This window comes from Dermochelys coriacea, chromosome 8 (assembly GCF_009764565.3).
Source record: "Dermochelys coriacea isolate rDerCor1 chromosome 8, rDerCor1.pri.v4, whole genome shotgun sequence".
In the NCBI taxonomy this organism is placed as follows: Eukaryota; Metazoa; Chordata; order Testudines; family Dermochelyidae; genus Dermochelys; species Dermochelys coriacea.
In genome coordinates, this window is record NC_050075.1 from 62,994,760 (window position 1) to 63,238,552 (window position 243,793).

At 40.5% G+C, this 243,793-nt stretch overlaps 1 protein-coding gene and 1 long non-coding RNA gene across 4 annotated transcripts; one reads left to right on the plus strand and one right to left on the minus strand.

Annotated features, from left to right (window-relative positions):
- Positions 1-73,416: 73,416 nt before the first annotated feature.
- LOC119860397 (beta-1,3-galactosyltransferase 2-like) lies at positions 73,417-241,194 on the plus strand. 3 transcript variants are annotated; one of them, XM_038414051.2, is made up of 4 exons: positions 73,417-73,567; positions 197,440-197,550; positions 197,743-197,887; positions 239,772-241,194. In XM_038414051.2, the coding sequence occupies exon 4, from the start codon at positions 240,040-240,042 to the stop codon at positions 241,192-241,194; it is 1,155 nt and encodes a 384-aa protein (XP_038269979.1). In that variant the 5' UTR covers positions 73,417-73,567; positions 197,440-197,550; positions 197,743-197,887; positions 239,772-240,039. The 3 variants fall into 3 exon arrangements, with proteins under 3 accessions (XP_038269979.1, XP_043346839.1, XP_043346838.1); XM_043490904.1 differs by having other exon boundaries at positions 197,748-197,887; XM_043490903.1 differs by lacking the exon at positions 73,417-73,567 and adding an exon at positions 73,855-74,355.
- LOC122455534 lies at positions 186,805-209,074 on the minus strand. Its single transcript, XR_006273768.1, has 3 exons — positions 209,064-209,074; positions 203,140-203,143; positions 186,805-186,887 (listed from the first exon to the last, which is right to left on the minus strand). It is a non-coding gene; the product is annotated as an uncharacterized LOC122455534 (long non-coding RNA).
- Positions 241,195-243,793: the final 2,599 nt, after the last annotated feature.

Sequence of the window (243,793 nt, forward strand, 5' to 3'; positions counted from 1 at the left end):
AGGATTGTCTGGCTATGTAGACTCTCTCCTCAGGCCGTACGTTATCATCACTCCCAGCTATCTTCGAGAGGATACTCACTTCCTGAGGAAACTACAATCCATCGGTGATCTTCCTAAAAACACTCTCCTAGCCACTACGGATGTAGAAGCCCTCTACACCAACATTCCACACAAAGATGGACTACAAGCCATTAGGAACAGTATCCCCGATAATGTCACGGCTAACCTGGTGGCTGAACTTTGTGACTTTGTCCTCACCCATAACTATTTCACATTTGGTGACAATGTACACCTTCAAGTCAGCGGCACTGCGATGGGTACCCGCATGGCCCCACAGTATGCCAACATTTTTATGGCTGACTTAGAACAACGCTTCCTCAGCTCTCATCCCCTAATGCTCCTACTCTACTTGCGCTATATTGATGACATTTTCATCATCTGGACCCATGGAAAAGAAGCCCTTGAGGAATTCCACCATGATTTCAACAATTTCCATCCCACCATCAACCTCAGCCTGGACCAGTCCACACAAGAGATCCACTTCCTGGACACTACGGTGCTAATAAGCGATGGTCACATAAACACCACCCTATATCGGAAACCTACTGGCCGCTATTCCTACCTACATGCCTCTAGCTTTCATCCAGATCATACCACTCGATCCATTGTCTACAGCCAAGCGCTACGATATAACCGCATTTGCTCCAACCCCTCAGACAGAGACAAACACCTACAAGATCTCTATCATGCATTCCTACAACTACAATACCCACCTGCTGAAGTGAAGAAACAGATTGACAGAGCCAGAAGAGTACCCAGAAGTCACCTACTACAGGACAGGCCCAACAAAGAAAATAACAGAACGCCACTAGCCATCACCTTCAGCCCCCAACTAAAACCTCTCCAACACATCAAGGGTCTACAACCTATCCTGAAGGATGAGCCATCACTTTCTCAGATCTTGGGAGACAGGCCAGTCCTTGCTTATAGACAGCTCCCCAACCTGAAGCAAATACTCACCAGCAACCACACAACAGAACCACTAACCCAGGAACCTATCCTTGCAACAAAGCCCGTTGCCAACTCTGTCCACATATCTTTTCAGGGGATACCATCATAGGGCCTAATCACATCAGCCACACTATCAGAGGCTCGTTCACCTGCGCATATACCAATGTGATATATGCCATCCTGTGCCAGCAATGCCCCTCTGCTATGTACATTGGTCAAGTACTCTTCTTTTTTGCGAATACAGACTAACATGGCTGTTGCTCTGAAACCTGATACAATGAAATGGCTCTGAATCACTATTTTGATTGTGCTAACCTCAATGCAGGACTAAAGCTAGTGGTGCAGAAGTAATCTTATGCACTTTCCAGATCATGGGGTTCATGGGACTGCTCAAATTTATATTTTGCTATAATGGACCTCCATGGGTCTCTAAATGCAGTCCAGAATAGATGGAAAACAGTGCATTGCAGCGGCTGCTGCAAGGCTGCGTCCTGTCCATTTTGCCCAGAGCCCGCTCAGCATCCGCCCCCAGTGCAGCAATGGGAAGGGGCAAAATAGGATCTGAGGCCTGCTGCCTAGCTGGAGCCCCGTGGCAAGCTGCGTCTCCTGTGTCGGTTGGTACTCGTCGCACAGCCATCGGTTTGAGTAAACTTCTAAACAGCTGTTCCAGAGCCACGTGGCAAGAAACTTTCCCATTAGTTTGGAGTATTTGGTTTTATTTACATCTGACTTTAAAATAAGAGAAGGATGAAACAAGTGAGGGAAGATGTTTTTAGGGACGGGCCAGCACCAAATTTCCACACAAATACTTTCTAGCTTTTGATCAAACAGATTGAAGAGCCATTCAGAAATGTCCATTTACTTTTGGGGAAGGAATAATTTTAAAGGATTTGCTCTTCATGTAAATAATTTTGATCTGTTTTTTGCCACATACACATGCAACATAATGCAACAACAATTTTGATCTTAGCTATTTTTAGGATATGAAATTAGAGGAAGGTTTGGAACCATCAGAGGAGTGAAGTTCTGGAATAGTCTTCCAAGGGAAGCAGTGGGGGCAAAAGACCTATCTGGCTTCAAGATTAAACTCAATAAATTTATGGAGGAGAGGGTATGATGAGAACGTGATTTTGGCAATTAATTGATCTTTAAATATTCATGGTAAATAGGCCCAATGGCCTGTGATGGGGTGTTGGATGGGGTGGGATCTGAGTTACTACAGAGAATTTTTTCCTGGGTATCTGGCTGGTGAATCTTGCCCATATGCTCAGGGTTCAGCTGATCGCCATATTTGAGGTCGGGAAGGAATTTTCCTCCAGGGCAGATTGGAAGAGGCCCTGGAGGTTTTTCACCTTCTTCTGTAGCATGGGGCACCGGTCACTTATTGGAGGATTCTCTGCACCTTGACGTCTTTAAACCATGATTTGAGGACTTCAATAGCTCCGATATAGGTGAGAGGTTTTTCATAGGAGTGGGTGCGTGAGATTCTGTGGCCTGCATTGTGCAGGAGGTCAGACCTTAGTATCTATGCATCAATTCTTCCCTAGGAGGCACCAGCCCAAGGTCACCAGACAAAATCTCCCTTATACAGACTTAATACTCCTGTTTGATGTAAAAGAGCATTACCTAGAACTTTTATTATTAAATACACTCAGTTTAGCATTGTATGTTTCAAAAACTTGGATCAGTGTGAATTTAGGCAAAAAGCTAATATAAAAGTGGAGGAGGGACCTACAAAAGTATTTAAAGTCTCCCATGGCTTGTCAAGTCATTTATATTAAAAATATAATCTTTCCTGCATACAGCCTCCCTTTTACACATTTGAAATCACTTTAAAAAGCTTATTTTGCTTGTGCTCTGTCTCTTCGTGTTAATGGGAACTATAGGGACAGAAATCAAAACTGAAGAAGAGAAACTTGAGAAGGTGGACAATTGTATTCATCTTGGAAGTACCATCAGCCAAGATGGTACTAGTTCTGAGGAAATAAGAATTAGGAAGGTAAATGCTGCATTTGGAAGACTCAAAAATATCTGGCCACTCAAAAACATCTCCCTCAATGCAAAACTGAACTTGTACAAAGCAATTGTTATCACCATTCCAACATATAGCAGTGAGACTTGGCAACTTACCAAGAAAGTTATGCAAAACCTGGATGCATTTCATCAGATGTCTGAGAAGAGTATTGGGAATAACATAGGAAGACGAATGAAGAAGTCAGAAAAATTACTGGACAAGGAACCCTCTCACAAATCTACAAAAGAAGACATTGGTGGCTGGAACATGTGCTGAGAATGGAAAAAGAACCCTCACCAAATACCACCCTTGAATACCACCCTGGCTTCTGAAAGCCAGAAAATGCAAGAAGAAAGAGGGAGAACGTGAATTACATGGAAATGAACATTTCTGAACAATATCTAGCACCTCAACATGAAATGGGAAGATTTGGAGAGAAGGACAGTTGACAGGCAAGGATGGCAAATGTGGGTAGCCCAATGTGCAGCAACGCACAGGATGGACTGAAGTCTAGATCTAAAGTCTATGCAAGTTATTTGTATCCTTTTAGATAACCAATATCACCATCTAGTTAAGATATTGTGCTGTCAGCTATTTTGTTAAAAATTACTTGCATGCCTAATTTCAGTTTTTATTTAGATCTTTATTGTTTGAGTACAAAAATATCTTAAGCTAAAGTTACTTTTTCCTGTAATTCCAAAAATGGCAAACCATTTCCCATGCATTCACACGTGCACAAAAAAGGAAAAAAATGTGTTGCTTTGGTTGCATCTATACATGGAAAGTGTTGGTTTTTGTTTTTGTTTTAATATTCAAAAAATTAAGATTTTGTTCAAATGTGTGAGTTTTATACTCTTCTTAATCATGGATTTGCTTTGGAAAGTGACTATGTAAAAAGGCATCTTGGGATTCTACATTTAGTGTTCTTAATGATTTACAGAAGACATTGACCCAGTTTAAAAGTAAAAAGTGTTTCTTCTAATGACAGCCCAGCACACTCAACATGGGATCTGAGAACTAAGGTGGGTTCTTTATTTGTCATGTATCAGCAGGAACAATAAAAGCTCTCAGGTCAAATTCTGCTCTCTCTTACATCTGAACAATCATATTGCCCTCTGAGACACCTGTGCAATCCCCTTGCTCTTAGTGGGATTTACAGGTTTAACTAATTCAAACTCCAGCTCGCACCCTCTTAGCTCTGTTGGCTAAGAGTCAGCAGATATCTGAACATCCATGAAATGCAGATGTGCTGCATAAAACGCTGCCACTCCTCCACAGTCACTCATAAGAATGGTCATATGAGGTCAGACCAAAGGTCCATTTAGCCCAGTAGTCTGTATTCCGACAGCGGTTGATGCCAGATGCTTCAGAGCGAAGGAACAGAACAGGTAACTCCTCAGACTGGAAACTCATTTTATAAAAAATAATGTGAATGGTACATTGTAAAAGAAATAGCTATCAAAAGGGATACCCTACTTACAATAGTGTAATAACAACAATGGTACAAATGGTAGTGAATGGATACAAACTCCTGGTGTTCTTTGTAACCAACATCCTTTTTCGTTTCTGTAAATCACCCATTTTTCACCTTTCCAAAGACACTGCTTTTCTTTTTCTTTCCTCACTTTTTTTCCTGTTCCCTTTGAGGATTTTGAATAAGGTTTTTTTTTTTTTTTTTTTGTGCAATTGTGTTTTGCACCTGGGTTTCACTTCCATGGAATGCGTGCTCATTTTTATAAATTGTTTTGAAAACTGTGCTGATCCTTATATTTGCTGGAACCTGCCTCTTTCTTTCATCCTATAATGCTCCCTAATGTTCTATAACAAATCACAACCTTTTTCCTACTTGCTCATATTTTAATCTTTGCCCAAGGATATGTACCAAGTCTTCACAGACAAGCATACAAGATTTTGTTTTTTGCAAGAAACTCAAGAAAGCAAGGAAGCAGTCCTGCTGATTCCAATCTTTGTATCTTCTTTCACCAAAAGAACAAGAGGAATTTAAACTGTGATCAGAGGAAAATGCCTGGAGCTCTCCCAATCACTTTCCAAGAATCAAACTGATTACAGTTTTTATACAAAAGATGGAAAACCAGAAGCTCAACCATAAACCATTAAGGGACATTAGCAACTTGCTTTTTAATGTGAGAACAATGAGAAAAGCAAACAACTGTGGATTGTTCCACAACTAAATAGAAAACAGTTCAATCTGGTTCAAATTTTGAAGTTTTGGGATCTGTTTACACGTAAGGCAGAATGAAAATAAGATTTTTTTTTTGTGAAAAATTTAAAAACATGAGAGCACTCCAGAATAACCAGTAATTAGACTGCCTGGTTCTGAACAGGGACATAATTTACATTTCTGACATCCTAGGTGGTTCCCTAACCACTGGACTATTCTTTCTTTCCTTCTTCACTCCCTCTGCCCTAAAATACCATCCTAGACCTGAGAAACATTCCCAACTTTTTATGATCAAAACCAATATGCTCCCACAAAATATTTGCCTTGATGAAATAGCATTTTCTGTTTTGTTCCTTGAACATTTGCTTGCTCCGATCTAGTCACAAATGGTTTTGAGTAAATTTGTCATGTAAGACTTTGGAGTAGATTTAATCTGCAAAGCTAGAATGGATTTTGCTGTGATTTTCATCAATAAACTGCACTCTTTTCATGACCAGATTGATAATGAAACCAATACAGTCCAACAAATTAGTCTGAGAGAGAATAACAAGAAAATGGTAGCAAATTTGCATTATTCAACTAAATTATGTTTGTCTTAAATACAGAAATTTGGTTTGGTTATCTTTGTACAGATAGGTGAAACACATGACATGATGATCTTATCCTTCTCTAACAGACTAAAGAATTACATCAGTTTCTACTAAAGCAAAACTCAGATAGGGATTAGATGAATGGGATCATTTTTCTGTAACTTTTCCTCTCTAGCCTTCAGAGTTCAAATCCTCTTTAAGGTCACAAGTGAACGAGTCTGCTAGTTTCATTAATGTTTCTAATCCTCTCTACCATAAAACCACAACATTGTATGACAAAATTGGCTATTTCTGCTGAGAAGCACAGGAGCTGCAACTGATTGAGAGTGTGATAGCTATATACAGAACTTTGTGGTATTTGTTCCCACATGGTACTGGGCTCAGGCCAGTCCTATTAATACCATTCTTTTAGAACTTCAGTTCACACACTTTTTCTGTTTTGTTTAAAAAGTCAGAAGAATGCATATGTCCCCAAAAGACTATCTGATAGTCTGAAGGAAGCTCTGAGCAGGAATAGAAAAAAGAGTGAAGATAAAATCAGAACACAATCTTTCATACTTCATCCATTTTTAAAGGTGATCTTGAATTGTATTATGTGTATCATAACCTTGATAGTATATTTCCAAATTATTATGAATGTGCAGCAGAAGTACCAAAATACCATGAAAATAGCTAAGTGGTGTCTTCTACTGGAAGCAGGGTGTATAAGAAATCTCATAAGAATATTCTGAGAACATGATGCTTTCTATTCAGTTTTGCAGGTTCAGCTCAGGAGATCTGGGTAGTAGAGAAGCTTTTAATATTTCTCTCAGTTCTTGGATCCTGACCTGAACTCCACCCAACTTTGAACTTTTTGACACTAATTATGAGGCAATAGATAAGAGTCCAACTGTCAATAATTAAGAGGTTCTGTATTAAAGTAATGTTCTTCAGCAATTGGGTTAGAATATTTCTTGATGCTTAAATATATTCCTTTTTAATATTTAACTTATCCTTTGGAAAAATAGATATCAGATTCTACCAAGTAACTTACCATTCACAATCTGCACTCCTTACTACTGAGCAGTGCAACAAAGAAGGAATAGGAAGAAAGTTAGATTTTCCATTGAAAAGAACATACACAAGTCTCAGGCAGATCAAGAGAAATATCGGTGCTGGTGAGCTAGTGTCCACTTTCCTAAATGTACTGTATGCAGACAAGAGAAATGGATTAGTGAGAATAGAAACAAAAGTGCACACCAGAGAAATAAGAGACCCATGTTCTTATATTACTCACGAAAACTGTGATGAATGTGAACGTTGCGGGCTCAGCAATTACAATTCTGCCTTTAAATGCTCCCAAACAAACAGCACAAATTATTGACAATATTTTTGGGGTAAACTACAATATAGGTGCTGTGTATTGCTGTCCAAATAAATACCATTGCTAGTAAATTTTTCAGTGGGGTTGAAATTTCTTTTTCTGTCTGTCTTGTTTTGGCACCCATTTGCCAAAGATTTTAGGGAGGCAGAGGGGAAAGCTAGAAAAAAGTCTAACATTTTACCTCATAAGGGTGAAACAGAATTGAGTAAGGGGCACTAGTATGAGCTGGAACAACTTTCACTGTTCTACAATTAAAATGATTCTCTCTCCCGCCTCCCCTGGCCCTTTTCTACTTTTACTATGAAAGCCTTTTTATGTCAATGGGGATTTTCATGCAGACTAGTCTTCTATGCACTACACTGTTATATTTTCTATTTATTTAGAGTGATAGATACAATAACAGTAGGGTCAGACACTGAGATGTTGGTGTTGCTACAGGACTGATTATAGAGGATTCCTTAGAATGGATTTGATTGAACAGGATGAATATTGTGGTACTGATGGCATGGTTTTGGAATAAGAATATCATTAATACTGCATGTGATTTCAACTATGGTTCTGTTTCCCTAATTCTAACATCTGAAGATGCACTATGACTATGAACATTATTTTTAATTAAAAGTTTTAGCAGGAATGTTAAGAAGAGCTGGAGGTGGACAAGGTGGAGTGGGAATGAATAATACTCTTCTGTATGAATGCTGAGCCTTTGAGATGAGGCTCTTGATATAGAGAAATAGTAATGCGTTTCAAACAGATCACCCTCCCCCTCTCTCTCATACGTTCATTGCAGTTGTAAAATGTACATAAAAATGATTAAATCTCTGCACACCCATAATTTATATCTAGCTATATTTTAGTTAAATGTGAGTTAAATCTACACCAGCTGATGGTTTTCCCATCTCTTTTTCTTGCTGTAGAGTCTCAATGGACTCACTGCAAACAAAACGTCAGACAGCAGTTTAGAGAAACAAAGTGTCACCAGCAGATACAAACCATCCAGTTTTCAGTGTGTTGGAATCTGACTTCTGGGCTGCCAGAGTAATTTTAAGATCCCTAAAATATAGGGAAACTACTTTATTTTTTTTTCTGTTTCTCTACAGGCACAATACTTCTGAAATCCCTATGCACTTCCTTGTAAATTGACTGACCTTGGAGCAAAGGTAACATCACAATAAGCAATTAAACTCCTGGTTTCAGAGTAGCAGCCATGTTAGTCTGTATCCGTAAAAAGAAAAGGAGTACTTGTGGCACCTTAGAGACTAACAAATTTATTAGAGCATAAGCTTTTGTGAGCTATAGCTCACTTCATCAGATGCATACAGTGGAAAATATAGTGGGGAGATTTTATATACACAGAGCACATGAAACAATGGGTGTTACCATACAGACGGTAACAAGAGTGATCAGGAAAGGTGAGCTATTACCAGCAGGAGAGCGCCGGGGGGGAGAAGAGGGACCTTTTGTAATTATGATAGAGGTGGGCCATTTCCAGCACTTTACAAGAACAGTAGGAGGAAAAATAAACAAGGGGAAATAGTTTTACTTTGTATAATGACTCACCACTCCCAGTCTCTATTCAAGCCTAAGTTAATTGTATCCAGTTTGCAAATTAATTCCAATTCAGCAGGCTCTCATTGGAGTCTGTTTTTGAGGTTTTTTGGTGAAGAATTGCCTCTTTTAGGTCTCTAATTGAGTGACCAAAGAGATTGAAGTGTTCTCTGACTGACTGGTTTTTGAATGTTATAATTCTTGATGTCTGATTTGTGTCCATTTATTCTTTTATGTAGAGACTGTCCAATTTGGCCAGTGTACATGGCAGAGGGGCATTGCTGGCACATGATGGCATATATCACATTGCCGTGTCAAGGTTCCTTCCCCACTCTGAACGCTAGGGCACAGAAGTGGGGACCTGCATGAAAGATGCCCTAAACTTATTCTTACCAGCTTAGGTTAAAAACTTGCTCAAGGTACAAACTTTGCCTTGTCCTTGAACCCTATGCTGCCACCACCAAGCGTGTTAAACAAAGAACAGGGGAAGAGCCCACTTGGAGACATCTTCCCCCCCAAAAAAATTTCCCCCCAAGCCCTGCACCCCCTTTCCTGGGGAAGGCTTGATAAAAATAGTCACCAATTTGCATAGGTGAATTTCAGACCCAAACCCTTGAATCTTAATGACAAGGAAAAAGCAATCAGGTTCTTAAAAGAAGAATTTTAATTAAAGAAAAAGTAAAAGAATCACCTCTGTAAAATCAGGATGGTAAATACCTTACAGGGTAATCAGATTCAAAACATAGAGAATCCCTCTAAGCAAAACCTGAAGTTACAAAAATACACAAAAACAGGAATATACATTCCATTCAGCACAACCTATTTTACCAGCCATTTAACCAAAAAAAAAAAAAAAAAAAAGAAATCTAATGCATTTCTAGCTAGATTGCTTACTAACTTTTTACAGGAGTTCTGAAGAGCATTCCTGATCTGTTCCAGGCAAAAGCATCACATCCCTGCATGTCTACCAATGTGATGTATGTCATCATGTGCCAGCCATGCCCCTCTGCCATGTACATTGGCCAAACTGGACAATCTCTACATAAAAGAATGAATGGACACAAATCAGACGTCAAGAATTATAACATTCAAAAAACCAGTCAGAGAACACTTCAATCTCTTTGGTCACTCAATTAGAGACCTATAAGTGGCAATTCTTCAACAAAAAGCTTCAAAAACAGACTCTAACGAGAGACTGCTGAATTGGAATTAATTTGTAAACTGGATACAATTAACTTAAGGCTTGAATAAAGACTGGGAGTGGATGAGTCATTACACAAAGTAAAACTATTTCCCCTTGTTTGTTTCCCCTCCTACTGTTCTTGTAAAGTGCTGGAAATGGCCCATCTTGATTATAACTACAAAAGGTCCTCCCCCACCCCCGCCCGCTCTCCTGCTGGTAATAACTCACCTTTCCTGATCACTCTTGTTACAGTCTGTATGGTAACATCCATTGATTCATGTTCTCTGTGTATATAAAATCTCCCCACTATATTTTCCACTCTATGTATCCGATGAAGTGAGCTATTGCTCACGAAAGCTTATGCTCTAATAAATTTGTTAGTCTCTAAGGTGCCAGAAATACTCCTTTTCTTTCAACTAAATTCTGTTTCTCAACTCCATAGGTATCTTACTTTGGGTATAATGAGCAGTGTATTTTTCTTCCAGTACTTTAGAAATCAACTAACGGAAAAGAAGGCATTGCTGGATTAATGGGCTCCCTCCTGTTCTGTTTGTCAGAATGTGCCACTAAGTTTGTGGCATTGTTTTGAGAGAGCGGTTGACAGACTTTCGGGAAGGTCAGAAATATGCCCTTTGAGTTTTGCTGTAGGCAGAAATTTGGCAGAGAAAATATAAGAGAAATGGTAGCCCCTCAATGAAAAGCTTAACTTAAAACTCAATTGGTTGAGTTAACAGTTAAAATTAACAGAATTAATTTTGTTTTTTTGTTTTTTTGTTTTTTTAAGGCAAGAAGGGATCTAATCTGACCACCGCCACAGGACACAGAATTTCAACCAGTAATTCCTGCATCAAGTTTAAAACATTTGGCTGAGCTAGAACATACTTTTTAGAAAAAGAATCCAATTTTTATTTATAGCCTTCAAGTAATGGGAGAGTCCACTCTATCCCTAGATACATTATTTCAATGGTTAATTACCCCCACTGTTAAAAATGTGCATCATCTTTCTAGTCTGAATTTATTTAGCTTCAGCTTCTAGCCATTGGACCTTAGTAGGCCTTTCCTAGACTGAAGAGCCCTCTATTACCAAATATTTTTCCCACAAGGGTATTTCTAGACTGTGATCAAGTCCCCTCTTAACTTGCACTTGGGTAACCAAAATAGACTGAGCTTCTTAAGCCTATCAGTGTAAAAAGAAGTGTGTCAGAGCTCAGATCATTCTTATAGATTTCTTCTGTACCATTTCTAATTCCAGTCTGTCAACATGCTTTTTTGGTAGCATGGACATCAGAAGTAGAAACAATTATTCAAGTTATGGTCTCACTAATGTCCTATATTGAGATAATGCCACCTTCCTACTCCTACTCAGTATTCCCTTATTTGTACAATCAATGACTGCCTTCTCTCTCTTAGCCACCACATCACAATGTGAGCTGGTGTTCAGTTAGTTGGCTACCATGACCACTAAATCCCTTTCAGTGATGTGTCTTCCAAAATGGTCTCCATGTGGTAGGTGTTGCCTATATTCTTTGTTCCTAGATGTGTGCCTAGCCTTGCATTTGGCTATATTCAAATACATTTTGGTCAAGTCAGGCCAATTTGCCAACCTATCCAGATTGCTCTGTAGAACAGACCTGTGCTCATCGTTTTTTACCACTCCACCATTTTCGTGACCTACTATTTCAAGTCCCTGTGTAGGCATCAAAGATATGTTACACTAGATATGGAGCCAAAGTTGAGTTTTGTGCCTCAGAAATGTATTTCTGATGTGATGTAGGACTTTCCTGAAGGGGGAGACTATGGGTCCTTCTTATCAAATGGTCTTATGGAAATTCTCTCCTGATGCTTTTTTTTTTAAATGTTAAATCTTTACTCTGTTTCCTCATGACTGGGTAAGGATAATAAGCTGTATAGAACCCCTTCCCTACTATTTCTATTTTCTTTCTCCCTCGGTAGTATAAAGAAGGGATGCCATCTGAGGTTACAAGGCTGTTCATATATGAACTTCAAGTCCATTTAAAAAAAAAAAACTCAAAGGAAAAAAATTGTGGGAGGAACTGAACAGACTGTTTACTTTTATTTGCTTTTCTTTTTAAGTGGCAGTATTATCTTTTTAAAATATATATAATATTCTGCACAAAAACAATTCATCTGTCCTAGAATTTGTGCTAGCAAGGATTTGATGCTATATAAACCAGTCACCGTAACTTATAAAAAGTAGAGTTCTTTGGATGGAATGCAGCTACAGACTTCTCCAACTTAGCACTCTTTCAAGGCACCTATTGGTGGACCAGACTGGAGTGGAGTGGGGTTTGAAGGACAAAAGACCAAATAATGGATGCCAAAGACAGAAGTAGTCTTATCAAACCAGAGTTCTCCTTAAAGAGTCAGATCAAACTACAAGTTTCTAGGTAAAATGACAAGGTTCAATTTCAGGGCAACTGGCCCAGCACCTTTGGAATGACAAATGTGGCAGTGATGACCTTGTGTTGTATTTGAGAACAGCAACAGCTTATATTTGAAAATCTTGGGCATTAGATTTGAAATGTTAGGCTTGTAAGTGTGGGATTGTCGAAATAGTCTAAGAACGCTGAACATTGAAACTGAGCACTTATCTCCCTTAAGATCTTTGAAAGATGGCCAGATTTTAAAAAGTGCAAGCACCCAGATGCTTCTGTTATTCCTACATTGCTTATATTGTTGTTCCTCCATTTTTATTCCTACTTTAGTGAGATGGAATTTTTCCACATTCATTGTGCCCTGCCACGTGACTCCTTCTGCCTTCCTCCTAAACACACAGTGAGAGAAGAGAATTCCTTCACACTAATTATATTGCTGGTCTGTATATCTCAAGGTGATGCCTCTGTTCAAGAAACTTAAAGGTCAATACTCAAGTTCAGTTTTATGGAAACTATAGAAACTTCAAAGTAGCTTGGGAGGGAGAGGAGGGAAAGGTTGGTTTTTTTGTTTTTTTTTTCTCCAATTTTTGTTCAACAAATAACCACATCACATTTTGTGACTTGTATTTGCTACAACCATAAAATAATGGGAACCATTCTGCAGATAAAATTCATTATATTAAATGTACTTTATTAATTTATATTCTATGTCTTTAGGAGAAATCTACATATGAGAAAACAAATGAAAAACATGGATAAACACTAGTTATTCTGTCTTGTTTTAAAGGCCCTCCCTGGTTCTATGTCCTATGTTGCAATAATATTCCATTTTGTACTGCAGCTGCATGATAGAAGTTACTCTGAATTCTTACAGTACAATAATTCGACTGCTCACTAACACTGTAAAGTATAGATTTTTTTTTTCTTTTTGGAAATTACTTTTTTAAAAGAATACTAAGCAACAGCATCTAGCACACAGGAAACTCTATTGGTCATCCTGTTGTAGCAAAAATGGTTAATTTATATGTTTATAAATTGAAAAGCATTTTCTATGCCACTACTGAACAAAGTAGTGGCTCCAACTATATTTCCTTCAGTTAAGTGTCTTGGGCCTGGTCTATGCTAGTGGGGAGGATCAATCTAAGTTGCGCAACTTCAGCTATGTGAATAACGTAGCTGAAGTTGACTACTTAGATCTACTCACCATAGTGTATTCACTGTGGTGAGTTGACAGCTGATGCTCCCCCGTCAACTCCGCCTGCGCCTCTTGCTCCGGCGGACTGCCGGAGTCAACGGGAGAGAGCTCAGCGGTCATTTATAACTCTAGACTAGATGCCATAAATCGACCCCTGCTGGATTGATCACTGCCCATTGATCCTGCTTGTAATGTAGACAAGCCCTTGAAGGCAAGAGTGCTCAGACTGAATTCTATTTTCATCTGCCACTTCAAATCAGACTTCTTTCTCTATAACCACCATAAAAATGCCTGTGCCCCCTTTACTAAAATCTTCATCCATGCTTTCATCTCTCCTCACAATGACCTTCTGAAATGAAAAAAACAAAGAACATTAGAAAGAAAGAGGAAATATTTAACCCCCTCCCCCCAAAAAAGGTGAATGAGTCAACAAGAGCTCAACTTCTTTAAGCCCTCTGAACATTTTTCTTTTAGCTACACTTCTTAGTAGTTAGCCCTATTCTTCTCTGCAACTCTATTGTAAGTGTATCCTCAAAATTATCTTTTTGATAGGTATAGTTTACCATAAAATTACCTAACCCTATTATATAATTTCAGTGTACATTGCTCAGTAGTTCACTTGTCTGAAATATGATTTTTATTATTTATATATTGCTCCTAATTCTCTGCAGCATTGTTAATTGACTTCTATCATAGTGGATCTTCATTGGCAGGAGGTCTAAAATTCCTACAAGACGCACTCATGTAGGTTGAGTATGGAGACTTTTTTTTTTAACATGTTCAGATGTCTGATGCTTCTTGTTAATTAAAACATTGACAAAAAGGAAGTCCTAGGGTAAAACTTTCAGAAATCTCCAAGTCTTTTTTCCCCTCTTCAAGAAAATATAAGAGGGGGAGTAAAAAAACCCGCAGATAAATAAAAAAAAGTAAAGAAGGGCAGGAATTAATCTGATTTTTTAGAAAATGTTGACTAAATCTTTTCAAAATTGTCCGAGGTCCCTTTTTTTCGAAAATTTGACCTGCTCTTTAGCTGCCATGTCAGCAAAGTTGCTGTGCCAAGCTTCTATCACTGGAAGCAGTCTTCTCTTGTATCTAAGCAATATGCCATTTGGCTACAAGCTCTGCTCTGATTGTCACCGTGGAAGATCATGGGACTTGGGCTCCATAGTCCCTTAGGCATTTTGAAAATTTTAACCCTTAGACTAAATCTTACACTCCTCTAAGGACTCTGTGACCCTGATCTTCCAATTGGTAGTATGCTGGCTAACAGCTGGACTCGCATGTTACATTACTGACTTCAATGTAACTCTGTTAGGATGTTGACTATGAACTGTGAGATCAGAGCCAAAGCATGTTCAGCTGTTTCCCAACATGATTTGACTTAAGTCTAGTTCCCTCATAGGGGAAAAGTACTTGGACAATTGTTTGATGTTGTCTGGATTGTTTACCATTGCACTAATTTCCAAAGGGGGGCTCTCAATATATTTTAAGAGTGTTAGGTCAAATTCATATGTTAATTATAATGTTCAATAGTTTCAATAAAGAAAGTCATAGTTTAGCATATCGCTCTCAATAGATTTCCATTAATTTAACATAAATACACTTTCAGTTAACAAAAACCATTGATTTTTGTACACTAGATCTAATGCTTGATCTAGTGTTATCTTGTCCTTGGTGAAAATAGTAGTATAGATCTTAGAGTGGTGCATTTCTATAAGGCATTCCAATGTCCTGCTAACTTTAGTTTCTTTTGATTAACCTATTGGTTTCTGGGATAAGTTTCCAGCATAATCTCTTCAATAAAAGTTTCCTGTTTGAAATGTTGTAAGTACAGTAATTTTTCCTTTGACTGCAAATGATGCATTTATAGAAACATTTCCCCTTGGTAGTGATTATTTAATTTCTCCTTGCAAGTGAGGATTAATTGGTTGTAAATAAAAACTATCTAATGTATATTTTACTACAAAATACTGAATAGTTATTCCAAGAAGATTGCACATGGTATGAAAGCAGTTTCCAATTTCACTTTAGTCTCCAAGGCAAACAATCCTTTGTGCTATTGCAACTATGGCTTTCTGATAGGTTTGAAAGTAAACAAAGCTAATATATTTTGTACCAATTTTAGAAAAAGCAAATAGAGCTTCTCTTCTAGTTGGTGTAATTCTGCCAATTGTTCATGTAAATGAAAGCAGTTTACACCCATGAAAATGCAATCGTTTTATGTTTTCTCTGTTTATATACCTTCTCTTTCCCACTGATGTGTCAAAAATTGCACAGATAACTGAAGATTAGTGAAAAACAAGGAAATGCCACTAGAGCTAAGAGAAATATCTTTTTTCCCCCATGGAAAAATTTGAAGTTTCTATTTCTTTTTTAAAAAAAGAATTTAGTTTAATTCTATTTTGATTCAAAGCCAATTTTTTTCAGTTTGGTAAAACTAAAATTTTCCAACACTCTTCAGTTTTTGAAAACCAAACCAAATGAAGTGCCTCTTGCTTCAGTGTGATTTGAAATAGAGAAGTTCAAAAATCTAAATGAAACAAAATGCAATTAAAATGTAACAAGTTTTCACTATGTGTTCATTTGGAAATTTCCTATTAGCTTTTACTCTGGAAATTTCAATTTCTCATCACTTTTTTGATGGAATCATGTTTCACTGGGTATCATTTTTGATCAAAATTATTTCAGCTAGCTCTCCTTGCCAGTTGGGAAGGTTAGGTGTAATAGTATGGGAAATTGTGAGGGGGTGGCACAGACCTCTCCCTGATTCAATGCAGGCAATGAGTTAATTAACTTTTTAAAAGAGAGTCGGGAAGAGGCATTGTCCCACCCTCAAAAGGCTGCTGAGAGAACGTCTGCAACTAGGTTCATCCTAGCAGCATTTGTACATACTTAAGCAGGAAATGAAAGCAGCTTTGGGTTAGTTAGAACTGACTGTGGAGTAGGGAGGTTTCTAGGCTAACTCTGTTTAAAGAATCAGTAGGGGAATGAGTTGAAGGACTTTGATCTAGGCTTACTGCAGGATGCCGTTGATCTCAAGGAAGGACGAGTGAAGAAAGGTGTGTATTTTGGTCTTTGTTTCTTTTTAATTTTCTTCAAAACCCTGAGAAGACAGTCTGGAATGAACAAATTGGCATGGCCTAAATGAACAGTGGTACTGTGGGATGATGCCACAAGGAGGTTTTGGGTTTAATTTATCTGGAAAGCAAAACACAAACAAATCCCATAGACTGTGTATTCCCCTTTGCATGAAAAAGGGATGCAAGAACTGGTCTGCAATGAGAAAACAGGGGCTTGTTGTTCGGACCGGGTTCCTTCTTGCTTACTGGGACTCCAGGATGAGAGTCTCCCTTAAATTCCACAGTATTAAAATGGGAGATCACCACACAAATATATGGGCCCGATCATTCTTTCCCATGGACAGACCTATAGAAGGTAGCAGAAAGGCAATTCCTTTCAAGCAGGAATTTGCGGTGTGGGCTACCAACTCTGCAGCTTTGGCAATATGAGTAACTGGGAATCCCAAATCTGCAGAGGCAGGAGTCATCTGTGCAGATGGTTTCACAGACCCCTGCTGCCTCTTATCTGCATAGCTCCATTGCTGTCAGTGGGAGGTGTTCTGTGCTCAGCACTCTTGAAAAACAGGTAGATGCCAATATGACTTTAGGGGCCTATAACTTGAAAACTTTGAATTGGAGTGCTCCTGGAGGAATACTTTGCTTGCTACAAATAAGTGCATTTTGGGGTATGTATGCTCTTATGGCCAAATCATGCATCCCTAAAAATGAAGTTTAAAATTCAACCTGCCAGCCTTAATTATGTAATGATAAAACTGTATATTTGGTATGTATTGTCAGAGCTGAAAGTTATTATGGGGGTGTGTTTTGTGCCTTAAGTTACAATATATATTAGTACAATGCTAAATCAAACCTGAACTAATTTTATTTTTCACAACTTTGTCTTTATATAAACATGCATAATTGCCACCAAATAGCAATCAGTAATTCAGATATCTATAACTACTTCTAAACCCTGGCACAGAGTAACCCAGAAATTAAAGGGGTATTTTTTAGGAGAAGAGAAGCATAAAATTGTTTGTTCTAATGGAAAAAGTAGCAGATGGGGGATTGGGCAGCAGTCATTTGTCAACATAAAGAAACCATAATGGTGACATCAAGAAGAAATTTATTCTATTGCAAAAGTCATGCCTCATGGTACTATTAGTTTTGTGTTACATGAATGATAATGAGAATTACACCACTTTGTGAATTTCTAGATTGCTTTAAAACCTGACTCTTTCTACATTACATGTCTGCTTCTCACCTGACAGGCTTTCAGACAGGTCCACAGGTTTAGAGTGTGTGTGTGTGTGTGTGTATATAAACATGATACATTGGTTTAAGGAGAATCTTAAAATTTGACATTCCATATCTCAATTATGGACATTGAGATGTGCTTCTGGAAAGCAATCCCATTGGACCCATTCCCTGAGAATTGTCCCTATTTGTTCATTTAGAGAGCTGAGAATCTCCCTCCTCCCCTCGCCCCCTCAGGGGCCAGCCTATGGATTCTGTGGAGCTTGCAGAGTCCCCGCACCTCCACTCTATGCCTTGGTGTGTGTCATGTATCATCCCTGTCCTCCTTCGTATCACAGATCACCTAATCACAGAAAGCCCTCCAGGAAAACTGGGCCAGGGGTGGACTTTGCCACAGACATGAACACCTCTCCCTTCCACGTCATCCACTCTTCACTGTGTTACATGCACTAAAGATCTGTCCCTTCCATGGATTATGAGGCACTAAAAAGGAACGTACCTTTTCTAATTTGCCGCATAAAAAGGTTAAAGTTTCCAGTGTTAGTCTTCAAGTGACGATAAACTGTGAAGTATCTAAAACAGTTTCCTTAGCTAAAAGGGTTGTCTTTTTAAACTTGGCCAGATTGTGAACCCGTTATTTACATTCACTCACCCAAGTATCATGGAACTACTTGGCTGAATGAGTATACCCACATGAATGAGTAAGGTATTCACAGTCTAGCCAGTAGTAGAAACTCCTTTAAAAACTGAGATTTATTTTACAGCTTGCTGAATTTCAGTATGGAAGTGACTATAATTCGGACCAATGCTAGAAGTCTAAATAATAAGATGGATGCCTTGTGTTAAATAAGGATAGTGATATAGTAGGCATCACAGAAACTTGGTGGAATGAGGATAATCAATTGGACACAGTAATACCAGGGTACAAAATATATCAGAAGGACAGAATAGGTTGTGCAGGCGGGGGAGTGGCACTATATGTGAAAGAAAACGTAGAATCAAATGAAATAAAAATGTGAAATAAACCAAACTGTATCATAGAATCTCTGTGGATAGTAATTCCATGCTCTAATAAGAAGAATATAGCATTAGGGATATATTACTGACCAGGATGGTGATAGTGACTGTGAAATGCTCAGGGAGATTAGAGAGGCTATTAAAATTAAAAAAAAAAAAAACCTCAGTAATGGGGAATTTCAATTATCCCCATATTGACTGAGTACATGTCGCCTCAGGATGGGATGCAGAGATGGTTTGATACCTTAAATGACTGCTTCCTGAGGCAGTTAGTCCTGGCATCCACAAGAGTAGAGGCAATTCTTAATCATTCCTAAGTGCAACACAGGATCTGGTCCAAGAGGCAAATATAGCTGGACCGCTTAATAACAGTGACCAATTAAATTAAATTTAACATCCCTGTTGAAAGGGATAGATAATAAGACAAAATATCATATTGACTATATAAATCGATGGTATGCCCACATCTTGAATACTGCCTGTAGATGTGGTCGCCCTAGCTCAAAAAAGATATATTGGAATTGGAAAAGGTTCAGAAAACAGCAACAAAAATAATTAGGGGGTTGGAACAGCTTCCATGAGGAGAGATTAATAAGACTGGGATTTTTCATCCTGGAAAAGAGATGACTAAGGGGGGATATGATAGAGGTCTATAAAATCATGATCGGTGTGGCGAAAGTAAATACTGAAGTCATATTTACTTCTCATAATACAAGAACTACGTGTCACCAAATGAAATTAATAGGCAGCCAGTTTAAAACACAGAAAAGGAAGTATTTCTTCACACAATGCGTAGTCAACTTGTGAAATTCTTTGTCAGAGAATGTTGTGAAGGCCAAGACTATAACAGGGTTCAAAAAAGAACTAGATAAATTCATAGATTCATAGATACTAAGGTCAGAAGGGACCATTCTGATCATCTAGTCCGACCTCCTGCACAGCGCAGGCCACAGAATCTCACCCACCCACTCCTATGAAAAACCTCACCCATGTCTGAGCTATTGAAGTCCATAAATCATGGTTCAAAGACTTCAAGGAGCAGAGAAGCCTCCCTCAAGTCAACCATGCCCCATGCTACAGAGGAAGGCGAAAAACCTCCAGGGCCTCTCCAATCTGCCCTGGAGAAAAATTCCTTCCCGACCCCAAATATGGCAATCAGCTAAACCCTGAGCATATGGGCAAGATTCACCAGCCAGATACCCAGGAAAGAATTTTCTATAGTAACTCAGATCCCATCCATCTAATATCCCATCTCAGGGGATTTGGCCTATTTACCCTGAATATTTAAAGATCAATTACTTACCAAAATCCCATTATCCCATCATACCATCTCCTCCATAAACTTATCGAGTAGAATCTTAAAACCAGATAGATCTTTTGCCCCCACTGCTTCCCTTGGAAGGCTATTCCAAAACTTCACTCCTCTGATGGTTTAAAAACCTTCGTCGGATTTCAAGTCTAAACTTCCTGGTGGCCAGTTTATACCCATTTGTTCTTGTGTCCACATTGGTGCTGAGCTTAAATAATTCCTCTCCCTCTCCTGTATTTATCCCTCTGATATATTTATAGAGAGCAATCATATCTCCCCTCAACCTTCTTTTAGTTAGGCCAAACAAGCCAAGCTCCTTAAGTCTCCTTTCATAAGACAAGTTTTCCATTCCTCGGATCATCCTAGTAGCCCTTCTCTGTACCTGCTCCAGTTTGAATTCATCCTTTTTAAACATGGGAGACCAGAACTGCACACAGTATTCTAGGTGAGGTCTCACCAGTGCCTTGTATAACGGTACTAAAACCTCCTTATCCCTACGGGAAATGCCTCTCCTGATGCATCCCAAAACCGCATTAGCTTTTTTCACAGCCATATCACATTGGCAGCTCATAGTCATCCTATGATCAACCAATACTCCAAGGTCCTTCTCCTCTTCCGTTACTTCTAATTGATGCGTCCCCAACTTATAGCTAAAATTCTTGTTATTAATCCCTAAATGCATAACCTTACACTTCTCACTATTGAATTTCATCCTATTACTATTACTCCAGTTTACAAGGTCATCCAGATCCTCCTGTATAATATCCCGATCCTTCTCCGAATTGGCAATACCTCCCAGCTTTGTATCATCTGCAAACTTTATTAGCACACTCCCTCTTTTTGTGCCAAGGTCAGTAATAAAAAGATTAAATAAGATTGGTCCCAAAACCGATCCCTGAGGAACTCCACTGGTAACCTCCCTCCAACCTGACAGTTCGCCTTTCAGTAGGACCCGTTGCAGTCTCCCCTTTTAACCAATTCCTTATCCACCTTTTGATGTTCATATTGATCCCCATCTTCTCCAATTTAAGTAATAATTCCCCATGTGGCACGGTATCAAATGCCTTACTGAAAGCTAGGTAAATTAGATCCACTGCATTTCCTTTATCTAAAAAATCTGTTACTTTTTCAAAAAAGGAGATTAGATTGGTTTGGCACGATCTACCTTTTGTAAAACCATGTTGTATTTTGTCCCATTTACCATTGACTTCAATGTCCTTAACTAATTTCTCCTTCAAAATTTTTTCCAGGACCTTGCATACTACAGATGTCAAACTAACTGGCCTGTAGTTACCTGGATCACTTTTTTTCCTTTCTTAAAAATAGGAACTATATTAGCAATTCTCCAATCATTCGGTACTATTCCTGAGTTTACAGTTCATGGATGATAGGTCCATCAGTGGCTATTAGCCAGGATGGGAAGGGATGGTGTCCCTAGCCTCTGTTTGCCAGAATCTGGGAATGAGCGACAGGGGATGGATCACTTGATGATTACCTGTTCTGTTCATTCCCTCTGGGGCACCTGGCATTAGCCACTGTTGGAAGACAGGATATTGGGCTAGATGGGCTTTTGGTTTTACCCACTATTGCCGTTCTTATGGACCAACTATTCACAAAAAGGTTATAGCAGAAGCAGACAAGATCAAGGGAAGAACAACTATTATTAGAGGTTTGAAAAGACTTCCGTATGAGAAATCAGGAGTTAAGTGTAGTTATGGAAGCTAATAAGCTGCATCATGTTAGAAGCGTGGCACAATGTGTTGTCACACACACACACTTTTTTTGTTTCATTTTTATTGCTGTAAAATTATACAATGCACAGACTTTAAAATAAAATTTTAAACTTGAAAAATACAATACATATTATTTGGATAGTCTTGTATAAAACATGTACATTCAGTAAGTTTTTAATCTTTCAGTTGGGAACAGAATCAGGAGTAAGTTTTTGGTTTTTCTTTCTTTTGTGATGTTGGGGTGTAGAAGGGGTTGGTTATACTTGCGTAGGCACCGGGTTAGTGTTACTCTGGTTGGGCATCACATAAATAAGACTGTATTTATATTAAGATAGTTAGTATGGGCCAAATCCTGCTGCCTGTTGAATTTAATGAAAACTTTGCCTGAGCAAGGGCTGCAGGTTTAGGACTCAATACCCTGTGACCCTCTCACAGAGTAAAACAGAAAACACAATAAGTAACTTGTTCCTGTTATGCTCCGTGATTGTTTTGTGTAACTTAAGGTATTCCTCTTGACAAAATAACACATGAGAGAACTAAAGTCACAATGTTTGCCCTCCAGGTAACTAATCTTCTATTACTTCTGTATGCTATATTTTAATGTCAAGAATTGCATGCAGCATCAAAATTGATAACACAAATCATGACTAAAAAGATGAGCGAGCACATTTTTTGTTATACTTGCTGTTAGGCTTGAAAGACAAAGACAAAGGCAAAGTCTCTAACAATTGTACGATCTGTCTTAAAACAAACCCAAGACAAAATGAAATGTTAATAGGTTTAATTCCATTTAAAAAAAAAGACACCAAAGGTTCATTTAAAAATAAGTGAGATGATGTAACTTGTATACTATTAAGTCAGCATAAAAGAGCTTAAATGGGTAAGGCTCTTAAGCTATAGTAATTTGCACATAAAGGGACAGGAAGGTATAAACTTTAGTTTACATTTCTTTTAACTATTCTCTTCTGGCCCCTTGGTATGATATGAATTACACCATCTTAAACTCAGACTCCTTAAAACGCTGTTAAGTTCTCCTACAGCCAGTAGCACTTGTTCATTGTAATTCACTTACCGATTATCTCTGAATTAGGTCCCTTGTCTGAGTTCCATGTGCCAACCATCCATGGCCAAATAGGAGGAAGAGTAAATGTGGCTATATTTCACTCTAGTTGGTAAATTATAATGGGATTTAAATCCATCCACAAGGTAATTTTCACATTGTATTTTACCTACATGACATTTCTGCATACAGTGTTGCTGTTTGTCTCCAACAATCCATAGTAAAATCTGTGCATGGTGTTGAGGCAGTCTTTGTGTGTGCACTTAAAAGGGCAATTCAGGAGGTTGAGGGTAAAAAGAAAAATTCCATTTGGTGTAACATGTTCTCTCGCTCAGCAGGACATCGTTTAAAAGTAAGAACAAAGAACTTCTACCAAAAAGGCCTAGAAAATTTCCTTTGTGAAACAGGAAGGCACTAAGGGACTAAGCCTAAAACTGATTAAATAGAAATGCTGTGTGGTTTACTCACAGTAACCCCATATGCAGTGTTTGGATGCTTTTTCCCCCCTACTGGCTGCTTTGGTACTTCAAAGGAAACAAGCCAAGAGGATTCTGATTGCTATGACCAGAACACTTTGGGCCCAAAGGCAATTCAGCATGAAAGAGGAAACAGACTGCAATTGAAAGATATCTGTTTCTAAAGGGGGAGAGGGGCAGAGACAAAGGAAAAAGAGGGTTAAACTATCACTTGGATGGAGAAGCTTAGTCCCAATGACATGGCAGGACTTCATGGTCACCACTGCAACCAACCACAACTTCATAGGCATAAGCAGGAACAGAATTCAAATTAGTCCGTTTATAGACTTCAATGATGTTTCAGTATCAGTTGTTATGAACCACACTTGGACAAATCTGAAAAATCAAGTGAGTGAAAGTCAGTGATATGCCCATATACATGTATAGTATCCACTGTACAACCTGGTCATGTGATAATTTTCTGTCAATTGCTCAGCTGCTCAATGTTAAAAATGAGTTGACTCTGTCTTTTTTGATTATGGGACATGGGGGCTGTTTCTAGAAAAGGTGGTATGCCTGTGGTTTATGATAAATTATGGGAAGGCTAATATACTAATTAAACACTTAGGGCTTGCTAGATGGTGAGTTAGTTAATGGCAAGCTGGGTGTAAACCTACAGTGCACCAGGGGGCTGTATACTAACTGTGAGCCCTGCTGCCATGCACTAAGTTTCCTAGTGCGGAAACGGACCTACTCCTGTTTCATTATACTGCACTTTACTTTGATTTACTTTTTGGCAGAGCATATTGTGCTACAGCCTATCTTTGAAACATGCTTTACCTGAAACTGTCAATCTAATTCTTTTTTAATTTTCTCTTCAGAATATCCATTTGCTTTTATTTTGATCACAGAAGTAGTGATATGAAATATATTTCAGAGACATCAATTTCACAGCCATGTAATTTCAAAGGAGCAAAATGTGAGCGAGGCCAAACAGCAAAAATTAAGATGTTTGTACACCAATGCGAGGAGTCTAGGTAACAAAATGGAGGAACTAGAGCTACTGGTGCAGGAAGTGAAACCAGATATTATAGGGATAACAGAAACATGGTGAAATAGTAGTCATGACTGGACTACAGATATTGAAGGGTATGTGCTGTTTAGGAAAGACAGAAACAAAGGTAAAGGGGGTGGAGTAGCATTGTATATCAATGATGAGTTAGAATGTAAAGAAATAAGAAGCGATGCAATGGATAAGACAGAGTCCGTCTGGGCAATAATTACATTGGGGAAGAAAACTAGTAAAGCCTCTCCTACGATAGTGCTTGGGGTGTGCTATAGACCTCCGGGATCTAATTTGGATATGGATAGAGCCCTTTTTAATGTTTTTAATCAAGTAAATACTAATGGAAACTGCGTGATCATGGGAGACTGTAACTTCCCAGATATAGACTGGAGGACCAGTGCTAGTAATAATAATAGGGCTCAGATTTTCCTAGATGCGATAGCTGATAGATTCCTTCATCAAGTAGTTGCTGAACCGACTAGAGGGGATGCCATTTTAGATTTAATTTTGGTGAGTAGCGAGGACCTCATAGAAGAAATGGTTGTAGGGGACAATCTTGGCTCAAGTGATCATGAGCTAATTCAGTTCAAACTAAATGGAAGGATTAACAAAAATAAATCTGCAACTAGGGTTTTTGATTTCAAAAGGGCTGACTTTCAAAAATTAAGGAAATTAGTTAGGGAAGTGGATTGGACTGAAGAACTTATGGATCTAAAGGTAGAGGAGGCCTGGGATTACTTTAAATCAAAACTGCAGAAGCTATCGGAAGCCTGTATCCCAAGAAAGGGGAAAAAATTCAAAGGAAGGAGTTGTAGACCAAGCTGGATGAGCAAGCATCTTAGAGAGGTGATTATGAAGAAGCAGAAAGCATACAGGGAGTGGAAGATGGGAGGGATCAGCAAGGAAAGCTACCTAATTGAGGTTAGAACATGTAGGAATAAAGTGAGACAGGCTAAAAGTCGAGTAGAGTTGGACCTTGCAAAGGGAATTAAAACCAATAGTAAAAGATTCTATAGCCATATAAATAAGAAGAAAACTAAGAAGGAAGAAGTGGGGCCGCTTAACACTGAGGATGGAGCGGAGGTTAAAGATAATCTAGGCATGGCCCAATATCTAAACAAATACTTTGCCTCAGTCTTTAATAAGGCTAAAGAGGATCTTGGGGAAATTGGTAGCATGACAAATGGGAAGGAGGATATAGAGGTAGATATTACCATATCAGAGGTAGAAGCGAAACTGAAACAGCTTAATGGGACTAAATCGGGGGGCCCAGATAATCTTCATCCAAGAATATTAAAGGAATTGGCACCTGAAATTGCAAGCCCATTAGCAAGAATTTTTAATGAATCTGTAAACTCAGGAATAGTACCGAATGATTGGAGAATTGCTAATATAGTTCCTATTTTTAAGAAAGGAAAAAAAAGCGATCCGGGTAACTACAGGCCAGTTAGTTTGACATCTGTAGTATGCAAGGTCCTGGAAAAAATTTTGAAGGAGAAATTAGTTAAGGACATTGAAGTCAATGGTAAATGGGACAAAATACAACATGGTTTTACAAAAGGTAGATCGTACCAAACCAATCTAATCTCCTTTTTTGAAAAAGTAACAGATTTTTTAGATAAAGGAAATGCAGTGGATCTAATTTACCTAGATTTCAGTAAGGCATTTGATACCGTGCCACATGGGGAATTAGTTAAATTGGAGAAGATGGGGATCAATATGAACATCAAAAGGTGGATAAGGAATTGGTTAAAGGGGAGACTGCAACGGGTCCTACTGAAAGGCGAACTGTCAGGTTGGAGGGAGGTTACCAGTGGAGTGCCTCAGGGATCGGTTTTGGGACCAATCTTATTTAATCTTTTTGTTACTGACCTTGGCACAAAAAGTGGGAGTGTGCTAATAAAGTTTGCAGATGATACAAAGCTGGGAGGTATTGCCAATTCAGAGAAGGATCGGGATATTATACAGGAGGATCTGGATGACCTTGTAAACTGGAGTAATAGTAATAGGATGAAATTTAATAGTGAGAAGTGTAAGGTTATGCATTTAGGGATTAATAACAAGAATTTTAGTTATAAGTTGGGGACGCATCAATTAGAAGTAACGGAAGAGGAGAAGGACCTTGGAGTATTGGTTGATCATAGGATGACTATGAGCTGCCAATGTGATATGGCTGTGAAAAAAGCTAATGCGGTTTTGGGATGCATCAGGAGAGGCATTTCCCGTAGGGATAAGGAGGTTTTAGTACCGTTATACAAGGCACTGGTGAGACCTCACCTAGAATACTGTGTGCAGTTCTGGTCTCCCATGTTTAAAAAGGATGAATTCAAACTGGAGCAGGTACAGAGAAGGGCTACTAGGATGATCCGAGGAATGGAAAACTTGTCTTATGAAAGGAGACTTAAGGAGCTTGGCTTGTTTAGCCTAACTAAAAGAAGGTTGAGGGGAGATATGATTGCTCTCTATAAATATATCAGAGGGATAAATATAGGAGAGGGAGAGGAATTATTTAAGCTCAGCACCAATGTGGACACAAGAACAAATGGGTATAAACTGGCCACCAGGAAGTTTAGACTTGAAATCAGACGAAGGTTTTTAACCATCAGAGGAGTGAAGTTTTGGAATAACCTTCCAAGGGAAGCAGTGGGGGCAAAAGATCTATCTGGTTTTAAGATTCTACTCGATAAGTTTATGGAGGAGATGGTATGATGGGATAATGGGATTTTGGTAAGTAATTGATCTTTAAATATTCAGGTTAAATAGGCCAAATCCCCTGAGATGGGATATTAGATGGATGGGATCTGATTTACTATAGAAAACTCTTTCCTGGGTATCTGGCTGGTGAATCTTGCCCATGTGCTCAGGGTTTGGCTGATTGCCATGTTTGGGGTCGGGAGGGAGTTTTCCTCCAGGGCAGATTGGAGAGGCCCTGGAGGTTTTTTTGCCTTCCTCTGTAGCATGGGGCATGGTTGACTGGAGGGAGGCTTCTCTGCTCCTTGAAGTTTTGAACCATGATTTGAGGACTTCAATAGCTCAGACATGGGTGAGGTTTTTCATAGGAGTGGGTGGGTGACATTCTGTGGCCTGCGCTGTGCAGGAGGTCGGACTAGATGATCAGAGTGGTCCCTTCTGACCTTAGTATCTATGAATCTATGAGCACAGAAATGAAAAATTCTTAAAATCTAGCTCCTGAAATGTGTATGTTATGCAACAATTTCTCTCAATTATATCCTTCAAAATCCAACCCTCTTTTAAGGTCAAATGAATAACTTTAACATTTTGAAAACTCCATATTTGTTTAGTAAACTATAATTTGGCAGTCTTAATGCTGATAGTTATCAATATTCAAATATTTCAGGTAATCAAGGCATTCGAATTAGACTTTGTATTTCCCCTCAGAATGCGTTTCTTGTTTTGTCCTTACCTATTGTGTTTCATTTTTGGCCTCTGCATTTTCATTCTCATCTATTAAAGCCTGTCCCTCCACTGAAGCCACACCCTCAGCTGGTGCAAAGTGGCACAGTTCCATTGAAGTTAATAGAGGTATGCAGATTTACACTGATTAGTTTGTGCTAATATATAATCATGCCGCACAGCATATTTGGGCAAAATTAGGTTCAGAACATTAATTTCACTGAATTGCATTGGTGCTGGCTTTTCTCTCCACTGAATGTTGACATTGGTCATTCCTGTCTTCTTGCAGGCTCTTACTTTGAGCAGAGGAGGCTGGTACTGCATACCTTTTTGTCACCCTACCTGCTCCTCGGACTGGTAAAGTCAGAACTAGTTGGTCCCCTTCCCATTGCTCCAGTTTGAGAATGAGAGGTCCAATTCTCTTTGTTCCTCATTTGGGTGGGACCTACAAAAGAACTTCCTCTTCTCTCTTCCACAAAACATTTCCTTTCTGTGGAATATGGACCCATGTCAATGTACTGTGAGTCGCATTCTTGGTATTTGGGATTGGACATTGGCCTGGTAGCTATGTAGTACTTTCCTGTTTGTTCTTCTGGTGTTTGTACTGCTGACCTTCTTCCTCATGTTTCTCTCAGTAGATCAGAAAGTAGGCTCGCTGATCTTTAATCCATTTGGGCATCTAGGATGTGGTGAGAGAATCTACAGCATCTGCAGTAGGAAATATCCCTCCTGGTCCTTTAATACTGCGAGGCTGATATCTTCTAGCCCCATGTAATCGGTCATGTAACTCCACCTCTTTGGCCTAATACACTCACTCACGGGTGCTCTATAAGCCAGTGCAGTGGGAGCATTGTAGGCGCTGCATAATGTGGAGTGGGGGAAGACAGGCTACCTCTCCCCAAAAGATATTAAAGTGGATTGAGGGCAGTGGGCCTACTTACTCTTCTCTAAATTAAACACTTTGACCCTTTGATTCCTTCTCCTTAGAATTTATTATGAGGACAATGGAGTAGATGTAAAGAGCCACTGGGTTGCTTATACTGACAAAGATGGCTTAGGATATGGAGAGAAGAGGGGAACCCTGTAGGAATCTGTGTTGCGACCCCTAAATTCTCAAATAAGTGTGAGGAGTTTTCATCTAATAACATGACATCTTGTAGCTGACACTGGTGCTATAGACAGTAACATCTATATTCAGAGGGGGATGTTTTGTGTAAATTGCATTTCCTGATCAGTAAGTTAGGAAGCATGGAAATCGGTCTCGCAGTTCTGTAGCATAGTCTATTATCCTCAGATCAGTGACAACATTTACATTTAATTAAAGACCTTTAATCCTGTGTCTAATCAATTGAAACGTTCACTTGAATCATTCACCATTCAACACACAGAAATCCCAATTTATTTTTAGACAGAGTAAAAAATAAAGCAAAGATCTTAATATCTCTAAGAGATGGTACAACATCATACAGTTATAGTGAATACATGGGCCAGATATTCAGCCTGTGTCAGTTGGTATAGTTCTATGGAAAACAATGAGATTTCCTCGTGCTGACTGAGCTAATCATAGTAGCTGAGCTTATGAAGTTGTGGCAATATCTGAATTTATTTTAGTGATGGTTTACAGATGACTATGTGTTAGACTGGAGATAGCAGGGGTAGTCAATTATTTTTTGTCAAGGTCCAAATTTCTTGTTCAAGGTATAGTCAAGGTCCAGACTCCAGAGAAAGTTTAAAATTAGGTAAATAAGATTGGGGGGGGGTCTGTTCAAAAGCGTCTGGGAGTCTGGCTTTGGCCAGCGGTCTGCTTATTGACTATCCTTGGGCTAGCAGTTTGGAATACAATAAAAATGGTGCTCAACCTTTTCCTATCCTATTTTTTGTTTGAACCTTTCCAATAACAAAAAATCCCAAGAAATACTACTCCATTTGTAGCTGGGCTGAAACCAGCATGCACTGCAATCTTATGGGCAAGTCTCTGCTAGATTTCTATCCTGCTTTACTGACCCAAGGAGAAACATTTTAGAAGTTCCAGAGTAGCAGCCGTGTTAGTCTATATTCACAAAAAGAAAAGGAGTACTTGTGGCACCTTAGAGACTAACAAATTTATTTGAGCATAAGCTTTCGTGAGCTACATGCATCCGATGAAGTGAGCTGTAGCTCACGAAAGCTTATGCTCAAATAAATTTTGTTAGTCTCTAAGGTGCCACAAGTACTCCTTTTCATTTTAGAAGTGTATCCAATCTGATCCTTCCCCCCCGCCCCGCTTCTTTAGTGTCAGTAGTTTACAGAGGAGAGGTGAATTGCGGAACATTATTGCTAAATTATTTCAAATGAGCAGTATTTTTTCCCAACCTGATTTATAATTTGTTGCTCACTTAAGAACAATCCAGTTCTTTTTTTTTTGTTTGTTTTTTTAAAGCATACTCATAAAGGACCTTTTCAGTTACTCTTATTTTTAAACATAATTCAAAACCACCTTAAGTTCCATGTTTCCCTCTTGCACTGAAATAACTTTATTGCAGTGCATATGAAGAACAGTTTTGAAACATGCAGCTACTTAGTTTGATTTAATTTATGAATACAAGCTTATGGCATTATAGCTTTATAAATCCTTGATACCCTATTAATTATACTTTATGGGACTCTTAGATATTTCATAATCCTTAGGTAGCACAATATAGTTCCCTTTATTACAATATGTGGCTTAGTAATGCAATAATCTTCTTTAAGATGCAGCTGCCTGCATCTTTTTAATGGCTGGCTCTTTTAACTGATGCTTTCCTTCTATGACCAGAATCAGTATTTTATTATTGTATTACACTTGTCAAGGTTGCCAATACTAAAGAATGTGTATCCTTCAACACATTGCAATCAAGCAAATCATGCATCCTTCCCACAACCAAAAAAAAGTGAGTGGGGGGACAGTTTGAATAATCTCAAGACATTTTGAAAGTAGGTGCATTGGGGTGGGAAGCGGAGGGAGAGAACACTATATGATTTGCACCTGGATTCAATCACCACTTTCAACATAAGAATTAGGTATTTTGTAATGCAAAATAAGTGGTTTCACAGCCAGAACAAAATGCTGTCTATCAGCAAGCTGAAAATTATTAACAATGTATAAATGGTCTGTGGCTTCTGTTTTCTAAGGCAAAATTGCTCAATTCATAGAGAGGTTTCATCACAAAGGCTTAATTTCATCCACCAATTTTATCTTCAAATGTCATGGTAAACAAAAGCCACATTGTGATTTCACTAGTTCCTATAGGTCAGTTAAAGAGCAGCAAACAACATCCTCCACATGCAAGCTGCTCAGGCTGTTTGCTGTGTATACTACATTTTTTGGACTGGACTCCTCTGTCCGTTCATGATTTTTCAAAATGCCTATGTGCATCATTATTGGAGGAATTTTTGTGTGCAAACTATTGAAACCTATCCGCCAACACCTCATAGCTGTTCTTTGAATATTTAATTTTTTGAATTCATTCAAGTGGTATGACTGGGCCCTTAAGTCACAAGACATGGTTTCTGGTCCTTGTTGGATGATCTAACCTTTATAAACAGTAATCCCTGAAGAAATCCTTGGGGCACTGCGTGAGAGACTATAAATATGGACCTGTGCTGTTTGGAGAGCTTAGGCAGTTGGCCTCAGGTAATGATTTCCCCATGTAATTGCAGACACTAGAGCAAGGTATCTCCTCAACAGTGACCTTTCTGCAGCCCACCGTCCTTCCTCCAGTCTTCCCCTGATTATTGTGTGTGCCAAAGTTTTACTGGAGAAAGGCATTTTGAAACACTCTCCTAATTTCCTTGCCACTTTACTCTCAAACACATACATGTAAATATAAGATAGCAGCAGCAGCAGTTGCTTCCTCAAGCTCGTGTGTGTGTGTGTGTGTGTGTGTGTGTGTATGTATATGCTTGAATAATGATTCTCATTTCCAAAACGATTGCCCCCACTATCCAGCTAGTGCTAGTACACACCCTATACCATTAAAAGAGAACCTGGAAAGCTGAGCTCACCCAAGTAGCTATGAAGATGTCTTGTGTCTTTTCTGGCTCTGTTTGAGTGTGCATAGCTGTGCAGTTTTGTGGCCTGATAACTTCTGTCAATGACCAATGTCTGCAGCATCTAGATGATTAATATTTATTGCTTTGTTTACCAAAACAACCCAAACAGAAGCAATACAAAAAAAATGCTATTGCTGCAGGCAGGACTTGATGATGTAAATTTAAATTTGTTGTTTTTTTTAAAGTTTTTCAAAATGCTAGAGACTATTTGGCAAGTTTTGTGAAAATCCTAGTGCCTTGGTTAATATTTATTAACTAGAGCTGGTCAAAATATCAGGGAAATGGAAGGAATCTTGTATTTCATTTGATTTTTTTTTTAAATAAAAAATAATCTGATCTCTTCACTCTAATAACGAACATGATTTCATTGTGGAAAAACTTCACAAAAGTTTTGGATTGTACTGAGAGACATCTAAATATTCAGAGGCTAAGCAGAATTATCTTTACCTTCTTGAGTTTAGTGATCTCAAGAGAAAAGGCCTTAAGATTTTTTGGGAATTTTATTTCTGGTTTCAACCAGACCTAGGAACCATAAAGGTAAGCAACAGTAGTGGGTGCAGAAATAAACATACTGGTGAGGGTCAGGGAGACAATTTGTAATGGATTACTTCATGTAAATCACTTTGTCATTTGCATTTGTGATGCTTGCAAATGACAAAAAGATTCAAAATGTTTGGTGGAGTTGTATAAAAACCTGGCTGAACAGCTAAAAGACGCATGCAAATTAGTGTTGTAAAGGTTTTTCCTTATCTTTTCCCCTGCAGTGATATACTTACAATGCATTGTGTGTGTCAGGAACACGACATAATAGGCAGTAAATTTACATATTGAATTCAAAGAGGGGTTGGATCATACCAGAGGTTGAAATATTTACTTGTACAAACGTGCACACAAGAAAAAAGAAAAGCCGTGAGATATCAGCAAATGTCATGCACTTCATATAAGCATATGGATCAGTGACTCTCTTGGGCCTGATTTCTCAAGTTGCTTTATTCTTTCGCATAGGACAAAAATAGAGGAGTGAGGGACAAAGGTGGTTTTAAACTACCTCTGTGCTCCCCCCGGCCCTGCTCCATTCTGGTTTGTGCCTGGTCTCTGGTGTGAATTAGAGCAGTCTCAAGGATACAACTGTCCATTTCCCAGGAACCATAGGCAATCCTGGGAAAAACAGAGAAGCCTTGACAGTGTACTCCATGCCATGTTAGTTCTATACATTAGCTAGTCTTTTGGGAGAAATGGGGCTTAAACTACTGCTGGAAAAAAAGAGTATTTCAAAATATATTTTAGTTTTAAATATCTAACCAGTCTCCCTGCACCCTGTGAACAGAAAAAGAGGTTATCCACTATGATCCAAGGAATCAGAAGCTTATACCCCATGACCAAAGTAGATGTGAGAGTGAGTGAGGGGTAGGGTGACCAGATGTCCCATTTTTAAAGGGACAATCTTTTTGGGGGACTTCCTTATATAGGCACGTATTACCCCTCACCCTCTGTCCCATTTTTTCCATAGTTGCTGTCTGGTAACCCTAGTGAGGGGGACATTTTTACTACATAAACAAAAGTAGTATGTGCTTTCGTGGCAGAAGACCCATTCTTACCATGACTACAGAAACTTGCTGGTGGGGAACAACGAGGGAGTATCTGTGTTGCAGAGAGTAAAACTTCCTTCTCACAGACTTGCTATGGTAAATGCTGTGGTAGCAATGAGGAAGTGATTACACATAGCCATTAAACAATTTGACACTGCCATTAATGAGCTACATGGCTAGAGTATGGCTCTTAATGACCTTGGCAGAAAAAGAGTTGCAGTCCTGCAACCCCAATCAGTTGACTCCAGAGAAGTAAGTGCAGAGACTCAACCACTGCCCCAACGGGAGAAAACATAGGTAAAAGAAGCAAAGGGACTGAGCCACAGCAGAGCCCAAGAATGTATTATGTTTAATCTGGATATAGTTTGGAAAGAACCCAGTAAGTTTGAAAAGCTAAAGCAGATGAATGTTTAAATAATGTTGAATGGTTGATGGAGTTGGAAGCAGATGTTAAGTATCGAGACATTCTGGGGAACATGGAGTTATCTGTGTCAGTAAAACCTAAGTCTTCCATTGTAGATTAGCCACACATTTCTAGTAGAAGCCAAGGGAGCGTGTCTTGTGGGTTGTTTTTTTTTTTTTTTTTAGAAAAGTTTTTACTCATTCCTGTTTAGACTTTGAAACCTAAAAACACTTGGACCCCAGGCATGCAGGAGGGCCTGAAGCAAAATAGAAAATTAAGTTGGCTTAACTACCTTACTCTATGGGTGGAAAAATCTTCATGCTAGAGTGTCATATTGAAGATACATTGGACCTAACCCCCAGAGTAGATGGTACTTGTTGCTACACTGGTCGGAGAACCCTTCCTGTTGGTGTAGGTAGTGTCTACACTGAAGTACTACAGTGGTGCAGCTGCAGCAGTGTAATGGGGCTCACTCACCACTCTGTCACCTCCTGCGGCTGTTTTGGGAATTAGCTCTGTGTTAGGGCGCCCTCTTTGGGTAGTACCTCACCGCTATCACTCCTTCTGTAGGACCCATGTTTCTTCAAGGACCATGGCATCCTCTTCAGTGACACAGCCCTTTGGCCGTATCACACACCGTGCTTCACCCTTCTGGGGGACCTGCAATCCATTGTTCAGCCACTTCACTTAGTGGCTACTGTAGCAAATTATCTGGCAATTTACAATTTACTTCCTTGTAGCCCCAGCATCCGCTCTACCCTTGCCTGAGGGCCTCAGCCTGTAAACCCCAGCAGACAGCCAGGAGCTGCCTCTCACTTCCCAGTCGCTGCTAGCAGCACTGCTCTGTCCAGAGTGCTGGAAGTCTTCTAGAGAGACAATCCATTCTCCCTGGGCTCCCAGCAGAGAATTGCCTTCCTCTGCCCTGCAGCTCCCTTTTTATATGGACCTAGTTAGCCCTGATTGACTGCTCCCTTCAGCCCTTTTTTGATTATCTTCTTCCTGTGCCGCCTCCCTAGGGCTCTATTAATCCCTTAGGGTGGAGCAGATGCCTCATCACAGGCAGTTAAGCTGCATCTCTGTATCATTTCAAATGTAGACAAGCCTTTTTTTTTTTCATATTCAGGGTTCTCCCTTTAGTCACAAGTGTACTTTCAATCATATTTTAAATCCTGGCTCCTACTACAAAACACTCTGTGTGAGGGGATGGGGAACTTCTTCACCTTTTTAATAAAGCCCAGACATTTTTCCAATGTGTCTTTTTTGTTCTTGTTTGAACTGAGCTGTTCTGTGAGCTGAGGAAATATATCCCTCCCAGAACCCAATAATCCAATCAAGTCTGACACTATGTACAATACATTTCTTAGGGACAGAATTGGGTTTTTTCCTTCCTGTTCTATACAGTTCCCATGGACATTTCTGTTCCATACAGTTCCAGTGGAGTTTTCCCGTGTGTCTGATCTACAAATACCCCCCTCTGCAAGCTGGTGGAGGTTACTGCAGAACTCCTAAAATGCCGAGATCCCCTATATGGCTTTTCTGTTTGCTGTCCCATCTGAAACAATGAAACTTCATTGGATTCATTGCCTCCAGGCCCTTTCAGCTTTAGTATTTAACTAGAGCTGGCTGGGAACTTGATTTTCACTTTTCAGGGAATTTTGCATTGCTGAAAACTGTTTTCATTCCAAAAGAAGAAGAAAAACTTCCTGTCTGTGATGGGGTGTTCACCCCACACTGGAGTGGAAGAAATTAATGGAGTCCTCAAGGACTGCCACGCTCCATTCCAGGAAGGAGCAGTGAAGGTAAATGAAGCAGCCAAGCATGGGCCAGTGGGCTAGTACAAAAGGAACTGCAGATCAGAGTCGGTTGCTGAGGGGAACCTAAGGAGGCAGGACTCTGTTCCTAGCAGGCTACAGCAAGGGCAGCATACTGGACAGAACAGTTGCTGGTAGGGACCAAAGAAACAAGAGGGAGCTCCTGGCCAGCTGCTGGGACTCATTGTCTGAGTGTCCTGAGAAGAGGATGAAGAAGGTGCAGGGGCTACAGGGTAGTGGCCCAGGGAATTGAAGCAACGTTGGAGGAGCTTAATGAGACACATCAGGAGGCTATCTACAGGGTCCCTGGGTTGGGACCTGGAGTCATGAGGTGTTCAGGTTCCCCCTGCTTACCACTGGAGAAATGGATTGACTGGTGGACAATGATACCTACTACCAGAAGAAGGGAACACAGATGGTATCATGGCCGGAGGGCCGAGTCATAAAGAGGTCACTGAGGAACTTGGACAGAGGCAGGACTTCAGGTGGAGAAGATAACAGTAGAGGCACTACCTGGAAGGGTGCAATAGATTCATAGATACTAAGGTCAGAAGGGACCGTTCTGATCATCTAGTCCAACCTCCTGCACAGCGCAGGCCACAGAATCTCACCTACCCACTCCTACGAAAAACCTCACCTATGTCTGAGCTATTGAAGTCCTTAAATCATGGTTTAAAGACTTCAAGGAGCAGAGAAGCCTCCCTCAAGTCAACCATGCCCCATGCTACAGAGGAAGGCGAAAAACCTCCAGGGCCTCTCCAATCTGCCCTGGAGGAAAATTCCTTCCCGACCCCAAATATGGCAATCAGCTGAACCCTGAGCATATGGGCAAGATTCACCAGCCAGATACCCAGGAAAGAATTTTCTATAGTAACTCAGATCCCATCCATCTAATATCCCATCTCAGGGGATTTGGCCTATTTACCCTGAATATTTAAAGATCAATTACTTACCAAAATCCCATTATCCCATCATACCATCTCCTCCATAAACTTATCAAGTAGAATCTTAAAACCAGATAGATCTTTTGCCCCCACTGCTTCCCTTGGAAGGCTATTCCAAAACTTCACTCCTCTGATGGTTAGAAACCTTCGTCTGATTTCAAGTCTAAACTTCCTGGTGGCCAGTTTATACCCATTTGTTCAGTGACCGCATTGGTGCTGAGCTTAAATAATGCCTCTCCCTCTCCTGTATTTATCCCTCTGATATATTTATAGAGAGCAATCGTATCTCCCCTCAACCTTCTTTCAGTTAGGCTAACAAGCCAAGCTCCTTGAGTCTCCTTTCATAAGACAAGTTTTCCATTCCTCGGTCATCCTAGTAGCCCTTCTCTGTACCTGCTCCAGTTTGAATTCATCCTTTTTAAACATGGGAGACCAGAACTGCACACAGTATTCTAGGTGAGGTCTCACCAGTGCCTTGCATAATGGTACTAAAACCGCCTTATCCCTAAGGGAAATACGTCTCCTGATGCATCCCAAAACCGCATTAGCTTTTTTCACAGCCATATCACATTGGCAGCTCATAGTCATCCTATGATCAACCAATACTCCAAGGTCCTTCTCCTCTTCCGTTACTTCTAATTGATGCATCCCCAACTTATAACTAAAATTCTTGTTATTAATCCCTAAATGCATAACCTTACACTTCTCACTATTAAATTTCATCCTATTACTATTACTCCAGTTTAAAAGGTAATCCAGATCCTCCTGTATAATATCCCGATCCTTCTCTGAATTGGCAATACCTCCCAGCTTTGTATCATCTGCAAACTTTATTAGCACACTCCCACTTTTTGTGCCAAGGTCAGTAATAAAAAGATTAAATAAGATTGGTCCCAAAACCGATCCCTGACTAACTCCACTGGTAACCTCCCTCCAGCCTGACAGTTCGCCTTTCAGTAGGACCTGTTGCAGTCTCCTCTTTAACCAATTCCTTATCCACCTTTTGATGATCATATTGATCCCCATCTTCTCCAATTTAAGTAATAATTCCCCATGTGGCACGGTATCAAATGCCTTACTGAAATCTAGGTAAATTAGATCCACTGCGTTTCCTTTATCTAAAAAAATCTGTTACTTTTTCAAAAAAGGAGATTAGGTTGGTTTGGCCCGATCTACCTTCTGTAAAACCATGTTGTAGTTTGTCCCATTTACCATTGACTTCAATGTCCTTAACTAATTTCTCCTTCAAAATTTTTTCCAGGACCTTGCATACTACAGATGTCAAACTAACTGGCCTGTAGTTACCCGGATCACATTGTTTTCCTTTCATAAAAATAGGAACTACATTAGCAATTCTCCAATCATTTGGTACTACTCCTGAGTTTACAGATTTATTAAAAATTCTTGCTAATGGGCTTGCAATTTCAGGTGCCAATTCCTTTAATATTCTTGGATGAAGATTATCTGGCCCCCCCCAATTTAGTCCCATTAAGCTGTTTCAGTTTCGCTTTTACCTCCGATATGGTAATATCTACCACCATATCCTCATTCCCATTTGTCATGCTACCATTATCCCTAAGATCCTCTTTAGCCTTATTAAAGACTGAGGCAAAGTATTTGTTTAGATATTGGACCATGCCTAGATTATCTTTAACCTCCACTCCATCCTCAGTGTTAAGCATCCCCACTTCTTCTTTCTTAGTTTTCTTCTTATTTATATGGCTATAGAATCTTTTACTATTGGTTTTAATTTCCTTTGCAAGCTCCGACTCGACTTTTAGCCTGTCTCACTTTATCCCTACATGTTCTGACCTCAATTAGGTAGCTTTCCTTGCTGATCCCTCCCATCTTCCACTCCCTGTATGCTTTCTGCTTCTTCTTAATCACCTCTCCAAGATGCTTGCTCACCAGTTGGTCGACAACTCCTTCCTATGAATTTTTTCCCCTTTCTTGGGATACAGGCTTCCGATAGCTTCTGCAGCTTTGATTTAAAGTAATCCCAGGCCTCCTCTGCCTTTAGATCCATAAGTTCTTCAGTCCAATCCACTTCCCTAACTAATTTCCTTAATTTTTGAAAGTCAGCCCTTTTGAAATCAAAAACCCTAGTTGCAGATTTATTTTTGTTAATCCTTCCATTTAATCCTTCCATTTGAACTGAATTAGCTCATGATCACTTGAGCTAAGATTGTCCCCTACAACCATTTCTTCTGAGGTCCTCGCTACTTACCAAAATTAAATCTAAAATGGCATCCCCTCTAGTCGGTTCAGCAACTACTTGATGAAGGAATCCATCAGCTATTGCATCAGGAAAATCTGAGCCCTATTATTATTACTAGCACTGGTCCTCCAGTCTATATCTGGGAAGTTAGTCTCCCATGATCACGCAGTTTCCATTAGTATTTACTTTATTAAAAACATTAAAAAGGGCTCTATCCATATCCAAATTAGATCCCGGAGGTCTATAGCACACCCCAAGCACTATCTTAGGAGTGGCTTTACTAGTTATCTTCCCAATGTAATTTTTGCCCAGACGGACTCTGTCTTATCCATTGCATCACTTCTTATTTCTTTACATTCTACCTCATCATTGATATACAATGCTACTCCACCACCTTTACCTTTGTTTCTGTCTTTCCTAAACAGCACATACCCTTCAATACCTGTAGTCCAGTCATGACTTCTATTCCACCATGTTTCTGTTATCCCTATAATATCTGGTTTCACTTCCTGCATCAGTAGCTCTAGTTCCTCCATTTTGTTACCTAGGCTCCTTGCATTGGTGTACAAATATCTTAATTTTTCCTGTTTGGCCTCGCTCACATTTTGTACCCTATTAGGCACAGTCATTCTACAGCCAGTATAACCTATTAGACTAGTATCCACACCGCCCTCGCTCCTTATATACATTCTCCTACCCATGGCTGTATCCTTTCTTACTTCGTCTTCTTCCCTCTCAATGCTAAAATCTGGCGTGGAGATTACCTGGACAGCTCCCAACCATCTCCCCCTAATTCCTAGTTTAAAGCTCTTTATCAGTTGTGCCAGCCTTGATCCTAGAAGTCTATTTCCTTCCCTACTCAGATGAAGTCCATCCCGAGAGAACTGTCCTCTGTCTGTGATTGCCTCCCAGTGGCCATACATCCCAAAGCCCTCCTTATAGCACCACTGCCTAAGCCATCTGTTGACAGTCATAATCTTGTTACACCTTTGTTGCCCTTTTCTAGGAACAGGAAGGATCCCACTAAAGATCACCTGAGCCTCAATTTCCTTAAGCGTCTTCCCCAGCCTAGCATAGTCTCCCTTAATACTTTCCAGCGAGAATCTAGCCGTATCGTTTGTTCCCACATGAAGGATAATTAGGGGATTCTTTCCCGCTCCTTTTAGGATCCTTTTCAACCTCAGGTCTACATCCTGTATCTTATCACCCGGAAGACAGCACACCCTTCTATTCTCTGGATCAGCTCTAGTTACAGGCCTGTCTATTCTTCTCAATAAAGAGTCCCCGATCACATAGACCCGCCTTTTCCTGGTGACAGTGCTATACTCCAGTCTCTCCCCTGTTCCCTCTGGCTGCAAGTTCTTTCCATTCCTGTTTTCCCTTATAATCCTCTTCAACCCATCCTGTATCCTCCTGGGGCTCATATTTGGTGTAGTCTCCCTTGACTCTTCCACTTTTCCTATAGGACTAGCCTCTCTTCTCTTCTTCCTTACCCTTCCACCTTCAACAAGTACCTGCTGAGCCCCTTCTTCATTTTCCAACTCTGCAAACCTATTCCTAAGCTCTATTTCTCCTTCACTAGCCCGTCTTTTCCTCTGCCTGGTTCTTTTAGTCACGTTTCCACTGACCACTTTCCTCATCCAGTCTCCCCTCAAAATTCCCCAGCCCTGCTTCCATACGTGAGTCTGAGCTTTTCCCTTCAGATACCTCATATCTTTGCTCCATCATCTGCTAAAACCCCTTCCTAAACTCAACCAGACTTTCCACCTGCATCTCCAAACCTCGGATCTTTTCCTCCATCAGCTCTATCAGACGGCATTTCATGCAGAAAAAACTCTTACCGGTTCGCCTCTCCAGGATCATGTACATACCACAGCTTCCACATCCAGTCATCCTCAATGTGTCTTCCACTACAGGAGTCACTCCCACAGCTGCCTCTGTATCTGTCAGCCTTCCCACCTAAATCCTGTTAATCTGGGAAACACAAGCCACACCAAAAAGACCACCCCCCCAGCAAAAGCAAACCCCAAACAAGCATCACAATACAAACTCCCCTTTCAAACTCCCACTCAAACTCCCCTGTTTACACCTCTGTTTGCTAGCTCCTGTGCCGCTGCAGCTGTGTGTGCAATGTTGGCAGAGCTAATCCCCATGATGCCCAGAAGGAGGCACTGCTGTGGTGAGTGGAGCCCATCATGATGCAAAACAATAACACCTGTTTGGGGGGTCAACTGAAATATTTAGTTATGATAAAATTGAAATGTTGCATTCCAATTTCAACTTTATTAATTTTAGTTTGTCATTTATAAAATAAAAGGTTGTTTTAAAATGGAAAGGCTAAATGTTTCCATGTTCTTCTTCAATTTGCTTTTGAAAGTAACTTTTGACATCAACGCACTTCAGTAAAAGGTTTAGCTTTGGGCAAATCAGTATTTTCCGATGGAAGTTGGAAAGTTTCTGATCAGCTTTGTTTTAAACCTTAAAATTTAAGATCCTGATCTCCCACTTTACTGGGCATGAGGGAACTGCTGTCTCTGGGCAGAGACCATTGAATTCACCTGGCCTCTGCATAGGTGCAAATGTTTGTTCACATGTGGAAAATTGCAGGATCAATACCTAAATATCTTACTTTTTTACTTCATTTCTCTTTTATGTTCTTGTTTCTATCAAAACTTTGAATATAGAACTAATTGTGTATTATAGCTTAATTAATATACCTGACATTTTGCTGTTTAGTTGTTTTATTCCTTGAGGTAAGGTGTATAGCTTTTATTATGGAATCATTAAAAATATACCAATTTTTTTCTGCTGATTATAATACCGGGGAATTGCAATGACTATATTATCATTTTTTGTAGCTCACTAGTGAATTCTTAGGTCCTGATTCAGGAAATCTTACATCTTCAGGAACGGTTCTTAAGTATGTACTTAAATGTTTTCCTAAATGGGAACCTAGGAATGGTGCATGTGTGTATATATCCCAAATAAAAAATAATTAATACAGATTTATTCATTTTGATACTTATATTGAAATTCTAAATTTGAATTAAAAGCAAGACTAAATATATTTTGTAGAACAACCATACTAATTCTTTTAATTTAAAAAAATAAAATCCTGGTAAATTAGTAATGAGAATGTTTTACATAAAACTCAATGGAATATAAGGACAGATAATATCTGAAGTGTATGTGTTGGATGTGTGTATAAATGTTACAACAAGATGAAAAACCCAAATCTAATTTTAAATTAGAGGTAGAGGAGAGAGACGTTTGTAACAGTATTTTGTCTGCATAAAAACTCAACTAGCTGCAACTTTAGGAAAAAATAGTATGGACAATAGCATTTTGCATCAAAATACACTCTCCTGTACTATTGTAAATTACTCTAATTTGCAATTTGTGCTTAATGGTTCTTTAAAAACCAATTAGACTGCACTGATTAAAATGCATAACAGGTGCCATATCTAATTCTTAACACATTAAAATTAGATGTGATCATTAACAATTACAATAACTGGCATAGAAAGCTATTGGCTTTGAAAATTAAAATACTATATTGCCTACAGAAAAGCTTTTGTGAGCCACTTTGAAATAATGTTCCGACATACGAAGAACATAAAATAAAATGTACCTTTTCCCTCCATTTAAAATTCAGAATAGAAAATATATGCAAAGTACGTTTAGATCATGTTTAGACAATTTTACTTTGTAGTTTAATGTGAGCTACAGGCCAAATTGGAAGCACTGCATCAAGTTAATTGCTGTCAAATGAAAGCTTGTGCCTGTTCTCAAAACTTTTGCATTTACAGTCTCAAAATATGTAAATCACAGTAAATCTAAAAATACACTATCAAGTTATTTCATAATTATAATTTTAACTGATTGTTTTTCTCAATGTTTTTTATAATAATCCCTTAGAAGTTTTGTCACTGAAATAGTTTCTTTAATGATTTCCCTCACCCCTGCTTCATGATATGCAAAAATGAGTTTTAATAGGTTGATGTTGTCTATCAGCACTTGGCTGCTGTCCTTCTTTCTCACTTATAAAAAAAAAAAAGACCATTGATACAGTTGGCTCTAATAGACAACAAAATAAAGTAATAAGTGGATATGGGGGAAATTATTGTAAATCATAATTAGGGCCAATCAGTTTTAATGAACACTGAAAAGAAGCTAAACTTCCAAATATTGAATCCCAGTTATTCAAATCATTTATTCTTTGAGTGGACAGTCTATAGGCAACATTACAGATGAGTTTCATAATATGGCTCTAATTACAGAGGGGGAATGTAAACTTTTAAACTTGAGTATGTGAATAATCCCACAGAACTGACACATTGTTGCCTTGAGTCCTAAAAAACAAATAGAATCAAGGTAAAATGAATTCTTTTGAACTGACTCTTTAGCCTCCAAACAGGACTTCTCTCTTGTGATTTTCTCACCATTTAAGAGAATTGCAAAACTCCCACTGACTTCTGTGATATGGACTCAGGTGCATAATGTAGATTTCTGCTTTCCTATTACAGAAACAATCAAACTTGAAACACTAAATAAAAGTTAGTGTTAGCCTGGCATGTAAATCAACTTGTCCTGGTACATTAAAGTAAGATGCATGGTGAAATAGACAATCTTGTATTTTAGTTGAACTGGACACCAAAGCTCTATACAAATAATGAATTTATATTCAGGATTTATTGGCTTTGAATCATAGAACTGGAAGGGACCTCGAGAGGTCATCTAGTCCAGTTCCCTGCACTCAAGGCAGGACTACGTATTATATGGACCATCCCTGATAGGTGTTTTTCCAACCTGCTCTTAAAATCCCCAAGGATAGAGATTCCACGACCTCCCTAGGCAGTTTATTCCAGTGCTTAATTTCCTGACTGTCAGAGTGGTATTTCCTAACGTCTGCCCTTGCTGCAATTTAAGCCCATTGCTTCTTGTCCTATTCTCAGAAGTTAAGAAGAACAATTTTTCACCCTCCTCCTTGTAACAACGTTTTATGTACTTGAAAACTGTTATGTCCCCTCTGTCTTCTCTTCTCCAGACTAAACAACCCCAATTTTTTCAATCTTCCCTCAAAGGTCATGTTTTCTAGACATTTAATCATTTTTGTTGCTTTTCTCTGGACTTTCTCCAATTTGTCCAGATCTTTCCTGAAATGTGGCGCCCAGAACTGGACACAATAGTCCAGTTGAGGCCTAATCAGTATAGAGTAGAGTGGAAGAATTACTTCTCGTGTCTTGCTTACAATACTCCTGCTAATACAGCCCAGAATGATGTTTGGGTTTTTTGCAACAGAGTTACACTGTTGACTCATATTTAGCTTGTGATCCTCTGTGACCCCCAGATCCCTTTCTTCAGTACTCCTTCCTAGGCAGTCATTTCCCATTTCGTATGTGTGCAACTGATTGTTCGTTCCTAAGTGGAGTACTTTGCATTTGTCCTTATTGAATTTCATCCTATTTACTTCAGACCATTTCTCCAGTTTATCCAGATTATTTTTAATTTTAGTCCTATCCTCCAAAGCACTTGCAACCCCTCCCAGCTTGGCATCGTCCACAAACTTTAAGTATACTCTTTATGCCATTTCCAAATCATCTATGAAAATATTGAACAGAACCAGACCCAGAACCGATTCCTGTGGGACCCCACTCGTTATACCCTTCCAGCATAACTGTGAATCACTGTGAACTACTCTCTGGGAATGATTTTCCAACCAGTTATGCACCCACCTTATAGTAGGTGGGCTCCATCTAGCTTGTATTTCCTTAGTTTGTTTGTGAGATGCTTATGCAAGACAGTATCAAAAGCCTTACTAAAGTCAAGCTATACCACATCTATAGCTTCCCCTCACCTACAAGACTTGTTACCCTATCAAAGAAAGCTATCAGGTTGGTTTGACACGATTTGTTCTTGCCAAATCCATGCTGACCGTTACTTATCACCTCATTATCTTCTAGGTGTTTGCAAATTGATTTCTTAATTATTTGCTCCATTATCTTTCTGGGTACAGAAGTTAAGCTGACTGGTCTGTAACTCCCTGGGTTGTCCTTATTTCCCGTTTTATAGATGGGCACTATATTTGCCCTTTTCCAATCTTCTGGAATGTCTCCCATCTTCTATGACTTTTCAAAGATAATTGCTAACGGCGCAGATATCTCCTCAGTCAGGTTCTGAGTATTCTAGGATGCATTTCATCAGGTCCTGGTGATCTGAAGACATCTAATTTGTCTAAGGAATTTTGGACATGTTTCCCTATTTTAGACTCTGATCCTACCTCATTTTCACTGGCATTCACTATATTAGACATCCAATCGCCACCAACCTTCTCGGTGAAAACTGAAACAAAGTAGTCATTAAGCACCTCTGCCATTTCCATATTTTTTGTTATTGTCCCCCCTCCATTGAGTTACTGGCCTACTCTGTCCTTGGTGGTCCTCTTGCTTCTAATATATTTGTAGAATGTTTGTTACCTTTTATGTCCTGTGACAAAGCTCTGTTCTTTCTCTAGAGACAAGGGTCCCAGTCTACTGAGCCATTTTCATCATAAGCCAGCGAGGGAGGTGAGAAGTTATCCTTCCTTGCACAGTCTCTGTTGTCTCCCAGTCTCTGTGATTAAACAGAGGGCAAAGGTAGGGGGAGGGGGAAGCCTGGGCCCACCCTCTACTCCAGCTCCAGCCCAGGGACCCTAACCGTATCAGCTATGGTAGCTGACCTTTTAGAAACAGGACATGTACAGTTCCCTGGACTACTTCCCTCACAGCAGCCCTCACTTCCTCAAGCTCCACTTCACCCTTACCTCAAGGCCTTCTTCCTTGTGCCTGATATGATGACTACTCGGCCTCTCCAACAGCACAACTTGTTCCCACAGCTCCTGATATGCACACCCACCTGACTGACTGACTGGGAGGCTTTTAACTAGTTTCAGCCAGCCCCTGATTGGCTTCAGGTGTCCCAATCAACATAGCATTCTCCCTGCCTTCTGGAAAGTTCTTAAATGGCCCCAGGTGTCTTAATTGACCTGGAGCAGCTTCCATTTCACTTGACCTGGTACCAGGGATTTGTTTAGCCTGGAGCTAATATATCTATTTCCCACTACTTTTCTATAGCCATCTGGCCTTGCCCCGTCACATATCCCACCCCGCTCAACACCATAGAGTTGGGCAACTTGGGACGCCAGGCAGTATGCTCGTGACAAAACATGAGCATTGCCATGGTGGCATCCAGCCGTATGCAGAACTGGAATGGTTGGAGGGATAAGAACCACCTGGTGACCCTTGCATTCTTTTCCTTATTCTGCTGCATCCACTGGAAGGGTGCATGGTCCGTCACAAGAGTAAATTGCCGGCCTAAGAGGTAATAACTCAGTGTCTCCATAGCCCATTTGACAGCAAGGCATTCTCTCTCTACTACCGCGTATTTCTGTTCTCTTGGGAGAAGCTTTCTGCTTAGGTAGAGGATCGGATGTTCCTCTTCTTCCTCCATTTGCGACAGAACTGCTCCCAACCCCACCTCGGAAGCGTCTGTTTGTAAAATAAATTCCCTGTTAAAGTCTAGGGCTATGAGTACGGGGTCATTACAGAGGGCCGTCCAAAGGTCTATAAATGCCCCCTCTGCTGCATCGGTCCACTTTACCATGTCCGGACCTCAGGCCTTCACCAGGTCTATTGGAGGACTTGCCCTAGTGGCAAAGTGGGGAATAAACTGTCGGTAGTAGCCTACCATGCCTAGGAACGCACAGACCTGCTTCTTTCAGGTCGGCTGGGGCCAGTTTTGAATTGCCTCTAGCTTATTCGTTTGGGGCTTCACTATGCCCCTTCACACATTATATCCCAGGTGCCTAGCCTCTGCTAGCCCTATGGCACATTTAGCGGTATTAGCAGTGAGTCGAGCCCACCTTAAGGTGCGCAGTACTGCCTCAACTTTCTCCAAGTGGGTTCCCCAGTCTGGCATATGGATGATATCTAGGTATGCAGCTGCATAACTAGTATGGGGGTGCAGCAGCTTATCCATGAGGCACTGGAATGTGGCTGGGGCCCCATGTAGCCCAAAAGGGAGGACAGTGTACTGGAATAGCCCATCTGGGGTGGAGAATGCTGTCTTTTCTTTAGCTTCTTTGGTCAGAGGAATCTGCCAGTACCCTTTTGTCAGATCCAGTGTAGTCAAGAATCGGGCACTACCCAGTTGGTCAACCGTGGTATGGGGTATGCATCAAACTGTGATGTTTCATTCAGTTGGCGAAATTCATTACAGAATCTCATGGTACTGTCAGGTTTAGGCACTAGAACAATTGGATTGGACCACTGACAGTAAGATTCTTCAATAACACCTAATTCTAACATTTTCTTTACTTCATCCTTGATTTCCTCTCTTTTGGCAGCTGGGATTCAGTAGGGTCTCAATGTTACCTTGGCTCCAGGGATTGTGCAGATATGGTGATAGGTCTCAGTCGTCCACCCTGGTTTTGTAGAGAACACATCTCTGTTGCGATTAATCATGTCAGCTGCCTCGATCTTTTGGATCGGCGTCAAGTCGGATGATATCCTCACTTGCTCATGTAAGTTATCCTCCTGGGGAAGGGTCTCCTGCATGACTAAGCATGCCTCTCGATCATACCAAGGTTTTAGAAGATTGATGTGGTAAATTTTCTCCGATTTCCAGCGGCCTGGCTGTTGCACCTTTATAGTTCACCTCTCCCCCGGCTTCAATTATTTCATAGGGTCTCTGCCACTGGGCCAATGGTTTACGTTCTGCTGTGGGCACCAGTACCATCACCCGATCCTCTGGTTGGAACCATTGAAGCTGCGCTTGGTGGTTATAATGGGTTTGTTGGGTCTCCTGTGCTCTCTCCAAGTGTTCCTGTACAATGAGCGTAACTCGGGCTATCCGATCTCTCATCTGCAGTACATGCTCAATTATGTTCCTTCCAGGATTTGGCTCCTCTTCCCAGGCTTCTCTGGCTATATCCAATATGCCCCGAGGGTGGTGCTCATATAGTAGTTCGAATGGAGAGAAACCCGTGGAGGCTTGCGGAACCTCCCGAATGGCGAATATGAGGTAAGGCAATAGAGTATCCCAATCTTTCCAATCCCGACTCACCACTTTCCTGATCATGGCCTTGAGGGTCCTATTGAACCTTTCCACAAGTCCATCTGTTTGCGGGTGGTATACAGAGGTCCGTAGGGCTCATACATGGAGCAACGAACAGAGATCTTTCATCAATTTGGACATGAAAGGTGTCCCTTCATCAGTCAATATTTCCTTGGGTAGCCCAATCCGGGCAAAGATCTGTACTAGCTTCTTAGCTATTGTCTTGGAAGCTGTGTGGTACAGGGGAACAGCTTCCGGGTACCGGGTTGCATAGTCCAGTACAACAAGCACATGTTGGTGGCCCTGAGCTATCTTCTCTAGGGGCCCTATCAGATCCATGGCTATCCGTTCAAAAGGAACTTCTATTATTGGAAGAGGTATCAAAAGAGCCCGCAAGTGCGGGTGAGGGCTATGTAATTGATGCTCTGGAGAAGAGGTGCAGTATCGCCAGACGTCGTCATGTACTCTTGGCCAGAAGAACCTCCTCAGGATCCGTGCTTGGGTTTTCTCTACCCCTACGTGTCCTCCAAACAGGTGACTGTGGGCGAGACTCAATATGCCTTTTTGCTGTTTTTGTGGCACTAGAAGTTGTATCTCTTGCTCCTGCATTTGTACCACGCGGTACAGGAGATATTTCTTTACTACAAAGTAAGGTCTGGGACCCCAGACCTTCCCATCCACGGGTATCCCCATCAATCTTGGCCACCTCTTTTCTGGCGTTATCATATCTGGGGTCCTCCGCCTGGTCCCACCCAAAAGTGTCTCTGCCAGGACTAACTTGCCCAAGCTCCCAGGGGCAGGCTTCTGCTTCTTCCAATGGCTTGCCACCGTCATGGCTGCGGGCAGCTTCTGGCTCACCTTCTGCGGTGGAAGTTTCTCTGTTGGCTGCTCGCGTCCACCTGCCTACTAGGGAGATCTTCTGGCCCTGGGTCAGGATCTGGGTTCCAAGTCCTTCACGGACTTCCTCTCTTTTTTTGTCTTCTGGGTCTTTTGGGGGGGACTGAACAGATCCTAAGAAATCTCAGTGAACGTCGGGGGTTGACATTCCCCCGGTGACGAGTCGCTGTCCTCAGGGTCCCCACCTCCCTCCAGCCTCTCTGGGGGAGTAAATTATCAAACCCTAGATAGTCCCTCCCAATGACTACAGGATATGGGAGTTTAGGAACTATGCCCACGGTCACCTCAATGAGGTTTCCCTGAACCTCTATCTCCACTGGGATGGTGGGGTCATGGCTCACGGCCCCATGCACGCGTGTCACTGCTACACATTTGGCTTGTAGCAGCTATTTTTTTCCAGCTTACCCGATATGAGGGTGATAGTACTCCCAGAGTCCACAAGTGCTGTAGTCTCTGCTCCATTTATCCTCACTGCCTGGTGTAATTATGTGGGGCTAATGCGACCCCCACAAGGTGGATAAGGGAGCATGGGACCTCCCAATACCCCAAGTTACATTGCATAGGCTCTTCGGTGCTGGGACACTGTGATGCTATGTGTCAGCACTCCCCACATGTATAACATCTATAATTGCTTTTAATCACTCCCCTATCCCGGGGTTAGGGGGTTTAGTCCCGGCCTTCCCCCCACTCGGGCCAATCCCTTCCTTCTGGGGTCCTCGCTGATCTTCGGCCCCCCACTTCTTCCACCTAGAACTCCCCAGGGGGTTTGGCTGCCCAACCTTCCAGAGTTGGGGTCGGGTGCTTGCTTCGAAAGGACCCTTCCTTGGATAGTCGGGTCAGTTCCCTGGCTGTCATCCATCTTTCTACCAGTGTGATCATCTCGTACGTGGATGGATCGTTCTGGCCTACCCATTTGCGGAGATCTGGTGGCAGTCCCCACATGTAATGGTCTATGATCAGGGACTTCAAAATCTCCTCTGGCCTGCACACCTCAGGCTTTAACCATTTCTGTGCGAGGTGCATGAGGTCGAATAGGTGGAACCTCGGGGATTTGTTCTCCTGGTATTTCCACTCATAGAACCTCTGGGCCCTTACTGCTGCCATTACCCCTGATTGTGCTAGGATCTCTGCCTTCAGACAGATATAGTCAGTGGCATCTGTGGCAGGCAAGTCAAAGTAGGCCTACTGGGCCTCTCCACACAAAAAAGGGGCGAGAATGCTGGCCCATTGCTCCTCCGGCCATGCCTCACACTGAGCAGTCCTTTCGAATGAGAGGAGATATGCCTCTACATCATCTCCTGACGTCATTTTTGGCAGACAACCAGTGGCCCTCAGGATTTGCGTCCTGTCGGACCCCTGGGCCTGGGTGGTGAGGATCTTCAGCTGGTCCACCACCTCTCTCAAGAAGGCATGATCTTGGGTCGCCTGGCTCATCAATAATTGATTGATTGGTTTCCTGCTGTAGCCGCATAGACTCCTGTTGTGCCATTGCCTGAACCCGGGTGGCCTCCTGCTGGGCTGCCGTGGCTTGTACCAGAGCTCTTACCACCTCCTCCATTGTGGTATAAAGCAAGCAAACAAACAAAAACCAAAACAAAAAAAAATCCAAAACCCTAGTGCACTTTTTTTTAAAGCTCTTTCTTCCGCCAAACGAAAACCCACTTCAGACACCAGTTGTGACGAAGCTCTGTCCTTGCCTCCATGGGTCCCACGTTTCCTGATGGATTTCGCTAGCCTCACTGTGACTCTCCATGTAACCCTTCTTTCTCTAGAGACAAGGGTCAAGTCTGAGCCATTTTCATCATAAGCCAGCAAGGAAGGTGAGAAGTTATCCTTCCTTGCACAGTCTCTGTTGTCTCCCAGTCTCAGTGATTAAACAGGGGGCAAAGATGGGGGGGGGAGCCCGGGCCCACCCTCTACTCCAGGGTCGAGCCCAGGGACCCTAATAGTATGGTAGCTGACCTTTTAGAAACATGACACGTACAATTTCCTGGGCTACTTCCCCCACAGCAGCCCTTATTCCTCAAGCTCCACTTCACCCTTACCTCAAGGCCTCCATCCTTGTGCCTGATATGGTGTGTACTACTCAATCTCTCCAACAGCACAGCTTCTTCCCACAGCTCCTGACATGCACATCCACCTGACTGACTGACTGGGAAGCTTTTAACTAGTTTCAGCCAGCCCCTGATTGGCTTCAGGTGTCCCAATCAACATAGCATTCTCCCTGCCTTCTGGAAAGTTCTTAATTGGCCCCAGGTGTCTTAATTGACCTGGAGTAGCTTTCATTTCACTTGACCTTGTACCAGGGATTTGTTTAGCCTGGAGCTAATATATCTATTTCCCACTACTTTTCTATAGCCATCTGGCCTTGCCCCGTCACAGTCCCTAGCTAGTTTGATCTCGTTTTGTGCCTTGGCTTTTCTAATTTTGTCCCTACATACTTGTGTTATTTTTTTATATTCATCCTTTGTAATTTGACCTAGTTTCCACTTTTTGTAGGACTCTTTTTTTTTATTATTATTATTTTTAGATGATCGAAGATCTCCTGGTTTAGCCAGGGTAGTCTCTTGCCATACTTCCTATCTGTCCTATGCAGTGGGATAATTTGCTCTTGTAACCTTATTAATGGCTCTTTGAAAAACTGCCAACTGTCTTCAATTGTTTTTCCCCTTGGACTTGCTTCCCATGGGATTTTACCTACCAAACTCCTTGAGTTTGTTAAAGTCTGCCTTCTTGAAATCCATTGTCTTTATTGTGCTATTCTCCCTCCTACCATTCCTTAGAATCACGAACTCTACCATTTCATGATCACTTTAACCCAAGCTGCCTTCCCAAATTCTGCAAATTCTCAACCAGTTCCTCCCTATTTGTCAAAATCAAATCTAGAACAGCCTCCCCCCTAGTAGCTTTCTTTACTTTCTGAAATAAAATTTGTCTCCAATACATTCCAAGAACTTATTGGATAATATGTGCCTTGCTGTGTTATTTTCCCAACAGATGTCTGGGTAGTTGAAATCCCCCATCATCACCAAGTCCTGTTCTTTGGATGATTTTATTAGCTGTTTAAAAAAAGCCTCATTCATCTCTTCTTCCTGGTTTTGTGGTCTGTAGTAAGCCCTTAGCATGACATCACCCTTGTTTTTTACCCCTTTTATCCTTACCCAGAGACTTTCAACAAGTCTGTCTCTTATTTCTATCTCAACCTCAGTCCAAGCGTATACACTTTTATTATATAAGCCAACACCGTCTCCCTTTTTTCCCTGCCTGTCCTTCATGAGTAAGCTGTACCCTTCTATACCAAAATACCCTCTTTGCGTACTGTTTTGTAAATATGAAGTGACCTAGCTGCTCAAGTCCACCCCAGCAATGACAGCATTTCAGCGCTACTGTATGTAAGTAGCAGAGCCAGGGTTTTTTTGTTTTTTAAAGGAAAGCTCTTTGAAGCGGAAAAAGAATTCTCCGTAATGAAAATAATTTGCATAGTGGAAATTGGGGGAGGGGAGGGAAATTGCTATACTCTTTTTCAAACATTTTTTTTTTTTTGCAAAAATAGTTTCAATTTTTCACCCACTGTAGGGTGTGTGTGTGTCTACATAGAAATAGGAAATAGATATATACAGTAGTTTGCAAAGTGGCTGAAATCTTTCAGCATGAGTTTATATAGATGCAAAATATTGGTGGTTTAAACATTTTTTTTTTGCACGTGATATGGTGGGGGTTCTCCCCATTTAAATTGCATAACAGCATGCAACATAGTACAAAATCAAATGCATTGTCCTGATATTTCAAAATAAATGCAACTTACTGTTGGGTAGCCAACCTAGACTAGTCAATATTCTAGTGGCTTTATTGTAAGGTCAAAGGCATAAATAGTACTTACTGTTGTTGGGGTTTTTTTTGCAGGTGTCCAAAAGTCTCGGGCTCATATAAGGCTAACTAATGTATTTGAATCAATAACAGCTGAAGAAAGTCAGAATGTACAGTTTGTGAGAAAGTTTTATGTAAAAATCATGTTGCTAAATTTCATCAGTCAGTAATTTTTTCTTCAGATCCTGTGATATTGAGCTACAAGGCTAAAGGGATTTTTCATTATGGGAAAGTTCAGACATTGTCTCTAATCTCCATCAGCATAAACAGTGGTGTATTCGGAAAAACAAATACATATTTGGGAGGTTTCAAAATCATATAAGCCCTTGAATTTATGAACCTTTAGAGAGGCCATGAAAACAGAATACATTGTTGGTGAAATAGAGCAAAAACAAACCTATGAACTGACATGGCACTATGATGAGAAAACGATATTAGATATTCTAGTAACTTCATGACACTTAAACTGTTAAACATTTGATTAAGTAGCAATTTGCTACAGTTTTCTTTAAAAATTTCACAAGTGAGGTTAGGTCCTAAATTGGTAAATATTTAAAATTCTGACATGCCTCTTTGAGGCTTTCAGATACAAGCCTGGTCTGAGAACAGTTTTGTTTGCTTTGTTTTTTTCATGTTGCACCTAACCTTTTCAGTTTTCCAGACGAGTTAACTTTTCAATGTAATGATTGGTACATCTTATTTTCTGGTTTTTTTTTCTTTCACAAGGATGATTTCACAGTACATTAATATTTGAAAATTCAAGTCCAAAGAAGAAAAACTGGTCTATAAAAGCTAATTTTTATGATATATTAAATAAGGACATAGCTGTGAAAAAGGTAAATAAGGACATAGAAGAAATAGATATGAAAAAGTTCATGGCCTAGTCATGCTGATCCTGGTTGGTCTCTGACTTCCTGCAGGGGCCCTTGGCTCAATATGAGCAGTCTGGTGTTAGTTAAAGCAGTCTTTAGTAAGGCAGACTGACCTAGCTACTTACTACCTTTCCCCACCATTCTTCCACTGGTCCTGTACTGAACTGCATTCACCATGCCTAAACAATGTGACCCATACTCATACTGGAGGGTGAGAACATAGCAATGCCTATTGTTAGAAAATGAGCAAGCTGACCCAGGGGCGCATTGTGTAGATGGGCTTCTTTATTGTGGTGCTTGTTCCCCTCGACCTAATTGTCAAGTAAGCACTGAATTAGTTACAGCCCACTTTTTTGTTATTTAAGTTAGTATGTAAATACCTAAATTTACTACAACAGCCCCAAAATCCTTATTGAGTAATATGAACGCCCATACAATGAATATTCAAAGCTATATACTGAATATTATTCCCACCCCTGATTGCTGTTTCTAGAATTAGCATATTTTACAGACAATTTTTACTTTGAAGATACATATCTTTACAATAATTGCAGCCATGAATTCCCTTAATTAACAGTTTTCAGGGAAAGGAGGAAGGGGCCATGACCCCAAGCTCATTTGTGTAGCTGGTAAAGGAAGGAACAGAGAGATAACACACTTTGTGTAGAACGGTATCTTTTAGATCCCCTCATTCCTTATGCAGCTGCAACCTTTATCAATCCTTAACAAGGAGAAGGGAAGGGAGAGGGATGGCACTTTATTTATCAAGCGCAGAAATGGCCACTACTTCTACTCCCTAATACCACTTCAGCACACCAGCAGTTTGCCAGGTCTTTACTTAACCCTTACATATCTTAACACCTATACTTAAGGTTGCTGAACACTTTCTGTTATAATCCTAATTTTCTGCTGCTAATAACTTTACAAAGCTTCCATTTTTGAGGGCTGAAATTCTCCTTGTCAGGTTTGTCTGAATTGCTTTTTGGACAGTTTCTAAAAATGAGGTTAGGGAAAAATAAGTTATTTTCCCAATGATAAAAAATTGTCAACTCTTGTTCTGAAGAACTTTAGTACATCTGAGCTTTGGAATACAACTTTGAATTTGTATAAAGCATGCTCCTAGCTTCATAGAGCTCCCTGTGGATTAACTGTACTGAGCATGCTCCAACCCCATTGAGCCCGCTATGTGCTAGCTGCACAGAGCAAGCTCCCAACCCTCACTAAACCTCCTCCACTGTAAGCACAGAGTTAGAGCTCTACATCAGTGTTTCTCACAGATGGGTCTGTGAACGGGAGTTGGTCCCTGAGGTCTCCCTGACACGGTTTAGGAAAGCAGTAAACCAGTGCTTGGTGACAAAAAGGTTGAGAAACAGTGCTCTAGATAAAATGAGGGAGGAGAACATCATAGTAGCAGCTGCCAGCCTGTTTTTCTTGTGGCATAAGGAAAGTAGCCTCAGTCTCCAGGTTCCTATACTCATGCTATGTACACACTACAGCTTAGGTCATTATAAGTTATGTTGCTCTTCAGTGTGAATAAACCACCCAATGAGTGACATAAATTACACTGACCTAAATGCCAGTGTGGACAGCGCTATGTGGGCCAGAGAGCTTCTCCCACAGCCATAGCTACTGCCGCTTGTTTGGGCTGGAGTAATTAAGTTGATGGGAGAACTCTCTCCCATCAGCTTGGAGCAGCTACACTAGCAGTACTACAGCAGTGCAGCTGCATTTGTGAACCTCTGCCACTGCTAGGTCTGTAGTGTAGCCATAGCCTGAGACTTCTAACTTCAGCACTTGTGCTGACTGGTTTTACATATGTGCATTTCATAGCCTTTATTACTGAGTAAGGCCTTACACCCTGATTTAGAAGGTAGGCCAGTACCCTTCACTCATTTTACAAATGAGATTACTGGAAGGATTCACAAGGCCATCTCTGGAATTATAAATTACCTCTCTAATCTGGCAAATATTTCCATTTCTGTTTTTCAGCATGGCTGAGAGGGCCAAATGTGCTAGGTGGTGTGATCTATAACTATTGGACCATACTTTCCTTCAGAGCTAGCAACAGAACCAAAAAATCTTGATTCCCAATATTAATCTGCTGTCTAATAAATAGTTGACAAAGTATGTATCATACTCCCCAGGAATTAGCTGGTGCACATAAAGGATAACACTCTACTACTGTAACCAGTTACTTGTTTAGCTCAAGTGATTAGAAATCTGTGCTGAGGATCTAAAACAACTTGAGTATCAACACTGCGGATATCCTATGCTGGGAATGATTGTGCTTCCATCTGACGGATTTTTTAAAATTGCTTTTTAAAATAACCTAAGAAATCATATACAAAGAAACTTGGTTAATGGAATATTAAGGTCCAAAGTCAAGCTCTCAAAATTGTCCATGACACCTTTAGTTGGCCCTCTTGCATGTGTACCTTGATACAGTCTTTTAATAATTGTATCATCACATTCTACTTGCTTAGAGGACCCCTGCTTCATTTAATGTACAGGGTAGAAAGGGAACAAGGCAGAGGCTTGCAATAATTTTCTTCTATATTTAAGGCATTGGATTTAGAACCCAGCAATTCCATGTCCATCCCTGGTTCTCCAACAGACTTCCTATATGATATTGAGCAAGTCTATCATTGTGCATATTTGCCAGGGAAGACAAATTTAAAATTGCCCCAGTAGCATAGGCAACTTTAATTCTGTTTTCCTGACTTTTGAAGGTTTAACTTTGCAACTTAGGCTACTAAGTTATCAGAAGTATTGGTGTTTTAATTTTCTTCTGATTATTTAATAGTTGCTGGAAGGAATTCTAGTTCAGCCCAAGGGTATAATAATGTGGGCAAATTTATTACCGCCAGCTTGTGTTCACTTGTTGGACACTTTAGTATACTTCTAAAAAAGCAAGTTAGATATTTAGGTTAGAGAAAAGTGATTGGAGAACTTTTGTAAAGTAAATGGCAAGTGATATGGAGACTAGCAATAGCACAGTAACTATGCCAGACAATTTCCCCATGTGGACAAGCGCTGAGAAAATGGGTGAAATTCAGCCGTGGTGTGAGCATGTCCAGTTCCCACCAATGACAATGGAATTCACTGCTGCCTAGTGAAGGGCTGCGCTGGGCCCAGTAACTACACTAGTAATGATGAGGTCAGTGGAGAGTCCTCTACAACCATAAATAAATGTGTCAATTATAGGATGTCTGCATTCTTTCTATTAACAGCTTTACTGTGAAGAGTTTTTTTAATATGTTGTAAAACAAAGCTGCAGCCTTTGTCTTCTCAGGATGTTGTCTTAATATGTTTTAAATGGAAGTTTCAGGAATGGGGAGTAGGTGGCAGTTTGCCAGTGTTATGGCTCATTGACTCAGGCAAATATAAAGCATTTTACTGCACTACTCAACAGCTGCTGAATACCAAAGTGGGAACTACCTGGAAACAAAGGGCACTATCCTTCCAGAAAGAGCACAATATCCCTAGGTGGACAACGCACAGGGAAATGTAAAAAAAAAAAAAAAAAAAGAAACTGATTCTTTAAGCACATTCGTCACATGGATGTGTTTTGTCCTTGGCTGCCTGGCACCCCCATTATGAGAGTCTGACCTTCAGTTTGAGAGCAACCCCTTTTTATTGTACACTTTTGACTTTTTTATTATTTATTTGTATTACTGAAGCGCTTAGGAGGCTGGGTATGGCCCAGGATACCATTGTGCTAGGTACAAACAGAATACACCGAGAATCCCAGCCCCAAAGATCAAATGCAGCTACTAACTACATGGATGTTTAGTTGAACACTTAAAAAAAAAACACTGCCACAAAACAGTGCTATTGACTGGGTCTCTTTATCTTTGTCTATTACTCAGTAGGAAGAGGAGTGCTTTAGTGTAATACCTCTACATCAAACAATTTTTTGCAATTTAAGGTGCTTGCCTGACAACAAATCACACGTGATTCCCATAGACACCACAGGGATTCCTACATCCTGGACTATGGCAGGTGCAGAGGATTTTTTTAAAAATAGGAAGCAAATAATCAATTAGCATTCTGTTATTGTTAACACATTTTCTACCTTCTTTTGTGTGCCTGCTGTTCTGAAAGTGGAGTATGTATGTTCTTTTCTCTCACAAGACCTACTTTGAAGCTAAATATCCATTAGGAAAGTCAACAAACAAAAAGGAAATATGGCATAAATGGAGCTTACTAAGTGGGTGGAGAAGAGATCAATAATGGAAACCATCACACAGATGTTGCAGCATGAACTGCATTTACTTTGACCCACTTTGCTATTTCCTATGTAAAATCTCAGAGTACCAAATACAGGAGGTCTAGGAGAATGAACTAGTATTGCAGAAACTACCTCTAGCTGGTAAACTTGAACCAGAGGAAGTACCTGATGCCCCAAAGTATCTACAGTTTATTACAGAAACCTCATATGAAAGGAAACTGAACAGGCATTATTATTTTGCATTCACCTTTTGAAAACCTGATGTTGTCTTCTATCCAATTTCCCTAACCCTCAGAAAGGACAGAACTCAATCCTTTCCCTGCAGATTACTATATCTAATTGCCAATGAACTTTTTCAGTGTATCTCTCTCCTCATATAGGAACTGTCTAAGCAGTAGTTGAAATGAGAAGGAGAGCTCTTGTGACATCAGCCAAAGAGATTGGGGAACTGTCTCTCTGCTCTTTAGCAGAGGGAATGGGATCTGCACCCATACAAAAAATCTCTTCCCATTCTCCTTAACTCTGTCTAAGCATGGCCTTCTAAGAACATAAGAATGGCCATACTGGATCAGACCAAAGGTCCATCCAGCCCAGTATCCTGTCTACCGACAGTGGCCAATGGCAGTGGCCCCAGAGAGAGTGAACCTAACATTTAATGATCAAGTGATCTCTCTCCTGCCATCTATCTCCACTCTGTCAAACAGAGGCTAGGGACACCATCACTTGCCCATCCTGGCTAATAGCCATTAATGGACTTAACCTCCATGTATTTATCCAGTTATCTCTTAAACCCTGCTATAGTCCTAGCCTTCACAATGTCCCCAGGCAAGAAGTTCCACAGGTTGACTGTGCGCTGAGTGAAGAAGAACTTCCTTTTATTTGTTTTAAACCTGCTACCCATTAATTTCATTTGGTGGCCCCTAGTTCTTATATTATGGGAACAGGTAAATAATTTTTCCTTTTTCACTTTCTCCACACCACTCATGATTTTATATACTTCTATCATACCCCCCCTTAGTATCCTCTTTTCCAAGCTGAAAAGTCCTAGCCTCTTTACTCTTTCCTCACATTGGCCATGTTCCAACCCCCTAATCATTTTAGTTGCCCTTTTCTGAAACTTTTCTAATGCCAGTATAACTTTTTTGAGATGAGGGGACCACATCTGTACACAGTATTGAAGATGTGAATGTACCATGAATTTATATAAGGGTATCATAAATATAAAGGGAAGGGTAAACACCTTTAAAATTCCTCCTGACGAGAGGAAAAACCCTTTCACCTGTAAAGGGTTAAGAAGCTAGGATAACCTCTCTGGCACCTGACCAACATGACCAATGAGGAGACAAGATACTTTCAAAAGCTAGAGGGAGGGAGAAACAAAGGGTCTGTCTGTCTGTGTGATACTTTTGCCGAGGACAGAACAGGAAAGGAGTCTTAGAATTTAGTAAGTAATCTAGCTAGATATGCGTTAGATTATGATTTCTTTAAATGGCTGAGAAAATAAGCTGTGCTGAATAGAATGGATATTCCTGTCTTTGTGTTTTTTTTAACTTAAGGTTTTGCCTAGAGGGATTCTCTATGTTTTGAATCTAATTACCCTGTAAGGTATTTACCATGCTGATTTTACAGAGGTGATTCTTTTTACCTTTTCTTATATTAAAATTCTTCTTGTAAAAAACTGAATGCTTTTTTCATTGTTCTTAAGATCCAAGGGTTTGGGTCTGTGGTCACCTATGCAAATTGGTGAGGACTTTTATCAAGCCTTCCCCAGGAAGGGGGGTGCAAGGTTTTGGTGAGGATTTTTGGGGGAAAGACGTTTCCAAACAACTCTTTCCCAGTAACCGGTTAAACGTTTGGTGGTGGCAGCAAAAGTCCAAGGGCAAAGGGTAAAATAGTTTGTACCTAGGAGAAGTTTTAACTTAAGCTGGTAAAAGTAAGCTTAGAAAGTTTTCATGCAGGTCTCCACATCTGTACCCTAGAGTTCAGAGTGGGGAAGGAACCTTGACAAAGGGCAATAAAATATTCTCCATCTTATTCTCTATACGTTTTTAATGATTCCTAACATCCCATTTGCTTTTTTGACTGCCGCTGCACACTGCATGGACATCTTCAGAGAACTATCCACGATGGCTCCAAGATCTTTCTCCTGATTTAGTTGCAGCTAAATCAGATGGCCCTTTAAATTTCAGCTAAAGAAGAAGCTACATGCCTAAGGTAACCATCTTATGTCACATTGCTACAGGGTGCTCATCTAATCTTTTCAGGCTGATAAATATTCTTAACACCTGATATGGTCCCTACCCCCCTTGTCTTCCCTGTTTCTCCTGAGGAGATGGCACTTCCTCACACACAAAGCACATCTTCTTTAGATGTCTTTCCTTATTTACATAGAAGTAAGTAATCTTTAATTGCTTTCACAGCTCAGCTAGTAATTCTCCTTATCATCACAATGACAAATACTCAGTGTCATTCATTACATATACCAAATGTCCGGGTTTCAGCTTCTGCAAAAATGCAGGCTGAATGATTCCTGAATTATGTACATTTTCCTCTTAGGTTTCTTTTCAAAGGTGGGAAAGAGTAGTCTAAAAAGACCAATGAACTAAGGTAGTGTAAATTGAATGACCAGTGACCATGTAGAAGGATGATGATATAACACAAGCTGACTTCATAACTGTGATGTGAAATCCAAGTGGGCCCTATTGTGAGAAGAGCTAATAACGTAAGAATGGCCATACTGGGACAGACTAATGGTCCATCTAGCCCTATATCCTGTCTTCTGACAGTAGCTGGTGCCAGATACTTCAGAGAGAATGAACAGAACAAAACAATTATCAAGCAATCCATCTCCAGTCATCGAGTCCCAGCTTTTGACAGTCAGAGGTTTACGGATACCCAGAGCATGGATCTGCGTCCCTGCCCATCTTGGCTAATAGCCATTGATGGACCTATCCTCCATGAACTTATCTAATTCTTTTTTAACATAGTTATATTTTTGAGATTCACAGCATCCCTGGCAATGAGTTCCGCAGGTTGATAGTGCATTGTATGAAGTACCTCCTTATGTTTGTTTTAAATTTTGCTGCCTTTTAATGTCATTGTCTGAACCCTGGATCTTGTGTTAGATGAAGTGTTAAATAATGCTTCCTTATTTGCTTGTTCCACATCATTCATGATTTTATAGACTTCTTTCATATCCCAATTTAGTCATCCCTTCACTAAGCTGAACAGTCCCAGTCTTTTTAATGTCTCCTTATATGGGAGATATTCCATACCCCCCAAATGTTTCTGTGGCCCTCTCTGTACTTTTTTTCAAATTCTAACTTTTTTGAGACAGGGTGACCAGAACTGCATGCAGAATTAAAGGTGTGGGTATACCAGGGTTTTATACCAGTACCTAGTATATAGTAAAATATTTTGTCTTATTAACTAGCCCTTTCCTAATGGTTCCTAACATTCTGTTAGCTTTTTTTTGCTGCTGCATATTGAGCAGATGTTTTCAGAAAACTATCCATGATAACTCCAAGATCTCTGATGTCAACTCCATCATGTGGTTTCAGTTGACACATGGTTCAGTCAACACTTTTTGCAGCTGTGGTTAACAGGATTTCTAACTCGTTGAGTTTCAGGTTTGTATATTTAAAAAAAAAGTCACCCCCCCCTCCACAGCTTTATTATGAAAACTTCATCACAGTAGGAATGGAAGGAGACCCATAGCATCCTCTTGGCCCTGTAGAGGTCTGAAGAAAAACACTAGGCAATCCCCTTTCTTATTTCTTTTGAAGGCTGGCAAGTTTTGGCGTGGTGTGTTTCAAGCCAAACCCAAAATATAGCTGATTTTTTTTTCACCTGCTTTCATTATCCACTCAGCTTTTGTCAGGGCATACTCACCCTTAAATTAGGTTAGCAGTGCTAACCTACCAAATATTGTATGATTATGCAGGGTTTATGCTATCTGTAATGGGGATATCTGTAGGCTATACTGAAGAAATATGTGACAGATAGTCTATCAAGTATCTTTATCAAATACCTACACTCTGAATATGAATCTATCTCCATAGGTAATACTTGTGTAGTTACAACTGGCCATCATTGCTCTCCTTATTTATATAGTTCTTTTTCTACAGATCTTTCCCTTTCTCCTTTGTTTCCTCCTATTTGTACCCTTCTCTCTCTCTAGATTACTACCATTAGTACAAGTCTTTTCTTTTTGCAGCTCCTGCTTATTTCATAATTTTTCCTATATTTCTCTATCTCAGTGACTCCATTTCTTCTTAAATTTCACCCAAAATATATATTTTTTTTTGCTGCCTTTCCTGCTAAATGTTCCTTTCCCTCTTCTGTTTAATTCAGCAACCAAATTTAACACTCTAAAGCATTTTGAAATAGTTTCTGTGAAGGATGATAAATAAAGTTTCATTGTAGCAGTACTAACTGGAGAAAAATTTCAAATCTTGGGCTAAACAATAGCATCCAGGCACTAGATCAATGTCATGATCCATCACAGGTAAATGCCAAATTACTCTTTTTAAGATAAATAGGAAACTGAAAGTTTGGAAATCAAGTTCCGGTGCCAACTCTTACTGCTTTTTTCCACCCTGATTTCATTTTCCCAGTATTATTTCCTATGCCTCATCTTTTTGTTGCATTATTTTCTCAAATAGTGAAAATTACAGCTGATCCAGCTACCCAACAGTTCCAACAAATCATGTTGTTCATTTTTTCAGCACATTGTAAAACATTAAAGTGTTAGTTTCTTGTTAACAAGAAATGCCAGATTTCAGAATGGTAGCCGTGTTAGTCTGTATCAGCAAAAACAACGAGGAGTCCTTGTGGAACCTTAGAGACTAACAAATGTATTTGGGCATAAGCTTTCATGGGCTAGAACCCACTTCATCAGATGCATGGAATGGAAAATACAGTAGCAGGTATGTGTGTCTATATATAGCATATGAAAAGATGGGAGTTGCCTTACCAAGTGGGGGGTCAGTCTAACGAGATTATTCAATTAACAGTAGAATACCAAGGGAGGAAAAATCACTTTTGTAATGGTAACGAGGGTGGCCCATTTCAAACAGTTGACAAGAAGGTCTACTAGATCAAATATGGAGTCTGGGGTTTTCAAAGGAGGTTAGTGAGAGTTGGGCAACTAATTTCTTTACCTCATTTGAAAATCTTAACCATAAATGCTGATTATTCCTATAAATCCCAAAGCACGATCCCTATTTTGAAGATTCTAAACTCCATTTTTTTTTGTCTTTTGGTTCGTTTTTCTTGGGGTTATGTTGCTTCCATTTGCTTGTTGCTTGGATCTCAGCAGTTTTATAATATGATCTAAATCCACATTCTAGAAGAATAAGCACGTCTTAATTCATTGGAATGGTGAGTCAGGATTTTCTAATGCTAACAGAAAGTGCCAGGATGTTGACTCTTCACTTGCTGTTAGCATAAAAAGTTCTCTCACAGTGCACTTGAATTACATTGAGAACAAGCAAATGGATGAGGCCATTTAAAATAAAACTGTCAAGGGGTATGGATGTCAGAAGATGTAAAACTCATAACCTGTGTTCTAAACATTGGGAAATTTTATTTTTAAAGGCTTGCTACAAGGACCCACCAAAGATTTAGCTTCAGTAATCAATGCAGTTTAGTGGGAACAAGTAAATATTAGTCTTTTTTGCTGTTTGTAAATGAATGCATGAAAAGACTTAAGATATCTGGGTGTTGGGGGTTTTTAGTATCAAACAAATTTCTTTAGTGATAACAAGGAAGCACAGAGAGATGGTTCATTTGGCTGTACTGTTAACTGGCACCAAGTACTTTGTCACAGAAGTACTGATTTAATCAAATACAATGTCATATAATGTATTGTATGCTTCTGAGTGATAAATATCCAGGCTTTATAACCTGATTAACTCATCACCTAAACAGATCAGGGGAGAATTTGTGAAGAAACTTGGGTAAATGGAAGCAAACTACATTTTGAGGAAATAACTTCAAAAGTCATAGAATAGAATATCAGGATTGGAAAGGACCTCAAAGCAGGACCAATCCCTAAATAGTCCCCTCAAGGATTGAGCTCACAACCCTGGGTTTAGCAGTGCAAAGCTCAAACCATTGAGCTAACCTGGCCAATGGGAATGGTATAAACTATTTTGTGAACATCACTGATATCCTACTTCACTGTTTGCACTAGCTAATCTTCTAGAATAAACAGGTGAATTACACACATACTTTGGCAATGCAGATTATATTAAGGCCAAATACTCTATTGCACATTCTGTCACACGTATATGCTAATTAAAGCAATGTAATATGGAGGATATAAACATGTATAACACAACTTGATAACTACATTAATATAATGAGAATCCTGTATTGGAGTGAATAGACAATTGCTTATCTGAAATTTTGGCACATCTCTTAGATGAATTCAACACAGATTCAGGAGGAGTCAATTTTGCTCAATTTTAAAATTCTGGCTATCATTAGTGAAAGCTTATTTTCTTTACCTATCAATTGATGCTTTGTGGAATTAGCCATTAAATGCTCAAAACTTACTTAAACTATAAGTTGAGCCAAGATTTTAATTTCTATAAATATTTTATGTTGACTAGGCATATCAATCAAAAAAAACAATGCACATTCTACAGGCTAGCTAAGGCCCTGATCCTGTAAGCTTCTCAACATTGGCAGAGCCATGTACCAGCATGGAGCCCCAATCAACTCAATGGGGCTCTGAACAGGTGGTAGGCTACCTACATGGGACAGTTTGCAGGAATAGGTCCTCTGTTCCCTCTTGCTTTCAATAGTCCAAACCCAGAGCACAGTGAAAACCTTTTTATATTTTTCAGGTTATTCGACTGCTCTTAAGTGTGGCTAGTATGTTAATAATTGGATAGATACACAAAGCTGCTTGTTTGTTCCATTTGTTATGGATTGAGAGCTTTTGATCTGAGAACTCTTAGTTCTTCTAGAAGAGGAAAAAGTAGTGAACAACAGACAAGATTCATAAGTTATCCTTCAACTGTGTGTGCAAACAGGTTCTTCAAAGGGAGCTCGACAGAGAGTTCACTAACAAGAAAAACGGGTCTCCTCAAGTCTCTTTTGTCAATTTTCAAAGTTCCTTTTTTTCTCTCACAGCTGAGAATTGTTTCCTCTCTTCAAGCAGTATCCTTAAGATTTATTTAAAAGTACATTTTGGTCAGCTCTTCAGCTGATATCCATCAGCACCACTGAAGTCAATAGACCTATGCACATGCATGCCAGCTGAGGTTCTGGCCCTGCATAAATCCCCACAAAATAGTTGTGTGTGCAATTGTTATACACAGCATAGTTTGTGTATTAGCACATGTTAACTGAAGTCATGCTGAGCTATTCATTATTATGGCACCAACAGTGTACTTGGTGCTTTATCAGCAAGTGGGAAGGTAAAGTTCCTGATCCTAAATTTTTATAACCTGTATTTCATTTTTCCAAGCATCTTTCTCTAAGTCTGTGAAACTTTCCTAACAGAACTAATTTGAATCTCAGAAGTTTTGTACCTACTCATCAGCTATTAAAATTGTCAATCAATGATTTAGATAATGGCATAAAGAGTACACTTATAAAGTTTGCAGATCATACCAAGTTCGGAGGGGTTGCAAGTGCTTTGGAGGATAGGATTAAAATTCCAAACAATCTGGACAAACTGGAGAAATGGTCTGAAATAAATAAGATGAAATCAAATAAGGATGAATATGAAGTACTCCACTTAGGAAGGAACAAACAGTTTCACACATAGAAAATGGGAAATGACTGCCTAGGAAGGAGTATGGCGGAAAGGGATCTGGAGGTCATTACGGACCATAAGCTAAATATGAATCAACAGTGTAACTCTGTTGCAAAAAAACCCAAACATCATTCTGGAATGTATTAACAGGAGTATTGTAAGCAAGACACAAGAAGTAATTTTTCCATTCTACTCCATGCTGATTAGGCCTCAACTGGAGTATTGTGTCCAGTTCTGGTTGCCACATTTCAGAAAGATGTGGAAAAATTGGAGAAAGTCCAGAGAAGAGCAAAAGAAATGATTAATTACAGGTTTCAGAGTAGCAGCTGTGTTAGTCTGTATTCGCAAAAAGAAAAGGAGTACTTGTGGCACCTTAGAGACTTACAAATTTATTTGAGCATAAGCTTTCGTGAGCTACATCTCACTTCATCAGATGCATTCAGTGGAAAATACAGTGGGTAGATTTATATACACACACAGAGAACATGAAACATTGGTTTTTATCATACACACTGTAAAGAGAGTGATCACTTCAGATGAGCTACAGGTTGGGGGGCTGTCTGTAAGCAAGGACTGGCCTGTCTCCCAAGATCTCTGAGTGATGGGTTGTCCTTCAGGATAGGTTGTAGATCCTTGATGATGCATTGGAGAGGTTTTAGTTGGGGGCCGAAGGTGATGGCTAGTGGCGTTCTGTTATTTTCTTTGTTGGGCCTGTCCTGTAGTAGGTGACTTCTGGGTACTCTTGTGATTCTGTCAATCTGTTTCTTCATATCAGCAGGTGGGTATTGTAGTTGTAAGAATGCTTGATAGAGATCTTGTAGGTGTTTGTCTCTGTCTGAGGGGTTGGAGCAAATGCGGTTGTATCGTAGAGCTTGGCTGTAGACAATGATTGAGTGGTGTGATCTGGGTGAAAGCTGGAGGCATGTAGGTAGGAATAGCGGTCATTAGGTTTCCGGTATAGGGTGGTGTTTTATGTGACCATCACTTATTAGCACCGTAGTGTCCAGGAAGTGGATCTCTTGTGTGGACTGGTCCAGGCTGAGGTTGATGGTGGGATGGAAATTGTTGAAATCATGGTGGAATTCCTCAAAGGTTTCTTTTCCATGGGTCCAGATGATGAATATGTCATTTATAACACACACTTTGCTTCTCTACAAAAGAAAAAGGACACTAAACTATCTAAACTACTACATGCCACAAGGGGCCACAACAGTGGTTCCCTTAACTCACCCAGCAATATTGTTAATCTATTCAACTATACTCTCAGCCCAGCAGAAGAATCTGTCCTATCTCGGGGCCTCTCCTTTTGCCCCTCCACCCCCAGGAACATGATACAGTTCTGTGGTGATCTAGAATCCTATTTTCAACGTCTCTGACTCAAGGAATATTTCCAACACACCTCTGAACAACGTACTAACCCACAGAGACCTTCCTACCAACACTACAAAAAGAAGGATTCTGGGTGGACTCCTCCTGAAGGTCAAAACAACAGATTGGACTTCTACATAGAGTGCGTCCGCTGACGCAGCCCCCAACTAAAACCTCTCCAATGCATCATCAAGGATCTGAAGGGCGAACCATCACTCTCACAGATCTTGGGAGACAGGCCAGTCCTTGCTTACAGACAGTCCCCCAACCTGAAGCAAATACTCACCAGCAACCACACACCACACAACAGAACCACTAACCTAGGAACCTATCCTTGCAACAAAGCCCTTTGCCAACTCTGTCCACATATCTATTCAGGGGACACCATCACAGGGCCTAATCACATCAGCCACACTATCAGAGGCTTGTTCATCTGCGCATCTGCCAATGTGATATATGCCATCATATGCCAGCAATGCCCCTCTGCCATGTACATTGGCCAAACTGGACAGTCTCTATGTAAAAGAATAAATGGACACAAATCAAATGTCAAGAATTATAACATTCAAAAACCAGTCGGAGAACACTTCAGTCTCTCTGGTCACTCGATTACAGACCTGAGAGTGGCTATTCTTCAACAAAAAAACTTCAAAAACAGACTCCAAGGAGAGCTTGCTGAATTGGAATTAATTTGCAAACTGGATATAATTAACTTAGGCTTAATAGAGACTGGGAGTGGATGGGTCATTACACAAAGTAAAACTATTTCCCCATATTATTTCCCCACCCCCCACCATTCCTCAGATGTTCTTATCAACTGCTGGAAATGGCCCAACTTGATTATCACCACAAAAGATTTTCTTCCTCCCCCCCCCCCACCTGCTGGTAATAGCTCATCTTAAGTGATCACTCTCCTTACAGTTTTCAGAGTAGCAGCCTCTGAAACCTGTGATTATGCAAGGCACTGAATTTAGCCGTAGGCATCCGATGAAGTGAGCTGTAGCTCACGAAAGCTTATGCTCTAATAAATTTGTTAGTCTCTAAGGTGCCACAAGTACTCCTTTTCTCCTTACAGTGTGTATGATAAAACCCATTGTTTCATGTTCTCTGCATGTGTATATAAATCTCCTCACTGTATTTTCCACTGAATGCATCCGATGAATTGAGCTGTAGCTCATGAAAGCTTATGCTCAAATAAATTTGTTAGTCTCTAAGGTGCCACAAGTACTCCTTTTCTTTTTGAGAAATGATTATGGTCTAGGTCAGTGTTTCCCAAACTTGGGATGCTGCTTGTTCAGAAAAAGCCTCTGGTGGGCCGAGCCGGTTTGTTTACCTGCCACGTCTGCAGGTTCAGTCGATCTCGCCTCCCACTGGCCAAGGTTCGCCGCTGCAGGCCAGTGGGGGCTGCGGGAAGCGGCGGCCGGTATGTCCCTCGGCCCGTGCCATTTCCCGCAGCCCCCATTGGCCTGGAGTGGCAAACTGCGGTCAGTGGGACCTGCGATTGGCCGAACCTGTGGATGTGACAGGTAAACAAACTGGCCCGGCCCACCAGGGTTTTTTCCTGAACAAGCGGCCTCCCAAGTTTGGGAAACGCTGGCCTAGGTAATACTTAGGCCTGCCATGAGTGCAGGAGACTGGACTAAATGACCCCTTGAGGTCCCTTCCAGTCCCTATGATTCTAAGAAAACAGCAGATAAGAGCTATAGTAAAAGAATAAGAAATAAAGAAGACAGTGCCCCTCTAGAGCACCGGCAGGGGTGATATATACACACACACACACACACACACACACACACACACACACACACACACACACACAAAGCAATGTTAGGAACACTGAGCCTTAAGGTGGCTCTGAGTAATCAAACTGTGATGTTGATAAAGTTCATGAAAAGTCTGAGCACAAAAGAAACACCTTAAGTAAAATAAAAATAAAAATCAGTGGTCTGATGCCATGGATGTTATTGCCAAGTCCTCCTTTCAAGAACAATGGCTTTGTTCCTAAGAGCTGAAACTTGTTGTAACAAAAATGCAGATCCGAGTTGACAAGAACATTTCATGCAGCCACGTCTAATTCACCAAATTGCTTCAATTGGGAATAATCAAAATGAATTTTTATTTCAAACTTCGCTTAAATCTTATTTTCGTAAATAACGCCCCCCCCAAATGTTTTGTTTTACTCAAATTATTATTTTGGTATGATATTTTTAAATACATTATAAAATGACCTGAAATTATTATTCCCCCCACCCAAAGAACGGCCAGCAAACTGAAATATCAGTTATTTCACACTTCTTTGCTGTATGTGCTGTCTTGGTCCCAAATGGTTCTGAAATGTGATACATAACCAATGTCCTGACTATCTTTGATCACTAATTATTTAATGATATTTTTACATAAGAATGCTTGGGCTAACTAGAAACCTACAACTCTGAACCCACTCCAAACCAAGCTATGAGCAGAGCTACCAAAATGTTCAGAAGCAGATTTGTGCAAAGAGAACTTCAGTAGCTCTGTTTCCAGCCTCGCCATGTCCTCCAAAACCATGTTGCAAATCCCAGAGCATGGGTAACTCCCTGAATTCACCTCTGATGGGTGAAATCCACCTCCTAGGCATGGGGTCAGCACAAAGTCTATATCTCCTGTATTGGCCTTTTGCACCAAGGGTGCAGCCTAAAGTGCACAGATAGTGTGGATACCCTGAAAGGGTCTTCAGGTCCCTACCCCCAACTCCCTTCTATAGTAAAATAGGAAGAGTTCCCTTGCAGTTAGGGACCCCCCAAAACTGCAGAGGAAAATGGAGACAGCATTTGCCACAAGAGAATCAGATTAGCTCTGGAATAGTCCTCCTCATGTCCTAATCTTCCCTGCAGGGATTTAGAACAGCAGTTGATTGCAAAGACTAAAACACCTTCTGATGAATTCCAGGTGTGGAAAATGATAAAAGTGAGAGAGAACACATGAACCTCCTTTCTAGCCCTTTTATTCCATTCTCTCTTATCCAATATTTTTATATTCTCCAAAAATTTCAAAGTAAAAATGAAATCTCATATTATCCTGTAGGGAAAAGCTATTTGTTTTTAACAAGCATCAATATTTCTTATAACGTATTATTAATTTCTTCCAGTGATCCTAACTTTTCTAAGGTAACCATAGAGGAATAGACTTCAAAAGAGCATGAAAATACTTAGATCACATCATAGGAGATGTGCAAATGGCTATTAGCCTTTCTTCCTGTCTTATCTAGAGAGCAAACCTGACAGTCCCTCATCAGATGAGCCAAAATGTGATTCACTTTTCTATTTAAAAAAACCTGCTTAAAAGCATATCTATAAAGCATCTCCTTATCTTCTTAAAAGCATTGCAACCTACATTGTTTCATAACAAAAGTAGTACCTCATTAAGCACGGTAAGTTGCATATGTCTGAGATTTTAAAATTAAAAATGTAATGACTTCAAAATATTTCCTTCTTTTCTTCCTCACTCTCTCTTCCGATGTACAGGGAGATTTCAGGAAACCAGTAAAGTGTCTGAAATCACTATGGCTTATTGCTAAAAACAGCCAAGTCAGCAAACTGTAAATTGGCCATGTCGCAGCCTCAGCTTGACCAAGGCAGGAGGGGAGGGAGTTTTGGGTACCACAGAAAGGGCAGCTTGACCCCGTCCTGATAAGACATTGTGTTGAAGTTGCTGATACATGAATCTTAGAAGAGCAGGATGTGCCCTCAGGAATGTGTCTAACAGGGTCTCAAGTCTGCAAACTCTGGAAAAAACCCACACCTGGTTAATCAACAATCAGAAGGAACGTCTTGCTTGACCATTGAAACTGCTTGATTGACAAGTTTTCTTTAAGATGCATGCCATTCTATTACTAATGTATAAATAAGGGGGGAAAGTATGAGGTAGTTGGACTCTTCTGGACTCTCCCTCTGGATACATCTTGCAGTCCCCAGCAGCGGACAGGCTGCCGCTGTGCCACTCGAGAGCCACACTTAGCATTGTTAATTATCGAGAGTTGGGGGTGTTTTACTAACCTGTTGTGGATGTGTGTGAGTGCTTGAGACTAAGTAAAGTGTAGCTTTAAGTGAAAGCACTCTTGTGTTGTCCTGTTTGTGCCAGCCATCTATCGGTCGGACAGCCGTGTGTAACCTGATTTATTTCCTGACACCACCTCGCACAGAGTAAAAGTTACCAAGAGCTTTGGGTTGAAAGAATCCCGGGTAACACAGAAAGTTCTGCAGTGTTCAGATAGATGGATTTCAGACCTGGGAATCTTTCCATTGATTTCAATTGCCTTTGGATCAAGCCCTCTTTTTGATCCGTTATAAAGGGAAGGGCCAGCACCATAATTTCAATGTGGAATGAGGTTCTAATTCTACTGCCAACAGAATGGAACTCTGTTCAGTCATAAGATTTTGATTTGAGGTCATTTCTAATAATATTAGAATCTTTACATGGGCTATAAAATGAAGGACTAAATTCTGCCTTCAGTTTCATCACTATAAATTCATTAGCTTCAGTCACTGAGTTACTTTAGGAGGGCTTTTGGATCCAGAATGGATAATCTCCAGTTTGGGTTTTTTCCCCCTCCCTAAAGAATAATAGGTTTCTAGCCTTAAAAATGTAAACTGACACAAACTGATTGGTAGATTGGAAAGGAACAAACATCTGGATGTCACTACTGCAGCAGGAAGTGGGGAACAGCTAAAGATCTTACCCATTTCAACGTACATGTCCACTGTGTTGCAGTCAGGATTCTACACAAGGTTCCAGCATCTAAAACATATCTTAACCTGGGCAGCTGGACTGTGCTTACTGTATCTGAAATCCAAAAGTAAAACCTTTTATTTATAGTGCACATTGGAAATATAAAGCTTTCTGTAAGTGCTAAGTATTATTTAATTCCACCTGCAGCTGCAACAGAGTTCACATCTTTCCCTAAGTTGCCGTGTAGTATTGCTGTGCATAGTTAAACAGTTGCCATGTTTCACCCAACGGTGACAGAGCGATACAGCATGAACAGTACCTAAAGCAGAGCTGTGGCACTGCCATGGAGAGTTTCATCCCCATGCCATAGTAAGCATAGCACAATAATTCTGTAGGAAGTTTTAATGGAAACTATGGTGGCAGAGGACAGTGGTTAGGCAGTTGGCGTGCTATGACCATGGCTTATAATAGTGACCAGTACCCTCCTACTGGTACCTTGTGCTCCCTCATCTGTTTGTTGTATCTACCTGATGTCTCTCATCTTATACTTACATTGCAAGAGTGGGGGCCAGGGATCCTACCTGTTTCCTGGTTCAGAAGGAAGGCCATGAACTAATTTAAAACTAGGCTATTTGTTCAAAAAAACATTTCTTGTATGCTGGTCCCTCAGTTTAAACTAGTATATGCATACCTTTTGGGGAAAGAGGATGGCTTCTGTGGAGGTGTTACAACCTGCTGTTCCCCTATTTATCCTTCCTGTAGAAATACATACATTTCCACAATAACACATACATAATTGCAAGCTTAGTACAACAAACTCCAAGTATGTTAAAACTAATTCAGTAGGGTTTAACTTAATTCAGTAGAGTTCATTTAGTATATTGCAGAAAATTATCAGTCTTTCATAATCTTCAAAAACCTCCTCTAGAATTTCTCCATCCACCTTTGCATAAGATTGTTCTCTTGTTTTACAGAGGTAATTTGATATATAGTATAGTGTTAAATGTTTAATGACACATTTTGTCTTGAAGGTACTCATTTAAAGGCTGTGATGGATGGGGAATAAATAGTGTGATTTGTCTAATGTTTTGACACTAAAACATCCATTAATAATAACACTTCTTGCTTTTTCTATTCAAAGCATGGTTTATAAGCTCCTCTTATTTTCTATACTATCTATTCTAATCCACCACGACTAGTTAGAGAAATTTAAGGAAATTGTAATGCCTCTGAAATTGTTTTGCAAATGCCCTTTGTATTTACAAATGAATTCCACTATGTGAAATATTAGTGGTTTAATTTTTTACATTTTTGAGGGGGGTTTAAGCTCCCATTTGTTTTATCTCAGCTGCTCTAAATTCCAATCTCAGTAGGCACTGTTTGTGTGTTCACCATTTTCTTACCCATAGAAGGATTCTGTTTGATATTGACATTGATCTACAGCCATTAGTTTACTGTAAATAGCTTTACAGATGATGGGAAGCGTTCCTTGTCTGTTCTCTACAAGTTCTTGTTTTCAGCAGATGAGAGATGGGCTTAGTGCTAGATCCGAGTGGTAGATTGTACTGTTACTTTATTTGGGGTAGAGGTATGTGACTAAAGGATACTTTTCAACCAGATCAGTGAGGTTCTCAGGTTTTGCCTTCAAAGACAGATCCTGGAAAAATCTTCAGATGCTATAAATTAGCATAGATCAACAGAAGTTAATGGAGCTATGGCAATTTACACCAGCTGTCATCATCACAACACCTAAGTCCCTTTGTGGATACAGACCAAAGTCTCTACAAAACAGCACCACTCCAAGACCCCACAGAATCTTATAAACATACAAGAAGAAAGAAACACTTTTTATCTAATGCATGTCTTCTGAAATGTGAGTTCTTGTATTGGCTTATTTCTGTCTCTGTGGTTAAAATCAAAATATGCTCAGTTTAAAAGGCAAGAAAGCAAATGGAAACTTAAGGCAATGTTCAGAATGTGATCACTATGCTGCAATCTTAGTCTATTGAGAAAGAGAATGTGTTGGGAGTGATCATACACCATACTGGATAAGGCAGGGAAGTGGTTAATCCCCTACAAAGAAAGATAGATAGAGGGCCTGCTGTGCTAGCTAATTAAAGAAAGAGTTTACATCTGGGCTCAGAAGGCAGGTGAGACAGAATTAAACGGCTTTGGCTTTTGCTATGGGAGGAACATAAATTGTCATGTTCCTTCTCTTTCTAGTTTGGAGAGACAACAGGTGTGAGCAGTTTCCTTTTCTGGGAGGCAATATAAGTCTGAATGCCCTACAGGAGGGTCTACTGCAATCCTAGTGTGGGGGAAGAACTGCTGAGTCAAGATAGACAGCAAAGTCTGTTGTTTTGCCTATCCTTTGGTTTAATTGACCTTGGCTTTAAAGAAAAAAAAAACATGAGGGGAAAAATGAAATGGACATTTCAAGTAGATGGCCACTGCATCTCAGTAGCGCCTTTTTGGAAGAGTGGGAACCCTGTAATCAAAGAGTAAAGGACTGTTTATGGATCCAATGTGAGAAGATATTTCTGTTTGGTCTGTTGTATACTCTAGAGGTTTTGTTTCCCTAGAGGATTAAGTCATTCTACCAGCAGAGTCTGTGGACCAGTGAGGGGAAACTAAGGCATGGGTACCGCTGCCAACAGAAAGGTAGGATGCCCTTTATATCTATAGAAACTATTTCTGTGCATATAATGAGCTTAAGGCAAGGGTTCAGAAACAATGACAAGGGTGGCAGAGGAAAGGGCTGGTGGAGAGAATCCTATTGCGTGACACTATTTGAGATCTAAGTGGTGTGTTTTCCTGGCGAAGCTCAGATATGCAAACTCAAGACACTTCTAAATGTATTTTTTCTTGAAGACTGATCTTTTTGTTTTTGTTCAGTGATGCCTAACTGAAGATAACATTGATGGAGAGGATTGCATGGTTTAAGTAATTAGCATTATGATAGAGTTCTTTACATCTAGGGTTTTGGTTTGAATATAGCCTGTTATAGGAGATTCTATCCATGGTGGGGTGAGAATTATCTTATAAAACAAACACATAACAAGTAGTAGGACTTGTCCATATAGATAAATCAGCAGAATTACTGCCACTTATCTGTGTCTAAACTTGTAAATCCCAAACTTTTATATGACTGAAATTAATAGCCTTATAGAATCTTAGACTATAAGGGCTGGAACGGACCTCAGGAGGTCATCTAGTCTAACCCCCTGGTCAAAGCAGGACCAATCCCCAATTTTTGCCCCGATCCCTAAATGGCCCCCTCAAGGATTGAACTCACAACCCTGGGTTTAGAAGGCCAATGCTCAAACCACTGAGCTATCCCTTCCCCCAATTGCCTTTATGTTGTGGCATAATTCTATTATTTTTGATCTGCTTTCACACTTTAGAAAGGAGTTCAGACGGTTCTTTTGGACTGCAGCAAAGTGAGACTCACCGGCATGGTGCCTGCTCCTGGTCATCTTGGAAATTAGCTCTTGTCCAGCTTGGAGCACCCTTTGCAGGCTGGTGTCTCACCTGCCTTAGGCCCCATGTCCCTCCTAGACCCCGGTGACCGGTACCTTGGGGTGCTGCCCCACCACAGTAACCCCACACGCTGGGTCTCCCCTCCCAGGGGAACACCCAACCCTCTACCCCCACCTTGCCTCAGTGGCTACTGCCAGTCGTTATCTAGCCCTGTCACTGGGGCAAACTGCAGTCTGTAAAGGCCACCCATCATTGGCAATGATTGATCACCTAATATTATACTTGATATCCAAATCAGAGCTATGGTGGGCTGCTTTTGGGTGCAAGTTCTGTAGATATGGGCCCTAAACTGGTTTTGGAAAGTATTCCAGGGACTGGAAACAAGATCATTTTAGCAGGAGTAGATCTCATGTAGCCTGGTATATTATTTAGGACTTTAAAAGCGGCAAAGAGTCCTGTGGCACCTTATAGACTAACAGACACATTGGAGCATAAGCTTTCATGGGTGAATACCCACTTCATCAGATGCATGTACTGGAAATTTCCAGAGGTAAGTATAAATATGCAAGCAAGAACCAGGCTAGGGATAATGAGGTTAGTTCAATCAGGGAGGAGGAGGCCCTCTTCTAGCAGCTGAGGTGTGAACACCAAGGGAGGAGAAACTGCTTTTGCAGTTGACTAACTATTCACAGTCTTTGTTTAATTGTGAGCTGATGGTGTCAAATTTGCAAATGAACTGAAGCTCAGCAGTTTCTCTCCCTGAAGTTTTTTTGCTGCAGGATGGCTACCTTAAATCTGCTATTGTGTGTCCAGGGAGATTGAAGTGTTCTCCTGTAGGTTTTTGTATATTGCCATTCCTAATATCTGATTTGTGTCCATTTATCCTTTTACATAGGGACTGTCTAGTTTGGCCGATGTACATAGCAGAGGGGCATTGCTGGCACATGATGGCATATATTATATTGGTGGACATGCAGGTGAATGAACCGGTGATGGAGTGGCTGATCTAGTTGGGTCCTTTGATGGTGTCACTGGTGTAGATATGTGGGCAGAGTTGGCATCGAGGTTTGTTGCATGGATTGGTTCCTGAGTTAGAGTTACTAGGATGCAGTGTGTCATTGTTGGTGAGAATATGCTTCGGGTTGTCTGTGGGTGAGGACTGACCTGCCTCCCAAGGTGTGTGAAAGTGAGGGATCATTGTCCAGGATGGGTTGTAGATCACTGATGATGCATTGGAGCAGTTTTAGCTGAGGACTGTATCTGATGGCCAGTGGAGTTCTGTTGGTTTCTTTCTTGGGCTTGTCTCGCAGCAGGAGGCTTCTGGGTATATGTCTGGTTCTGTTGATCTGTTTCCTTATTTCCTTGTGCGGGTATGTAGTTTTGAGAATACTTGGTGAAGATCTTGTAGATGTTGGTCTCTGTCTTGTTGGAGCAAATGCGGTTGTACCTCAGTGCTTGGCTGTAGACAATAGATAGTGTGGTGTGTGCAGGATGGAAGCTGGAGGCATGAAGGTAGGCATAGTGGTCGGTGGATTTTCGGTATAGGGTGGTATTAAAGTGACCACTTATTTGTATCGTGGTGTCTAGGAAGTGGACCTCCCGTGTAGATCGGCTCAGGCTGAGATTGGTGGTGGTGTGGAAGCTGGTGGAATTCTTCCAGGGTTTCCTTCCCATGGGTCCAGATGATGAAGATGTCATCAATGAAGTGTAGGTAGAGAAGGGGAGTGAGTGGATGAGAGCTGAGGAAGTGTTCCAGGTCAGCCATAAAAATGTTGGCATATTGTGGGGCCATGCGGGTGCCCATATCTGTGCCACTGGTTTGGAGGTATATACTGTCACCAAATTTGAAATAATTGTGCATGAGGATAAAGTCACAGAGCTCAGCAACCAGTTATGCTGTGGCATCATCAGGGATACTGTTCGTGACAGCTTGTATTCAATCTGTGTGTGTGGGATGTTTGTGTAGAGAGCCTCTACGTCCATGGTGGCTAGGATGTTGTTTTCTGGAAGATCACCAATGCAGTGTAGTTTTCTCAGGAATTCAGTGGTGTCATGGAGATAGCTGGGAGTGCTGGTGGCATAGGGTCTGAGTAGAGAGTCCACATATCCGGACAGTCCTTCAGTTAGAGTGCGAATGCCCGAGATGATGGGGCATCCAGGTTTTCCGGGTTTGTGGATCTTGGGTAGTAGTACCCTGAGAGCCCCGACAGGGGTTATTCTATGTTGATTTGTTCCTGTGTTAGTGTAGGGAGTGTCCTGAGTAGATGGTGCAGTTTCTTAGTGTATTCCTCAGTGGGCTCTGAGGAAAGTGGCCTGTAGAATTTGGTATTGGAGAGTTGTCTGGAAGTCTCCTTTTGGTAGTCAGACCTGTTCATGATGACAGCACCTCCTTTATCAGCCTGTTTGATTATAATGTCAGGGTTGTTTCTGAGGCTGTGGATGGCGTTGCATTCTGCACGACTTAGGTTATGAGGCAAAGGATGTTGTTTTTTCACTATTTCTGCCTGTACACATCAGCGGAAGTATTCTATGTCTAGGTCCAGACTGTCTTTTTGACCCTCAGGAGGAGTCCATGTGGAGTTCTTCTTCTTGTGCTGTTGATGGGAGGGTATCCTTTGTCTGAGATGGCAAAAGTAGGTTTCCAGATCACTGCAGAACTGTATCATGTTTGTGGGGGTGGTGGGGCAAAAACAGAGTCAAAAAGAGGATAGACTCTTCTGCCGGGCTGAGTGTGTAGCTGGATATATTGGGACTTCAAATAGCTTAACCAATATTTTGACTTTTATATGTGGACTGAAACATGTAGCTAATGTGGAACGCTGGTGTTATACTGTTGCTCATGGTGGTCCATCCCATTCAGGAGATGCCGTCCCAATTGAAACATTTTTCAGAATAGCAGCCATGTTAGTCTGTATTCTCAAAAAGGAAAGGAGGACTTGTGGCACCTTAAATACTAACAAATTTATTTGAGCATAAGCTTTCATGAGCTACAGCTCACTTCATTGGATGAAGTGAGCTGAAGCTCACGAAAGCTTATGCTCAATTGAAACACTGCTGCCAAACTTGCAGCTAATGTGGGTCATGCATCTTGGTGCATTTTTAATGCTGCTTGTAGAGCCATGTGGTGCCACAAACTGCTTCATGTTGGTTGAGAAGTTTGTGGGCATAATGTTTGAGCCCAGGATGTCGTCGTTTCCTGGCTCTGGTTGGGGTGCACTACAGGTTTCCATATCCTCTTGTTTTATAGGAAATACTATTCCACAACCTCCTTCAACAAATACATGCATGGGGCACCCTTTTTTCTTAATGTGAACACATAAGAGGTATAAATACATTCAAAGTGAACTTGTTTCAAAATTTGAAAGGATATTTACAGAACTATTTTTGGTAGTACTTCCTGGGCTCTGTACATCCCATGCTTCACTAAAAGCTTGTCAAAATTATACAGCAATTACTTTCTTGCTGGGTAACTTCACTCTTCCCAGCTCAGATGAATGTGCCAGTTGTATGGCTAGTTCCAGAGCTGGCTCAGACACTAGCTGTGATCTTTTTCTGAAAGTTCCTTGTGTAAAATCTCAACTACTATAATACCTTTGGAGTTCCTCCTTACATTACCAAAATCTTGATTCTTCATTTGTTTATATAGAACTCTCATAAAGGCTTTCACAATTTCTCCAGGTCTCTGAGTCATGTTAAGGTGCTACTTGAAATGAATAAAAGATGACAAAATTGGGTCCTTACAAAATTAGAGTGAGAACTTATTAGGAGAGAGGAACATTCTAGTCTGTCTCCCTATCAGTGTAGTGTTGTCCCCTTCAATATATTTTTCCAGTGTTTGGACCATCACATTACTGGATGGCATTTTCACCACTTCTGTTGGATAGACAACTTTCTGGAAATCTTTTCTGATAGTTATCGGAAACTTTCTTTTGTGTAACTTTCACATCACTTTTATTTATTCTTCCTTGTACCAATCTGAACAATTCAAAAACTTCCTTGATCGATCTCTCTCTCTTCTAGGCTGTAGCTGGATGCTCATTCCCTTCAGCAAAAGAAATAAGCTATGTGCTGGTTTATAAACACAGTATGTGACATGCTCTTCAGTAGCAAAGTGTTTCAAGACTTTTTTATCTTCTCAGGGTTTTGCGATTTTAAAATTGCATGTTGCAATGCTGTTTTCAATGGCAAGAAGATAAATCCTATTAAACAAAGGCACTGAGTATTCCCTGTATGTTCAGTAAGCATACCATCCTGTCTAAATTCTTTTCAGGGCAGTTGCCAGACTTGTTTCAATAACTCTAGACACATACTGTTTTCATATTTCAAGCCACATTTAATAAGTGTTAAAAATTTCCAGCAGCCCTTCTGTGGGATAATGGTGACATCCACAGACTAATTGATTATTACAGACCTATACACTTTGAAATATCCTTAGTATATTATCAGCAGTGATGCCAGATCCCTTGATCTGAAGAGATCTAAGTCTAAACTTCAAAGTGAGCTAATCAACAAACTTGTTACCTTGTGATGGAATGTTGTGATATCAGGAAAAAAATCAATTTTTACAGCATAATAGCATATCAGGTAGTACCAAATTTATTCAAGGGATTTATAATTTAACAACCAGTGGCCTTCACAAGGAAAATACTTTACATATGTTGTGGCCAGACATAGTATTCTTCTTAAGGTGGTTTCTCTGTAGTCTATTTGGTTTGTAGGTTTTTGTTTTAAATCTTATCCCAGTCTGGAATGATTCTTATCTTTGTTATCTGTAGTTTAAATCTCTGCATTCAGGTTTTTAATAAGTTTAAATACATTCCCATCCCCTCTCAAAAATGCATTTGAAATGTATCCAACGTGGTGGTTCAACACAGAGCTCTTTGAAATTTAAAATGAAAAGTCACTATAGTGCAACCTGTTGTTAGCTGAGAAAAGCATATGTAAGTGCCTTTTTTTGGTAAGTATTTAGGAAGCTTTTAGATATCCCCTCAGGTACCTGTGGATTTCAGCATAGAGTATGATATTGTTTGTTCAGAGTACATATTAGCATTTTTTTTATGCTTCAATACTTTTTAGACATCTGGGAATTCTTTTGTCAAACTGGTTCTCTAAACCTGTTTCATTTTCTCTGCACCTAGGAAAAATTATTCTTTTTAATATAACTTCCCATCTTACTGCAACAAAGTGAAATCGTGCTGATGGCAGTTTCCCTAATTAACCAAGGATTACTCTATTCCCTATGATGACGAGGCTTGAATTATAATTCAAAGTTTAATAAGGATATTTGAATAACTGACCTAGCACTAGAGGTGTCTGTGTATCTTTTTCAGACAGCACAAAAGAGAAAATTCTTTGCCTCAACCATCTTGAAATATTAGAACCTGTGAATTCTTCATTAGCACTGACTCCCCCAAGAGTTGAATGTTCATTGCTTTTCAGAATTAGGTTCACAAGTAGTGTACAAATGGTTGAGCAGAGCTGGTTTACTGATTTTTTTTTTTTTTTTTTTTTTTCCCCTTCCCCTAAAAAAAATTAAGTTTGACAAGAAAACTCTTGGTCAAAAATGTTGTTCATTTTGGTTCCAAATAGATTTTTAAAAATGTTCTCTCATGAAAATATTTGATAGTGGCTTTTTACCCCAGGATAGGGATAAAAAAAAATCAGAATTTCTCATGGGGTGCAAATCCTGTTTTCCAGACAACTCTAAGACTGAGACACTGAAGCAGAGTCCTGGAAGGTGACTGAGGGAAGCCTCGATGACAGAAAAGAGAGAGGAGAACTGGTGCTTGGCACACAGGGAGAGGGAGACTGGTTCATGAGTAGCACTGTCAAAAAAGTAAGATCAAATCCTAAATCACCTGATGATTTTAAAACTATAAAATGACTTAAAAATACATTGGGCCTGATTCTCATTTGCCTAAATACCCTTTTACAAAAGTACCTTACACTCACATTAAGGCCATGTCTTCATTGCAGAGTTAATTTGATTACCTATGCTTACATTACTCCTCTCCAGCTGGTCTAGCTACCCTTTGTTCAACTAACCTAGTTCCCCTTTGTTCTTAATGCTGCAGTAAATGGAGCTATTCTATTAATTCTTTCCCAGTTAATTATAGGAGCTACGATTGTCCTTCCTGGGCACAGGGGGAGAATTTGTGAGAAACCATTGGAGGACTACTGGCCCTAGTGTGGTGGCAGCCTACCTCCACTCTGTAGAGAGAAGATAAATTGTGCTCACTGGGGTTTTTGTCTATACCCCCTGATAGGCCTAGCTAATGTGAATTAAAGGCACCATCACACTTGTGTTTTAGTGCAGTTGCGATGACTAATTTTGCAGTGAAGATAAGCCATTAATGAGAGGCTGTGCCTCAGTACGGTTCATTTCCCAATTATCCCTGGACAGAGAGATCCTCTTGTATCAATCCTTGAGCTGGCAAAACGGGAAAACAATCCATGCCATACAGAGCTGATAAAGTATTAACCATCATTAATAAAATACATTACTGTCTTTTGAGGATATAAGACTTCAAAATGTTCTTTGGTCTTAATCAGTCAATTTCCTCTTTGTATCTGTATAACTATGATTTGTGCCGTTATTTTCAAAAGCCCATGTGTTATATTAATAATGACCTGATTACCTAACTTTAAAAGATATAGTTTAAAAACAAGTGTTAATCTACCCAGAAAAATATTGTTCTATTGTACAACCATTTTGTCTCTCGCTTGTTGAAATTACATTTGTTAGTGTCCCATATATGTTGTGATAGTGAACTGTAATGGTGGAGAGGGGAGGAAAAGACAGCAGACTCCAATTTATAACTCCTCTTGGAGGCAGCTAAGGAGTAGGAGGGGTCTGAGGTCTCTAAGTCAGATCCAGCTCATTCCAAGGTCAGAGAGAAGGGAGAGCCAACACCCAAGAAGACTGCAATGATGAAGGAATGCGAAGGGGGAAACGGTTCAAGAAAAGGGCAGGAAGAGAGAAAATCACCTCGTTGGGGTGGGGAGGAGTTATTAAGTTTGGGGAGAGTTGGGCACACATTGGGACCTACTTATCTAGGAAATTTTGGATTTACCTTAGAGGTCAGAGAGTTTGTGGCTGAAGACTTTGGGTGTAGATAATGATAATCAAAATATCCTTTTTATAAGTACTCCTACATTCTTTCTGACATCTTTCCTCCCCACCCCGCTCCCCACCACACACAGCGGAGTCAGATCATCTTGGCCCACCAGGCAATGGTAACATTTGCCATTGTGGAATTTGGGGTTTAGCCAGAAGGTAAAGTCACATTGGTCTGCCAAAGTCTCTGGGTGAGAATCTACTGGTTCACAAATGTCCTTAACACTTTGCATTTTCAAAATACCATAGAAACGTTAATCTTCAAAATGAAGATACAAGTAGGTTCTCTCCAGGGACACAGAATGAGTTCCTGGCACATCCAGAACCAGTTTTCTAGAGGTCTTGAGTCTGGTTCAGGTGCTATCTTGCTGCACTAGATCAGTCTGTGCCTCCTAATATGTAACTAAGTGTACATGCTAATCCGTGTATGGTTTTTTTTTGTTTGTTTTTAAAGCCAGATACACAAGTACCAAAGATACAAAGTTACCTTTGAACTTGGGAGCTTCTTACACTGAAGCCTCTGTGTGGTATTGCATTTAGCCACAGAAATGCATCATTTAGGAACTATTAGTAAGTATATGGGCTTATGAGGACACAAGTTTTGTGTCAGGCTGCAATGGTTATACATGTGATTTAACTTACTTATTGGATCTTCATGAATGTTAATAAGCTGCTCTGGTTTACTTTATCCTATCCACAAGTCTTCCAATCCTCTTGTGAAATGACCATTGACATTTTTCTATTTGTTTCATACAAAGGACACCTGTCACAATCACTTACATACAGCAAGAACTTACCTTTCTTGTTGCCAAAGGAGGTAGACACAACATGACAGACTATAACATATGGGGATCATCTGACTGAATGCTTATACATTTATTTGTTAGACTGGGCCTAAAAGCACTTGGATAATCCCTTTATACATTGATTGATTTTTAGAATCAGATTGTGCCTGTTTAACATTCTTAAATACTGTGGAAACACTTAATTCTCAGAATAACTCATTTTCTCGCAAGGGGCAAGAAAAGGCACAAGGAGACCACCCTCTTGTGTCCCTGTTAAAGGGCCAAAAATAAACCCAATCCTTGCCCTCTATGAGCTCAAAGTCCTGGGGAAGAGAAGGAAGGGTGGGGCTATAAATCAGCCTAGAGCACAATTGCTGTGTCTGTGGAGGGGAGGCTAGGAAAGATTAATATTACCCCTTCCCTTTCCTCATCATAGGAGATGAAGTCCTGAAATAATTGTGCCTCTCCTAGATACTCTACCTGTAAGAGCTTCCTAGAGCAGTCCATCTCTCTGCCCAAACCTTTTGCGAGGTGTAGGGCTAGCAGTTGCAATTGAGGCCTTAAATATGAAACTTTGTCTCCCCCCCTTAAGTAAGTTTTGCCTCTAAGATATTTTTGGAACAATCACTCTGTGCTTTAGGAAATGACAGTGCTAGTTATATGCTACAGTTAGCTCTTGACAAGCCGTTAAATATATTTGTTCTGTGTGCTTAACTTCAACCATAGATTAAGGGTTGCTGTTGAAAGATGGATCACGTTTTTCTGAGAACAGCAAAATTTGCATAGCGGAAAAGCACAGGATGATTTTTATGACAATTATATATACAGTAGTTGGACTTGGGTCAGCCAAATTGATCATCATTGCTGCCAGGGAATGAGTGAGAAGTCATCTCTGGTACCCTCTGGTTTAGTTCTATTTGCTGTGCATGGGTGCGATGATATGGGATACGCTTCCCCCCACCCTCAAATGGAGTAAGATGAATAATATAAACTACTGTGCTTGAAAATGAAGAAGCAAGTCTCTTGAGAGCTGCTGAAATTGCTGATCAGGCTCTTCTAATGCTTGAATTCCTGTGGGGTTAGTTTTATACAGCTTTTCATGATTCCCAATGCTTTACATTAAACAGACATTGCATAGCTAGTGTCTATAAAAAAAGATAGTAATGCTCCAGCAAAGCACACCAGCTCTTAGTATTTTAAAGTTCCCTGTATTACTGTTAGATTAGATGATTCAGGATCATAATACACATGGCCTTCATCTACCCATGACAATGGCAAAAATACATGCTGCCAATGACGGGGCCAAACTTCATTGAGGGAAATGGTCAACCATGTCAGATGGTACATTGTTTTGGGGGATTGAGGGGGGGGGAGAAGGCATTTTGTCAACACCCACAATTTGCATCCGGGAACCCTGCCTGTATAATTGCTTTCCTCAACCTGCTTTCCACAACCCACTTTCCTGCTCTTGAAACACAAATGGTAGGAGCCCAAACCCTTCCTGCTTTGGAGCTATGATCAAGTGATCTGATAGTAGTTCTTCAGCTGCTAAAACCCTCCTTTCTCCCTCAAACACTCAGTCTTTTGGGATCCTACACATCTCAGCAGGGATATAACAATATTCAGATGGGCTCTCAGACACAAATTCAGTATCTACTCCCTCCATGCAGTCTTGACTGAGTTTCTTCCTCCTGCCCTCCTCACCCCCACAAAGTCCTTGATAGTTCTTTGTATCTCATTTCTCAAAGCTTCTAAGAGATCTACTCCTTTCCTCCTCTTCCCTCCCTTTCACCACAAGTGTCTGGTATTTCTCTTCACACGCACTGATGTCTGCCCACTTCTGATGATGATTGACAAAAGGGTCTATTCCTGTGGATAGTTAGGTCCCTTCTCACAAGTGCTGCTGCAGAGACCACTCTCAGAGTTTGGGGTCACTGTGCAGACCGATTTAATAATTCCTGTATAATTGCATCTATATCAAAACAGTTTCATAAAGTACAAAACAGAATAATTATCCATCCTAAGACATACCCTTGAGAAATGAGGCAAAATGCAGTGTTGTCACATCAATGCTGAACAGTGTTTTTTAGGGAGAACAACAAATTGCCTATAGAAAGTTTAGGAAAAGACCACCTATGCCAAGAGCAATCAGTGCTCCATTCTGACAGTACAGATATTTCCCACTTGTTTGGTACCTCTGAAACTTGGATAATAGTTAGCCAGCTATGAAGGGAAAACAGTTTAAGAAACAATCTAGAGTTGGTGCCTACATCTAAATTCCAATCCTTTGTGGAAATATGAAAAACTATTTTATTTTTTCTGTATAAAAGGAAAACAAGTCATCCAGTACAAAATGGATTTCCATTAACTGATGTTACCCATTATTGATTATAAGTTAGAACAGTTGCTGATTAGAATTTCCATTAAACTGATTTATGGAGGCTTATTTCATAGCTCTCAAATGACATTGGGGCAAAACCTTGTATAGATGCAGTGAACCTAAACACATTGTTATACTGATATTTGAAATTATCTATGCCATTTTTGACTCTAGTGTTGGTGCTCCAAAATGTTTTTACACTTTTCTATGTTGCTTGCTAAGATACAGCTAAAGCCCAGTGGTATAAGTACCAAAATAAGTCCCAGATTTTTGCAGGCATTCACAAAAGTATAAAAAATGGCTGCCACCTTACTTATGAGTGTGTAATGTTTGTGGCCAAATCTCAAGCTTTGGGAAGAGTAAAAAATTTCTGCCCACATATCTACACCAGCAACACCATCAAAGGACATAACCAGATTAGCCACACCATCACCGGTTCGTTCACCTGCATGTCCACCAATGTAATATGCCATGTGCCAGCAATGCCCCTCTGCTATGTACATCGGCCAAATTAGACAATCCCTACGTAAAAGGATAAATGGACACAAATCAGATATTAGGAATGGCAATATATAAAAACCTACAGGAGAACACTTCAATCTCCCTGGACACACAATAACCAATTTTAGCCAATAGCCAGCCTGTAGCAAAAAAAACTTCAGGACCAGACTGCAAAGAGAAACTGCTGAGCTTCAGTTCATTTGCAAATTTGACACCATCAGCTCAGGATTAAACAAAAACTGTGAATGGCTAGCCAACTACAAAAGCAGTTTCTCCTCCCTTGGTGTTCACACCTCCAATTGCTAGAAGAGGGCCTTATCCTCCCAGATTGAACTAACCTCATTATCCCTAGCCTGATTCTTGCTTGCATATTTATACCTACCTCTGGAAATTTCCAGTACATGCATCTGATGAAGTGGGTATTCACCCATGAAAGCTTATGCTCCAATATGTCTGTTTGTTAGTCTATAACGTGCCACAGGACTCTTTGCCGCTTTTACTAGAGGAAGTGCGTTGCAGCATTTATTGTAGAGATTGTCTTCAAGGTGACGTACTGAGTGGATAACTGTCAAGTGACCAAATGCATTCTCATCTGGAATGAACACAGGCAAAGATAATCTTAGTTAAATATAAATCTTAATTAGGGTGCAGAGTTACAGACCCCATACCTGAATTAAACAAGTGTTTTTTCCTGTTTTAAAAACAGTAAATAACCATACAATTTAGCTATTGCTTAGAATTGGAAAAGGTCCCACATTTAAAGTTATAGGATGGTGTTATGTGTATGTTGTATGCAAACTAATTTGTGTCATACTGTGCCCATTGCTACGCCTGGTATAGATGTAGCTGCTCTAGAGTTATTGATTTGAAGATGGACCCTTTTCCAAGTTACTAAAGGTGACAGGGTTGCACTAGTATGTCCCTTCACAATGTCTTTTTTTAGATATATCTTGTTTGTTTAGTGTGTGTGTGTGTGTGTGTGTGTGTGTGTAATATATGTATATATAATATGACAGTAAACTTAATACTGTCCATGTTCAATCTTCCCCAAGTTTAGCATACTGTCCACTGAGAGTGATATTTTATTGACCCAAAGATGATACCAGTGCACAAAAGAGTGTCCTTGCACCAGTACACCAAAGGGCTCCAGACCACAACTACTGCAGAGTTAGAGTTCACCATTTGGAGGTTTATATCAGTCTGTTTTCTCAGCTTCTTTCACATGGTACAAACGCTGGAACTTGGGCGTCTGCATTTAATTAGCCAGGTGTCGCCTCAAAGCAACTGTTAGGACATCACGGCTGCTTCAGGGGACGAACCATGCTGTCAGCTACCTGGTGCTGTGAGCTGTCATTAGCTTGGGTCCCCTTTGAGGATTTTGTGGTGTTTGCTAAGTACTTGTAAAGACCTGTCCCTTTCTTGGTACAGCATTGTGGGACTTGATGTTATGGTCTTTTACTGGCTTTGAATTGATAACTTAATTCCTTAACTATTCCTAATCAAACCTCCAGAATGACACAAGTTCCACAAATTGAAAATCAAATAGTTAACAAGTGTGTTTTTTTTTTTTTTTGTATCTTAACTATTTTTGATAGGACCCCGGACCTTCCCATCCATGAGTATCCCATCGATCTCTGCCACCTCTTTCCTGATACTATATCTGGGGTCCTCCGCCTGGTCCCACCCAAAAGTCTGTCTCCCGGGACTAACCTGCCCAAGCTCCCAGGGGCTGGCTTCTGCTTCTTCCAATGGCTCGCCGCCGTCATGGCTGGGGGCAGCTTCTGGCTCATCTTCTGTGGTGGAAGTTTCTCTGTTGGCTGCTAACGTCCATCTGCCTACTAGGGAGGTCTTCTGGCCCTGGGTCAGGATCCAGGTTCCCAAGGCCTTCGCTGACTTCCTCTCTTTTTTTGTCTTCTGGTCTTTCAGGGGGCTGAGAACAGATCCTGAGAAATCTTAGTGAATGTTGACACTCAGGTTGACATTCCCCCGGTGATGAATTGCTGTCCTCAGGGTCCCCACCTCCCTCCAGCTTCTCCAGGGGGAGTAATTATCAAACCCTGGATAGTCCCTCCCAATGACTACAGGATATGGGAGTTTAGGAACTATGCCCATGGTCACCTTAATGAGGTTTCCCTGAACCCCTATCTTCATTGGGATGGTGGGGTAATGGCTCATGGCCCCCTGCATGCACTTCACCGCTACACATTTGGCTTGTAGCAGCTGACTATTTATTTTTTACCAGCTTACCCGATATGAGGGTGATAGCACTCTGAGTCCACAAGCGCTGTAGTTTCTACTCCATTTATCCTCACTGGCCTGGTGTAATTATGCGAGGCTAATGCGACCCCCGCGAGGTGGATAAGGAAGCATGGGACCTCTCAATACCCCAAGTTACAGTGCATAGGCTCCTCGGTGCTGGGACACTGTGCTGATGTGTCCCCACTCCCCACATGCATAACGTCTATAATTGCTTTTAATCACTCCCCTATCCCAGGGGTTAGGGGGGTTTAGTCCCAGGGTTCCCCCCACTTGGGCCAATCCCTTCCTTCTGGGGACCCCGCTGGTTTTTGCCCCCCCCTTATTCCACCTAGGACTCCCCAGGGATTTGGCTGCCAGGGTTGGGGTCAGTGCTTGCTTCGAAAGGGACCTTCCTTGGGTAGTCAGGTCAGTTCCCTGGCTGTCATCCATCTTTCTACCAGTGTGATCATCTCATGGTACGTGGATGGATCATTCTGGCCTACCCATTTGCGGAAATCTGGAGGCAGTCCCCACATGTAATGGTCTGACAGCACGCCTCAGGCTGTAACCACTTCCATGAGAAGTGTATGAAATCGAATAGCTGGGACCTCGGGGGTTTGTTCTCCTGGTATTTCCACTCATAGAACCTCTGGGCCCTTACCGCTGCTATTACCCCTGATCATGCTAGGATCTCTGCCTTCAGACAGGTATAGTCAGTGGCATCCGTGGCAGGCAAGTCAAAGTAGGCCTTCTGGGCCGCTCCACACAAAAAATGGGCGAGAATGCTGGCCCACTGCTCCCGGGGCCACGCCTCACGCTGAGCAGTCCTTTTGAATGAGAGGAGATGTGCCTCTATGTCATCTCCTGACGTCATCTCTGGTAGACAACCAATGGCCCTCAGGGTTCGTGTCCCGTCGGACCCCCGGGCCTGGGTGGTGAGGATCTTCAGCTGGTCCACCACCTCTCAAGAAGGCACGATCTTGGGTTGCCTGGCTCATTGATAATTGATTCGTTTTCTGCTGTAGCCACATAGACTCCTGTTGCCTGAACCCAGGTGGCCTCCTGCTGGGCTGCCATGGCTTGTACCAGAGCTCTTACCACCTCCATTGTGGTATATAGCAAACAAACAAAATCCAAAACCCCAGTGCACTTTTTTTAAAACCTCTTTCTTCCGCCACGCTGTGAACGAAATCCCACTTCACACACCAGTTGTGACAAAGCTCTGTCCTTGCCTCCGTGGGTCCCGCATTTCCTGACTGATTTCACTAGCCTCAGAGGCTCACTGTGACCCTCCACGTAACCCTTCTTTCTCTAGAGACAAGGGTCACAGTCTATTGAGCCATTTTTATCATAAGCTAGTGAGGGAGGTGAGGAGAAGTTATCCTTCCTTTCACAGTCTCTGTTGTCTTCCAGTCTTAGTGATTAAAAGGGGGGCAAAGGTGGGGAGGGGGAGCCCAGGCCCACCCTCTACTTCAGGTTCCAGCCCAAGAACCCTCATTGGATCAGCTAGGTAGCTGATCTTTTAGAAAGACATGTACACTGCTGTTGTGGACACCACCACCACCTGAGAGGGGACCTTTCTGCCTGCCTGGACCAGCACCTGGAGTTCCTGGAGCTGCTGCTGCTGTGGAGGCTGCTGCCTGGAGCTGCTGAAGCCCGAGGAGGAGGAGAAGAGGCCCATCTACCAGTGGAGGAGCACCTGGAGACTTTGCAGACCACCGTGGAGGGGGCCTAAGACTGAGTAATTTTCAAACTGTGCTCTTATGATGGGGGTCTTGACTGTGTTGCCAGTGACACAGGGGGTGTGGCGTGGAGCTGCCCCCCGATCCATCTGTGTGTCCCCACCACTGCTACCACCACCGCTGCCCCCTCCACTACCCCTACCCGCTGTATACCATCTGCCTCAGCTCCTGCCTCTCGACTCAGCTGCTTGCTTGGCTTGCCATGCCCTATTTCCACCCTTTGCCTCCCGGGCTACCTACACCCCAGCTTTGCCCTTTACTACCTGCCCCATTTGCCACTTGTAGCTGTGCCCCAGGCCCCCGTACTAGCTTCAGTTTCTTTGCCTGCCCCGCCCATTTCCTTCTGCAGCCTTTGTTTGTTTGCCCCGCCCCAGCCACTGAAGCTAGCCCCTTGGTTTCCCTGTTCTACCTCCAGACCGCTGAGCCCCTCGCTCCGTGTGCCCATGCCCCCTCCCATGCGCTTGTGCAATTCCCCATTTTAGTTGCAACCCTCTTCACTGCACCCCCAATGTTGTTGTATCCCCCCCTCCCCTAGTGCACCAAGAGGAGTGGGAATTCCACCTTGTGTCAGTGACTGACCCCTAACCCCTGATTACCCCCCATCCAGCCCACCCCTCTTGGCACCCTCCTCCCCTGCCTGCAACCTAGCGGGGAGGAGTGGTCGACCTGCTTCCCCTCTCCCCTCCTCCTTTTGGTGTCCCCCCTTTCCTCCTCGCTCATGATGGCGGGGGATGAGACGGGTGGGACCCCTCCGTCACCCCCCCCCAAGCTTCTATCTCCGCTGCCGAACCATCTGCCACCGCCCCCCCTGGGGCACCAGCAGCGACGGGCACCGGGTGACCTCCACTGCTGCCACGTCTCTCACCCCTCAGATTCGGGGGGAGCCCCCCCAGCCGGCGGGAAGGGTCAGGGGAAAAAGAAAGGGAAGAGACCTGCTAAGACGACCAGGCCCTCCATGGCAGGGGCTGCCCCCAATGCCTCGGCCCCACTGCCGGCTGGGGCATCCCTCCCCGCTGTTCCCTCCACCAGCTCTGCGAGTGTCCCTCCCCCAGCCCCCAGGGCGTACGCCCAGGTGGCGGCAGCCCCCCCGCCTCCCGCTACGTCATCTCTCCTGCCCACCGCCTCCACTACCATCTATAGCGGCCGGGGCCCCTTTCCCACCATGACCAGGAAGCACGCCGTCCGTTGCCTCCTGGTGCCCGCCTCGCCCCACGTGGAGACCTATGTGCGGGCGTTGGCGAGGGTGGTGGGGCCCACGGCCATTGTGGCGGCCTCCAAAATGTATGGCAAGGTCGTCTTCTTCTTAACATTGGAGACCGCCACCCAGGAGGCGGTAGAAAAGGGCCTGGCGGTGGGGGGCGTCTTTGTCCCCTTAGAGCCGCTAGAGGACCTGGGCGTCCGCCTGGTCCTGACCTCTGTCCCTCCCTTTCTGCCCAATGCCACCCTGTTACCCCCCCTTTCTACCTTGGGAAAGACCATCTCTGTCATCAGCCCTCTCCCGTTGGGCTGCAAAGACCCCACCCTCCGTCACGTCCTCTCGTTCCATCGGCAAGTGCAGCTTCAACTGCCACTGGCGGCGCGTGACGGAGAGGCGCTGGAGGGGTCCTTCCTAGTCCCCTACCAGGGGACCCATTACCGGGTGCATTATTCCACGGGGGAGGCCCGGTGCTACCTCTGCTGGGCGATGAGGCACGTCCGGAGGGACTGCCCCTTGGCCCGGCAAGGAGGGGCATCCGGGACCCCCGAGCCCCGGCAGGGCACCGGCCCCGTCATCGCCGAAGCCCCTGGCTGCCTGGCGCCTGAAACCGCCCCTCCTCCTTCCCAGTCCACCATTGCTCCTGCTTGGGTCCAAGGGGCACCTCCCCAATTATGCCCAGACAGGCGGGAGAGCCCCGCCCCCGCTGCTTGCAATCTGGCAGAGCCTGTGAAGGAGGCTGCGGCAGGGACACTGCCGGGCATGGGACAGGGTCCGCCCCAAGGGGAATCTTCCCTCCCTTGTGCTGCCCCACCATTACCCCCTCGAGTCCCTGAGCCATTGCCTCTGCCCCCTGACACAACTCCTGCTAGGCAGCCCCCGGATGATGCCATGGAGGGCTGGGCCCTAGTCCAGGGGAAGCGGGTCAAGCGGAAGGCTCGAGCTCCGCTCCTTTCATCTGATGCAGAGACCCCCCGGAAGACCAGGAAGGGGGGCACTGATGCCAAGCTTTCCGCTCTAGCCACGGGTGTGTTCCATCCACCAGAGCCGGCTGGGGAAGACTTGGCAGCACTGGAAGGCAGCATCTCCCCTCCACGGGAGTCCCTCCCCTCCAAGACCCCCGAGGCACCATCTGAAACCCCAGTGTGCCCCGAAGCAATCGTCACGTCAGGTGCCAGCGGGAAGAATCCCGGGGTAGTGGAAAACAATTTCCCGTCTGTATATGAGGAGATCAAGGCCCTGGGGGTCTGACCCCGGTCATTCAGGGGGAGGACGATCCTATGCCAGAGAGCCTCGATCTGGGCGACCTCACTCCAGCCCCCCTTTCCCCATGTTCCCTCCCCCTAACCATTGCTTCTGCTCCCACCTCCGAGGAGTCCCTGGACTCCTCCATCAACCTAGCTGCAGAGGGCACCCCACTGAGAGCCGCCGAGCCAGTTGAGGCGACGGCCAGTGCCACGTGGCTGGAACCTGAGCCACCAGGGACATCCCTCGCTGGTGAGGAGCATTCGACTCTTTCCCGGGAGAGGGCCCTACAGAAGAGAGTCCAGCCCTGATGCCGTGGCTGCCAAATCCAACATAGAGCCTGCACCCGGCATCACTGAGAGCCCTCTCCCCACCCAAAATCTCACCTCTAACCTTGCCCCTGCCCCTGTCCCTATCCCGTCCACATCCCAAGATGTTATTGCCACTCCTGGGGCTGTCTCCTTCCCCTTGCCAACAGATAACCCCCAGGGAGCGGCCTTTGTGTTTACCCGTCCTGACCTACCAGGGGCTGCTATCCTCCCTCCGCTGCCCCCTATCGCCCCAGCATTCAGGTCAACCCATCAGGAGCCCCGTCTGCACCCTGTCTGCCCGTCTCGGTGGGCCATGGGGCTGTACCAAGGGCCCCATCGGGGAGTAATCAGGAGACCGTAACCCCAGCCCCCCATGCGCTGCGAGAGGAGTTGCGGGAGTTTCTAGAAGAAGTCCATGGCTCCCGCAACAAAGTACAGCTTGCCCTCCAGCAATGGGGGGACTTTAATCAAATCCTCCGGGCCACAAGGGCCCTCATGGGGGAGGGTAAAAGGACCGGGAGTCAGGGCGCCGCGGCCTACCAGCAGGTCCACCTCTTCCGTAACTCCTTACTCACCTACGGGGTGGGTCACGGACTGCTGTGCAGCCCGCCGGGAGCCATGAGCATCCCTGCCAGCGAGGATCCTCCCCAGCCCTCCTCATGGCACCTCTTACCATCACAACATTGAACACCCGCAGCTGTAGGATGGGTCTCCGCAGGTCCCAGGTGCTCTCCTTCCTTCGGGAGTGTGGGGGACTCTGTGGTTTTCCTGCAGGAGACCCGTACGGATCCGACCACCGAAGACAGCTGGCAGCTGGATTGGGGGGGGGGACAGGGTTTACTTTAGCCATCTCACAGTTTGTACGGCTGGAGTGGCGACCCTGTTCTCCCCGGGCCTACGGCCCAAGGTGCTGGGGGTCGCCGAGGCTGTGCCGGGTCGCCTGCTGCACCTCCGGGTCTGCATGGAAGGACTCGTAGTCAACCTCGTCAACATCTATGCCCCAGCAGCGAGCCCGGAGCGGCTGCAATTCTATCAGCAGGCGTCCGCCTTCCTCGGCACCTCATGAGTGCCTGGTCCTGGGAGGGGACTTTAACATCACCCTCGAGAAGCGGGACCGCTTGGGGACCGAGCAGAGTGTTTGGTCAGGCTCAACTGGACCCTGACCGAACCGGTCAGCTTCGGGCGAGGAGTATGGCAGGGGTGCCCCCACTCGGGCCAGCTGTACGCTCTGGCGATCGAGCCCTTCCTCTGTCTCCTCTGAAGGAGATTAACAGGGTTGCTGCTGCGGGAGCCGGAGCTGTGGCTGGTCCTGTCGGCGTACGCTGATGACGTGCTCCTCGTGGTCCAGGACCTGGGCGACTTGGCGCGGGTGGAGGCTTGCCAGGCCATCTATTCGGCAGCCTCCTCCACGCGGGTCAACTGGGTCAAGAGCTCTGACTTGGTAGTAGGGGACTGGCGGCAGGCGAGCTCCCTCCCACCCGCGCTTCAGGCCATCCGGTGGAGCACGGGTCCGCTGCTCTATCTGGGCGTTTACCTTTCTGCCACGCATCCCTCTCCGCCGGAGAACTGGCAGAATGTAGAGGGCGGGATGATAGAGCGGCTACGGAAATGGACAGGACTACTCCGGTGCCTCTCCCTTCGAGGGAGAGCACTGGTGCTTAATCAACTAGTCCTGTCCATGCTCTGGTACTGGCTCAACACCCTGGTCCCGGCCCCGGGTTTCCTGGCCAACCTCTGGACATCGATTCTGGAGTTCTTTTGGTCAGGACTGCATTGGGTCCCTGCAGGGGTTCTTCATCTATCTCTGGAGGAGGGAGGGCAGGGCCTAAAATGTCTACTCGCTCAGGTCCATGTCTTCCGTCTCCAGACCCTGCAGAGGCTCCTTTATGGTGCAGGTAGTCCGGTGTGGAGCATGCTGGCGCACGCCTTCCTACGCCGCTTCCGAGGGCTCTGATACGACCGGCAGCTCCTTTGTCTCCATCCAAGGGGTCTTCCGCAAGACCTCTCCGGGCTGCCGGTCTTCTACCAAGATCTCCTCCGGACCTGGAAACTCTTTACAACGACCAGGTCCGTGGCGGCCACCGAGGGGGCAGATCTCCTCCCGGAGCCCCTGCTACACAACCCCCAGCTCCGTGTGCAGGTGGCGGAGTCCTGCTCGGTGCGCCAGAGGTTGATCCTGGCAGAGGTCACAAGAGTCGGAGACCTCCTGGACTATGACCGGGGAGACTGGCTGGATCCCCTGACGCTCGCTCAGTGCATGGGGCTTTCCAGACCTTGTACTCCCCGGCGCATACTTCAGGAGGTGAAGGCCGCTTTGCCGCCCGCTGCTCAGGTTCATCTCGACCGGGTCCTGCATGAGGGCACGCCTCACCCACCCATTACCCCAGGCCCACCGGACCTTTTAATTGGACCCCTGCCCCGTGGACCCAACCGACCCCTTCACCCCTTCCACTAGAAGCCGGCTGCATGAGATGCAGCCGGTCTGCTTTCAAACCGCGCCAAGAAAACATCTCTACACGCTCGTGCTCCACACCCTTCACGCCCGCACCCTCGTGTCCCGCCCTGATACAAAATGGCGGGACCTCCTGCCACCTTTGGAGGGTGAGAAGCCCCAGTGGGCCAGCCTATATTCCACCTTAGTTCCAAGGCCCGCCAGGGATGTCAGTTGGCGGCTCCTTCATGGAGCCGTGAGCATGGGCGTGTACTTGGCGCGGTTCACTTCAATCCCAGACACCTGCCCCTTTTGCGGCGTGAGGGATACCCTGGCACATGAATACCTGGAGTGTGCCAGGCTGCAGCCCCTATTCTGGCTCCTCACCAATATTTTATTACGTTTTTGATTGCACTTCTCCCCTCACCTTCTCATTTATGCACTCCCTATCCGAGGCCCCACAAAGTCACGGGATCTCCTGGTCAACCTCCTCCTGGCCCTAGCTGAAATGGCCATCTACAAAACCAGAGTGAGGAGGTTGGCCAATGGAGTCTCCTGTGACTGTGGGGCCTATTTCCGATCCTCGGTCCGTTCACGTATCCGGGCAGAGTATCTCTGGGCGGCATCCTCTGACTCCCTTGATGTCTTTGAGGAGCAGTGGGCGCTGTCCGGGGTTCTCTGCTCGGTGTCCCCGTCCGGTTCCCTTCGTTTGACCCTTTGACTGCACTCCTGTCCCTGTTATTTTATTAGTTGTCCCCCGGAATTTTTTTGGGTATCTAGGTCCTGTAGATCCACCTCTTAGGCTGGGCGGGATCCTTTAGCGGTGGACAGGCTTCGCCCACCCACTTCCCAGATCCCAATAAGACTACTTTTCTATAGCCATCTGGCCTTGCCCCATCACAAATATCATTACAAAACTTATAATCTACTGAGTGCGTTCATCCTATTTTATGCATGTATCATTCTTGTATCTGAAACTAGAAATATGAAGTATAACTCTGCGGTCCTATTGTAATTATGCAAAGTTTGAGCCATTAATGGTAGTTTAGAATGTTTATGGCTCCCATTGACTAGGACAGTTGGTTGTAAATGGGTTTATTTACCTGCAAGCCTTCCTGTGTAGTGTGGGCCAGCATATCACATGATACTGGAATCCATCTTAAACCTGGTACTTTTTCCTTTGGGGGGCGGGAGGACCCAGAGAGACCAAAGATTCCCACCTTGTGCCAAAGCTATAAAAGGGCATGGAGCAGAACAAAGGGGGCTGCCAGTCATGAGAACACCCCTGCTTTCCACCTAAAATGTCGTCTGCTGGAATGAACAAGGACTGTACCAGGGGAAAGGATTGAGCCCAGACTAGAAAGGAGGCTAGTCTGTGAAAGATGCTTATTGGAACATCTCTAAAGATGAGATTTTACCTGTAAACAGTTTCTTAATGTACTAGGTTTAGACTTGCATAGTTTTTGCTTCATTTTGCTTGTTGACTTACTTTGTTGACTTACTTTGCTCTATCTGTTATTACTTGGAACCATTTAAATCCTTTTTATACTTAGTAAAATCACTTACTCTTTGTTTACTAATAAATAAAAGTGATTAATACTTGGAAGAGCAAACAGCTGTGCATATCTCTGTGTTATAGAGGGTGGACAATTTATGAGTTTACTCTGTATAAGCTATATACAGATTAAAATGGATTTGTTTGGGGTTTGGATCCCATTGGGAACTGGGTGCTGGAGGCAGGTAACCTGAGTGGTTTTCAGTTAAGTCTGTTTCTTTGGGGGCATGGACCAGACCTGGGTCTATGTTGCAGCAGGCTAGCATGTCTGGCTCAACAAGGCAGGGTACTGGAATCCCAAGCTGGCAGGAGAATATGGACTCAGAGGTAACTTCAGCATGTCAGGTGACAGTCTCACAGGTGTCTGTGACTGAACTCAGCACAGTATGGTACCACAAAGAAAAAATTTTACTATTAATATTTTTATTATTGTACACATTCTTGTGTGCAAAAATATTGTTGTTGCAACAAAAACTCCCCCAAAACCATAATTTAGTAACAACACACAACATATAACCCAGACAAGTAATTTCAATATGCCAACAAACCATACCACCAATGGATTAAGTATTGTTGTTCAGAGCAGGTCCAAGAAACTAAGGGTTGAAATCATTAATCGTTCCAGGTTTGCACCTTGGTTTGCCTATAAAAGAAGTCTAATGATTTAGTTAAGAGCCAAATATGTTTTTTGCATCTTTAGACCCTAGATTAAAACACAAGTGGGTAGGAGTGAAAAAATATAAATATACATTAACATTATTTGGTTAGGGTATATAAAGGGAAAATTTGAAAGAGAGAAGTTGAATTTGTGAATTAAGACTTATAACAATAACTATGATTTAGGTCAGGGATTGGCAACCTTTGGCACGTGGCCTGTCAGGGAAAGCGGCTGGTGGGCTGGGATGGTTTGTTTACCTGCAGTGTCTGCAGGTTCAGCTGATCGCAGCTCCCACTGGCCATGGTCCGCCGTTCCAGGCCAATGAGGGCCGCAGGAAGTGGAATGGGCCAAGGGATGGCAAACTGCGGCCATTGGGAGCTGCGATCGGCCAAACCTGCGGATGCTGCAGGGAAACAAACTATCCCGGCCCGTCAGCAGATTTCTCTGATGGGCCGCGGGCCAAAGGTTACCGATCCCTGATTTAGGTTGCGGCTGCATTTTGTTTCGATACTTCCTGTGTAAAACAGAACATTTATATATTGCTGGCTTTCTTTACCATGTCTGAAATTGCAACTAACTTGATACCCATTTTTGGAATCATGATGCACAGCAACTGATTTACACCCCAAAGTTTTGTGACTGCAATTTGGCTAATACAAATATGTATGTAACACAACGATATTAATACTTGAATTTCAGCTAAGAGGTGTTACCCTTGCTTCTTTTCCTACTGCCTCCCACTTACCCTCCCCAACCTGCAATAAGCAAATGTTTGCTTTACCTTGTACGTTGGACATAGTTCAATGAACTTAAAAGGATGCTGAATTAGATATTCTATGGGTGTTTAATTTTAATATTCTGTCATTAGCAATTGACTTTGCCTACTTTCTCTTTTCTCCAAAACACTCAGAAGCATTTCCCTTACAGTTTTTACAGCAGCATGTTCACTGAATCTTCGACTAGCAGCTATGTTTTATTTCCTGTGGGCTTAGTCACTGTGCTTTTTTAATTTTATGATTTTTATCAGCCTGACATTTAGTACAAGATATGGGCTGCAGTTTTTAGGACTAGTGGGGGCTGAGCTTTGGTATTTATCAATTTCTTTTTGATACATCTTATTTAACCATTCCTATGTGATTTAGTTTTCTGGATAGTGAATACCCTGCTTTGGTGGAAGTGTGGCTCATACTTACAGCTACACTTAGGTAGTTTCAATTTCTTCTCATTACCCTGATAAGTCACAGTGATGGTCTTCTTCTGCAAAGATCCTGAAGGAGGTGTATTCAGTGTTAGAGGATCTTGAATGTGACAAACTGTTTCGTGTGAAAATAGATGAGTCCCTCCCTCCATTTGCTGAAGGACTCCCAAGCCATGCTCCATTTGCTTGGCAACTACATGCTTGTGCTGAAGTGCAAATCCATCAAGCCACTCTTCAGGCACAGGCCAGCCCCACCAGTGTTGCACCATGAGTGGCTGTATGAGCCACTCCACAAGCATCAGAGGAGGAGAGCCTAGGGACAATTGTCCTTCATGCTCTAGCCACCATTGGCCGCCAAACTGGCATTTTGACAGGACTCTTGAGAGCCGTGCACCACCCAACCTGTTGGATCAAGACTGCTCCCCTAGTTCTCCTCCTTTTCCCACCATTTTTGAAGGTACCTACCATCTTAGACAAAGACCATGACTGATAGAGATGAATGAAAGCAACCTCCTAGTACCCATCTAACTTCAGATCCCATCCCTGTCCTCATTCAGGGATCCCTCATGAATGGGCTTTTGTGCATGAGGTAGAGTCCTCTTTCAATGAGGAGTGATGCATCCAGTGGCTCTAGCAGCAAAGGGGGAGGGGCTTTATTTGAGGTATTTTCTCATCTTCCAAGAAGAGGTGGGCAGGAGGTGGGGGAGAACTCCCATCTTGATCCTCAGGGAGATTAAAAAAGTTTTATCTGCCACCTGAAGTTCAGAATGGTGACCCTACCATTGATTATCCCCTCACTTGATTCTGGAGATTGATTCATGGTTCTTGATCTCAAGGACTCCTACTTCCATGTGAGCAACTACCTGACATGAGAGATTCCTGCAGTTTGTCACCAATGAGCAACACTACCAGTATCAAGTACTTGCCTCTGGGATCTCAGTGACACGGAGGTCTTTCACTAATGTGGTGTCTGTGGTGGTGGTGCCCTTTTGCCAACATGGTAAGGCTGTGTACCGCTACTTGGACAACTGGTTCCTAAAGGGGCGGTCTTGCCAGGAAGTGGGGAGGTGACTGCTACACTTAAGATACTGGTTCTCATGATGAACCTGGGGAATTCCAGGGAAAGGCTAGACCCAGTTGCAAGATGGCTGCTGCCTAGCCACTGGCAGGCTTGAACAGCAGAAGTAGTTGAGCCACAGAACACTCATGAGATCTTGACTGGTCCTGTTACATCATATGCTGCAAGTACTTATGTGACCCTGTTTTTGAGACTTCTCCTCAGATACGTGCAAGTATGGATAGAGATTATGTACACCCCAGGCAGATACAGCCTCTAGTTGTTAGCTTAGGTTCCCTGGACTGTCCGGTACTTCCTTGGCTAGTGGGAGGTCAAGGAAAGCATGTGTGTGGGAGAAAGTTCTGTTCAATTCCATGCCACCCTTGAGAACAATGACCATGGATGTATCCCTGATAAGTTGCAGGGAGGGAAAAACAGCGGGGCAGATGGCCCAAGGAACATGGTCCTTTAGAGTTGGTACTCTACAACAACATGTTGGAACTGAGAGCTGTCAGGCTGGCCTGCAACCATTTCCTCCCTTGCATCCACTGTGCTATCTGACAATATTGTGGCAATCATTACATCAACAAGCAGGGAGGGGCACATTCCTTGCAGCTCTTCATGGAGGTCATAGAATATCAGGGTTGGAAGGGACCTCAGGAGGTCATCTAGTCCAACCCCCTGTTCATAGCAGGACCAATCCCCAACTAAATCATCCCAGCCAGGGCTTTGTCAAGCCTGACCTTAAAAACTTCAAAGGAAGGACATTCCACCATCTCCCTAGGTAACACATTCCAGTGCTTCACCATCCTCCTAGTGAAAAAGTTTTTCCTAATATCCAACCTAAACCTCCCCCCACTGCAACTTGAGACCATTACTCCTCATTCTGTCATCTGCTACTGCTGAGAACAGATCCATCCTCTTTGGAACCCCCTTTCAGGTAGTTAAAAGCAGCTATCAAATCCCCGCCCATTCTTCTCTTCTGTAGGCTAAACAATCCCAGTTCCCTCAGCCTCTCCTCATAAGACATGTGTTCCAGTCCCCTAATCATTTTTGTTGCCCTCCGCTAGACTCTTTCCAATTTTTCCACATCCTTCTTGTAGTGTGGGTCCCAAAACTGGACACTATACTCCAGATGAGGCCTCACCAATGTCTAATAGAGCGGAACGATCATGTCCCTCGATTTGCTGGCAATGACCCTACTTGTATATCCCAAAATACCATTGGCCTTCTTGGCAACAAGGGCACACTGTTGACTCATATCCAGCTTCTCATCCACTGTAACCCCTAGGTCCTTTTCTGCAGAACTGCTGCCTGGCCATTTGGTCCCTAGTCTGTAACAATGCATGGGATTCTTCCGTCCTAAGTGCAGGACTCTGCACTTGTCCTTGTTGAACCTCATCAGATTTCTTTTGGCCCAATCCTCTAATTTGTCTAGGTGCCTCTGTATCCTATCCCTACCCTCCAGAATATCTACCTCTCCTCCCAGTTTAGTGTCATCTGCAAACTTGCTGAGGGTGTAATCCATGCCATCATCCAGACCATTAATGAAGATATTGAACAAAACTGTCCCCAGGACCAACTCTTGGTCATTGTCCTTTGGTACGGATGCATGTCATTGCTGGTGGCTCTGATTACTACTAGGGGGTCAGAACACCCTGACAGACTCCCTCAGCAAACACTTTTTCCAGAAAACATGAATGGGAGCTTCATGGACTGACTCTGCTGGAGATATTTTGGGTGTGGCATTACTCAGCCACTGTCTAGTTTGCATTGGACATGAACACAATATGCAAGGAGTTCTGCTGCAGGGGATGTTACAGCCTAGGCGCTCTGGATTATACTTTTGTGGTTAAGGGCTGTAAAGGGGACACTTCCTCTGATCCCTCTATTACTGAAGATACTAAGTAAAATCAGGCTGGATGAGGTGAAGGTCATGTCCATAGCCCCAGATTGGGTCTGTCAGTATAGTACATAGTATCCCATGTTATCAGCCTGGCATCCTCATTACCTTCTCCTGGTAGAAAACCTCTTGACCTAGGATAAGGGTGAAGACTTACCATTACAACCTATCCACGCTGTGCCTGATGGCATGCCATTTGGATAGATGTAGAACCTAGAGAGTAGCTGCTTAGAGGATGGACAGGCCATACTGAGTAGCAGATGGAATGACTCTATCCAGAAATGCTAGCAAAGTGGAAGAGGTTCATGATCTGGTGTAGTTAACAAGAAATTTTCCTATTCGCAGAAGGGTGCTGTATATGATGGACTACCTGTCTGTTTTTACTCCTTGGGGATGTCTCGGTCCATCTGGTGGCCATTCCACCAGCTGGTAGACCCCTCACAAAAGTTCTCACACCTGGTCATTTCCCAGTTCCTGAAGGACTTAGTTAAGGTCTTCTTTCCATTGACAAGCTAGTTCCAGCCTGGAACTTAAATTTGATCATATCCACTCTAATAGGGACAACATTTGAGCAGCTGACACCATGCTCCTTGCAGCACCTCTCCATGAAGGTGGCTTTCCTGGTTGCAAGAAGGGTAGGGGAACTAAGGTCATTCATGGATCCTTACTCCCCTCCTCCACCCCGCAATCCCATCTTCTGCAAGGACAAATGATCAATGAGACTATACCTGAGGTTTATCCTTAAGGTTGTATCAGATCTTCACATCAGCCAAAGCATCCCCTTACCTTTGTTCTATCCTAAGCCGCATGCCAGTTGGAAAGGCACTCCTTAGATGTGTGTAAGGCTCTTGCTTTTGCTTTGAGCTAGCACACTAAAAATACCAGTGTGTACATGGAAATACAAGCTAGACACCTGACTCCCTAGGTCCATACTTGAATGTCTAGACAATGCTGCTGCAATGCAGCCTTTTACTCTGGTAGGTAGCCCTTGCTGTCACCTGTCCTGCAATGTGCATGCTGCTATTTTTAGTAAGATGGCTGGAGCAGATCTAGCACATGTCTGTCTACCCACAGTGGCAGGCATGCTCTTGGCTGCAGTGTAGACATACTCTCTTATTTTGTTCACACAGAGGATGCAGAGAAGCGGTAATTTCCTCCCAGAGGCTGTTGAAGTAGATCTTGTCCTGTGTAGTACTGTGTTACAAGCTGAATTACATTCTTCTAGCTGCAATGCAAGAGCACATTCGAGCACCCAGACAGTACAATTGCATTAGACTGATCAAATCTGTGTTTTTATAGAAAATTGAGATGGGAGTACAAAAAATAAATAAAAATACAAGTGAAACCCTGAATTTAAGCAAAGGAAGAAGAAAATAGTTCCATGGTATCCTTACATATTCAAATGTAATAAAAATATATATTATGAGCTTTGCACCAGAAGACTTTTAAAGTTGGAATCTCACCTTTATAATGTAGTATGTGAACCAAATTTATTCCCTATTGTAATTCCAATAATGGTAGCATTTTAGATGAAAATATCTATAATCTCACATACAGGTATTTTATTGTCTTGTGTATAACCTACATGGCTCACAAATTACAACCAAATTCAACCCCTTTTATGTTTGTTTATAAGCTGATTTTAAGCCTGTTCCACTAGTTAGAGCTAAAACTTTTTAATGTGGTTCTACATGTTTTCAGTCACTTGAACTATTTCACAGACACTTCATGATTCATGTATTCCTGTTACATAATCTAAAATGACAATTTGGACCCATCATCATAATATCCATGCCAGGTTTAATTGGAGAACTAGCCATAAGAGAAATCAAAGTATGTTCCTGTCATGTCTGCACTTTTATCAATCATAGGGCTTGATCCTACAAACACGTAGGCCCCTGTCCTATGAAGGATTAAACACATAAATGTTCCACTGACTTCAGTAGGACTTACTTGTGTGAGTAAAGTTAAGCAGGTGATAAGTCTTTGCAAGATCAGGGTGTTAGGCAGTCTACATCCATGTAGACTGCCTTCTCCGTGTTTCATTCAAAAATTGAAAACATAGCATCAGAACCCACCTCTGTTGCTAAAATGAAAACAAGAAAAATAAGTACAGAAGTTTCTTCCTCTACATCACCAGCGCCAGTAAGAGGAGCAGATGGCTATCTGAAAAAATGGATTTATATGTCAGGCAACAATTACTATCAACAGTAGTGATCAGAATTCCTCAAAGCAGGGTGCAACCCTAATATTGCTCATGTTAGTGTCAAACCTCTAAGCCCACATTTTTCAGGTGGGTTTGGAATTAAATAAAATGACTGCCCATCTGTAGAATAGTCTCTTGCTTCTATTTAGTATGCTGATGCTTGTGAATTGCCCATTAGGATGCATGTATCAGTGGCTTCTGCAACATTTCCGGATTGCTTTAGGGCTGTGTCATTAATTCACTGCTGTGAGTCTCGTTATCTATCCTCAGCCCACTATACTGATCTGTAAGATCAAATGTGCTTATTCCCACATGTATAGACAACTTTAAATCTGCACTTTCAGTGCCATAGGGCAAGTGCACTAATGATTCATTCTGAGGCAATATAAAATACACTTCAAACGTGAAACAACTTTAGTGAAATGGACTTAGCATTGTTGTGGTGATTATAGTCCTTTTTATCCCTTTTTTTGGGTGGGGGGTGTCACAAATCCACTGACTTAAATCTTGCTGATTGAAATGTAAATAACTCAAGACGTGGTTGAAACAATTACAAACTGATGCTGGCAAAATAAAATGACAAGGGAATGGCGAATTGCCAAAATGCAGCAAAATCAGAATAAAATATTTTACAATGCTGTTGTCAGGCTAGCTCAGCTTTGGATTTGCAAAGCCCTCATTGTTGGCCTAATTAAACTACCGTTGAAATCCGGTCGGAACTCCCACTGACTTCAATAGAAGTAGACTTGAGCTGATGCTGAGTGCTTTTGAAAAGCCCACCCTAAGTATTTCCCATGAATCTCTCCACTCATCCTATAAGAATGCTGCAAATCACTGAAGTTGTGATCAATTGTTTGCAGCTTTAAATTTCTACAATTAAATCTATAACTAAATTCCAGGTGACCTCACTAGGAGCAGAATGAGGACTTTGAATAATCTTTTATTGGATGTTGTCATGTGCTACCTAGAGTTCACTTATAAGGCTTGAATAAAGAGGCTAGGATGGATGTTTCAGGGACATCCCTCAGAGGTTTCTTATCTGAGGGTTTTTTTCACCTCTTCTTGCAAATGTACCACCAACAGTTTTTATAAGAGCTTTGTTGTAGGGGGCAATTAAGGAAAAATGCCTGTTGAACTCTTTCTGATTGTCTCCTTCCCAGATCCACTCTCTCTACTGTTTTTCACCACTTCTTTTTCCTTAGCAAACGGATTTATAACTTTGGGTTAGCCATGTATTGTCTAGCTTCAGTGACTACCAATTTTGAAATGTGCTTTGTCTTTTTATGGACTGCATCAATTCACAAACAATATATTAGAATCTATTCTCAACCACACCGGCTCCAAACTTAACATGCTTTTCTATAAGTAATGGTTGGTTGGCTTGTGGTAGTCAGAATATTTTACATGTAAAGTACTGTGAAAAGTCACACTGCTAGTTTATCCAAGTCCTGGTGGAATATAGGCTGCCTTGCATGTTTTTGCAGTAAGCCTTAGAGGGTATGGTAAATGCTCCTATTTTTGTTGTTTGTTCAGTGCACATTAAGCTAGTTGTAATACAGTACGTACATACATGCTATGCAATCATCACAAAGCTACAACTAAACACCAGTCCTTCATAATCAGAACAACCAAGGTATTATTTTGTTCTGCGCTACTGAGATGCAACACTAGAAGTTGTTAGGACAAAGCCTTTTCTCCTTAACCTAGGTATTTTTTTTTAAATGTTTCTATTTAAAATATATATATGGGGGCTAAGAGAAGAATCTCTTCAGTGTAAAAAGTAATTTAGGAGACTGCCAAGGAGTTGTATTATCTTATTTATTTTTTAAATTACTATCTCTTAGCCAGAGAATAAATTTCTTCCTTACTGGTTAATGTCTTAAATGTGGATTATTTTCTAGTAATTCTACTGGAAGGTACGTATGATGACTGTGTGTTTTGAGCACTCTGGTACAGTCCTATAGACCGTGTCCAGAGCTCTTGCACAGAGACTGTAAACACTTTCAGGACAGGAACTATGTCCCTGTATCTTGGTACTGCACAATGTAGACCCGGTAGTGATTGGAGACTTGGTACTCAGCATTGCTAATGCTAAGTGTTGAAAATTCACCAGCTGGGCCATAAAAAGTCATGATTGGCTTAAAAATCATGAAGTTTTTTTTTTAATTAATTTGGTCTTGTCTTTTCTCTGACCAAGGAACTCTTATAATGAAAGCTGAGATTCTCTAGCTGATGGGGCTTTAAGAAAAAAACCCAACATATTTATAGAGCAGGTTGCACAGAGGAGCCAAGAGGCCAGTGAAGAAGCTTGGCAACATGTGACCTCCAGAAGAGGTAAGCGGAATGTCCGGGTTCCAGTAACACAGACACAGGTAACTAACCGCTTTCATGTTCTCTCCACAGGTACCATTGCGGAGAGTGGACCAGATGATAGGTCTGGGGGGAGAAAGCAGAAGGAGACTCCGCTGGTTGGGAGGCATGAGATGCGATGTCCTGAGGTTGGGGGTTCCACGACCACCACTCCCAAGAGGAGAAGGCGGGTGGTGGTGGTCGGGGACTCTCTCCTCCGGGGGACTGAGTCATCTATCTGCCGCCCTGACCGGGAAAACCGAGAAGTCTGCTGCTTGCCAGGGGCTAAGATTCGTGACGTGACGGAGAGACTGCCGAGACTCATCAAGCCCTCAGATCGCTACCCCTTCCTGCTTCTCCACGTGGGCACCAATGATACTGCCAAGAATGACCTTGAGCGGATCACTGCGGACTACGTGGCTCTGGGAAGAAGGATAAAGGAGTTGGAGGCGCAAGTGGTGTTCTCGTCCATCCTCCCCGTGGAAGGAAAAGGCCTGGGTAGGGACCGTCGAATCGTGGAGGTCAACGAATGGCTACGCAGGTGGTGTCGGAGAGAAGGCTTTGGATTCTTTGACCATGGGATGGTGTTCCATGAAGGAGGAGTGCTGGGCAGAGACGGGCTCCATCTTACGAAGAGAGGGAAGAACATCTTTGCCAGCAGGCTGGCTAACCTAGTGAGGAGGGCTTTAAACTAGGTTCACCGGGGGAAGGAGACCAAAGCCCTGAGGTAAGTGGGAAAGCGGGATACCGGGAGGAAGCACAGGCAGGAAGGTCTGTGAGGGGAGGGCTCCTGCCTCATACTGGGAATGAGGGGCGATCAACAGGTTATCTCAAGTGCTTATATACAAATGCACAAAGCCTTGGAAACAAGCAGGGAGAACTGGAGGTCCTGGTGATGTCAAGGAATTATGACGTGATTGGAATAACAGAGACTTGGTGGGATAACTCACATGACTGGAGTACAGTCATGGATGGTTATAAACTGTTCAGGAAGGACAGGCAGGGCAGAAAAGGTGGGGGAGTAGCACTGTATGTAAGGGAGCAGTATGACTGCTCAGAGCTCCGGTACGAAACTGTGGAAAAACCTGAGTGTCTCTGTATTAAGTTTAGAAGTGTGTGCAACAAGAGTGATGTCATGGTGGGAGTCTGCTATAGACCACCGGACCAGGGGGATGAGGTGGATGAGGCTTTCTTCCGGCAACTCACGGAAGCTACTAGATCGCATGCCCTGATTCTCATGGGTGACTTTAATTTTCCTGATATCTGCTGGGAGAGCAATACAGCGGTGCATAGACAATCCAGGAAGTTTTTGGAAAGCGTAGGGGACAATTTCCTGGTGCAAGTGCTAGGGGAGCCAACTAGGGGGAGCGCTTTTCTTGACCTGCTGCTCACAAACCAGGTAGAATTAGTGGGGGAAGCAAAAGTGGATGGGAATCTGGGAGGCAGTGACCATGAGTTGGTTGAGTTCAGGATCCTGACGCAGGGAAGAAAGGTAAGCAGCAGGATACGGACCCTGGACTTCAGGAAAGCAGACTTTGACTCCCTCAGGGAACAGATGGCCAGGATCCCCTGGGGGACTAACATGAAAGGGAAGGGAGTCCAGGAGAGCTGGCTGTATTTCAAGGAATCCCTGTTGAGGTTACAGGGACAAACCATCCCGATGAGTCGAAAGAATAGTAAATATGGCAGGCGACCAGCTTGGCTTAATGGTGAAATCCTAGCGGATCTTAAACATAAAAAAGAAGCTTACAAGAAGTGGAAGGTTGGACATATGACCAGGGAAGAGTATAAAAATATTGCTCGGGCATGTAGGAAAGATATCAGGAGGGCCAAATCGCACCTGGAGCTGCAGCTAGCAAGAGATGTCAAGAGTAACAAGAAGGGTTTCTTCAGGTATGTTGGCAACAAGAAGAAAGCCAAGGAAAGTGTGGGCCCCTTACTGAATGAGGGAGGCAAGCTAGTGACAGAGGATGTGGAAAAAGCTAATGTACTCAATGCTTTTTTTGCCTCTGTTTTCACTAACAAGGTCAGCTCCCAGACTGCTGTGCTGGGCAACACAAAATGGGGAAGAGATGGCCAGCCCTCTGTAGAGATAGAGGTGGTTAGGGACTATTTAGAAAAGCTGGACGTGCACAAGTCCATGGGGCCGGACGAATTGCATCCGAGAGTGCTGAGGGAATTGGCGGCTGTGATTGCAGAGCCCTTGGCCATTATCTTTGAAAACTCGTGGCGAACGGGGGAAGTCCCGGATGACTGGAAGAAGGCTAATGTAGTGCCCATCTTTAAAAAAGGGAAGAAGGAGGATCCTGGGAACTACAGGCCGGTCAGCCTCACCTCAGTCCCTGGAAAAATCATGGAGCAGGTCCTCAAAGAATCAATCCTGAAGCACTTAGAGGAGAGGAAAGTGATCAGGAACAGTCAGCATGGATTCACCAAGGGAAGGTCATGCCTGACTAATCTAATCGCCTTTTATGATGAGATTACTGGTTCTGTGGATGAAGGGAAAGCAGTGGATGTATTGTTTCTTGACTTTAGCAAAGCTTTTGACACGGTCTCCCACAGCATTCTTGTCAGCAAGTTAAGGAAGTATGGGCTGGATGAATGCACTATAAGGTGGGTAGAAAGCTGGCTAGATTGTCGGGCTCAACGGGTAGTGATCAATGGCTCCATGTCTAGTTGGCAGCCGGTGTCAAGTGGAGTGCCCCAGGGGTCGGTCCTGGGGCCCGTTTTGTTCAATATCTTCATAAATGATCTGGAGGATGGTGTGGATTGCACTCTCAGCAAATTTGCGGATGATACTAAACTGGGAGGAGTGGTAGATACGCTGGAGGGGAGGGATAGGATACAGAAGGACCTAGACAAATTGGAAGATTGGGCCAAAAGAAATCTAATGAGGTTCAATAAGGATAAGTGCAGGGTCCTGCACTTAGGATGGAAGAATCCCATGCACCGCTACAGACTAGGGACCGAATGGCTCGGCAGCAGTTCTGCGGAAAAGGACCTAGGGGTGACAGTGGACGAGAAGCTGGATATGAGTCAGCAGTGTGCCCTTGTTGCCAAGAAGGCCAATGGCATTTTGGGATGTATAAGTAGGGGCATAGCGAGCAGATCGAGGGACGTGATCGTTCCCCTCTATTCGACACTGGTGAGGCCTCATCTGGAGTACTGTGTCCAGTTTTGGGCCCCACACTACAAGAAGGATGTGGATAAATTGGAAAGAGTACAGCGAAGGGCAACAAAAATGATTAGGGGTCTAGAGCACATGACTTATGAGGAGAGGCTGAGGGAGCTGGGATTGTTTAGTCTGCAGAAGAGAAGAATGAGGGGGGATTTGATAGCTGCTTTCAACTACCTGAAAGGGGGTTTCAAAGAGGATGGCTCTAGACTGTTCTCAATGGTAGCAGATGACAGAACGAGGAGTAATGGTCTCAAGTTGCAATGGGGGAGGTTTAGATTGGATATTAGGAAAATCTTTTTCACTAAGAGGGTGGTGAAACACTGGAATGCGTTACCTAGGGAGGTGGTAGAATCTCCTTCCTTAGAGGTTTTTAAGGTCAGGCTTGACAAAGCCCTGGCTAGGATGATTTAACTGGGACTTGGTCCTGCTTTGAGCAGGGGGTTGGACTAGATGACCTTCTGGGGTCCCTTCCAACCCTGATATTCTATGATTCTATGATTCTATGGGCTTGTAATGAATAATGAGTTGGCCAAATTGGGGGGGAAAAAGAGGAAACCTATCCCTCTAGCTGGTGGGAAAAGCACTGTCTTCAGCCCTGAGTGCAAGGTTTTGCAGGGTGGTAACCTTGGGCAGCTTTGGAGAATTAATCCATCCCCCACAAGACAGATGCACTGTGCTGAGTTGAAGAATGAATCTGGCATCAAGAGGTAGCGAGGAGGGTTCCCTGGGAAGAAGGCTGAGGGTGACATTCCTCGACAGGCAAAGTTTAGGGAAGAAAAAGGGGAGAAGATGTAATCTGTAGCTCACTCCTACTTTAGCTGAGGGAAGCTCTGCTGTACTCAGGGTAGGCCATAGTTTTCTTCATTGTATAGGAAAATAAATATATTCCACAAAAGTGTTTTAAGCTCCACCTACATGTCCAAACTTTTTTCTTTTTCCAAACACCTTGTCACATAAACTAATATTCATACCAGGGGATACTGTTTTTGTTTACCTACTTCTCTACAGCCAACAGGAAAAGCACAAAACTTCATTTGGTGGGAAAGAAGGGGGGGATATATACCCTCTACAGCAATATAATGCGACCCAATAAAACACAAATTCAGATATAACTCGGTGAAGCAGTGCTCTGGGGGGCAGGTCAGCACGCTCCGGCAGATCAGCATGCCTGGATCTGACATACTGCTTTGAGCGACTGTGTTAAGGGTGCTGGGCTGGGGCCGAGGGGTTGGATAAGGGGCAGAGGGTCTCGGGGGGGGGGCAGGGTGGAGGTTGGATGGTTCGGAGGTTCGGTGTGGGGGGCGGAGGTTGGATGGTTCGGAAGATTGGGGGGGGCGGTCAGTGGACAGAGAACAGGGATGTTGGATAGGGCGTGGGAGTCCTGGGGGGGCCTGTCAGGGGCAGGGGTTTGGATAGGGGTCGGGGACAGGGAGCAGGGGGTCCAGGGAGTGATTAGGGATGGGGGTCTCTGGAGGGGGCAGGGGAGTTTGGGGGGATGGTCACAGAGGCATGGATAGGAGTTGGGCCAATTAAAGGGCAGGGAATGGGGGTTGAATGGAGGCAGGAATCCGGGAGGGCAGTCAGGAAGGAGAGGAGGGGTTGGATGGGGCAGTGGGTGGTGGTCAGGGGACAGGGAGCAGGGGGGTGGGTGGATGAGGCAGGAGTCCCGGTGGGGGGCAGTCAAGAAGGGGGGGGTTGAATGGCATGATGGGGGGTGGCTAGGAGAGAGAGGGGTCTGGGGGCAATGAGGGACAAGGGGTGGTTGGATGGGGCAGTTGTCTCAGGGGGGCAATCAGGAAGGAGGGGGCGGTTGAATGGGGTGGTGGGGGTGGTCAGGGGATCAAGAACAGGGGGGGCAAGGGTCTCCGGGAGGCCGTCAGGGAATAGGGTGGGTTGGATGGCGCAGGAGTCCCGGGGCGGCATGGGGGCGAGAAGCGGGGGGGGGGGGTGTCAGTCAGGGGGCAGGGCTGGACCATGCCTGGCTGTTTGGGGAGGCACAGCCTCCCCTCACCTGCCCTCCATACAATTTCAGAAATCCGATGTGGCCCTCAGGCCAAAAAGTTTGCCTGGCCCTGCTCTAGCCAGTGGCGTGAACCACAAAGGAGAAGAGTTCAGTAGCCCTCACACCCATTGAATTCAATGTATAGGTATCTGTTCCTGCTTGGCAAGCTGCTGAGGGCACTCCGCACCTTGCGGGACATATCCTCAGAGTGTAGTTTTGCATCATTCAAGCTAATGGGAGTTAAGAAATGTTGCATTCTAGTTTAGTTGAGTCAGTGTATAGTAGACGTGGGGGATCATCCATAGTGCAGAGGCAGAAATGAGAAAAACCTTCAGTCAGTTGTCTTGTACATAACTAGTTAACAATCCCTCTCCCCTATTCTTCAGATTCACAGGACATTGCCGTTCTGTTGCCTTTCTTGCTGTGTTATTAGCATTCCTCGACAGCAAGACTTGAGAATGAATGTATGTACATATATTCTACTTAAGTTTTTGGCAAAGGACTAACTTTGTTTGGCTGAGTCAAATTTCAAAGAGACTCCTACAGCATCTCACTGTATGACCATGGAATCAAGAAAACAGTGGGTACAGAAGTTCTTCCTTGAGCAAAGTTGATCCGATAAGTAATTTTTACATTTTGATTCTTATTAGTCATCTCTAGAATTATTACATCTTTAAGTTGTATATTTAAATTTACTCTTGGTTTGAGCCAGGAAATGTGTTCTTGCAATGCTGAAAGGTGAAATTATCTGAAAACTGTATGCTAGGTTCAACAGCACAACTAAGCACTGTTTGCTAATGGAGTAGTGCTCTACGCTAGTTAGTTGTTAATTCCTTTTAATCACAAAAGCACGTAATGACATCAGATCAAAAGCCAAATGTCTCTATCTCCAGGAAATCAAACATCCGCCACCCAAAACAAATAAGCTATCATTACTGTTCTATTTACCATGGACCAAAATTTTGCTCTTGCTGCTTTAAAAAGGTCCCCTGGGAATGGGAGAGGGGGGACAACATACATAAATCATATCCTCCATCAAGTAACCTAATGATGCTGAGGAGGTGGCATCATTAGGCTTCTAGACAATACTTTGCCTGACAGGGGGTGAAAATGCTTCCTAATATCTGAGTTGAGTAACAAGGGTAAGTAAATAACACTAAGTGAAGGTCTAATTTATCCTCTTATGGAAAAATGGACTGGTGCTTCCAGAGCCTAATCCTGCTGCTATTCAGGTCAATGGGAGCATTGCTATTGATTTCAGTGGGAACACAATCAGGCCCTTATTGAGAAATAAACTCTGTTTTGGCTTTGCCATTCTTTCTGCATGGGACTGATATTGCTATTATGAAGGTTGCTCAACATTTTCCATGATAAGGCCCTTTATAACTTGGACTAACTTTTCAATCTGAAATTTTCCATATCCAGTTGGGATGTGTTCTCATAAATTTAGTATCCAATAACGGGGGAGAATTTTTTTTCGTATTTTATATAGTGACTGTCAATGAAAGTTGGATGCCTAATTTTCCTCTGTACCTTTGAAAATATCCTTTTTGTGTTACATTACTAAACAGCGGTACTACTAAATAACTCTCTAATATAAATAAAAATTGCACCCAGAACACGATGCCTTGTTGGAAAATATTCATTATCAAAATGCTTCTTGGCTCTTACCTAGATGGGGGGGGGGAACTGCCTATTAGAACAAAGGATGTACCAAATGGCATTAGACAGCATTAATATTTTGTGGTGTTAATGTTTCATACTCCCTTAAAATGTAAAAGGGTTTATTAAAGGAGTCAGAAGATGCTAATCTACATAAAATTATATATATATGAGATTACAAGGTATTCAGTAAATTACAAATGTACATCTGAGTAATAGAAAGTTCTGCAGCACAGTGGAATCTGTGATTTTTTTCAGGAAGCCTCATTGAAACGAGGCCAAATCCTGTCCTCTGCCTAGCTAGCAGGTATGCTGACCTTCCAAATTGATTAGTTTAGCACATGCTACAATGGGAAAGGGAACATTTCCCCTCTCCCATTCCCTTGTGGGAGGGAAGATGCATGGATTTGAAGCTACAGTGGCATTTTCCAACCAGCTCTAGTGCCCTGTGAAAACCCTGAGGAAGGGGGATCCCATCTTCACAATGAAGCAAAAAGGGTCATTGCCTCTAACAAAACAACACTACACTGAAAGATGGTTGTGGTTCCAGGTCTTGTTGGAGGGAACATCTAGGATTAATCAATCAGTGGAAAATAGAACTGTCAGAACTTTGATGTTTGGATAATTTGTTTATATTTGTTTGCATTTTTCCAAATTGAGTTTCATTTTGCCAATACCAGACAATATTTCTAACCCCTTCAAATATCCCTGGTTGACTTTTCTCTGTTCTCGTTGGTATATTACCACTTGTGAATTTAATTAATGTGCTCTCCAGTTCTCTAACAAAGTTTCTGGACCTAACCCCCATGGGTTAGGTCCCAACAAGTTGGACACATCCCACCAATTCAATATATTTCTATGGTCCAGTTTCAATCCAGGTGAATAATTTTTAAGTGTAATTAAATGAGTTTCATGAATGTCCATATATTTACATAGATGTCCCAAACCATTAACTTTATAATTCTATCAAATTGTGTTTGTCAGGCATGACTTTTTTTCTTCAACACATCCTTGCTACTTTTCATGGTTTGTCGTCTCTAATCTAACAATACTAAAGATTTTTAGGTAATGTCAAGTTATTAGAGTATGAAATTATATCTCCTTTTAAACCGCATTGTCTTCTGGGTATTTTTATCTGCTTCCCAATGGTGTTTTATTTTTTGTTTTTAAGACCTTTTTGGTAAGAATACAAATATTAGGAAATTTCAGGACTACTTGAGACAAAATGTCTCTTTATGGTTGCAGTGCTATTCTATATTTCTCAACTATTAACCCAGCAAAGGTTTCTTATTTTGTCCTCAACCAATGATAGTTTACATCTGACACCTAGAGGACTCTTCTGGACAAACTCCTTACATTTTTATGGCTCTCTTTCTTTCTTTAGCCACTTTGTCAGATTTATTGAGTGTAAGAAAGAGACCTGAAGAAAATCACAAGTGCTCCCTGCTATAGAATACTTTCTTTACTGCCTGACACATTTGCTGAGGTCTCCTGAATGCTTCTGAATCACTATGATCCCCCCTACCTCCCTCCCAGAAACTAGGAAGGGTGACCAAAGCAAACTTGGAGTGAGAAGGGCAAGAGGCAATAAGGGACCATATTCAGAGGTGATATGTAATTTACACCACTACTTTATTGGTTAAATTTGAAAGTTGGTGTAACTTACTCTCATTTTTGCTTTGCTGTTATGCCCCGTGTGTAAAATAAAAAAAGCAGATTGGTGCCTGCTACAACTTGCACCTTGTTATGTTTGGTCCCCCATACCTGCCATCTTTATTGGATTTTAGGCTATTTCTCACATTTTGCCTTTTTTCAGGCATTGCTTTTCAGCACCTTTTTGGCACAGGCAAAGGTGCTAGGCACATGGGCAAAAGAATGCACATGTATAAAAAAATAGGTCATCATTTCTGCCCTAGGACTGCTTAGTTTAACTGTCTTACAGGCTATGTTGTCAGGCTTCTCGGCATTTAATATAACCAGATGCTATTCTGGATTATTACTCAGCATCCAGTAATCGGTGATAGCATGTACAGTAGGTTCAGCACTTTTTTTTCCCATTTGTAATAGAAAACTGACAGATATGTGACCCATTTAAATGGAGATGGACTTGGAAAAAGAATCTTAAATCTTCAGCAGATGTGATTGTTACACATTAGCTTTAAGCTGTAGAAAGAGAACGAGCCCATAATGGAAGTAAAAGAAAGTTGACCTACTTGGCGTCTCATCGTGTTATGAAAGTCCATTTGAAGAGAAAATGCTATGAAATAAATCCATGCTTCACACTGAGTATTTGTCTACCCTTTGAAAATAGTGAACTCAGGCTTTTCATCTTGAAGCTTTCAGCACTCCTCTCCTTTGAACAAATTTGTCTATATGCTAGTGTAGAGCAATTGTGGTTGGTTTTTTTTGTTTTTGTTTTTTAAAGTTAAGGATTGAATGGGCTTTGAAATGTTGGTATCTCTAAATCTGGCAACAGGAGTGTGGTGTGTTGAAACAGTAAACGGTCACTCAAAGGATACATCTACCCAGCAGCGGGGAGTGTGCTTCATAGAGTATGTAGACAGACATGTTGGCTCTGCTCAAACAAGTGGACTAAAATACCATTGTTTTCTGGGACATCAAGGGAAGCAATTTGGGGCTGAGTACAAACCTGCCCAGACCCTCTGGCAATTAGCCCAAGTTGCTGCCTAACCTACCCCCGGCTACACAACTATTTTATCATACTAGGTTGCACAGAGCTAGCATATATTTGTCTACTCGTGGCGGGAAGCACGCTCCCAGCTGCAGGGTAGTTTTAACCTAAATGTTCGGGGAATTTTCCTTGTAGGGAAAAGTGTGATCTGGACCTTGCAGAAGTCCATTACTTGCCAGACAGCCTATAATGAGGTGGGGTAAGTTGTACCTCTCTGTTTTTAGGGAGCAGGTAGGGGTGGGGGTGTGTGGTTTCTTGTGTATTATCATTCTGAATTCTAAGCAATAATGTAATGTTACATTGCAATCTTCCAGCAAGAATACCTTATGGTTTTGTCTAACTTCTCTGTTTGCATGCCATGAAACATAGCAAGGAGACTGCCATTTTTGGTGATGATACCTGTCTATTGTCAACCAGGGACCAGACTGAAGCCACCCATCGGATTATAATTACTGTTAGATTTTGGAGACTAGTTTTGGTCATAAATATTTCAGAAACGTCAAAACATTTCCTTTAACATAAAGGAAATTTTTTCAGTTTTCCATTTTGGCAAGAAACTTGGAAAAAAAAAATCTGGTTTAGTCCATATGAAACTTTTTTTTTCCCCTTCAGATTTCTTTCAGTTTGCTAGCTCTACAAAACAGGGCATATGTTTATCTTTGACTTGTTGCCTTCTATGGGGATAGAAGAGTCTCAAAATTTACGATTAAACAAGGGATTTTTTTGATGGAGGGGAAGAGAATTGATTTTCGATGTTGTGAATCAGTTTGACAATTGATATGAGCTTGCCCTCCCACAGAATTTGCCTGTTCCTCAAAATGAGTCCTAGTGGTAAATAGCATCTGTTCTACACTGAGTTTAAGCCAGCCTGTTTTCATCCAGATCCCTATGTCTGTCAGACACAGGAAAGGACAAGCTAACAGCTTCATTTCTGTCAGATAAAACAGAAATCTAGAGCTGAGGATCCTCTATGTAAATATAATCCTATATATATAGTCCATACTGCCTCAGTCTTCCACAACAGGTCTCTCAAATGTTGAACAGGAAAAGTGGTGAAATGTGGGACTCCATAGCTAAAATCCTTCAGGGAGTAAGAATGGTCACATATGGATGACATGTGGGAGAGATCTCTGGGAATGAACAGAACCACGTGTGCTATGTTTCTCTCTCTCTCTGTGGCTACGGCATCTTGTCTCCTATAGGCATCATTACAACTAGTTTAAGAAACTGCCTGCTGCTTTGGTTATTTGATTACATTATTAGATATCCAGAAAGAAATAGGGACACTCAAGCTTGGACAAACCATGATTCTTCCCTATATCCATTACATTGAAAATTCTAAGGAGCCAGTCATGTGTTCCTTACTACATGAATAAAGACTAATAAAAGTAGGACTGGGCCCTAAATGAGAAAATTCCTGTCTCGTCCTGGAGATCAGTGTGCATTTTTTTTTTAGTAAAACAAAAGACAGTGTTCAGCATTTTGCTACTAGATATTTTATAAAGTTTCAGAATATCTCTTGATGTGGAAGGATTTCTGATCCGTATGCTTGGAGGCATGAATGCTCAACCACCCCTCTTCAGGAATTGCAAAAGGCATTGAGAGAGATTCCTGCTAGTGACAGAAGTTCCCTCTTCAGAGAGAATAATTTCCTCAACACAGACTCAAAGCAAATGAAGAAACTGTGGTAAAAAGGTCTAGTGTATGGTCTCTACACCCCCTAAAAATCCCTGAACTGATGGCAACTCTCTTTAAAGGGGGAAAGATTTTTAGATTTCAAATGCTATTGAAGAATTTTAATGAGTGACAGGAGGAACAAATTTTAAAGGGCCAACAAATGGCAACCATTCTGAAAACACAATTTAAAAGCAATTAATTATCATATTTGACACTAGTCAATCAAGAATCCTCATTTTACTAATTTTAAACTGGTTTCTGGCAGCTGGCTTATGGCCAATACAGTTATTTTATTGTATTATTTGCTTTCCTCTGGAAATATGTATACCTAATATCTATTCACCACTAATTGCATACAAAATTCCCAATGGACTTCAGTCATTATTCCTAGTCTCTTTCCAAAGCCACTGTGTGCTTGTTTTCAAAAAAAAAAAAAAAAAAAAAAAAAAAAAAAAAAAAAAAAAAAAAAGTAAAGTTTTAACATTTTTTTTCAAACCACATGGGAACAAAAAACAAAACCCTTCAAATTCTTGCACCACCCACTCCCAAATAGCCAATAGTCTGGTGGTTAGGGAACATATCTGGCATGTGGGACATCCAGATTCAAGTCCCTACTAGCTTGGTTGTTGCTATGTCTAAAAGTCACATCTTGGTGCAGGTAATCAGAGATGAAAAATCCTATTCTCTAGGCTACGTGGCTGCTACTGGCTTATGGCCTGATTTTATGCAGTGATCTGAACCAGGGTCTCCAACATCCCAGGTGAATGCTCTAACCATTGGACTACTGGCTATCCTGGGGTTTGTGCTCTAACCAGAAATTGTATCCTGTACCTGAGAAATCATTTTGCTGTAACTTTTGTCACCTGGTAAATTCCTACAAATGTTTGAATTTTGTCAAATTGGCATTTTATGATGGGGGGGGACATTCATCAAAAAATTCCCAGACCTCTTGAACTGCTGCAGCTATAAGCCAGTAGCGGCTACATTGTTTGGAGAGGAAGAAGTCTTGTCACTGGGCTCGTGAAGAACCTGCCCCAAGTTGAGCCATTAGATGCAGTGACAACCAAGCCACCCTAGGTATTCCAGGCACCAGATGTGCCATCACATGAGCATGTACTGAATAAGTTCTTGAATTTTAGTCCTGAAAAGATTGTTAAAGATGGCATGTTCTATTTGCTTCTTGTCAGTGTTCTAGGGATCTAGGATGGAGTATCCACCTCACTCAATGCCTGAAGGGGTTCAGGAGACTTGCCTGGGTGGTTGGACCAACCACCTACACCTAGAGGAGGAGCCAGGGAGCAATGAGTATTAATTAAAGAGAAAACTCAGCTGGACAGGAACAGGAGGGGCCCATACAAAGATCAGGAGATGAGTAGAGCACCCTGTGACAGGATTACAGGTGTCTGTGTAGAATATCTGACATGAAGTTTTGTAAAGAGTAAGTTGGGTACCCTGACAAAAGAAGATCAGTGTTTGTTATCCACGGGGGTGGGAATGGGTATTATTTAGTTAATCTGCATGGAAATGTTTCTGCTACAAACTGTAACAGAAAATATTTGTTTTAAAATGTTTGTTATATGGGCCAATCGTCCTTATCCACCTTTATAATTTATCACTGAATATGATCCTCTTTAGTATGCGTGTTTGCTAATTCAGAGGCAACCAAGCAGAAAATGTAACTTTCTCCACTAGCAGCAAGGGAAAATACTGTTTCTGCAGTTGAGGAAGGCTGCTGCTGTGAGCTTAATCTATATTTAAATGCAACAAATGTGAAATGTATTATAGAGCTGGGTACAATTTTTCAGCTGGAACTCTTTTGCTGAAAAATGCATGTTCTGTAACACTTGTGAATTCATGTCAATTTAAGCAAATTTTCAGTTGCGAGAAATGAAGAAATCAATTTGTTTCATTTTGACATTTTCAAAACAAAGCATTTCAGCTTTTTTCATTCTAAATGACTCAATTTTTAGATTTATTTCAATTTTTAAAGTGTGTTTTTTGTTTTAAACAAATCTCAGATGAAATAAAACATTTCATTTGGGGTTAAACAAAATGCTTGACCTAAAATGAATCATAAAAGAAAGAAATCAAACTGCCAGTGAACCAAAAATTTAGCAAGCACATACTCGAGTGCTTTAAGCACCTACTTAAAATTCTACGCTGAATGGGGACCCAAATTCTGCAGAAGCTGAGCAGCACCAGAATTTTACTGGTATGTCATACCTCTGAATACTAGCTCAGTTAATATCCTGATTGTTAACTACTTCTATATATGGCAGGTATAGCTTGGGTATGTTTCTTCTTTAACAGTCATTTGCAACTAGGCCTGTTCAGGATATCCCAGGATTGATGTTGCGCTCCCCAACCTCAAAACTGAGAAAGTCGTGACTTTGGTATAATAATCCTGTAATGCCCTCCTCCCTGCTTTTATGTCAAAATTATTTGTTAAATATTATGGTTGCACAATTTATATACAATACTAAGGGAAAAACTTCAAGCACAAGAAGAGTAAACATTTGCATGTTAACAGCATATATAGCACTTAATGCTACTTTAAATGTTAGTTTTGTCTTAGAGATGTTCTGCTCTGTTTTTGAAGTCAAGGAAAACTACTGAAGACCAGCTGTTCTGTGAATTACTAATTGTTAGATTCTCTGAGGTCTCAGAGTTAGTAGTATTTTACTCATTGGCATTCCCATGTGATATTTCATGATGCATATTGTAGTAATTTACAAAGTAATCAGGGGAAATAATGGAACTTAATTGTGAGAGAACTTAATTGGTAGTTTAGGATGTTCATTATGAAAACAAAGACCTTAGCCAAATTCTGTGGTTATGTGAAGTCCTACTGATGTCATTGTGAATGCATGGGATTTACTCTGTTGGGAACTGTAGTAACACTCATAATTATATAATAGCAGTGTGTAGTTAATGGAGTTTCCAGTGTTGTAACAGAAAGGGTTGTTTTTTTTCTTGTTTTTTAATAGGTTTATACAAATAACCCTTAACATTCAGAAAGGCATTACTGTGTATATTGTGAAATGATACAAAAATAGTATACTGCAAAGTTAAGTTCCTATGTAAGTCAAAAGTGAATGTGGTGTATGTAGAATATGGGATATTTTTGAACTTGAATCTAAATCTTTAAACAAAGAGTTACTCTGCTTCACATTGACTCATACATTTTAAAAGTGCCTGTCATCCTGAATCATGTACTTGTGTAGTCAGTTTTGCTTATGCTCTAGAGTTGCATAGCACTCAGCTATCTCTTTATTGTATAAAAACTAGCTATAAATTAAATACGACTAAGAGTGAATCAGAACGTACGGGGGAAATTGTCACTCTCAGCCCCTCAAGATGATGACCAAATAGTATTTCAGGCTTTATTCCAATTCTGGTTTTAGTCTTAGTTTCCAGGCACTTCTCACTAAAGTCATTTCAGTTCCTGTTTCCAAAGCATGTGATCATTTAGCCTCCTGAATACTTACATTCTCCTTATGTTGCCTGTGATCTGACTTGTATCTTTTTCATGCTTCATGTATGCCTACATTGTGGTTTACAAAGGAGTCTAAGGGAGTTAGGCACTCAGCTCCTGTTGCTAGACAATGGGAAACCCACCAGAGCATGTCATTAAGAAACAAATAAAAAAACCAAAACACCTCTGTCCCTTTCAGTGACATTAGTTGTTGCTAAATAAATGCTACTCCACTGGTTTTTTGGGGCATCTAGTAAAATATCCTTAGAGTTTCTAATTACCATTCATTTTTTTCTGTTTAAATTCCTTCTCCCAGGTGATCTGGTTCAATTTTTTCCAGATTTGTTCCCAACAAGGGCATGTACTATTGGTGAGCACTTCATTCTATTTGCACACAGCAAATAGAATGAAGTCATGATCACTTGCACCTAAGCAACCACTAACTTTTTTTTTTTTTCCTCTTTATCCATCAAGGTGAGGTGTAGGAGAGAATTCTGTGTTGTATCCAACACTTCCTGAGCTAAGAAATGTTCAGCTATATTTTTTCAGGAATTCAGAGGATACTGTGCTACTGGCAGCATGAGACTTTCAGCATATGTCGCACAGACTAAAGACCCTTCTGATAACAGAGCTGCTTTTCCTACATAATATAGAGAGATTTCAGAGTAGCAGCCGTGTTAGTCTGTATTCGCAAAAAGAAAAGGAGTACGTGTGGCACCTTAGAGACTAACAAATTTATTAGAGTATAAGCTTTCGTGAGCTACAGCTCACTTCATCGGATGCATTTGGTGGAAAAAACAGAGGAGAGATTTATATACACACACACAGAGAACATGAAACAATGGGTTTATCATACACACTGTAAGGAGAGTGATCACTTAAGATAAGCCATCACCAACAGCAGGGGGGGAAGGAGGAAAACCTTTCATGGTGACAAGCAGGTAGGCTAATTCCAGCAGTTAACAAGAATATCAGAGGAACAGTGGGGGGTGGGGTGGGAGGGAGAAATACCATGGGGAAATAGTTTTACTTTGTGTAATGACTCATCCATTCCCAGTCTCTATTCAAGCCTAAGTTAATTGTATCCAGTTTGCAAATTAATTCCAATTCAGCAGTCTCTCGTTGGAGTCTGTTTTTGAAGCTTTTTTGTTGAAGGATAGCCACTCTTAGGTCTGTGATCAAGTGACCAGAGAGATTGAAGTGTTCTCCAACTGGTTTTTGAATGTTATAATTCTTGACGTCTGATTTGTGTCCATTCATTCTTTTACGTAGAGACTGTCCAGTTTGGCCAATGTACATGGCAGAGGGGCATTGCTGGCACATGATGGCATATATCACATTGGTAGATGCGCAGGTGAACGAGCCTCTGATAGTGTGGCTGATGTGATTAGGCCCTATGATGGTATCCCCTGAATAGATATGTGGACAGAGTTGGCAACGGGCTTTGTTGCAAGGATAGGTTCCTGGGTTAGTGGTTCTGTTGTGTGGTGTGTGGTTGCTGGTGAGTATTTGCTTCAGATTGGGGGGCTGTCTGTAAGCAAGGACTGGTCTGTCTCCCAAGATCTGAGAGAGCGATGGCTCGTCCTTCAGGATAGGTTGTAGATCCTTGATGATGCGTTGGAGAGGTTTTAGTTGGGGGCTGAAGGTGATGGCTAGTGGCGTTCTGTTTTTTTTGTTGGGCCTGTCCTGTAGTAGGTGACTTCTGGGTACTCTTCTGGCTCTGTCAATCTGTCAGCCAGAAGAGTACCCAGAAGTCACCTACTACAGGACAGGCCCAACAAAGAAAACAACAGAACGCCACTAACCATCACCTTCAGCCCCCAACTAAAACCTCTACAACGCATCATCAAGGATCTACAACCTATCCTGAAGGACGAGCCATCGCTCTCTCAGATCTTGGGAGACAGACCAGTCCTTGCTTACAGACAGCCCCCCAATCTGAAGCAAATACTCACCAGCAACCACACACCACACAACAGAACCACTAACCCAGGAACCTATCCTTGCAACAAAGCCCGTTGCCAACTCTGTCCACATATCTATTCAGGGGATACCATCATAGGGCCTAATCACATCAGCCACACTATCAGAGGCTCGTTCACCTGCGCATCTACCAATGTGATATATGCCATCATGTGCCAGCAATGCCCCTCTGCCATGTACATTGGCCAAACTGGACAGTCTCTACGTAAAAGAATGAATGGACACAAATCAGACGTCAAGAATTATAACATTCAAAAACCAGTTGGAGAACACTTCAATCTCTCTGGTCACTCGATCACAGACCTAAGAGTGGCTATCCTTCAACAAAAAAGCTTCAAAAACAGACTCCAACGAGAGACTGCTGAATTGGAATTAATTTGCAAACTGGATACAATTAACTTAGGCTTGAATAGAGACTGGGAATGGATGAGTCATTACACAAAGTAAAACTATTTTCCCATGGTATTTCTCCCTCCCACCCCACCCCCCACTGTTCCTCTGATATTCTTGTTAACTGCTGGAATTAGCCTACCTGCTTGTCACCATGAAAGGTTTTCCTCCTTCCCCCCCTGCTGTTGGTGATGGCTTATCTTAAGTGATCACTCTCCTTACAGTGTGTATGATAAACCCATTGTTTCATGTTCTCTGTGTGTGTGTATATAAATCTCTCCTCTGTTTTTTCCACCAAATGCATCCGATGAAGTGAGCTGTAGCTCACGAAAGCTTATGCTCTAATAAATTTGTTAGTCTCTAAGGTGCCACAAGTACTCCTTTTCTTTTTGCGAATACAGACTAACACGGCTGCTACTCTGAAACCTAAGGCTGTAATGCTTAGCCAGCTGCTGAAACTCCAAAGCCAGGTTGCCTCTGTTCCCAGGCCTGTGGTGTGTGTGGTGCAAGCTTCTGCATGGGGAATTCTCTTCACATAATACTCTGGAACATGGAGAATATATTGAGGCTTAGTTTGCAAGAAAGAGCAGTCACCCTTTCCAGAACTCTATGGATTTGGGAGACCCAATAGCCTCCAGTATCTGTAACAAGGACAACTTAACCCTTGCTGTGCAAAGACAAACCTCTATAGAGGCTGCTAGACATGAGCTTTGATGGTAAACTACTCACTAGCAGAACGAACAACCAGTTCCTGATTCCCTAATGATATATGCAGACTGATGAGGTGAATATTTTCAGAGGCAATTTTATGTATCAGCACCTGGTCTCCAGAGGAATATGAAGCTTTTTACCACACAGTTAAGATCCTTCCATGGCTGATCCACCACTACTGGTCTGTGAATGACTCCGAACTCATTGCAGCAGAAACTCAGACCATGACTAAGATGGAAATTTGGAAAAGCTACCACTGTTTATCCCATCTTATTTAACCCAGGCAAGCAACTTGGATGGGGACGGGGGTAGACATTTTTACACTTTTTTTTTAGTCCCCCCACTTTTTAGCTGAACCTATTTAGTCAAATTCATGAACAGTTTCAGTAAACCCCAAAATGCATTTTCAAGCAAATGAATTACTTATTGAAAAACTTATGCCCACCTATAATTTTGTGAATTTTTAACATTTTCCTCAAAATGATTCCTCCTGTTCACCTCAAATTGTTGCCATTAAGACAGCAGTTGCAAGTTTGCTAGCTCTCTGTAGAACTCTGTTTTCAGTTGGAGTTTCGTATGTGGAAGTTTGTAGAATCAAACCTTGAATTATGTATAGCACTTTTGAGCTTGTGCCTGGGCATGTAAGAGTCTCCTGAACAGGGCAATATGTCCACATTAGTTTTCACAAGTACCTGAGGTCTAAAATGAAATGTACACTTGGTTCAGAACTCATTTTAACCAATGTACGACAAAGCATCTGATACAGCCCTATGGTTCATTTTTCCCTGGGCTGATTTTGTTGGAACCAGAATCCTTCCGTGTAGCAAATATTATGATTTCATTTTTAAAAAAAATATTTTCAGTCAGAAGTACTCTTCCTACATTTGTAATAGTATTACATTCTAGTTTCAAGTTTCATACTTAGTGTTTGTATGCTACTTTCTCTTTCTCTAGGTTCTGTTCAAAATCTTATCTTTCCATAGTCTGAATTCAGACATCTTTATATTATAGTTAACACCTTAAAATTTCAATGTCAACTATCTCAACTTTAAGAAGTGTGGCACAAAATCATTTTTCTTCTACTGATGCCTCACCATTGATTTTTTTGATAATTTTGGTTACTTAAAATATTTCTCAACTTAGCACAACTTTTAAAATGTGTTACTGTTATACTCCCTTCACTTCTATGGTGTATCAAAAACAAGTATGAATTGTATAGTAATGTGTCCTGTCCCTATGAAAAGACATTGTTCTACTGTGGAGACAGTTGTACCATACATTACTTCATATATAGTAAAATTTATTGGTGGGATATTTATTTATTTTGTTTTAGAGTAAAAATTGTGGGTTAAATAGATTTGACAGGTGACAGACTTTTAATAGACTTTATATAACTAAATAACTACTGGGGCCCAATTCTGAAAACTTATCCACAGGAGAACTAATGCAATGTTTTCAGATGGAAATGTAATTTTTTGTTGATAGTATCTTTCTAAAGCCATGAGTGGTACACATTGAGCTAAGACTAACCAGTGTTAAGCACAATGTACTGTGTAGATATTATTTGCAGGGGTGGGCCCTTGCATTGTGACCCTGCAAGTTCTGACTATACTGCAAACACTTCCTACTGTGCATACGATGAGATATTGTTCTGCATTTTGTGACCCAGGAACCTCTTGATGCCAACTGGCAGAAGGCAATACATAGGATGTTACTGGTATCTCTTAGCTGATCAATAGTATAGTCAATTGCTTGACCACACTTTTTTGAATATATTTCATATTGAACCAGAGACCAAATAACCAGTGTCAGGTTTATTGCTAGAAGTCAATAATAGCATAATACAGGAAGAAAGATTCAGTTTCTGGGAAGCTGTCTCATGCAGTCATATAGCATTCACCTTACACAGAAGGTGTGTTCCCAAAGTTGCACATTTTAGGTGGGAGTATTCATAAGATTTTACTAGTAACAAAACTCTCTACATGTTCCTAAAGTCCAACCCATCAGTTCATCCCACTTCCTTAAGTTGTTCTGTGCCTTTCTTTATCTTTGTTTTGGATACTAACATTTCAGGTACTGGTTCATGAAGGTATCTTCCCCAGCTTGTACCAAGGCAGAACATTAATATATTCTGGCTTTGGAAAGCTTCTCATTTTCTAACTCCAAAGATGACTTCAGCTTTGCAAAGTGTTATAGAATACTCAGCACAGGCTGAGTGAACAGGTTTATAAAAAGACAAAGGCCAATTCAGTCCATGTAAGTGCTAGCAGTGTGTATATACAATATAATGTTATATTTCAATGGTGTGCTCAATACATGTGGTATTATATTCTTCGATTCAATCCAGGCTGGCAAAGGTATTTCACCACCTGCCTTGAAATTCTGGATGCCTCTCAATGCTTTGCTGCTTTGGCTCCCAATGTGGGCAGCTCATAAACAGCATGCACTTCACGATGTCTGTGTATAGCTGCAGCCTGCCAACTACACACCAGCCACACTCTGGCTTCCAGCAGCCCTGATTACTGCCTGCAGGGTGTGGTGATATTGACATGAACTGTGACTGTATAGATCATTGTTACAACCAAGGTCCTATAGTTGTACCAAATCTTCTACAAAGGAGGTCAAGTAAGATGTCTATGGAAAGGTTGTAATTTGCTGGTTATGGTTATGCTGTCTGTATGTGTATTGTTTTTGTATTTGAAGTTATGAATATAGGCTAAGTACTTGTATCTCAATGTGTTTTGATTCTAAGTAGCATCAGTGAAGCATTTGGTCAGTTTCTTGAGAATGGACTATTCTCAGTAAGTGCCCAGTCAAGAAACACTTAACTGACAATGGACCTTGGGGGACTCCAATCCACATCTGAGGAGCCTTCCTGAGAATGTTCAAGGTAGTGTGTGAGCAATAGCTGCTGCCTGCGAACTGAGTCATGCATGGACATGTGACTTGCCCATATAACTCCAAACTCCATCTTGCTGCGGTGATTTTCCACAGTAAGAACAAAGGGGTCTGTCCACATGACAGAGGATATAAGAGGCCCTCCATTTTGTCTTCAATCCTGCTTCTTACCTCTGGAGGAACTTTGCTACAAACTGAAGCTCTGAACAAAGGACTGAATGACCCGTCCAAATCTGTGGATGTATTCCAGAGACTTGATTTGAGCCTGCAGTTTATTTATGCTACAAGCCTGAACCAAGAACTTTGCCATTACTGTACATAATTGATTCCATTTAACCAATTTTTAACTCTCTCCTATATTTTTCTTTTTATGAATAAACCTTTAGATTTTAGATTCTAAAGGACTGGCAACAGCATGATTTGTGGGTAAGATCTGACTGTATATTGGTCTGGGGCTTGGTCCTTTGTGATCAGAAGAACTTTTTTTCTTTTACTGGGGTACTGGTTTTCATAACCATTAATCCCCCTAAAGAGAGTTGCTGGTGGTGATACTGGGAAACTGGAGTGTCTGAGGGGAGCTGCTTGTATGACTTCTGGTTAGGCAGTGGGGAGAAACCAAAGTCCTCTCTGTTTGGCTGGTTTGGTGTGCCTCAGTAGTGAAGGAACCCCAGCCTTGGGCTGTGTCTGCCCTCATATAAGCAATTTGTCCTGAATTGATACTGTCAGTAGTGTCGCACCAAAGGCCGCTTTGTTACACAGGGTGACCCCAACACATGCCCAAACTCCAGTTTTCCCCCAAAGGTGTAATCTGTACTGCCCAGCCTTCTAATATCCAAACTGTCCAGGAGAGGTCTATTACCCCATAAGGGGTCAATATTCAAAAGTGTTTTACTTCAATTGGAGTTGCCAAACAATTCCGTTTAAACACAACACTGAATTAGTTTTGATTACAGAATTAAAACCAGTTTATTTAACTACAGAGAGATTTTTAAGTGAGTATATGTAACAATTGCTGACTTTACTGACTTATACAAGAGAAATGACAATAAAAGACTTTCTAGTAACTAAAACTTAACAATCCAGTCTTCGTTGGAAGTAAAATTCTTACCACATGATCCCAGCAACATAGCTAACCAAATTATCAAGTCAGGATTTGCTCTGAGTCCAAAGGGCTGGTTCAGTTACTTTCTTAGGTGAAAGAGCAAAAGACGTACATTATCCTGAGGTGTGTTTGCCCCTCACTTTTATAGTCCAGTCCCCCTTTGAAGTAATTTCTTCTGAGGAGTACCCCTCAAAGCAAAGTTTATTCAAACAGTAAAGAAGGAGCTGAGGAGTGTGGGAGTGAAGGTGTCCTTATGCTCTTTCTAATTTCCTGTGTATGCTGAAATGCAAAATTGCCTTGTCCCCCTCTTGCTGTCTCAAGGACCTTGTTTACGACTTGTATGTAAATTGTGGTAAACACACATTGCTTTGTTTAAGATAGACCTGCTTCACCACTCTTGATTAATTGGGGCTAAGTGGGTTTGAATATCTGCTATCAACATGATACAGGGGGAATTCGTAACTTTACACGTAATGCTGTTACATACATTTCACCATATTATTGACAGGCCAGTTTTTATTTTTCAAATGATACCTCACAAGTCATATTTTTAACAAAGATTATTACAATAGCGTGTAGTGTGCATTCAGTCACAGAAATATATATTCATGAGAGAGAGAGAGTAACCCGGAATCTATTGGTCAACACCCTGGATCAGATGTAGGCATATTAAATTCACCCAAGGGTGGCATGTAAGGTCTCTATCAAGAGCCAGTAGCCGACTGGTCATCATAATCACTATGAAATGTATGTACAGATAAAATTTAAGGAGTTACATTTGTATACTGGAAACTATGTTCTCAAAGCCTTGGTTAGGGCAGGTAACTGAGAAGTGACGTCTTAAACAGGTTCCTTTCAAGCAGTAGATAGCAGATGCTTATCTCTATCTGGCCATATATATATTGGGCATTACATGTCTCCAAATGCAGGCCTATTTGCATACTGAGCCTGATAGCAGTTGAAAAATTGCAAAATCTACAAGAGAAAATCTACATGAAGAAATAAGCAGCAGGAGTGCCTCCTATTTACAAGTAAAGATTGTGGGAGTATATCTGGATGTGCAGAGGTACCCTCTGGATCTTTCACTTAAGAGACAAATTGGCAGTATGGTTTGCCTAATGGAAAAAGGTATCATGGTGTACAGGGCTGGAAAGCATTGGTGGGCAATGCTTTATTAGACATGTGTATCTAGGTAATGAATTCTAGGCTCTAGAATGTATGTTTTATGTTTTTGTTATATCTAAGCATTTGTTTTCAATACATCTACTTGCTATCAGTCAAATCTTTCTACTTCTGTAAATAAACTTTTACTTGTTTTCACTATGAAGTTATCTAAGTGCTACGTGTTAAGGGGAGTGGTAATGTGAGGTGTAACTGGTTAGCTGGGGTGTATTTTTCATTTGGGAGCAGTGAACCTGTGCACACTGAGGGTCCAGTAGTAACGGGTTTGTATGCTCCAGGAAGAGGCTCCAGGGGTTGGAGTGTGCCTATCGCTAACGTATAGAGAGAATAGGCCTCCTCAGGCCTAAAGAGGAGTGCTTGTTTTGATAGGGGCTAGCGGTGATGGGGGGGCTAACAACTAGCAGGCATAAACAAGACTTCCTCATGTAAGAGTAGGTGGCTGTGAGGTTCCTCAGAACCCTGGATACCCCTGGGAAGCATCCTATACAGTGGAGAACTCGGCCTAGGGACTGGCAGGATCTGATATAGCTTCAAGCCATCTCTTTTGCCCTCCCAGTCCTGGCTTTATCTGGGACCTCTGCCATAATTTAAACCTCTAGGACTTACAGCAGCCTCCCTTGTCCTGCCCTGTAAGCCCTAACACATGCAGTGTCATGTGCTGCTGTCTACGCCAAGGAGACCTCTGAAGGCAGCTGTATGACTGTCTTTGGCAGTGCTACCACCAGGGGAATACTCCCACAGCTGAAATTGGGTTTTTAAAGTCCTTTCATGCTGCTCTGGCTCTTTTATATGTCATGGGGCTGGAACAGGGGTGACGATCTCACCCATAGCATTTAACTCAGTGATTAGTTTGTTTATCTCTGTAGTTTGCACGTTGTTTTGGAAAATCATCATGGTGGTTTTGTGGTATTACATAAAAAGCTTACAACATTCAGCAGAAACAGATCATGAGAATAAAGGAAAATGCAAAAGATCAATGAGATATTGTATCTGTTGTTCTTGCCAGCTACTCAGAACTATAAGAAACTGCAAATCTTATGAAAAGGCATTTTGTCTGAATAGGAGATCCTTTCTTCCAGCCCCTACCCAATGTATTCTTCCCATAGGAACAAAGAACAAATTAATGGATTATAGTCTTAGAAGCACATTTCAGCCTAAAAATAAAACCTTAAAAAAATCACATTACTTAGTGGCAGGTCTCTAAACCTTGGAGAAATATCAACATTAAATCAGTAGTTTTAGGATGTAAACTTTCATTTATGATTCATGTAATAGGAATGCTTGTACCACTAAAAGAATTGTTTATTACTTTGCATGAAGTATGGTGAACCTTGATGATAGACTAAAACACAAAATGCCTAGTTTAATGACAGGATGCCACATTTCATTTTCCAGGTACTGTGAATTTGAAATCCCAGTACAGCACTTCTAGCTTTTACCCCATTGTGCCTCAATATTGAACCCCATACTGTCCTATGTCAGAGAGTCCCAGAATGCTAGACAATGCTAGAATGACTATATAGTCCTCCTAGACTTGTAGCTCTCCAGGGATGTAAAAAAAATCTCCAAGATGTATATTTTGTTCTTAGCCAAGGGGTTATTCATATCGAAGAATGGAAATGAGGCCAGGGAGTATGAAGCCCTCTGAGGAATATGTGAATATATCCCTATATTTCTTCAAAGTAGGCATTTGACATATAGGACACTAGCCCATCTATAATAGCATGGCCAAATTCCACACCTTTTCTATCATCAGGTTGGTTATCTAGGCAAAGATTATCTGGTTTTATTTTGCTTTTATCACCTCTTTTATTTACTGTGGCATCCTTTTAAATTAATGTCCAATTATATAAGCAGAATTCTCCCTCATTCGCCACAACCCCCATCCCCACCCCCTACAAAATTCATGAAGCTTTTTCAGCCTCTACTATATTGAGCTGGAATATTCAGATGTGCAATCTTTTCCCTTCCTCCAATTTCCAAGAAAACTTGGAATGTAACAAGGGGGCAAATTGCACCAGAAGTTTTAAAACAGAAACTGTTTTACTCAAATCACTGATTTCAACTTCTCAGGGGGTAGATCTATACCCAGCATTGGAACCTCTTGAAATTATCCCACTTATAACTGATTTTGAAAAATAACTACTTGCTATCCCCAGAACTGTACTGGGGAACTGCCAATAATGCCAATGGGAAAGCAAGGTAAATAAGTTACATGTTAATAAATTATTACTGTTTTTTTAAAAGGACAAATTCAGTAGGGAGAGAACCTCTCATTTTTCAGCTTAAGAACATAAGAACAGCCATACAGGTCAAGTGGTCCATCTAGTCCAGTATCCTGTCTTCCCGCAATGGCTGATGTCCAATGCTTCAAAGGGAATAAACATAACAGAGCCATTTATCAAATGATCCATCCCCTGTTGTCCAGTCAAAGTTTCTGGCAGCCAGAGGTTTAGGGACATCCCAGAGCATGGGTTTTCATCCCTGACCATCTTGGCTAATTGCCATTGAGGGACCTATCTTCCATTTTATACTTTTGGCCTTCACAATGTTCCCTGGCAATGAGTTCCACAGGTTCACTCTGCGCTGGGTGAAGAAGTACTTCTGTAGGTTTACTTTAAATGTGCCACCTATTAATTTCAGTGGGTGACTCCAGTTCTTGTGTTATGTGAAGGAGTAAATAACACTTTCTCCACACCATTCATGATTTTATAGACCTCTGTCATATCTTCCCTCCCTCCCTACCCTCTTCCCTTAGTTGTCGCTCTCTTCTAAAATGAACAGTTCCAGTGTTGTTAATCTCTCCTCATATGTAAACTGTTCCATAACCCTAGTCATTTTTGTTGCCTATCTCTGTACTTATTCAAATTCTATTGCATTTTTTTGAGATATCAGCCAGAACTGTACCCTGTATTCAAGGTGTGGGTGGATTTATAGAATGGCATTATGTTTTCTTTCTCATTTTCTATTCCTTTCCTAATCATTCCTAACATTATTGGCTTCTTTGACTGCCACTGCACATTGAGCAGATGTTTTCAGAGAACTATCCATGACGACTCCAAAATCTTTCCTGAGTGGTAATAGCTAATTTAAACCCCATCGTTTCTATGTATAGTTGGGATTATGTTTTCCAATGTGCATTACTTTGCATTTATCAACATTGAATTTCATCTGCCACTTTCTTGCTCAGTCACCCAGTTTTGTGAGTTACTTTGTAACTCTTCACAGTCCACTTGAAGTTTGTTACTTTGAGTAATTTTTAGGGATGTCATTTAATCACAGTTAACTCTTGTGATTAACTCAAAAAAAATTAATCATGATTAATAACAGTTTTAATCACACTGTTAAATAGAATATCAATTGAAATTTATTAAATATTGTGGATGTTTTTTCTACATTTTCCGTTACAACACAGAATACAAAGTATACATTGCTCACTTTATATTCTTTTATTACAAATATTTGCACTGTGAAAATAAATACTATTTTTCAATTCACCTCATACAAATACTGTAGTGCAAGTTCTTTATCATGAAAGTGCAACTTACAAATGTAGGTTTTTTTGTTTTTGGAGTGCAGTTATGTAACAATGTAAAACTTTAGCATCTATAAGTCCACTCAGTCCTACTTCTTGTGCAGCCAATTGCTCAGAGGGTCGTGTTTCTTTATATTTGTAGGAGATAATGCTACCCACTTCTTGTTCACAATGTTACCTGAAAGTGGGAACAGGTGTTTGTATGGCAGTGTTGTAGTTGGCATTGCAAGATATATATGTGCCAGAGGTGCTAAAGATTCATATGTCTGTTCATGCTTCAACCACAGTTCCAGAAGACATGGGTCCATGCTGATGATAGGTTCTGCTCGATAACGATCCAAAGCAGAGCAGATCAACACATGTTCATTTTCATCATCTGAGTCAGATGCCACCAGCAGGTTGATTTTCTTTTTTGGTGGTTTGGATTCTGTAGTTTCCACATCAGAGTGTTGCTCTTTTAATACTTCTGAAAGCATGCTCCATACCTCGTCCCTCACAGATTTTTTGGAAATTCAATTTCCAAAAAGCACTTCAGGAACTTTAAGCACTTCAGGTTCTTAAATCTTGGGTCAAGTGTTGTAGCTATCTGTAGAAATCTCACATTAGTACCTTCTTTGCATTTTGTCAAATTTGCAGTGAAAGTGTTTTTAAAATGAACGTGTGCTGGGTCATCATCTAAGACTACTATAACATGAAATATATGGCAGAATGCAGGAAAACAGAGCAAGAGACATACAAGTCTTCCCGAAGAAGTTCAATCACAAATTTAATAAACATATTCTTTTTTTAATGAGCATTCTCATGGAAGCATGTCCTCTGGAATGGTGGCCAAAGCATGAAGGAGCATATGAATCTTTAGTGCATCTGGCACATATATATCTTGCAAGGCTGGCTACAAAAGTGCCATGCAAATGTCTGTTCTCACTTTCAGGTGACATTGTAAAAAAGAAGCAGGCAGTATTACCTTCTGTAAATATAAACAAACTTGTTTGTCCGAGCAATTGGCTGCACAAGAAGTAGGACTGAGTGGACTTGTGGGCTCTAAAGTTTTACATTTGTAAGTTGCACTTTCATGATAAAGGTTGCACTACAGTACTTGTATTAAGTGAATTGAAAAATAATTTGTTTTTACAGTGCAAATATTTATAATAAATATAAAGTGAGTGCTGTACACTTTGTATTCAGTTATAATTGAAATCAATATATTTGAAAATGTGGAAAGCATATAAAAATATCTATATAAATGGTATTCTATTATTGTTTGACAGGGCAATTAATTATGATTGATTTTTTTTACTTGCTTGACAGCCCTAGTTTTGTATCATCTGAAAACTTTGCCACCTCACTGTTTATCCTTTTTTCAGATCACTTATGACTCTGTACTGGGAACAATCCTTGAAGGACCTTGCTATTTACCTCTCTACACCTGTGAAAACTGACCATTTTTCCAGCCCTTTGTTTCCTGTGTTTTAACCAGTTATTGATGCATGAAAGGACCTTCTCTCTTACCCTTGACTGCCTACTTTGCTTAAAAGCCTTTAGTGAGGGACCTTGTCAAAGGCTTTCTAAAAGTCCAAGTACATTATATCCACTGGATCACCCTTCTGTACATAGAAAAGGAGTACTTGTGGCACCTTAGAGACTAACAAATTTATTAGAGCATAAGCTTTCATGAGCTACAGCTCACTTCATCGGATGCATTCTGTAGCTCATGAAAGCTTATGCTCTAATAAATTTGTTAGTCTCTAAGGTGCCACAAGTACTCCTTTTCTTTTTGCAAATACAGACTAACATGGCTGCTACTCTGAAACCTTCTGTACATGTTAGGCCCCAAAGAATTCTAATAGTGGTAAGGCATAATTTCCTTTTACAAAAGTCCAGTTGACTCTTCCCCTCCCCCACCCCAGCCCCCCAACAAATCATGTTTATCTGTGTCTAATTCTATTCTTTACAATAGTTTCAACTAATTTGCTTTTTACTGAAGTTAAATTAACTGGCTTGTAATTGCCAGGATGGCCTCTGGAGCCTCTCTTTAAAAATCGGTGTTATATTATCTATCCCCCAGTCATCTGGTGCAGAGGCTAATTTAAGTGATAGGTTACATACCGTAGTTAGTAGTTCTGAAGAAACTCAATATGACATTGAACAACTCTTGGGTGAATATCATCTGGTTCTGGTGACTTATTACTGTTCAAACCGCCTCTACTGAGAATTGAGTCTGGAACAGTTCCTCAGATTTGTCTTTTTGTTACTAACTGTATCATTTAGTCAACTGAGGCATCGTTGCTCTGTTTAGTTGGTTTGCTTCTCTTTTTATGGAGGGGTGGGTGGAGGGTGTGAACATATAATGTGAACCCCTATTATGGTGTTTTTAAAAAGTTTCCATGCAGCTTGCAGGCATTTAACTCTTGTGAGTGTTTCTTTAAATTTTCCACTTAACTGACGTTGTTTTTGTGTAGTTCCCCTTTTTGAAGTTGTATGCTACTATTGTAGGATTCTTTAGTCATTCAGCCACTCTGATCTCAAGAGCCCAGACTCTGTCTGTGAGGGCCATGAGCTGCTTGCACTGAATGTGCACACATGCCACCTGCCCACCAGGTGAATAATCATATATGCTTCATTCTGTTTAATAAACTGGATAACCCCCATTCCACTGCTGAACTTCTGCCTGCATTATCTTAATTTTTTTTCAGGGTTTTATGTGTGGGGGGGAGTTGACAGTGGAGGCCTTTATTGGTTTAAGCTTAGAGAATATTTGTTAGATCCGTCTGTCTCATGTTCTGTCACAAAATTCCCCTATTCACAAGCTCCTCTAGTCACTTAAGGGTTTTAAAAGACAGCTCCTGTTCTCCTTGTCACGTTCTATTACAACTTACTGTTCATATAGTACCAATAATATATTAGGTGACTTTTTACAATAATTTGGGATTATAATAATTTGAAAACAATGTAGGTTTATTGTACACAATGGAAACTAGTAAGGAAATTAAACCTATACATTTACTTGACATTGCCCTTTACATGGAGGTCTAAAGATCAATATCAAATTAGCTCACTTGTTTTCAGGCACGAGCATGAGCATGATAATGATTTACATACCGGGTGAATTAGAATTACAGTAATTTTACTATGGAATTCAATTGTCTGTTACTCATTTCTTTCTAAAGATATAATGCTGCACTGTTTTATGTCCATTCCTGTTCCTTTTTGAGTCTCTCTTGTCTGATACTTACTTTTCTAAGGTTTCAGAGTAGCAGCCGTGTTAGTCTGTATTCGCATTGTTTCATGTTCTCTGTGTGTGTGTATATAAATCTCTCCTCTGTTTTTTCCACCAAATGCATCCGATGAAGTGAGCTGTAGCTCACGAAAGCTTATGCTCTAATAAATTTGTTAGTCTCTAAGGTGCCACCGGTACTCCTTTTCTTTTTACATTTCTAAGAATTTAACAAGGATGAGTTTTTTTCAGAGTGCATAATAAGTAAACATGCTTTCCTGCCTGTTGTGTTTTTCTGAACTGGAAGATGTTGACAGACAATGAACCTATAGGTACATAATGCTATTTTTAGAGAATGACACTTCTGAGTAGAATTGCACTATTTTGTTTTGTTCTACTTTTTTCCATGTTACCGGTGAAACTAAGGTACCAGAACAGCTCTACTGGCTTCCCTAATTAAAGCTGCTTGGATTTTCTATATTTTACTGTTAACTTTCACAGGAAAAAATCCAAAGATCTGAAATATTTGCAAGTTGCTAAGACAGGCCTTTTAAATAGTGTTTTGCACTCTTTACTCTTCTATTTTATGGCTTCTACCCTATTGGCCATGCCAATCCTATCACTGGTGGTTCAGTGTTTATAGCTTTTGCTAGCCACCAAGGGCCTGATTTTCCCCCTCCCACCCCAACTCTATGGAATCCTAAGGATGTGCACAGGACTATGCATGTGACCAGCTGTTTGTAGGCCTGGCTCCAAATCCACACATGTCCTGTAGCGCCATGATTTTGTGGAGACATTAAAAAATCACTTTGTCAGTATCGTTTAGCATTTTACATTTGTTTTGCAAACTCTAATGCTCAGGGGGAAAAGCATGTATTTCCCTTTTATATTCCCATGATGATGTATGCCAAGAGCTTCGCCAGCTCATTAGCATAAACTATTTTCTACACTCTGTTCCCTGAATATAGAAAAGACAAAGAATATCAGTGGATTTGAAAAACTAATCTCTACAGTTTTATGTAACCTATTAAGTCAGGTGCCTGGCTAGCAACAGAATTTCAAAATGAGGAAAATCAGCCCACCCCTTTCCAAGCTGTCAGTTTATTATCGTTATCTGAAGGTGGTGTCCACAGGCTTTAGTCAGGATAAAAGCCTTATGGAGCTAGGTGTTGTACAAACATTCGTGTTTGGATTCAGAGTAGTAGCTGTGTTAGTCTGTATTCACAAAAAGAAAAGGAGTACTTGTGTCACCTTAGAGATTAACAAATTTATTTGAGCATAAGCTTTCGTGAGCTACAGACCACTTCATCAGATGCATTCAATGGAAAATACAGTGAGGAGAGTATATAAATCTCCTCACTGTATTTTCCATTGAATGCATCCGATGAAGTGATCTGTAGCTCACAAAAGCTTATGCTCAAATAAATTTGTTAGTCTCTAAGGTGACACAAGTACTCCTTTTCTTCATGTTTGGATTAGATCATTACATTCACTTTCAGAAATGTTAGTTCACCATAGATCTCCCAGTATTTCCGCAATGGTGACTCTATTTCTAAAGTAATGTAACTCTCTGTGAAAATGCTACTTGACTTTTCCAATCAAGAAAGGGCCACTGCGGAACTAATTAACACTCAGGGAGCCCTTGAAATCAAACCCTGTGTTAATGAAGTCTGCATGCTCTCACAGCAGCAGGAAAATGTACAACAAGATTAAATAAACAAATCTGCCTAATGCCTGATCCAAAGTGCTCTGACATCAATGGGAGTCTTTCCTCAACTGGCTTTGGCTCAGTTTCAGGTGAACTATTTTACTGGCAACTGAAAGCAAATTTATCACTTTTTTTAACCTGAGACGATTCCCTGGCAAGAAAGCTGCAATCTGTTTTTGAGGTATCGTTAATACAGGTTTAAAGATCTAGGCCCCAGTCCTTGGATCTGGCTGAGCTGTGTGTTTTAAAACACCTTTTATGCTCCTCCAGTCCTAAGGCTGGCTGACTTTGTTGCTTGAAACAACTTCAAGCATCCTTTTGTGAGCTCCACAGTTACATTGGATATGTCACTTAGGGATATCCCAGCATTGGGTGAATCCTCAGCTGGCCAGTTAACAGTTTTATGGCACCTTTATACTGTTGTAAAAGCACAAAAGGGACATAGCAGAGTTTGTATTTCACCCCTCCAAACTAAATCTGGAACAAAGCCTAACATTTCTGTCAGATGTAGGTTATTAGGTTTTACTGGCTAAAATAGATCTAATAAAGGTAGCAATATTATTGGCCAAATTGTCAAACTTGGGTGCCTAAAGATAGATGCCTAAATCTATGTTTAGGCATTGAGATGAGCCTTTTTTTCCCTTCTCCCTCTTTGTGCGCTGCTTCCCTCTCTCCCGAGTCTACCACCCACTTATGCCTGGATCCAGCAAAGCTCTTAAGCATATGTGTAACTTTTAAGCAAATGAGTGTGGATCTACTCACATGCTTAAGGGCTTTGCTAAATCTGGGTCTTAAGTGTCTTTAACCATACAGGTTTGAAAATTTTGGCTATAGTTTTCTGGCTGAACTCTAATTGAAGACAAGACCAAAAAAGGCTACAAATTATTTTCTCAGATACATCTGTCTGATTCTAGAGTAACTCAGTTGCCAGAATGAGCCTGATATGTGAAAGCGGAATTTGATCCAAAGATTATGGATTGCAGAAACGGGGCCTCAGTCTTAACCTATAGATATAGAAGTAGTTTAAATTAATCTCTTTAATTCCTAAATTTGTATATAAACAAATTAAGTATGATTTGATATGTACTTACTGACAGCAGGAATGTAATCATTCAAAATAATTAAATAGATTGACTGACTGACCTAATTAAAACCTGAGCAGATGAGTAAAACTCCAAGATAAGTCTTCAAAGCTGAAAGGTAGTATCTGACATTCAAAATAACACACAAGTCTGTCTCTGAAAGGCAGGGTGGGGAAAAAAATGAAAGGAAAGCATTGAAGCAAGCCCATTTTCATTCTGAAGAAAATTTAATAGTGTATGTAGAAACAGAGTAAATGAGTGAAAAACCACTTGGAAGGAATAACCCATGCAAAATAAATACTTAGCCAACTGCAAAAAACACAAAAGGCTTTGGATATTTTTTCTTTTAATCCATTCTATCTTTGTTCTTATACATTGCATTGTCCAAAAGAAATGTTGTCAACATAGGTTGTATAAATATATCTTGATCTGAGAAATGTAAAATTTGAGAAACGGCTTGCTTGTCACAATGTTGACTTTTGCTTGGAATCAGGCAGCCTTGACTTGGGATTCTGTGACTTCCCCATGAACACTTCTGGTACAAACAGACTTTGCAGCTAATATACAGTGAAGTAAGCAAAAAATGAAAAATTACATAAAATAGAAGATAATTTGTTGGAAGCTAGTAATAGCAATCAACATACCTATTTTACTTCTGGGTGCCAAATAAATGCTATGCAGAGCTAATTATGTGTTTATACCTACTTTTGAAAAGTAGGTATATCATCAGAACTCATTAGATGCAACACACACATACTTAACTGCCTCATAATTTTAAAGAAATACTGTAGACTAGAAGGGAGAGAGGTTGGAAATTATGAGGTCAATGGGAGTTATACTCTCTTATGTAGAGGCAGTGGGAGATGAGAAACAAGTTCCATGCTTCTGAATCAAACAATATAATTGTAAAGTGGGAGCAGGGGAGAAGTAAGTGTGTGATAAATTCTAAACTGAGGGTCATGAGACAGATTCATTTACCAAATGGAGTCACTGAAAGAGGATATTTTTCTAATTTCCAAGGGACGGTTTTGAAGAGGATGTTATGTCTGCTTCAACAATTAAAAATGAATTTGGTAACAGAGGATGCAAGAATAGAAGAAAAATATAGCACAAGGATGATATAATTATCTTTGGGAAAGTGGTATAGTCTACAAAATAGGAGATTTGGATTATAATCCTGTCTTTGCGAGTGGCCTGCTGTTTGACTTTGGGCAGATAATTTCTTCCCCTTTTGCCTTTTTCTTTTATCTGTCTTGTGTATTTAGACTATAAGCTCCTAGTAAGACTAGGCATTTTGTACAGCACTGTGGGTCCTCCATCTCAACTGGAGACTTGAGGTGCTTCTGTAATATAATTAGATTAAACACACAGTCAGAAGGGGAAGGGGGAGCCAAAAATAAGTGTTTCACATACCAGGCTGGATGAAAGTAGGAAAAAATCCTAAAAAAAAAAAAGTCAAATTCTAGAGCTTGAAAGACCTCTACATCTTAATGGGAAAAAAATGCATCTAAAATCCCTACCAGGTTAAAATTAACAGAAAATCTTTTTTAAAAACCAAGAAGAGTAGGTAGTGTTAATAGATACAGCATATAAGTACTCAATTTAGAAACTGTGTGTTAGATTCTCAGCTGGTCTGAAACACTTAACTCCACGGTGAGCTTTTGTTCCTTAAAGAGACATGGAGTAAAGAAATATTTCTTAATCTAAATATGACCTTTGTGTCTTCCTGTGTGACACTAAATAAACACTTCCTTGTTTTCAGACCTTTTATTTAAAAACAAAAATACCCCATGTGTTGTCAGTAGAGCTTTTGATTAAATAACTTTTTTGTTGGAAAATGCTGATTGAGTGACAACTTTTTTTTGGGGGGGGGGGAGGCGCGGGGGTGGAAATGGATCTGACTTGATCAAACTTTCCTTGGGTCCAGAATATATGAGGGACTGTCTCCCAACCACAAAATAGCCAAGTAATTAAGACATTCACCTACAATTTAGGAGAGTCAGGTTTAAGTCTCTGCTCTGTCTGAATTGGAATGCCCTAACCATTGGGCTATTGGCTATTCTGAAAAGTGGGAAGGTCTTTTTCTGGCTGTCTTTATATTTATATAGATATGATACTCACTCACTCACTCTTCTGTTCCAACAGGAAAAAATAGCAAATGTTGAAACCTTGATTATTTTTTTATTTTTGTTTTTCTGTCCAGCCCTAGTTACCAGTTGTTTGCCTGAATATTGTGTTTTACTGTTTACCAGTATCTGAATATACAGAGGTCATTAAGGATCAGTTTCCATCTAGCAGCAGATATTATCTTAGGCTAAATATAATGAGACCCTTTACAAATCTCCTCACTCAGTTTTTACTATGGCAAAACTCTGATCAACTTCATGGGAGTTTTGTCTGGCTAAAGCTGCATAAGGACTTCAGGGTTTGACTATAGTTAGTTGATCTGAAACTCCAATCTTAGGGTGAGGAAGAATAAACAGCTTGCAAATACTAAATGTGTGATGCATTTTGGAAAAGCTTGTCATGGAAAACATTGACTCTCTCTCCTTGCTAGTCTTAAAGTGACTGATGAACAAGCTAAAGGAAGAATAGCTCCTTGATTCTGGGCTGTCTGGCTCAAGCATCTATTGGAGCAGCTATGGCGATTCCCTTGGCTATGATCAGAACCAGTCTCTCTTCCACCTTTCAGTGTAAACTGATGCTGGATACTGATATTTTGATAAAACAATGGAATGTAAGGCAGGGGATGAAAGATAGAAGCAACTAGTAACAGTTTTATTTTTGTCCAGGAAAATTACTTGAGTGACAAAGGGGTTATGCAGTCCATTATTCACCTAATATCACTGAAAATGCATAAACCATTGCTGATGCAGTTGTTGGGGTTGCTTGGAAATGCAGTGTGATTCTTTCCTCCTTGTGATGTACAAGGCAGACCTGTGCAAAAAGCTGATTTTTTTTTTGTTTGCTTCACTGAGTGTTCTGATTTGGCCGAGGGAGGTAGGAGGCATTTTGGGTCAACCTGAAATAAAAAATGTTTGAATTTTTCTTGCAAACTGAAAAGTTAGGGTTTTTTTAATTGTTTAATTTGACCTGATGCAAAACATTGTTTTGTTTTCAAATTTTTAAGGTATTTTTCTAATAAAATTGAAGTAAATTTCAAAATGAAAAGACCATTTCAATTTGGGAGGGGAAAAAAACCCTAAACACTTTTTTTGTTTCAAAATTGATAAAGCAAAATGTTTAATTTAAAAAAAACCCACAATTTTTCAAATTTAACATATATTTGCAAAGATGTTTTATTTGACCCAAATCTGCATTTTGGGGCACAGGGGGTTAAACTAAATTAAAATTTTGGCTGAAAGATTTGCCCAACTCTAAACTCTATCTTACCACACTATTTTTTGAGAGTCTTCCTAGTCAGTATGGATATAAACTATTCAATAGATATGAGGCATAGGGGGAGGGGGGGAAGTGAATGTGTGAGAGAGAGAGATCCTAATTGTGATAGTAAGAAGCTAGGAACTCATTTCACATCTTGGCAAGGTGCTTGCTTGCTTGCTTTGCCGTGGAGTGCTTTTTCTGCTTTATGGATAGAAATCCTGTACATGCTCTACAACTCCTGAAAAGCTCTTTAGTCATTCACATTGGCTGAAGTGATTGCTTGTAGAAGGACTGATTAAGTGCAAGATCTCCTGCTGCTCTCAGCCAGCAAGGAATGATTCATGGCTCCAACAGATGTTTCCTTTTTTAGGATTTGGGAGACTATAATTGGGCTTGAAAAATAGATTTGAGTTCCCCTTAATTGTATCAATGCTTCATTCTTCGTACAATGAAGCTGGATCTCAAACTCCTCCCTGCCTCCCTCCCCCCAAAAAACCCCAACTATACATATTAGAATTTTATAAGCAAGGATTGTGCCTTCTCTCTTTTTCCATCCATTCATCCGCATTCTTAGACTATGCCTATCACTGTGGTATCTGACCATCACCGTGAGCTCAGATATCAAACACAAACAGGAAAATGAAAAGGAGTACTTGTGGCACCTTAGAGACTAACAAATTTATTAGAGCAAAAGCTTTCGTGAGCTACAGCTCACTTCATCGGATGCAAAGCTTATGCTCTAATAAATTTGTTAGTCTCTAAGGTGCCACAAGTACTCCTTTTCTTTTTGCGAATACAGACTAACACGGCTGCTACTCTGAAACCAAACAGGAAAATGTATTTTCTCTTCTCATGTTGAGTGATAAAAACAGAACTGCCTGACTAGGCTTGGGAGATTTCTCTAAGAATAGGAGTACTTGTGGCACCTTAGAGACTAACAAATTTAACAAATCTTTTTGCGAATACAGACTAACACGGCTGCTACTCTGAATTCTCTAAGAATGTATCTGGATGAAGTTAAGCACTCTATTTTCTTGTCTTGTTTATGAAGGCATAATTTATAACGTATGGTTTAATACATGAAAGTACTTGAAAGATGTATAAAAATATATACATTAATAACGATTTCTAAAATATTACCAGATAATTGCATTATCTCAAACTGGAAGTTAGAATACAGTACTGTTCTTAAACTCCAAACAACCTCCTGTTCTGTCACATGTATTGTTTAATATTATTTGACTGAAATTTGTTTCTCTTAACCTAATAATAGGGAAGCTCCACAGTTAAGGGTCAGATCCCACCTTCCCTTAAGGTACTAATACTAAAATTCTCTAACTTCAGCAGGAGCATGATCAAGCCTAGACCTGTGTGGATCATTAGGTTTGGGTTTTTTGTTTTTTTTTTCAGTTCACTGCCAACTTCGAAAAATCAGAAGAAAAAAAGGTGGTGGTGGTGGTGTGTTTGGTTTTTTTTGGTGTTTTTTGTTGGACCCCAAAACAATTGTTGAGATTCTTGGCAAATTGAAAATATTTTAAACATTTTGGGGCAAATGAAATCTTTTGTTCTGAGCATTTAAAAAATTAAATTAAATTACCTTTTTTTTAAAAAAAATTGAAAGTCATTTTGAATTGAAAGTCTCAACATTGCCTTTAAAACATGTAAAAATAATTGACTTTCTCGATTGTAAGTGTCTTGATGAAGACAATTTTCCAGAAATTATACACATTCACAATGTTTTGGTTTTTGCATTTTTCAGAGAGGATGTGGGGAAGGGCACAATTGTTTAGAGATTTTCCCAGGTCTAATAAGGTCCCCCTTTCTTCTCTCCATACTAAAATAGTCCATGCGGTTAATCCTATGGAGTTTTGTATTATGGAAATGCCTAAAAACCTCAACCAAGATTGAGGGCTGTGGCAGGTGGGGCTGCTTTGTAGGAACCCCTTCAGGGTCATGTGTAGTAGTGTAGGAGCTCCATGCATTAGTCGGCAAAGTTTGACTGTCTGCTTGGGCCAGGGTGCCCAGTGTTATAAATTTGACATCAGTCTCTAAACAATCAAGTAACAAAATAGAAGCTCAGGATTTGGCTGTCTGTGCCTTTAAACAAATAGGGGTGTGTGGGTTGGGCGTGACCCTCATATGCAAGTACTAAGGGTAAGTCCCTGACCTGGTCCAGAGTTCTGTGTTAACCCTGAGGATCTCCTCCTAGTGTCACCTAGCTCTGCCCCTGAGCAAAAGTGGGCACGCCTTCTTAGCAGGTCTGCTGGTTCTTGATTGGTCAGTATTTTCTCCCGGCTCTCCTAGGCCTCTGGAGGACTGCCTTGTTGGTCACTTGGTCTGAGTGGATTTTCCTTGGGTGGTGAGAGTCAAGGTGCTGATGCCTATTGTGCTAAGTATGGGCTATGTTGGTGTTCTGATGGCTTCTGCAGCAGAAGACTGGAATGCTCCGTAGAGGGTTCCCAAAATAGTGAGAGATATTACCCAAATCTTGTACACTACAGTCTCCTTTTACAAGCTGGGAATTCAGACGTAGATTTCAGCCTTGATCCTGAAAGCTGCTGTATGTATACCTATTGACAGTATGGTGGTGCCTAGAAGCCAGAAACAAGATTAGGGTCCCATTATGCGAGGTGCTGTACATACATATAGTAAGAAGTCTCCCTTGCCTCAAAGAAAAGGAGTACTTGTGGCACCTTAGAGACTAACAAATTTATTAGAGCATAAGCTTTCGTGAGCTACTCCTTTTTTTTTTTGCGAATACAGACTAACACGGCTGCTACTCTGAATCCCTTGCCTCAGAGACTGCGATTTAAATAGACATGACAGAGAACAGCAGCATTGTCTCCAGGTTACAGATGAGAGGGAACTGGCACAGGAAGATTACTACCAAAGGTTTCACAGGAAGTAGAGCTGGAAATAGAACATAGACTTCCACAGTTTCAATCCAGTGTCTTAACCATCCTTTCCCTTGTAAGGAAGATAAGCAGGATTTGACTGGAAGATGCTAAACCCTCTCTTCCTAGTCACAGATGTTTTGGAGGGAAAGGAGTTACTTCTTCACATCTCTGCTCAGGAAATGTTGCATTGTAATTAGTGCTGAAGGATGTGGCAAAACTTAAGGTAACAGGAGTAGATGTACATTTTTTAAAAGGGAGAAGCAGTGCTGTTTGGAATGCAGCAGGGCAGAGCCATGGACCAAACATAGCCTAGAAATACCCCATCTAGGGCTGCAAGTGTCTGGCACCCATTGCTTATACTTAAATACTTAAATTTGCATGTCAGATCAGGGCCTTACTCTGTATAATCCTGTGAAAATAAAAAGTGGAATTAATTAAAACTTTGGAGATATTAAAATAAACTAATCTCTTACATTCCATGCAGCTTCAAGCTGTCATCATCAAGCCTTGGAAAGCTGTATTGACAGAGCATGGAAAATCAACTTAATTTTAATCTTTTAACAGTGGCCTGGATTGGTCCTAAATAGCGTTGGAATCATGGTGCCAAATGCAGATAGTCTGCAATTTCTTTGTCTTTTTTTAACCTCTTTGACTTTGAGGTGATGATGAATTAGCATAAGTGGTAATAAATATATCTTACTAAAGTACTCTCAGCTTTAACTGATCTATTTAGAGACCTGGGTTCTCTCAATAAATAAAAGCAGAAGGGCTTTATCTTGTAGTCCTTGCTCACAGTAACTCAGTGCTGAGTTGGGTTCTGAACCAATATACTGAGCATAGTTGGCAATTTAGTGTGCCATATATTTTAGCTAGTGAATCATTGTCTTTCCTTTGTCTGCCTGTTAACTGATTGGCTAATGGTAATCACATATAGACAAACTCAAGTTTTATCCCTCAAGACACATGCAACCTCTTCCTCTTCCCTCCCATCCACACTTTATTCACAAGAAAAGTCAAAATATGTCAGCCTGGCTAATTTATAGATATGTATCTATGTTCAGTTAACTACACCTTCCAAATACTACTATTTAAATTAACAATGGATTTCTTCACCACTCTATTTTAACAGTTGTGGCTCCAATTAAGTTCCTTTGTTAGCAGAATCAATTACATCTATACTAGTAATGGGTTTCACAGTGAGAAGTCTTTTGTCCAATACCCTGAGGGTGAAGAAAAAAATCTAATGTATCTTCCTAAAACTGCTTGCTAAAAGGAGAAATACAGTGGCTGAGATAATGGGCTTGAGCTGAGGGGTTTGTGTTTCTAAATTAGTTATCAGACACTGTAGAATCAAATACTTAACTAAGACACAGGGTGTATTTTTCTCAGTGGGAACAAGACTGGAAGTATAACCTCTTTTAAAATTCTCTTTAGTAGCTTTCCTTTCACTTATTCCTAGCAGCGTGCATGCATGTGTGTGTGTGTGGTGGGTTGGAGTTGGGGATGGGGAGAGGAAGGAGATTAAGGTTCTGAATGATAGCTAAATAATCTTACACAGTGGAATACATCTCCTCTGGTCTCATATGGTGAGGCCCACTATTCTGATGGTGCGCCCATGCATCTGTGTGTGGGAGTTTATATCAAGGACTTAGAGTAGAGTTAGGTAGACCTACCTCTTTGTAGCATGAGAATTGGTTAGCTAGAAAGGAGGATAGAAAAGGTGAGACTACACCCTCAGCAAGTTTGTGGATGACACTAAGATGGGCGGAGAGGTAGATATGCTCAAGGGTAGGGATAGGGTCACCTAGACAAATCGGAGGATTGGGCAAAAAGAAATCTGATGAGGTTCAACAAGGACAAGTGCACAGTTCTGCACTTAGGATGGAAGAATCCCATGCACTGCTACAAGCTAAGCAGCAGTTCTGCAGAAAAGGACCTGGGGATTACAGTGGACAAGAAGCTGGATATGAGTCAAAAGTGTGCATTTGTTGCCAAGAAAGCTAACAGCATATTGGGCTGCATTAATAGGAGTATTGCCAACAGATCGAGGGAAGTGATTATTCCCCTCTATTCAGCTCTGGTGAGGCCACATCTGGAGTATGGCATTGTTTTGGGCTTCCCACTACAGAAAGGAAGTGTACAAATTTGGAAAGAGTCCAGTGGAGGGCAATGAAAATGATTAGGGGGCTGGGGCACATGACTTATGAGGAGAGGCTGAGGGAACCGGGCTTATTTAGTCTGCAGAAGAGAAGAGTGAAGGGGGATTTGATAGCAGCCTTCAACTACCTGAAGGGGGTTTCCAAAGAGGATGGAGCTAGCTGTTCTCAGTGTGGCAGATGACCGAACAGGGAGCAATGGTCTCAAGTTGCAGTGCGGGAGGTCTAGGTTGGATATTAGGAAAAGCTATTTCACTAGGAGGGTGGTGACACACTGGAATGGGTTACCTAGGGAAGTGGTGGAATCTCCATCCTTAGAGGTTTTTAAGGCCTGGCTTGACATAACGTTGGCTGGGATGATTTAGTTGGGGTTGGTCCTGCTTTGAACCGGGGATTGGACTAGATGACCTCCTGAGGTCTCCTCCAACCCTAGGCTTCTATGATTCTGTGCTTGTTGCTACATGTAATGCAGATAGCAGTAAAGGAGTAGGGGATACCAAAACAAAACTACTTCTGATTTTTATACATAACAAAGGTGTCGGTTCCTCCCTGTGGCCCTGATCCTGCAAATACATCCATGCTTAACTGTATTACTATGAGTTGTCCTACTGATGTCCATACAAACCTCAACACAACTTTCACCATGGATTTGCTACAATGTTCCTTTAGCAGGCTGGCTCGTTATTTTTTAGTCTGACTCAAGAGGATTGGGGGAATGTATTAAAATCTATAAGTGTGAAACAAAATTCTTCTGAATTACTGATTTTAATTTTTTTGATTTGCTGAAAACAATCATGCTGATCTAGTTTCATAAACTAAAGTTTCATTACAAATTTCAATTTTCATTCTGTTTTTTTAATGGTATTTTTTTTTGACATTTTAATGAAAATTCCAGTTTTCTGTGGGTTTTTTAAATTTTTATCCCCTCTTTCCCCCTGCCTTCTTTGCCACTGGAAAGCATGAGAATGGAAGAAATACTTTTTCATTTTGGGGAGTTCATTGAAAATGGACATTTTGAAAATATGGGAACTTGGCATGCACATTTGGAAAATAAAAAGACATTTTTTAGTACGTTCCTGGAAAAAATGCATCCAACTCTAGTCATATGTCTCATCAAATATTTATCCAGTTTGTCTTCTGTAAATATTGACTGTTGGTCCTAATTTCTAGTTCTAATATCCATTAAAAACATACTTTCAAATGTTAATAAACTCCCATAATTTGTTTATAGTGTCTGGCCCCCCGTTACTTATAGCTTTAAAGATCACAGATAACAGTAGCTGGGACAAGGAACTATGAACAAATGGCACCGAAACCTAGTCAAAAGCTACCATGAAGACACTGCAGGCTTCTATGGTATCCCCAGCCATGTTAAAACAAGGCACTTAAGACTGCATTATACAAACAAATTCCAAGATTTTCCAGGGACTCCTTGGATCTGCATAGGCTTCATCAGGATATAATATCAAACCTGCCCCTTCTACTTTCTCGGGGGGGGAGATGGGGGGATGCAGTAGTAGCTACTCCTACTTCTCATATACACAGAGTGCATTGCAGCAGCATCATTTGGGCCACACCACTATGGGTATTACTGTGATTATCATTGTAGCATTCCACGGGACCTGTAACACTGGGTTTCAGTCTTGCCCATGTGTTTTACTGCTGTCTCGCTGTTTGTAAGCCTCAGTATAGCATCCGGAATAAATTGTAACTTTTGTAAATTGTCACCTACTGTAATAGACCAGCAATATTGTAAACTAGGGAGTCAATGCTGGCTTTCTGTTTAAAAATGAATGCAAGGAGTTCTTGTATTGCATTTTTTCTCACTTCGTAGAACAGATGTGTGCCCTAAAAAGAGCCTATTTATTCCATAAGAGTAAAGATTATAGGTGAATATGCTTTGTCAGTAGCCAGTTTAAAAACTCTAATGTAATAATGCCAGGGAAGGTAGAAGTTGTATAACAAAACAACTGGAATGAGGCAGAGTTGCAAAATCAAAGATATTGCATGATTGACTTTTAAAAAAATTAAATGCACAGATTCAGTTTTATAATCAGGGTTTGTTTTCTTGAAAGTGCAAAGCTTGACAGTTGTGGCTGTGGTGATCTTTGTCCAGGATGGACTTTAGAAGGTTCTCCTAGCTAAAGGGCTATTTTATAACTTTTAAACCCTTAAGCTCAAACTGGTTTTAAATTTAGGACTTTAATCTGCTTTAGTTGGAGTCACTGTCCTGTTTACTAAGGACCTGAGCCACTGCAGGAAGTTTTACTATTGACTTCAATGGCACCAGGTTTGGACCACAAACCCAGACCTCTGAGAAAAGTCCATTTTGTTATTTCATACTCTTTAACTGCAGTCAACTGTAGGATCAAAGAGGTGGGACATTAACTTATTTCAATTATCATAAAAAGTGGGACTGGGTGCTTGGTGTGTCTCCCCCATCCAAAAAAATTGGCTCAAACACAGCACTGTATAATAACTCACTAGAAGGTTACCACCATCTTGGATCCATGAGCTATTCTTACTGGAGATGGTTCTAGCTTCAAAAGTTGCATCTGAATATCCAAATCCAGTAGGTACCCACAAAGTTGGTCCCAAACTTGATTCACCCTCTGACACTTAAATCTGAATCTGCAGCCTGAATCCAAACTTGTCTTCACCCACCCACACCCAAAAAGGGGGAAAAAAGAAAAAAAAAGAAAAAAGAAAAATCAAGAATATTCAGGTTAGGTGCTGGAGCTAGGGGTGCTGCTCTACCCCCGGCTTGAAGTAGCAATAACCCAAATACATAGTTTCCGCCTTCAGCACCCCCACTATAAAAGTTGTTCTACCACTATTGTATTCAGGGAATATCTGGGAAAGTTCAGGCAACTCTGACAGTTTGAAATGTACAATAATTTTATAAACTACATTGTCATTAATAACTACATCCATAACCTTACTAGGTTTACTAGGATCACTATCACTGAATATATTTATTTTGTTCCCATTTGTTTCTAATGAAATTTTAAAACCTTCATTATGTGGTAGTGTGATATTTGCCTCCACCCCTTGTTAGCTTGATGCATCTGTTTACTGCTTATGTGTAAATTGAAGTAAACAGATATTCCTTCATTTAGGATAGACCTGTTTAACAATTCTTTCAACATGTGGTCGACACACATTTTAGTTACAAATCCAGCACATATTCATAACTCTTAATACCCATTGTGTGTATATATCACACAAAATATTAATGATTGGTGAGTTATTAGCTTTCAAATGATACCTCATGAGCTATATGTTGTACAAAGATTGTTGCAATAGCGTGTAGGGTATGAGTACCGGGTGGTTAGTGTCACAGTGTGCCCATTCATTAAGAATATTACATTTATTCCCCAGTGCGACTAGCATTTATTATACTCAGCTATTCAAAGAAATGATCCCTCAGAGATCTCTGCAAATGAACATTATTTAAGCTATGCTCCAAAAATTTCCATTTAAAGGTCTTAACTAAAGAGTACAAAAATATTTTTGGCACAACTTATTCTTAACAAATTATACATCAAATGGTACTTGGTGTGATTTTTAAGTAGTTTACAAAATATCCTTAAAACTCTTTTTTCCTGAGAATGCTCTCTTGATCTGCCAGCTATACCCAGCATTTTAGTAAGTATCTGCATTTTCTGAATCTGTCACATGAGGAAAGGTCATCCATTTTTTATTTTATTTTATTTTTTCACCCAGCAGACAACCATATTGTATTTAGACTGGGTATGATACCAAAGCCCCCCGTATGTCGATAGCGAACCTCCAGTCTGGGTCAACAGACTTGGGTTAGTATTCTAAAAATAGCTGGGTAAAGTGTGCTGTAAAATTGCAGCTATGACTCTGAAGACTAGGGAGAGAAGTGGGGTTCAGAGCTCAAGCTCCAGATGAGCTGCAACTTCAAAGCAGTCTATATTGCTAGGGTTAGAGTGCAAGTGTTAGCCCTTCTAGTCTAAGGCAGTTTGAACCAGGCTGGGAGGCTTGATGCCATGGGCTGTGTAGATATACACCCAGTGTTTTTAAAAAAAGAATTCCTGACTGAAGATTTTGCTTAAGTGTTACTGTTTAGGGCAGAAGAATAATATCCATTAGAGGTAGTGGGGTCTGGTACAAATGTTGTCTTGCTGGACTGAGTGAAAGCAGATCAGGGTTCTGCTAGTGACTTACTGTGTGACCTAAGGCAAGTCACTTAATCTGCGTGCCTCAGCGCCCCCTCCCCTTTTTTGTCTGTCTGTTAGACTATAAGCTTGTTAGGGCAGGGGTTGTCTCTCTCTCACACTCAGAGAGAATAACCAGCGGGCTTTCATTACTGTTGGGGATTCTAGTTGCTACTGTAATATAAATAATTGTGTACATAAATTCCATCATGTCACAAAAATGTAAATGAGCAGAAATCTGATTCAGAAAAGGGTGCTATCAGTGCCTCATACTACCTCCTGGGAATAGAATCAGATCACACTGTTGACAGTAATTTTCTATATCTGTTTGTCTATATCTAGCATTTGTTAAAATAATATCAACAAAAATGGTTTTGATAACAAAAGGTATTTAAAATATCTTGATTTTAATGTAATAGGAAGTCTAAATAAAAGTACAGTACTTTTTAGATCAGCAACTGGAGTCCTTACACTCAAGTTTTCAATCCCGATCCAGGGATTGGTATTCCCCTAGGAATTCCACCTATGTTTCCTCAACACTTCTTTGGGATCTCAACCTGCATGATTTTTCTTGCATTTTCCTAGAATTCCTTGTATCCCTGATGTATTTTTGTCCTATTTCTTTCTTCATTGTGACAGACCACAAATAGATTGGTGATGCTGGTGAGTGTAATATAAAGTAGCCTAATCAGCTGAATTTGTTTGTATGTTCTTTCTGGCCTGTTCTATGTAAGCCTGGAGGGCTGATGCTATGCAGATTGGATTCCGGTGGCCAGGCCTAGGGCCTACATTGTCCCATGTTCCGGCTCTGTGTATCAGTGGTGCAACTCCCCTGTTGGATGTGTGGAGGCAGAATGTGATGGGGATCTCTTGTGTATGCTTTTTGTTTGTACTAGAATCTGTAGTTTTCACACTTTCCCACAGTTGTGCACTGCAGTATGAGTGGGGCTCAATGGATCTTAGGTTCTTTGTAGCCAAAATTATTTTTCTGTACCTCTTTACAATTTAAAAATGGAATCTCTGTCCATCTGAGAGAGAGTTTATAGTCACACAGCTCCTTTCACCTCACAGGATCCCAAAGCATCTTACAAATATGGGTTAAATGGTGGACTAATGAGCACAGCAAAGGTTTAAGAAGGGGCCCTGTGCCAGTTCATCACATTGCAGATAGCAGTTTGGGAGGAGAGCCATTCATGCAAGTGGATGACAGGAGGGGCTGAAATAAGACTGAGACTGAGCAGAGCCTTGCTTCCACCTCCTAATGTTCAGGTGAGCTTATACCTTGGCAGGCGCAGACCTAGTGCAATTTACTCCCTCTCCAGAGCAGAAAGGAAACTGGGAAGGAAATTGTGGCATATCTTTATATAATACATAGTGTTACCCATTTTTTATTTGAAAGGTTAGCCAAAGTTTGGGGTCCTGTGGGTTGTTTCCATTAGGAGGAGAAATTGTTGATTTGAGGAAATCCTGTTTATTTGCAAGAATGTACAAAGTCCTGCTTCCCTAAACAAATGGGGAATTAAACAAGAGTTTATTTGCTCACAGTTCTGATCGTCTCTTAGCAACTATTCAGCCCAAAGTGCTTTCTTAGTTTTTCTCAGGGCCATGTTACTGGTGTTTCTGTGGCTGTCTGGTGTTTCCTTGCTCCCTTCTCTCTCAGCTTCTCTGGTCTTTCTGACTCTTTCAAAGAAACACAGACCTTCACAAAACATTTTTCAGTGAAACTCTTCGGCCTGCATTTCTTTTGGATGGAGCCATATGCCTGTTTCTTTGGTAGGGACTGTTTTTGTTCCAGCTATGTGGTTCCAAAAGGAGCTCAATGGCTTCTTACAACTATTTTAAATGAATAGTGGCCGTTACAGACCCCAGGTTCAAAGAGGTTTAATGCAATCTGTAGAGTCTGTGTCTGTGTAATGAATTGCTTAACACACTGCTAAAATGCAGCCATCTATATGGTAAAATGCAGCTACTACTTTAATAACACACAGAAACATTGAACTACAGTTCAGAATGGGAAGGGAAGAAGAAAAAACTTGTATTCTGAAACTGCAGGAGATTCACTTGAAAATTTATTCCCAGAAAGACTTCTCTCTAGTACAGTATCTTCTGTAATTATGAATTGTCTATCAGCAGTTTCCATCAGATGGAAGAGGAGGAAAATGTTGCATGTTAAGATCTGTAGACACTAAAGCTTCGTGTACATATGGCTACAAGTCTGAGTACCAACTCCAGTCATTCATTTAAAAAAATAAAAAATTAAACTATTAGATTTTCTAATAAACCTTGTGAAACAAGGAACAATGAAACAGAGTAGTGTTCCCTCTACAATTTGGTGCAGGCAAATACAACATACTTAGCACTACGTGGTCTCTGACTGTATAGTACAGGGGATTGTAAATTGTAGCTACAGTGAGTACAGTAGAGATGTTTTAAATCACCACTTTGATAGGTCCTTCCCAAGAACTGCACAAAAAAATTTTGAAATGAGTTTCCAGGAAAGGGCAGGTGTGGTACCTCCATTGGCACCCATACTGACAGCAAAATCATGAGAGGTGGAGCCTCCATGGCTGACCAGTCATGATTCCCAGCCCTGTGCAGTGCTGATCCCAGTGGCATCTGTAGGAAAGGAGGAGAGTGCCGCATCTCACAGAAGTGTACCCTAGAACAACACTGAGACCGAGAGCACTTAAGCAGGTTCAACCACTTTGCAGTTGAAACATGACAGGCCTTTGCTCTATTTGTTTACAAATGGGGCTAATTATAACTATTGGAGATCTTGCTTTAGCAGTTAAAGTTATTCTAGATGTAATTGAGAAAATAGACTCTTTGGCACTAATTTTAGATTCTATTCATTCCTTGCGTACTCTAAGTTCCTTGGGGCAGGGACTGTCTAGAAAGTTTGTAACCAGTCACAGCAGCTACCATAAACAAATAATAAATACTGTGTGTATATGTCCTACTGTGATCTGCTAATATATTAAGTTTTCAGCCATCAAAAATTCCTGCATAAGATATCTATTTTTTTTTAATGGAAAGAAACAACTGGATCACTCACACGCTGTTCTTTCCCCAACAACATTGAATTCCTCAGGGAGAATCATAGCACTTGAGGAGATAAATACATCTAGGAAATTAGAAGACACCTCAACAACTTTTCCTTTTCTCTGTTGAAAAGAGCATACTTGTCATATGTTAATTAAATGTGTACATCAAACTTGGGCTCTTTCCTGACTGAGCGGAGGGTTAGACATAAAGAGACTGACTGGCAGTTTAATAGACTTCATGAAGTGCTGGCACCAGGGTTGACTTTTTCATATTTGTCTGTAATGCAAGTATGTGCTGTGGGATCTATAGATTCAGCTAGCTAGAACTTCTTCCTCTCTTTTCCCTCGTTCAAGTTTAATCATTTAATATATGAGTAGTATATACACTGCTGGGAACATGTACCACTTATCTCCATAAATTTCATAATGATAGTTCTGTCTAGAGATCAAGTAGGTTGTGGTTTTTTGTTTGTTTGCATTTTCATTTTATGTGCCTATTAAAGGCCAGACTCTCAGATGGTGTAAATCAGGGAGCTGTCAGTTTATACCAGCTGAGGATTTAGCCCAAGGATATTAATCTCTGTTACATGATCTTTTTAATACATTACAATTAAACCAACCCCACCACACACACAATTAATTAAAAAAAACCACTCCAGATAACAATTTCTGTAGAGAGCATATTACCTGTACAATCACAAACATACAATAGGTGACACAGACAAGCACTGAGCATATATAATGGTCTTTGTATTCTGTATTGTTGGTTATGTATTTGTTTTACTATACTGCACATTACTATACTGCAGTGCACTCCAGGCCCAGGACATTTCTAATCTATTACTGTTTCTGCCTGGCTCACTGAAGAAATCCACTGACTGAATCTTGTGAGAAGCTTTTGATAATGCATAATTAATTAGCTAGAGAAAGGTGAATTAAACAGTATATATCAGCACATTTTTCCCCATTAAACACTAACTGCATGAATTGTCAAACTAGTTTTTCTTTTAGCAATAAGAATAGATTCATTAGGGTAATACTAAATGTTTTATCACCTTTAATGTACTTGAAAAGACAAGATTTTACAATACAGCCTCAGACATAATTCCAAAATGAGCTCCTACCTTCATAAAATTACTCACTGATCTGTCTAGAAAAAGATACATGGCTGTCAACTCAACATAAGCATTGTGAGACCTGTTGTTTTATATGTAATATAATACGGTAGCCTGAACTGTGTGGATATAAACATTTAATGACAAAACTTTGGTTTGCTTCAGGAATTATAATTTTATCTTGTTTCATTTGGCAATCACAAGGCTTGAGTGTCCAGGGAGCTGAATATATTTGTATCATCACTGAAATCAGTGCCAGCTGAGTGCTCAGCAGTCCCTTCCTAGATCACATCCAAAGTTTCTAATAGGACTGAAAAAAAAAAAAGGTTTATTTCAGCTCCATTGCAGACGTTGCAATGGATGTCTGTTAAGACCCTTTGAATTTGTGAAACACACTCAGCTCACAACATCAGATATAGCAGATGAGCTGCCCCTTTCACTGCATTTGTAAATGCCACTTGGACAGCAAGTGCTGTCCTGGCAATCAAGGAAAAATTCTCTCCTTACAGACCGAGTTTGTCACATAGTGGTGTATCGTGTGACAAATCACCATCACTCTGAAGAAAAATAGTATCTTAAGTTTATCAAACCCTACTTAAGAATTACATGCCTAGAAGGGCTAAATATTGTTAACAGCAGCACTGATAGTGGAGATTGTCCTACATTAAAAATGCCTTACTCTTCTTCCAACCGTTAGCTTCCAGATGACTTAGAGAGAAACTTGGGGGTATAAATCTCCAGCATATATTTGTCTGTTTGGACACTGTGTGTTGTGAGTGTGTCCTCAATATTGGCTTGGGGATAAAATGGAGTTCCTGGAATTTGTTTATTATGGCTATGTATTTAATGTTTTTATAATGACAATTTTTACCATTAGCGACTTGCATGAAAATAAAACTTACAATAAACAGTAATTTATCAAAATTGATAAAGTGATGTCTGGAATTGTTGTTGCGCTCATACATCTTAGAGAAATAAAATAAAGAACCTATTTTATTGTGGATGTTAACAATTAATATCTTTGATCAACCCTTCAAAGTCCCAAATCTGCCCTTGGAGAGTAAGGTCAGACAGGAAATCTGTGACAGAGCAGCAAAATGAATCTGTCTCCCAAGCCCCAAGCTTGGTACCCTAACCTTCTCTTTCTAATCTTTTTACATGTTCCTCAATTGAGGCCTGACCAAAAACCCCCTGAAGTTGATAGAAATGCTCCCATAAACTTCAGTTGGATTTTTGGGGTTCAGTGGATTTTGGATCATGCTCTTAATGAGTATGGCATACCAAATTTGTCTGATCTGAAAAAAACAATAAAACAATGTATTTAAAACTAACTCCAAAAGGAGACAGCCTTCTCTAGGTGTAGTAAAGTTTCTTGCATATATCTTTATGGAACAACCTATTAATGGAAGCGCGACTCCTTCCTAAATCTGATCCTTCCTTCAAAATAAAGGGGGAAGAGGGCATGTTAAAAAGTTTGACAGAATATTTTCAAAATTAAAATTATTCATGAAAGATGCATGGTTTCCTTTATTTAAAAAAAAGGCTGAAAATTGAAAGATGTTTGGATCTCTGATGGAAAAAAATTAAAACTTTAATGGGGAAAAAGAAAAATCCACTTTCTGACTAGCTCTAGAGCATAGGACAGATAAGGTCTGAATCTAATTTACAGTAAGAAGACCCCTTTACAGCACTCTTGGAGTTTAGAGGCCTACAAGTGGATGCAAATGTAAATGAAGACCTCTTTACAGTTCAGGGTGGTAGAAATGAGAATAAGGCCTGGAGTTTTTTTACCAACCAAATTAATATTTTCAAATGAAGCAGAGAGAAAATCAAGTTTGTTTTTGTCTGTTACTTATTTCTCTTCAATATTCAGTGCTTGTACTCTTTCTCCATCAACAAAGCACCCATACACTTCCCCTACGCTTTCTGTTTGTGTTCACCTAACACACACACTGTTTAATTTGCACATGTACAGTAGCTTTATTCTCAATCTCCTGAACTGTTGTTTTTAAGCCTGTGCTGCTTCTTAACTGGTTGGTAATTTGAATAGCAAGAGATTTTTATCTGAGGGAAATGAATTTCTTAGGATTGGATAATATACTGATTTATTAGCCTTCACTTTTCAAGATGAACATATATTTATTCAAAACAGAGCAAAGAAGGAAAGATACCAGGTTAATAAAAACATTTCTTTACATAACTGGAGGAAAGAATTGTTCAGTTACTTGCTTTGTCCTTTCTCTTCTAGGGAGCTCACAAACCAGCTTCTCTAATGTTGGCTGAGATAAAGAAGCACCTCTGAGCAATGCTGCCTTCTCTTCACCATCTCCCTTGTTGATATCAGCTGTGATGCCTGGATGAGCTTTGAAGCTAGCACAGCATTCAAAAAAACCAAACATGTACCTCGTATGATCCTGCCAAGCCATAAGTGTTGCCAGATAATCATACAGCCCCATCAGTCTTCTGATGCTTGCTAGACATTGAATTACATCAGATATACATCTTACCTTCAATCATCTCCTTTAAGAGTTGTCAACCACACACAGACTCAATAGTTGTTGCTGGTGAAAAACTGCATCATCAAGACACAGGCAAAAAATAACCACCTATTTTGGTGGATTGGGGTGGGGGTGGGGTGCATCCTGGGGAAAGGACTGAACAAAGTATGTCCAGATTATTACTGCTGATGAATATCTATGGTATCACCTGCTCTAAACTTGTTCAATCTTAACAAGAAGTGATGTCTGGAAGTATTAAGCTTTTGTAGGCAGGAGTATTCCTGATGATGCCAGAGAGCTCTCACCAGTGCTACTTCTGCACCTTTTGAAAGGCTATATTGTGTAGTAGTCCCAGCTCTTTCCAGGTTGTAAGGGTAGTAGCAGGAGAGTAGATCTCTTGCTACTCCTAGATATTAAGGTCAGAAGGGACCATTATGATCATCTAGTCTGACCTTCTGCACAATGCAGGCCACAGAATCTCACCCACCCACTCCTGCAATAAACCTCTCACCTATGTCTGACCTATTGAAGTCCTCAAATCATGGTTTAAAGACTTCAAGGTGCAGAGAATCCTCCAGCACCATAATCCTCCATCCCCCCACCCACCCAAGTATTCCTGTTGTTCAGTCAATGTTACTGACTGCAGATGGCATCACCTTCCTTGCACTCCATCATGCTCAAGCAGCCAAATCAGGCTAATTCCTGCATGGAAATACTGGAGAGGAAAGCACTTGTGGAAGCTTTCCTGCCACACCCATGTACCCTCTCATAATTTGCTTCACAGTGTTCTTAATACACGGCAGAACAGATCACTTTAAAAAGACAAAAAGAAAAGGAGTACTTGTGGCACCTTAGAGACTAACAAATTTATTAGAGCATAAGCTTTCGTGAGCTACAGCTCACTTCATCGGGTGAAGTGAGCTGTAGCTCACGAAAGCTTATGCTCTAATAAATTTGTTAGTCTCTAAGGTGCCACAAGTACTCCTTTTCTTTTTGAGAATACAGACTAACACGGCTGCTACTCTGAAACCTTTAAAAAGACAGTCAAATGTAAACTAAGGGTAAAATGATTGAAAGGGATCAGATGACTCAGAATCTCAGACAGAACAGAGAGTGCCCTCAATAGGTGAATGGGCAGTAGCAGTGCAAATGAAAGAGCAACTCCTAACTCTGGAGAATTACTAGGAAGGTCAAACTGGAAAAGCATTGGAAAGATTCTTGGTTGGAGTTAAGCTAAATCATAAAGTGCCTGGACCTCCAATGTTTATTGAGAACCAGGGAGCATTGCATGGGATAATAAGAATTTCCATGTGGAAAAGATAGTCTTCTCTAATCACCCAGGAAGAATCGCTCAGTTGTGAGGGTGCTTCTTTGGGACTTGAGACACAAGGTCACTTTGTGTATCTGCTTCAGTTTCCTGCATTAAAATGGGAACAATAATACTACCCTATCTCATAGGGACGTAGAGGATAAATATGTAAGTCCAATGTCCAAAAGCTCCAGAGGGAAAGGAGCTCTCTACCTCCTCTATTGGTAAAAAGTACTACCACAGAGAACTTTGTTTGCCTAGACTACCTGCCAACAGGTTTTACAGTTACACTTGGAAAGTCGCCATAACTATACATGAAGTTGGATTTTGGGGGATTAGTGGCAGCCCAGAGAGCTACAAAGGAGGGGGAGGCACTCATTTCCCAGCAACTAGCAGACTGACAAAGGGTGATTCTGGCACCCCTTCCATGAGGACTTTGTGGCAAGAGGTAATGCAGATGACAGTAGCAGAGCTGAGTGGACTCCACCTACCCAGCACCTTAATAAATCTGAGTCCCTAAACTGGGTTGGTCCTTGGGACTGGAGAAGGATTTGAAAAGAAACAGATGGACCACTGATCTCACTGGTTCAAATCGTGAGTGGTGTTTGATATATGTCTGAGTTGATGTGGTCAAGGGACTGTTATCTATTAGAGAGACAAGGTGCGTGAGGTAACATCTTCTGTTGGACCAACTTCTGCTGGTGAGAGAGGCAAGCTTTTGAGCTACACAGAGCTGGCTGTTCCCAGATCTGAAGAAGAGCTCTGTGTAACTTGAAAGCTTGTCTCTCTCACCAATAGAAGTTGGTCCAGTAAAAGATGTTACCTCACACACATTCTCTTTACCATCCTGGGACTGGCATGGCCACATCAACACTGTATATTACATATGAAACATTCTTATGTGCAGGTGGGAAGAAAGTTAGATGGTCTACTGCCAGAATTCCTGGAAAGGGGGTGTTTTTAGTCTTTTGGTATAGATATTATGTTGCATAAATAGTCCTTATTTAATACATATTCTCTTTTCGTTTCAGCATTTTATAACAAATCATTTCAATTTTTCATTTTGAGAAGCAACGTTTAATTTATAATGCATGATAAAAAGTCAAAACTGTTTTTGTTTTGTTTTTTTTTGTATGTGAAAACACTTCAATCATCCTGAAATGAAATACTGGGTTTTGTTTTGTTTCAACCAAAGCTAAATGATAAAATCTTTAATGTAACAGAATGTATGTCCTCTGCACAGCTTTAGATTTTAGAGAGAGGTTAATACACATTCTGGTAATGTCTGGAAGCAATGATAGATGCAAGAGCAGTGGAAGAGGGGAAAAAGTCTTGGACGAAAGATGATTTCATGATTTGTGGGATGATGCAATAGATTTTTGCAACATGGCCAAACTATATCACATTTGTGTGTGTTGTGTGTGATAGTGCACTCTAGTGGCTGGCTTAAGGAAAAGATTTCTTTTACTATGATCAACACAGAAAAATCTGCTGTAGCTAAAGGGGTTGAGGACTTTTTGAGTAGAATGTTAAGTGGTCCTTGTCTCCTCAGTTGTATTTACCTGTGATCTATTGAATTGTCTGTCTGAACCACCTGTACCAAAGCACTTCAGCATGTGAGTAGACTCATTGCCTATAATGGGACTATTTATGCTTACAGTTAAGTATGCACTTATGTGGTTTGTTGAATCTGGGCCAAAGTGAGAAGATTCTCTTGCTCGTGGAGAAGATGCAATCAGTGTGGATTTATTTAATAGAGAAGAGAGTAGAAAGACTTTGAAGGGTGCCATGTTGTAGGTGGGTCAAAGGAGAATCATGAGATGAAGGGCCATATCCTCATTAGCTTTATGCATGTGCCTTATTCTGAAAGCAGCCCTAATGAAACTAATTAGGCTACTCACTGACTAAAGTGCCACTCAATGTGAGTAAGAATCTGGCACTAAAATGCCATCTTAGTCTTTCACCTTATGCTCACTAGGTGTATAAAAATAATCTAACTTTGGGATTGGTGGAGAGAATAGGGAATGATAGGTATCTTGATAGTCTCAGGTTTTATTTTTTATGTTAAAGAAAGAAAGCGTGAATGATTGCACTTTTATAGTGGAGGGAAAGAATGGCTGGAAGGGACAGGTGAACTGTGTCTAACATGAAGATTTTCTTCTCTGCTGTTGCTCTGGGAATGCTATTGCTTATATATTGAAGACATATCGGTATAAATTACTGCAAGAGAGATCCATGGAGGGCCATGAAATAGAAAACTGGACATTTTCATGAAAATATAACATGGTGTTTGTTCTATTTCCTACTCTTCCCACAATGACTGTTGTGAAAATGGATTTATAATTCTTCACTGTCTAGTCTTAAAGTCTTTTTCACAAAAATGAGATGTGGTGGGGTTTTTTTTGGGGGGGTAGGGGGGTCTTGGCTGTTAAACTGAGCTCAGTATTGTATTCTTTCTCTCTCTTCTGTCCTTCCCTGCTCCCAACCCCTGGATACATTTGAAGAAATTATTCCTACTAATTTCATTGGATTAGGACATCCCTGTTTCTAAGTGTGGCATTGTCACCCAATTAAAACCCAGGGAATACATATTCTATATACAATTATGTCTAAAGGATTTATAAAAAGACTATTTTAAATTCAAGCACATCCATATATCTAAATTGAATTCCATCGCTCTGAGGTAGATGGACTTGATTCTGCTCTCACTTGCCCAGTGTAAATCTACAGTAACTCCTCTGAGGTAAGTGGAGTTACACTGGTGAAAAACTAATGTAAATGTAAGCAGAACTGGGACCTTTTTTTTTTGTCCCAATCCGTCCCTGGGGGAATAAATCCTTAATTAACACAATCCTTTTTCTTGGCCACTTTTGAGGCTTTCCTACTGATTAAAAAAAAGGAAAAAATGGGAGAATGGATTAATCCATGTTACATTTTCTGTGACTGGATAGCTGAGTGATTTAGTTCTCTAGTTCCTTTAGTCAATCATTTTGTCTTGAGTATCTCTTGAAGCTGAAGGAGCTTGTCTTGATATATATTTTACTCCTGTCCTATTTTTGAGAACACAGTGGTGGTGCTCCTCCCTTCGCCATGGTAGGGTTCATTTTGGGAGCGAATGAGTTCTGTTTCAATGGCACTCTGAGGTCTTGCCATGTTAGGACCACAAGAGTGATCTCAGGCTCCCCAGGGCAGATGCACCTGCTACAATTCTAAACTCATTTTGCATCCCAGCCTTCCAAATATTTAATGTTCTCTGCATCAGATATTCAGTCCTAGTTGTATTAAAGAAGCACCATGGATTCAGAGTTGCAGCTGAGGAGCACTTGGTGCAGGAAAGGTGAAGGGAGGGAAAGGTGGCTTAGTGACATCTTTGTGCTCCCTGATCTTGTGACCACCTGGGCACTTATCCATGGGCCAGGATAAAGCAGAGCAGCTTGAAATCTTCTGTAAGTCACACCCAAGGGGCCATTCCACCATCAGGGGATTGCTTGAGCTCAAGAGCTCTCCAGCCGGACCCACTTTTCATTGGCCATGTTCCCTGCACCAGCAGCTAGGAGGAGGGTGGCACTGGAGCTGCTACAGCAAATTATTCCACCCAGGGGTTCCCTACTGACTGGCTTTAGGGCTGTCTTACATTGATGGAGCAACACAAAGTAGCTCAAATACATTGGATGTATGAAGCCCATTATTGCTTAAAAATAGCAACCAATTATTTTACAGCTGAAAATTAGAACTGGTGAAACTGTTTGATTAATTATTGTATTGTTATTAATACATGTTCAAACTATTCAGTGAATCCTTGTAATATATTATTTACTTTGATTTCACGTGGTATGTAGTTGGTCACCGGAATCGCATGGAATTGTTTCAGTAATGCTGACAGGAAGTAGAAACATTTTAAATAGAACAAATAGCAAATAACAGTGTGAATTTAAGTAATCATTCATGCTAATGAATGCCACATTACATGAATTTTAACAATTTAATTCATACTCAGCGGTTTTCTAAATACTCAGATATGTGGAATCACAGTATTATTTATCGTATAAAGCAATAAACTTGGTATTTGTATATACAAATTAGTTTTTGTACTAGCCAAACTGCTCTGCTATTCAAACTGCTCAGATTCTAATACAGAAACAATATATATGTTGGCACTTTAACAAGAAAGGCACAGAAAAAGATGTGTGAAGCTTCCATATATAATTTACAAAAACACCAAGGAGGAGATCTTCAAAGGAACAAAATGGGAGCTTGATTCTCAACTCTCACTAACTTTAAATGGGAATTGCATGCCTCACTGTCCTTTGTGCTTTTGAAAATCTCCTCCCATATCTTTATACAATTTGTGAGGATCTGTAATGAATTAAAATAAGTGACAAATTCTTTCTTGAAGACACTGAAGGAGAACAGTGATGAGCATCTTTCAGGCATAAATGTTGCTGGAAACAAATTATTTAGAAAGGGAATTGTGAAGCTCTATGTGCCTCAGATATTCAGTCCCAATGGAATTATGACAGATCCAGCAAGTACTACTATGACATGCTAGTGTCACCTTTTCAGTGCAGTTGATGCATCTGACAAACACAGATGCCATGGTAGAATGCTCCTAGTCCCCAGACACTTAAAGTCTTTCAGTTATCTTAATCTGGTATTCTGGGTTTCAGAACAGTTTTGATGAGTCAGAAAAAACAGTGGGATTTCTCATTTCCCTACAAATTGAACTAACAATTGCTATATTTCTTATCTGGTAAGATGACTTAGTGATTTAAACAATTGACCTTCATTCTAAGTATTTTGGTTTAAGCAAGCTTGTAATATCAAAATAATTCAAATTGCTGACATTAACTCAGTCCTCAGATGACTGTGGTCCACCCACAGTCATTTGTCAGCTGACAATATTTCCAGGGAGGTGCAGGATGTGTGTACTAAGGAAACTAAATCAGTTTCATTTCCTTTAAGAAGTCAAAGCTGATAGCATCATTGTAGTAATTTGGAGAAAGTCTAGACTATAGATATATTATAACCAGCCCTTATGATTTATTTACTCACCTTAATATCTGAACACCTAAATAGAAAGACATAAATAGCCTATAACTTCTGGGTGCCTCAATATTTGCACTCCAGAATTGAGACTTCTTCAAAGGCAACTGATTTTTAAGGAGTGCTGAGTCCCCAACCTCTAAAACCAGGCTTTCATGTGGGCACCCAACATCACTTATCATTCTTGAAAATGTGTAGGCCAGGGTCCCTGCCCCAGCATCTTAAAATCAAAATTAAGGCTACATCTACACTGCGCACCTCTTGCAGCCACCTGTAGGATATGTGTAGTTGCATGCTGCAGTGAAAAACAGGCTGCATCCACACTGCCGTGTGTAATTATGCTTGTCAATGAAAGGCTCTGGTGAGGGCAGGTTTCAGGGAACGACTGTGGCTATGGGAGCTCTTGGATCCTTTTCCTGCTGCTGGAGCCTTTCTCTGTGGTAGGGGAAAGTTCTGGCATTGGCGAAGCAGCTGCGAGACACTACATTTGTTTAAAAATAGGAATGTAGACAGGGGAGTAGAGAGACGAGTAAGGCATGTACCCAAGTAGGGTTTAGGCATGTCTTTTCTCACCTAAACTGTGCCTCATCATCTACAGTGCTATTTATTGATGTCCTATGTACTCTATGCTGCAGTGTAGATGAAGCCTAAACCAAAAAGATAACAGATCATGGGGACGGGGAGATTACTCACTACTCATTTTTAACTGTTGTTGTAGCTATTTTGTACCACATATTTCAGACAAAAGGCAGCTGTAAGTGTTCACTGAAAACTGTCAAAGCCCATAGGGATCCTTGAAGATGAAAGGCATTATAATATTGCACAAAGTTTCCAGCAAAGCAGCTGCAGCCATCGTCCTCAGAAGACCACTCACTACATCACTGATGTGTTGCGGCTGGTTAAAGAAGCAGCTTATTCTGCTGGTGTGGGTTCTGGGCTCATTGACTTCAATGGGACTACCAATGGGCTCAATGTGAGGAAAGTTGTTAAATGCTTTGCTGGATTGGGGCTTTGCAAGATCAAGACCCATAATGAGCACTTACTGTTGGGGGCAGGGATTGCTATGAAATCTGTTTGAAATCCTCTTGCCATGCCTTACTTAAATGAACTACCCAACTAGGCTCATTAGAAACCCTAACTAATTTATTCTGTATGACTTTATGCAGTAGATCTCAGTGTCAGGGAAAACTAACAGGACATAAAACTCAGGTCAAGGCCCTGACTTTGGTCAAGCTTGCCTGCAGGCCGTAAATTGAGATCCTGCTTGCTTATGTGTGTCAAGGGGTAGGAGAAGTCACAGTGGAAAGTCCCCAAAATGGAACAATGGTTTTCTCTGCATAAGGGGCATGAAGGGGCAGGATGGAAAAGTCTCCAGACAAAACAAATTTGCGATAGTCAAGCTTATGAAATATATAACCACAACAGGTGTGTTAGAAAGGTCATTGACCGCAAAAGAACAGACAGTGAATAACAGGAGCGGCCTAGTGGGGGAAACACTTGTTTTTGCTTTTGACCAGTGTTAATTTTGCAATGTATTCCAAATAATGTAATTAATACAGAAGTATGTGTAATTTGTCTGTGGTTTTAAGCTTTAAAAAGCTCTGTGTGCTTTGCATTGGGGGGCAGCTTCTAAGAGCTGTTACCCCCTGCACTTGTAATCAATAAAGGAGCCTCAGGCTTGTTCTGATCCAAACACAACGCGTAGTTAATTTTTCCACAACATCTGATATATAAAATCTTTATGAAAACTGATAAGCAGCGCTCTCTGAACCTCACCTCACAGGTGAACTTCAATTCATAATTGTTTGTAACATGTTCTAGAGATCCTTTGGTGAACGATGTTACATAAATGCAAAGTAATATTATAGAAACTTTTAAAACTTAACTAGTTTTTAGATTACAAAATGTATTCAAGTATTCTTCCTGATCAACTTTGACAGTTAGATTAATTTTAACAGCTTTTTCCTAATGAGTATTACAGAATAATCATGGGTAAAATTGACCAATCTGTAGAGACTTTGTGATGAATCTCGTATGCTAGCTTTCACTGTCAATCTATACTGAGTTGAGAAAATGCACATTACATGCATTTATAATTCATCTCTATAAACATCAGTTATTGTATGCTGTTGCAGAACTGTGGGTTTGACTTGTAAAAACAGGCAACTCTGTAACTACAAGCTTCATTTTCAGGGTTTCGGGAAAAAGTTAGTCGTAGGGTACAATAATAGTTCCTGACATTGTAGCTTGCTCTGGATCAGTGCAGGAATCTGCACAAGTTGCTAGATTGGAGGCATAATTAGCAGGAAAAGTTATGATTTTATTTCCTCCAAGCAGACTGCCATGAATGCTTCCAAAGTGGCAAGCTTGAGCTTGAGGCCTTTTGTGGGTTTTTTGCATTATTGCGTGCTACTCTACATTGGTTAGCATGAGGCTGCTGTTTTCTCACACATCTGAAAAATGATTTTTTCTCATCAACAGAACAAAAATAGTCTTACATAGAAAACTATGGGGTGTAATCCAGTTCTGAGGTTTGTGTGTGTTGGTGGATAGATAAGGAAACCGAAAGGGGTCTAGATAAGTAGGGACACTAATTCAGTGGATAGCTTTTAATGGTTTCCTGTGTCCTGTCAAATATCTTAGCCTTCATCATAATACTGTACAATGGTTAAACACAGAGCTGATAAATCTATATTTTCCATGAGAAAAATGTGATTTTTACCTAAATCTTTAGATTTTTCTGTCAGGGGACAAACCTAAACAAAATATTTGGGGTTGGGTCAATTGAAATATGTGAGTTTATTTAACCTAATTGACCTATTTCACTTGGGGGTCAATCTGACATTAATCTGTGTCTGTCTGAACTATCACAGTATTCATGAGAGTTGTAGTTCAAATACCTCTTGTTCCCATTCTTCTCTGTGGTCCAGGCTGAACTAAAAAACTGAAAAACATTCATTCATCTTGCAGAACCACATGGATCAACAGCAGGGTTAGGAACTTCAGACGCACACTCCACTTGAGCAAATAGAGTAACTGGTAGTACTAGAAGGTTGTGAAATTCTATAGGGGCCAGCCACTAAACAGGGATACAGATGAATTCTTCCAGTGGATTGCAGTTATTTCCTAGACAGGTAAGGAATGTTGAGGTGAGGAATAATGAGCTCATTTCCATTTTATGTAGAGGAGTAAGGGCTAGTGACTACAGACTCTTCTGCTCCTGTTTCTAATTAAGAGAGCATTAAACTAGGAATTTGGGGGAGATAGTTGGCAGATGTCCAGGTAATCTCCTCCACACTGGATTTTAGCATTGAGAGGGAAGAAAACAAAGAAAGAAAGGATACAGCTATGGGTAGGAGAATGGACATAAGGAGGAAGGGCAGTGTGGATACCAGTCTAGTAGGTCATACTAGCTGTAGAATGTCCAGGCCTAATTGGGTAAAGAATGTGAGTGAGGCCAAACAGCAAAAATTCATATGTTTTGTACACCAATGTGAGAAGCCTAGGTAATAAAATGGAGGAACTAGAGCTACTGGTGCAGGAAGTGAAACAAGATATTATAGGAATAACAGAAACGTGGTGGAATAGTAGTCTTGACTGGACTACAGGTATTGAAGGGTATGTGCTGTTTAGGAAAGACAGAAATAAAGGTAAAGGTGGTGGAGTAGCATTGTATATCAATGATGAGGTAGAATATAAAGAATAAGAAGCAATGGAATGGATAAGACAGAATCCGTCTAGGCAAAAATCACATTGGGGAAGAAAACTATTAGACTCTCCCCTATGATAGTGCTTGGGATGTGCTATAGATCACCAGGATCTAATTTGGATATGTATAGAGCCCTCTTTAATGTTTTTAATGAAGTAAATACTAATGGAAACTGCATGATCATGGGATTCCCAGATATAGACTGGAGGACAAGTGCTAGTAATAATAATAGGGCTCAGATTTTCCTAGATGCGATAGCTGATGGATTCCTTCACCAAGTAGTTGCTGAAGCGACTAGAGGGGATGCCATTTTAGATTTGGTTTTGGTGAGTAGTGAGGAAGAAAGAAGAAATGGTTGTAGGGGACAGTCTTGGTTCAAGTGATCATGAGCTAATTCAGTTCAAACTGAATGGAAGGATTAACAAAAATAAATCTGCAACTAGGGTTTTTGATTTCAAAAGGGCTGACTTTCAAAAATTAAGGAAATTAGTTAGGGAAGTGGATTGGACTGAAGAATTTATGGATCTAAAGGCAGAGGAGGCCTGGGATTACTTCAAGTCAAAGCTGCAGAAGCTATCGGAAGTCTGCATCCCAAGAAAGGGGGAAAAACTCATAGGCAGGAGTTGTAGACCAAGCTGGATGAGCAAGCATCTCAGAGAGGTGATTAAGAAAAAACAGAAAGCATACAGGGAGTGGAAGATAGGAGAGATTAGTCAGGAAAGCTACCTTATTGAGGTCAGAACATGTAGGGATAAAGTGAGAGAGGCTAAAAGTCAAGTAGAGTTGGACCTTGAAAAGGGAATTAAAATCAATGGTAAAAGGTTCTATAGCCATATAAATAAGAAGAAAACAAAGAAAGAAGAAGTGGGACCACTAAACACTGAGGATGGAGTGAAGGTTAAGGATAATCTAGGCATGGCCCAATATCTAAACAAATGTTTGCCTCAGTCTTTAATGAGGCTAATGAGGATCTCAGGGATAATGGTGAGCATGACAAATGGGAATGAGGATATGGAGGCAGATATTACCATATCTGAGGTAGAAGCGAAACTCAAACAGCTTAATGGGACTAAATCGGGGGCCCAGATAATCTTCATCCAAGAATATTAAAGGAATTGGCACATGAAATTGCAAGCCCATTAGCAAGAATTTTTAATGAATCTGTAAACTCGCGGTTGTACCGTATGATTGGAGAATTGCTAACATAGTTCCTTTTTTAAAGAAAGGAAAAAAAGTGATCCAGGCCTGTTAATTTGACATCTGTAGTATGCAAGGCCTTGGAAAAAAATTTGAAGGAGAAAGTAGTTAAGGACATTGAGGTCAATGGTAAATGGGACAAACTACAACATGGTTTTACAAAAGGTAGATCGTGCCAAACCAACCTGATCTCCTTCTTTGAGAAAGTAACAGATTTTTTAGACAAAGGAAACACAGTGGATCTAATTTACCTAGATTTCAGTAAGGCGTTTGATACAGTTCCACATGGAGAATAATTAGCTAAATTGGAAAAGATGGGGGTCAATGTGAAAATTGAAAGGTGGGTAAGGAATTGGTTAAAAGGGAGACTACAGCGGGTCATAATGAAAAGTGACCTGTCAGGCTGGAGGGAAGTTACCAGTGGAGTTCCTCAGGGATCGGTTTGGGGACCAATCTTATTTAATCGTTTTATTACTGACGTCAGCATAAAAAGTGGGAGTGTGCTAATAAAGTTTGCAGATGATACAAAGCTGGGAGGTATTGCCAATTTAGAGAAGGACCGGGATATCATACAGGAGGATCTGGATGACCTTGTAAACTGGAGTAATAGTAATAGGATGAAATTTAATAGTGAGAATTGTAAGCTCATGCATTTAGGGATTAATAACAAGAATTTTAGTTATAAGCTGGGGACACATCAATTAGAAGTAATGGAGGAGGAGAAGAACCTTGGAGTATTGGTTGACTACAGGATGACTATGAGCCACCAATGTGATATGGCCATGAAAAAAGCTAATGCGGTCTTGGGATGCATCAGGCGAGGTATTTCCAGTCGAGATTAGGAAGTGTTAGTACCGTTATACAAGGCACTGGTGAGACCTCATCTGGAATACCGTGTGCAGTTCTGGTCTCCCATGTTTAAGAAGGATTAATTCAGACTGGAACAGGTACAGAGAAGGGCTACTAGGATGATCCGAGGAATGGAAAACCTATCTTATGAAAGGAGACTCAAGGAGCTTGGCTTATTTAGCCTAACCAAAAGAAAGCTGAGGGAAGATCTGATTTGCTCTCTATAAATATATCAGAGGGATAAATACCGGAGATGGAGAGGAATTATTTAAGCTCAGTACCAATGTGGACACAAGAACAAATGGATATAAACTAGCCATTAGGAAGTTTAGACTTGAAATTAGACAAAGGTTCCTAACCATCAGAGGAGTGAAGTTCTGGAAAAGCCTTTCAAGGGAAGCCTTTCAAGGGCTTCAAGACTAAACTCGATAAGTTTATGGAGGAGATGGTATGAGGGGATAACATAATTTTGGCAATTCATTGATCTTTAACTCTTCATGGTAAATAGGCCCAATGGCCTGTGATAGGGTGTTAGATGGGGTGGGATCTGAGTTACTACAGAGAATTCTTTCCTGGGTATCTGGCTGGTGAATCTTGCTCACATGCTCAGGGTTCAGCTGATTGCCATATTTGGGGTCGGGAAGGAATTTTCTTCCAGGGCAGATTGGAAGAGGTCCTGGGGATTTTTTGCCTTCCTCTGTAGCATGGGGCATGGGTCACTTGCTGGAGGATTCTCTGCACCTTGAAGTCTTTAAACCATGATTTGAGGACTTCAATAGCTCAGACATACGTGAGAGAGTTATTGCAGGAGTGGGTGGGTGAGATTCTGTGGCCTGCATTGTGCAGGAAGTCAGACTAGATGATCATAATGGTCCCTTTTGACGTTAATATCTACGAGTCTGAGTCTGTTTCCTTCTGCCACTATGCACCCCTTCCCCAGGTCCTGCCCCATCACCTCCCTTGGTGCTACACCTCCCTCCATCCCTCGCCTCCTTGTCAGGATCCTCCCTTCCCCAATTCCTATTGTCCTTCCTCCCTCTGCTCCTGCTGCTCTGCATTTAATTGGGCTGCCTCCAATATCTCATCCATGTTACCTGGGTACCAGTAAGGGGAGCACTGAGAGCACAGGAGAGAGAGACTCTCTTTGCTCTCAGTTCTGGTGCCTGTCACCACAGTGGCCCCTAGCACTTAGAGCAGCAAATTCAGCGCAAGTCCTGCTCAATCCTTGCAGCCCTGGGATGGAGCACACTCGGTTGCTCTGTGAAGATAGCATACGCACAGCCCAGATGGCATGTAGGATCCATGAGAGGCTGAAGCATGCTTAGTGCAGATGGACTCTTCAGATATTTAGATGCCAAGCCCTAACCTCTACCGAGCATATGGGAATTTATAACTCTGACCAGTCTGAGTGTGTTTTTTTTTCTGTTCTCGGTTGGAGGGGTCCAGGAAGAAGGGAAAGACACATCCCTGGTGTGCAAAGCTATTGCATATGAAATTTCCAGACCTCACACCAAACCATAGAGACACCTGAGCTTCTGAACAGAATGGTTAAAACATTGGGCAAAACAATGCATTGCCCCTACTTTATTCTGAGAAATGGCTGAATCATTTAAAATGACGTTTTAAAAAACCAACTTGCTAGAGGCAGCATTCAGCATAAAAAGTTTCAGCCCTCACGGTTTAAGTGTGCCAAAGTTTTCTAAACAAGTGAAAATTAAGTTTTCTAAGTGTCAGGCATTCAATATAGGCATTGCTACCTGTGCTAGCTATGTCTTTTTTTCCCCATACTTAAAGAGCAACTCCTTAACCTTTCATTCAGAATGGCCTTTATTTTATATTAACAGAACAAGAATAAGGTCTCCATAACGGAGCATGCAGTATGTAACTCCTCCATTGCAGGCTGCATCTGAACAAAAACAACACTTGCTGCTGCTTCACTTTTCTTTAATGTTATTACACACGGAAAACAAGTCATGATAGTTATAAGCCACAAACACAGTAAAAGTTCCTTACACCTCCTCATAATAAATCTCCCAATTAGCTCTGCATTGCAATCCCACAAAGAGGGTACAGATCCCTTTTGCAACTTTTACTGCCACATAAACAGCCGTCCAACCTTTATGAGTTGGCCAACTGGAAATACATAGCTGCTGAGAATATATGCCAGACTTACTGTTCTGTAGCTCTCATACAAAATTATTATGACTGCCAAGCACAGAAAGACATCAATAAAATCTGAATCCTAACAGCTGATCTTAATACCAGGTAATTCCTTTACTTTTGATTATGCTGGTAGCTGACAGCAAAGCCTGCTCCAAGCAACAAAGAAAATATCCAAGTTTTCAATTAAAACTATCTATAATGCGTGGCTAAGCAGGTCATTTGCAAAATCACATCACAGGCAACGAGCAGGAAATAGAAAAAGCTTTGCTGGCTCTAGCTTGCAGACTAAATTGCTGCTAAAGCTATGACCTTTGAAGTCCTCAATTAGTTATTGGAACCTGAATTTTTACCTCTGAATTTTTTTACTGAGCTCGCTTAAGAACTCGTATCAATACCTCAGTTAAAGGTCACAGTGTTCTGCCATGTTACCTGGATTTTCATTATTTCCTCATAAACTATGACATTTCTAAAATGTCAGCATCTAAGGCAATCAGCACTCTATCGATATGGAGGGAGAATAAAACATGTTTATTCCAATATTGTCTGAGTAGTGAGTGAAAGAACTAGACAGAATCACAGTGAGCACAGCTTGGTCTATGCTAAGAAGTTAGGTCAGCTTAACTACATCGTTCAGGGGCGTGAGAAATCCATGCTTTTGAGTAATATGGTTAGATTAGCTTAAGTTCCCATGTAGACCGTGCTAGATCGATGAAAGTATTCTTCCATTGACCTAGCTGCTGCCTTTCATGGATTGTCTATGCTGATGGGGTATAGGTAGTCTCTATACTGAAGTGCTATGGTGCCACTCTAACGTTTCATGTGTAGAGAAGACTCATGTTTGGTAGTATTATTTTCAGGTGTTAATGATTATTGGTGTGAATGGTTGTGCATGTAAAGGTGTTTTGGAGTAAAAATTAAGAGATATAACACTTTATCCAGAGTCAGTGAGCCATCTTCAGAAACCACATCATGGTGAGAAATGCTGCTAAAAAGTACAAGGAAGAACTTGTAGAAGAGAGAGCTACTGACAGGAGGGTGCAAGTTTAAGCATGCTTGAGGACAGGCTATGATAACATGCTTTCTTCTGTCAGTTGCTTTTCTTGCTAGAACCCCCATGCTTCTGCCCTTTCAGGCCTGCTCCTCCTCTGACCTGCTCCTAGTATATCACTTACATCCATCTAAAGTGAATATATAATGCTACCTAGTCAGAATATTTGTGTTTTATATTCATTTTGTACAGACATCAATGACAACAGAAAACAGAAGGCAGTGAAGAATCAGATGGGGCCAGATCCTCAGCTGCTATAATCAGTGAAGTTCCATTATTTTCAGAGGATTTACACTGATTATAGCAGCTGAGGATCTGACAGAATGAAATTTTCTGCAGCTTACTGACAACGTCACTTATATCACAACTTGCATCACCTCTGAGCTTGGTCCAATGAGTTTGTCATGCTTGATATAAAATTAATAAAATCAAAGGATTTACAGTGTGGGCAAAGTTAATCTAATAGCTCTGTTCTCTCTTCCCCCCACTTTTCTTTTTTATAATCTTTCAGTATCTGCAGATATGCCATAGAATATCAGGGTTGGAAGGGACCTCAGGAGGTCATCTAGTTCAACCCTCTGCTCAAAGCAGGGCTAATCCCTGATTTTTGTCCCTGATCTCTAGATGGCCCCCTCAAGGATTGAACTCTCAACCCTGGGTTTAGCAGGTCAATGCTCAAACAACTGAGCTATCCCTGCCCCCCATGCCATGGGTGGGAAAAGAATGTATGTGCTTGCTATAGCAGGGGCCTAAAGGTGGGTCTCTTGATTTTGATTCTGGATATGTTATTGACTGACTCCTTATGAGGTAACTGCTTCTCTGGTTAGGGCCCATGCACGGACCTGAGCTAGATGAGTGGAAATTGATGCTGTGGAGGAAATATGGAGATTTCACTGCATTCTCTCTCTTCATTCAAACTTCTTCTGTCTTCCATAACTCTACGTAAAAGAGTAAGGCTGTACCCACATTTGTCAGGGGTGCTGGGTGGCCGGGATGGCAGAAAATCCTGAAAGGCAGGGAACTGATCTGTAGGATTCTGACTGAAATCTTAGAGGAGGGTGTCATCATGCCTCAGGGGGTCACTGCTGACATCCAAATTCAGGACAAACTGCTGAGAAATAGGGCAGCCTCACCTCAAACTCGTGATGATTCTATCATTAGATTATACCAAGACAGTAACAAAAGTAAACTTCTGTCTCACCACACCGGTTAATAAGAACAAAAATGCAGTCTCCTTAGGAATTCCGATCCTTGTCTAACCACCTAGACAATGGAATCTCTGATGATTGGTTACAGAAAACCAATTTAATCAAATATAGGGTCCTTCTAATCTCAAGAGATCAGCCACTTAGTCAGGTACTACTCAGTAATCAAGCTGATTACAGTCCTTTAGTAACTAAAACTAAAGGTTTAATAATAAGAGAAAAGAGGAGAGTTAAAATGATTAATAGATCACATACATACAAATAATTAAAAAGTCCTTGTATCAGGTGTGTAGCAGTGATGGAATAAACTGTTGGTTTGTAAAGTCTCTCTGCTGACTTCCAAAAGATTGGAATGTCCTCAGTCCATATTTCAAAATGATCTCTTTTAGTTGTAAATCCACAGTCCAGAGAGTCAAGGTAGGAAAGAGCCAAAATGGTGACATGTCAGGAGTTTCTTGTATCCTTTGCCATGTACCTGAAAATTTACTGTCTCTTTGTGGAAAGTTACTGGCCTAAAATGGAGTCCAGGGTCACATGATCATATCACATGTCTTACATGGGCTGATGACTCATTGGCGGTAGCCATTGCCCATATTCTTGCTGAAGTTTCCACAGAAAGAGCTATCTGGATGGGATGAGTTTCTTCTCCCTGATGGGCCATCAATATGTAGCTGTCTGGCCTTAATGTAAAATTTTACCTAGTGGGTATTACCCAGGAATACACCACAGGTGTATGATGCTAGTACATAGCCAGTATTCATAACTTCAGATACAAAAATGATATATGCATATAAACAGGATAATCATATTTAGCATATCATATCTTTTCCATTGGCTACTTACATGACGTACTTTATACAATTGCAACAAATCTTGTACAACAGTGGCAATATCAAGTATATAAATAGTCCTATTCAATCATACAGCTTCACAGAGGTGTAAGTATAATAAACTATAGGAAAGCAAGCTGGTGGGGTAGAATGTAGGGATAGGTTAGAGATCAGGAGGCTGAGTGAAGAGGTTATTGGACCAAAAGTTGGACTGAGACTCAGTGCTTTGGATGAGGAGAAGAACTTTAATGTAGGCTTCACTGGATCCAGCTGTTCTAAGAATGATTATAATAAAGAGCACCATTCAGTAAAATGTAGGAACTATGGGAACTGAGGGGAATTTTAGACAAGTGTTCCATCTAGTCCAGAATCCTGTCTCACAAGGATCAATACCAGAGATTTAAGAAACTTCATAATGGCAGTAGAAAATAACTTGCCCATATGAGAAGTTCCTTCCTTCCACTGGGCATTTAGTGGACGATTTGATCCTGAAGCCCCAGGGTTCAGATCTCTCATATATTTTTATTTGGTCTAACATAACTTATGTTCTTATCATGCATATAAATGACTAATTCTGAATCTTACTAAGCTCTTTGCCACAATTATACTTTGTAGCAATGAGTTCCACAGGATGATTATTGCATTATTTCAACAATTCTCTTTTAATGGTTTTTATTTTCTACCTTTCATCTGAAATTATTCATTCAGTAATAAAAAAGTAGATGAAAGTTGTCAAATATTACACAGGTATACTGGGTAATCCAGATGGGGGGCCCACTCTGAATTTGTTTTTGATGCCTTTTGAATAGCATCACACCCCTGAAACAATGATTTTAAAAGGGGTTGGGACAGATGAGGCATTTGAGAATTAGGAGCAGAATCCATAGCCTCTGTACTGTAATTTTATTTATGGAATTGCATTTAAACATGGCCTGCAAAGCTGAAACACCATATTATTGGAATGAATTTTATTTAACTTATTCACATCTTAAGTAGTGAACCAAGAACACCTAGGAATGTGGCTTAACAAGGACGGCTTAAGCCTGGTCTACGCACACACACAGCTGCACTAGTTTAATTAAAGGTGTATCTTTGTTTACACTAGTTCAAACACCTCTGTGGATGCTTATATTTGTTTGAACCCGTCTTTTTTTTTCCATTTAACTTGTCAGTGAATTTACAGGTACATGCTAAACCAATATAACTGTTTTTAAATTCATTTAGAAGTGTAGGTAATGTGCAGGGTTTTAAGTTAATGCAAATTAGTGCAACTTCTGTGTGTAGACAAAGTCTTGAAGTTTTTCTTTTAAATGTTTCTCCTGTCACTTATCTAGCTTTTTTTGGGAGATGCTCACCAACTTTCCCTCTGTCGCTCCATATTTTTGTGTAATTTATATAATGTGCAAGGACATTTCTTGTGTGAATAATAATATTCACCAGTCAAGTTTCTCCTTGGTTTTGAAATATGTGAACAAAAGCAACAACCATTCTCTTTTAAAGATGCTTTCCCTGTCACTGCTTTTCCCATGGGGTCACTTAGTAGCTATAATTAGATTCTGTTAAAGTGAAGGATCAACATTAAGATGGTCTGATTTTCATTTTAAACTTCAGCTAAGTGGAAAACAAGAATATTTTAAAAAGATATGACTATATTTTGCTAAACATTCTTCCCATTTTAGTCTGTAAACATACGCACGTGTGTGGAGTTGAAGAAAGTTTTTCCTTTGAAGCTAAATAAGGGGGAAAATGTATTTTGAGACTCTATCATAGAATCATAGAATATAAGGGTTGGAAGGGACCTCAGGAGGTCATCTAGTCCAACCCCCTGCTCAAAGCAGAACCAATCCCCAACTAAATCATTCCAGCCAGGGCTTTGTCAAGCCTGACCTTAAAACTTCTAAGACAAGAGATTCTACCACCTCCTTAGGTAACGCATTCCAGTGTTTCACCACCCTCCTAGTGAAAAAGTTTTTCCTAATATCCAACCTAAACCTCCCCCACTGCAACTTGAGACCATTACTCCTCGTTCTGTCATCTGGTACCACTGAGAACAGTCTAGATCCATCCTCTTTGGAACCCCCTTTCAGGTAATTGAAAGCAGCTATCAAATCCCCACTCATTCTTCCCTTCCGCAGACTAAACAATCCCAGTTCCCTCAGCCTCTCCTCATAAGTCATGTGTTCCAGTCTCCCAATCATTTTTGTTGCCATTCGCTGGACTCTTTCCAATTTTTCTACATCCTTCTTGTACTGTGGGGCCCAAAACTGGACACAGTACTCCAGATGAGGCCTCTCCAATGTCAAATAGAGGGGAACGATCACGTTCCTTGATCTGCTGGCAATGCCCCTACTTATACATCCCAAAATGCCATTGGCCTTCTTGGCAACAAGGGCACACTGTTGACTCATATCCAGCTTCTCGTCCACCGTAACCCCTAGGTCCTTTTCTGCAGAACTGCTGCCTAGCCATTCGGTCCCTAGTCTGTAACAGTGCATGGGATTCTTCCATCCTAAAAATTGGTGTGTGTGTGTGTGTGTGTGTGTGTGTGTGTGTGTGTGTGTGTGTGTGTGTGAGCGGAGGCAGGATCTAAAGGTTAAGAGTGGAAAGTTGCATCAGTGAACCTCTTTTCTCACTGTGAATCTTATCTGCATGCCTAGTGCTGTCACAGCCAGCCAAATCCTGCTCCCAGAAGAAACTTCAGTGGAAATATGTGTGCACCCGGTACATCATTTGGCCTTTGGAGTCTGAAGAGCTTTTGTGAGAGATTGCTTATGTGGGTGTGAGCAAACATTGAGAGAAATTATTGTAGAGAAAAGAAAAATTGACAAGCATTGGAAAAAGTGTCATCTTTGTGCAGTTTTTTTTTTTTGCTTCCTTTTTGTCTCCTAACTGGAAGAGCAATTAATGCCTTTTCCCACTCTATTTTACTTTATTACTGCATTTGAAGGTAAAAGCTGAAGCATGTTACTGTGGATGAGAGTCTGATGACAAATTAGAGAAGGCAAAGAAGTTGCATGCAGAGGCATGTGTCCTCAAATGAATACAAAATGCTACGGTCAGTGCCAACTTCCCCAGAATGTTCTCTTTTCACAGGTGCCTCAAATAAAAAGCAAAATCCCTTCTAATCCAAGCAGAAAGTAGAACTACATTCTGGTCTTACTTTAGAGATAGATGTAGCTATTGTACAACCTATATAGGAGGCCAGGGTAGCAAAGGTAGGGATGGGAAGTTTAATTTTTACAGAAGCTGTAAGGGTGTTGTATATTCTTATGTTTCCCATTCTCCATTACTTGCTAGGTTGCAGCTTTTGTGATCATCGTGTAATACCACTCAAACACATCATAACTGACCTTTAATTTAGACTTTTCTTACAGAGCGCATGATTCTGATCTTTCTTATGCCAGTGTAAATTGGGAGTAATTAAAGTCAAAAGAGTTACACCATTTTCACACTGATGCATGGGGAGGTCAGATTTGGCCCACTAGGAACTGGATCAAACCACTTCTGTAAATCTCAGTCCCAGTATCCATGCTATGTAATGCCAAAACGAATAGAGGCTTTGCTGCCATGGTGATGAGCATAATATAAATACTTAGTTATTACTAAACCATCTTCTGCACCCCATATTCTGACAAAAATCAGTGAATTGGGCTCTGAAACAAGGTTGGCACTGGAAGGATATAAATTCAGAATAGGGAGATAACTAAATTATTTTAGAAATTTTCAAATTAACCCTGGAATAGGAGGTGACAAATTTTCTTTAAGGATCTGATGGCATTTTGATCTTTTGTGAGAAATGTGGTAGGAAATATGGTTGATTGTTACACTAGAGCACCTTAGCATTGTCATACTTATACCTGTGCATAATTTAAAATTGCACTGAAAGCAGCAGGCACATGTTAAAATGGAGCATTTAAAATCAATGCTTACCATTCTATTTTCTCCATTCTAACATCTCCGAGGTGATTGTTTAATTCATCTCTATTCCTACTTTATTATTAGTTCTTATTCCCTTCTTTCTTTATTTTTTATTGATTTTTGTTTTGCCCCGCAAAATGAGGGGAAAACCAACAACAAGAGGACAAAAAAAACACAATAACCCCAAAGTAAATGAATGAAAAAAGAAGAAAAGGGGAGGGAGGAAGGAGTGTCCTTTTTCGTTAGGAATTAATCAAAGATTTCTAAAAAGTCAGATAATCGTTTTATATTTGTCTGAGGTCCAAAATGTTACCTGCTCTTTAGCTGCTAGGTCAGCCAAATTACTGTGCCAAGTTTATTTCCCTGGACATGATCTTATTCTAATTTTGTTTAAACCTAATTTCCTAGCCTGCTATATTATATTATTGACTGTTTTAATGTCTATTCTCTCCCTGCCCCCTTCTCTTCCAACCCATTAGACTAACTGGTTGTATTTTCTGCTATTTAATTATTAAGTTTGCTGCCTACCTGAACTCCCTCTGCCTACATTGTAACTGACTGACTACATTTTATTCTAAACCTTAAAAGTAAAACATTTTGGTTTAAAGAGATGGACATGTCCATGTTCCAAGCCTTGTACACCAATACCACCATATGCTCTATTTCTTTCAATTAGTCACATTTTGTCCATTTATTGATAGTGGAACACTGAGTTTAGAGAAAGAAGGTGAAATAAAGAAGTTTTCTTTCTTTATTTGTGAACTGGAGATTGATTGTGGTAGCACTGCACTAGAATGTTCATTTCTGGGAGGAAATAACCAGTTTTCAATCCAGGAATAGTCAGAATTAGGAAGTGCTCTTCACAGCAGAACATGTCATTAGTAATACTGGAGTATAAATACATATGAACACAGGCTTTTCTGATTGTGATTATTGAATCCATTGTAACCTGATCCAGGTATTCTTATAGTGTTTGTGAATAAGTATTCCTTAAATACTTTAGATGAAAAATCTCAAACTATAGCTTGTTTGAAGTGTTGACTTTGTTCTGTTGTGTAATTAATCAGCTATGGCATATGGTATTGTTACTGCTTTCTGCCTGGATGATTAAATCTTTTAAAATAGGAAGAGAAATCCAGTGAATTTTCAGAAAAATAAACATTCAAGCTGAACTTCATGGAGGTGTCAGCATTGTGAGTGTGTTTGTGATTTCAGAGGAGTCATCTAAATCCTCTGAGTGATATGACTGCATGAATGACAATGAAATGAACTCACTGGGTTAGATTGTCAGCAGATGTAGACATAGCTGTTTTGACAGTTTACATTGGCTGAAATCACCCATTAAAAGCCTAAGAAACTCTGTCAAGGGAGTACTAAAGGCAGGAATACTGACTCTAGAGGGCATTCTCTCCTCATTTTGCAGAGACCTGAAATTGTGACCAGGAAGGGAAGGGCTAGGGCTTGTTGAGGTTCTCTATGTATCATCACTCAAACATTCATATATACGGACAATAGTATGTACTACTGTAATAGCACCATAAGTAATAGTAGATCCAACCCCCCAGTTTAAACCCTTCAGCAATTCCACACCAGATTTAATGCTGAATATATATCTGACTATGTATTGACCTTGATTTGCCTCCCGCTTCGTGACATCGACCTTCTACCTCTCACTTGAGTTCTCAGAGTATGGTACCAGGATGAATTCATGCTCTTGGACTCTCCAATATATGGACCAAAGATGTGATAAGGGAATCCTGAAAGCAACTCAGAGGTACAATGCCTCCACACACACACACATACATGTTTTACCAGGATTGTCCCAGTTTGGAGTGACAATGTGGTGTCCTGACTGTTTCTGTCCATGGAGTGAATTGGGGGTGGGATAAGAAGGTGGTAGCAGTATTCCTCCAAGCTCTGCCCACAAAATAAGCTCAAACTCTCTTGAGATACCACTCACAGGATGATGTGAAAATATTTGCAGTGTGATGAGTACTGAGGGTGGGGAGGGGAAGGGGAAGGGGTAGCATTAATTGAGGGGAATTAGTCTGTGAGAGAAGAGGCAGCATTATTTCTTTTTGGGGGGAGGGGAGTGGCTGATATGAGAGAAGAAGGGAGTGGAATCTTTAATCCCCACTATGCAACTGATCTTGGTTTTTCATTGGGGAAATCTAGTCATGCTATTCCCAAAGCCCTGGCCTCCAGTGAATCTCTCAAAATCCATGGGTCTGCAATGTAGGTGTGGGGCAGGTTCACTCTCTCCAATAGATCCTCGGAAAACTCTACAAGGGGAACATGGTGGAATTTTATATCCTTGACCTGAGATTTTTCTGCAGAGAGGATGGAGGGGGCAAATATGGGCCTGATCCAAAGCTCATTGAAATCAGTGGAAAGATTCCAATTGCCTTCAGTGTATTTTGGATCACGGTCTGCTTGTAGTGCTTGGAATCCAGAGAGATAGCTTGTCTTTTTCTTCCTTGTATATTAGAGTTTTTAATTTTAAAAATCATTTTCCTGCAATAAAAGGAAGGCAAACTTTTACATATTAATGATAAATGTTTTCTATTACTTTTAATATCTTTCCTCTATTTTCCTGGATTCTCCTATTTGTGATCCCATTGCTGCTCTAACCCAGGCAATCTCTCCGCCCCCCCCCCTTTTCTGATTTTCCCATTTTGCAGATACAATGTTCAAAATTTTCAAGAATGGGTGTCTGTAGTTGGACATCTAAATAAATTTAACCTGATTTCCCAGAAGAACTGGGAGCTGAGGATGTTCGGTCTTTTTGAAAATATTCATTTAAGTATCGCATCGCTAGGCACCTCTTTTTGACAGTCTTGGACAATATCTCTAATAACCAATAATAAAGGAAGTTGAAGTTGGCTTAATATGTTTGTTGTGGTAAGACTGGAGACCCATGCAATCGAACTGTTGGCCCAACTTGGAAAATAGTGATGACAAAATGCTACAAATATATTCTTTCAAGTGGTAAATTGAATTCACTTTGGGTTAATGGCCTGTTTGTGTTCACTTTCTATGAATATTCTAGCGGTTGAGTATATGCAATTACAAATATTCATGGAAAGCATCTTCTGAATTCAATGTCACAATATTTGCCCCAGAAATTTTGATTTTAAGAGTCACACATTTATCCAAAGAACAAAGTAACCATTTGTGCAATTTCACCATCTCAAATTTTGTTTGTAAGCAATTGACTCAAGTATTCAATCTACACATCAAAATTTATTTACAGAAATTATTTTGCAAATATTTTCACTAATATATACATCAAAGAAGATCAGACATTGCAAAAATGTTGTGAACATAAAAAAGCAAAAATTATAAAATTATTCATTACAAATTATTTTCCCAATTCTAATAGAGTTCCCCCAAACAGGTACATACCTGCATTGCTTTTGGTATGTAAGAATCTTTAGCTAAGGTTTGTAAGACTCTGCTTTGAAATAATCACTTGTAAATGTTGAACCAGATCTCGGGGGTGTAATTAAATAGATGAGATGCCCTTAACCTGCTTTTCACATGAGCATTCCAATAGTGTATATGTGATTTGATTTCATTGCATACAGCTGGCATTGTTCTTTTTACCTTTTAATAATCAAGGTTAGCATTTAAATAAACTGTATGTCATTATGAAGTCTGCTAGAAACAAAGGGTTACAATAATAAAGTGATAAATGAATTAATCAGTTCTGCACCTCCAGCTGAATAGCCCCCTTCATTATGCGGGAAAGAAGCTGGTATATCTACCATCTGTCAGCACTTTTTCCTCTATGTCCTATTCTTGCTCCTGATGTTACACCTGTGAGCTGAATACTCATAACAGAATCTTCTAGTGCGACATTATTATACCCTGCTATTACAGCAGAAGCTTTTTGAAATACATTTGACTATTTTAAATCACATAATTTTTTTAAATGGGCTACCATGAAGAATTCATGAAGTCCCACTGAAATATTCCACCTTCTTTCAATTTTGTTTGTAGTTGAGGAAGATATCTACTCCGGATAAATCACGGATCTGCAAAGGGCAACAAATTAAATTTAAGTAATAAGGAATAACTATGTTCCAGAGCATAAGTCCTCCAAGGGCAGAAAGCTGCACCAAACTCCTTCCATAAGCAAGGAATAAAACTCACAAGGTACAAAAAGAAAAAAAGCAAATCAATGAGACAAATAGTGTATTTTGAAGGCTGAGGGCAGATTCCTTTTTGTGACCTGACTCAATTAGTAAAAAGAAAAGGAGTACTTGTGGCGCCTTAGAGACTAACAAATTTATTAGAGCATAATAACGCATCCGATGAAGTGAGCTGTAGCTCACGAAAGCTCATGCTCTAATAAATTTGTTAGTCTCTAAGGTGCCACAAGTACTCCTTTTCTTTTTGCGAATACAGACTAACACGGCTGCTACTCTGAAACAACTCAATTAGTATCAGGCTATTAGCTATTCAGCAGGTCCTATTGTTATGCTTATAAGAAGCACACGGGATCTTTTTCAGGGGAAAAGGCAATAAGCCATGTTTATTGAAGATACAACAATTAGCATATGCATTCAATCTCTCTCACACTCACTCACTCTACCCCGCCAGTTGATGTTATAGTTCCCAGTCCAGAGTCCAGATCAATCTAGTGGCCAGTTAGGTTGATCACGGGTAGGGAGGAGCCAGGTTCCGTCGGTTGAAATGATGTTCTGGGGAAGTCTTAGCAGGATGAACCCAAAGTTTCATGGCAAGGCACCCTGTTTATATCGTGATTTTTCTTTCATAGGGACCAATGAGTTTTGCACCATTATGCTGTAATTAATTGTTTGAGGGCTTGATTTTTTAATTTTTTTTCATTTTGTATTTAGTTTTTTATTGCATTTTTTAGGGAGTTATTCCATGCTGGTTTTGATCACAGCTATTTTGTCCCCATTGATAGGTGCTCGTCTCATTTTTAGAGTCCTCAATCTGCCCTCCTCTGACATTTCAATAGGGGCGTGTTGCAGCTTACTAACGACCTTGCTTCTCTCTCCGGTTCCTCCCTCGTACATCTGATTCAGCGATGGCCTTTACACTTGTCTCTTTACACACACATTTTTCATTCACACACAAAACAGAAATAATTTACACAGAACATTTTAAACAGGAACATCAAGTTGCAATGCACAAGAAAACAATCATGGCATTTTTTTTACTTATTTTAAAATGCTAAACCTACAATAAAGTAGTGATCTTAAAATGTTTGTTACTGCCTTGAAATCAGCCCAGACACAGATTCTGGCTGATGCATTTTTACCAAATGGCCTATTAGGCCATTCCTTTCTGCTATTGAAAAAGGGTGGATGGCAGGATATAATCAAATCCTACACCAATACATTTAATACATGCTATATCATTATCTCATTATTATACAAAATACAATCATTAAAATCCTACTACTATATTGTTCTTCTTCAGAAATCATAGAAGCAGGGGAAATTCAGAAACTCTCCATCAAGGAGTTAAAAAATAAAACTGAAAAAGTAAAATGATTCATTTAAATCATTTTAAAATATGGTCTTCTAAATACTTTATACAGAGTCTAAAAAATATAATTACTTGGAAAGAGGCAATTTCTAGAAATAATCTAGTGTAAGTTTCTTTGTGGGAAAACTCAAAGCTGACCAGTATGGAAACTTAGAGAGAAAAATAAAGGAAATGAATAGAGGGGAGTGAAAGGATAGTAATCAAGTGAAAGATTACTAAAGCTCTACAGGTTTTTTTAAGTCAGAGGTGCAGGTCTGGAATTTAAAGGCAGATTAAATGAAGATGTCAGGCTAAATCTTCAGTTCCTTGTTCATCCAAATCTCCCATTGAACCTATCTCCCATGAAGGAATTTTGCTAGTGTGGTGGTGTGGCCTGGTACACAGGGGTTGCAGCCTCTTTCAAGTTTGATCCATCCACCCCAACGGAGATGTAGAGATGGATGGGCCAACCCTGAGTGGTACTGTGACTCCTCTATGTGCCTGGTCACAAGGCCTAGAACAGGGACAGGAACCATCTCAGTGAGGTAAGAGAGGAACAGGCTTGGTCTCCAACCCTGCAGATGCTAAGCAAGGCACTGATTCAGTGGGTGAGCTGCTGGGACTTCACCCAGCAACTGCAGCGGGGATATCTCCACAGGGTTCTAGGCAGTGGCACCTGGGATCTCCTCAGCTCGCAAGGTATATGTATGTACCATGGAAGAAATTTCTGTAATAAAGGCAGCATGGTTTATAAGTGACTTAAATTTGTTAAAATTTATTAGGTAGCACATGCCAACAAACAGACCTTCTTAAATCTTAGTCTAGATGAGGCCTATGTGTATAGGAAAGTTCCTTATGAAATCTTTTGTGAGTACTAGAGTAGGGACCTGTTTAAGGAAACCTGGACTTGGCAGATATTTGTACATGACCAGTTTCCTAAAGTCCAGGATAATGGGTTGATGTTGCATTGAAGTTGTGCATAAACTGACACCTGAATGTAATGTGTGAAAAATAACTTTAAAATTACAGGATTAAGTTCCCCTGACTGCCCTCTTACCAGGCTTCAATCCAAACCTGGATCAAGCATGCTTCTGATCTCCCCTAGGCAGGCTTCAATCAGTCTCTGGTGCTGGCCTCTCAGGCACCCTTCCCAGGTACAGACTTTGTCTGGTACTGCTTCCAGGGAATGGAACCCTGTAGTCCAACTGCCCCTAGGCTTACAGGATCAGTGCTAATGCCCAGGACATCCCAGTAGTGAAGCACACCCCAGAGCTCTTCACTGGGGCAGGGGGGTGGATACTCTGCTTTATAGTTTTACCCCTTTGTAGATGCAACATACTTGAAGAAAGGACACAGAATTTGCAAAAGGAATTCTAAATCAATCAGACTTTTATTCATAGACTGTACAAGAGATATACAGCTCTATAGAAAAGCAACAAAACCTGCGTGCAAATCCCTGCCTCATTTTCTGCTCCAAGGGGTCAAGTGGGGTTTGTTCAGTGTCTGCTCAGGGTATCCAGAATCTTCCTTCCTCCTATTTAGTCTTGACTTTCTTGTTCTCATTGAGAGAGAACGATTCAGTGCAGACTTTGTCCTTTTTTAATTTCCAGATTTCCCCCATCAGCCTCAAACCCCTGCCATGTATCTGTTTCTTGTTCTCATCTGTGAGATCAAGTGTCCCTGGTTGGTAGCCAATAAAGCTGAATGCAGTGTTCCATCCAAAACTTTTTTTAGTGAAAAATGCAGATTTAGGTGAAATCCACCTCACCAAACTGCTTTTTAAATCAAAATATTTTTTCAACATTTTTGAAATAAAATGTTTTGATTTCATTTTGAAATTACTTGGTTTAGATTTTTTTCCTTTTTATTTTTTAAAAAAGTTAAAGCTCAAAAGTAAGTGGAAAGTTTTTGTAACTTTTCACCAGAAATGTTGAGGAAAAATTTAAGAACATAAGAATGGCCATACTGGGTCAGACCAAAGGTCATCTAGCCCATTATCCTATCTACCGACAGTGGCCAATGCCAGATTTCCCAGAGGGAGTGAACCTAACAGGTAATGATCAAGTGATCTCTCTCCTGCCATCCGTCTCCACCTTCTGACAAACAGAGGCTAGGGACACTGTTCCTTACCTACCCTGGCTAATAGCCATTAATGCACTTAACCTCCATGAATTTATCCACTTCTCTTTATAAACCGTGTTATAGCCCTAGCCTTCACAACCTCCTCTTTTCCAAGCTGAAAAGTCCTAGCCTCTTTAATCTCTCCTCATAAGGGACCCATTGCAAACCCCTAATCATTCCTAACCTTTGTTCCCTGTCTTTTAACCAGTTCTCGGTCCATGAAAGGATCTTCCCTCTTATCCCATGACAACTTAATTTACATAAGAGCCTTTGGCAAGGCTCTTGTCAAAAGCTTTCTGGAAATCTAAGTACACTATGTCTACTGGATCCCCCTTGTCCACATGTTTGTTGACCCCCTCAAAGAACTCTAATAGATTAGTAAGACATGATCTCCCTTTACAGAAACCATGTTGACTTTTGCGCAACAATTTATGTTCTTCTATGTGTCTGACAATTTTATTCTACTAATTTTATTTCAACTAATTGCCCGGTACTGACGTTAGACTTACCGGTCTGTAATTGCCAGGATCACCTCTAGAGCCCTTCTTAAATATTGGCTTTACATTAGCTATCTTCCAGTCATTCGGTATGGTAGCTGATTTAAAGGATAGGTTACAAACCATAGTTAATAGTTCTGCAATCTCACATTTTAATTCTTTCAGAACTCTTGGGTGAATGCCATCTGGTCTCAATGACTTGTTACAGTTAAGTTTCTCAATTAATTCCAAAACCTCCTCTAGCGACACTTAAATCTGTGACAATTCCTCAGATTTCTTGCTGGTTTATCAAAAATTATTTATTTACAATGCCAGCAAACTGAAAAATAAGTTATTTGCACATATCAAGCAGCCATCTCTTTGTCTAAGGATGATTCCACATAAATGTAATGTTTTCCAGGTTTAACAACACTCCCTTGTTAGCCCTCTGCTAGGTGCAAGAGTTACTTATGACAACCCTGTTATGGAAACTATAGGGCCAAGATGAAGCCCCAGAACAGCTTTAAAATCCCAGTGGCTTTCCACAAAACAAAATGGAGGTTGCCAATTGAAATACATAAATGCAGACATACAGTATATTAATCCAGCATGCATAGCCAATATTTTGAAAGTTTGAAGCCTAAAACTGTACTTAAGTTGTTTTGATAAAACAGATGATTTTCAAAGTTGCTGAGTACCTATGGCTTGCATGGCTTTCAATAGAAGCTGTGAGTGGTCAGCACCTTTTGAAAATCAGGCCTGGTTTATTTAGGGACCAAAGTATAAATCTAGGTGATTTGCTGTAGGCACCCTAGTTTTTTTGTGTGTGAACTCTCCTCCTCTGTCTCTGTTTTTAGCTCAATGGCTGTTTACACAAAGAGACCTGAACAAAGGTATATCCACCAACCATATAACTTGATAGTAATACGGAAATAAATTAAACTTGTGCACACTAGTGAAAACTCATAAGCAAATAAAACATGCCTGTAACAAGAAGGATATTTATAAATTAGGGTTCAGATGAGAACCACAAGAATGATTTAAGGATTAGAAAACATGATTTATAGTGCTAGGCTCCAGGAGCTCAACCTGTTTAGCTTAATAGAGAGAAGGTTAAGGGGTGATTTGATTAGACTATAGATATCTATATGGGGAACAAATATTTAATAATCTTCAATCTAGTGGAGAAAGGCATAACACGATCCAATGGCTGGAATGTGAAGCCAGACAAATAAAACAAACATTTTTAATGGTGAGGGTAATTAACCATTGGAACAGTTTACCAAGGGTTGTGATGGATTCACCATCACTGACCATTTTTAAATCAGGATTGGATGGTTTGTTTTTCCTCCTAAAAGATCTCCTCTAGGAATTATGTTGGAAGTTCTGTGATAGGTGTTCTAAAGGAGGTCAGACTAGATGACAACAATTCCAATCTAGCTTTGCAATCTATAAATATATGAAAACTCTGTGAGCTTCTTCCAGGAGAAGGATATACTCCACAAGTTTGCACTTAATGTTTCCTTTTAATTCTTCCTTCTCGAGTGCCACTGGTTGTGAAAGGGAAACCAATGCTCTTTTAAAGTTAATTTGCACGGTGAGGAGGTTTGGGAAGTAACCATTTCCATTAGAGAGTGGGCACCTTGAATACCCATTCCTGACGCCCTCTCCCCCTTGTAGCATGAAACTTGATCTTCTCAGAGCTCCGATGGAAGGGTATATGGGGAGGATTAATGAAATGATGGAGGTGGCTGTTACATATGCACCAATACTACTTTTTACGAACAAATCTTGCAGCAATAGCACTTCCTCTTTCCACTTCTCTCTTTATAGACCCACCTCTTTTTCTCTTTCCTTCTGCCAACAGAGGTGGCTGGAACAATGTGGCTTTTGTAATGAGGTACAGGATTAATGCAATGGTTTAAAGGTTTCTATGCTCTGCTGAATCTCTGAGCTAAGACAACCACTGTACCTAATGTTATGCATTTCATGGAAAGGGCAATTTTATTTAATTAGTATAAATGGAACTTTTAATGTTAACTATCATGCAAAATACTGATTGTGCTAATAAAACAAATTGGGGCAAAAGAAAAGGGGCGTGCAGTGATGAGAATAATTGCCACTGACTGCTATTTTAAAAAAATCTGAGTTTGTTGCTTACCGATACAGAAATACCTAGTGTTGCTACAACTTCTCTATTGCACAGTCCATTTACAATAGCTGACATTTGCCATAGGAATAAACACTTTCCTGCACTGCCAGTGATTGATGGGAAGTCTGCTACACTGAGTTTTGTAAGAGGAAATCTGAAATATCCATGTTAGTAGGTTCTGCATTTGTGACTAATGAAGTACATATAAAAAGAAAAGTCCTAGAGATTCTTTCTTTAATGTTCAGACTTGGGCTTATTGTATAACAATGATCTCCAGGACAGTTCCCCATGGAATGCAATTTAACAGAGATAACGCAATAGCAAGCTTAGAATACCAGAGCGTTCTCCTTAACTTACAAGAAAAGTCTGAATAGCCGTAGTTGTACAGTGACTCGCTCTGTTCTCACTTGCCTTTCTATAGCCCATCTTTCTAGGAACCAATACAACTCTAGGGGTGCTGGAAACACTAAGTTTTAAATTGCAAATATAATGAATGTGTGAACGAATAAAAGGGATTGGGCAATTTTGGTTCCTCTGTTTTGGGCGTTTTATCTTTTTCTGTGACTTAAGTAGCTGGAGAAAAGCTTTATATTGAAACTTAAAGCTGTTCCTGTTCCCTGACTTCCAAATATAATATCTTATTTTCTGAAGACAAGATTATGAAGTGCATACTCAGTGTTCATTCAGGCCTTTCTCAGGAAACAACTTCCATTCAATTCAGCAGGAGTCTGAGTAAACTCTGAGTAATGGCCTCAGAAAGTGACCGAGCAAATAGTGTGCTTTTTCTATATACCTGATAAGTCTGGGCAATTAAGTTCAGATAAAATAACTCTTCATCATAACCAAAAACATGAACTATACTTTATTATTTGTAATGCCCCCACCTATACATGCCACCAGAGCAGCTAAATCAGTGTTGGAGGATGGGGTTAGTTACTTGCTTCCCGAGAGCAAGGGAGGTCTTGCTACTCGGAAGTATTTCATAGGGCCTCCTGCAGTGCTGCAGCTTACTCATCACCACTCATTCTGGCCTGTGCCTAACGGCATGTTCTTTCCATGAAAGAACAGACATAAAGTGTCCTTGAAGGAGCATGCAGTGTGTGTCTGTTCTGTGCTATGCCCTGAGAACAAAATGGGGATCTAAAGAGAGCTGCAACTTAAAGAAAACATTTCCTATTTTTCGACCAGCTACGGAGCTGAACTTCATGCAGGGAGGGTGCTCAGCAATTTAAAGATACAGTGCACAGGAAGCAAACCTTATGACTGTTTGTTTCAAAGGTACTTAACTAGTTTGGTTCAAATAATCATCCAAATTTGTACAACTAGAGTGGAGTAAATACTGCAGAAACTTCTATGATTACTCTGGTGATTTTTTTAAATGTATCCACTTTTTATATAAGCTACCAATGGGAATTAAAAAAAGGGCCTAACTGGGAGGGGAATTCAAGGAATAATACAAAGGGAAAATCCACATTTTACTGAAGTCCTTTACTGAAAACTTTTATAAAATCCCAAAAGATGGGGCAAGAGAAACCACCTGCAAGGATCATACTGCAGAGTTGGTTTCATTCTTTCTACTGTCCTATTACAAACAAACCAGAAAACCTTATCTCAAGGGAATATTTGATTATTATCAGTTTTCCTGTGTCTGCAGTAGAATCTAGTCACATTTGCTAAACACCTCATTGGATCACAAGAGTGGGCTTGAGTGTGCTTGTAGATTTGCTTAGTACCACATAATTTTAGGAATGCAGAGTGGCTGCTTCCCATTGACACGAATGGACAATTGTAAAGCAGTTTTTTGGGGTTCGTTGGCTTTTACTGTCTTTGATTGTCATGGGTTGTAGATTTTGGAGGGCTCTTGGCTCCCCCTACTCAGGAAACGAGGTGACAAACTAAATTTTTAATTTATTAAAATAAAAAGAGCCAAAACCTCCCACATGTAAACTATATGTGATAACCAGCATAGAAAATTAGAAGGGGCTGACTGACTAAAACCAAATGGGGGTTAAACTAAGAGAATATAAAGCTGTCTTCCATCACCTAGCCATATCAATTCACGCTAAATCTTCATTTAGGTAGATGCTTGGACCAAATTGAGCTCTTTAATAAAAATGGTTCTTCATAAGGGACAGCAATAATCTAACTGGATGTTATCCAAACACTTATTAGCCAAACTTATTACTTTTATAGATTTTAATTTTAAAAAATCCCTCTAGTTTTAACACACAATTATTCAATTTATTTTTGCCTGTCTCCTCTTCAGTGAATGAAATGGGTCCATTACCTAGGATATTTATATTATAACTGTAGCGTGACAGCAGATGTTCATTCAAGTGAGTCACTAGCATGAATGCTTCTAGAAAGCAAATTTCAAGCTTTCATGCTTGCATGCCTGTGGCAAGCAAATTCTAAACTTACTTTTCACAAACATTTGAACCCAAAATCTAATTATAAGCTCATCCAGTCAAGGAAAGGAAAGAATACTAAGTGTCTTATGAGGAGTACTTGTGGCACCTTAGAGACTAACCAATTTATTTGGTCATTTATTAACAAATGTATTTGTTAGCCTCTAAGGTGCCACAAGTACTCCTTGGGTTTTTTTATGATAAAATCTAACACGGCTACTACTCTGATAAGTGTCTTATGTGGCCAATTAAAAGCAAGCAATGCAGTTTGAATTTTGGATTCTGAAGAGCAGCAATTTATCTAATTTCAGACAATAAATTTGAGAAAATCAACATCTCTCCACAGACATTTCCCAAAAAACTGAAGATTTGTTCAATAAATTATTATGTATTATTCAACCTGTTCTACTCAGAACTTTATGGAAATTATTTGAATCTCTTGCTTCTGCCAACAGGTTAGGAATGTCATGAGAGTGCTTCTCTAATGAACTGGAGTTGCCATGGGTTCCTGTGCAGTGGTTGTGGGGCAGAATCCTTCCCAGGTACTCACATCCAGGGTAGTCCAGTGGAGTCATTCAGTGATCATGACTACAGCCTAAGAATTAAAGCAGTGTTTGCAGCCTTTTTGTTGCTCCTTGGGAGGCATTTTTGGCAGCGGATTCACATAGTCATAGATGCACTGGCCATGTCCCACAACACTCCTGCATTTGTAGTTTCAAGAAAGCTGTTCTGGAACTTTAGAATTCCCCTGAATATCCCCTCTGTAGCTGGAACTCCATGAAAGTTCTATTGCCTTTAAATCCCACCACAGCCTGTTGTGGGATTTGGACTTGAAAGTGAAAGAAGCTACATATCACTCCCCTCTCTCCACACCTGTAGGATAATGAATCCCTGGGTCTACCCAGAGTTCAAGTTAAGTTGTTTTACAGACCATCATGATCCAACTGTCCTTTATTCAGCAAGAGTTGCCTTTGATATACGGTGTGAATAAAATACTTTTTTCCATTAAGTTGCAATGTTTCTAACTTTCATACATAGTTTGACAGAGAACATGAGAATTTGTAGAAGTAATAGCTAATGTAAGTATATGAGCCTGCAAGGCAGTTCAATGGGTAGGAAACTAAGTTACATGTTGATGTTGCGAAGTAGTATGCAGATGATACAGGTGTCTTTTGGTGCGAATTTGTACTAAGAGTTAAATGCATAAAATCTCTGGATTGCTTTTCTGAGGCAGGCTGTCTTTCTGTGTTTTATGGTAGAACATGGGCTATAAATGTCAAATGAATATTTGCATGCAGATGCTAGAGTTTAAATTTGGAAGAAGCAAAGTAGAAAGCTTGTAACCAAGAGCTTGTCTACTATAGAGTAAGCTCTTTGGAGAAAAGACTGTGTTTGTACAGTCCCAAGCTCTGATCCCAATTTGGTGCTTTTAGGCACTGCCTTAATATATAAATAATGTTTGTTAAAAGTATGAAATTTTTCAGTGTCATTTCAAGCACTCAGCCAAGCTTACCTCGTCTCCCTGCTGTTGGATTCAACCCTCACAAGAGGTGTTTGTTAATCATACAATTCTAATTAGAAAAAAAAGTTTGGTAAATGTCAAGAAATATATAGGAATTGAAACTTAATTGATGTTTCAATGCTTGAGAAAAGATTGGAAATAGTTTAAACAATTTATTGCACAGCCAGCTGTGAAAGTGACTTATAGTGACAAACTATATCACAACCCATTAAAAAAATACCCAAGCTTTTTGGGCATATTATGAGTAGTGAGGTAATAGATATTACATTTCTGCTGTACTTTAATGCATCTGTAATGTGATGACACTCAAACAGTCATCTGAATTGCCTATCAAAGGATCCATTTATTATTATTTTACATAAAAGGACATAAATAACTTGGTGTCACCATTTATGTAGTGAAATAAAATGACTATGGCAACTTACGTAATGAAGCAAAGTATTTGCAATACTTGAAATCAAAACTTCTAACAATTCTGTGCATAATCACTTTGCTACTTGAAAGCTCACTTCATGCCTCCCATTCTTCAGGAAAGAAGTCTGGAGAAATATGGGGTCCAAACCTGCAGTCCGTGGCTCAGTGACTTCAGTGTGAGTTTAGCCTAACCTGATTATAGGAACAGGTCCTAGATACTTATACCTCACATAAAATAGCAGAGTGTAGATTTAAGAAAGATGCCAGAGGACATCTTCCTTAACCTTCCTAATTTCAATTGATCACTACTGATTGACTGTGAATTAAAAAAAATGTGTATGAATATATTCTTTCTTTACCTGTTTCTCAGGAGTGACAAATGCTTTTGTCCATATCTTACGAAGGCCAACTTCCCCATTCATCAAAAGACAACCTTTAAGGTGGTGTTTCAATTTGATCTTGATCTTTTTCCCCCCAACTGTTCATACTATGAAATAGTAGACTTCAGAGAGAAATGACAGTTAAGCCTCAAGATGTCCATCATTTGTGCTCATGATACAAGAAAAATCCCTAGGTATTCACTAAGTTCTAGTTAGAGCTTTTTTGTATGTGTTCCTCTCTTTAGAAGTTCTGATAAAATAAGCCTAGAAAATGCTGGAGAATTTTCCACCTGAAAACATTTTGTTTATGATAGAAACCCAGCAATAAAGTGCTATTTTAAAATCTATGGTATAAGGTAAAGTCTATACACAGTATTACTGAATCTTGATTTTCAAAACTTCTGACTGTCTTTTTACTACTACCAAATAAATACTATTTCTGTCTTTTTGTGAGTAAAATTGGCAAGACAGTTGAATGCTATTTTATTTAAATTATTAATTTAGTTGAATTAATATATTGAAGTGTGACACCTGAATTTTAAAGCTAAGAAAGCAACATCTGAATTCTAAAACCAGATAAAAGTGGTATCAGACATTGATGTACAGTAGCAGATGGAAGATAATAATATGATACCAGGGGAACTGAGTGAAAAATTACAGGCATGCCTAAGTGCTTTTATATACCCAACTTAAACAGGTGATTCTCCATTTAATAAGTGAAATATAGCTTTTCAACTACTACATCACTTTTCATAGCTAAAACGAGTAAGAGAAACAGTGAGTCTAAATGGAGAAGAATGCAAATGACCCAAATGAAAAATATTTTATCGCCTACTTTGTTTACTAATTTTATATAATGATACCAGTTATTCCTTCAATAGTTCAACTACAGACCTCAGCTGCATTGCAATAAGTAATATCTTACTAAACTGTCTCCTCTTAGCTAAATAATTCTGTAATAGCAATCACAAGATCTTTCTCAAAATAATTATTACAATGTAACTCAGTATTAGGGGAAATAGTTTTATCTTGACAAAGAAGTATTTGTTTCTATGTAATGTTTTCTAATGGGTGAGTGTACCAGAAAAGTTGGCTTTATAATATTGTCTTCAAGACTAAATAGGTTGGGTCTTTTGGATATGACATTGCTACAGGGTTTTGGGGTTTTTTTTTGTTTTTGTTTTTTAATTGAACAGGTTCTTTCTATTGTGTCTGGCAGTAAAATACACCTATTTTTCTCTTCAAGATTCTTTGTGACTATTTGATATTTGGTCAAGTTCATACACAACAATGTATAGTGGATTGCCTAGGACAGTTTGAGTTTAGGGAATATCACATGAAAATGTCAATACTCTGAGTTCTAGATGGAGTTAAAAGGGTTTCCACAACAATGTCATTGCTAGAGCTGAGCAAAGTATGGATTGAATTCCTTTCTTTTGAGTAGTGACTGAATTTGTATAGATTTGTTCACCTAAGTCATACAGCATTGTTTCTGTGCTACAGTTAGAAGATTCCAAAATGCAGAAAGTGTGAACAAGATGGCTGTGTGAACACCTCCAGTGAAAACACCAAGGAATGCTCTGGAAATCTTGAATAATGTGTATTGCATCCAGTTATGATTGTATTATTCTAGATTCACATTAGCATAACTGAGAGTAGAGTTTAGGTTATACAGGTAGTGCCATCTATAGTTAATGTTGCCCAGCACATCCCAATGTAGAATGTTATAAATCAGACAGGCGTAAGCCTCCGGAGATCAAGTTTGCCATGTCTGGAGTCAGTCTCAGATTGATTTATTTTTTTAAAGCATCAGCGAAAACAATTCAGCTATTTCTTAGAAATGAGGTTAAGGAAAAATTCATAATTTTGCCCATGTTTAAAAAAAAATCTTACAGCCATTTAGGTGAGAACCTCTAATGTCTACCTCTAATGCTTTGGAACATAGTCTTGATTTTTTATTTATTTTTTGACAGAATGGGTTGCCATGGTGGAAGGGATATACCTCTTGCCATTCATGTTTATACTCACCCAAATTTGGCCAGTTTAAGAGCCTCTGAATACTCTGTTGGCACATACTCACTAGAAACTTGCTAGAATTTTGGCAGGTAAATCTTCCAAACATTGCATCTGTACTGATGCTCCAGCCTGGGACTATATGGTCTGAGTAGAACTTTCTTGCAGTTGCTCCTGGCATCTGAGGGTCACTGCTGTGTGGGCAACTTTTACTTCTGCACTTTTCTAACTTTTGAATGCTTGGCTTTACAGCCTTAATGTTTTCTTAAGAGTGTTTTTTATGTAATTTACATTACACTACAATAATTTGTGTATAAATTTTCACAGCAGTTCTGAATGTTTTCTGTTCAAGTAGGGGAAGAGCTAAACCACAAAAGGTTGAGCGTTTCGGCTTGAATTAGAAACTATACTCATCAAAACTTGTGGAAACTTAGCCAAAACGTATGTCAATAGTGTGTGGGGCTTCTTTGCTACATGTCCCTCCTGACATGAGTAGACTGAAGGTCTCCTTTTAAGTCTCTTGGTGGGGGAAAGACCAGTGGCTTTTTATTCTCTTCTAAGCATGTTCAGGGCATGGCTGGGCATTTCATTTCCCTGTCTGGCTTTTCAGAATCCACTAGTCAGGCCCACACTCCATATTCTCTCCCCCAATGTCTTATGACTTGATAAACCACCTCCTTTTGTGAAGGGACCCTAAATAGTCCTTGTACCAGTCTTACAGCTGTAGCATGCTTTTACATTAACACACATGCAATCTTGGATGCTCTAATATAAAATGTAACATGTGACAATCTTCCTTCTCCAACTAACCAGTTGGAAACCAGCAGGGGAAATTGACACTTCTAATTATCAATGCAAAGATTTATTGTGGACATCTCAGTACTTTAGAAACAGTTTAATACTTTTCCAGTTTGGGTTTTGGGCAGCAGCATATTTTATCTGAACTGGGACTCCCATTCCTCAGAATAGGTGGTAGAAACCAAGAAAAACTGCTGCTTCTTTCATTTTGGGGGGGAAAAAAAGTCTGATACAACTGTGTTGGGAATAGAGCTTGAATTTGTTAGAAAGCTCAATTCTATTGTGAACAGCATGTTGCAACTGTCTGGCCTTGATCCTGTAAACACACATCTGCCTGTCCTTCAAAGTTACTGAGACAACTCATTTGCTTAGAGTTAAACAAGTGTGTAACTGTTTGTAAGATCAGGGCCTAAAAGTGAAATGTATTTCACTATATTTTTATAATTACATAAATACCTTCAGAGTGCCAAAATAGGCATGTCCCAATGATTAAAAGAAACCAATGTACTGTAACCAGGGAAAATCACAACTAAATGAACCCCAATATGCCTCTGTTTCCCTTTTACAGGTACAGGTTCTTGGTCTGGTTATTACCTGAGGAAGCAGCTCCTGTGCTCCACCCTCCCTCACAAGTGTGGTGTGGGAAAGAAGAGGAGAGACAAAAGCTGTGTTGAAACAGGTAAGTGTTGCATTAAGGGTTGTTTACATAAAGGCATACGGGGAAAACCATAATAAAATGCATAAACTCAGTAAACAGGGGACTGCAACAAAGGAGCTTGAAGCTTAGACCTAATATACCCCTCCCTTGGCAACAAGAACAAAACAAATCCCCAGTATAGCCTACAGCTAATCAGATGTCACCTATGGTCAGGCCAGATGGTAATGAGCGATTGGTCCAGGACCTTCTACCCTTGGGCCAAATGCTGGCCTTTGGGGAAGAACATTGGATTTTGGCTGCTGGATCGTGACAAGCCACTGGAACCGAAGCTGCTGACTGGTGGACCAAAGGAAGGCAGGTAAATTGATGGTTCACAGGATCCTTTACAGTTTTTGATCCGGAGACACGCGCAAACCTGACTGCACGTGGCTGCCTCCTGAATGGACAGTGCCGTGCTGAAATGGGACAGTTCCTTATAAGCAGTGAGTGGCGGGAAAGTTCTCAGGGGATGGCAGTTACAAGGCAGTTCCAACTGGTTTGAACCAGCCCTCGCACCACAGCTTTGGCACCTTAATTCTCCCGCCTCTGCAGACAAAATGGAGATTCGGCTCCATTTTGAAAAGTACCAAAGTCCATATTAATAAGGGGAAACCATATACAAATCTTATCCTAAACATTTTAAATTACTTATTATATTAAGTCACCAACAGTATCTAACATTATATGGGTTTGTGTCAACTCTAAAAGCTCTGTACTGCACATTAATAAGGGTAATCTAGGTGTATTAGTCTGGCTTAATGACTAGAAAACTTTTTAAAGTTGTTTGAAACAGCTTTACAAAGTGAGCCTGAAACTTAAACCTTTAAAATCCAGTCGTACCTTGTACATAATCAAAATGCACCAATTACATCACTTCAGTTCAATTAGCATGCTTGTTGTTAGCTATTGTTTGTTATACCAAAGCCGTAAATATTTAATTGGCATAACTTATATATAAAATTACCTAGGAACTGATCAGCTTATTTGCTAAATAGGCTAAGCACTGAGGGAAAACACAATTTTTTATATACTAATCTACAAAAAAAAATGCTTTCCTAATGGATAAAAAACCTTCCTCTGTTACTAGAAAGTACAAAGGTGTCTCCTGGACTTCCAAACAAATTATGAGGAATTCATTGCTTAGCAATAACACAGTGAGATAATGGTTATAAAATGCCAATTATTCACATTCATTTAATAAAATAGGTTTATAATGCGTAAACGTCGGATACTTCACTCTTTACTAAAATGAACCATTATGGGATGCAAATTACTCTTAACTTGATGTATAGAAATTATAAAACTGTTAATTTTCAGAACCTGTGCAGCAAAGTGTAAAATGTGCTGTGTGTTTTTTTTACAGCTCTAATTCAGGACAATTTTTAAAGGTGTAATCCATGACATTTACATGCTATATTCCATTCAGTGCTTTCTTATCTATTTCATATCCCATTAAAGGCTACCAATCTCATCATTAAAAAGGCTTTATGTCACGGACAAAACTTCAAAATGGATAGAGGACTGAAAGTACAAGAGTGCAGCTCAGTAGCTTTGTCTCTCTTTTCACCTCTTTGCTAATAATATGACCATGAATCTAAATGCAAAGCTCTGTACATCTTGTACTATTACCCATTGCTTTTCACTGCGCTGAAACTACATCTATCCCTAGCTGCTTTACAATGACAGAAAACTTACTTTTTTTTTTCAAATGAACTACAATGTTCAGCATTTATTAAAAAATAGAGGGTTGGAATTTATGGGCCTTGAGGATAGGATAAGACGCAATGGGCTTAAATTGCAGCAAGGGAGGTTTAGGTTGGACATTAGGAAAAACTTCCTAACTGTCAGGGTGGTTAAGCACCAAGTAAATTGCCTAGGGAGGTTATGGAATCTCCATCACTGGAGATTTTTAAGAGCAGGTTAGACAAACACCTGTCAGGGATGGTCTAGATAATACTTAGTCCTGCCATGAGTGCAGGAGACTGGGCTAAATGACCTTTGGAGGTCCCTTCCAGTCCTATGATTCCATGATATGAAGCAGGAACTTTGTTACAAGAGCAGTCCCACTGAGTTCAGTTGAATAGCAGCTTATTACAGAAGAAGTTCCATTGAGTTCAATGAGTTCTCTCCTGGAGTAAGATACTATTCAGCATGAGTAAGTGGTATAAGAATCTGGCCCTCAATTCTGACCCTTTCAAGAGGTCCTATTAAAATCAGTGGGGCACCTTGTGGTGTAAGGTACTACTTAGCAGTAGGGAGTGTGGAGGAATCTGACCTAGTGTGATTAGATGTATAAACATTCAATGCTATGTAATTTTTCAAAGTGGACTTTGAAAATTTAAAAAAGATAATTTGCTTATTATTTATAAAACAATATTCTTTGAAAAGATGAAGGTCAATTTTCATTGAATGCTTAAGTTTTCTCTCCATTCAGAATGCCCTGTCAGCCACAGGTTTAAATATAAGGGATATCAGTCTTCCCAAAGGATTTCAACTATCCTGGTGACTCAGAGAGAGAGATGGGAGCCCAGATATCCAGGAACCAATCCTGCTTATAAAGCAGATTCAAACCTTTGGCCTTGTATTCATATGTAGGTGTGATTCAACGGTGTGATTGAGGCTCTATTGTAACAATGTTTACTTAAACTAGCATAACTAACAAATGGGCAGCTATATTCTGTAGCTGATGTAATTTACAAGAAGTCTCCATGTGTGTCACCAGTTAGAATGCATTGTAGTAACAGTGTAGAAGTAGTGGCATCCATTATTGTTGAGGTCCACTTCTGAAAGGCCACACATGTCTAGTAGACACTAATAAAAAGGAGCTTTTGGCTAATGACCCCTGGGATTCAAGAAACAATCAAGGATCCAGCAACATTGCCAGTTTTGACCATTTTGTACTCAGATTTCACAAGATTTGGCAAAAATCTCTCGCAACGTACATTCATGGTTTTATTCCCAGCCTGTTTGCATCACGTCTTTCTCCTCCAGCCAATTGGCTACCATTCAGGTACCATTCTTGGCTTCAATATTCAAAGTATCATCTGTGTTTGAGAGCGCAATACCATTGGTGCTAACCCTATCAGCATCCAAACCAGCATTCTCCTTCCCTCCCACCTATGCCTGGCACCCCCTCCACCATTTTCCAGCCCAGGAACCTCACCCAGTACAGCATCCACCAGTAGCCTTACTTCTCCCATCCTGGCCCACTTTTAATGGCTTTGGGCAGGGTAGCCCAGTAGTACTCACTTCCATTTCCTCCTTTCCTCCCCCAGGTACTCTAGGGGGATGAGAGGAGTGAAAATATTTGCTTCCTCCCTTCACCCTGAACTTGATCGGACATTCCTCTACCCCAGAATACCTACCTTGTTCTCTTTCTGTATAGTCTTCTACAAAGACAGGTTAGTGGACAGCAGCAAGTAGCACAGTCTGGGCTCTATTTGAGCATAAGCTTTTGTGAGCTACAGCTCACTTCATCGGATGCATGCTGTGGAAAATACAGTGGGGAGATTTTATATACACAAAGAACATGAAACAATGGGTGTTACCATACACACTGTAACGAGAGTGATCAGGTAAGGTGAGCTATTACCAGCAGGAGAGGGGAAAAAAAACCCTCTTTTGTAGTGATAATCAAGGTGGGCCATTTCCAGCAGTTGACAATAATGTGTGAGGAACAGTAGGGGGAGAAATAAACATAGGGAAATAGTTATAATTCTTATTGTCTGATTTGTGTTCATTTATTCTTTTACATAGAGACTGTCCGGTTTGGCCAATGTACATGGCAGAGGGGCATTGCTGGCACATGATGGCATATATCACATTACTAGATGTGCAGATGAATGAGCTCTGATAGTGTGTCTGATGTGATTATGCCCTATATCTATTCAGGGGACATGATCATAGGGCCTAATCACATCAGCCACACTATCAGAGGCTTGTTCACCTGCACATCTACCAATGTGATATATGCCATCATGTATCAGCAATGCCCCTCTGCCATGTACATTGACCAAACTGGACAGTAAAAGAATAAATGGACACAAATCAGACATCAAGAATTATAACCATTTCCCATGTTTATTTCCCAGGTTTTAATGGCTTTACCTTTTAAGGGTTTAGGTTGAATTATCCCACTGTTCAGTTATCAAATTCATGAGATGGTATACTTCAGTTTTCCTTCTTATACAGCAGACCAAGTTTTTAATGTTTTTTTCTGCTGTGCTAAGCTTTAAGTTTATTCACAGGTAATAGCTGAGAAGCATCATTACCATATGATCTTAAAAGGTTTTTTTTTTTTAAATCACATACACTGTACATTGTTTCAACTCAAAGCTCTTGATAACTTTTACTCTGTGCAAGGTGGTGTCAGGAAATAATCAGGGGAAACACGGCCGTCTGACTGATAGATGGCTGGCACAAACAGGACAACACAAGAGTGCTTTCACTTAAAGCTAAACTTTACTTAATTTCAAGCACTTACACACATCCACAACCAGTTAGTGAAATACCCCTAACCCTCGATAATTCCCAAACCTGAGTCTGGCTCTTGAGTGGCACAATGGCAGCTCATCTGCTGGTGGGGAACACAAGATGCATCCAGAGGGAGAGTCTCTGAAGAGCCCTTTCTGAGAAGTCCAGTTACCTCAAACTTTTCCCTCTTATTTATACATTAGTAATACAATGACATATCACTTAAAGAAAACTTGCTAAGCAAGCACTTTTTAAAAGATCAAGCAAGAGGTTTCCTTATGGTTATCAATTAACCAGATATGTTTTTTTCCCCCCAGAGTCTCCATGTCTTGGGACCCTGACAGACACATTCCTCAGGGTACATTATCGACAAGCATCCTGTTTTTCCAAAATACATATATCAGTAATTTCAACATTCTTAGCAGGAAGGATGAGGGGTCAAGCTGCCCTGTCTATGGCACCCCAAATCCCCTCCCCTCCTGCTTTGGTTATGCTAAGGCCACTGCATGACCAATTTACGGCCTGCTAACTTGACTACTTGTAGCAATAAGTAATAGTGGTTTCAGGCACTTTACTGGCTTGCCAAAATCTCCCCATACACCAGGAGTCTATGATATTATGACTACGCAAGTCAAATCTGGATTCATTTTTAACTGATGAAATTCAAAACAAAGAAAAAGGAAAAATCCAAATAATAAGATTCATGATGCTTATAAAACCTTATTTTTGCACTGGAAATCCCTTAGGTAATATCCAAAAGTATATCTGTTTCTTGATTTTAATGTAGGCAAGTAATTATGAGGATGAAATAATTGTTTATTCTGTAACAGCAGCTTCATTTGGAGTATTCAAAATAAAAGGAAGGATTTTTTTTTGGCATGAATTCTTCCCCTAATTGATATTTTTGAATGAAAACCCAATTCATAGCTGTTAAGAAGAAAGGGGTCTTTTGTTCTGCAATTTATATTAGAGAATATCTGATTCATTTATATTTTTTAATTAAAAGTCCTCCCAAAACTGTGTTATTCAGATCAAGTGCTACAAAAATTAACATAAATGTAATTACAGGTCTTGATATGTGGGTAGTTCATAAATAACTAGTCTTTCGAATTAGTCTCTCGGAAAGCCTTATTATGTTGATTCCTGTAAAAGCAGCAGGATTCCAGATGCTACTGATCATTCTGCCTCTCTCTCCCCCCCCCCCCCCTTTTTATTAATGTCATCAGAAATGTGCATCATTTATTTCAGCTACACATGCCACACATATCTTGATTTATATCAAAGTTTTCACCATTCTCCAGAGGCATGAACACAAAGTTCCCAATCATGCATTGGGATCAACACATGGTATAATCCCTGCACCCACAAGCAACCCCTTCGAAACCTTTGAAGCATTTGCCCACACAGGACTCATTGGAGGATTGGGGCCAAAGAGATAACTTAATGGGAAGGAATGGGGTGGGATGTTCCAAGGACTACATGGGTCTTCAGATAATCTGATCTGTGCACATGGTTGTTCAGACCAGGATACATTTATTTTTATTCTTCAGGAAAATTTCTACAGAATTTAAAATAATATATCCTTCCTGTGGTGGAGTGTTTTCTTTGAATGTTTGTTTTGTTTGTAAAGCATCCAACAGAATTTAATAGATAACTCTTCAGTGTATTCCATTGAGATGCAGGTCACTTTACTGTGAATGTAGGATTGAGCCAGAAAAATCAGGATAAGTGGACTGACTGCTGCCATCCCTGTAGTTTGGCCAGTAACATCAAGAAGCTTGCCCTAGCCACTGAGTTTGCCCACTGGAGTACAGTAAGTATAATAAAGCTCCACAAACCATTTAAATTGAGGACTAGTTTTACGAAGAAAAGATGCAGAAAAGTCAAAATAATACAAACAAACAAAGGGTAACTGAGGCCTATCCCACTTCCCCCTGCAGGTGGGAAGAGGGCACGCAGTTCCCCACGAGGCAGCCCTTCCTGACTATCACATTGTCCTCCTGCCAGATCCTCAGATTAAACCAGGAGCACTCCTTTATATAGTCTGCAGGCAGTCACATGATGCTTAGTCCGTGGTCTATTCTCCAGCACATCCAGTCTGGAGATGATAATTCCCAGCAACTTCTAGTCTTAAAGGGTCACATCATAAAGGAACATGGTGGTAGGATGCACACAGGGTTATGATCAAGACCAGTAATCTGTTCTACTCACCCTTAGTAGAAATTCCCAACTCAGGATCCAGTTTTCAAAAAAATGCCAGGGAAGCCACTTACTCTCTAGTTCTTCAAAGGTTTGCAATTTAAAGGGAAAGAAATTTTTCTCTTAGATAAGGATCTCTTAAAATTTTCCATTTAAAAGTCTAAAATTTAAACAATCAAATTCAACAAATATATGAAGTGAAAAATATATACTACTGGGATTGTATCCATCAATTCCAACCTCAACTAAAAGAATCTGCACTCCTCTAGACACTCTGCATAGAGAAGTTTGTAATGATTTAACCACCGTGTATAAAAAAAGAAAAGCACTTTAGGCATATCCTTTACACAGAATGTATTCAGAATTACATTATAACAACCCTACTGGGCAATAATGTTTATGTTATATATATCTGCAAACCTCTCTCACTTCCGAGAATAAACCTTTGTTCAGTTGTGGTTAGATATGTAAAGTTAGATTCAGGTTTTCAGGTTGTGTGTGTGGTAGGCCAGGTTAATAAAAGGACTGTGGCACTGATGTATATAATATTTGCAGTATCTAGCATAATGGGAACTTGGGTCTTGATTGGAGCCTCTACATGTTACTATACTACTAATAATGATGACTCAGAAGAGTGAAAGTTTCCACGCTCACATTACCAGACAAAATTCAGCTCCAAATAGTAGTAACAACTACCAAAAAAACAACAAAAAACACCCCACAAACAAAAACAAAACAAAACAAGTGTGTTGTCAACCTCTATGAAATCCAGTGGTTAATGGACAAATGTCCACATCACAGATTCCACTATCACAATTTTTATTCTTATTGACCTGGAAACTGAACTTCCATCTCAGCACAAGTCATGGTTTAAGCACATTGCTGGAGTAGTCTGAAAATTTTTCACTAATGCTGCCTTTTACCATATACCTTCTGAGGAAAAAAAAGAAAATTGTACTTTCAACCTGACACCTTCCAGAAGCACCATATTTATTTATTTTAAAAAGATTGCTAAAGTAAGTAGTTTGATACATAAAACAAATTTCCGGTTCTGTTGGATTAAAACAGGTTTCTAAAATGTTGCATGTAGAGCTTTTGGGTACAGGAATTTCCATTCTATAGGAAATTCTGATTTTTCAAAAAATGTTTAGAATTGGAACAAAAGACACAAATTCCATACTTTCCCATAAAACAAACATTCAAAAATGGAGATGAAACATGTCAATATAAAATTAATCAAAACAAATTTGAATTTTATATTGTAAAATATTAAATATATTACTTTTAATATTGTGATAGAATATAAAACTCACAATGAAATGTGTTGATATTGTCAAAATTAAACATTTAAACTACAGTATTTCTCTTAGAAAGTTTTATCAAAATTGACCCATTCCCACAGAACGTTTGTCTTTGATGGAAAACTCTGTCAATTTTTTTCAGATTAGAGGGGAATCCTCATTGCGTGTATTGTTTCATGTGCATTACAATTTAACACATTTACACATATTGAAAAGAAATTGTGCTTTTCAACATGAAGTAAAAATGTGCTGCAAATCTGCTGTTTCAGCTTTCAGGTCTAGACTATTATAATCGTTCATGTTTTTTAAGAATATATTGGTTTATTCCCTCAGATGGACAGCTGGGATTTAACATGCTTAGTTAAGGAATAAATTTTGGATCTCTCACGGTCATTGACAATGCTATACTAGATTTATTTCCTGATAGCAGGAAGGTACTAACATAGCAGGCTAACTGGATAGGTCGCTGATAGGAAAAGATAACAGTTTAAATCTCCAGCTTCTTACTATTGCCATGACAAAGCTTTCTCTCAGTCTTTCTTCACAAAGATACTTTTGCAGTCTTAGTTTTTCAGAGTGTTGGCATCTAAACGTGCTTCTTAGTGTATGCACAACATGCCTTAGGTGGCACGTGACCAGGATTCATCACCAAATTTGGTCCACTGGTTGGATCATTAGCTTCCCCATCCCAGGACAGGTAGTGACAGGAAGTGTGACTTGAACACTGATCCATGCTGTCAAAACTACCATTCCTTGTGAACATTTTCATGGGCATTTGCAAATTTAGACCATGATCCTGTATTGTGATCCATGTGGGAAGACTGTGGCACCTGTGTGGAACCCCATTTATTTCAATTCCAGTCATTTTGGTCCTAAATGCAGTATCCAATCGTACTGTTTCTGTCAGAGATAGAATGACTTATCTGACATTTCCATACCTAAATCAATGAGCGATTCAATAGCGTAAACCTGAATTGCTGGTACACACAAAAGATAAAAGGCATTTTTTAAATGTATCTATTAAGATATATAAACAATTGAGCACCAATCCAGGCTCTGGGTATTCATACACAATAATTTTCACAGTATCTTAACAGGCTGCTTATCCATTCCATCAATAGATATACATATATTCACCAGCAACCATAGTAAGCTAAGCCTCCCTCACTGGCAGGTCACCTGTAAAGTGCAATAGGAGACAGCCTGTGGGCTAAACTCAAGTTTGCCTGAGCTCTCCTCCTCATCCTCGTTCCTGCAACTTTTCACAATTAACATTTCTTTTATCTCTTACTGAGCTTCTTTGTCAGGTTGAACTTGCCTTTGAATAGGGCAAACGGCCTTGAGTAGAAGGATATTTCCAGATGACTGAGTTTATATGGTTTCAGAAATTCCCCTGTAGGTAGACTAATAAAAAAAAACATATTCAAAGAAGTCACACACATGAAGATAGAAAGGCACCGAAGAGGGATAATGAGAAGAAATGAATACCAAAAATAATCAATGATAGAAAGTTTCAATTTTTAGAAAGACGAACTTATCATTTGTGGCAATTGCCATTTAGGCCAACTCATGGCCTGTTTTAAAGCTGTTGCTGTCTATTCAGTACATGACTGTACATTCTACAAATCCATCTATAATACCAAAGATATTAAACATTGAGGGATGGAAACAATCAATAATAGTTCAAAATGTTGAATAAAATCATTGTTGTTAAATTAGTGCTAGTCTCTAGGGTGCCACAAGTACTCCTTTTCTTTTTGCGGATACAGACTAACACGGCTGCTACTCTGAAACCGGTCATTATACTTATATTCTATTGTAAACCTGTGCCCATTGGAATTAATTTAACTGCTTTACCAACATTGCTTGTACAGCTTGATTTACAGAACCAGCTATATACTGCAAAACAGGAAGGGTGCAGAGTCATGGTTACCGTGACTCATAATGCCAATGAAATTGAATGGGTATTTGCAAGAATTGGCCAAGTCCTGTCACACCACTGGTGGGAAGTGTTATTGGGATGGTCCCGCACTGGCACAGGCATCCTGAATTTGGCCCTACACCCCATCATAGTAATCTTGGGTTGCCAAATAATAGTTATTGTTACCAGCCTAATGACATGCTGGACATGGCGCAAAATCCGGCAATTGCAAGTCCCACGACAGATGAATCAGTTGTTACTGCCACCGACACTTATACCCCCAAGAGAAGAACATATCAAACTTGTCACCCCTCCCTTAAATGGGAAAGGAGGATACAATGATCTCTTGTCAATTGCTATGCTGGTGTGCTGAGTATGGAATGCCAACAAGAAGATCATTTGCTTGGTCTTGGCTGAAAGCCTTGAGCTTTTATTGGATCTCAACTCAATTGCATCCAGAAAAGGTGTAACAGCAATCATATAAAGGTCCCCTTGTGTGAAAGGAGACCTTTAAGGAGGGGAACAGTTCAGGGAAATTTTGGCAAACCAGTAAAGTGCCTGAAACCACTATTGCTTATTTCTACAAGTAGTCAAGTCAGCAGATCATAAATTGGTCATTCAGTGGCCTTAGCATAACCAAGGCAGGAGGGGAAGGAGTTTTGGGTGCCACAGACATGGCAGCTTGACCCCATGTCCTTCTTGCTAAGAATGTTGAAATTGCTGATATATGTATTCTAGAAAAACTGGACGCTTGTCGATAATGTACCCTGAGGAAGGTGTCTGTCAGGGTCCCAAGACATGGAGACTCTGGGGGGAAAAAAACATATCTGATTAATTGATGACCATAAGGAAAGCTCTTGCTTGATCTTTAAAAACTGCTTGCTTAGCAAGTTTTCTTTAAGTTATATGTCATTGTATTACTAATGTATAAATAAGGGGAAAAAGTTTGAGGTAACTGGACTTCTCAGAAAGGGAACTTCAGGGACGCTTCGGGGACTCTCCCTCTGGATGCATCTTGTGTTCCCCACCAGCAGAGGGGCTGCCGCTGTGCTATTCGAGAGCCACACTCAGCTTTGGGAATTATCAAGGGCTGGTGTTTTACTAATCTGCTGTGGATGTGTGTAAGTGCTTGAGACTAAGTAAAGTTTAGCTTTAAGTGAAAGCACTGTTGTTTTGTCCTTTTTGTGCCAGCCATCTATTGGTCAGATGGCTGTGTCTCCCCTGATTTATTTCCTGACACCACCTCACACAGAGTAAATGTTGTCAAGATCTTTAGGTTGAAAGAACCACGGATAACACTGGGCTCTCAAGAATGTAACCACCGAGATTAGGTACATCTACACAGAGACCCAGCTCCCTTAGCTCTCCTTTGCCTTATGAGAGCATGGCTTCCTCAAGAGGACCAGGACTATAACAGCATATGGGGAGTTGCCACTGCTGTGATCTGCAGAAACTTGTAGCTGGATTTCCACTTGAAATATTATCCCATCTGGGGAGAGCCAGCCACACACTGTTTGTTGCAACACCTCCCATCCCTGAATATTGCCCCATGAAACCCTGACCCGGTGAATGAAATTCCATGTAGGATAGGAGATAAAAACTGCTCTTCTCTTTTGTCAGTTTCTCCCCGCTCCCACCCCACCCCCAATGTTTTTCATGTTAATGGGATTAATATTCTGGAACAGAGATCGGCAATGTTTGGCATGCGGCCTGCCAGGGTAAGCCCCATGGCGGGCAGGGCCAGTTTGTTTACCTGCTGTTCACTGCTCCAGGCCAATGGGGGCCATGTGCCAAACATTGCCGATCCCTGTTCTGGAATAACACAAGTTTTGTAATTTAAAGCAGGGTGTCACTTTCCATTTGACCACAAGATGGAGCCATTACAAAACTATTAATTTCTGGTGCCTGCAAACCAGAGTGATATTTTTGTATTTACCAGTGTTTGTTATACAGAGGTCTGTTCATGGTTGTTTATGGTTTTAAGATGAACACCCCTGCTTTCCCCAAAATTACTATTAAAAGTGATTAATGTCTAATTTATCTTTAAAGGGTGAAATGTTAGCTGTAGCTCACGAAAGCTTATGCTCAAATAAATTTGTTAGTCTCTAAGGCGCCACAAGAACTCCTTTCCTTTTTGCGAATACAGACTAACACGGCTGCTACTCTGAAACCTGTCATTCCACAGTATATGTCAGATGGAAATAATCACTTTGGCCTTGCAAGGAAGTTTATTGCTTTGTCTATAGTTGCACTGCCTTCTGCTGAAGGGTGACCATATGTTCCGTTTTGGCCTAGACAGTCCCTTTTTTAACCCCTCTCCCAGGGGTCCTGACTTTTTTGACAGCCTTGTTGGGGGGTGGGCGGAATGCCAGCCTTGCGTGGGGGACAGGCAGGCTGAGCTGTGATGCCAGCCCCAGCCTTGCATGGGGGTGGAGGGCAGGCCAGTGAGTTGCAACACCAGTCCCAGCCTTGTGTAGGGGTGGGAGACGGGCAGGGTGAGCGGTGAGCCCCACAAGGTGTCCCATTATCCCTTTGGGAAATATGGTCACCCTTATTTTGCTGTCATTACTCTACTCTCATGAACTAAGCAGTGCAGGGCCTGATCAGTATTTTCACTGGAGTCTGCCAAGGAAACTGAGATTGGAAAATATTTTTTGGAGAAAGATGTACAAAGATGTACAAGATGTAATGAATCTGTAAACTCAGGAGTAGTACCGAATGATTGGAGAATTGCTAATGTAGTTCCTATTTTTAAGAAAGGAAAAAAAAGTGATCCGGGTAACTACAGGCCAGTTAGTTTGACATCTGTAGTATGCAAGGTCCTGGAAAAATTTTTGAAGGAGAAATTAGTTAAGGACATTGAAGTCAATGGTAAATGGGACAAAATACAACATGGTTTTACAAAAGGTAGATCGTGCCAAACCAACCTAATCTCCTTTTTTGAAAAGGTAACAGATTTTTTAGATAAAGGAAATGCAGTGGATCTAATTTACGTAGATTTCAGTAAGGCATTTGATACCATGCCACATGGGGAACTATTAGTTAAATTGGAGAAGATGGGGATCAATATGAACATCAAAAGGTGGATAAGGAATTGGTTAAAGGGGAGACTGCAACGAGTCCTACTGAAAGGCGAACTGTCAGGTTGGAGGGAGGTTACCAGTGGAGTTCCTCAGGGATCGGTTTTGGGACCAATCTTATTTAATCTTTTTATTACTGATCTTAGCACAAAAAGTGGGAGTGTGCTAATAAAGTTTGCAGATGATGCAAAGCTGGGAGGTATTGCCAATTTGGAGAAGGATCGGGATATTATACAGGAGGATCTGGATGACCTTGTAAACTGGAGTAATAGTAATAGGATGAAATTTAATAGTGAGAAGTGCAAGGTTATGCATTTAGGGATTATAACAAGAATTTTAGTTATAAATTGGGGGCTCATCAATTAGAAGTAAGGAAGAGGAGAAGGACCTTGGAGTATTGGATGGTCATAGGATGACTATGAGCTGCCGATGTGATATGGCTGTGAAAAAAGCTAATGCGGTTTTGGGATGCATCAGGAAAGGCATTTCCAGTAGGGATAAAGAGGTTTTAGTACCGTTATACAAGGCACTAGTGAGACCTCACCTAGAATACTGTGTGCAGTTCTGGTCTCCCATGTTTAAAAAGGATGAACTCAAGCTGGAGCAGGTACAGAGAAGGGCTACTACGATGATCCGAGGAATGGAAAACTTGTCTTATGAAAGGAGACTTAAGGAGCTTGGCTTGTTTAGCCTAACTAAAAGAAGGTTGAGGGGAGATAAGATTGCTCTCTATAAATATATCAGAGGGATAAATACAGGAGAGGGAGAGGAATTATTTCAGCTCAGCACCAATGTGGACACAAGAACAAATGGGTATAAACTGGCCAACAGGAAGTTTAGACTTGAATCAGACGAAGGTTTTTAACCATCAGAGGAGTGAAGTTTTGGAATAGCCTTCCAAGGGAAGCAGTGGGGGCAAAAGATCTATCTGGTTTTAAGATTCTACTCGATAAGTTTATGGAGGAGATGGTATGATGGGATAATGTGATTTTGGTAAGTAATTGATCTTTAAATATTCAGGGTAAATAGGCCAAATCCCCTGAGATGGGATATTAGATGGATGGGATCTGAGTTACCCAGGAAAGAATTTTCTGTAGTATGTGGCTGGTGAATCTTGCCCATATGCTCAGGGTTTAGCTGATTGCCATATTTGGGGTCGGGAAGGAATTTTCCTCCAGGGCAGATTGGAGAGGCCCTGGAGGTTTTTCACCTTCCTCTGTAGCATGGGCATGGTTGACTTGAGGGAGGCTTCTCTGCTCCTTGAAGTCTTTAAACCATGATTTGAGGACTTCAATAGCTCAGACATGGGTGAGGTTTTTCATAGGAGTGGGTGGGTGAGATTCTGTGGCCTGCACTGTGCAGGAGGTCAGACTATATGATCAGAATTGTCCCTTCTGACCTTAGTATCTATGAATCTACAACCAAGGCCATGATCACATATGACCATTAAAGATCCCATGGTGCTTTTCATAATGATAGGTTCATGGGGAAGGCTAAGGATGAAAGATGATATAAGGTTTTTGTTTGCTTGTTTTTTGCTGTTGGTAAAGTGATACACCATTGTCACTACACTAACTCGGGCAATTAGCAATACACCTCTGATTTTGATTTCTGTGGGGACACTGCAATATGTTGTGAATTAGGTTGTATTATCTTTCTAAATCCACTGGCCTTTACAGGTGTACCTATTGTCCCTTCTCTCAGAGGAGAATTGTGTGAGAACAAATGGGTTGGATAGATGTGTATGGTTTTGCACCTCTGCTCCTTTTGATGGGAAGGCTGAGTTTTTGTTCACTTTTTTCCCAGGAAGTGAGCGCGCCAACGAGAAGGTATTAATTGGCTGAGAGGTACCACCCAAGAATCACCTCTATGATTGGCATTGGTTTGTTATGTGTTTCTTTGCAAGCATCAGCCATATACTTTCAGTCTGAATGACCTTTATTATATTAAGGGAGGAAGATAATAAGACAGACGTAAGGTCTTAGACACATGAGGGCACAAAATGGAAGCTTCTTGTCCCTATTTAAGAAGGTAACCCTCCCCAAAAAAAGTTGTAACACAGCCTAGTACCTGATCAGTGTTAATGGATTTTTATCTATCATCTCTGACTGTGGTGAGGAGATGGAATATGCTGTGTGGGTGTGAATTGCTCCATCCATTTCCTGTGGCCTTGGCTAGGATGACAACGTACGTGATTTTTTCCTTGATCTGGAGAACAAATACCCATATAATGATACTTGCTGCTTTTGAAGATTACAGGCACTGGCATGCATATGTGGACAGTAAATCATTTTTTATGAGCATCACCCAGTACTCCGATTTTGTTCTTATTTACCATATCCTTTGAGTAAACATTGCAAAGGGCAGTGTATTCACATGAGCAATATATGTTGTGTAGTAGGCAGATCTGAGTTTTGTTGTGCTGGATCTTAATATGAGCTCATTAACACCTCTCTAGGTCAGGAGTGACTGTTTGTATGAAGGTAGCGTGAGAAGCAAACTGGCCCCTTTGCATCCTCTATTGTTTATCAAGCTTTCAGGAAAATGAGTTTATAGGTGAATGAGGGCCTTCAAGTGTCGTCATACCTGGACCAAAGATCAGGCATTGGACTTCCAAGGCATTTGTCTTTCAAATGATAAACACTGACGGAAGTGTGTTTTAAAGACAGGCCCCTTGCCCTGTCTTCGTTAATCACATTTAACTGTTACATTTTGATTTCATTAAAATCTAGGGTGGATCCCTCTGGGAGATCAAAAGTAGTACCCTTCTCAAGTCATAAAGACTGGAGAATGAAGCACAGAGAAGTCCTGTGGCTGGAGCCTGTGAGCATCTGTACAGATGTAGGGTAGGAAGGGGCTTAGTTTAGTGGTCCTACATGTCCTCCCTATTCTTGCAGCTCCCAGTCCCAATAATGCCAGCAAATTGAACTTTAAATTGCAAAGTCTGGACCTCTTTCTTTGTTTCTTTTGTTTTTTTTTCCCCTCAAGCTTCTCCCATCCATCTCCCTCACAGCCCCTGAGCTGCTTACTTTACTCTCCGTGATCCTCTCCTTACTGATAATTTTAACAATGTGTTTTCTGAAAATGAGGCCCAATTTTTTTAAATTACTTTAACAGCAAATAAAAACCAAAAACACAGTTTGATTTTTTCATGTTTCTATTCTATTAAACCAACTTTAAAAAGCCTAATTACCCAGCAATCTGAAGAACTGCTTTTACCAAAACACCGTCATGCACCAGCCAAAACAGGGTCTCTCTAAGGACATGCTTAGGAATGTTTAGTCCAGGAACTGTAGTTTCTGCTTTCAGATAAAAGAGGACTATAAATGAGAAAAGAACAGCAGTTCACAAAATTTCTTGGATGGATGGGTGACTCAACCTGCCTCAACTGCGTAGTGTTTTATGAATTATAATACACCATTTAAATGGATACATTATTTAAATGGAACTTGCTAATACATGCTCTTTCCAATATGGAGTGGACTCTTAAGTGTAGCCTAATAAACCATGATTTCATTTATTTGTACTTCTTTCTCCAGAGAGATGATACAATAAGTAGGTACGCAAACCCAATGCCAGATACACGACATAGTCTGCATAGGCGTTGACTTTTGTTTTTGCTGCAATGTGCTTTCCTCTTTCCAGTATCACTGTGTGCTAGGTACCACTTACTGGTAGCTTGTGGGTGCTGAACACCCCAGGGGTTTTTTTGGTGGTAGCTTGAGCCCCAGAGCACCCACAGAGTTGGTGCCTATGATAACCTATTTATTTCATTGTTTTCTAGTTTCTGAGAACCAGAAAAAACACTTTTGCTGACATAATATTAGGTGTTTTTATTGGTTATTGATATAGCAGCAGTGCCCAAAATATACCACAAGATTTCCTAATAGATCCTGCATCAAAGACCTTTTGGTCTAAAGAAGAAACAGATGAAGAGAGGAGAACACACAAGCAAAGCAATTGGGGGTAATGTCATCTTCGTTATATTTTATTATGGGTCAGAGATTGTACTTGTTAACAGTCAGTATTGTACTTGTTAAATGACTCGGAGATAGCCATGAAGGCTGAAGTCCTCTGTGTGCTTTGTTTCTGTTTAAAAGGAACAGTGGGAAAAGAAATGCACTACAATATTGTGAATGTAAATAAGTAACATTTCATCAAGTTAAACAACTCAGGATAGACCAATTTTAAATGGAAAAAAAACAAATCCCCAAAATTATTAACTATAATACAATTTTTAAACTTTAGAAATAAATACTTTCAAAGGCTGTTAATCTGTTCCATATTTCCATTAAGTGCTATTAAGTGTGAATAAAGTTTTGCAGTGGTATCTTAAAAGTGCTTAATTCCCTTTGCTATAATGGAGCCATTTGTTATTCAAATTACTGCAGTCATTATAAGCAAAAGAATGCCAAGTCATTAATGCAAATTATAAACTTAGTCCAAAGTTAGAAATAAATTTATGCAGATCTTTCCAACAATATTTACCATAAAATGAAAAATAATCATTATATGTGTTGTGCTAAGATTGTGCAGTATATGTGCTGCATTACTTTATCAAGGGAATACGAGATTAAACTAATGGCTGTGACTGGAGTATTTGGAGTTAATATTCCAAAGGGCTGAAACAGCATCATGGTGACTGGGAGCAAGTGTCCACCTATAAGGGATCTGATCCCTCTCAAAGCCCTATACAGTTCATGGCAAAACAGCCAGACAGGCAAAGAATGAGAGGACTGCTATTTCAGAGGGTACTGTAGATGGTTACAGTCTCTGCTATACAAGAAATTTTAGAAGCGCTCATTTTGATATTAGCCGTTATAGGGGAAGATGTTATATCCTGAAAGACGTGAAATCACAAAAAACATCATGGTAATTTCTGCATTTCCTAGGGGTAACTAATTTCTCTTCTCATCCTATTTTTGTCATGCCATGGGTCCACAGAAATAATTGCATTGTGTTATGTCTAAGGACCTATCCTCCTGGAAACAGGACAAAGCATCAACACTACAGATGTCAGTTTGAAGGATGTGCTAAAACAAGCAGTTAAATGGGTTTACAAAGATTAGGCACCCTAGAAAAAATGCACACTCCAGCAACATAAACCTAGAAGACCACCCCAACTGACTGCTGATAATCTGAAGCACTGTTTGATTTTCAAACCAGACACGAACCTGCTGATTCCTAAATCTTTCGCCCCACATGAGAATTGACAACAGAGTGGAAAAAAAGATTGTTTAGAAGACCCTTCAATCACAAATTCCTTGTGGAGGGCCAGTTATCCTATGGCAATTTTCACTCAAAAATACACCAAATGTATCAAAGTGAATCTGCCCCCAAAATGGATTCTGACCACCAGCATGAGACTCTGAGATATCCTGTTAAAATTGCTGCCAGACCCATAGGCTGTCCATCAACTCCCTTGTAACTAGAATAAAAATATTGAGGCTTAGGTCCCTAGTATGGTTTCCTGAACCTGACATGGACGTTGGTAATATTTGCTCTGTTAGGGTAGTCTAACACCAGCACGTCAGTATTTCCATTTTAATCAAGGTTGGGGGATTTTCATGCAGTAATAAAGCTCTCTCCATCCCTATCAACAGTAGGCTTGGTGTTCCCTTGACTGCAAAACATCCACAATCCTCAGAGATAAGCACAGCCCATGTGATCTCTTTCAGAACCACCCCTTTTGCAATAGGGAAAAATTATGAGGTTATTGGGAGGACTTGGTGAATGGGCAGTGGTGAAAGCTTTCTCAACTGTACCAAAAAGTGATGGGAAGAGAGAAATCGCTAATCCCTGATCCAGGAAAAATGTTTGCCCTCCCCTCAGAGACAGTTCTTCACTGTCAATGGAGGAGAGTGTATTAGTGGGGCCTCCTGCAGAGCTGGGAAGTGTCTCATGCCCATTTCCCCTCCTACCTTAAGTGGCAAGTCAAGGGAGCTGCACAAAGGAAACCACCCAATTCAGCACTAGTATTGTGAATGCCTTTTTGCCCCTACCAGGACAGTTATATCTGTCCCTTGGAGGAAAAAAGGTAGGTGAGGAGCCCCTGGCAAGCTCTCCACTAACACCATCCTAAAATTGGAATAAGAGGGTTGGGTTAGAAGTCAGCCCCTTTCCCTCTCATGATAGACCTGCTTTTTTTAAGGTGAGGCAAGGTATTGAAACAAAGGCACTAATAATGAGCAAGTTACTTCCTCCATACTACAAGTGTCCTGTGTGTGTTTAATCAGTTCAGCCTGAAATTTTTGGGTTGAAATATTTTTGGATTAAAAATGACCAAGAAAAAAAATTGGAACAAAAGGAGAGAGCATGGTGTCATTGATGATCAAGGCCTCTGCAATATCAGGGAATTGATTAGCTGAGAGAAAGAGGAAGGTGAAAAACCCTCAAGGTTCCTACCTAACTGACCTGGAGAAAAATTCCTTCCCAATGCCCATTCTGAGTTTATGAGCAAGATACATCAGTCAGCCATCTAGAAAGGATTCTCTGTACCACCTCAGAGTATTAGTCTATCTTACCTGGGGTTCCATCTCCAGTCAATCTTGGATGCTTCAGAGAAAGATGGAGGTAAGGGGAAACACAGCATACATCTGGCCAATTGTGCATTGGTGGAAAAAAATCCTTCCTGACCTTGCAGGTAACCAGCTGAAGTCTGAACACATGCAATTGGATTACAGTCTCTATCTTAATGCAGAGCTGCAAATGTTATGAGCATGCTAAGGACAATGCAAAGCTTCCTGTTCTTCCCATAACCCATAAAGGAAGGAGTTGGGCAGGGGGAACCATTAATTCACAGACTCCAAGACTAGAACGTACCACCGCAACCGTCCAGCCTGACTGCCTGTGCACACAGGCTGCAGAATTTCTCCCTGACTCTGGATTAAATATCATCTTTTAAAAATAGATCTAATCTCTTCCTAAAGACACCAAGTGATGGTGAAACCACCACCACCTCTCCAGTTTACCCTCCCAGTAAGAAAATAGCATCTTATTTCAAGCCTGAATTTGCCTAACTTCAATTTCTAGCCATTGGAGCTTATTTTTCTTAATAAAGTTGAAAAGTCCCCTACTGCTAGATATCTTTTATTCCACATGTAAGTACCTGTACACAGTGATCAAGTCACTTCTCAACAGTCTCTTTGGTAAACTGAATAAGTTGAACTCTTTAAGTCTCACATCCATAAGCCTTGTTTTCCATCTCCTGGGTCATTTTCTGGCCCTCCTTCTCAAATCTTTCCAGTATATGCACAGACATACATAAAACAGTGTGTTAAAATCAAGCCAGAGCCATTTTAGATAGCCAACATGACTCCAAACCACCTCTAACTGTGAAACTGTGTTTTCAAGGCAAACACAGGCAACTTTTTAAACTATTATGATTAGATTCATATTCAAAGTATGTCATGCAAAGTTCGTCAAGAGTAAGTTTTTAGATAAGTGCCTTTAAAAAATTGTATTAGAAATCAATATACCCAGTAAAATTTCTTTTAATATGCAACAGGCAACTAAGTGCAAAGAGAATAAATTGTGGTATCTACTATTTTTAAAAATATTTTCTGAGCTCTAATTTGATATATTCTCATTTTAAAAAATGTCCTAAATACCTTCACAGTCAGTGTCTTTAAGTTGTTAATTGTATAATATAAATTACTTAAGTCCAAAAGCTTGAAAAAAATATGCTGCAGTCTTAACAATGTTATGTTATTCTGAATTAAATTAATTTGTTTTAAGACTTCTGAGATAGCTGGGTTAGACCATGGTTGATTTTAACTTATCTTTGAATGAAATGGATGTCAGGCAGCCTGAATGCTTGTAGTCTGCAACTATACCAATCCCTTCAACAATTCTGATTGAGTTAAACCAATTTAGCATGGCTTTTATTAACTGTTTTCTTTTAAAGTCTGCTTTTTCTAACTGTGAATTGACTATCCATGTAAACTCATAAAGGACAAAGTTAGTCTTCTTTTTTGTGTTTTCTTGGCCCACTGCAATAAGATGGGCTTGGAGAATAGATCTGTACAGTTTTTTCTGCATTTCATACTGGTCCAGCTCTATAAATTGCAGAGGCATTAGGATTTATTTTTTAATATCACATATATTTTAAATATTCATTCTGGGTTCTGCTTGTATTTAGATACCTTCTGTGTAATTTTGTAGTATGTAAAAATTTTATTAAGATGTTTAAAAAAACAGTACAGAGTTTATGCATAGAAGTTTCTGGTTATCAGGGAATAACATACAGATTATCAAGGGGTGTGAAGTTCAGTTTAAGATCAGATGGCGTAAGGAATACATAATCTGCAATATCCCCGACTGGGGGTAAAAGGTTAACAGGTCAAAGTACAGACACTGAGATATGAGGGTATGTTGTTCATATGATGACTATGTTCAGGTGTGGATTATGAGTGGATATGATGATGAAGATGGATCAGGAAGGTGTTCAGGGCATTTATCTTCTGCCACAGTGCCAGCAAGGAGGCGTCGACCTTGGCGGCATCCCGCAAGATCTCCTGGATGGTGTCCTTGGGCATCTGCTGGACATGAAACCCATCGACCTGCCGAGGTGCTGATATTCCTGCCCCTCTGCCAGGGGGGTGACGAGCTTGCCCTGGATCCAGAACCCCATCGCCTGCACCAAGTCCCTTTTGCTGCCAGCAATGTGGAGAGTTGCGCAATTCTTTGCATTGAAGAGGAGCCCCATCTAGTCAGCACCTTGACTGGTGGCATCTAGCATACCTTGGAGGCTCTCTGGGTCATCCGCAGTCAGGACTAGGTAGTCCGCATAAGACAGGACACTCACCCTCTCATGGTGGAGGTTGAAGCCATCTGTGCCATTGCAGATCACTCACAACAACGGCTCCATGCTGAGGTTAAAGATGATGGGGCTGAGGGGACAGCTCTGCTTTATTCTGCTCCGGATCGGGATCTAGGCGGTCTTCCCTTCAGCCGAGCGGATGGTGATCCTGCATCCCTCGTACAGCTCTCGGATCACATGAAAGGAAGTTCTCTGGCATCCCGAACTCCTGGAGCATGGCAAAGATGTGGTGGTAGGGCATGGATCCAAAGGCATTAGTCAGGTAGAGCCACGCTACCGCGCACTGCCTCCGCACGCTTCTGCTGGCTGTTTGGATGGTGGTATGGAGGACGAAGTTCTGTTTGTAGCAGCCCTCACAGGACATGAAGCCCCTGGATGGAGCTGATGGCTCCCCCGCTCACTGACCACTCCGTGATCCTCGACGCCAGGCAGCTGGCATACAGTGTGTACATGGTGGAGCACAGGGAGATGGGGTTGCTGGGGTCATCCCGCTCCAGTTGCTGGGGTCATCCCGCTCACCCATCTTGTTCACCAGCACCGCCATGGCCTTATTCCAGGAGCTGGGAGTCCGGCAGAACCGCTTGCACTGGTTGAAGAGCGTGGAGAGGACCAGGCAGCTGGAGTCTCGCTTTTTCAGTAGGCTGTAGGGGGTGCCTTCTTTCCCAGGATCTGTGTTTTTTGTTTTTGAGAATCTGGCCATCACTTCCTTGGGCATAAAGTCAGTCACCAGGACACCTGCATTGTCAACATGGGGCAGGGGGCAGAGGCACTCTGGGCAGTGTGCGTTGTTCCAGGCTATGCGGTTGAATACATCATTGAAGTAGCTGTAGAGACACTCAGACGGGATCATGCAGTAGGATGAGGGCCCATCTAAGATCTCCCTCATGGCCTTGGAGTGGTTCACCTGGTACAGCTTTTGAATCCTGGAAGCCACTGCTGGATCGTAGCGGCATCTGGCCTTTCTACTTCTGGCTCCCCTGGTGATGGTGGTATGGTTCGGAACAGGCATTCTGTGGGCAGGCAGGGCATTCTCCTGGTTCAAACTCCTTCTGCAGACAGCTCTCGGGTAGACAGCCTCTCTACGAGGAGGTTGAAGTAGTCAAAGGAAGCTGCTGCTTGTAGATTCTCAGTCCAGGTGGTCTGCCACCGCGTGTCAGCCCTCACCATCGGCCGCTGGTCCTCAGGGTCCTCTACCTCGCCCGGTGCAGGCTTTGAGCCTGCGATGTGGTTAGCCTGCCGTCTCTCTTGTGGGTCAGGATTCCCTTCGGTTGGGTTCTGGGGTGGAATCTCTGGTGGGATGGTGGCATTGCTGGTGGTTGGAGAGCACGGTCTGGTTCGGGGGTTGCTGGGACCCTGCCCGTCCTTCTACCAGTGGTTGCTGCCTGGGCGGTTGCCGCTGCAGGGTGAGTTCTCCCGGAGGCCATGTCCCGCAGGATGGACTTGGGGGCTGTGCTGGTCTGTCTGGCGATGAAGGCCCAGTGCTTTGGTGTGGTGGTGGGGCTAGTTCCTCCAGTGACAGCTGGAGTTCACAGGGCGGTCTGGGGCATGGCGCTGGCTCCTCCAGTGGTTGGAGCTCACGGGGAGGTCTGAGGCATGGCACTGGGTCCTCTGGCGGTTGGAGTTTGCAGGGCAGTCTGAGGGGTGGTGCTGGCCCTTCCAGTAGCAGGATCTCGAGCAGCTATGCGCGGTGGGGTACTGATCCTTCTGGAGATGGGGATGTGCTGGACAGGTGGCAAGGCAGCACTGAGTCGTCTCAGCATGGAGATCTTCTTGGTGATATGCGAGGGTGAGACGGGCCTCCTGCTGGCAAGGACCTGGGTGATGTTCCCCGATGCAGCAGGCACCTTCCTGATAGCATCATCCTGTTTCACTGGCCTGGAGATGGGGGCAGGCTTCTTGATGGCAGCTTATGAGATTGGCTTTCTTCGTTGAGGCTCAGGAGCAGTGGGCCGGCGTGCAGCAGGAGAGCTGGCAGGAGACTGTGTTGTTCCCTTGAGGCTTTTCTTGCAGGCAACTTGGTGTGTCTTGCATTGCTTCTGCGTCTTGAAGGCTGCAGAGGGCACAAGTATTTAGATACCTTCTGTGTAATTTTGTAGTATGTAAAAATACTACACTTCATGTACTCTTTTAAAACACAATGTATTCCTTACATAACAGTCCCTGTACTAATCCACCTCCATACTGACACTGATTTTTAGATCTAGGGTATCGTTGTTAGCAGATATAATTTCAACTTTTCCACTTTTTTCCTCTTGTATCCATCCCTATTTCCTATCTTTCACCCCATTAGTAACAAGCACATAGCTCATTAAACTAGCCCCCAAAAAACTGGTTAACGATAACTTTCTCCTTCCCCTTTGCATGCAAGTAGGGAAGCTTAGAGACTGTAATAAGGTATATAAAGAGTAATGTTCCTCTTGGTGGATCAACTTATAAAGGTAGCATATTTATGAACAGTGGGTCAGCAAGGGCTGCATAGCATCCTATCAGGCTTTCTTATCCAGGCTTAATTAAATTCTATATCTCTTCGCTTCTTCCCCACCCCCAGCTTCAGGTTCCCACTTGCCCTCTGCCCATCTATATATTCATTCACTACTTTCCAGCAAATTTCTTTAAACCTAACTATTACCTAGGCCCTTAACATTTAAATAACCTGTTTTGGACAACAACCATTTTGGGGGGAAACAAACAAAAACTAATGTAAAAACAGAAAATATAAAGTAGATAACGTTATGGTTATGTCATAGGAATATTGATCAACCCAGGTAATTAGCTCTAGCTGCTAGATTTACCACATTGATTTAGGCCATAGAGCCACAGTTAAAATGGAGAAGGGGAAAGGTGAGTGGAAATCCCCTGTATTGAAGCCATTGTATCATTAGCCCCGAAGGGCAGATGACCTTCTATTAGTGTTTTAAGGTCAGTTCCTTTCTTGTAATACTTTGCCTGATAAATCTGTCTTGTCCTGTCATTTTCACTCACAAGGTCTGTCAGTCTCTTTTTCTACTTTTTTCTTTTCTTCCAGTAATTTATCTATGCTGAGACTACTGAATTGGAATTAATTTGCAAACTGGATACAATTAACTTAGGCTTGAATAGAGACTGGGAATGGATGAGTCATTACATAAAGTAAACTATTTCCCCATGTTATTTCTCCCCACCCCCCACTGTTCCTCAGATATTCTTGTTAACTGCTGGAAATAGCCTACCTTGCTTGTCACCATGAAAGGTTTTCCTCCCCCCCCCTCCCCCCCCCTGGTGATGGCTTATCTTAAGTGATCACTCTCCTTACAGTGTGTATGATAAACCCATTGTTTCATGTTCTCTGTGTGTGTATATCAATCTCCCCTCTGTTTTTTCCACCAAATGCATCCAATGAAGTGAGCTGTAGCTCACGAAAGCTTATGCTCTAATAAATTTGTTAGTCTCTAAGGTGCCACAAGTACTCCTTTTCTTTTTGCGAATACAGACTAACACGGCTACTATTCTGAAACCTATGCTGAGACTGGGATCCTAGCCATATTCCTGATGATCTTTGTATAGGCCTGCATTCTCTGTACTAAAATCAAGTAATAAGTGGGATCTTCTTGGCCCATAGATATGAATTAAGTGAGGAGTTATTTAATGTCCCCTTAAATAGTTAGTGTTTTTTAGCTTTCCTGCAAACTATTAATTATGGAAATAGACCTCACCCAATAAGTCACCTCACTGGAAGTATGCACATGAATAAGGACTTCACACATGCACAAGACTACTTTGCAGGAGTATTAGTAATGGCTTCAAGGACTGGACACCATGTTGTCATCTGCCAGACCACTTTCATTTACAGGGTTTCTGGGTTCTTTTAAACGAAACTGTTCTTCAGAATCTGCTGATTAGACTTAATTGAGAGTCATCGTTTCTGGTAGGTGATTCCTGGAGCTAATGCCACTGCTGACCTGGTCTAGGGTCTAACTCTTAAACCTTTGGTGGGGACGGTGTTACAGTGAAAGACCACAGAAACTACACTGGGCATGAGGTTCTCCACTACCTGCTAAAATCATTAAGAACTGGGTTAAGTGATGGAACCTCACAATGTGACTTCACAAAGGGCAGCGAGGAAGTGGTCAGCGGGAGTAGAGTGACAGCAGCAGCTGTGAGACAATTGCAGAGGCAGCAGTGGCAGAAGCATTGCTCAATGCTGCCCCCAGGAAATGAACCACTGTGAATGCATCTTTAACCTCTGGATCTTCACTAACCGAGGACAGCCAACTGTGAGTTGGGTACAGCAGAGAGAGAAGGGAGCGACATGCAAAGTGACATTTGTTTCACATTGCAAGAAAGTGAGGCAAAGGACACTGCCCAACACACTCTGGAGTGGTTGTTTGCCTATGGTCCACACTTTTGAACTGTGGTTGTGGTGTTCTCCCAAATTAACATTGGGTCCCCTTTTCCCTTTTTTAAAAATTCTCTTTGTTATACACAGACTCAATAGGAAAGTACTGCCACTTAGAGGTGCCCAGGGTAGTGCTAAATGTTCCCAGATTACGAGTGAGGGGGCTTGAGCCAGATCTATTTTGTATTGTTAAGGGCAACACCTAGATATTGAATCCAACCCTGGTTGCTGCCAACTGCACCTGGCAGAAGGGTTACATAATCATGCACCCAGTGAAACTAAGAGCAAAACTCTCCAATGGAAGTGAGATACAGATCAGCTTCTAAAGCACAGATAGAGACACGTAAATAGGACTCATTGAAAATTTTCTGTGAAAACTTTTTTCAATGAAAAATTGGGTTTTCGTCAAAAGTGTGTGTGTGTGTGTGTGTGTGTGTGTGTGTGTGTGTGTGTGTGTGTGTGTGTGTGTGTGTAAAATCTCTGCTTTCCATAAAATCATCATCATCAATTTTTTGGTCAGAAAACTTAAAAATATAGGGTGGTTTTTTTGAAGTTTTTAGTTTTATGATGGAAAATTGAAATTTACTGCTAAAAATGAAGATGAAGAAAAATTGTCATCAATTTTCCACAAAGATTTTTCCCACTACTAAGTCTAGCTACAAACAAGACATATATTTGCACAGAGCTGGGTATGGCCATTAGGACTTGAGGACTTCATGATAACTTCCAGGCAAGGGCAGCTTGGGAAAGTTTACTGCAAACCAGGATTCAGTGTGCAAAAGGAACAGAGATGGATGGTTGATAAGAAAATACAGAGGGCTGTGAGGCATCAAGTTTGGTGGAATTTAGGGATCTGAAGGGGTGAAAGAGACAAGGGAAGAACATGCAGACAAATCTTTTAAAGCATGGGCTGCTGCTGAATATTGTGGTAAGTGAAAGTGGGAGTCAGTGAAGCTACCCTGGTTTATACCAGACAAGGAGCTGGTCCTTAGTTCTGGTTGTTACACAGTTGGGGAGTTGTGCCTCGTGATGGAGTGTTTACTTAGGATAAGCACCCAAAAGTTCAAATGCTGATTCAAGCCTTGTGCTCTGGAGACCTAGAGAGCCAGGAGCTCACTATTGACACCGGTCAGTCTCTTTTTGTTTTTTTGTACAATGGACTCAACACTTGTGAGGGGGAGTTAATGCCCTGATAAGCAAAAAGAAAAGGAGTACTTGTGGCACCTTAGAGACTAACAAATTTATTAGAGCATAAGCTTTCGTGAGCTACAGCTCACTTCATCGGATGCATTTGGTGGAAAAACAGAGGAGAGATTTATATACACACAGAGAACATGAAACAATGGGTTTATCATACACACTGTAAGGAGAGTGATCACTTAAGATAAGCCATCACCAGCGGGGGGGGGGGGGGAGGAAAACCTTTCATGGTGACAAGCAAGGTAGGCTAATTCCAGCAGTTAACAAAAATCAGAGGAACAGTGGGGGGTGGGGTGGGGGGGAAAAATACCATGGGGAAATAGTTTTACTTTGTGAAGCTTTTTTGTTGAAGGATAGCATGTGGAGAATAGGGTTCCCAACTTTATATTTAAAAAATAAGGGACAGATTTCCACCCACACCGGCACCTGAAGAGGTAGTGATTTCTGGCTCCAGCTCAGAGATGGTGACCTTTGAAACTTGAGGTGTGGGGAGCCTACTAATAATAATTATATAATTAATAAGCTGTACTCACATATGTTTGCCAGGAGTATTTCTTGCTCCTTTTTGCAGCAACTCCTGAGCCTGTTGTATGGAGATGAAGAAATCTTTTGAAGATAACTGGAAGTTTATGCAAATTTTGAGTTTGCTTTTAATTAAATCTATGCTGCATCTGTTCCATTGTCAGATCATTTATTCCACAATAAGAAAAAAATCCTCTGTACAAATGCATTTCATTCTGGTACAGTAAGTAGAAAGCACAGTTTGAAACAAGTTTTTCAGAATTTCAGACCCACGCTTCTGAAACACATCCATCCACTTTTCACTGACATACTTAAAATTTCAGTTCTTGATGTATCAATGGCATCTCATCCGGTGCACATTCCTCATAGAGATGATCAATACGTGATTTCCTTAATTTTGAGTGCTAGTTACATTCTCAAGGTCTGAGAAACTAAGCTTCCCAGAGAATCTGATAAGTTTCAGCTTCATCATTATATTGGCAGAAGAGAAATCAATCCAATTGTCAAAAGCTTAGTCATAAAACTTAATAAAGCCTTGTTTTACTTCACTTTTTGTTGTGGAAATAGATTTTCCATCAGTTTGGCTTGGAATTAAAAAAATCATCCTTCTGGTTTAGCATGTTTATCTTAAAAAGGTACATCTCTGCTTGCACACAAGTAATTCATAGCTAGGATTCCTCCAACTCTTCACAAGTTTGTTGAAGACAGAAACTGCATTGTGTTTTTTCCACATGTAAATATCCACAATGCCAAATATATACTATTTCTGGTGCAAATCTTCTTTAAAGTGGCTGGGCAAGACTCCCTTAGTTATTTGAAGTAGGCTCTAATCTCTGGCCACTTTCTCAAAAGTTGGTCAGTTGCCATGTACTCACATTTTACTATTATGCTCTAATAAATTTGTTAGTCTCTAAGGTGCCACAAGTACTCCTTTTCTTTTCACATTTTACTGTACTACTTTCCATTCAGTTTGAACAAACTCAAAAAAACCCTCCACTTCTGACCTGTGTGAACACACACAAATGATTGTAAATTTTCAACACAATCATTTGTGTCAACTGACAGGTGATCACTTGCATGTTTGTAAGTACTGTGGATTATGTATGTCAGGCAGTTGGCCTCAGAATATGGTCACATATTTTTTTTGGCACATAACAGAAATATTGAATTGTGTTTGCCAATGTTCATATTTGCCTTAGAGTATGTGGTAATACAATTAATGTTATCTGGTGTTTCTCTAGGCAGTTCTTTACAGAATGATGAAGGCCACTTGCAGATTCATCATAGTCTTCATAAAAGTCAAGCAACTAGTACTGAATGCCATCTGATATAGTAAAGTATTGTAAGTACATTGATTTGTAATTGATTTACATTATTTGAGGCATTAATTGCTAAAGAGAAATACATGGGTTTTTCTGGTGGTGATGTTACTTAATTCTAAAAAGAAAAGGAGTACTTGTGGCACCTTAGAGACTAACAAATTTATTAGAGCATAAGCTTTCGTGAGCTACAGCTCACTTCATCAGATGCATTTGGTGGAAAAAACAGAGGAGAGATTTATATACACACACACACAGAGAACATGAAACAATGGGTTTATCATACACACTGTAAGGAGAGTGATCACTTAAGATAAGCCATCACCAGCAGCAGGGGGGGGAAAGGAGGAAAACCTTTCATGGTGACAAGCAAGGTAGGCTAATTCCAGCAGTTAACAAGAATATCAGAGGAACAGTGGGGGGTGGGGTGGGAGGGAGAAATACCATGGGGAAATAGGTTCCTGGGTTAAAGCCCGTTGCCAACTCTGTCCACATATCTATTCAGGGGATACCATCATAGGGCCTAATCACATCAGCCACACTATCAGAGGCTCGTTCACCTGCGCATCTACCAATGTGATATATGCCATCATGTGCCAGCAATGCCCCTCTGCCATGTACATTGGCCAAACTGGACAGTCTCTACGTAAAAGAATGAATGGACACAAATCAGACGTCAAGAATTATAACATTCAAAAACCAGTTGGAGAACACTTCAATCTCTCTGGTCACTCGATCACAGACCTAAGAGTGGCTATCCTTCAACAAAAAAGCTTCAAAAACAGACTCCAACGAGAGACTGCTGAATTGGAATTAATTTGCAAACTGGATACAATTAACTTAGGCTTGAATAGAGACTGGGAATGGATGAGTCATTACACAAAGTAAAACTATTTCCCCATGGTATTTCTCCCTCCCACCCCACCCCCCACTGTTCCTCTGATATTCTTGTTAACTGCTGGAATTAGCCTACCTTGCTTGTCACCATGAAAGGTTTTCCTCCTTTCCCCCCCTGCTGCTGGTGATGGCTTATCTTAAGTGATCACTCTCCTTACAGTGTGTATGATAAACCCATTGTTTCATGTTCTCTGTGTGTGTGTATATAAACTCTCCTCTGTTTTTTCCACCAAATGCATCCGATGAAGTGAGCTGTAGCGAAAGCTTATGCTCTAATACATTTGTTAGTCTCTAAGGTGCCACAAGTATTTGGTGCCACTCCTTTTCTTTTTGCGAATACAGAATAACACGGCTGCTACTCTGAAACCTTACTTAATTCTGTAAACAATCCCTCACAGATTTTGGAGGCAAAACAGTGGTCCCTAATAGCTCTTGCTTTGTTCTTGCACAAGGCAATTTTTATCAGTATTTGAATTGTGAACCATTTCACTAACAAGCTTAGCTACAACAGCATGGAGTGTGCCAATAATGCTGTGGTTAACTATGTGATAAATGGTTGCAATTTCACATGCTGCAATTTTGTCATTTTCAATGTTTGAAGAGACTAAGAATTTGTTAATATTTCAGACTTTGACCTGTGCTTTTTTCTTGTATCCATCATTTGCTGCATGCTGCCTTAAGTTGGTTTTGCATCCATGGCCAATAATGAATTCCCATTGACCCAAAGTACAAAAGGCTTTACCAGGATCGCCACAAATGGGCATTATCCAGGTATATTTTTCTTCATTGACATTTTATATCTACCTAGAATTTTTTTTCCTATTTAGACCCAGAACTTTATGAAGTTCCCACTGTTTCTGGTATTACTAGGCAAATTGGCTGCTGCATGTGGACCCACTGGAGATTTCTCCAGACAGGTGTCTGTGTTCATCCCATTGTCCTGGCCAAATTCCAGTGTGGAGAATTACATTCAGTACCCCTAAATCGTCCCTCCCACATACACTCTTCCTATTGGATAACAAAATTCCTGTTCACATCCTGTCCTAAATTGCTAAAGTAAAGTGCTGTTACTGCTGATCAGGTGCCACATCTCACCCCAGAGCTGGTTGCATTTCATAGGTGAACAAAATGCTTCCTGGGACAAACTAGAGTGTCCCTTTTCAGGAGAAACTTCCATCATGAAGATGCAGAAATCGGCTTGGAGTTTGGAAAGAACTTTGGGATCATCTGGAATGACAGGCATACAAGGAGCTTATAAAAGAAAAAGCACAGACCAAGACACTTGGGTGTGTGGAGAAGAGATAGGGCTCGGCTGTTGTGACTATAAAGCAGATTCTATATTGGGACTGTTGGACACAGATAAATTCTATAGTTCCCTCCAGCTATCTAGCTCCTGGGAGCTCTATTGCTCTGGTTCCTAGCCTGTGCCCCTAATATCCCCTCACTGAGGTTCCTTAAGTTGTGGCCTGTCTGGACTGATCAGTGATTTAAGGGTCTTAGGACTGCAGCTGCCTTGCACTGTGCATGTGTAAGAGCCACCCACATGGTTCCTGGTGTAGGACCTGGCTCTTGTGGTTTTGTTGTGGGGAGGGAGTGACTGTGAGAAGCATTTCCCTGAGCAAATGAGGAGGAGGATGGATCTCCGGCCTTACCTTAGCTGAAGATGATGATCCAATAGGGAATCTTGGTCTCTAGGTGGGAATAATTCCAGTGCTGGTCCTGGAACTGGTGCTGGAATAACACTGGCAGACAGGATCGAACCTGGGGCCTCTAGAGCTTAGTGCATGAGCCTCTACCACATGAGCTAAAAGCCAACTGCCTGTTAGCTAAAACTGTAGAGCAGACTCATTTTCTCTCTCTCTTTAAGGGTCTCAGTGCCAATAGATGGGACAGAACATTGCATCCAGGAGGTGTGGTGGTTACACTGGCACTCATGGATGGTAGTCTAGATGAATTGCATGTTCGATGACATCATTTCAGGGTATGCATGGACACCTCCAGCTACCCAATCACAATGCCTTTCAAATTTGTCTTGGACATCCCTCAGTCATGCCAGAACAAATGTTCAATTCAGCCTGCAGTCCAGCGTGTACTGTGAACAGGGTGCTTGGCTCCAGGGAGCAGCACAGGCCAGTACCCAGTTTCTGTGCCCCACATATCTAGGTGATAACTGAGTCTGGAGGCCACATTGGGCTCCACATATGTTAGTCCTTGTCCACCTGAGCAGTGGAATGTACAAGAGAGGATGATGCACAATGCAATGAGCTCTTGCTAGATGAGGATGGCTGGATTCTCCTTAACTCAGCCATTAACTCACTATAAAACTGGTCAAGTTGCTGCTCACCTCAGCAAGATGAGGCACCTGTGCAGCAGTGATACACCCATCTACAGCAGCTTCTTCCACATGAAACACCTTGAAGTACATAACTGCTCTGACCAAAAACCTGCTGCTTCCAAAATAGGAAACAGAAAAACATTGCATGAGAGGGAATGACTGACATCTGCAATGAACAGAAGTAGGTACAGTGGGAGAAACTATAAAGTGAGACAGCACTAAAGTGGCCAGGGCTTGGACTGAAGAGAAACTTGTGTGTGTGTGGTGGGGTACAGGGACAGTTCCTCTTGTTAAAAGTACAGGTCCCCAAAATATCTCTGCTACCTGCTTGCTATTGCAGTTCTGCTGGACATGGGAAAGGTTAAAGCTGTAGTCACTTTAAAAAGGGAGGAGGAAACCTGCTCCCCATGATAAACTTCTTGTCTTGTCCCTCCACTCCTTGGGAGATATTTTGCTGGAACCATAGTCTGTCCTAATTGAAATTCAAAAACTGCTTTTTGAAATCAGATCACTTTCAATAGACTTTCATTTCATAGAAATCTGGGGGAGGGGGAATCCCAGCAATATTGAAACATCGCATTTTGACATTTTTGTAACGAAAGATTTTGATTTTTTCATTTAGATTTTTTAAAATGTGTTATATTATATTATAATGTAATACAACATTTAAGCAGTCTAAATAGAAGCAAAACATTTTGATCATTTAGAAACTATTTTTTCCCAATATTTCCCTTCATGGAGAGGTTATAAAATGTCTGCTTTCATGCCTATTCAGAGCAAAGCCAAATTGTGACACTTCAAAGTCCTTCACAAAATGGAACTTCCATCCTTTGCACATCTTTAGGCTTGGGTCATTCCTATTTCTCGCAAACACATTCCTAGAATTCATGCTGTATTGGGTGCTAGAGATAAATACAAAGCAGAACTGTGGATCTGAATTATGAAGAAATGTGAATTCAGATCTAGATTTAACTTGATGGGTGTCCTCCTTTTATCTAACAAGTTTATGCAAACTAGGTATTGATTTTTTTCCAATCATCTACAAGTTCCTATGTCTATATTGTAGGTCAAAAGCTAATAATGGAGTAGTTGCCCACAAGTGTAGTGTGGAGAAAAGAATGACTATCCTGAACTTTTAAGAATCTAATTTTAATGGAATCAGTCAGAATTTGAATTACTGAACTGATTTGTGTGTGTGGTTGGTTGGCTGGTTGAGTAGTGACTTTACCTAGAAATTGGGTATATTTGTTTTTCATATTTTGTAACATAATTCCATGACTGTAGTGTTTTGTGTTTTAAAAGCTTTAAATAAAATTAAACTTTTTGTTATATGATTTAATGCCATATAATTCCATTCATTATATGTATTTGCAATTCATGCTGTGTTTTTTCATTACATTAGTCACAAATTATCATTTCTGTTTAATATTTGGATGACCTAGGGACTATAACTAACTGACATTGCATGACATGCCAATTTTACAACTGACTACACAATTAGAAATCAACTTCTGATGAATATTCAAGCTTAACCTTTACTTTTCATAGTATTTCTAGTAAAGATCAAGTACTGTAAGGTCTATGTAAAGCAAATGCCAAAGGGTCACATCTATAATAAAATCAAAATTCTGTATTTGAATTTGGAGAATGCTTTTTGCTAGTAGCTCAGCTCTACTCAAATATTACAGTATCCTCCATTATCCCTATATTCAGCCATTTTAGTTGTGTGATATTCAAAGGAACATAAAAAGAAATTCAATTCACTTTTCTGGCTTCTAGATCTCATTCCTGATAACACCTTGCCTTAGAGATGGACAGAATTTTTCTCCGCAATTCTGAAATCTAGTTGACAACTCTTCAGTATGGTATGTATCCTATAGCTGATCTTTCCCACTACATCTTTAATATTCTATCATCTCAGTATTACACTGTAATTCTACACTCTAATCCCCAACTGATTGTAATGAACTCAATGGGAGTAGGAGCATGTCCTTGCCCAGTTTCCTGGGAAAAAAAACCAGAACAAAGCTCCTACAATTGTATATTAAAGCCCTAATACAAATAAACAGGAAGCAGTTTCTTAACTACAAGTATGTGAATATTCCCATTGAAGTTAAACATGAATTTAAGTACCCTATTGGATCTTGGGTTCAATTTCTGTTCTAATTTCACTGATTGTTACATTGACATCACAGTGAAAGCAATCTTAAATTTTCCAGCTTGGATTTAAAAAAAAAACAACCTGAAAATTTAGCAGTGTGAAAAATTCTAAATTCCATAGAAAACCAGCTCTACAATTTTTTAGTATCAACCATAACAGAACAAAGATAAAGTTAGGGAAGTACAGATTCCTTAGATAAGTGAGATTCAACTAAACTTTAACATCTCTCTTATTTCAGGCATTGAACAAGGAAACAAAGCGTTATCAAAATGCAATATAAGTTTCTTTAACTTGTAGGTCCCACTCATTCATGAAAAAAATCAACCTTGATAGATTAAAAAAACCACTCCCAGATCTCTTTTGCTACTTTAGATGATCATTAACTAGTGCTCTAAGGAACTGGGAGTTTAATTCATTACTCATTCAGAAGAGTAAACCTGCATGAGCTCTAAATCAGCTTAGCTACCGTGAATCTATGTAAGAAAGGTTCTTGTTTTCAAAATGCATTTTAGTAGTGTTCTTTCTGTGAAGGATTTTAATAGACAAGACAGAGCTGGTGGTGAGTATGTCTGCCTGAACATGTTAAGAGTCAAAAGTGCAAAGTGTAAAGTACAATGAATATTTGCAAATATGAATACAGCCTTGTTCAGCAGCATGAATGCTGAATCCAATCATGTAATTATTTATCAAACTGTGAAATGTGAATGTTCTAAGCTGTTTTAAGGAATGTGTTCTAGGTATTTGCCATTGCCTTTTCAATAGGCCCAGGCTTTCATCCAAAAAGTTACAGTGGTATAAAAACAAGGTAAGCAAAAGACAATTATACCGAGAAGGTTCAGCATGATCAGGAAGAGCACAAAGAAAAAAATATCCATTATCAACTCACATAACTAAAGCAATTTATTAATAGAAAAATTGCTCTCATATTTTGAGGTGATAATTTATATATATATCAGCAGTATAACATGCAGTTTTCTATATGATTTTTCTGTTATCTTAATATACTTGCATGTAAAAGTAGGCAAATAGTGATGAAAATTATTCATGAACTGTTTCGCAAACTAAGTACCAAGTTTTGGTTCACCATGTGTGTGAACCCTTCATTCATTTTGCTTTTGGACATTCATATGAATTCTTTGTAGGAATATCCATGAACAACAAGAATTTAATCTGAAAAAATCTGAAATGTAGTTACTGAGTATTTTTGTTTTGGCAGAGAAACACAAATTCAGTCATAAATTGCATAGTGCTAGTAAGAAATAAGCAAACATACATACAAACAAACAAAAATAAAATACTTCAAACAAACCAATAGGCTGAAATTCTTCAAACTGGTGGAATCACAAAAATAAAAAATAATAAAAAATAATCCTAGCCCTTTTAATACATATCAGAGTTGTTTGGGGGTTTTTTTACTTGAAAATTTTCTAATTGAAAAATGGCCAACTTTTGCCAAACTGTTTTGTAACAAACATTTGATCTAGATTTCTTTGCATGCTATTTTCCCTCATACGGTGACCTTTCTGATTGCATCAGAATATAGTATTTGCTTGGATCAGTAGTTGGTGGGAAATCTTTTGGGAGGGCAGAAGGTATGAATCTTCTAATTCCAAAATTCTAACAATGCCCTTAGTTTAGGTGGTACTTTGCATTTTCTACTTTAATATCAAACTACAGTAAGGTGTTGCTTTTTGTTGTTGTTTTTGTTTGTTTTTAATTGTTCTCTCATTTGGAGACTTTGTGGTACACCATGTCATGGTCAGATTTGTTGTCTTCTACAATATTAGTGAAACATTTGGAAATACTGGGGGGAAAAATCTTTCCCCATTTGTTTCCATCACATTGTTCACTCTGTTTCGGTGTAATTACCCATCCCCTCAACCTGTTTTTGTTTTGTCTATTTAGATTCCAAGTTCTTCAGGGCAGGAATTGTTTGTAGAACTGGCCTAAAAATGGAATGTATGTCCTGTGAAAAATGTTGGGGAGGGGAGGGGCGGAAATTGCCCTGCTTCAGAATGAAAAGTAAAAACCTAAATGATTATTATTATTATTTTATTTTGCCAATCAGAAATTCTGAGAAAAATTCCTTTCAGGAGAACCAAAATGGAATTTCTTAGCATGTCAGGTCCTCTTGCAAGCTTTTTATCAATTTCACTTTTTGTATGCAGCCAGAAAGCCGTCATTTCATTTTTTCTGACAAAAAAATGAAAAAATGTTCAGAAAATATGAAATTTTCCCACTGAAAGTTTCATTTTTTTCAAAAAGGAAAAGGCTTTTTCCATCAGAAATTCATGTAGAGAAAATTCCCTACCAGCCCTGTGCACTACTCTGTGCGTGTGTGTTGCCCAACACAATGGATCTGTTTAGATAAGATGTTGATAGTAATGTTCTCTGGTGAAGAATATGAGTTACTCTAAGAAGAATACCTGCAAAATGAATTAGTTTTGTTTTCCTCCTGTCATTCAGATATATGGTTATTTCTCACTTTTTTCATTAACTTAATGGGAATAAATTGGCACTTTTGGTATTACAGTTGCTGTATATTTGTAATTTAATATTTCAGTCACTCATAATCACCAATTTTCAGAGGGTCTCACTACACTATATTAAGAAAAGATGCAATATTTTCATCAGGCCCTCTAATATGTAATAAAGTGAGGAAGCTATGAGGTAAGTGAAGCATTGGAAGAAACAGGAAAAAGGAAGAACAAAGGGTGTCATATTGGTGTAAAAAATAATTGTTGAAAATGAAACCATCCAGTAAAGCATAAAAGTTAGCTTGCTAAGCTATTATACTAAAAAATGCTTTCAGTACTATCTGTATGATTGTCAGCTTGTTTATTATCCTTGGTTATATTTTTTTTGCAGTTGCCATCTACACTGTCAGACAACACCTAATGTTAAAAATCCTGCTTCTGATAGTAATAATCCCCATACGAATTACATACGGAGATACACTACCAATGAAATCTTCCTAATTTTTAGTTATATTCATCTTCTTTTGTGTTAAAATCAGTGATTTCTTTCAGTTCACTTACAAATACCCAATGATAGAACATTCAGATTAATATAATTACATGCAACTGAATGATTTTAAGTACACATTTCAACACAATGTACATGTGATTAATCTAAAGGAAACATAATGTATGTTTACTCTTCAGAAACTGTTATTTTCCCCTTAATTTGCTCAGTAAAGTTCAACAGGCAATTCCAAGAGACATCTCTTCCCACCACCACCCGCAAAAAACAACAAAAAACTCCAATGAAATACAACACTAAAATATAACATACTAACAATCTACATAATTGGCAACCTTTAATTACTTGTCTGTTCCCACTGAGACTTTTAGGAAGATGGTGAATGACAAAAGCAAAGCTCAAAAAGTGTTGGTAACCTGTGGAACCTTTGGAATTGTAGCCCTGTGACAGTGTCACCGCTTATTGCTATTTTCCACAGAAAGTGTGAAAGTCATCTTGATATCTGACCACTCTCACACTGCCTGATTCCTTCTCCATTTTGTGACCTTCCTGCCTTTTGTGTCACAGCCATTTCTTTTTCATTTGCCACCAGCAGTGATGAGTTAACTTAAAAACAAAATATTTCGAGGAGCAGATGAAGATTCAAAACTTTGTGTCAGATTTCAGCCAAAAGTCCTCATGTTTGGAGGTTCCCTCATGATGCCTCACATTCTCGTTGCTTGCCCCAGCTTCCTATAATTTTGTATCACTCCATTTAGCAGTTCTTGTTAGGTAAAGCACTGCTATAGTCAAGAAAGCAATTTTTTTTTGGTTCTGTAACTGGGTGAGAACTGAAATACATAATATGAGAGTTTTTTAAAATTTTGTGCCAGCATTCACAACTTTAAACTTTCATCTTAGAATCCCCTGTTAAACTTGTGCACATAATGATATTTTACCTAGAGATTCCTAATCTGTTCACTTTACACTTATTGTAAAACATAAATCAGATGGATAAATGCAACTTGGATGAATGCATTATGGACACAGAGCCATTCCCTCATCCCACCAGTTCTATTTATGCTGGGCACGCCTTTGGTTTATGGGCAGTGTATTTTTCAAACATAAGCTGTTTTAAAATATTTCCAGTCTTGTTTATGTCTTATTTACTTGAAATCTGTCCAACCTGCAGTGCTTAGAAGGGCTTGATGTTTGAAATAACACTTGTATGAAAACTGTCAGTGATTCTGTGACTTCATAACCATTTCTCCACTATGGCATCCTTGCCTGTATAGCAAAACCTACAAAGTTCCATTCTATAGTCAGGTCAATAATGAAACTATAACTATCCATGCTTATGAAATTTATTAATAATCACATGCTTACACTATTTATGAATTGTTCACAGATTCTTTTCCAAAGTGAGCTACACAGAAATTTCTCCCGTGCAACTCTTCTTTCATTATGAGTTTGGCATGATTTGTGAATCAAATAGATATATTCAATTATACCTGTACATAAAAGCCATACAGTTCCACTAATTATTATAATAGCAGAGCACCAAAAAAATAAATTCAGTCTTAAATATGGATTTTGGAGCCTAAGTTAACAGAGTTGTCAACTTTTGCAACTTTATCATGTTAAAATCTAACAGTATCTGGTGTGTTTTTCTTAAGTGCCTCGGCCTTGGAATCACGGTAACACAGCAGAATCTCAGCTTCCATTTTTTTAAAATGTGTTTGTTTATTTTATTATATTTTATTTAAGGAAGTTTCTTCTACCCCTCATGGTTGTGGAAAAATGCTGGAAAATGTGAACCCTGAAGGAGCAAAAGTCAGACATCAAATAAAAAAGAACTCCACAAGTATTATTATTTTTTTATCTCATGACTATTGGAAACCTAACTCATGCTTTTTAAATATGAGCTTTGTATTATTGCTTCAGGCACCTAGTCTTGGAAACATTGCTCTAAAATTTTATGTTGTTGTTGGGGGTTTTTTATTCCAAAAGAGCTGCTAGGATTCCTTATTTGCTCAGAGGAAAGTTAAGTTATTTTATTTAAAAAAATCTCCTTTAAGCAAATCTCAGACTAGTTGCTTTACAATGAATAAATAAGATGACAAAGTGGAAACTTGATACGGTTTTGGTAAGAAATCCAAAATGGTGAGAACAGTGTGGATTTTTATTCTCTACTTATTCTATACTTTAGCCAATAAGAAACAAGCACTATCCTAAAACTTTAACTTCTTCTGTATCATTGATGGCTGACTAGCTGCCAGTTTTTAAATTATTTTTTGGAAGTTTATAGAATAAGATGGTGTCTGATTTATTTTATTTTAAAAAAAGTTTTATTTGTTTTTTTTGTTTGTTTTGTTTTTTCCCCAGGAAAAAATGGTCAACTCTCCAGAAGGATGACTTTTGGCAGAACCTCCATTTGGTATCATTAGGCTTTTCTTTCTGATGCTCTGGGTTTTGCCAATGGGAAAAGAAGAATTTCATTTTCTGGGTTTTTTTTCTGAATCATGTAAGGGGTAATATAAAATCCATGGTTCCTCTTTGATGGCTTTCTGTGTGAAATGATTTGGTGTTGACAATTCCTAATGAATTAATGTTAAAGCAAATGGTTGGGAGCTTAAGCTGAAACTAGCCTAAGCATTGGAACAATTTACCTAGGGAAATGAATAATTCTCTTAAAGTTGTAAAATCGCAACTGGATATATTGCTGGAAGATGCTTTAGCTCAAATAGAAATGATGGGCTTGATGCAGGAATTATTGGATAAGGTTCTATGGCCTGTTATGCAGGAAGATCAGACTAGATGCTCATAATAGTTCCTTCTAGACTTAAAATCTGTGAATGAAGTCATACCGTAAAAAAGCAACCATCTAAACTGTTAAACTTGATAGAGGTTTCAGCAGAGAGTTAGGATCAAATTATCACATGCTCCAGAAGGAGAGGCAGAATTCTTTACTATGATGGGAATAATAAATAATAACAATACAAAGTATTGTGAGCTAAAAACAGGGGTAATTTGATCTATTGTCAATGGGATAGGATTTACCCCCTTACTTCATTCTGGATTATTCTGAGCCAGGCTTCCTGCTGATTGTGAAAGGAACTATACACCAGACTGAGTTCTGCTACTCCTTCTCGCCAGTCCTGGGGGATCCCATTGTAGGGACCCAGTCTGTTTCCTTTACTGAACCTTTGCTGGCACCAGTGCTGACTTTCATTATGCATCTCCTCTCTGCATAGCCTGACTTTCTGTGAGGAGAACATACAACCTGAGCTCTAATTTATTTCAACAAAATTAATCTCATGCAGCCCACAGGTTTTCTGCCCTTTCAGTTTGTGAAAGGCAGTTCAATACAGGTAATATGCCTAGTTGTCCCCCATGACGCGCCCTTTGCTGTAATAGTTTCCAGTGCACTGCAAACTGTGTATCTACAAAGCTTTTTGATTTTAGAGATATGTTTTTGTATCCTTTGGGGCGGGAGAAGAAACTGGAGTTTGACCCTTACAAACTGCAGAATGGACACAGAATTATCCTCAAGCCTTAGAGGCTGTCCATCTGGAATTAAGGTGTAGAGAATCTGCACTGCCCATGATCTCCAGGGCCTGTGGATAGAGGACTTCTATCTGACTACCTAAGTCATTTATGTAGCTCTAGTCCTTTCAGTATTTAGCACCTTTCATGAGCTCAAAAGTCACATAAAAGCAGAACTGAGGGAGTGGCCAATTTTTCAGTTTGGTGGCTTGAACTAAAAAAGAAGAGAGAATTCTGTTTGGGTCAATACAACACAAAATGATTTTTTTTTCGTTCTTTCCTTCTAAATGAAAGACTTTAAAAAAGTTTCAGATCAAAGGAAACATTTTGTTCAACCCAAAATGAAATATTTCATTTGTGCTGTTTTTAATCTCCTTTTTATATGTGTTTTTAGTACAATTCAGTGAAATTCTGAAAAGAAAAAGCTTACTGAAAAGAACAGTCAAAACATTTTGTTCCAGAAGTGCCAAAGCAAACTTTTTCAGTGTTTCCAGGTTTTTTTATTCATCCCAAATAATTAACCAAAGTAGACCTGACCCTTGTATGACCCAACTTGTTTTGGTGAGCAAATTATTCAAATGAAAAACTTCACTCAGCTTTACTTAAAAATACAATAACATCCAAAAAAAGAATATAAACACTTACAAATTATAACTAAAATTGAAAGTACAGTTGTAGTGTGGTTATGAGCTTGAGTATGTATCAAATTGACCTATGATTGATACAGATAGATAAACACCTGTACGTCAAGATGTCGTTGTTACTGCAAATATGGTTCATTTTAGCATGTTTCATAAACATACATAATTAAAATAGAATATGCTCTGTATTCTTCATAAATATTTGCTTGTTATGGGTCTCTTCTCTCAGTATAAAAGAATAATTCCATTACTGTTAAAGGCACACTTTTAATGGAAAGACATATAGGATATGGAAAACATTTAGAGTTATATTTTGGATATAACTGAAATTGCATTGCTGCAATTTGTTTTTCATATTATAAAAGTTGACCAGTTTATAAAGTTTGGGATAAATTGCATTGGGCAATAAGTGTTTTGTTTATAATTTTGTATTTGTATTATCCTCAGAAAGAAAAGTTGGAAAATGAAGGCATCAGTAAAGTCCAAACATAGGATACCAGTTCTTTGGAGAAGAAAATGACCAATCAACAGTGTATAGTCTGGATGTAAATTAGGGGACATTTTTAATTAAAAGAACCCTGAAGAATCAATATTATGAAAGTGATTTGGTCAGCTGACCTTGTCATGTAGGAAACCAATCAGCTGCAAGCAAACCCTCTTCTTCAGATGTCAGTGTGACTAAAAGCAGTTTGTTCTGTATCAATTTGAAAACCACCAACATGACCTGCTGTGGAAGATATTTTCCCATTTCTTGGAGGTGCTCTAAGATGTATACTTTCTTGATTGGCTCCATCTGTTTTCTAGGGATATATTTGTTTTTCATTCCTATGACTCTTAATTACTCTGCTGTTTTAGCAAAAATCAAAATTAAAGAAAACACTGTCTTGAATTTAATGGAAAGATTTCCATTTCCTGCTAAAGAATATGAGAAACCTGAGACAGCAAAAGAAAACATTTTCCAGAGAAGCAATGTTTTCAGCTTCAGACAATCCTTGCTAAACAGGAAGATAGGGGGACTAACTGTAAATGCGGCACCATTTGCTACTGAACTCAATGATACCCAACCCTTTAGGTTTGTTATTAACGAAAGAGACAAATGTAATGAAAGAACTCCTTTCTTAATACTATTAATAACAACCAAAGCTGATGAAAAGCAGCACAGGGAAGCCATCAGGAAAACCTGGGGAAATGAATCTGTGGTTCCAGGAATAAAAATTGTTCGCTTATTTATGTTGGGTATTAACAACAAAGAGCAAAATGAAGCCCTTCTGCGGGAAAGCAGTCAATTTCATGACATCATTCAACAAGACTTTCTGGACACCTACAAGAACCTAACTCTTAAAACCATAATGGGCTTGAACTGGGTTGCCACCTACTGTGGAGGTGCAAATTTTGTCATGAAAACAGACAGTGATGTTTTTGTTAATACAGAATATTTAATACAAAGTCTCCTAAGACCACTTATGCCTCCTTCACGGTATTATTTCACTGGCTACCTTATCAGAAATGGTCAGCCTCATCGAAATAAAGAAAGCAAATGGTACGTGCCAAAGGAAGTCTACTCAGCCGAGCGCTACCCTGATTTTTGTTCAGGAACTGGATATGTCTTTTCTGGAACCCTGGCTGCAAAAATTGTCAATGCATCTTTAAAAGTCAAGTATATATACTTAGAAGATATTTATGTAGCTCTTTGTCTTGAACAAGCAGGAATTAATATGGTGCCCCCACCTAGTAACTATTTGTTTAATATATATAAAGTCCCATTTTCTCCTTGTATATACAACAGACTGATTACCTCCCATGCAATTTATCCAAATGAACAGATACTATACTGGGAAGCATTGCAAAATAACAAACATATATGTGGTAAATAAAGCAAATGTATGGCAGAGATTTCTGGGATTACAATATTGGCTTCTACAGTATTTCAGCCTTACAATTGCTGAATGTTCACCATGAACCTTCTATGGAGGAAGAGACAGACTTGACACAATATCCTTCATTAAGGTTTCAATTAAATTTATTTTTACAAAAAAAAATTTTTATACTGAAGTTGTATTTTATCCCAAAGAACAACTTCGGCATAAGTACTGTTTTGGTATAAATATTATTGAAATTTGCAATGATTTGGGGCTTTTATTCTACTTCACTTCAAAATGAGTTTCAAATAAAGGAATTAAATTAGGGAATTCTCTTTTATTTCCTAACCACACTATAGTTTATTCATGCACTAGCATCTTGTGCTACCTTCTAGTCCCTTGATAATTACCTGTATTTGATTTTTAAACCAAAAGATGCAACAGTGGCTACTTTCCTTTCCTACAGATATAGAGGGAAATTATCTTGTATGCCCTGGCTGCTGCTGGAGAGAACAGTTTGAGTTCTTCTTTTTACATCTTCTTTTCCAAACTTTGGCTACCTTCTCTGCTTGGGTGCATTCCAGAGCAGGGCAAGTTCAAACAAAATGAGTCCAATGCAGTCATTCAACTGGGTTTAAGTCTGCAGGACCTAAGATTCAGCATGATGGTCTCTATTCAACTGCTCCAGACTCCTATATTACACAAACTTTGGGGAAATGAGTTCCACAAGGTCTGATGAAGGAACAGAGTAAGTAACTGATGTGTTTGTTTATTGTGTGGAATAGTGGATGGTGTGTGTCCATTTCACTGAGTGAGGGGAAAACCTGCCACCGACCTATGGGTGCTGGAAAGACTGCAAAAATGGGAGGTCAAACTTGAGCAGCGTTGCAATGTCATGGTGTGACATTGCACTCCCTATGTTTTATGGAAGTATGCTAATGTCCACATATTTATTCAAATGACACCATCATAGGATCTAATCACATTAGCCACGCCATCAGGGTCATTCACCTGCACATCTACCAATGTGATATATGCCATCATGTGCCAACAATGCCCCTCTGCCATGTACATTAGCCAAACCGGACAGTCTCTATGCAAAAGAATAAATGAACACAAATCTGACATCAGGAATCATAACATTCAAAAACCGGTAGGAGAACACTTCAATCTCTTTGGCCACTCAGTAAAAGATTTAAGAATGACAATTTTGCGACAGAAAAGCTTCAAAAACAGACTCCAATGAGAAACTGCTGAGCTTGAATTAATATGCAAACTAGATACCATTAACTTGGGTTTGAATAGAGACTGGGTGTGGCTGAGTTATTACACATATTTAATCTATTTCCTTAAGTTAAGTGGGTTTCAATGAAGTCACACAAATGAGGGTCATTCTTGTCAGTTGCCAGCTTGTGCAGATCAAGGAGTTACTGGTTCACATTCTTTTCCAGGTGCAAGGCACACTCCATTGCTCTCAACCCATTCTCCCAATCATTACGATCTGGTTTCTTGATCCTCATACCTTCTTGTCAACTGTCTAAATGGGCCATCTTGATTATCACTACAAAGTTTTTTTTTCTTCTGCTGATGATAGCTCACCTTAACTAATTAGCCTCTCACAGTTTGTATGGTAACTTCCAACTTATATATATATATATATATATACATCTTACTATATGTTCCATTCTATGCATCCGATGAAGTGAGTTGTAGCTCACGAAAGCTTATGCTCTAATACATTTGTTAGTCTCTAAGGTGCCACAAGTACTCCTGTTCTTTTTGCGGATACAGACTAACACAGCTGCTACTCTGAAACGAGTGAATATGATGTAATTGGGATATGCTTCATGCAAAAAGACTCTTGTAAGGTCTCATTACAAAGCTTATGATCTACTGAATGTGTTCATCCTGTTTGTTTGCATGTATTATGTCTATGTCTGCGGTTAAGTGGAAGCCATTAAGGGTTAAGGGTTAAGGGTTAAGTGCAGTTAAGTGGAAGCCATTAAGGGTGCTTCAGAATCAATGAACCTGTGAATGGGTTTGTTTACCTGCAAGCCTTCCTGTATATGTGTCTCCCAGCTACTAGGTAATGAAGAAGGCAGTCTTACAGTGACATGTGATCATGCCACCTGAACTGGAATCCATCTTAAACCTGGTGCTTTTTCATTTAGAAGGAGAGGTGGGGACCCAGAGAGAAAAAAGATTCCCATTTGTGCCAAAGCTATAAAAGAGGGTGGAACAGAACAAAGGAGGCTGCCAGTCATGAGAAATCCCCTAGTTACCACCTAGATCTGGAACTAACAAGACTGTACCAGGGGAAAGGATTGGGACCAGACTAAGGAGGAGTCTAGTCTGTGAACGAAGCTTATTGGAACATCTCTGAGGATGAGATTTCCCTGTATTCAATTTCTTAAATATATTAGGCTTAGATTTGTGTGTTTTGTTTTATTTTGCTTGGTAACTTATTTTGTTCTGTCTGTTATTACCTGAAACCACATAAATCCTACTTTTTATACTTAATACAATCATGTTTGTTTATGAATTAACCCAGAGTAAGTGATTAATACCTGGGGGAGCAAACAGCTGTGCATATCTCTCTATCAGTGTTATAGAG

Excerpts from the sequence above, each read along its gene's own strand:
- LOC119860397 (XM_038414051.2), top strand. The coding sequence starts at position 240,040 with ATGACCTGCTGTGGAAGATATTTTCCCATTTCTTGGAGGTGCTCTAAG.